The sequence below is a fragment of the Carassius gibelio genome, chromosome A5 (assembly GCF_023724105.1).
Source record: "Carassius gibelio isolate Cgi1373 ecotype wild population from Czech Republic chromosome A5, carGib1.2-hapl.c, whole genome shotgun sequence".
In the NCBI taxonomy this organism is placed as follows: Eukaryota; Metazoa; Chordata; class Actinopteri; order Cypriniformes; family Cyprinidae; genus Carassius; species Carassius gibelio.
The window spans coordinates 32,486,001-32,774,358 of NC_068375.1; the positions used below are offsets into that span (position 1 = coordinate 32,486,001).

The 288,358-nt window shown below is 37.7% G+C and overlaps 1 protein-coding gene and 1 long non-coding RNA gene across 2 annotated transcripts; one reads left to right on the top strand and one right to left on the bottom strand.

The window, feature by feature from the left end:
- Nucleotides 1–14,185: 14,185 nt before the first annotated feature.
- Nucleotides 14,186–217,543, top strand: si:dkey-215k6.1 (transmembrane protein 132C). The gene is made up of 9 exons (XM_052596263.1): nucleotides 14,186–14,826; nucleotides 73,193–74,078; nucleotides 115,503–115,637; nucleotides 160,194–160,377; nucleotides 192,276–192,419; nucleotides 208,136–208,341; nucleotides 209,798–210,071; nucleotides 211,098–211,289; nucleotides 213,476–217,543. The coding sequence occupies exons 1-9, from the start codon at nucleotides 14,727–14,729 to the stop codon at nucleotides 214,670–214,672; spliced, it is 3,318 nt and encodes a 1,105-aa protein (XP_052452223.1). The 5' UTR covers nucleotides 14,186–14,726; the 3' UTR covers nucleotides 214,673–217,543.
- Nucleotides 43,126–46,536, bottom strand: LOC128013348 (uncharacterized). The gene is made up of 3 exons (XR_008183298.1): nucleotides 46,126–46,536; nucleotides 43,851–43,929; nucleotides 43,126–43,562 (listed from the first exon to the last, which is right to left on the bottom strand). It is a non-coding gene; the product is annotated as an uncharacterized LOC128013348 (long non-coding RNA).
- Nucleotides 217,544–288,358: the final 70,815 nt, after the last annotated feature.

Here is a 288,358-nt window from a genome sequence, read left to right on the forward strand (position 1 = left end):
ACACAATGTACACTAACAACGTAAATATATGAATGTAGGCTAATACTATACATTATGTGCAACTATGTAGATGTTAATTGTGTATTGTAAAAACAACTGATTCGCTTGTGGGTGATACTTCGTACTCTCTGAGCTTCTGTTTAAATTTTAAGTTTGATTTTACTTTTGTTGGGTTTTCATTTACAAATAATTGGTAATTCTCAGAGAAAGTTTCTCTACAACTGGAGAAAGTAATATTATGGATCAAGGATTAATGTTTTAGCTAGTTTATGGTTTAAAGTTTAAAATGTCGATTTGCTGTTTGGACTCCATTCACTGCAGGATCCACTGGTGAGCAAGAGATTTAATGCTAAATTTCTCCAAACCTGCTGATGAAGAAATAAATCTTGGATGGCCTGAGTGTGAGTAAATTCTTTTTTATTTTTATTTTTTTACTCTGGTTAACTATTCCTTTAAAAAGAGAGGAAACTACTTCAGTCTGTTTTTCTCCCCATTTTAAATTGCTTTCAGTTTAAATGGGAACCATGGAAATAGTTTATTTTTAATATTATTCATTTTAATGGTAATATATACAGTAAGTTACACTCAAAAAAAAAAAAAAAATTGTTGAACGAACATAATTAAATTAAGGAAAGGTTTTCCATGAAATTGAATTACATTGTTCCAACAAGATCTAATTTGTTTGATAGGATTTGTTGTAATCTTGTTGTATGAACTTGAATTCATTTAGTAAAGATTTCTAAAAAAAAATATGTTTTAATCCTACTAGATAAAGTTTTGCCATCCCTAATAGAGAAAATCTTTTCAGGTTAACTATTGTAGGTCTAATTTTGCCATGCCAACTCTAAAAAATAATGCCCTGTTAACTACATTTATTTGTGTCATGTCTAATATATCTAACAAAGCCATGTCAACAATATAAATTTTTGTCCTCCCTACTAGATAAAATTGCCAACATTAATGAAAAAGTGAAAGTGAGAAAGTGACATGACATTCAGCCAAGTATGGTGACCCATACTCAGAATTTGCGCTCTGCATTTAATCCATCCGAAGTGCACACACACAGCAGTGAACACACACACACCCGGAGCAGTGGGCAGCCATTTATGCTGCGGCGCCTGGGGAGCAGTTGGGGGTTCGATGCCTTGCTCAAGGGCACCTCAGTCATGGTATTGAAGGTGGAGAGAGAACTGTACATGCACTCCCCCCACCCACAATTCCTGCCGGCCCGAGACTCGAACTCACAACTTTTCGATTGCCAGTCCGACTCTCTAACTATTGGGCCACAACTTCCCTATTTTTATAATTTTAGCTAACTTGGCAGGTCCTCAACCCAACCACAAGCTCCACACTTCACCAAAATGGTAACTCGCACAAAATACACCAATATAAATTCTTTTAAAATGCCCACATAAAAGAGCATTAGACATGAAAAAGTCTCCTTATTATCACATTTTACTAAAAACTGCATAAAATAACACTTTATTTCAACATTTTCTCTCCCCATATCCAGTCCTATGCTAAGCATGATGGGAAGTGTAAAACTTATTTTGAGGTACTTGATTGAAACGTTCTTTCAAAATGAAAACTTTATGTTAAACCAACGAGTGACACTTTTAAGTCAGTTTAACATGACACAATCATGTTGAACTGAAAAATCGCCAAAATGGAATTAATTCAACATGAATTTTTCAGGTAAAGTGAACAAAACTGAAAAATATTTTTTTTTGAGTGTAGAGGAACATACTAGTTTAGAGCTGATGATAGAGTAGTTGAAACTTACTGATGAGCCCTACAGTGGGGAAAATATTTATTTGATCCATTGTTGATTTTGTAAGATTGCCCACTTTCAAAAAAATTAAGGGTCAAATGCTCTACCTCCTTTAGTAGACTTTGCTATTCTAAGAACTACCAAAAGTCGAGCGTTTTGTGACCTTAGGGAGCGTAATGGATTTTAGTGTGTTAGAAGGCTAGTAAGGTACGCAGGAGCTAAACCATTTAGGGTCTTATAATTTATTACTGATACAGAACTTAATAGGTAGCCAGTGCAGAGACTGAAAATTGGGGTAATATGATCATATTTTCTTGACCTGGTAAGGACTTTAGCTGCTGTGTTGTGCTTTGGATGCTGGTGTGCTGGCATTCCTAACAGAATTCAGCCTGGCAACCAATTTCACCAAATGCATGATCAACCAACTTCAACAACAGCATGCCAGTCCATGTCCAATAGACAAAAAACAGCACCAAACCAGTACAAAACAATATAAACCAGTCTGGATCAGCATTTTAATTTCTGATCCTGGTCTTTCAATAGGGAAGTTTGGGTTTGTGAAGGTTTCATCAGGATGGGGTTCATAATTGTGAACTGCTACATCATTTTGAGTCACTTTGACCCAAAAACACACGTTGGGTTCTATGCACCAGTAAAGAGGAACATTTCAACTTTTTAATGCTATTATTATGTTTCTACTCCAAACTACTTCTGACATCATTTAAATGTTGGCCAAGATGTAATTTTTAATTGTAATACATATAATTCTAAATGTATTTAGTTCAAAGTGACTGAAAAAGATGGAGGATGTCACACACACGCTCACAAATTTCATTAAAAAAAAAAAACTATGTTTTGACACATGATAACAATGTCAATGAATTATCACATTATTGAACTGTAATACTATTTCTGAGGTTGCAGTTTTACAATTTACTGTTACTGTGGCATTACTCTTGTAGTATATTATATAAAATCCTCTCTATGCGATGTCCCTGCTCAGTAGTCTGTGGGGAAACCAGGTACTGTCAGAATTAATGAATATGCCTGGTGTCTTCACCCAGTGCTTCCAACTATAACAAACCCACCTGAACCAATGTCAGTATTTCAGAACTAGAAAACATCTACACCTATTTCTATTTACAACCTTATTTCTCTAATAACCACTTCATCTCTGCATGGATCTTCTTTGAAGTGTCTATCACTGCCCTTCAGGTGCATTACTGTGAGAAAAGTTTTAATTGATTTGGTGTGTGTGTGTGTGTGTGTGTGTGTGTGTGTGTGTGTATGTGTGTATGTGTGTGTGTGTGTGTGTGTGTGTGTTGTTGTTGTCTCTGTGTACTGGAAGCTTCTGTCACTAACACAAGTAAATTATTTGTATGCGCAAGCATACTTGGCAACAAAGCTCTTTCTGATAGATAGATAGATAGATAGATAGATAGATAGATAGATAGATAGATAGATAGATAGATAGATAGATAGATAGATAGATAGATAGATAGATAGATAGATAGATAGATAGAAAGAAAGTGTAACATGGGAGGCATGACAGCGGGCAGCGGGCCAAATGCAGGCTTTATTGCAAGAGTGGTCAAAACAGGCAGGGTCAAACAGCAGTAAATGGGTATAATCCAGGGCAGACAAAAGAGTAATCCAAGAAATGAGCAATGGTCAGGGCAGGCAGCAAACGATCACAAAACCAGATAACAGTCCAGGGTCAAAAAACAAGTAAAGGCTAGGAACTAGGAACTAGGGATGACTGACACGAAACTGATGTTTCGCTTTTAAAGGTACGCTTTTAAAATATTTTAAAGGGCCTACAATGACTTAATATGTATAATTTTAGGGGGCCTTTGACTGTTGTGTTGCACTGGTATAGGCCTCTGTATTCAAAAAGTTAAGCATTTTGGAATTTAGAATATATTATATATATATGTGTGTGTGTGTGTGTGTGTGTGTGTGTGTGTATTGCAGCTTAGTTTGAGGTAAATGCAGAGTATCTTTAGCAGAGTATGTGTTCTAAAGTTCTGTGTTTTCATAGTACAATTCATAGTACTTTTTTATTTAAAAAGATCAAGCAAATTGTATTCCCCATGACCTAGTTAATATGGAAAAAGGCTTTTGTACAATGTAATGAAAGTTATGAAAGTTCAAATGTTTTTGTGCTGCTAAAATTCACCAGTTAAAAACTTGTTTTATAGCTAAAGCTTATTATGCCCTGTGGGCTGCTTAATCTTATTTAAACTACACATAAAAGCCTATCTTGAGTTATTTGACAGCCATTGCTCTGGAGAATGGCTTTGGCAGTCTGATTTGTATAAGATTGTTTACAACAGCATTTCATTTGGTTTGAACCAATCAGATGTCTTACAAATATGCAAGGAGGATTTTTATGCCTAGTGTAAACAGGAATAGTCTATCTTCCAAAAAGGCCACCTGTATGGACCCTTCAGATGATCCTCATTATCCCATTAGAAATCCACATCATATTCAGTCTTGTTCTCATAGACATGCAGGAAACACTGTATACTGAATATTCATGACAACCTGCCACTTTTCCCCAGTTTCCCCAGCCTGGGAGGACTGAGGTTTGTCTGGTGGGTTCAGTTATTCCTCTGGGTGTTGTTGAATCCAAAAATGTCTCTGGCACATTTGGCTTGTGGAGTGAAGTTTATTTGTGTTCAGACAAGGCAGCTTAATGGCTATTACCTGGATTAGACGGCAATCTGTGATGGGAGAGTTTTATGGTTGGGGGACACTTTAGCAAACACAATCCTTTTTTTTTTTTTTGGAGAAGTTCAAAAATTAATGGAGCATCTGAGAACTCACATTCATGAGCTCAGTGAAGAGAAAATATGATCTAAACACACTATAAAGCTCAATCTCGCCATAAATATTCAACAGATTACTGTGTCTTGATTGTGTTTATTTGCAATGAGAATCTTTTTAATCTTGATCTAACTGTCCCGTGTGTGTGTGTGTGTGTGTGTGTGTGTTGGGGTGAAGTACACTATTTTTTGTTTGTTTGTTTTTGTTTTAGAAAAATATGCTCACCATGAAACAGTATAATTATTTTTATTAAGCATTCTAATATGCTTATTTGGTGCTCAGTTATTATCAATTACTATTGATCAATTACTAATAACGGCCCTTATTAATATCAGTGTTGAAAACTGTTTTATTTTATTTTATTTTTTGCTTGATATTTATTTGATACTTTTTTCCAGGATATATATATATATATATATATATATATATATATATATATATATATATATATATTTTTTTTTTTTATAGAAAATAAAAAGTTGAAAATAACAGAATGAATTAGAAATATAATACCTTTCTAACATTATAAATGACTTTACTGTCAACATTTAACACACCCTTGAATAAAAGTATTACTTATATTCCTTTATGGGTTTTTTTTACCCAAAACTTTAAAATGGTGGTGTACCATAGTTTCCACAAAAAGCAGCAAAAACCGTTTCCAACATTGATAATAAGAAGTGTTTCTTGAGCACCAAATCGGCAAATTAGAATGCTTCCTTTAGGATCACGTGACACTGAAGACTGGAGTAATGACTGCTGAAAATTCAGCTTTTTATCACAGGAATAAATAGCAATTTAAAACATGTTAAATTAAATAGGCCTTACAATTCTTTTAAATTGTCATACTGTTTCACAATATTACTATTTTACTGTATTTCACATCTAATAAATCCAGCCTTGGTAAGCAAAAGAGAATTTTTTTCAGAAATAATAAAAAAAAAATCGTACATTGCCAGGCAGGGTTTTGCAGACCGTACTCGTCTGCCATATGCACATGCTGATGGTGTAATAATGAACAGTAAAACGGGTACCATCTGCCTCCGGGCGCATGGCACCCAGGCCATTACACCAGATGGCATCAACTGCGCCAGCTGATGTGGTAGTGTTAATAAACTAAAGTTTATTAACAGTCCTCTTCTTCTCTCAGTCGCTCTCCTCTCTTCTCTTTGTTGTTCTTGCCACCTTCTCACACAATGTCATCCATTGTCCACCCTCTGCTAACTTATGCTCTTTCTTTCTCTGTTTTTCTCTCTCTTTTACTGTTTCCACCCTTCTTCCTCTATGATGAGCAAGCATCTGGGAGTTGACACCTTGTTAGCTCTCCTCTCCAGTTCGTTGGGACTCCAGTAAACGATTCAGTGACAGAAACGTGTGGCTTGTTGAGTGTAAACACCTCATCAGCTTGAATTAAAGAGCTTAGGATTCTGCTCCTCAGACACAGGTAGATGGCGAAAATAGATCTTTAAATAAATAATTGATTGATTTATCTGACTCGTCGACTTGTTCAAAATACTGATTTTTTTTTCAGGAATTGAGTTCATTTGTTGAATTCGAAACCACGTACTAGCCTAATACTCTTCCTATTTCTGTCATAGAAAAATATGCTAAAATTAGTAAGAGTAGCAACTATTATGCTGTTCTGAAATTAGCAATTGTGAGTCACTTGATCATCCCAACATCCGATTCGTTCAGAAACTAAACACTGTGGTGTTTAACTGGGCAATATGTAATTTTCTATTTAAATAATCCAAAAAAGAAAATGATTAAAGAACCCTGATAAATATATTTTAAATTGATCATTTTATTAGTTAGTTATTATTTGCAAAGCAGGACATTGTACACTAACATTGTGTCAGCAAGATTTATTTATTTGAAATAAATTAATAGCCTACTTTTGTTCAGCAAGGACGCATTAAACTGACCAGAAGTGACAGTAAATGCATTTTTTTATGTTACAAATGATTCGATTTCATATAAATGCTGTTCTTTTGATCTTTCTAGCAGTCAAAGAATCCTGAAAATAATTATTGTTTTCATTATCAATAATAATAAGAAACGTTTTTTAAACAACAAATCAGCATATTAAAATGATTTCTGTAGGATCCTGTGTAATGGCATGATGTCTGCCAATAATTCCATTTTCTATCACAGAAATACTTTTTTTTATTTATTTATTTATTTTTTACAATTTTTGGCAGTATGAGTATTTTACTTTTTTTTTTTTTTTTACTGTATATTTGATCAAACAAATGTTGACTTTGTGAGCATAAGAGACTTCTTTAAAAAACTTGCCTGTAACCTGTTAGTATAGCACTGGCTGGCAAAAAGATGAACCCACCAGCATTTGTCACCCACCAGCCATGCTCTGCATGCAATAGATTTAGCTATGTAACATCCCATCAAATATTATTCTGCATACACTAGAGGCAGTTAAACATGATTTCTTTTTGACTTCATGCATCGGTCAAAAATGGACCACTGTGCCTCTGAGCTGCATAATACATATATTACACAGTACCTGCCTGACTCTGGAGCACTGTTTCACATTAATCCATATTCAAAAAGCTTCCATGCATGCTGAACAGACTGATACCCCATATCTCAGATGTTTTAAAGTATTTTATTACAGTTTCAGTGACGTTTGCTTATCTCTGATGATAGTTGGGTGTTTTTTTTTGCATGCAAATGCTCAAGTTGCCACATAAATGAGCTGTAGCTTTTGCATCCTGAGACCTATTTTGAGTATGACTACGTGTGTGTCTGCTTATATACAATTATCTGTATGTAAATTCTGACTGAACGTGTTCAGATACAGCGATTTTTTTTTTTTTTTTTTTTTTTTTTTTTTAAGCTTTCCTGAACACACAGAGTCAGTCCCTCATTCTCTAATAGCAGCTCGTCGTAGCCATCTGCCACACTCTCGTCTGCGTCTCATCCCTCCTTTCTGTTCATTAGCACAGTTATTCTCCCTCCGTTTGTGAGCACAACTCCTTCTGGTCATCCAACAGTCATATAACATTCCTGGCACCCACTAATGGATCTTTGTGTGCTGCGAATAAATGTGTGAATGTTGTTTCTGGATTAGGCCTCAATGTGCTTTGTTCTTTACTCTTGAGTTTCATTATTACTGAGGGTTAAATTCGGCTCATTAGCTAAACAGCTCTGTTGGCCAAAGTCCTCGTCGATAAGGTGTTTTCATGGGATTTGGTTGGCAGAAGCATTTTTGAGACATTTTGCAAACCGAGCATCACTGATTTAACTGTGTGTGTGTGTGTTGTTCAAAATTCTCTGTTCTTCTCTCTGAATGCATGAATGCACCATGTGCCACTGAGGAATAGTTCTGTGCACTTTGTGCAGGCATGTAAAACCACTTGAGGAAAGTAAATGTTTATATTCCGAAGTAAATTAACAAACAGATATAGATCTGCATGATTCTCCTGAATTGATTTACAAATTCACATAAACAAGCTGGCGGGTGAATAAGAGGCATGTAAATAACTAAAACAGAGAACTGCAGGCTTGATTGCAAGATTGCCCAGTCAGATTGGATGCATTATAAATCACTGTATTTACATAATTCAGTCTCACTTTCCAGAGCTCTGCTAATCAGCATGTGTCATGCTGGAACTGCCACAGGACAGAAGGTGAATGGGCCGGTCTTCATTGAAATTCATCTGTGTGTACTGAGCATGCTCTGTCAGACTCCTCCTGCACGTCTCATCACACTGCAAGGTTTTAGCCAGACTGATGAGCGACGTTCCTCACCACAACGACCAAAACAGCATCTCGCTCTGTGAGTCATGCCTTGCGGGCCATCCCACGGGACGCAATTATATGCAAATGAGGGAAATTAAGTCCTTGCACACCATGAGACGAGATCAAAATTAATATTTACACTCTTCCTAATAAATCTGTCTATCTTCCTCTCTCTCTCTCTCTCTCTCTCTCTCTCTATCTATCTGCAGGTGGGATGCTTTCTCTAGGGTAATCTACTGGCAAGTGAGATGTTTGCTTGAATCACGCTTCACTGACAATCCCCACTTAACGCAGATTCATGGGAAGTGTGCCATTATTGTTATTAATTTGTGTTTATTATTCACATTATCATTATTTTAGTGATTGGCATTCAGCTCAGGGGTCTTGTTTGTTGATCGGCTTACTCTTTGCCAGAGTTAGACCTAAAAGCAGAATGATTTATGTCGGATAAACTGACACAGAGGGGAAACTGTGACTCGGAACTGGACGGGTTAGTGTTTGCAGGCTCAGATAAAACTATGATAAAAGTGTATAATAATTATTATTAAAAATAGATTGGTGGCAGGGGTTTACACGTTGATAAGGAAGGAATATTTTTGCATTAACCAGCCATGGCTGCAATGACCTACAGGACGTTTGTTAGTTGCCTGTTTTTTTTTGTTTTTTTTTGGCTAGGCCCTCCCACCATGAAATCTTATTGGTTTAATGATAAGTTTTTGTACGTTCAGTCCATTTTATTCTGACCTTTTTGCTCTAATGAAATATAATGAAGGGTGAAAGATGCACATTAGATGCTTTGGTGAATGAGTGACGTGTAGCCAAGTATGGTGTCTCATTCTCAAATTATTATCTAATATAATAGATGCTTTATCTGTGTCTTTTATCATTCTGCCCAAGAGCAGAGGTTCCCAAACCTATTTAGGGGGTACTTCAAGTAAATATTTCAATCATTTATCAACAGATATGTATTTTAACTTTTAAAGTGGATTCAAAGCTCTTTTTAGTCGTGATACTGTGTCAGTCCACATTACATTCATATTTGGGTTTTTAGGAACCCAACCAAATATAATAGTGATTATAATAATAATAATAGTTTTACTCTAATTTTAAAAATGACAGATATTAATATATATTTGTATATATTAAAGTAAATTGCAATTGTAGAGTAATATATATATATATATATATATATATATATATATATATATATATATATATATATATATATATATATATATATATATATATATATATATATATATATATTATCAAATAATGCAATACTTTATACTTCAAGATATAATACTAATATTTATGCCTTAAATTCTTGACTCTCAAATGTTCAAACCTTCAAGCATTTTTTTCAGATGTTTAAATAAATTTCAGAGATGGAGATGCACTCTGAGACATGAGTGGTTTGCATTGCAACACAGTTCAAGATCCTTTGTTTGGGAATCTCAGCTCCATAGAGTTTGTGGAAATGTACAATAGCTAATCTGTAACTTACATGAGTTAATCTGTCTCAAACAAGCTAAATCAATAGTTTAGTCTGCAAGCTTAATCACTATTCTTCATCAACAGAACAGAAAATGCCTAAATTGTAAAGATTCACAATTACAACAATGATCAATAACAATTTGTTCTTTTAACTGACATGGCCCCAACACATTACATCAGAAAAGAAAGTATGTTTCTCTCTGGGAATTACGACTTTAAATTAGCATTCTCATTCGCTCAACTCTTAAATATTATCATTATTTACTATGTTAAAGATGCATTATTTTGTATGTGTCATGATGTTCTGTATAGGTCATGCATTTTTTCCCTTTGTTTTCAGTGGTCTCTCTGGCGGCTAGAAAAAATGGTAAACTGCCAGACTAGGTGTTCTCATTTAGTCTCCCATAAATAGCTCACGTTACAGCATGATGGCACCAGCTTCCATTCTTAGAGGCAATACTTCTTCACTGTACATTTCCCATTGTTGTGACCTCCTCTCAATTGTATTTTCTTCACTTTAACCTTTGATCTTTTACCTCTGCACTCTACATTAATCCTCTAGCCTGCGATTTATCTGTCATATTAGATGCAGTGCAACAAGCCCAGACAAGGACTCTTAAAATTTCTGAATGCTTATAAAAGACTGCTCCAAATTCCACTAAGTTTGAAAAATCCTCTCTTTGAATTACGGATAATACACAGATCCCAGTTTAATAGTCATGTCCTGTTTATCATATCCACTCTCTTTTTTATCATTATGGATCTCAGAGGAGCCAGAAACAGATTGGTGCTGAATATGGGAAAGGATTTGGCTTCATTTTCTAGATTCTTTTAGATGAGTTTTTCCCTTGTGAGACAGTAGAGTACTCAACATTTCCCTGAATACAAGATACGGTTCAAAGAAGCGTTCACACCTCCAGTCGTGTGCAGATTGATGACTCATGACACCCTTATTTCATCCAAAAAGGCTAGTAAACAAACCATTCCAGTCAGGCGCAATATGGAAATGTGTTATCGATGTCTAAGAGACCAGGAAGTTATGACTGCACACGCTTTGTGGCTCCGTTCCGGGTAATATACTCCCAGCACATTCAGTCATTATAAACGGACCATGGTCAGGGCCAAATTGACATTAAATGAGGGCTTTGAATTAGCCCTTCTCGTCAGCATTGATTTATGCTCAGTGGTAAATTGCATCTCCTGAGGAGACGGGCATTTAAACAACAGCTTTTCAAGAGCGTAATTGATCTGGTTGTAAGAGATCCTGAAAGGGTTGGAGGCCCTCAGTCAGGAAAACATTCATTTCTGTGCAGAGAAAGAAGAGCATTCGTTTCAAAGGCTGATGCATTTTGTCTATTTCAAAGGCCGAGATAACATGTTTTAACAGTCATTACTTACTTAATGAACCACAGCTAATTTACATATCACAATCTTATGAGTGTATTTTGTAATATTCATTTTGATTCCTTCGTTATGTGACACAGGAGAGGCAAAAATGCTGCACGCTGCACTGCAAACCCAATTGGTTTGATGGCCTACATGATGGCGTACATTTGCATCAGTTAATTATTTAATTGTGTGTGGCTTCCTTTCTTAATTGGAATATAGGCTTTGTAATTGGGATGCTAGTGTCGTTTGAGTTTACGAGGGCTTGTTTCATTAACTAATGAACAGTATTTCATGAGAGCCTTGTGGTGTGTAACACAGTGTTGCTGGTCTGTCCGCCCCAGTGATGTGCCTGCTAGCATGCCCTCTGAGCCCTGCAATTCACCCACTGTAAATGAGATTCTAATACATGCAGTATGGTTCAGCAAGCATGGAGCTGCCTTTCTGCACTGGGGCTCATGTTCGGTGTACCTGTGACAATAGTGTTTTTTGTGTGTGTTCTAATAAGGATCATTGCAGTGTCTGCTGATTGCTGTCCTCTCTAAGGCTAGATGAAGTTCCTCTAGAGACAGCCACAATGTGCCTTCATTATTTTAGGGAAGCGTTGTAGTCATCACAAACAGCTCTTAATTAAAGTTTTTTTGTTAACTTAGTCATTACTGTATGTAGTCTCCTAAGTTGATAAACGGTGTTCCAAGAGTGATTTAAAGATTACTTTGTGGTGTGGAAGAAATTGTGATTTTAGGTATCGCTAACACGCAAACCCCCTCTAATTTGTATATGTTCTCTTGAACTCTGACACTAGGAAAAATGAGCATGCTGCAGCTTACTAGGGATGGGGAAAAAGCTAAAAGAAAAACAATTGAGACTATTACATAAAAATAAACTCAGTATTACAAAGCAGAATTTTACAGTTGCACAAAAGGCTGCAAATGCACAAGCAAACTGTGTTAGCCATGAACTTTTAGCTTTGTTGTGGATGCACTCTTCCTGTACATGCTAAAACACAGGTGCATATAGATTCCACAACATTATTTTACAGCAATGTTCTCATCATAATTTATATATCTTATATGACAAATGTGCCCTGCTCATGTTGCACTAGAATGTATTGGCCTTTTTTGAAGTGATTCCAATTATATTTCAAGCAATTCAAAACCAACATGGAAAGTGAAAGTGAAGTGACATTCAGCCAAGTATGGTGACCCATACTCAGAATTTGTGCTCTGCATTTAGCCCATCCAAAACGCACACACACAGAGCAGTGAACACACACCCGCAGCAGTGGGCAGCCATTTATGCTGCGGCGCCCGGGGAGCAGTTGGGGGTTCGATGCCTTGCTCAAGGGCACCTAAGTAATGGTATTGAAGGTGGAGAGAGAACTGTACATGCACTCCCCCCACCCACAATTCCTTCCGGCCCGAGACTAGAACTCACAACCTTTCGATTGGGAGTCCGACTCTCTAACCATTAGGCCACGACTTCCCCCTAAAATTATTTCATATTACAGTATTGTTGAATGCTGAACTGTTGTAAATTTAAAATGTTTACTTTATCAAAAGATTAACTGTGAAATTTCGCAACCCTAAATGCTCAGCTTTGCACATTTGCAATGTTTCTTCAAATATACCTAATGCAAATTTTGCCTAAATGAATGTTTTTTTTTTTTTTTATAACTAATGGTTTCCTGAAGACAATTAAGTGTGGATAATTTTTTTTTTTTTAAATGAATAATATTAGTACTTGGCTCTCTGAGGGTTACGGATGTTTGTGTGCTAGTGTATATGCATATAATAGAGGAATAGAGGGTAAGAAAGCAAGAAAGGGAGACAGAGAAACAAGACAGCAAGTGGCAGTTGTTTGTTCTTAATGCACAGTGCAGCCCATTCTGAAATCTGGGCCAAAAAACATCGATCCCAAAAGCTGGGCCTGGCGATTAGATTCGGAAAGAAACAGAATGCTTTGGATTTACTTGCTGCATTCATCATTCATGCACTCAATAGCTGGAAATATTTTGCCTGCCAAAGAAATAGAAAATAAATCATGGTAAAAAAAAAATTATAAATAAAGTCCTGTAATCATCAGAAAGGTAGATAAGGAGTTAACAGGCCTCATTTTAAGCGAATTAGTTTTGCATTTAACCTAAAAGAGGGAAAAAAGACTGTACATTGCTTGTGCCACTTAGGCCACACACAGAGACAAGTTATTCATTTAGTTCTCACTAGGGGTCCCTATTGCTCCTCTATTTGATCAGAGACTCACACTTACTAATGCTGAGGTTCCCACTAAATAGGCCTTTTCTTATACTTAAAATATACCTGAAGTACTTCATTTTTACGTACCAAGGTCATAGGTTTGATTCCCAGGGTATGCATATACTGAGAAAATGCATAGTGTAGAATAAGAAAACAGCTCAAACGGACCTAAGTAGGTTTTCTGGTCTTTATTCTGGGTTGTTGCCTAGTTTTGAGGGCTTTTGAGAATTTAAGCTGGTTAGGCGAACCAAAACCAGCTAAGGCCAGCAATCCAGTTTTGGTTGCTTTTATGTTTTTTGTTTCAATAGATAAAATATACATTTATTTAAGCCTGTTAGCATGTGAATATGAACCAAAGTCATATTTGAACAGCCATAAATAATCAACTTTAACATCTAAATTACAAACTGTCCGGTCTTGGAAGGCTTATGTTGTGCATAAAAGCTTATATATTTATTACCCTTCCTTTAATAAACATTAGAACACAGTGCGTAAAAACCGCATTTTGTAAAATGAAAATGTTATTGTAAATCTATCTGCCACCTCGGTTGCAGTGATGAGAGGTTATTCTTGCTTGTGATTGGCTGTCTTTTTAGTGCACCTGTTCCGTCGGAAAAACCCATTGGCTGGCTAAGATGTCATTCATTTTCGCCTCTTCTTCACGCGCTTCCCGCTCTTAGCGCTGGAGTGCCCGCTTGACTGTTGGCTTTTCTGTCTCAGGAGAACTACGCGAAGAAGTTCATTTAGGGAAAGCGAAGAGAAAAATCAGGCATGTTAACGCAAAAGATGCGTCTCAGAAGCGATGGGAACATTTCAGAGAGCTTCAGCGGCGACCGCTGGTGGGTTTGCGCTCCCGTGCGCCAAGAGACGGATTCATAGGACGCGCGTCTACCCTCGAGCTCACGCGGAGAACATCACCAACTTCTGCTGCGCGTGACTTCATTACGCCACCGGTCCGGACCTCTATACTTGTGTTTTAAACTTTATGTATTGAAGGAATAAGAACACCAGAAGAACAATGACAGTGACTTTCCCTCGCGCATAATAGCACTACTACTTTAGTGAATGGTTTGATTCTCGTTTCCAACGGAATTTTGCTGATAGTTGAAGGACACGGATTTTTGGGGACGCAACAACGCTAATCTGCAGTCGAACCAGTAACAATATCACATGACTTTCCACAGGATTATGTTATTTATTCAACAACTTCTCACACTAGACTATTCGTAATGGCGTTTTTAAATATTATACTACTACCCAGAAAGCCAAAGATGATCGCAGTACGGATGGCGTTACTGCACGCGCTCCTCGTCGCGTCTCTCCACGGAGGTAAAGAAACATTTACGCACATCCAAAACTTGTTGTAAGATGCAAATCGTGAAGACTAAATATAACCAGCATGATGAAAATTACAAGCATTCTTCATGTATTTAAACAACTGTTTGTCATTAAACCCAGTGACAGTGCGCCATTCACGTCTGTAGAGAGAATACAAAAAAGTTGGTGCAGACTGCTCCCTAATCATCTTGACACATTTTAACATCTTAATTTACACAAAATATTTATATATGAATACACACTTATGTGGTAAGTTATTCGTGCGTTTGGTCGTTGCATGAGACTGTGGCGCGCAGCGACAGCAGCGGTGTGGTTTTGTTGTGCCAATTGTATAAATAATAGAGATGTTTGTTTCTCACCTTGTTGTTTTGCAGTCTTATCATACTAAGCATTATACATGCACTTAGTTAGCTGGTAAGACAAAGATGTAGAAATAGGATGATTGACGCGTCTTAAACGAAATATTGCGCGGAAATAACAGTTTTATGACAGTGACACGAGCACATTTTTTTTTTCCCCATTTAGAAAGGGTGCGTAATGTGCAATGTTTTAGCTGTTTGTTTTTACTTTAGAGTATTTTGCGCAAATTCAAAAACATACATCTTACTTTGTAAATGAAAATAAGCTTAATTTCTTCTCACAGTAGTATTTTCTGTTTATGTCATTAATTAATAAAAGCTTGTTAGATTAACTGATGATGAAAGTAACACAGATGCATTTCATTTTTCAGCCTGTTTTTGGAGACAGTACTGTTATATTTGAGTGAGTATTGTAAACATACAAATATATTTGCTTTGCTAAAGGTGAGCAACCCTATTTTCACTGTCCACAGAAGCAAGAGACAGTGATGAAATGAGCAGGCTTGTGTCCCAGCAGCGTGCTTTTTTTATTCATCCTCTCCAGCTGAGGACCCACAGTGGCCTTCACATCTATTTTTACTTGTACTATCCCAGCAAGACTGAAACTGGACATGTCATACAAACAATTAGGCTGTGGGAGTGAACAGGCAGAAAGTGTGGGGGATTGCAAAATTAGAAAGTATGTGTTGAAGATCTTCCAACATGAGGGATTTCAAGTTTGTCCAAGTGTGTGAGGGCTTGGGTAGTATCAGAGATGTTTACTCTGGAGACAGCACTTGCTGATCAAGCACTGAAGCTGTCATCAGTATCATTACAATCCCCCGACCCCACTGCCTCCTTCCCAGCAAATGTGGCCTCATACTGCTGTGTGTAATGGACTGCATGGAAAAAGTACATCACTTTTATGTTCAGACAGCATGTGGTTTGAATGCATGGAATTGTGTCCGGTGAACTTTGCAATATCCACAGGAATATTTGCAGATTTGTGTTTGCAGAGCAGCTGTGCAGTGCTTGCAGGTTAGTGTCTATCAGTATGATTGCGAAAGTGCCAGTAGTTTGATAATTTTTTTTCCTTTTAAACTACAGAATTGCTGACATATAGTAGGATGGACTGATCAAATTGCACAGCATATGAGGAATGAAAGCAAGAAGCAGAAACAGCTTATAATGTGCATGTGTCTGGGTGATGTGCCAGTGTTTAATGACTGAGGAGACAGATCTGTGAGTGAGTTACACCAAATTTGCAATTTGTCTACAATTGAAGGCCTGATAACACACCTGTTCTCAGTGACGCCATCGATAAATCTATGGGATGAAAGGTTTTTGTTGCTTCGGGGAGTTTTACGAGTTTAATTGACAAAAGCAGATGGATGTTTACAGAAGGACCATCTTCCAAGTAGGGCTTAGAGCTAATTTTCCTAGCTTTGTGAAAACTGACTGTGAAACATCTCTCGTCTTCAGCTTCCCCACCCTTCTGTGTCTGAGGGCAGATAGCTGTGTGTTTTTCAGGGCTCAGAAGCAGGTCTGAACAGTTGTAACAAAACCAGAGGTGTTATTAAAGCTGTCAGACTATTAGGCTGTCAAACACAGTTGCCCTGACACACACACACACACACTTTGTACATGCGCAGACACACACTGGCCGTGTGCGAGCCAGGCTGAGCAAGGAGCCCATATGTTTGAAGGTTGGCTGACACCAGGGAGATGATTTGCTCTAGGGAGATGGGAAGCCCAAATCTCTTTCGCTAGCTCTCTCTCTCTCTCTCTCTCTCTACTCGTTCATACAAACACATACAACAATGCAGGCACTCGAGCATACTTATGCGCACAGACACACACCCCCTTGGTGGGTTTTCTTGCTGACAAACTGTCTAGCAAAGCAAGAAACAGTGAATTTTTTGCTTTGTTTCTTAAATTCATCAGATTAAATCCAAGTATCACCGCTAGAACTGTGAGTGTGTGCTTTTAATAATCCATAGCCAAAGAGGGGTAATCAAGAAGATATTTCCCCACAGATTGGCACCCAGAGAGACGGAAGGGATAAGTGGACGGGAGGGGGGTCAGATGAGTGAAAGTAATGACTGTGATCATTATCTCCTATGTTTTTAATTGAGATAATGACCCAGAGGAAGACAATAAAACTCCCAAAGGAAAGGTTTCTTTCTCTCTTTCTCTCCCCTTCTTTTTTTATTCCCCCCTCTGTTTTTTCCATTCAATTTCCTAGAAGTGACTGCATGAAATTTCATCATTTTGATAGCCCCACTTCCAAGATGGCTCTATAACCCCTAACAAAGAAGCGTTGCTATTTGGGAGTCTAAAGGTAAATGTTTTCTGAGAAATCCTCTGTTGTGTTCTTATACGAAATACTTAAATGAGATTATGTCAATTCTAAACCTCAGAGGTGGAGAGAAAGAAGTTTGCTAAGACCGAATTTATTTTCCATTACAACTGCCAAAAGACCAGTTAGCGAGTTCCCATTTTGCAAACGTAATAAAATTGAAAACTTTCATCTCAGCAAATTGATTTCAGTTGGATTCAGAAATGAAGAATGAAGAGGAGGGGAAAAATCATTAGATCATTGGAGCATGACTGTACCGTGGGACTTTTAGAATTTGCGTATAGCGGTGAGAACACACACAGGCTTCCGCTTTACTTATTAATTAATTCACCCATTCTGTGACTTTGAGAAGGAGATTTTTGCATTAGGGAAGGGCATGTGGGTAAATATAAAGCCAGACTGAAGAAAAAAAAGCAGACTGTGATACAAATTGGCAGCAAAAGCAAGACTTGATGTATTGGTAAAAAAAGGAATGAATAAATAGATTTATGACTCAAGAATATATGTGTATCTCTATTTTATTCAGTGGTTTTCCTGAGAAGTTGTTTCTTCGCCTCCATTTAGCTGTGTGTTTGCAGGCTGCTGGAAGGTATTTCTCTGTCATTAACGACTCTCGGCCAGCAGTTCATTTAGCACATACATGCTCTCAGAACACTTGAGAAATAACTGGCATTATTATCAGCTAGACTACATATATTCTCACGCTCTCTTTTGGATGTATTGTAGCCATATGGTATTGGCTCAGGAAATTAGAGTTGCACTTTTGTGTTACTAGTTGGCTATCATTCTCCTTTTCTTTCTCACTACGGCAATTTTCTGTATCGATTAGGCTTGGTACTTTCTCCTGTGATGATGTGAGAAAGAGAGAGTGAAGGTGGAGAAAAAGAGGATACTGTAAGTGTTAGAGGTGGCTCTTGTTTGTGTAGATGTAATAATTAATGATCATTAAGAGGATGATGAGAGGCTTAGGGGTGATGCTACTTGTTAGGATAATTAGAGTCAAATAGGCCTCATTATGCAAATTGATAGGAAGTGTGATTCTGTCAGTGTTTACCTGAACTCCGTCATACTGATGATCTCAGATAGAGATGAAGAAAAGATCGGGGGGTGGGGTGGGGTGGAGGAAATAGAAACAAAATAAGCAATGATTTATTTAAGAAATGTGAAAGAGAAAAACGAGTAATGAGATGACAGAAACGAGGGAGGATGGATGAAATCTGTAATCTGTAATCAAATAGAAAGTCGGAGGGCAATAAAGAAAATGCTCCATTTTCAGGGAAATTAAATGTTTCTCAAATTATTTTACCGTAGAGAAACTGGTGGATATCCCTCTTGATTAATTCTGAGAGCTCTCTGACCCTCCATAGACAGCACTGTAATTACCACAATCAAGGTCCTGAAACGTAGCAAGGAGATTCATAAAATAATCCATGTGACATCAGGGCTTTAACTGTAATATTAAGAAGCTACGAAAATACTTTTAGAAAAAATAATGACTTTATTAAACAATTAGTCTCCCCCACGTCACCCTATTGCAATTTTAGAAAGTATCCACTCAAACAGTATATACTATTCTGTGCAGGCCCCATACAGATATGTTGTTTTCTGGGTGTTGCAGCTGACAAAGAATAGCATATGCTGTTTGCCTTCACTGGATACTCTACAAAATGACTCTAGGGTGAGGAGACGAGTTGTTGAATAAAGTTTTCTTTGCATACAAAAAGTAATCATCGTAAAGCTTTGTAAAATTACGATTGAACCGCTGATGATTGAACCATGGATTATTTTACCGATCTCCTTGCTATGTTTCTGGACCTTTAATATGATAATTACATTGCTGGTCAGAGAAGAATTAATAAAAACAAATCTTAATTTGTGTTTCAAAAAATGAGTCACAACTAACGCTTTAAGACCTAAATGACTTTGCTCAGAGTTGGGTGGAGCGCACACAGTGCTGTGTGTGTATGCGTACAGCTCATCTTGGCACTAGATCACTCCATCACTTTGCCTGGCATAAGTTCTGTCAGATGGTCTGTCTGCTTGGTGTGACCTTACTGCTCTCTGTACGCCTGCGATGCAATAAAAGATAAATAATGCTTCTATTCACAACATAAAGTTTCCATGGTGAACAAATTGAAGTAGAAAGAAACAAATTAACCTTCCGCATGGTGCAAGAGTATGTTTTGAATGTTTTACGCCATCTCATTGGCATTTTCCGTTTCTCTCTGTTGTTGGTCAGATGAACAACCAGGTCTATGTTTTGTTTTAATAAATAGTTTTGATTTTAAAAATTATAATTAAAAAATACACACTATATAGAATATAATTCCCAGTAGTTCATATTTTGTTTCCCAATCAAAAATGTTCAGGTCTTCCATTAAGGAATATTAACAAATTATTTTTTTTAAACACACACACAAACTCGCACGCACACACACACACACACACACACACACACACACACACACACACACACACACACACACATTTACTTAGCTATCTATATGGGGACATTTGCATAGACTTATATTGTTTTTATATGCAGATAGTTATATATTTTTTAACCTAAACCTAAACGTACCCCTAACCTTACCCCTCAAAGAAAATGTTCTGCATTTTTACACTTTCAAAAAAACTTTGTTTATTTTTTTATACCAGTTTTACAAAAGAGGATGTTCCCAAATGGAGGTTTTTGGTGATTGTCAGGGTTAGCTTATTTTGGATACAAATTTTCCCCAAAACATAGTTAAGTAGGCACACACACAAGTTTCAGCGGCGCCAAAGGATGTTTTCTTTCAAAATCAAAGCATAAATTCACATAGAAACAGCACACCCTCTTGCTCCACCCATGCATGATAACTTGTATCGTCGATCTCACGGGCTGACGATATGACGATTTGAAAAATGACCATATCACCCAACACTACCATCCCTGGAAATTTCTGATAAACTGATGGCATTTCTACTAACTGTACTGGTCCCTGAGACAGTCACAACCTTTTGTGTGTTTGTGTGTGTGTAGAATAATGAAACACACACACATACACACACATACAGACACACACACACACACACACACACACACATGCTCACAATGATATTGATGCTCATCTGACATTTTGAGGCTCCATGCGTCTTGAGAGGTGGGGTTGGGGGTGTGAGGAGGGACCGGTGACATTTCATGCAGCCATAATGTTATTTATGATGGCAAAGGGGCACTGGAGAGGGTACAGCGGGCGCTGCCTGTGTGTGCCACAACCCATCTGTCTCTTTGCCCCCCTCTTTTCCTTTCTCACTCCCTCTCTCTCACACTTTCTGTGGGTGAAATGGCAGCAGCATTTTCTCTTCACCTCGAGGCCTCAGAGATATTCCCGCCTGCTTTCCCCTGATAAGACATACCTACAGCACTCAACTTTCCCTCTCTCCTCTGCTCTCTCTTCTCCAGCCTCTGCTTTAGGAGGCAGAAAGGGGTGTAATCTTTAGGGAACTTTATGTAAGTGCAGTAGAAGAGACCTGTGATATTTGCTTTCACTCAGAATTCTGTTGCTGGTACCTCTTTATAGTACCAGCGCTTTGAGTGGGTCTACTAACATGTTAGGAGTGATGGTATGAAGCCAGTTTTTGTTACGTAGCCAGGTAAACTGCAATTGTTTAAAAGTACAAAGTAGCACTTAATACACACCTTGTGAAATGACTAATGGTTGTTTCATTGTTGTTGTATAATTTCATAATTTTTTTGAGTTTTGTTTTGCTTGGTGTGAACCAGTTGCATCGGTTAGAGGAATGAACGAATCCTCAAGCGGTAATTCTGCTATGCCCACCTCTCTTCACTATCAAATGCTGCACCATCATCACAATGACCTACGACACTTGGGAAAGAGTCAACTTTATAACAATCTACGCTAACCCTATACGTAGAACACCACAACTGGGAACCCATCGTAAACTTAAGCATTTTGCACCACCTCCCATCTGAACTAATAACAAGATATCTGCTTCAAGCCTGTGACTTGTTACAGTCACTATACAAACACACAAAGTCACCAGGGCAAATATCAAGGCTAGGTGCACCCGACTCAGTGGAGCTTTAGCTTTAACACTGTGAATGTGGTTAGCCAGGCGTTGTGCATGCACCAGTAACTGTTCGAGAGAGAACTGCTCACGCTGCAACAGCATCTCCCAGGTTGACATGCCACATGACTGAATACGGCTATTTAACCAAGCAACAGCTAAAGACAATAGCAAGGGGGTGACGATCCCATAGTGTGGTTCTAGTCGCAAAATCTTGCCCTGTATCTCCTGGATGGCCTTTCCAGCCACCGTATTTTTGTTGGTATTTTTTGCATCGCCAACCTTAATAGCCACCCTGTATTGAGGAAGCACTGTGTCTTTGGCCAGTGCTAAAAAGCCTAGTGCTGGGTCAGTTCTAACTAAAGCAAAAGGGCCATAGAGGGGACGAAGGACAATACACAAGCGTACAAAATCATCCTGAAACATTTCCTTCCACTCATCATCAATTAACAACGTTTAAGTACATCAGCTGCAAAGGTAGACCCAACGATCTAAGGTGGATCACAGCTGGACTGCTCCACTGCGAACACGGGACTTCGCCACTGAGGCACATTGGTGACATCCCTTACTGGTAACCTGGATGGCCAAATCCATGTCCAGCACATTGAAGTTCTGGCTAACAACAAGACTAAACTGGTGAGCCGAGGGGTGATCTAACCTAATGTACGATGGCATAAGCAAGCCTTGCAGTACTGACCTTGGAACAACAATGCATTCAGTAATGTTTGACAGTGGTGTGTCAAGCTGCACAAAGAACAGCCCATCACCTGATAAGGTAACTGTATTTAAATACAGTTTCACATCTTTGACATTGTTAACTCTCTTGGAAGGGCATGTACCCTGCCGAAGATATACATGTACCCTACGGAGGTCTGGACACTCAGCCTCAATAGATACCCACATGGCTCTTTTAGCAAATGACACACTATGTTTTTTTATTTTTATTATTATAATTATTTTTTTTATTATGTATATTTTTTATTAATCTTCTACACCCATGCACCACTTTTATTATTATTTATGTCTTCATCTTTAATATATGGTTTTATTTAAAAAAGGAGCTTTACACACAACCTTATCATAGCTAATGATAATGACCTGTAATGTTATAAATTTATGTAGTCTTGATTTGGGTGTGTACAGTGGTTTTACATTTAAAAGGGTTGTAAATCTCGTTCAAGTAAATTTTAGCACACCATAGTCAACTTTTATCAGGTAATTTCACAGCAACAAAAATGTGGCTAGTAAAAATGCTGTGTGGCTAGTAACTTTGGAAAACCACTAGCCACACTGGTTAGTGAGCAAAAAAGTTAATGTCAAGCCCTGTATATATATATATATATATATATATATATATATATATATGTGTGTGTGTGTGTGTGTGTGTGTGTGTACATACATATTATATATATATATATATATATATATATATATATATATATATATATATATATATATATATATATATATATATATATATATATATATATATATATATATAAGGACTTATATAAGACATATAAATATCACCCCGGCTAATTAATCGCTGTTTTGTATGATTATATAATAACATTTTATTATTTTAGCAATTTTTGTGTCATATTTTGTTTTAATAAATTGCCTTTATTACAGTAATTGCGTTATGTTATTTATATCAACATTTTCATCCATCTGCCATCCTTCTCGTTCTAGCTATATAAACAAGGGCTTTGACAATTGGCCCCTATTAAAAGTGAGCTATTATTGTTGTGCTGATGTTTTGTTTTTGTCCATTTGCATCTCTGTAATGTCACCATACGCTGACGGACTCCTCTCCTCAGTCCACGCGCCGTTAAACTGCTCAAAGTTATTTCTGCTCTCTGTATCTCTCTTTATTTCTCCCAGCTGGCTGTTTAAATGCTGTTTACTTGTTTGCCATTCCTGAGAGAGTTAATTAAGGATAGCACAAAGAGAGAAATATTGTGAAAGCTGGGAAGGAGAGTTGGTTTTATTACCACTGAGTTCCAATTGCAGTCAAATGCTCTGTCTCTCCTCTTCTGCCTACTTTCTCTTTTTCCACCTGCCCTCCTTTGTCATCCCTCCTTTTACCTCACTACCTGTCTTTTTGCTGTCATACAGCTCTTCCGCATGCACTCTCTCTAAATTTTGCTCACTGTCTTCTCTGTGTCTCTGATCTTTCCCTGTCTGTTAAACCTGTTCTCTCTTGTTAAGGCAGAAAGTATGTCCAGAACTGTGCGGTAGAGTGAAGTTTAGCCCAGGGCTTAACCTGTAAGTATCCCTACAAGCAGACGGCAAGATTGAAGATCAGTCTGTATGGGTCTCTCTCAAGAGGGAGTGAAAGAGAATGAGGGAAATTGAGAAAGAGAGAAAATCATTGTTCGGGACTCGTTCATGTCTCTATAGATCAGAGACAAAATCTTTTAGTTTTGAGCTGCCGCTCTCCTCTCTGAAGCCTGTACATGATGAGGAGAATCATCCTATCTGGTTTGAAAAGGGTTGTATGAAAGGGAGGTTTTGTGTTTGTGTTTACTGAAGGATACAGAGAGCGCTTGTACTACTTTCAACATTCAGTGTGTAATTGTCTAAAATAGCCTTTGCATCCCCAAACTCCTAACAATATAATCATAGCAGAACAATGCACTGAACATTAAGAGAGTGAGAGAGGTAACTTAAGACAAATCAGAGGACTTTCATCACTATTGATCCATCCAGTATCCAGTGTAGATTCCCTTTGTATCTGACTCCTGAAACCTGCTGAAGAGTGTGTTTGTGAGTAATTTGCCTTCATGCTAATCTGAAACTGGAGAGAGTGCTAATGTGCTCTGGCAGACTTCTCTGATTACAGAATTAAAGAGAAAGAATCAAAGGATGGAAGGCATCAATTTCTTCCTCAGCCTCTTCACCTTTTTTTCAACCCAAACCTCATTCAATTGAATTATTCATTGTCTTTTTATCTGTTGAGGTAATTAAAAAATTGGAGCTGTGGTGCTCATGTGAGTGACACAAGTCCAACTTTTGTGATTTATACATTTACTGCGCTGTTGCTTGTCATCTCTCTCAGCGACAAAGGCCTAAAACAGAACTCACAGTTTTTTTTTGTTTTTTTTACAGAATTCTAGTGTTGTCTTCCAGTTCTGAAATTGGCGGCATGATGCTAGGGTGTTCTGGGTGTTTGGCAGAGCATTGCTGTACAGTTGCTAGGTGGTTGCTTACTGGCACAAGTCAAAAGAGCCCCCTTTCAAGTCTCTGATATTCTGGTCCCTAGATATAGCTTGGGTCCCTCCTTCAATGCTAGTCAAAAATATATATATATTTCTATGGGGTTTTAATCCTCTTCCAGGTGGAAATCATAGGTCTGATTCCTTAGAATAACACACTTCTCAGTGAGCTGCGCTATTTTCAAGGTTTCATTCATATCCACAGCACAAACAGTGCTGTTTATTACTTAGTATAAGGGGTTTTGAGTAACAGTGTTTCCTGCCTTAACAGACACCCTTAATAAACACATGCCTCATGTTTTTGCATTGTTTGCAAGTTTTGAGAGTTTCCTTCTTCATTGAGCCAAACCCAGTTGCTTAAATTGCTAAATATGTAATGTATTCTGGTTCTCTTACCAAAAACAGCATTGTCTCGAACCCGGCAGGACTCAGGGACTTGAGTTTTTCTTATTTTTCTATCATCTGCCTACACACATATCTCACATTGCAGAACTAATACACTGTGAGGGCACAGACTCTCAAAGCACACTGCAAAGGTTTTGTCTTCAGACATTTGAAGTAAATTTAGAGTAAAGATTTATGATACAAGCATACATTATAAATCCAGTATATTTGTGTGTCAATTATTTGATGTAATTTATTTATTTATATTATTATTTTTTTTTTTTTTTTTAAAAACACATATTGTTTTGCCATTAGTGCTGATTAGTCTCAGTGCTAGTAAAGGCCATGGGGTTCTTTGTGTGTGCGCTCATACACGTTGAAGAGACATACATCAACCAAGCATGTGTGTTTGTATGGGTATAACTGGGCCAGACTGGCTAAGTGCTTTCTGTGTGTGTGTATGTGTGAGAGAGAGAATATACCATGAGTCAGAGAGAGAATCAGTCAGGTAAGATTATGTGTCAGTAGTACTCTTTAAAGTTTAGTTTTTATTAAAACGTTCAACAAGCAGACAAAAGCACTTAATTTTTATGAAGACCAACATGGTTCCTCTGAGAGCTCTTACCAGGCAGGGGAATAAATAGCACAAATATCAGCATAATGGCTTTGTAGGTGACAGAGAGAGAGAGCCGAATGCTTCTCCGGAAAAAGAAAACAGTCAATCCCAAATTCAATCTCTCCTGCTCTCCCAAAGCTAGACGTGCTGTGATGAGGAAAGCATAGAGCTAATGTGCCTGTCTGCCTGTCTATAGAATTCTTTTCATGTTCTTGCCTCTTTTATATTTTTATTCTTGTGTAATGTGGTGCCTCAGATGTTTGGAGCAGCAGTCAAATTAAAAACACATCAGAGAATTGTGGGAAGTGCAGTTTAGACTGGGTGAATAAGCACATTTTGTTTGGAGCTTAACTTGGGAGGGCCCTGATGACTGCTTATATCTTTTTGCATTTTAATATTCACATTCATATTCATTTTGTGCCTCTTTTTATGCGTATACTGTACTACCACAGGAAACAGTACAGAGAAACTATTCTTAATGGAATATTTGATCTGTAAATGAAAATTCTGTCGTAATTTACTTTAAACCCATGCGACTTCCTTGAAACACAAAAGGAGAAGTTTAGCATAATGTCTTGGGTAATTTAGATAAGTGTGGATTTTTTTTAATTATTATTTTCACAAATGTAACTATAATTGTTAAAGTTTAAATTAGATTTGTTTGTCAAAGTTTTGTGGTGTGTAGAATTCGTTTTTATTTTAAATGTATTATTTTAGGGCTGCCAAAGTTAACTACTAGCTAGTATAATTTGACAGGTTTGAAGAGTTCACCCAAAAATACTAATTTTGTTATCATTTCACCCTCATGTTGTTCAAAACCTGTAGGAATTTTGAAAAATGTTTGTAGTGAAACCATTCAGCATTGAAATCCATTAAATGAAAGAAAACAAAAAGTAAAAAACAAAATATTTTATAATGTCAGTAAGTTTGTAACGACATAATGGAGAGCTAATGATGACAGAATTGAGATCATAGAACATGTCAAGTGTTATTTTAAACTAGTGGCATTATTTATTTGTGTTGCAGATGGGTTGTATATTATTTCTAAAATGTGTAGGAGAGCATTTCTAACTTTTGTATGAATCCAAAGGCCTTTTCATTTATAAGATTCTACTAAATTAAAAAACTTACTGATTCTATTCAGCTAAAACATACATTTTCTTCTTCAGAAGAAAGTAAGTCATAAGTGTTTGGAGGGATGTGAAGGTGATGACAGATTTGTCATTTTTAAGTAAATTTTTCCTTCACAGCTTAAATCGGGCGATGCTTTACTCAGTGGTTTGCTCAGATCAAGATTTGTTGCTATCACCTTGTTCATAAAAGCAGAACAATGTCTGAAAGCAGTCATTTGATGTAAAGTATTTGCTTGGATCTGTGTGGCATTGAAGACTGCAGTCTCTTTGATACAGGAACAATAGTGAAGACAGTCCTCATTTGACATCTGTTTCCAAGTTCAGATCCAGCAAAGCATTTTGTACCACAGTGGACCTTATCAGACCTCAAACCCACAGTGTTCAGTGATCCATCCAAATATCTGCTACTTGGATACACTATATTTTTATCCATCTTCAGGGAGATCAAAGTCTGTCGGCTTATGTATTCTTGTACCTTTTGACCTTTTTCTGTCTGTAGAAACCATCACAGCTGAGAGGCCACAACATTACTCTATCAAGTCTTGTGTGGTTGTATCCTGAACGTCCCTTGTGACAACTCACCGCCTGAGGTATTTTTGTGTATCAGGGGTTAAAAGCATTCTCGCAAAAAGTCTGAAGTATCTTTTGCTGTGAAAATCTGCTCAGTCTGTGGAACCCACTTTGGTCTGTTAAACACAGACGCAAATTCTGTGTGCTTTAAATCCCTATTTCCGAGTCCTGATGTATTCTCTCTCATCCCAGGTGAGAGACGCTGTCCTCATTTGAGTCTTGGCTTTTCTGAGAGGAGATCCAAGAGTCCAAGAGTTGAATGCAGACGAACGTTAACCTTGATTGAATTTGACTCTGTAAAAATCCCAGCAGAGACACAGAGAAGGACAGAAAGCAGAGAAAGAGAGTTTAATAGGAGGGGACACCCACACACATGAGAATGACAGGAAGAGAAAGACAAACAGAAAGGGATGGGTAGTCTGTGAACCATGTTCATTTTAATTAATCTCTTCTGTTAATCAGAGCTGTTTTTAGTAGTATAGTGAGTGAACTACATCTGGTCTCTGGGCCCCAAGGGGAAGCAGGCCAGTCTATGTACTTAGCGTATGTGTTTGTGTGTGATAACGTTCTGTTAATATGGTATGCTTGTGTATATGAGTCTGTTTGTTTAATTTATACTGTTTTGTAGTATTTTATCCACCTCCCCCAAATAAAGAAATGACCAAAAACTATTTTTTTTTACATTGCAAATTTGCCTCTCTAACAATTAAAATGATTTTTTTTAACTACTGTACATGTAAAACATTTATATGATGATAGTGGTGCTGTAGATTTTGTAAAAATTCAGGATTGTGTTTTCTAATGTTTTTCCAATGAAAATAGTGCTGTGCAGTTAAAAAAAATATATGCTGGTATATGTATTGCATCTAGGTATAAATCCAGTTGTGAAGATCCAGATTCATAACACACTATATAACCAGCAGCCAATGTCTGGAAAAGTTCCAGTGTGATAGATTCATGATGGCTTGTTGATTCCTTGAAAGCTTTATTACTTAGCAAGGGTTTTTTGCTTGAAATGAATACGGAACAAGTCTATCGTGGTGCGGGGGTGTTAATAAGTGGAGAGAAGCTCTATTGCTGCACTCCTTGGCAGAAATTATCCTGATCGGTTTATCCTATGCAAAAGTCTGACCCAACGTACATTTAAATTGCTCCATAAGCACTGTTCACAGAGAGATTTCCTTCAGCAGGCAATTGTTGTATCATGCCCTGTGAGTAACGCTCTCTTTCTCTTGCCATCTCTCTCATGTTGTGCAGAATGTTGTGCAGAATGGACCGTTTGGCAGGCGTACGCGTTTGGCTGGGCCAGAGTAGCTCTCAGATGGTGTTTTTTGGACAAGTCCCTCAATAGCAAAAGGGAGGACGCAAAAAATGGCCATTGTCCATTGGTGTTTTGGACCCACGAGCCCCTCCTGGGTCTCAGTCAGCCTGTGCAATAACTTGCTGCCCGCTTCATGCCACTTGAAGTGCTGGCCAATGAGACATCTTATGAGGTTTGAGTTGGACCCTTTTGCTCTTGCGCTCAGGCTGACACCTACTGAGTCAACATACAGATAATGTTAAAATAGTTGTTGGAAGCCAGATTAGACATGTTCTCTTCCTTATCTTTAGCCTCATTTCATGCTCATCCATTTCATATTTTTTCACTTGTTTTCTCTATTTGGTTCCTTTACCCATTGTTCCTTCTCCAGCAAATTTGTCTTTTTTCTTCACCTAAGTTGCCCATATTCTTCATTTTTTTTTGTTCTTGCCTTATTTCCCCTTCTGCCGTTCGCCTCTTTGCATGTGTGGGTGTATTCTCAACGCAGCCTACCGAGTGTGTGAGTGCGCTACAAATCTCTCTTCTTGCTGTTCCATCCAGCACAGAATAAAAGAGTCTTTTCATTTTTCAAAAATAAACTCCTTTGGACTGGAGAGGGACGTACACCAAACAGGCTTTTAGTTTGATCTGTCACCCCAGGGATGCTTTGATTTGGGAGGCTTAATCAATGCGTTTGTAAATGTATACATCACAAACATTGACTTTTGCAAAGTTGCACATTGTACGGAACTTGGAACATACATAAATATGCGCTTGTGACTGGTGGTCTCTTGATCTTGTGTATCTGTCAGTTAAACAAAGCTAACAGTGCTAAGGATTGCTGAGACACTGTCTTGTGTTTTGGTCATGAAAAATAGATTTGAAAATAATGCAGGCAAAGGCAATGGAGAATTTACTGTCCTCCTGATTCCATAACTTAGGGAAGTTGTTAAATGAAAAGGTGAAACTTGTTACACTAATGTAATGTCTGTTGAACCCAATGAATAGGCAGGGAAATTTAGCCAGCGTTTGTACTGTGTAATGTAAATGTTGCACTAGGAATACTGTAAATATGATTTGTAAGACTTGGTCCAGGATCAGCATCTTTTATTGGTCTAGAACCAACTTTCTTGTCAAAGAAACATAGGCCACATTCACAAAGCAGCAGATTGTTAGTCCTGTATTTGAGTGCTTAGTACAGTTACATTCACACAAGGTTTGATGTTTTTTATGGGTGTGACAACCACATCCTGTAACCGGATTCACACCAGTGAATCTTCAGGACTCACAACCACATTCTTGAAAAACATGTGCTGTGTGAATTGAACAGGACTGGTCAACTAGTTGTCTGTCACGTCATACAGTGTGACAGAGAGCCACTCTGCTGCACAAATGCCTGTCTACTGTGTGTTGCGTGTTTTTCATGTGTTGTTTCAGTAATTTATTGTGATGGAGAAATGAGCTGTTTGCCATCTAAAATATTCCCACACAGTGACTTCCCGTTACTTTTGTGTTCTGCGCGCAACTCAAATGCTTCGCTCTCCACCCAAACCCAAAAGCTGCGTTTGGTTAATGAATGTTTGACCTTGCGGCTCAATTGGATTCTTGTCGTTACAGAAAGTGATAAGCCTTTCATTTTTATGGACATCACCATCTTTGATATTAGTTTGTTCACTATTGCTATGGTAGGTGAAAAGGAATACAGGCTTGGCTCCCATTGCACGTTCATACAGACAGTATTCGAGACACTACTCTTTGTTGTTGTGTGAACGGCACTCTCACCTGTAAGTAAATGCGGTTGTCAATACCTAAAACATGACAGTGTGAATGTAGCCATACTTTTAACTGTAATGTATTCCTAATGTCAATCCTTTAAAGGTGCATTCAGTAGTTCTTTAGCTTATATTAGCATTGCTGTTCTTTGTGGACTTCAGAGGCAAAAACAATAGATTGATGCTGTTGAATCAAGTCCTAAACCAAAATGATTTAATTTGCCTAAAAAAAAAGAAAAGAAAAAGAAAACCTCCTTGGTTCATATAAATCTTGTACCAGGATAACACAACACGGATTCTGGATCAGTATTTATGTCCTTCACAAACATAGCATTTTTTGTACCTAAAATATTTTCTGTTTGCAATTGCGCTTTGACTTGTGTAGTTTTTTAGAGCAGTCACTAATATGTTAACGAGTTGTTTTACCATATTGACCTGAATATAAGATGACCCCTCTTTCCAGATGTACCTTTTGGAAAAAAAGCCTTTTTGAAAACCAATTCTTGTTTTTTTGTGCATGACAGCTGAGCATCTGCACATTATTGTGTACTGCTCATCAGTACAATCGTCTGGATTTATAGAGTAGTAACAGTTTGTTAATAACTAGAAAATATGACGATAATGGAATAGTGCAAAGGTATTAATGGTTTTATTTTATTAAAGATACAAAACCTAAAATAAACATTAATTTTAGATGTGCTTATTACTCACAATGCATCCTGTTAAAATTCTTCCATTTTGTGTGGTGTAAGGAAGCATGTGTGACACAAATGCTGAGCTCAGCGAGTCTGTATTTGAAAAGAGAGAGTTCTCTGTAAGAGGATGGGGGACAGGGAGGGTGAAAGAGAGTGGGGGGCAGGAGTGTGAATAAAACAGTCAGCAAGGACAAGACGATGTGTGAAAATATTAGCACAGGGACGTAAGAGAGACAAAAATTGGACAACTAGTTTTTTCTTCCTTGTGCCAGTGCTGTAATTTAATGTAAAAAAACAAACATATTTTTGTGAATTGCAAAAAAGTTAAATAGCTTCATACATTTAAAAATGTGTCTTAAGACACATTCTAGTGCACTCTGTCCAATGTGTCTGGTTTTCAGTTTTCTGGTTCACCTCAGCTGCACTATTTCAGGAAAATTTCGGGGGCAGATCTAACACAAGTAGATATCATAGTAAGGGTAAGTCAGCATGCGTCGAGAGCTGAAATGGGCACTTACATGTACACTACTTTAACATGCCAGTGATCAAATTCAGTCAGTGAGGGAGATTTATGAGTGCAATCCTCTCTACTTATAGACTCCAGATCTTATGCATTAGTGCATGAATCTGATGATTAGTGAGTTAGTTCCCTAAGTTGATCCATCTAATGAAACAGTCATTCAGTCTTAATGGCAGATCACTGTCCAAAGAGACTGCTCTATTTCCTCAATGGGCCCTATTTTTAGCATGACTGCCCTTTTATGCCAGTACAAACTGCTAATGGAACCTCACCTCCATTTAGCCTTAGAAAACCCTTTGGTTGTTCGCTGTGACCTTCTACTGTTGCCCTTTCAACTTTTTTGGTGCGCCTTTAAGAGCTTTTTCACAGCTCTTACAAAGGTGGTGTGAAATATATAAAGGCGGTCAATGAGGAATATAGCTAACTGTGTGCAAAGTACAGTACAAGTTAGTCTCTCAGGAACTAGTGATCATTCTGAGACAAGTTAGTCCCTCAGGAACTAGTGATCATTCTGACACTGTAAAGGTATTTTCCCTAACCAATCACTTTAAATCTATACATGCAACTTTCTGCGGCAAATTCTCTCCAAAGGTAGGTTCTATTAGAGAAGTTAATACATTTTCTTGTGCAGTGTGAACGTCTCGGTTACGTACGTAACCCTCGTTCCCTGATGGAGGGAACGGAGACGTTATGTCGACCGACAAATGGGGTCTCACTTGGGAGGCCAATCATCTCTGATTTTAAGAGAAAACGCCAATGAAATTGGCAAGTGGATTAACACACCTGAGCCACTCCCCGTGCCAGCGGGTATAAATAGGGCGACAGGTGCATCCACTCATTAGGTTTTACGCTGAGGAGCCGAGAACGTGTCCCGGCAACAGCGAATGGTTCAAGGTTGTGGCATGGGGACATAACGTCTCCGTTCCCTCCATCAGGGAACGAGGGTTACGTACGTAACCGAGACGTTCCCTATCTGTCGGTCACTACGAGTTATGTCGACCGACAAATGGGGTCCTATGGAAAACGCCATAACCTGAACCTTGTCACAACCCTGAGGCGCTGCAATTGTTGACAAGCCTTGGCGTGCCACAAAAGCTACGCTTAAGGTCGTAACCTTCCCAAAGCCCCAGCGCAAATTCACTGACCTTGGTACCGAAGGGGCCAAAGGGTGAGTACATCGCTGCTGGAGAAGGCCATGCTGCTGTTCCGCCCACATAAAGTAAATGGAAGGGATTTCAACCTTCAGTGAAAGATTGCTTCAAATCTTCCCTATTTGTTCTTTCAGCTGGCAAGACAATGGGGAAGCGAGCCTTTAGGAAGGGTCGCTACGGAGACCACATCCTACCCGTAGGGAGGTGACATGTGGATATACTGATATGGACTGACCCAGGGGGCAGTACTACATATGGAAGGGGTCTCTGAGGCAGGTCCTACCTTGGAGTAGGGATGGGACGGCTGCCAGAAGAGACCGACAGAGCGATCTGTCAAGGGAAGACACGGGTTTGCCAAGAGGGAAACCTTACCGTGGAAGAATACACATATGGGATTACCCGCAGGGAACCCAGCCATATGGACACCTAGCCCAGTACGGGGGCTGACCGGCTCCGGGCATGCTAACGCCAGTACTGGGCCTGGCGACAGACTGCTCCGCCAAGTCTGACGCCGAGGGTGCTGGAGGATGCTCGACCAGGGTACGCCAACCGGGGAACTCTACTGGGAGAAGAAGGCGCTCACATCCCCGTGTTAGGGGGAATGGCGCAGCAAGCGAGACACCCAGCCAGCCCTTCCCGCCAATTACCTGTTACCCAACACACGGGAGGAAACTGGCTCTACACGGAGGTTGTAAAACCTCGCAAAGGTGTTAGGTGTCGCCCAGCCCGCAGCTCGACAAACGTCTGCCAGAGAGGCGCCGTGCGCCAACGCATAGGAGGAGGCCACACTCCGTGTGGAGTGGGCCCTCACCCCCAGGGGGCACGGCTCGCCTTGGGAATGGTAAGCCAAGGCGATGGCGTCCACTATCCAGTGGGCCAACCTCTGCTTAGAGACAGCCTTCCCCTTCTGCTGACCTCCAAAGCAGACCAGGAGCTGCTCAGAGCTTCTGAAGCTCTGGGTGCGGTCCACGTATATGCGGAGCGCTCTTACGGGACACAGCAACGACAAGGCTGGATCTGCCTCCTCCAGGGGCAGCGCTTGCAGGTTCACCACCTGGTCTCGGAAGGGAGTGGTGGGAACCTTGGGCACGTATCCAGGCCGGGGTCTCAGGACAACGTGAGAGTAGGCCGGCCCGAACACAAGGCACTCTTCACTTACCGAAAATGCTTGGAGGTCCCCGACCCTCTTGATGGAAGTGAGCGCGATCAGGAGCGCTGTCTTGAGAGACAGGAACTTCAGCTCAACCGAATCCAGCGGCTCAAAGGGACCCCTCTGAAGTCCCGCCAGGACAATAGAGAGGTCCCAGGAGGGAATCAGGGGTGTCCTAGGAGGATGTAACCTTCTGGCACCCCTCAGGAACCTAACGATCAGGTCATGCCTCCCCAGGGACCGGCCGTCCACTGCATCGTGATGTGCTGCAATGGCAGCCACATACACCTTCAGGGTGGAGGGTGACAGCCCACGCTCCAGCCTACCTTGCAGGAAAGAAAGCACGACTCTGACCGGGCATCTCCGGGGGTCTTCTCGGTGAGAAGAACACCAATTCGTGAACAGACTCCACTTCAGAGCATAGGCCTGCCTCGTAGAAGGGGCTCTAGCCTGAGTGATAGTGTCTACCACTGCTGGGGGCAGATCACTTAGGTCTGCCGCGTCCCGTCTAGAAGCCACACGTGGAGGTTCCAGAGATCTGGACGCGGGTGCCAAATGGTGCCAAGCCCCTGAGAGAGAAGGTCTCTCCTCAGGGGGATGCGCCAGGGAGGGGCTGTCACGAGGAGCATGAGTTCCGAAAACCAGGTCCGGGTGGGCCAGTAAGGCGCAACCAACAGGACCTGTTCCTCGTCCTCCCTGACCTTGCACAGTGTCTGTGCGAGCAGGCTCACTGGGGGAAACGCATACTTGCGTAAAGCCCGAGGCCAGCTGTGTGCCAGTGCATCTGTGCCCAGGGGGGCCTGGGACAGGGAATAGTACAGCTGGCAGTGGGAGGACTCGTGGGAAGCAAACAGGTCTACCTGGGCTTCCCCGAATCGACTCCAAATCAGCTGGACCGTCTGGGGATGGAGTCGCCATTCCCCGGGGAAAGTGAGCTGTCGTGAGAGCGCGTCGGCTGCACGATTGAGCTCCCCCGGGATGTGGACAGCGCGCAGCGACTTGAGCCACGTCTGACTCCAGAGGAGGAGATGACGGGCGAGTTGAGACATGCGGCGTGATCGTAACCCGCCTTGTCGGTTGATGTACGAAACAGCCGCAGTGTTGTCCGTGCGGACCAACACGTGCTTGTCCAGCACTAGCGGACGAAACCGTCGCAAAGCTAGATGCACTGCCAGCAACTCCAGGCAGTTGATGTGCCAAAGCAGTCGAGGTCCTGTCCAGGACCCTGAGGCTGCCTGCCCGTTGCATGTCGCGCCCCAGCCCGAGTTGGAGGCATCTGTTGTGACAACAACGTGCCGGGACACTTGTTCCAAGGGCACACCGGCCCGTAGAAAGGCAAGGTCCGACCAAGGACTGAATAGGCGGCGACACATCAGTGTGATGGTGACACGATGTGTACCGCGGCGCCATGCCCATCTCGGGACTCGGGAGTGTAACCAGTGCTGAAGTGGTCTCATATGAAGCAATCCGAGCGGCGTGACTGCGGCTGCGGATGCCATATGCCCCAGGAGCCTCTGAAAGTGTTTCAGTGGTACCACTGTCCTGCCTCTGAAGGAACTCAGGCAGTTCAGCACTGAGTGGGCACGTTCGCTGGTGAGACGTGCCGTCATACTCACCGAGTCTAACTCCATACCGAGATAAGAGATTCTCTGCACAGGGGAGAGCTTGCTCTTCTCTCGGTTGACCTGAAGCCCCAACTGACTGAGGTGCCGAAGCACGAAGTCCCTGTGATCGCACAACTCTTCTCGGGACCGGGCCATAATGAGCCAGTCGTCGAGATAGTTGAGGATCCTGATGCCCACTTCCCAAAGTGGGGCAAGGGCGCCCTCCGCGACCTTCGTGAAGACACGGGGGGACAGGGAGAGCCCGAAGGGGAGGACCTTGTACTGCCATGCCTGACCCTCGAAAGCAAAGCGCAGGAACGGTCTGTGACGAGGGAGGATAGAGACATGAAAGTACGCGTCTTTCAGGTCGATCGCTGCAAACCAGTCCTGGGGCTGGACGCATTTGATAATGCGTTTCTGCGTCAACATCCTGAACGGGAGCTTGTGTAGGGCCCGATTCAAGACTCGCAGATCCAGGATAGGTCGAAGGCCACCGCTCTTCTTGGGCACGATGAAGTAAGGGCTGTAAAACCCCGTCCTCATCTCGGCTGGAGGGACCGGCTCGATTGCATCCTTCGCCAGGAGGACAGCAATCTCCTCGCGCAAGACAGGGGCGTCCTGGACTGCCACCGAAGTCTCGAGCACGCCATTGAACTTGGGGGGTCGCCGGGCGAATTGAATCGCATAGCCGAGTCGAACCGTCCGGATGAGCCAGCGTGACGGGTTGGGCAGCGCAAGCCACGCTCCAAGATACCGTACAAGTGGCACCAAAGGGACAGTCGACATACCCGCAGTGGTGCAGCGATGGGGAGTCGTGCCGCAAGGCCCAGAAGGCACAGCGTCCTGGGTCATCGCAACCACACTCCTCGTGTTCCCGGAGGAACTGGCCAGAGACGCGTGGAGAGGCGTTGCGTCTCCGAACCGCGACCTCTTGGCCGCTGGCGAAAGGGGGCGTCGTGGGTGAGAGTGAGGAAGCTGTGCGTCGCTCATTGTCAAGCCACGAGCCTTGCAACTCGGAGGAAGGAGAATTTGCTCTTTTATTGAAAATGTGGGTACCACTGGCCGTCCGGCCAGTGGCGGAACAGAACAAAACAGAAACTGAAGATTCTCCGCCCGGCCCTCCTCCGGGGGAAGGAGTGGCGCTGTCTTCGCCATCTCCTGAAGAGCAGTTCTCCGCATCTCCGAGTTGCCCGTGTCAGGGCCGCTTGGTCGACTTCCTGGAGGACTTCGCAGCCGGGAGTGACACGGGGGGCGCCGCTCTCCTGCGCGGGGCTCGACGCGCCGGCCTCGAAGAACTCTCAGCACGGGGCGGAGCTGGCGTAGAGGACGCAGGGGGGCGCCCACGGCGACGAGCAGGCTGAGGCGCTACCCGCGACGGAACGGTGGCAGCCGGAGAGACACGTCGGGGCAGGATGTGCTGGATGGCCTCAGTCTGCTTCTGTACCGCCGAGAACTGCTGGGCAAAGTCCTCGACAGTGTCGCCGAACAGGCCTGCCTGGGAGATGGGGGCGTCGAGAAAGCGCGCTTTGTCCATGTCCCTCATCTCAGCCAGGTTCAGCCAGAGATGCCGCTCCTGGACCACCAGCGTGGACATCGCCTTCCCGAGGGACCGCGCCGTGACCTTCGTTGCCCGTAAGGCGAAGTCGGTCGCCGTGCGCAGCTCCTGCATCAACCCCGGGTCGGTACCACCCTCGTGCATGGTTTTGAGTGCCTTGGCTTGGTGTACCTGCAGGATAGCCATGGCATGCAGGGCAGAGGCAGCTTGGCCCGCAGCACTGTAAGCCTTGGCAGCGAGTGCGGCCGTCAGCTTACAGGCCTTGGACGGGAGGCGCGGACGATTCCTCCAAGTGGCGGCGTTTTGTGGGCACAAGTGCACCGCAACCGCCCTCTCCACCTGGGGAACCTCTACGTACCCCCTGGCTGCCCCGCCATCGAGGGTGGTGAGGATGGAAGAGGGAGAAGAGCGGCTTCTGGCCGTGAAAGGGGCCGTCCACGACTTCGTCACCTCTTCATGCACCTCCGGGAAGAAAGGCACCGGAGCAGAACGAGGTTGTGAGCCGCGTCCCGCGCCGAGAAACCAATCATCCAGCCGTGAGGGCTCGGGACTGGGCGGTGTAGTCACCTCCAGTCCGATACTCACGGCTGCCCGGGCAAGCATGGCCGACAACTCCAAGTCCGATTCGGCAGTAGCGACAACACCCGAGGGGGGCAGCCCCGCCGAACCTTCATCCTCAGAGGTCGATAACCCATCCCCCGATGCAGCAATCGACATCTGGTCCTCGGGCGGCGCACCGAAAGACACGCTGGGACCGCTGTGAGACGGCCCAGCAGAATCAATCGGCAGCTGCACGGGACAGTCGCTGCGTGAGGAGTGAGAGGTCCGTGGGGCGTGGCCCGGCGGAGAAGCTCTCACTGTGATCCTCAGATCTCCCAGAGCGCCAGCCGGCGGCCCTCTGCTCGAGCCAGAGAGACCGGGACGGGTGGCGACAGAGGGGTCTGCTGCACTCCCCTTGAGGAGTGAGAGACGCGATCGCAGCGCTGCCATGTTCATACGCCCACAGTAGACGCATGAATCATCCACGAGCGCAGCCTCAGCGTGTTGGACGCCCAGACACTGCAGACAACGCTCGTGACCGTCAACCGAAGACAGGAAACGACCGCATCCAGAAGGACACGGACGAAACGGCATCTTGAAAAAGACGCGAATCGTCCGTGATTTGCTCTTTTAGAGAACTGTCTCTTTTAGCCGAAGCGCCCAGGGGAATCGCCGCTCGCAGGGACACCACTGTAACGCGCCGTCACACCGACCAGGAACAGCTCTACCAAAAACAAAGATGAATGGCTTTGTAGTGATCTTCTTCATCGACTACTCGGCTCCGAAGCAAAAATCTAATGAGTGGATGCACCTGTCGCCCTATTTATACCCGCTGGCACGGGGAGTGGCTCAGGTGTGTTAATCCACTTGCCAATTTCATTGGCGTTTTCTCTTAAAATCAGAGATGATTGGCCTCCCAAGTGAGACCCCATTTGTCGGTCGACATAACTCGTAGTGACCGACAGATAGGGAACTTATGAATAACACATGCAGATCTCATTCTGATTTATTGGCTTCTGAGGTTGAAAAGAAAAAAAAAGAAGTGTACAAGAGCAGATTACATATATTTTGGTGGTCATAAATTATGTTAGATTTACATCTCTGTGAAACGTCAGTAGCTTTTTATTTTGTAAAATTTCTGCTTTGAGATGTTAAGATGCCCAAACTGTGCAGAGTGTCATCAATCAAAACTTCATCAGTCATAAGGAATATATTGGACAGTGCTACAGGAAATTCTGCTGTCTTGAATTAATATATATATATATTTTATTTTTTTTTGCATATCAAGAGTTCTTACTACCAAAAATGAACAGCATGCTTTTTTTCTTTCTTTTTTTTTTAAATGCTTCGCATTTATGACCAATTGGAAGAGACAGAATTCAATGTCCTATTTAATTCTGCCTGGAAGAGCTGAACAGTTCTCCCAACCCTTTATTCTGGGTTAGTTAGTGGTGCAGTAATGGGGTGACAGGAAACCAGCCTGTATGTAATCAGAATTTTTGACTGGCAGGGATTTCAAACCCATTGTGTACATCGTGGTGCATGAAAGCTGAGCATCTGCGCATTATTGTGTACTGCTCATCAGTACAATCGTCTGGATTTATAGAGTAGTAACAGTTTGTTAGTGAGTCACATGCATGCTGCGTGTCTAGGATCTGTTTTTACATAACCACAAGTGTACCTGTTTTTCTTCTTTTTGTGTTAATTATTGGTTTTGAGAAAAGATGACGATAATGGAATAGTGCAAAGGTATTAATAGTTTTATTTTATTAAAGATACAAAACCTAAAATAAAATTTAGTAAACTGGTCATAAATTATGTTCGATTTACATCTCTGTGGAATGAACAGCATGCTTCTTAACGATGAGTCAGACAAGCAAATGAATGGTCCAATGGAGTACAGGCAGAAAGTTCTTGGTAGTGAGTGACATACACATTGGAGGAAGTACTTGGATGAGAATATATAATCTCAGAAGGTATAATCAAAACATAAAAAAGATAGTAGGGGTTGGCGATATACCGCTAGACTTGAAAAAACTGATTGTTGCATGTTTTTAAGCATTGCAGTTTAAAAACAAGTGCTTTTATGCGGATGAAGCAGAAAGTTAATGTCATCTTGTCTTTCAGCAAGGTATCTGTGGCTAAAACTGTTAACGTTAAAGTTAATGAGTCCATACAGACCTAAATAGCAGACTGTTCTCGCGTCTTGAAAGTTACAGTGTAGGGCTAAAAGCCATAAATGAAGGTCTACATTTCAGTGCCTCTCCATATTAAACTAGTTAAATGTACATACATGTAATCATACTCTGCGGTACATGAACAGTGTTGATCCGGGATGTTGTCATCCGCGATCATGACGAACATAACACGAGACATCTCCCGCTTGCATTGTTATACGTAAACCCGTAAACTCGCTTCCAAATGTATATCCAAAATATTTATTTTTTCTTTTATATATAGTTCCATGGCATATTTAAGTTCCACTTGAATGGTGGTTCTTCTTTCCAAAATGTATCAAAAAGATTTAGGGGCAAGGATTTCACACTGATAGCTGTCATTGTAAGACAGTTAGCAGCTCTGTTTGCTTGTCCGAGTTTGCAACAGTAACTAAGGGGGGCAGAGCTTACCGGTAGGTCAACTGTGCTTATGCTGTTTAAGGTAAAAAAAACAAAACACATTATTTTCCACATACTGTACATCATTGTTGCTCTTCTAAGACCTGCCTTTCTGAAATGCAGCAATTTTTACAAAGCCAATTGTTATTAAAAGTTAGATATAAGATGATTTGCAGCTATACAGTTCCTTGTGATTAGCTGAATACCTCAATCGTGTGAAGGAAATGTTAGCCCCTTACCATACTGTGATGCTGTGTCCAGGCGGGATGAGACAAAACCCGTAAAACCCATTACAAACTAGGCATTTGTTGCATCCAGTGGGGACATAATTACTTATTATCATGATTTATACTATCTTTTTATGCGTTGCATTGCATATCATAGGGCTGTGCAATTAATTAAAAAACGGTTTGATTTTGATTTTTGTGCCCCATTCCACCACCTTTTTGCAGTGCTGCGCTTTCGTTCCTCTATAAAAGCCTGACATTTGACATTTGCGTAATGGGACATGCTTTATTTATAAAAGTATATTTATTCATATTTTTAAAAGCGTGAAAGAGAAGTTTCACTTCTCCTCTGGAAAAGATATGCTATAGATATGATATAAAAATCTACTTTGAAGATACAATGATCTGCAGCATGATTTGCTAAAGCAGCATACTCTGGGGGGAACCATATGCACGCTGCTTTTGTGGATTCAGTCAGTTTTGAGTGCAAAAGATGAGGTAATTTGATGTAATTTGACCATTTGCAGCACTCCCATTTTCTTGTTTTTATACTAGGAGCATTTTTCTTGTCAAAATTATATGTTCGGTTTTAATATTACTTTAAGTTGGCGTAGAATTAAATGAATGCCAAAACTCAGCATTTTGTTCGCCCCCTCCGTCACCTCACATACCCCATGGGGGTGTGCGTACCCCAGTTTGAGAAACACTGGTCTATGGTAACATATTAAACCATAAAATTATATCACATCCTTTGGATAATTTTTAAGAAAATGTTTGCGTGAAATTTTATAAGTTATTATATTAATTTAAAGCATACATATACATCTTACTGTCGTAATTGTTTAGACTTTTAAAAGGCACATTAAATTCTTTTACATTTACAACTGCATGTTTGATGCGTATAAACATGGGTCGATATTTGCATTGATCTGAACATATACAGCGAAAGCCTTGCTGAAAATGCAAATGAATTCTCTGCCATTAGGTGGGGCTTTGAAATGGCAGAAATATAGCATTTCAATAGCTGTATACAAAGCTTCGCTGTGGTCATAAACTTTATAAGGCATTACAGGCAAGATGAAATGAAAATGCCCTCAAAACTTTGCCCCGACAAAGACAGTCAGTTCCCTTCAGAGATAATACATATAAACCCTGTATTTAAGAAAACTTTAAAGAAAGCTATGAGTAGTACCGTGGGAGCACATGCACAAAGGAATTTGCTCAGAGAACCGATAGACCGCTTCCCATCAGATTAGGCAGAGATTAGCATCATAGTGCGATTGGATTTGCAGATTAGCGACATGGTAATGACAGATTCTGTTTTAATCTGGGCAGAATAGTCTGATAACATTAATACCCTGTTGGAAAGCAGCTTAGGTTGTAATAGCTGATATAAACATTACATTTCATTGGCTTGATCCATTAACAAAAGCTCAGTGTCACTGATGTTATTCTGACTAGAATGCAGAGAAAAGAACATTACAGATTTTTCCTCCGTTGTTTTTTTATTGCTAGTGTAATGCATATCACCCCTTGGGCAAAACTAAAGTAAATCAATTTGTCTGTCTGTTGATCTATCAATGATATACTTGCTCCTTTGGGGGTTTTAATCATTGTTTTAATTTGTTGGCACATTTTATTTAGTCTAGACATCTGCTATCGGATTGTCTGATTACCTCCTATGTAGAGTTGCTGCAGAGCCAGACTTATGCACTATATTCCAAGTCTTCTGAATCCACAAAAAGCACAAATTTCAGTTGTTTTTCACAAGAAATTTTAATTTTCCCTTTTTTTATGAGGGAGTTATGAGGGAAGTAGCAACATACACTTTGTGAATAATTTTCAAAGAATTGATTTTTTCAGAACCAGTTTGAATGATTCATTCATGAATTAGATAGGTCTGGTGTTTTTGTTCAACTCACTGAAGCTGTGAACTGGTCACAGAGGTTCACTGAAACAACTGACTGAAAAGGGAAAGATTCTAAGTGGATTACACACTGAAAAAATAAAAACCTTGTATCAACTTAAAAAAATTGAAGTAATCAATCACACGAAACATTTGACATTGACTCAATGTAAATAATTTAACTTAGTTTAACTTGAAAATTTTAAATCCATGCAAACCACTTTTTAAAGGTTGATCAATCTAATTATTTTAGGTTGGAACAAACTAATTTTTTTAAATTAGAACAAACCAACTAAACTAATATGTATATGTTAAATTAAATTAATTATTTTAGTTTGGTACAAACTAATTTTTATAGGTCTGATTAAATTAATTATTTTATTTAATTAATGATTTCAATAAATTTTAATCAATGACTACTCAGAACACTTTTCCTTTAGAACACATTTATTGTTCAATAAACTCACAACATTGAACATTTGCTTCAAATGTATGAAGATTGACAGCAGAAATACTTGAAACAGTGCAATCAGTCTCTTCAGTTGTTCATAAGATTTGGGCTTATTCAACCTTTGTACCTGGTAGCCATCGAACTTGGGCAGCCACATTTGTAAATGCTGCAGTGAAAATGCAGCCTTGTTAGTACAACCTTTTTATTAAAAGGATCTAAAGTCTTGGCTGTAAAAACACAATAAAATGTAACAATAATGCAATTATACAATTAATCCCTGTACAGCTGGGTGGTCAGTCTAGTGACTTTTGGTGTCATCTTTATTCCATCAAGCTCCATCAGGACATTTTGCACAAATTCAAAGGTGAACTGTAGCCTTTTTGGATATTTTAGGTTTAGTGTATATATGAGCCCAGCAACCGATGGCAACTCGTTCAGGACCTCTTTTCCTTCGACAACAATTTTAATGTCTTTAGGTGGATGGAGAGGATCCTCTTTCCCAGTGATAAAGATCGCCATGGTTGTCCGCTCCAGTTCTTCAACCTCATTATCCTGCACAAAAAAAGAAAGAAAATATGTTATAATTTCAGAAAATCTCCCGATTTCATGTTAGATCATAATGTGCCAAGCTCTTATACAATCTAAACTTTCAAAACAAAACATTTGATTAGCAAATCAAAATAATCAAATGTTCATTACAAGGGATGTGACTAAATTAAAAGTGATGATCTAGTTTTTCTAAGTAGATCTGGTAGACAACTTCCCAGATGAGAGAAAATTTTACACTTTAGGATGCCTAATTATCACAAACGTCCTCATGACATTGGAAATAGAACTTACCACAAGCAATGATCACTGGCAGGAGATTCCAAATAATTTGCACATCAGGAACAACTGATTGGTGGCTGCTTCCCTGAAGCTGAAAGAGAAAACATGATTTAAGTTTCAGCCATTAAAATGTGTTAACTACTAACATCATACACAAATTAATAGATATATACTTAATTTTATGATTTTAGAAAAGCTGGCTAACATTTTGGTAAATTTCTACCACATGTAAATGCTGTTAATAGTGTAGCAAACTAACATTACCAGATACAAATAGCTGCGCCTTGTAATATTATGGCTGATAAATACTGAACACAAGATAATTAGGAGTGTAAATAAAAGATCACATAGGACCTTTAGCTATTGATAGCATAAGTAACCATTACCATTAGTCAAGTTTCAGAGTTTCAGGGATGCAAACACATGTAAAATGTAGTCAAAAAGTATTTTGGGCAGTTCGATTCAATAAACCGGTTGAAAAAAAAAACAGCATAGGTCTCTGCAGGAATGGGAGTTACCAAATCAGGGTGTTTTTACACCATGATACCTGATTGGCTAATGTCATAGTGATGTTAGGTTTAGGGCTGGGGTTGGGTAAGGGTGATCATTTTAATTGCATGATTTAGAAACACCCAGCAGTTTGAAAACACTCACAAGGTGATAAACGCCCACTTTTGCTCTGCAGAGACCCAAGTCAAAAAAAAAAAAAAAAAAAAAATCTGTTCTTTTATGCTCAACGTTTTGACGTCATTAGAGAAGTCTATCAAATATAAAGTCCTTAATCATAACTTTAGTCAGTTAAAAACCTCATAATCATGGAAAGTTTACAATTAAGTTTTGCAACAACACACGGAATAAAGTAACAGCAATAATGTGCATGAGGATTTAAGTCTTGAAGATATAAAGTAAATAAATTAGATGTCGTAAGGGCAGAAATCGTAATCCACTTACTATACATAATTTATTGCAATGTATTTGTTATGAAATAAACTTACGTTTCGCCAGGTCAGAATCAATAACAAAAGAACCAGTTCGGTTCAGACGCTCTGTGTGTCAGTCTGCTTCACGCTGAATCGCGCATGCGCAGTATCATCAGCTCATCGGTTATCAAATCGGACGTGTCCGACAGAAACGATTCTCGGTTCAGTGTACGTACTGCTGATCGAAAACTGCTGCAACTGGTTCTTGACTCGAGAAAGAGAACCGCTCCAGCAGTGGGCGTGTTTGTTTGTAATCTGGCTCTGCTCAGTGTTCATCTTCAGTTCTCTCTTCACAGCAGTTCAGTCAGTGTACTGTTTGAGTAAATGAATTACTCCGGGATATTGGTTTGTTTGAACTCAGAGGGAGTGTCAGCCACATTAAAAAAGTTAACATCTTAAGTCATTTGTGGATTAATGCTTATTGGAGACGTGAATCGTTTCAAACGATTCAGTTCGATTTGGTGAACTAGTTCAAACGGTTCACTAAGAAGAACCGGTTAAATCGAATGATTCGTTCACGGCACAAAGCTAAGAAATGTCGAGGGCACAAATCCTCGTGCATATCTGTCCAACAGTTTATCGATCATTTGTTTCTTCACGGTTTTAAATTCCATTTATTGTTGGTTTGATGCCAATTCATAGTTCTTGTAATGTGTGATCTAACAGACACACCGTGGCGAGTCGTTTAAAAACAGCAAAAAACTCCAACAAAATAATCATTTTATGCAAATCCACAGCCCTTTATCTACAGATCAAGCATCATAATGTGAATATATCATATTGGAGAGAGTTTTACCGTGTATCCTGCTCGATCCTGCTGTAACGGACGAGGCGCGCGGTTTGAATATAAAATGGAGAATGATTTCAGCCGCAGGGAGAGGGAAGACGAGTTTCCGTAAACTGTAATTTAATGATCTAAATATAATTCTGTCCCTCAGATTAAGCTATGGAATGACTTCAGATGACTTTGTGAAATTATAATCAGAACCTCTCAGAACTGCACGATTCACACAAGTCATGCAGACTGACGCGAAAAAAGCGGGAGGTGTCGAAAAGCGCGCTGTTTGCATCCATGAAGTTTGAAGCTTGAACCTGGGGATTTACTACTGCATTTCAAGTGTCAGAAATTGAGCGGAAAAAAATGTCTAGCATAATTATGCATTTAGAAATAATAGTGATATCCTAGTGATAGTTACATACTATCGAGCGTGAATGCTGAAATTACGAGTCAAGGCCAGTAAGGTAAAACGTTAATTGAAAAAAATAAAATAATAAACATTAAGGGTATACAAAGTTGATTATTTTACCTTCTTCAGAGTTCCTCGTAGTTCTTCTGTGTCTCTCAGCCAGCCTGGAGGGGTCTGTTGAAGTGTAAGTTACTGCGGCCGCCGCTTAACACACAGTTCAACTGTAACGGACGTTTTTTTTTTTTTATTCTTTAAATAAACAGGTCAGGTGGTCAGAGAGCGGCACTCCAACTCAGCAATGCGCATGTGCAAACCATGCTTAATTTAATAAAATTGCTTTGATCAAATGAATAAATTCAGTTTAATGTCCCGCTGCAAATCATATTGTATCCATGTAAAAAAAATGGATTCAACCATAAATATAAACTAAAACGTTTAGTTTAAATGAAAAAAACAATAATTTTAAGCTATTTCAACGACAAAATACACATTAAACGAATAACAGCAATGTTAGACTTTTTTCAGTGCATCTTACATTTTCTTCTGCTCCTCACACAGCTCTCTACAGTTGAATTGCTTATTGCTGAATTGAACTTGTTTCATAATTGATGGACTTTATATTTATTGAACTGAACTGAATTAACACTGAAGGGACTGGAGCTTAATGATGACACTGTTGTCTTTTTAGAGCTGCTTTAAGGTAAAATTTGGATTTGCCTCGTATTTTCTGTAGTTGCAATTGCGGATTCTGTTACTTAACCGTTTAATATTGTGAAGCTGCTTTGAAGCGATCTATATTGTATAATGTGCTAAATAAATACAGGTAACTTTACTTTCACTTGATAAGTAAACTGTAAACAGAAAACTGTCTTTATTCAGTGTAATTCTACTAAAAGTTTTCCCCTTTTGTATGCATAGAAGAAAAATTCTATTTTAATGTGCATTTTGCATGTTACAGATTTAATGTGCAACAGAAAACATTGTTGGTTTACTTTTCGCATTGACAATAACTTTATATTTTATCTTTGTATAATCATTTTCCTTGCAAAAAAATTGTTGCAATAAGAACTAATTGGCAGACCAGTAGAGATGCTCCAATCAGGAATTTTGCAGCGGATACCGAGTACCGATTTCTTGTCATGGTGATTGTCTGATACCAATGCCAATTCTGATGCTTCAAGCCAGAGATGGGCACTTGAGTTAGTGACTCGGACTCAAGACACATTTATATAGACTTCAGACTTGACTCAAACTCTACCTGAAATGGTTCCAGACTTGACTCAACGCAAAGAAAAATAGTCATGGTAATTTTAAAAGCAACTCAAGTTTTTTATCCTTAAAAACTTATATGACTGATATTCAAAAGGCGGACCGCATCCACACCCTGGCATCCATCTGGACCGCGAGCCATGACACAGCACCATTTTAAGTGAGCATGGCTTCAAAACAGCAGATCGGATCACATAATAAGCGCTTAGGGTCGTTAATGGTAAATATCTTTGAGCGCTATATATTCTAATATTTTTATTCAAGTCCTTTCTAGCTCAGTGTGCTCTCTCTCTCTCTCGCTCCGGACACTCCGACGCCAAGCAAATGAATGTTATTTTAACAACTACAGAAACAATAAAGTAAATTGAACTGAATTGAATTTCATTTAATTGAATTGAACAACTAAACACAGCAGAAAACAACAATGCTGCAAATAAAGTTATACTGTGGGGGACAAAATAAACATTTAATAAAAAAAAAAAAAAAAAAGTAGTTTGATGCAACTCATTAGGTTTAATTTAACATTGTCCAAGGACAAAATAAAAATAAACATTTAAACTCCAACATGGAGAAGTCTGATGTATTGTAACACATATATAATATAAGATTGAAGAGTAAAGAAGAAAAAGAATGGAAACATTCTGCTAAAAGAACAAAACAGTTCGGTCACTGTTATATCCATGTGTGCTGCAGATAATTCACGGGTCGGGTAATAAAAATAAATGTATTCAGATTTTTTGGGGGTGGGTAGGGTATGGATAAAATAAATGAATAATTATGCAAATTAACTATATATATATATATATATATATATATATATATATATATATATATATATATATATATATATATATATATATATATATATATATAATATATAATATATATAGAGGTCGGCTAAGTGTAGTGAGTACCGATCGAGTCATAAAATGTGATCATCTGCTGATACTGATCTCCGGCTGTTCCGATCGGAGCTTCCCTACAGACCAGCTGTTGAAGACTCCAAGTCCTTAAGGATACGGTTGTTTCAACCTCACTGTCTTTAACCAAATGATCACACCTTTGAGTGCAACACTTTGAAAAACTGTCTTTAATTACGTAATACTGAGAATGAACTTCAGTCCTTTTATGCCACATCAGTGATTAAGTTAACCTGCACTTGTATGACATATGGTTTTGACTGTTCATGTATAAGATCTGTGTGTTTGCATGAGTGAAGAGGAAGAGATGAGAGAGGAGCTCAAGAGCCCTAACCTCCTGCAGTCTGCCTCAGGGAACATCAGTCTGTTTCAGCGTATAACAGAGGCAACAGTTTTAAGTGTTTGATTGAGTATGCTTGTGTTTTTTTCCTATATAACTCAGGAGCTTTTTTAGAAAAGCTTTGTTATAAGTGGAAAACAGATTAGCTAAAAATCTTCAGTTGGCTAACCACTATGATATGTGTCTCAGAGGCCACATCAAAACAAGCCAACACATAGAGTACACAAAACCACTACTGTCTACAAGCACATCTCCTTCCCCACACACAAACTAACCACTTCCATTTGTTTTTACAAATTGTCACACATTGTAATGAAACACAACAAGATGATTCTGTAATTTGAGGAAGCTATTTTTTCAGCCTTGTGGTTTCAAAATCTTTTGAATCTGTTGTCAAAATTGGTCGACAGCTGATGCTGATACAGATATATTTCCTTTTGATTGGAAATAACCCCCAAGTCTCTCCTGTGCAGCAATTATAAACAAAGAATTTTTAATTTGGGTTTGTTTTTTAACAAATACTTACTTGTGAGAATAAAAAATTAATTACTTCTTAAATATGAGCAGGGTTTGAGTGTTTTTAATATAAGAAGTTCTATTTATAGCAAATTTAAAAGCTCTTTCAGACCAAAAAGTGTAATGAAAAAAAACTCAGGCTGAAGGAAAAGTAAATTCAGGCTGTTCAGTAGAACACAGGATAAGAAGGTTCAACACTCTTCAGCAATAAAAAAACAATGAAGCACAATTGTAAATTGATCTTAAGTCATTTTTGCTTATTAGTATTGTTGAACTGGATCAAAAAAAGGTCAGCAGCAAAGACATGGTTAATAAAATTGTATTAGATAAATTATTGCAATTATTGCAAGTTTGCGTCATGTTCTGAGTTTGCATTTCACGGTTTTAATTTATTTTGATGAATACTAAATCAGTTTTTTGTGAGAGGGGTGAATTAATGCACATTCACATTTAGTCTACTCTAGTTACTTTACTAGTTACTTGAAACATGTAACCTGATTACGTAACTCGCGTTACTTGTAATGCATGACACCCAGCACAGTTTGTTTTATCAGCAAGGCATATCAGCAAAATCTTTCTCATCGGACCGATGCTGATGTTTGCATTTTAAGCCATTGTTGGCCAACTCCGATAACATTCCGATAATATCATGCATCGCTAGAAAAGACTTTGTAAAAGATGCTTCATAAAATGCCTGGGGTTTTTAACTTTCTATAGAGTCCTGAAATAAAATGCCTCACAGCTTTCACAAAAATACTTAGCAAACAATCGTTCTAACATGGATTGTAAGAAATATGTCTTGACCACCAATTCAGTTTTTTAAAAATCATATATAAATCTGTACTTTAAAAGCGGTGGATACTCTGCAGTGAATGGGTGCAGTCAGAATGAGCATCTAAACAGCTGATAAAAACATCACAATAATACACAAGTAATTCACACGACTCCAGTTTATCACTTAACTTACTGTGAAGTGAAAGTTGCATGTTTGTAAGAAACAAATCCATCACTAAGGCATTTTAACTTTAAACAATCACTTTTGGCCAAAACACGGTTCCGTAATAAAGCAAATATTTGTTTAGAAATCATTTAGACTGTTTTTTTTCTTGTAAATGTTGTTTGATCTGTGCATTTTTCTCTCCTGATTCAGAAGTGAAGATGTTTTCACTGGAGAAAGCAGTATTATTTATAGCAGACTCGTATTTTAGCCAAAAGCAGCAGTTTTAAGTTAAAAAGTGTCTTTATGGAATGATGGATTTTTCAAAATTATGAACACACAACCTTTCGCTTTTATCAGCTGTTTGAACTCTCATTTTAACGGCACCCATTCACTGCAGACGTACCACTGGTGAGCTAATTTCTCCAAATCTGTTTGGATAAAGAGACAAGCTCATTTACATCTTGGGTGACCCTGAGGCTGAGTAAATTTTTTGATTTTTTTTCTTGGTGATTTATTCCTTTAGCATGCACAGAATGGCATTTTTACTTCTGACTACCAGGGTGTCACTTTCTTTTTGAAAGTATGACTAGGTGATTGAAAGATATCCAGGAATACCCAGATGTGCTACAGCCAGCTAGATGTCAGAGGACAGTCAAACAGAGGTATTGTTGAAATTCAGATAAAGGCATGACATCATGATTGAGTGAGTCTTCTTCGGCCCATTTATGTGATGATCCAGTAAGTACAGGACCTAAGGTCATGTTATGTATAGGCTATAAAAGCAACATTTAGGAATAGTATTAATGAACCGCAGGTTATCTTTGTCCTCATTCCATGTATTAAGTGCTTTATATGTCAGATGAAATAAGGCAGCAGACTGCGTATGGTGACTGACATGAGCATCCTAATTTGTTGGCACATAGTTTTGGAGTGAGAGAGGACAGTCTAAAGGCTTTAAAGGAAATGCCATCCACCCAGTAACACTGAAACATAGGTGCTTTTTATTGCAGTCTATATTTTGCTTGAGTATGGCCACATTATTTTTTAATGGTGAGACAGAATGGGATGGCGATACAGAATTCAAGCCTGATTTGAACCAATCTCTCCCATGTGAGAACCATAGCATGTCTTATGTGTCTACTGCTAAGCCTAAGACTCCATCAGGGTCACTTTTATCATCAACAACCTCTTCTTATGGCCATTTAGACAGATGTATCCCAGCTGAAATGTGCACCTGGCCTTTATAGGTCTCTGTGGATGCACAATGGAACGATTATGTAGAAAATGGAGAGCATGTTCATCTTTTATCAGCCGTCAAATTACCCAAGGTTCAGTAACACAGTAGGTCAAGGACAGGCATGTGTGTAAGAAGATAAAATAGCAAAGCTGTTCAATAATGTTGCTCGGTAAGTAGTCGGGGGTCAGGTAATGTTGATCCACAACCACTTTCTCTTGATTGAGATTAGTTGCCTACCGAACACACATAAGTTCTTGTGTTCTATCTATCTATCTATCTATCTATCTATCTATCTATCTATCTATCTATCTATCTATCTATCTATCTATCTATCTGTCTGTCTGTCTGTCTGTCTGTCTGTCTGTCTGTCTGTCTGTCTGTCTGTCTGTCTGTCTGTCTGTCTGTCTGTCTATCGTTTTATCTATATATCAGTCATTCTGTCAAATGTTTTATCTGTCTGTTGTTCTTTCTGTCATTTTGTCTTTCGTTCGGTCTGTCTCTTCAGGGATTTTTTTCTAAACTTTTTTCCATACATTCTAACAAGGTTTTGTAAAAAAAATAAAAAAATAAAAAAATAACACATTCAGAGTTTTCCCTGACAAACTTTTCTAGTAAAAATAAAAGTTTTTAAATGTATTTAAGTGTTAGTTCATTTTAATTGTAAATTTTTTTTGCATTTGATTCAGTTAAATTACAATTCTGCATCCTTTTTGCTACCTCAATTTAGTTCACCTTTTGTAGATTTTGTTTTTTTATGATAATACAATTTACAAGGCATTCTCAATTCACATTTTTGGTAGTGGCTTTTACTTCTTCCCTTTATGACATTGATTCTCCTTGAAGTTAGACTTCAGTAAACAGCAAGAACGTCAGTCTTGGCTTCAGTGTCAGTCAGGAATCTCTTTCCCGCTCTGTCATTCCATTTGCCATGCTGTGGACCTTTGATGTCGAGTATGACCTCCAGTATGCCGCACCCCAGCATGTGCGAAGTGCCACTGTTTGATTTGGCATTGATTTGGCAGTAGCCTAGTGAAGGGCCTCCATGGTGCGTTTCAGAATCCAAATGCATCCACATACACACACATAATGTGGCCATGGTGGTCTGAGGCATTCAGTCCTGCTGTTTGGATTAGCGTAGAGGACGGCCAAGAGGAAAACTGAGAGTAGGGGCAGGGGCAGGGGGTGAGCATCACTGTATGTGCGTGTATGTGAGGATTCATTAATACTTATGGACAAGGTCTTGGCTTGGCTGTGGCCGGATGTAGCTCTCATTCTGTTCATTGTGTTAGTGTGCTCATAGACTGTGATGTCTTAAGTGGCCTGGGGTGTTCCTTTGTCTTTCTTGTTTTCTTTTCATTGACTTCCTTGTAACTTTGGGTCCGTCTCGCCACTGCAGCAAGGATTCTGGAACCCATACAGAGATGGCGGGATTCTTTCACCATGGAAACCCAGCCAAGCAGTTTTTGTGATGCCTGGATATGGTCCTAGTAGCTCTTTCTCACTCTCTTTCTGTCTCGCACATGCTTTCTTATTCATTTTTGTGTGTGTGTGTGTTAATTAAAGCAGAAATGCTCTTGCGTTTGGATTGTGCTTCGGTAGTTTAGGAGGAGATGTGCTAGAAAAGTCTGGCGCTGGCCCAGCACACATCCATGTCCTACCACCACTTTACTGCTCCCCTTTTACCCCTCACAATCACTCTACTGTGTGTGAGGGGCCGCAGAGGGGGTGGGGTGGGGTGGAGGAAATGAAAGGAGTACGGGTGAGACAAGCAGGGATGGAGAGTGTCTGACACAGAGGAGACAGGGCCAGGATTTTTCATGTTGTTTTTATAAAGTGGTCCTTAGTGGAGTCTCTTTCTCTCTCTGGTCTCATTCATGATGATGATGAAAAAAAAAAAAAACGAACACAGCAACATCTTCCTGTTTTCTGTAACTTATTTGAAGTAATAGTTATATTTCCAAAAATTATTTTTAAGTTTTGTGAATAGAATGGCGTTAGTTGAAAATGGTGCTGGGTTTTGCTATTTACACTATCGTTAAAAAGTTTGGAGTTGGGAGTTTTTAGTTTTCATGTACTTTTTTGTACTTATTTATTGAAGTACAACATTTCTTTCGTGTTCGAATAAGCAATTATTATGGTGCTCACAAAGCAATGGAATTTTAAATGAACAGAAGTGAAATCATTCCATCTGATTGGATCATCAGTAATGCTTATTATTGCAAAAATAATGATTTCACTTCTGTTCATTTACAATTCCATTGCTTTGGGAGCAGTCATAAATATTGTTTGTAATGTCATATCATATATGTAACCATGGATCACAAAACCAGTCTTATATGTACATTTAAGCTTTCCAATGATGTGTGGTTAATTAGGATCAGACAATATGGAAGAGATACAACTATTTGAAAATCTGGAATCTGAGAGTGCAAAAAAATCAATATATTGTGAAATCACCGTCGAAGTTGTCCAGATGAATTCTTAGCAATGCATTTTACTAATCAAAAATTAAGTTTTGATTTACGGTAGGAAATTTACAAGATATCTTCATAGAACATGATCTTTACTTAATATCCTAATGATTTTTTGGCATAAAAGAAAAATCTATAATTTTGACCCATACAATGTTTTTTTGGCTATTGCTAAAGATATAACCCAGCGACTGAGGATTGGTTTTGTGTAACAGGGTCAGATATAACAATTAATCTGTAATAAATGCTGTTTGTTCTACAAAAGATTCATGAATGATAGTTGGAAATCATGTGTTGTGTACTTCTCCCCAGGCCAGCAGTTCAGGTTTACAGATGCAAATAATAAACATTTGGAGCGGCCCTATTTATGAATGAGGAACTGTTTTAGAATACTTTGGCTGCAAAAAAATGTAGGGTTTTCTTTTATAATCAGAAAACCGGTATTGGAAAATCTCTCTTGGACTGGATAAGTGGGTGTTTTTAATTTCCCAAAGGCCAAAGCACAGCTGACAACGGAGATCAATGTGGGTGAATGCATTTTCATGGTATTATTGTGGTGTAAATGTAAATACTGGTTCTAAATCATTGTGAGGTTAATGCCACTCAGGCCTCAGGGAGGGAGCACAAGTGTCTGATGCATGAAAATGTATGGTTTGGAATTAGGATGTGAAAGGGGGTGGACCAAAGTATGCAAATTTTGCCATGCTTTGATGTATGGTATTTCTTTCTCTCTAATTTAACTTTCTGTGCTCTTACACTGCCTGAAGCACTCTGGGATGTGTGTGTAGGTACATGGAGTGCAAGCCCTATTCTTGTTCTGATGAAGATTCCTACCTGTGAAGATAAACCAGCTAGATTAGCAAAAGTAGATGAGATAAGCTCCAATTTTCTAGCCAACAAAGATAAGATGCACTCTGTCTGAACTGAATTTGCACGTCTCACCATGACCTGATCTGGCTTGCTGTGCTTAGCTGCAGCTTTGGCATAAATCCTTCCTGTCCTCTTCTGTTTCTGTCCTTTCTTTTGTGGAGCCTGTCACTTTTGAAAAGCCATTCAGCATTGGCTGCAGTTATCATAGTCTTGAAATCTACACATGATCCCAGAGTCTGTGTGATTCACTGCATTTAAACTGCTGTGAATCCTGTCTGATGAAACAGTAGCTGGTCACCGACGGTGTTAATTAACCAGCCAAGAGTTGGTAGATAGCTGGAGCTGAGCGGCTGATTGGATGGTGTTATATGTCTATGGAATCAAAAAAAAAAAAAAAACCCCAGTGAACTTAATTAAACTGTGGAAAACTTTAAAATTAAATGAACTCTTTTCATCTAGAATAATTTGTTGTGGTTTGAATTAAGTTAATTTTGCCAGTTAATTTTAGTTTCTAGATCCAGAGAAAATAAGGACTGAGTGCACTGCTTGTGCTTTAATTCACAGTTTTAAAATTAGTAAATATATACTATAATAGTATTAAATAAATTTTTGCTATTCAGTAGTTTGCTTTTTGTCATACAGAAATATATTAAGATTACATTTTTATCTTTTAATTTAAAATTTACACAACCTCTTCAGCTTTTTTGAAGATTTTAGGATTTTTTTAAGCTTTATTTTGTATTTCCATGCATAACTAGATAAATGCATTCAGTATTCAGAGAAGTGCATATCCTTGTTTTTGAACATTTCAGGTAGGTGACATTAGAAAATCTTCAGAAATGTCTGTGTATGTGAAGTGTCAAATATTTTATTTTTTTCGTATTTATTATTAATTGCCTTTCTAACTGATATAATTGACAGTGTTCATAGTCTTTTCAAGTGTCCATTTCTGTCAGAAAAACTGTGAGATTCGCTAGCTCTCACTTGCTCCCACGTTCTCACTTTTCTTCTTCATCTGCTTTGCTCTCATACTCTCTGGGTTATATTTAACACTCATTAGAGAGCATATCAGTGGTCTGAAGAGTCTGAGGATCCAGCCAGTCCCCTTAAAAGGGTCAGTGACTGTAAAACTCTGAGGAATTTCATCATGGAAGTTTGGCCTGTGAAAGAATGGAAATTCACATTCAGAAAAGGCCCATTAAAAGATTCATTAATCATACACATACCTACAATGTGAAAATCAATGTAGGCTGCTTTATTAAATGAGTTTTTAGGGAATTTAAAGTTGCCATTCTATTTTAAGCCTTATACAAATGTGATGTAAAATATCTCCATCAAACAATTTTTGTGCTCTCACATTTATCAAAATGATGGAAAAACGGAATCTAAGCCAAACAAAACGTGTAAGTGTCAATATTATTTTGCTTTTTACCTTTTATTAGATAAGATGGTAAAGGGAGTTGAACCTGCATCTTTCAGAGGTCACTACAACTCAAGAGCATGTGAATTGATGCTGCACCATAATTTATGTCAACAGTCTCCAGTGCACTGGACTCTGGGGAGTGATGTCATGCTATAGTGTTACAACCAGTACTGCACACAGGTTAAGTGTTGCATTGTGACACTTAAGTTCAGATAATGTCAACTCTGACCCCGTTTTCCATTGACATTTTGAGGCACATACAATTATTATGGGAGAACTTATCATTACGTGGGCGAGGCTTTTCTATATGTAAGCTTGAACACTTAACAATGTATGATTTCGTTTTACCACTGCTGCGACACTGTGAGGTGGATTTAGTAATAGTTGTGTGACTTACTTACTTATTCTCTAACCACCCACAATCCAGTAAATTATTCTCGATTGTGCTTGTTTACAAAACTCTGTTTACCATGTACATTTAATGTTGTGCTGTGTCCAAAGAAAGCAGGTGGTAGACAGAGTGTTATTGACAAGAGATGCTTGTGTACATTTTCAAGTGGTCATAACAGCAGTAATTTATTAAAGGACTCGTTCTCCCAAAAATGTAATTTACTGACAATTTATTAATCCTAAAGCCATCGAAGATGTAGATTAGTTTGCTTCTTCACTGGAATAGATTTGGAAAGATTTTGAATCCTCTGCAGTAAAAATATCCGAAAAATCTACAAGTAACCCACACGATTCCCGTTTATCAATTAACATCTTGCTTAACAAGTTGTGTGTATGTATAAAAAAACAAAAAACAATGGATTTATTTATTACAGAAATCCAGATTTTTGCTCTAGTTCATGAACTGGAGTCGTGTGGATTGTGCGGACTTTTCTGATATTTTTAATAAGCTGTTTGAACTCTCATTCTGATGGCACCGATTCATTCTCCAACGTCTTCAACGTTTTTTACACCACGGACCAATTATTGTAATTTTGTATTGGTTATAAATAACCAATTAGAATAATTAAAAAAATATTATCATGGACTGGCTGGAGGGGAGTGGGGGGTTATATAGATATTAGTAATTCAGCGGAACACATTGTAGTTTTTGATCAGAACTGTGACTCCCCATGCAGCACTCAGAACTGACCTACAAGATGGCGAAATACACATAGATAGCATTCGCCTTGAGAGAGAGAGAGACTGAGAAACAAAGTGGTTGTGGATGTTTTCGACAGACAAGTACCTGTGATTTGTATATTTCTAGAGTTAAATGACAGATGGAAGAGAAAGAGGCAGAATGTGTGTTCAGTTTTCATATTTCACAGTGTTGAAGAATGGACATTAATCGCATCCAATGTCTTCTATCAGAGAGAGCGAGACAGACATTAAATCAATACACACTCTCTAACTCGCACACATGCCAGATGTCTGTCAGATGGTGCTAGGGCACAGATGCTGAACTGAGCTAGAGTTGTGTCATTTATTCCCCAGTTGCATCTCTTCTTCTCTTCATTTCTGGTCTCCTCCCATCTGTAGCTGAGCCCAGAGACAAGCTTACATGAAGAGACGAGTGACCTTAAAATACCCTCCAGCCGCTCAACAAACAGATCCAAAGAAACTCCATGCATATTAAATAGTGGTAGACCAATATATTTGGCATTTTAAAATGATCGGCCGGTAACCATGTCCTAATGGTTTTTCATCTTAGTCAAAATTTTGTCAATGGATATATAAGCTTTTTTTTGTTGTAATTTTTTTTGTGAAGTTTGAGTATATATGTGGTATAAAAATACAGTATAATTTTCCATTCCTCTCTCTCATTTTTTTTGTTTACTTTTTGTAGTGCAAAACATGAAAAAAACATTCACAATAAATACCAACAAATTGTCCACAATTTCCCCTCAAAATAAATAACCACTTAAATATAAAATAAATAAACAAATAAAATTAAAATATTTGGAAAAGTGCTTTACCCTTTTTATGTATATATCGGCTTTAAATTGGCTACAAATCTCAAATCGGCCAGACACTAATTTTAAATATAGTTATGTTAAATATGCATTTATTATGCATATATTTAATGTAAATGTATATTATTTTTAAGAAATAAATATTTTTGTAATATATTTAATATTAAATGTATAATATTAATAAATATATTAATAATATATGGATAATGTTAATTTAACAACAGAATCTGCACTTTTTCTGAGGTGATTGTGAGGAAACATCTACGGATTTATGTTGTAGTGTGATTTGTTAAACTGCACAGTTTAACTGGTAGCTGAAAGTGTTATCAACTAGCTAACATGATAAACAAATGTGCAAAAAGTCAGAGAATATGTAAAACATTGTGAATGATGGATGTTTGGATTGAATTCTTCAGAAAGCTCTAATTATATGCCTGTAGATTCCAAGCGTATACCCAAAACCATATAAAACATGCTGTTTATGTGAGTATGTCTGGTTAAACCTCATCAATGGGCATCACTTCAGTTTCTGTCGGTGGAAGATTAAGTCTGTCTCCCAAAGTTGCAAGGAGTATGTGTTTGTGTGTTTCTCTCAGGGCTGTCCCAAACAGACAAACTGGAAGTGACAGCATGGGCCACAGCAGGTGACAACACCAGCAAGGTGACAGGAGTCAGGAGTGATTCAGTGACTCTATGAGTTTATGTGTGTGTCTATGCTTATTTGTGGCAGAAATGGAGAGAATAAGAGGTACAGAAACAAGCTGAGTGAGTTCTGGTTGGTTGTGCTTGCCCATGATAACAAATTGGAGTAATGGTGCTTAATTATGTCTTATGATTAGCTCCGCCCTGTAATATCAAGCACTCAGATACGCTGTTCTTGCGTTCTGAACTATACCATTTCATTTTTTTTAAAAAGGCAATATATCCTATCATTACCTCAAATGATATTCTGAAAATGCACATTTTAACCATCCTTTTTGGTTTGCGTTTGACATAAATTTGTCAAAATTATATAGTTGATTAAATTTACCATCAGGACGCATCTGAAACAGGACACACGTATTTAAACATAATGTGTTTTTCATTACGGGACTTGGCTTCTGTCATTTTAGTTTATGTACATTTTATTTTATTTTATTATCTGGTTAGACTGGGGGACCAGCTAGCCATCCAGCTAAAACAGCTAATCACTAGCTTTGCCAGCCTGGGAGACCAGGTAGAGCAGGTGAACAAGAAGTTGACCAGGCTGAGAGACCAGTTTAAACCGGGTAAAACCAGAAAACCTACTTTTGTTTTAATTGTTTTCCATTTGTGTAAACCACTGCTGGAGTACAACCTGAACCTCAGGCTACCTTGAATGTATTTTTACAAAATTCTACATTTACAGAAAAAAAAAAAAATAATAATTATGTCATCATGTATGACTCAGTTTGTTCTATGCAACACAAAAGGAAATATTTTGAAGAATGTTGGGAACCAAAGATTTTTGTTTACTACTGACTTCCATTGTACAATACAGATTTGTATTCCATGTGGGAGAGTACATTTTCATTTTTGGGTGAACTGCACTGAATTGGACCATTTATCATCACCTGATCATGCCTTGGTTGTGTGATTCAATCTAGATACAGACATTTGTGAATTTATGCCATTCTGTCAGACAAAGAGCGAGCAACTAGTTAAAATTCTTTAAAGTATTTTTAATTATCATCGAACATAGTACCTTTATTGACAGCTTATTGTTCTGTCTGTGTAATTTGCAGTATAGCTGATCAGTTAAAGATGGTTTTGTATGTAAATATACAGGCTAGATGCATAGGCAGTGGTAGTGGTTGTACAGGGTTAATGATCATGACAGAATAACTCTCTCATTACTAATGAGGCAGGAAGTGTTCTCCTCCTCATTTCCTGTCTTGTTTATTAATAAGATATTTAGCTGAGATTTAGTGAGAGGTAAACCTGTAAATATTAAAGAATTAAAAACAAAAAAAATATTATTTCAAGATTTTCAAGTCATTAAAATTAATAAAATATAAGCCACAGTAAACAGAACAAATTTGTTTATAGTTTAAAAACGTAAAAAAATAAATAAATAAATAAACAAGATTTTGTTAGATTATCAGTTGCAATAATTACATTTTTTTTTTTTTTTTTTTACCTATTTGAGACATAATTATTTTTGTACTCTGAAAATATTAAATGTAAATGTAATACTTCTAAGGATTGGTATCAGACAAATCAATGGAAAAATGAAACAATCACTAAAATGTATAATTGTCTAGTAATAACTAGAAAAGTGCTCTGAAATTCATTGTTCAAATTCATTGGACAATTCGTTGGTTATTGGTTATTCTAACTAAAGTCTGTGGTGATGGATAATGTCTGCTGTCCTCCTTATAAGAGGAAAACCAAATAAGCGAGTTGCTAGACAGCTCTCACAACAGTTAAACAGCTGGCAACTTTTCTCTTTCTGTCTCTCACCATGATATACTGTATGTGCACAAACACACACATCCAGCACTTGTCTGTGGCATGACAGCCTCATTGGTGTGACAGTAGACAGAAAGGCCAAAAAGAGTGACTGTTTCAGCTCTGGTTCTGCTCGGAAGGTCCTCCCTCATGAATTACAGCTCTTCTAAGATTTTTATTACAGGATTCTCAACTGTCTTTGAATTTTACAATCTGTCTGATGCTTGGTGAATTCTGGATCCTTTTTTTGTTTACTTTAAGTATTCACAGTAAAGTTCCTATGAATAAAAGATAAAACTGCAATACTAATTCCCTATTGCATACCTTACTATATGTTATTTTTCAAATTTTTGCGATCGTATTAGCTCTGTTCCAAATCTCTTTGCTGATTCACTGAAGGACAAAGAAAGCCCAAAGCTGCTTGATTTAGATGACTGTTATGAACACTTACGAATCAACTGCCTCTTGCACTCTGACTGGGACAACAGCTACTACGCTGACACTTCTGCAAACTGACACTGATCACTTTATAAAATTTAAATAATTTGTCACTTTTGGTTTATGTGTAACTTTAGAGAGGCAAAGCAGTCATTGTACATTATTGTAGTCTGTTCACAGACTGCAGGGGGAAAAAATATGAAATGCAATTAGAAAATGAAATTAACTATGCATTATCTGTATTTGTTTTAAATGAAATTAATACTACTTTTTGTGAAGTATGCATTCAATTGATCAAAGTGACAGTAAAGATAAAAAACCAAACAAACTGAGAAATAATATTTTCCACAAAAATATTTTTTTACAACATTGATAACAATAAAAAATGTTTCAAAGCTATTAAAAAAATATTTTACATTGCAATATTTCAAAATTTTGATGTATTTTTGATCGAAAACTCAAAACTCAACTTTGATCAAAACTAACACCTACATTTTTTTGCATGTAACTTAACAGATGGGGTAAGATTGTTTAAGTAACTGTCCATACAGTTTTTGGTTTTGGAGGGACCAAAGATGATCACATCAGTTTTCTCATTGTCATTTCTCACAAAATTATTTGACATCCAGCATTTAATATCCTCAATACAAGTCCATGAGAGGCTGTATAGAATGTCTAGAATTTAATGGAATGTACAGCTGAGAATTATTAGTAAAGAAAAGGCACTCAGATCCAGTAATATCAAAACTGCATTCACAACAGAATTAGCCGCAAGAAACAAATCATTCATCACTTTTAACAAAGCCGTTTCAGTGATTTTTAGCTGCTTTCTGAAATTTCACCAGGCAGTTTCTAAAGATTTCAAATGAAACAGTAAGATGATCTTTTTTCCATCTCCTCTGCTTTCCGACAAATCTGTCTAAGCGAATGAATAGAATCATCCAACCATAGCTGGGATTTGTATTTAAGAGGTGCTATAGAGTCCAAAATATTAAAACAAGAAGAATTAAAGAGATTAAAAAAATAATTCTGGGCTTGAACAATGCTCAGCCTCCCCTAAAATTGTGGTTGAAACATTATTTCTTTGACACATGTCAGAGAACTGATTTGCAGTGAGAGAACTGATACAATGAAAATAAAAATCTGTAGTTTCAGCAGTATACATAGGACTAGATAGTATGACATTGATTGCAATGGTCTTGTGATCTAAAAAATATGCATCTTCAATGTTTATACAGTATATTATCAATGGAAACCCTTATGTAGGCCTGTCGCGATAGTCGTTAAATCAATTAATCGCACGAAAAAAAAAAGCTCCATAATTTTTTCGGCCGCGATAATTTCTTATTTACATTTTTATTTAAGAAATGTAACATGTCACGATGTGTGGTTAGTCTGGAGCGCAGCCTATGGACAGCCCATGGTAGAAAACACCCTCTGCAATGGCACATGTCCTCAACCTCGAAAACAAACCTAATAGAAATATTATTTATACTTAAATCTTTTGATATTAATGATAATGATTTTTTATTTTAAATACATTTTTGCGTATGTTTGGTTTTCTGTTTACTTTTTCACCACATACAATACTGATAATTATCCGATGTAAAATCTGGTGAAACAAAGCAATTATCAAAGGGATACAGATGCTTAATGTGATAGAGGAAGCAATTGTATGTGTTTGAGAGAAGTTCAGGAAAGGTTTTTCATATGTTAATGTAATGTTCTGTAGAAATAGGGAATTTCATTGGCACATGAGACAGCGGGTGGTGTAACGCTCAGTGCTGTCTGGTATATTTCACTCGTCTGCACAACCCCCGGCTGTGTGTTTTGGTTAAGTGCTACCCTGGTGTTACTGTCCCATATCAGTAGGCAGTGGCCATTTTAATCTGCTTTTTCACACCTTTGGTGGGAATGGGGTTTCAGACTTACATGTGCATAGTCTGACAGACCCAAGAGAAAACAGTGTTATACATCCTCAAGCAAATTGTTCACACTTTTTCATACACTTTCTCTCTCTTTTACTGTATGACACCTTTTCAATTCCTGAGAGCTAGGAAAGTTAGATGAGATTTTCAACTGCTAGCCTTAGAATGTAAATTTATATGAAACAATATAAAATATATTGGTTCTAAAATGGGTAATTATTTTATAACCAACATTTACTGTTATTATTACAATTATTATTATTATTATCATCATTTGTAAACACAATTATCCCAAATCATCAAAAAAAAAAAAAGACTGCATTAGAGACTGATTTTAGCAGTCTCTCTTTTCTGAAATATCAAAATTTATAGTCAACAATTATATATTACTTTTTGGATTAGTGGAGATACGCACATGTACATTTTGAGTTTAGGGGCCAAAAGGTAGTCATTTTAAATATCACATAGTAAAACTGTTACATATTATGTCCATAGAAGACATGGCTTTTCATAAAAGCTAACAGAAGTACATATTTTAATATCAGTTTGCTAATTTTGGAAAGAGTGGGTGAAAAGTGAGGCTGTCCAGTTCCGGCACTGTTGCATGATGGATGAGGCCTACATAAATTTATTCAAAGTCGTGGCCTAATGGTTAGAGGGTTGGACTCCCAATCAAAGGGTTGTGGGTTCTAGTCTCGGGCCGGACGGAATTGTGGGTGGGGGGAGTGCATGTACAGTTCTCTCTCCACCTTCAATACCACGACTTAGGTGCCCTTGAGCAAGGCATCGAACCCCCAACTGCTCCCCGGGCGCCGCAGCATAAATGGCTGCCCACTGCTCCGGGTGTGTGCTCACAGTGTGTGTGTGTGTGTTCACTGCTCTGTGTGTGTGCATTTCGGATGGGTTAAATGCAGAGCACAAATTCTGAGTATGGGTCACCATACTTGGCTGAATGTCACTTCACTTCACTCACTTTCTTCATCAGGTTGTTTTATTTATGATACTGAGTCAAATTTGCTCACTCTCTCTTTCTCTAAAAGCCCTAACAATACAAATGGCAGCAGCGTGCCAGTGTTGGCTCTAGCTCCAGTCACTGAGTGTAAATTTCAGCTTGAGCCAGCTCAGAATCTGATGGATCTCTCTAAGTGTGTTTGCACAGCACATTTTAATCGATTCTTAAAATGTTCAATTAGGGCCAAATCAATTTGCGCAAGGTGGTGACGATCAAAGTCAGCATACACTTCACACATACCTCTGCCTCTCAGTTCTATAATTATATTTTTTCTCCTTTTTGTTTCCTGACTTTTCCCCCACTCTTTTCATTAATATGATCTGCGTTCTTTGTTCTCATTGGTATCCTTTACATGTGGTCGGTTTGGACACTAGAAGGGAGTGTGGCAGTTTGGCTTTGTCATGTCTGATTATACTGTTCAAATTCCCAGGTTTCTCATTTTGTTGCCATGGCACTCATGCCACACTGACCAGTCAGTACTACAGTACTGTGCAAAGTTTTAGGCACTTGTGTAAAAATGCTGTAAAGAGAGGTTGCCATCAAAGCAATGCCATAAATACAACTATATTAATGAACTATTAACTATATTAAATAAAAGGTATGAAAAGTCGTAGTAAGTATACCCCATCTCCATATCACGGTGTTGTGTGTGCTCTTCTGTGTCATCTGCGCCACAAGGATGCATTGTTTCTACGTGTATTTACCTTGTGGCACAGATGATACAGCAGAGCACATGCAGCACGGTGATATGGAGTGACACAGAGGAGACTGTTGACAAAGAATTATTTTTGTTTTCTTCGCTTACAAAAAGTGTTCCCGTCACTTCATATAACCCAGATTGCACATCTGATGGCAGGTGGAGTATTCTGACAATGGCTTTTCATACCTTTTATGGACCTTGACACTGTTATTTACTTGGCATTTTATGGGACAGTTTCAAGCCTCAAGGTTTTCATCCAAAATATTGTGACGAGTCAGCTGCCTCCTCCCTGATTGTCACCGGCACCCCGTCCTAAATCGCCGCCCTTCACCAGGCTCCCGACTGAAGTGGGTGTGTGAGAGAAGGGGCGCTGGACGAGTCAGGACTGGCGGCGTGTGATGGGGCACACCTGATGTGAATGGAGCCTCATCCCCGCCGCTGTTTAAAAGCCCAACGCGCCTCTCCTCGGGAGACCGGTCTCTTCCCCGTGCATGCACACTGGTGTCCTCGTGGGTCCAGGAATGGTGCGTTGAGGGACTCCGGCGCCACCAAGACGTGAGCTGCCGGACCCGCGATCCGGATGGGAACCGCACCCGTATACACGGCCGACGGGCCAGGATGCCGGGCCGTCCATCCCCTACAAGCGCCGCGGCCAACGAGAGAGACGCGGCCGCTAGGAGAAGCCGCCGCCCCTCGCGCCCCGGACCAAGGAGGGGAGCGCGTGCGGCCGCCGGACTCCGCCCCTTGCCTGGACCCTTCCTCGATGAACACTGCCCGACCTACACAAACCCCGTAGCACGACGAGGACACCAGATTCCCTGTTATTTTGGACACTTTCCCCCTTTGGCCACTTTTATTCCCTGTTATTTTATGATTTCTGTTAATAAAAGCCTCTCCGAGGCCTGACGCCACGCCCACTGTGTCTGTCTTGTGCTCCTCCCGTGACAATATATTAAATTGTGTTCTGAAGACGAACTGAGCTTTGACGGGTTTGGAATGACATGGGAGTACGTGATTAATGACAAAATTTTTCATTTTGGGGTGGAGTAACCCTTTAACCTGAAGAGCTTTCAGCAGGGTTGTGCATTTTAGTGTGTGTGTATTTGAAGGAGTGTAGTCCAAATGATGTCTTGAAGAGCGCTATAAATCATTAATTTTTTTTTTTTTTGCTCTCCTGAGTTACTCTGTGATGTCAGAGTGAATGTGGGTGTGACTGAGTTTGATACAGAGTGAGAGTGACTTGGAGTGTGTTTGTGTGTGAGTGAGATAGCAAGGGTCAGAAAGTTTGAGAGTGTTTGTGAGTGTGCACTTGCTACAAGTTCACGGTTTTTGGAAGCAGAACGAAACAGCTGCTCTTACCATGAGGGTCCAGAGGACAAATGCCAGAGGAGAATTCTTTTATCCAAGCGTAAAATACCATATGATCTGTCAATTCCATTATGGCCCGAATAATAACAGCACACACGTACTTGAGTTATTCAGCCTCTTCATTTAGATGCCCTGAGGTTCCTGAGTACAGCTTACTGATGTTTATGTGCTATCTCTGGTCTCATCCAGGGTCTTCGGAATGGTGTTTAGTTTTTAGGAGTCATTTGCTACACCCTACAGCATATAAATAATAAGAGGACCAATGAAGGGGCTAGGAGTATTCAAAAGTAGACAGGATAGAGCCTTGCAAATGTCATCTCTCACAGGCTTTGTTTATAGCTTGCAAATTCTGGAAAAAGGCTATGACTGATAGAGCTGCATGATCCCGGTATAAATTGAGAATCACAATTTACCTCGATTCTCCCAAGATTTTGAATTAAACTAAATAATGTGTGACAAAATATTAATTCTGCAGTCTATTTAAAAGTGTTTAATTAATTTGAATGAATTATTTTAAAAAATCGGTCCAAAAAATTTTGAACAGCAAGATTTTTTTTTTTTTAACCATGCATAGTTATTTGATCTAAAATACTAGATAATAATAATAGATCATATTGACTGTAAGACAGAAATAATACTATGTAGTTGAAAAGACAGTTTGTGAAGATGCTTCTTCTGCTTCTCTGGCTCAATGGTAGAGCATTGCATTAGCAGCATAAAAGGTTGTGGGTACAATTCCCAGGGAAAACACATACTGGTAAAAATTGAAGATCCTGAATGCACCGCAAGTCGCTTTGGATAAAAGCGTCTGCTAAATGCATAAATGTAACTGTTTCTTAACCAAACATGGTAACTGCTTTCTCTGTGTCAGCGGCAGTGCGAACACCGATTTGAAAGATCCAGTAAGACTTTGTCAAAGGTTTTAATGGTAGAGGTGTAATGATTCACTTGTTTTCTCAATGCATCGATTACAAACCCTGATGATACAATGCATCGATCAACATGGATATTGAATCGTGAATCTCTGATTTCGGACAGTAATAGATTTATACGCTAAGAATCTAATGAATTGTGATTCCTATAGCGATTCAATGCTTTCAATATATACACATTAAATTACTATGAGCAGGAATTAAAGCTGCAGTAGGGAACTTTTGACGCTCTAGTGGTTAATAAACAGAACTGCTTGCGTCTTGCGGAGTTACTTCTCTCTGTTTATGTCTATGAAGAATCACAAAGGTACTGGGTTACTCCGCTGCGGTCTCCCCGAAGCAATCTAAAATAGTACGAATATAAACACTTATTATAGGTGCACCCTAGTGATTCAGGACAAGCTAAAAACACGGTTTGGAAAATGGATTCATGGTGTACTCGCTTATTATATACATTTTTCTACATTTTGAACACAAACAAAGTTACGGACCACAGCTCTGATTGGTTGTTTTTTACTGGGAGCGCATGACTTTCTGCAAATGGCAATAGGACCACTGGGAGGAGCCAGAGGAGCTTGATTTTTTTCACAGATTATCTGTCTCATATTCTACTGTCAGGACATAATGACAGGTTTAATAAATATGTACAAAATATTTTTGACAAAAGTTCCCTACAGCACCTTTAATGGAGACTGTGAACACTGTTCGTGCCACACATCTCTCTTTCATGCACTCCAGTATTTACCGCCGGTGACTGTCACAGGATTGCGCTCGCGCTCTGTTCGTCTCTGACCCAGCTGATGTGTGATCTCTCCTTAGGACTTGTGGCCAGTATGCTAAAGTGAAGTAGTTTTGCTTTTCTGTAGTTTTTCAGTGGCTCTTGGTCATGCTGATGACATTACCTGAGCAGTTGAAGGCTGCGTATTTATTGCATGGACGGAGCAAAAATGTAAGTGTATAGGAATACACACAGTTCCATTGAATGATAAAAGTGTTCTAACAATTAACAACATTAACAATAACCTTAAAATAGGAGCGTGAGGTTTATCTGATTATCAGATGCACGAAAGCAGTGGAGAGGAAAAGGTAGAAACTTCTTACATTTTATTTTATGAAAATGAGATACAGAAATTTTTGCACTGAAAGAGAAGTGATCTTGTGCTCAAAAAAGACAGGTTACATCTACAGCTAATCTGAATAAAAGGCAGAATGAGAACAGAATAAAGTCAAAAAGTTCATGAAGCAGAATGAACTGAAACGTTAAGACAAATAAACACAATAAATAAATACGATATATGAATGATGCAGTGCTAATTGACAGATTTATTACAGTACAGAAACTATAAAGTATATTTCTACCTTATTCTGTGCAGAAATGTGCCATTGACCTATGTGACAAGCTGCTGTCTGAAATAGAGTGTTTGCACAGTGCCATTTTGTGTACAGGGGTAACCATGGTAACAGCTGTAAGTTAATGTACAGTAACTTTAAAAATTTAAAAAAATCTTGGAAAAATCTGAACAATTCAGATAACAAGTTAAAAATTACTATGTCTTATGACAGTTTAATGCAACCTTGTTGAATAAAGTAATTTCTTTCAAATAAAAATACAATCTTGACCCCAAACTTTTAAATAAATATACATAGCACACACAATGTAAGTTTGTTTATCGATACATTTCATGAAATATATTTCTTTTATGGTGATATTATTCTGGTATGGTCTAGTTCAGCTGAACCCACTCCTAAACGACACGTAAAACAAACACGTGTTTGGTTCTCTTCCTGTCTAACTAGTTATTCTTGGCCAGAACAAACAGCAGTGTGAATCACACCATGCTAGACGAGAATAAGCGATGTCAAGTACAGTATGTCACTTGCCATGGTTAGTGATGATTGGGTTAAAAACTCTGATGATCTCGCTTTATCTGGATTTAATGAAATTAATGGGAAGTTAAATTGGTGGGACTAAATGGACAGAAATACAATACTAAGAAACCAGGGGAAAGATTTTGAAGTCTCCACGCTGTATAGTTGAAGTTTTGGGTGATGCAGTCTGAGCTACCGCAATGAAATCCTCAGCTTTGTGAGAAATGTTTGACATTTGAAAAGTGGCCTGAGAAATAGGGAGTGAAAGTGAAAGGTTAGAAATGTGTGGGGTGTCGTCAGCCTTGGGACCAGTGGCTAAAACAAATCAGAGCAGAGGTGTTTGGGCTCAGAATTATGGTCCTCTTTGTAGCCCTGAGAGCACCATAAAGAACGGACTTGTGACACAGCGAGATGCTGTTTTCAGTACGATGCTGCCTCCATCTGCCGAAGCTATGTGCTTTATAGCGTGCAACCTCCGTATCGCAGCTCCCCAGGGCCGCCACAAAACATTGCACTTTTTTTTCAGTCCTCTGAGGCGTTCAATTACGTCATGACTGCTTGCTGGTGGTGAGGTGGAAGCAACAGAATGGACTTTATTCATCTATAATTTCCTGATAAGAGGATCTAAATACAGTTTATCACAGCATTACAGGAATAGTTAGGTTTTAATACAATTTAAGCTTTATTTGTGACATAATGTTGATAACCACAGAAAATAGCTTTGACTTGTTGATCAGCTTCTTCTAAAAAGCTGAAGTAATGATTAAAGGGATGGATGACTGAATCTGCCAATGTGAATTTTGCATAGAAATCTATAAATAACATAAGAATAAATTAATTTTCCAATGAAGGATTTACTATTGTACAAACTTGTGTGATTTAGAATTACATTTTTCTGCATTATTTTATTATTTTATTTGAACACATATTCATTTTATTCAACTTTCATTCTAAATTTCCTTGTTTGTAAAGTTATTATCCTCATTTTTCTATTTTAATTATTTTTTTCTATATTCATTAATTTAATTGTTTTAAGTTATTATTTATTTATTTATTTATTTATACATACATGGATTTATTCATTCAATTCTAAATTACACTGAAAAAAAAAAAATCAGGTTTTGAAATATATAATGATTCCTGTCTGGCTCTCAATATTGCAAGTACCTTTCTGTGCCTGCAAGTAGTTTTATTATTTTAGTTAAATTATTTTGTTTATTAGATTTTGATACCAGATTAATTTCTTTGCTCATTCATTCTCTATCTCGACACCGGCCTCTCTTCTTCCTCAAGACACTGAGTCCACAAGGCCTCACTTATGTTTTGTCTCAGTGTTGATTTGAAATGAATCACTGAAGGTATTATTATGTGTTTAAACTCTTGGTGTGAGACGCAGCGCCATACCAATTCTTCATTATATTTTCACACCTTTACTATGACTCCGCTACCTGAGGAGAGAGAGAGATCGAGAGAGACAAAGTAACACAATAAACCTCTGGTTCTATTCCAGGCAGCTGCTTGAGTTTCTGTTGTTCTCCATTCTGTAACTGTTTCAAAACATGCAAATGAGACTCTCTGAATCAGCACGAAATCTGTTGTTTCACTGTAAAAAAAAGAAAAGAGAAAACAAACAAGAAATACAAAAATACAAAAGATTGAAAAACTAAGATTGTGTATTGCATCACCTTATATTGTAATATAATGAGCTGAGGTCGAAACTCTTTCTGTGTAAAATGTGTGTGATATTTTTTTAGTTATTCTAGCTGTTCTATGATCTATTAAGTTTTTTTTAACTTAAATGAAGCCAAAGAAACAAATGTGGGATAAATTTAGCCATAACCTAGCACTGTATTGAAATTTTCTACATTTTCTTCATTTTCTCCACAATTGTCTGTGATTATTTCGGTTCAGATCACTTAGAATACAGGGCTATTTTTTGTTTTTGGTTCAGATTGTAAGAATGTTTCAACTGTCATGGATGTCATTGTAGTATTTGCATTGCAATTGGTCTTATTTTTTGCTCGTTAAATTGTGCTTTCTCTTGCATTTACTTATTCATCAGCTACCTTTATGTTGCAAATGCGGCACATGGCATGTGTGCACTTGTCTTAGAGCATCATTTTGCCTCATACTGGCTCTATCAGTACATATCTAAAATTATAACAGGAAAGAACTATACAGTCAATTTAGGGTATGATTCATTGAAGCATTTGGCAGACTGTCTTACATTTGATTGGCAGAGAGACCTGATAAGCTCCCTCACAGCTTTAAAGGAAAATGCAAACATGTGCTGAGGGATTTTACAATGACAGAGATATCCTTAGAGAAAGATGAAGGATTGACTTTATGGTTCAATTAACCATGAGTGAGTACAGATGCAATAGATCTACCAAATGTAGCATAAATACCTTTTCTTAAAAAAAAAAAAGAAGTATTTTGCTCCAATCAGACTGCATGGTTGCAGAGCAACTTCTGGGAGTTATGGCACACAAGTTTCAGTTAGCAACAAAATCGTGTTTGAAAGATTGATATTGTAAGAGCAATATAGTGCTATCATACCACTTTTTTGTGTTTGAGTATTGAGATACTAAGAAATTGTGTACTAGAGTAGTACAAACTTTCTGACCTTTCAGACTTTATGATGGAGCTCAAAAGCTTGGCTATTATCACTGCAGCTCCTTGGTCAAGAATGCTAGCATAGCATAGAGGTAATGGAGTAAAGATGTGGTCTTGTTTGGATGTTCAATCCTACGGTTGTTCTGGAATGGGAGTTCAGAGTCTCGCTGTAGTGCCATTCTGCCCTTGAGCAAGGCATTTATCCCTGAATTGCTCCTGTGGGAACTTTTTTTGTTGGATAAAAATGTCTGCTAAATGACAGATTTAAATTTAGTGATGACTTGTTGACTTTTTGGGTCATGTTTTGAGAGGAGTTCAAATAAGTTGTTCCTGAGCACAGAAAGAGGAAAGAGGCCTTTGCACCATCGTTACACCCTGACACTCACAAAGAGAAACATAGTCACAAAGCCACTGCAGTGTCATATCCTGTCCAGTGGAGGTGGAAACAGTTGTGTGAATGTGAGCCAGAGGGCAACAAATGATTCATGTTGCTTAACTGGTAGAGAATGTTGCTAACAATGCCGAGGCCACAGGTTCGACATAAGTCACTTTGGATAAAAGTAGTGTTGTTATAATACACTCATACACGATATAGATATATCACAATTATTTTCACCACAATATTATATTCATACTTGGGTTCCTTTACTTTAAAGTATGTTTGTAGGACTTTTTATGTATTCATGTGCACATTTACACCAATGCAGGTTAATTAATGAAAAAGCAGGTTGTAAAAAAAAAAAAGCACAAATTGTCAATTCTAAATTAAGGAAGTACACAACCTGCTTGGAATATACTATTATTATTTAATTTTGTAGATTTTTAAATTTTTTATTTATTTATTATTATTTCTTTTTTGCATTTGTTAAAACAATGTCTAATGTGTTTTTCAAATAATCTATTTATCAAAGAATACTGAAAAAATCATCAGTATCACAGTTTCCACAAAAATATTAGGAAACACCCCCATTTTTATCAACATATTAAGCAACACCAAATCTATTATGAAGAATTTCTATAAATAAGTTCTGAAGCATCATGTGACATTGAAGACCGGTGTAATGGCTGTTGAAAATTCAGTTTGGCCATTAGTAATAGATTACATTTTAAAAATATATTAAATTGGAAAACAGTTATTTAAATTCCATGAAAAAATACTATAGTAATTTATGTTAATACTATATTGTTTTTGTACCAAACTATAGTAAAGTGTAATATACAGTATATATTATAGTATTTACAACACTTTGTTAATGAAGGCTACAACATACTCTAGTATTAACTATAGTGAACTGATAAACTGTAATAAATACTGTAATATACTTTAGTTTTTACAACAGTAAACTGTAGTGTGTATTTTAGTATATTATACCCTATAGTTGTAGAAAATTTTGCACAGTATTGGGTAAAGTAATTTTTTTTTATGTTAGTAAAGTTATATTACCACAGCAACTATAGAATTACCACAACAAATTAATTAAAACATTTATTAAACGTAAACTTATTACTTTACTATAGTACAGTTAAAAAACACTAGTATTTACTATAAATTACCATAGTATTTTTTTATGTGGGATAATACACCAAATTTTTGAATGACAATATACATATAATAACATTTTCTCTTTTAATCTTTGTTTTTATTCTTGCTGGAATCTTTTTACTATTCACTCAGAACATTAACTTGCTCTCTACACACACTTACACAATTATCTTTCCAAAGACCCTTGGCCTTAATTTCATTTGTTTCTCTGTAAATAAATGCTCTTGTTAAATGAGATGAAACAAAAACCAGGGGACACTTTAAATTATAACTGAAAGCAATTTTCCTTGTAATAACATCTGTAGTGTCTCTGAAATTAAATAAACATACAGTTAAATCTCTTTCTCTTTGTCTCTCCGCAGTGTGTGAGAGCAGGGGCGGAGGTAGCGATCTCGTGCCCAGGTTCTCCTCATCCTTGCCCACGTACCTCCCTGTGTCCTGCCAACTGCAGGGTGCAGAGTCATCCTTCTTTCTCCGGGAGGCCACACAGGATGTGATGCGTAACGGGAGCTTGCAGACACGCAGTGAGCCTCTCTTTCTACACCTGCCCGATGCTGGCCCTGCTCCCCTCTTGTCCGTCAACTGTAGCTATGGGAACCTCACTGCAGAGGCGCCAGTACCGCCAGAACTCCTCCAGGGGGCGCTGGCACGTTCCTTCCAGACCTCTACACACCTCACACTGGGCTGGAAGGTGAGAGCGCACCTGGTAAGCAGGAGGATAGGAGTGGATCGACCTCAAATCCAGGTGTTGTTTTATCTGGCGGGCCGTAGGTGGGAGGATGGGGATCCTCCCGCAGAACTACTTCCGTGTATCCGTGTTGTTGGGTTCCGTGATCCAGGGGAAGGCTCTGTATCAACTGCCTGCCGACTGGAGGGAAACCTGGGGATCTGTGTAGCACAGCTTGGCATTCCAACGACCTGGTTCAATGTTCCTTCACCACGTAGACGCACACAGGAGCCCGTTCCTGTCACGGTGGAGTTGCACTACTCTATCCTTCCTCCAGAGGCCCTGGGGAAAAAGTGTGTAGCAGGTAGGGTGCAAGGAAAGGCTGTAGGGCAGGAAGGGGATATGCAAAGGATTGGGACGGTGATTCTCACCACTGGGGACAACAAAGTGCCCAGAAACCGACTTAGACTGGATGGAGATGTCGAGATTCTGGCACCCATCAACCCGGTTAAACAAGGACAGACAGTGGGATTTCAAGTACTAATGAATTCTGCTGCTGCTACTGAGCAGTTCACATTGAGGTAAGACAAAGTACATGCACACACCTGCATAGAGGTTGAACGTCTTGAGCTCATTAATGCATTACTGCATCAATCAGACAATAATTAGTTCTTAATTTCAGTACAATCAACCAAATTTACTATGGTGGTAGGGCTTGTATGACAACTCATTTTTACTTGCCTTGTACTTGTCTTCCAGAAAAGTAGCCAACCTTATGTAAGTGAATCAAAATATGTAAAGATGCACCTGATATGAACATTTTGGACAATATTTTAATTGTCATTTTTATTATGAAGTAATTATAGGGGTGCACTATTTGACCAAAATCTTATTTCACTATGCAAGTAATTTTATTTCACAATAATGGTATATGTTACAATATAAAACAATATAAAACTTAGAACAAAGATGCACATAACAAGTAATAGGACACATTCAATAAAAGACTAGTTCAACAAGTCTATAGCACTGTGTTGATGAAGAGTGTCAGTGGAGGGTACAGTATGTCTGTGCATCTGTGATGGTGTAGCTAAAAAAAAATAAAAGTGTGCATGACTCCATTACAGATTCATGTTGATCGCATTGTCATAAATGGTTTCTGTTAGTGGCTGGAATTGTTTCAAGGTGGTTTGTAAGAATAGTGGCTATGTCAACGCTTTAAATCAGGGTTGTCCAATCCTGCTCCCGGAGGACCAGCTTCCTGCAGAGTAGATCTCCAACACACCTGCCTGGTTTCTAGTAACTCTGAAGATTCTGATTAGCTGGTGGTTCAGGTGTTTAATTAGAACTGGAGCTGAACTCTGCAGGATGGTAAGCCTTCAGGAGCAGAATTGGGCACCTTTGCTACAAATGAACTCTGGCCATCTTAGCTTGCTTACAGCGTGTTTATGAACATAAAAGCTGTGTCTGAAATCTCAGGCAGCAGACTTGTAGCCACGCTGCCCTATCAGTATGTTTATTTATCGGTATTATTTAGTCATATTCATTTATTTTAGTTTAAAAGTTTAATTTAATCAAATTTAAAGTATAATTAAAAAAGTTTGTTAATTTAACAAATTAATAAATATCACTATAATATTATATACTATAAGTATTTTATAATAAGAATAAAAATGTATATAAAAATAATAATAATAATAATTATTATTATAATTTTGTTATTATTATTATTATTATTTTATCTAATGGTTAAAATAAAATAATATATTTTTTTTTATTTTATTTTTTTGCTTACAACATTTTATTTTGCCGGAGAAAACGCAGGGAAACTTAAAATGCTTTAAAATGCTTCTATTTTGTTGACAACAGATTCTCATTACAACTCATTACAAGTTTGGAAAGATGATTTAGGCAAGTGTTATTTTCAAATGCATGGTATATGCGACTCAATCTCACAGGACTTGATGAGATGGAGTTCATGCAGGGCAGCATTTACTGCAAACTGAATAGAGACACTGAAAACTCTGTTTTATGAGCTGCTCACATAAGAGAACATCAGATTACATATTTATAAATGTCAATGCCATCTTTGAGATTTGATCATTGTTCTTATAAACCGTTTTGCATACTTTGGCATTGTTAGAATTAATACAAGAATTATCAGCCAACTGATGAGTAACACTGTTTCATATACTTTCCAACTCCAGTTTTTTTCCCCTTACTTGCATTTGGTGCTTGGCAAGTGTAAATTTTAGGCCCTGTTTACACCGATGGAGCTCCCATTATTCAGTGCTAACAATACACACGCATAGAGTTTGGTGATCCTTATAGTGACAGTTCACACATGAACACACTGCTGCTCGCTTACTCGCTGGCAGCTTTTCATTCTGGAGGCCTTGGGGCTTTCCCAGACATATGATAGATTAGGCTTATTCATCAGTGTGCACATAAAGCAGACTACCGCTGTACACGTCCCACAGCTCCGCTCCTCTCTGTCACATTCACTGCTGTTGAGTTTTATTATGGCCAATAATTAGTCTCTGCCATCAGCACGTAAGGATCATTAAAATGGATGAAGGAGCACTACTTTGAGGTTGTTTCAGGGGGTATAAAAGCTGAGTCTCTCATATAGTGACTGACAAGATTTTAGGTGGATATTTACATCCATACACAGTCGTTATTACTAATTGTTTATGGTTTAAGATAAGAGACTTTGTTGTGATGGCATCTAAGTGTATTTATGTGTGAGATTGTGATTATCTGCAGGAGAGTCACTATGGAATGTGTCTCTCCTATCTCAATTAACTTCAGTCAGCAGAGAGACAGATGCATGCTGGCAGAGGAAGATGCTATTGTTTCTGCTTGTTGAACGATGCTGCAACATCAAAACCACTCCTGCTGGTGTCGTTTAGGTCTATAAAAGATGTGTGATGTCTTTCATTTCGCCACCTGCTATCTGTTTAGATGGAACAAATCAAAATGTTTTCCTCCTACCGATGATGGAAAAAGTCTCCCAGCCGTTGTTTGTCTGTTTGTCTAGAAATTCTCAAATTTCTGCCCTCATTGTTGCCGTGGAGGAGATTGAAACAGCTAAAAATAGCTTCATTTGTTCCCTCTACAGTCAAAGCAGAGTTAGTGTAGTTGGTATTTTTCCTTGTTTGTGTATCATACACATGGAAAGACTCAGGTCTTTGAAAGCACACGAATTTTGAATCGACCTTACAAAGCCAAAACATTTAGAAATGTCTTCTGTCACAGTCTAGACATAGTTTAAAGATTCTAGATCAGTGGTTTTTCTAGATCAAGTTCTTACTTGTGTATATACCTGTACCTTAACTGGAAAAAAAATATCCCACTAGTTAACATAAAAACTTGTTAAATGTTAATTATCATTTTGCATTAAATTGGATTTCTATAAATTTTGAAAAAAATAATTATGATTTATTATTTTATTTTATTTTATTTGTTAAATACTTCTACTTCAAAGAAGTTTAGACCAACTTTCTTGGTCCACAATCCATTTTCTAAAGGGTTGTAACTACAAAATATTTAAAATTAGCGACTCATTTTCTTAAGAATAACTTTATATATATATATATATATATATATATATATATATATATATATATATATATATATATATATATATATATATATATATATATATATATATATATATATATCAGGCACGTGCAGAGGGGGGGGCGTTGGGTGCTTGGTGCCCAAAGTGCCCTTTTGTCAAAGCAAAATTTCCTCTAATTTTTTTTTTTGTCATAACGTTTCCTTTTGTGATTACCTGCTCATGCCCAATCTAAATATTAGTAAAATTTTGAAATAAATAATTTAGCCGTCAATAAGATGACCAACATGACCTTTGACCTGACGACGACGACCTCCTCATATGACCGGGACGATTCGTCACGCCGCACGCGCATTTTTTAATTGTCAGAGGATATTTTCAACACCGCGGAAGCTGGTAAGTGGTGTTTCATTCTCAGCGAAGTGATTTTGATATTTATTTACTTATTATTATTTTACAAGAACGACGTAATGTGAGAACATGCAGATATGTTGTTCATATCGCGGTGGGTAGCCTGTAGTGTAGAGTAAAGTTAGCATGCTGTTTGAGGGAGAAACGTTTCACAGGAATCGAGTGGCAGAGGCGTCATGCCCATTCAAAGATTTCTGAGCCAAGTTGATTTTAAATGCAGCTTCCAAACGAAAAAAAAAAAAAAAAACGCAGAATAATATTTTTTATATATTTGATATAATCACACTGTTGTGATTAGATCGTTCAGTGCACAGCATCAGCTGCTAAATTCAAATCTGTGTTCGCTGGCTGGCGCTGAGCCAGAGACGTTCGTACAACACTTCATGATAACCAATCAACGGTTCTGTTGCATATTTAAGGTGGACTTATTGATTAGGTGCAAGAATAGTAGTGATGGTTAAAATAATAGACTGATAATGAAATAGTAGATAGTGCCTTGTTCCTAGATGGACAGAGACCGGAAAGTTATAGATAAGATGAGGAGATGGAGATAGAAGAAGAAAAAGAGGTAAATGTAGACGCACAAGTGACAGAAAGATCAGGTAAGCAAGCCAGGAGACAGAGGCTGGTGAGAAAGAGGAAAATGTAGAGTCACAAGCGTTTTCTATAGTTTTTACTATAACCGCTGTCCTTAATTATTCTGTAGAACAGAGAAGAAAAAGCCATCAGGTTGGGACAATTTAAGACATTTCAGTTTCTAATCCCAGAGTTATTATTAGGTGGAATTTGTTTTTTCTTTTTTTACTTTTAAAGTTAAAATTGTCTCTTCTAATCTTTTTCTTTTTCAAAACTGCATCACAGCATTTGCTGCCGTATCTATACATAATCATCCATATCGATACGCAAATCGGCAAGGAATGCATCACAATATATTGTTGTATTGCTATTTTGAACCACGCTATTTAAACCTTGTTCCATGTGCCCCTTTTATACTTTGAGCACCTGCCCCTCCAAATGTCTCTGCACGGCCCTGATATATATATATATATATATATATATATATATATATATATATATAATGGCCGGGACTCGATTAAAAAAAATAATCTAATTAATTAGAGGCTTTGTAATTAATTAATTGAAATTAATCGCATTTTAATCGCATATAAATATTTGACCTGAGCACAGAGAAGTATTTTTTTTTTCACATGGATTTATAGTATACCATTGAATAATGACTGAATACATAAGCTTAAGCAACAAAATATTGTTTATTTTTGTTCAACCAAGTCTAGCAGACCAGTGCCATGAAGTGTAGCAATAGCATATTTAGAAACAATTTAGAAATAGTATATTTCAGAAATTCAGGAAGCTTATAGGTGCTGGAACCTTCTGTAAAGTGTTTTTAAGTAAAACACAATACTGTCAAGTACATTCAGAACATTGGAAACCCTGACTATTAGAAAACATCTCTCTGTTGCTTCGGAGGCCATAACATACTAAGTCCAACTCTCAGTAACCTTGGCCAAAACAATAAAGAGTTTAACATAAACTGCCAGTTGCACCAACGAAATAATACATATTTCAACATAAAGTGAGGTTCGATCATGTGCTGCGGTGATATGCGAACGCTAGTTGGTGCTCCAGTATAATCGGTCCGCTGAAACTCATCCAGTGAGAAACGTTCCTTGGTGCAAAAATAAGTTATTAAAAATGCGGAAATTTTTTTCTGTAATTAATTAATCTTAATTAACGCGTTATTTTTTGTGTAATTAATTAATCTCAATTAACGCGTTAAAGTCCCGGCCCTAATATATATATATATATATATATATATATATATATATATATATATATATATATATATATATATATAAATCGTTTCTACTAAATCTTTACTACTTTTAAGATGTTTTTCTTACCTTTCTGGACATGGACAGTATACCATTCACACAGCTTCAATGGAGGGACTGAGAGCTCTTGGACTGAATCTAAAATATCTTAATCTGTGTTACAAAGATGAACGGAGGTCTCACTTGTTTGGAACGACATGAGGGTGACTCATTAGATTTTTGGGTGAACTAACCCTTTAATTCTTCTTGTTTACGGCGAGTAATTACTCCTTATATTACAGTATATCTTATATTGCAACCAACTCTTAGACTAACTGCGTCTAGGAGTAAATTATGAGTTTAAATAAATTAGAAAATCTCATTTGATCACAATTTTGGAAATAATTCTTCTGTTTGCCCTGTTCTTTCAAGTGTGCCAGTGTTTCAAGAGGAAACATTCACACTTCACATTGTGATGCTTGGTGAACAAAGCACTGGATTTCTCAATTGATTTGCCGCATTTTTCCAGTTTTAGTACTTGTTCTCAAATCAGCAAGCACAATTGTCTACAGCTTTGCATATCTTACTATTTAACAAATCTGTACTGTTTTCACCTAATTTGCAAGGCCAGGTTCATTTATTATAAGATCTTCAGCTTAAGAGAAGAAAGAAAGACAGAAAGAAACCAAAAAATACATGGTAATACTTTACAATAAGGTTCATTAGTTTAGTTGACTAATTTAGTTAAAATGAAATAAGAATAAACAATACTTCTACATCATTTATTTATCTTAGTTGATGTTAATTTCAACATTTACTAATGCATTATTAAATAAAACAAAAGTTGTGCTTTTTAATATTAGTTAATGCACTGTAAGTTAACGAACTAACAATGAACATCTGCATTTTCATTAACTAACATTAACAAAGATTAATAAATATCTTAATAAATGTGTTGTTCATTGTTTGTTCATGTTAGTTAATACATTAACTAACATTAACTTATGGAACCGTATTGTACAGTAGTACTGTATTATTTACTGTATTTTTGATCAGATAAATGCAGAATAGTATATTGGTAACACTTACTGTATACTGTACAATATACTGTAGTTTCATTTGTTTATATTAGTTAATGCATTAGCTTACATGAACTAACAATGGTCAATTCATTCTTATAAGGTTTGGCAAAGTTAGTTCATGGTGCTTTACCTAATGTTACCAGAAGCAATATTGATTCTAGAAATGTTTTAGAAAATGTTAAAATTAATATTTACTGATATTAATGAATGCTGTAGAAGTATTGTTATAAATGCTGTAAAAGTATTTTTGTTCTTGTTAACTTTTAGTTAACAAATCATTCAAATTATTAATTATAGTAAGCCAGTATATTAAATATAGCTGAATGCCGTATTACATTAAGCACATGTCTGTATTCCTCCGTCACAATTTTATTTGCTGTTCTTTAACTAGTCCTTCTACCTACTGTTTTCTTTCTTCTTCCTCGTCTTAAAAACCAATCTGTATTTTGATTCTTCCAGACTGCATAACGCAATCAAAGGACTGGATTTCATCTGCTTATACACTTTGTCCATGGTTAATAATAATAATAATAATAATAATAATAATTTGTTGCATTTATATAGCACTTTTTCCAGAACACCCACCACACACCAGCTTATTGGTGGAGAGGAGAGATAGTGATGAAGCCATTCAGCAAATATGGGGATGATTAGGAGGCCGTGATGGTCAGAGGCCAATGGGTGAAATTGGCCAGGATGCACAGTTTACACCCCTACTCTTTTTCAAAGGACATTCTGGGATTTTTAATGACCACAGAGAGTCAGGACCTCAGTTTAACATCTTATCTGAAGGACGGTGGTTATTGACAGTACAGTATCCCCATCACTATACTGGGGAGTAAGGACCCACATAGACCACAGGGTGAGTACTCCCTGTTGGCCTCACTTACACCTCTTCCAGCAGCAACCTAGTTTTCCCAGAAGGTCTCCCATTCAGGTACTGACCAGGGATCTCATTTATAAAACTCTCTGTAGATTTCATCCTAAATTTTTACGTAGGCACAAAAGCTAGATTTTGCATATGCACAAAAGTTTTCAGATTTATAAAACCATGCGTATACCAGAACCTGTGCAAAAATCTCTTAAAAAAATTCCAGTCAGGGGAAGATTGTGCGTACGTGCCTCTCCACTTCGACTCCTCTCCAAAATTACCATATATGGAGCATACAACGCCTAGTTTTACCATGCATAACCTCATCTGCATATAATTTCCATGCAAACTCCCATGCACGTGACACCATGTTTTACGTGGAGACATTAAGAAAATATAAGATTTCAGCATTTCATTGCTTTTTTCCCAGGAGATTGTTGTGAAGTAAAATTTACATCACATTGTTTTTGTAAAGATCTGTGCAGTCAGTGTCACTATCTGATGTGCACGATGTGCAAAGTTTGAAAAGTGTGTCAGTAGTTAAAGGGATAGTTCACCCCAAAAATATATATTTCGTAATCATTTACTGACTCTGTCTTTCCAAACTACTGTATACAGTATGATTTTCTTCCTCAGTGGAACACAAAATAAGATATTTTGAAAGTCATTAGGTCTTCTTTTGTATTACAAATAATAGTCACCTTTTTGTATCCTGATCTCTACTGGGATTCTGTAGGTCAGTACATTATTAATGCAAGTTTCAATGAGAGAGGCTGATCAGTGACATACTTTTCATGAGTTTTTGGTACCAGAGATATTTTTGTGCTAGTATTGCAAAGCAAAATTCCACAAATCTTCAAATTATGTGCATCCTCACAGAGCTGTGCTTTAGCTAAAACAAAAGCCATTATCGCACACACACACACACACAGAAGCTATGCTAATGAGGACTAAGATAATGATGAACCTCACACAAGCCAGATAACACTAATAACATAAAAAAAAAAAAATTGTATTGTAGGTGTTAAGACAGGTGTTAAGACTGGGTCTGCACCAAGCCATTGTGTTAACGCCTGTCATCCAGTCCAAAGTGGACTTTATTATGAAAAATATTTATTATAAGTATTGAGCAACAGAGCAACAATAAAAGGTCACTCTAAAATGTGCAGTTTTATCACACAGCACAATGCCACCGATGTCACAAGTTTTGAGGGAGCGTGCACGTGCAGGAATGTCCACCAGAGCTGTTGCCCTTGAATTGAATGTTAATTTCTCTACCATAAGCCATCTCCAAAGTCATTTAAGAGAAATTTCTGTGGCCTCACAAACGCAGCCCACGTGTAACCACAGCATCTTGATATGCCACACCTGTGAGGTGGATGGATTATCTCGGCAAAGGAGAAGTGCTCACTAACACAGATTTAGACAGATTTGTGAACAATATTTGTTAGAAATAGGCCTTTTGTGTACATAGAAAAGTATTTGAGTTCAGCTCATGAAAAATGGGGCAAAAACAAAAGTGTTAAGTTTATAATTTTGTTCAGTGTAATTTTTTTTATAAATTCCTTTTCATTATTTTTACAGTTTCATTTACATTCATTTACACCACTAAAAATAAATATATTTTAAAGTTGTTAAAGTAATGTGCATTTTCAATAATCCTGTTTTCAATTTTTGTTCAGACCAATGCAAAACAACATAAAAGAAAGCCATTATAATATGTACATGAAAAATGTAGAAGCATTGGACACAACTATGGGGCACCATTGTGCAGCAGCAAACATCACAACAAAAAAGGAAACTCAATGTTAATGTACTGTAGGTAAATGTGTGCAATTTTATAGGGCTCCATTCCTATATTTTCCCTGGGGCCCACAATTCACTAAATACGCCCATGCTTCTGGTGTCACACAGTGCATCAGTGCTGTGGCTGCCTACTATTGTGGCCAAATGTTCAAGCGCCCACCACTTTACATCCATAAATCGCTTTCTCTCTCGCTCTTTTCCTCTCCAATAGTGCTCCTTCTCTCACATCCTCATTAGCCAACTCTAAAATATTCATTTGAACAGACACTGAGCATCATTAGTCCCTGTTAGATGACATGATGTATAAGAAAAGGAAAAAGACTCAGTCCTACAGGATCTCTAGGGAATTGGTCTTAATGAAAATGAAGTCTTACTCAAGATTTTTTTTGTTCTTTTATTCTGCTTAGCCATACACAGACAATTTTGTTGATGACTTATGTGTGTGTGTGTGTGTGTGGTTGGGATGACCTGCTCATCCATTTAGAACTACAGAAAGCACTTGACTCCCTCTCTGTCTCTGTAAATGTGCATGACTGTGTAGTTAAGCTGGCCCATAGACGTGATAAGTACAAGACTTCTGGGTAATTACGTTCAACAAGAGAGGTGATAGAAAGCTAAACGTGTGTGTATGTGCATGATTACATTAAACTGTGAAGTAGATTGAGGGTCATGAGCACTTGTGGCTTCCCACCTGTGCTGGAGCTTGTCTTATTACCAGTCTGGTCTCATTTCATATCGTTCTAATCTCAAAAGCACTTAGCGTGGTGCTTTTGAACACAGGGGGCAAGGCCTGTAGATCGAGAGAATGTCTGAAACAATCTCTCTTGCAACTCTGTCCCCCCTACCCCCCACCTGTCTCTAACAAGCACAAACATACACATATCGAACTCCCAGGAGAGGCTCAGAGCTTATTTCTTGATCTAGCTGACGTCTGAGAGCAGCATTGAGTGGGTTCATTATAAACATATGGAAAGGTAAGTGGTCCCTGGGGGCTCTTGTATTGTTCATCCAGAGGTAAAACCTCTTTATCTCGTTTTCTGAAGACCTACAGTATCTAAATTTTGTGTGCACAGGAAGGGGTCACGATTATGTGAATGGTTTTTCCAAAAGCTCTGTTAACTGCAATTTACTTCTGATGGCCGTAATGTAAAAATGTGTTCACTCAAAAGGACTTTTCACACTTGAAATATTTAACCCTTGGCCATTTTAAAGCCTGGGTAAAAAGAATCCTGGGTAATCTTAATTCACATATTACTCTGCTTATTCTTTACCAAGGATTAACAATTAATCCCGGGTATTCATGAGCTGCCATTTCACACATACATTCCTAGACACCGGGTCAATGTTCTCTTTTGCATATTTGCAATGCCATTGTAATATATATTTTTATTACTTATTGTCAAAATGTTAACATTGTCAAAAATGCTAAAATGAACAGTTTAAAAGAGTGTTCGGCAGGCATGATTATTGAAAGAAATTTGTATTTTTATAAATCAAGGTTGCATAAAATTGATCAAAAGTGACAGTAAAAAAATCTATTTAAAAATGCTGTTATTTTGAACACATCACTTTAGTAAATTTGCATTTGATTAGTCATTGACAGATTCTTTAAATATGAGAAGTACTTACAGGCTGTAAATCAGAAGCACCAGACTGTCCTTGCAAAGTTGGAACCGCCCCACTTTATAGAAACAGGCTTTGTGTGTAGATGCCATTGTAGGCTAATTGTCACGGTTCATGGGATCATGATCTCATCTGTGCTTTGTTTTCAGTGAGTATGTGTGTGTTAGCGTGGCGAGTGGGTGTTGCCAATTGTTCATTATGAGCGACTCATTTGCCATGCTATATAATGTGCGTTGCCCTGTCTTGTGTTGTCAGATCCTTGATGTTTGTCCTCTCGCTCTCGGTCCTCCATTCCTTCGGTGTTGGATCTTCGGGTCTTCCTCTCTCCATGAGGATTCGTAATGTTGGCTGCCCATTTCATCCCTGTGCTACCGAGACTTTCGAGTCCTCAACAAGCCCTGTATTGTAACTTTCAGTCATTTTTTGGCTTTGTCCGATAAAAGGTTTGTTTTGCATCTGATCTTGAAACCTGTCTAATTTCTTGTGACACTAATTTCCCAGGTTCAGGAAACAGTTCTGGAACAGTGAAGTAAATATAATTTAACCGCTGATTTCTAGTTGTGTCCTCTTTTGGAAGAACAAACAAAGTAGTTTCACTTTCACACAGCAGCAACAATCCTACAGTGAGAATCAAAGCTATGCCTTCTTCCTTTGCATGAACGTGAAATCTTCCCACACAGTGACATCGACTTGGGGTCGTGATTAAATGAGGTGTTTTAAGAAGGCTTGGTCGAGTCTTAACTTTTATAAAGAATATCTCTTTGGAATGGAGACTTTAGTCTTTGCAACTTTAGGGATCTTATCTGTGCATTACAGCTTGAAACACTCCAAAGAGAAAGGAAAACTTGAAATTGCATCATATTGATCCCTTTAATTAGGGATGCACAGAATGTTCGGCAACCAAAATTAATGTAGCAAAAAGCTCTTTCGTGTTCTGCAGAATAAGCAAAAAGACAGAATACGTTGTACCAAGAATGACATGTCACGATCAAATAGCAACCAGCATAGAGGCGCGCACTCTTCACAATGCAACAAACATGTCTGCAGTGTGGAAGCATTAAAAACTCTCAGAGACATATGCAAAAATCATTACAAGCACTGACAGCGAGAGACCGTTTAGTGCTGGATCACATGTTTTCGATGAGAAGAGGTAGGGGTGATTGTTGCTGGTTACTAACTATATGATGATTGAAATCGCGAAATGGCCTTAAACAATTAGTAAATAAACTGCTGGACCTTATGTTTTCTAATACACACACAAATTGAATGCATTCTGACAGTGCTGCACAAACTAGCGTGTATCTGCTTGTTAACCAGGGTTCAAAATCCAAAGTGCAAGGAAAATCTGCATTGAAACAGTTACTCATCAGTTGCTCAGTCACATTAGAAATAAGAAATGTTTTTTCAGTACCAAATCAGTATATGTATTTGTTGAAGGATCTGGAGTAATAGCTGCTGAAGATTCAACTTTGTCATCACATTATATAACATTTTAGATGGACAGGGGAAAAATGCATCTAGGGTAGCTGTGCAGAGTGACAAAAATAAAATGTCTTCATGAGCAGAATGTGTGCCAGATTGTGCATTTCCAGTAGAGATTATGATGGAAACAATCTAATTTTGTGCCTTCTAGCCAGACTGACTTATTGATGTTGAAAACTTCATGGTGAGGACACTGGACACTGACTTTGATAATGTCTGGTTTAATGGGCTGGTTAACTTTTTGAGTTTTGGGATTTTGCATCAGCTCCCTTTGGGTCGGAACAAGACTAATGTGTACAGATTGTGCAGATTGAAAACCTTCTCTCCACTTAAAAACAAAGTTAAATACAAGAAAGGTCTTTATTTTTGTTGCATTTGTTTTGAGCAAACATAAGACAATTTGCAGTGAGTATCTTCTGCTCAAATTGATTGAGCTTGTGAGAGGAAAAGCATACATCAAATCAATATAAACCTGAACAACACATGAATTAGTGAGACATTTCTTTTCCACACTGTTGAAATCAGATTGACTGCATGAGACTTCCGAAAATCCAAAGTACTATTAGAATAAAAACTAATAAAAAGAAAACTACAAAAAGTGACATTTTGGGACAAAAAACTAAGTCCAAACTATGTAAACAAAATGTAAAACAAAAATACTAATTAAGAAAATTATTCTCTGTTGTGCAAAGGTGTCAAACTCATTTTAAATTAAATTGACTTAGTGCTGCTTAAAGGGGGGGGGTGGTTGGGGGGTGAAATGCTATTTCATGCATACTGAGTTTTTTACACTGTTAAAGAGTTGGATTCCCATGCTAAACATGGAAAAAGTTTCAAAAATTAAGTTGTACGTTTGAAGGAGTATTTTTGTTCCCAAAATACTCCTTCCGGTTTGTCACAAGTTTCGGAAAGTTTTTTTCAAGTATGGCTCTGTGTGACGTTAGATGGAGCGGAATTTCCTTATATGGGTCCTAAGTGCACGTCTGCCGGAAGAGCACGTCTGCCGTATCATTTATTTCTTAAGGATGATGCAATCACAATGAAAAAGGGTCACGATCGTGTGTTGGAACCGCAGGCGGTGAGTAAAACTGCTTAAAATATCTCTGCCTCCTTGTTAGTGCGTCCGCCTCCCATGCCGGAGACCCGTTTTCAAGCCCCGCTTGGAGCGAGTCGTTGGTGCTGCTGCTCTCGTTCAGTTTCAGCCTCGGGATCTGGTTCTGGATCATAAATATCCTGCTGAATCTGACTGTTAGCCATGGTTTGTTTTGGATGATGTTTTTTTCCTCACGGTAATGTCATAACTTCCAAACGCTCTCAACGCAAAAGCCTACTGGTGCTCGTGATTCTTTAGCTCCGCCCACACGTCACGCCTCCAGCCGGTCGTGTTTTCCGGGAAAAATCGGTACAGACTATCTTTCTCTTATGAATATAATAAAACTAAAGACTTTTTGGAGTTATGAAGGATGCAGTACTACTCTATAGGTACTCAAGATTAACAGGATATTGAGTGAAAACGAGCATTTCACCCCCCCTTTAAAAAAAGAAAAAATCTTGTGATATGTAATAAACCACATGAAACCAAAAATGAACAAAGTTAGGATTAAAAAAGACAACATGCATCTAATTTCAATTAAAGGCCTGCTTCTCAGTCTACTAAACCGAATCTGTCTGCTTTAATTTCTGTCTATCAGTCTGCCTGTTTTGCATGTCATACTGGTTATCAGATTTGAATCTATGAATTGCACATGGCAGGACAATTCATTGAGAGAGAGACAGCCATCACATCCATCAGTGTGACGGTCAGAGCCTGGAAGAGTAGTCGTTGGTCTATACAAGCTCCTGACAGTCCCCTTGTTTATCCGACAGTGTGATGACAGCAGAGATTCTGTGGTCTGACTAATCCTCTACCTGACAAGAGATCCTTGCCTAGTCGTGTAACAGAAACTCCAGTAGAAGGCTGCCAGTACTTTCCTGCTATTGATTTTCTTCAGGACAATGTGGGACAGCTTCAATTCGGCTCCGTTTTAACCTCAGGTTTGCTTTAACTTTAGCTTAGGTCAAGATGGGTTTTAACCTTAAGTGTAATTAAAAAAAAAAAACCCTAGCTAACTGTTCTTCCTGCTCTAACCCCTTTGACAGTTTGAACCAGGGCTTTGTAACCACCTCAGTGCACACCTGTTAGCTCCTAGCTTTATGAAGGTGTGTGTGTGGAAAGTGAATGAATCCATGAATCCGGTCGTCCCTTTCTTTTCCAGCTACACTCCGTTACACTGGACAATGAAATGTCACCCCTATTTTAAGTTTGAGAGCCAAGTTCTAAGATTTGGCCTAGAGTGAGGAGTCATTTTTGTATTTCTGAGCATCTGTGTTTTTTTCTCTCCGTCCAACATAACTCTGATAATGCTCTATCACTACCGTAAGACATGTGAATACAGGGACTTTCAAATTGAGGTAACCCATGGGCTGCAATGTGTTTATAGAGGTAATATTAATTGTGAAAAAGTAATATGGTTTGTATTTTCAATATATATGCATTTATGTATGTATGAACGTGTGTGTGTGTGTGTGTGCATAGAGAGAGAGAGAGAGAGAGAGAGAGAGAGAGAGAGAGAGATAGATAGATAGATAGATAGATAGATGAACATATATGAAACAAGTTCTTTTTAATTTTTTTCAAGCTGTATAAGTCTGTTGGCAATTATGAATGCTATTACTCTTTGTAACCACACTGTGAATGGCAAGGTTTCTGTCTGACGAATTGCTGGTGACATCCAGCTCTAAGGATAGTCATCAAACCTGCTCTGCCCTTGAGAGAAGTGTAGCAGCTGAAACTGAGGATTTGATAGAGTTGGAGTGTGATACATTTTTTTTTTCTCTGAAGTCTACATTTGCATTTGTTTTGACAGGGGACAATGTGAGAGGAAGAGGGGGTGATATTTAAATAGTGCTGTTTTGCTGTCAGAGTCAAGGTAAATCTTCCGGCACAAGATCTCAAATTATCTTCCCCTCAGGTGGATGGAGACAGCAGTGAGAATGAACTTGTTATTTTTGTAGATAACACACAGCCGCACATTTAAAGAGTTGAATAGATTTATAAATGGCAACATGTCGGTACTTATTGTGCAATTTAATATGCAATTTTATTGCATATTAACAGCAGAAATTTAGAAAAGCCAAAAAATAGAACATTGATTAGATATCATGCAGAGATAAAAAAAGAAAGAAATAAAATAGTTAAACTGTGCTTTGATTAATTAAGGGTGCTATATCGGAAAAGGAAAGCAATAGAAGGATTTTGAGGGGAATTCAGCACTGCGTCTTTGACTAGAACACTTAACCCCAGTTTGCTCCAGCAGAACTGTCCGTGTAGTTTTTGTCCGTGCTTTAAGTTGCTTTAGATAAATCATCTCTGCTAAATAAGATGTAGCCACAGGTGACGTCCAATAAAAACCCATATTGATGTAGGAGGCTTCAAAAAAAGACAGAGAGAGTTGCTAGGGGAGTTTTTTTGGCAGTTATGAAAGAATTAGATCACAATAAAAACTTCTAGAGGGAAACTTTAATAAGGAGAAACAAACCAAATCAAAGTGCCTGTGTAATTACAGTCAGGAAAGCCAGAGAGATTTTAGAAGATCCCTGAACATCAATATACACGTCAATTTATATCACTGGATCATGCAATATTACAGACAGAAAGATTATGTTCTGCTTTTATGCACTGTTTTTACTGCTTAATACCACAATTCACACAACACCTGATGTCTTTTCCTACTGGTGTGTGTTTGTGCATGTACAGGAGGTCAGGTTTTGCATATATTGTAGGATGAAATGTTCCTATAGTGATGCTAAACCTCTGCTACAATTGCCCCCATTAGGCCTAATTTAAAAATTATACAAATACAGTTTTAGTAAAAAATGTTAATTGCTGAAAGATATTGTGTTAGTTTGGAGGTAGGTTAAAGGATATAAAATATAATTTAAGGAATAGTTGAAAAATGAAAATTTGTTGAATATTTACTCACCCTCAGGCCATCCAAGATGTACATTAGTTTTATCTGCACTGGAACAGATTACCTCACTTGTTTACCAATAGACCATCTGCAGTGAATGGGTGCCATCAGAATGAGCGTCCAAACAGCTGATAAAAAACATCACAATAATCCACGTCCATCAATTAACATCTTGTGAAGTGAAAAAAGTGAGTTTAATGAAATCCTTTCCTTTTTCTTTCTTGAGCAATGAATCTCAATGATAATATTTTCAAGCACTTGTCATTCTAAATGATTTCTCTTGGCTGTTATTAGTCAGCCATGTGTGACTGTACTGCTCTAGACTTACTGTACATGAGTGTTTTGCATACATCCTTTTCCAAAACTGTGATTGTCTTTGAGAATGACTACTCTAATCAAACTGTAATGCTGATGGTGGCCTTATGGTTGTATGTATGATTGAACAGCTGTATTGTATAGATTTTATTGAAAACTAAAGGCAGTGGATTTTCGTGGTCAGTGTGATTTTGCCAAGTAAAATATGTTCCTGGATCAACATCTCTTGATGATCCTGGATCAACATTTATCGTAATCCTACCCATAATTTTTTCCTAAAGTTAATGGGAAATTATATCTGATTAACAAGGCTGTAGTAGAATTCCCTTGACTCCTCTGCAATGCAAAACAAGGTTGCTTAATAATCTTTCCCCCCAGTAACTGCATTTAAACATCCATAAAACCAACGTGATCTCATGAGAATTTGCATGCATTTTATGTAAAATGTGGTTCTACAAGGGGTACAGTACATTTGCTTAGGATTGCACAGACACTGAAACACACAAGACTTAGACTTACGAATGAACCCTTAATGAATATTGCAATGGTGGTATTACATTTTTTTATATATTGTATTCAGTTGTCATATTAATTGCATTTTGTTTTCAATTGGATTTATTAAATGGAGTTTACTCATTTACTTAATATGACAGGATAACATTTCATTATGTTCTGTGTGATTTTCTGCTGCCAACTCATTTTGAAAAATGCATAATGTTAAACAAGACTAAACTTTAAACCCTTGTAATATTTACTTTGTTTGCCATGGGACGCAAACAGTGTTTTCTGTGACATCCAATGACTGACAATAGAACCACAAAATACACCAAAATGGAACAAAATGTACAATAGGAATCAATTTTATTAGTGTTCTGTAATCCAAATCTTCAGAATCCATACACCTGTGAGGAGCAGTCCCAGACTCAAGGTTTTATTTAGCGATCTTCATCTTCATTCTGAGCAGCAACCATAATCATCAAAACCCACGCTGATACACTCATTACAAATTTCAAAATTTCTGCTTCAAGAAGCTTTAAGACAGGGTTTACATGTATATATTCAAATTAATGTAGAAACAACATAAAAACTGTATTTGTTTACATACTTTTTACAGTATACATTTCTTTAATGGCATCCACCAATACACCAACACTACTGATGTCTCTATGAAATCGTTTTTTTCGTGAGACATGTGGATCCATGTGCAAAGCTTTATTCTTAAACATGGTCAAAACAGGCAAGGGTCAGACAATGGCACCCAGGTATATCGAGGGCAAGACATAGAGTATAACTAGGGCAAGCGTAGGTCAATGATCAGCAAACATTATCCAGAAGGCATGACAAGACGAGTAATCCGTAAACATAAGCATAAATCCAGGTCGAGGAGCAAACACAGTCCGAAACAGCAAGCAAAGGGTTAATTCAAGATACGTGGCAAGAATCTGGAACCGGGAAAACAGGCAAGACTAAGACTAGATTATCAAAACTAGGGCAGGTGCCGTACAGTAGCTATCACAGTGATACATGCTAAACAATACTCGACCCTGAATGGTGGTGTGAGACTGATTATATACTGTGTACTGTGTGTTATTGGTACCAGCTGTGTGAGATGGGTTCCAGGTAAACTTGTTATAAGTGCAATGGAACATGGGAAATGTAGTACAGGGTGATGTGTAACAGTCTGAAGTTCATGGACAGGCTTTGAAGGACTGTAGTTGTTGTTGTGTGCTAGACTGGTCATGCTCATCTCTTAAAGTTTGGATGACCTTTTGTTCACTGTAAGGAGTGGAAATACAGTTCCGCAGGGGATTTGAGTCTAATACTCTTACAGTCTTTATTTAGATAAGTGCCAAAGATCTTAACATCCACTGTAGTAATTCTGGCATTTGCTGTTCTTAGTTTGAATGCTGTGAGTGCGTGTGCCATTAAAACACATTTACTAGTTTTTCTAGGACGATTGAATGAGTGTCATCCAGGCCTGTCTCTCTTTCTCTCTGTCTTTTGCTTTGACAGTTCCTTCTGTTCTCTAGTTTTCTTTTTTCCTTTGTCCAGCATCCCAGTATGCCTCTCTGTGCTCATGAATATGCATGTAAAGCATTATTTGCATTATTTGCAACCGGAAAGGAATAGTAAACAAAAGGAAAAGACAGCAGCATGAGTGTGTGTGCATGAGTGTGTGGAGTCTTGTAGAATCTTACTTGCCATATTCTGTAGCTCTAGGGCTCTGGATGATACAGCATGTATTTTATAATATTATATAATATTATATATTTTATAATTAGCTTTATTTAAATGTATTTATATTTATTATTATTATGTTGAAACTAGTAGTTATAATTAGCTAGTAGTTTACAACTGAAAATGGGGACACTGGTGTGTTATGGAATGAGTGTATGCTGAAAACAGGATATTCATGTGCGGAATTATTGGCTGCAGAAAGCATGAAACTATAGAAATCTGTCAAGCTTTTCAGTAATGTTAATAAAATACCATTAATAATAAAGGTTTATTTATTTATAGATCTCAGATTAACATATAGCAAATGTTCTAAACATTATTACTGGAAGAGACAAAGAGAGGAATGAATATCTGTTTGTCTGTTCTGCCAGTAGAGAGATGTTTTGTAAATCATTTTGTGAGATTTCTGCTGCTATTCTATTTAAAGAAAAAAGAAGGTTCAAGAACTTTATGTTTGTGTGAAAGACTGAAGAGAGAAGAGTGTGTTCCCCACAGACAGAAGATTTAACTGTTTTATTTTTTTGTTTACTAAATGCTAAATGCTGCCATCACTCAAACAGTCAACAATTAAGATGTGCAAAAATTGTATGTGCGTTGGTGAATTGGTTTTATTGCAGTGCATAAAATTCTTTATTTTGTTGAGCTCCTGTCATTAACTCAGGAATGCATAACACACCGAGTGAAAAGAACGATTAGTGTTGTTGCAAGTTAACTGATTACGTCAACTCATTCTCACGTTATATGTCTCCCACACACATGACAGTGTGCTTTTACATCAAACTGATGGTATAGCCTGTGTGGGTGGGTGGATGTTCAGTTTGTGTTGTTGAGAATGGACAGCTGTCAAGTAGTACTTAAATTAAACTTGACTCTTTGCCTGACAGCATCGTAGTTCTAAATTTTAATTTGTTCTCTTGTCAAGACAGAGATAGATCGAGAGATCAGGCAACTAAGATTGTTAGATAAAACATTACTTTTCGAACAATTTAAATAAATATATGTTATCAGGTATGATTTTTATATAGTTAATATATGTATACTGTATATATTCAACAATCAAAGTTAATTTCTCATGATATGACACCTTAAAGTGATATTGTACTGTGTGTGTTTCTTACATAGTACCTGTATCATCTTTGTCCCGGTTGAATTACTGAGGTTAAATCACTACACATGGATATATCTGCCTCTTTGTCTTTCTGTCAAAAGCAAGATTCTGTTTCAAACCAGGTTTAAAAAGCAGCACCACACGTATACTAAAAATCTGTTTTCATCTCCATCTTTTAAAAGAGGTCCAAGCTCCCTGGCAGGATGTAAGACTTATCTTTTATGTTCTTTCCCTCGTTTCCCCCCTTTTTTCCCATCACACTCTACCTCCCTTCATGCCTCTCTCTTCATGTTCTTACCTGCACGTCATGATGTGCCAGCTTTGTTTTAAACACAAAAAGAAAATAAGACTTGAAAAGGTTCACACAGGAAGATAAAATTGCCTCCAAAAAGAAAAAAAATAAAGAGAGGTATGTGTCACGTTTCCCAATAAAGGCTGTCAGCCAGACAGCTATCAAACTCTTTTCAGACAGACAACAAAGACGAGGGTTTGAGAGATTACAATGGAAGGTTAACCTGAAACACACACAAACACACACACACACACCTACACGCAACACGTGACATGCTGCAGTGCAACAGGAAAATAATAGGAAAAGGCAAATGGAGGAATGACAAGATCGGTGACCCAGAACAACTTCCTGAATCACTTTAGTAGTACGTTCAGCCAGCAGGAGAGCTTAGCCAAGGTATTATGCAGAGGACACTATAAATTAATCAGAGGTTCAATTAAGTTGATGTGAACTAAAAGGCCAACATCTTAAAAGCCAACTGGTATCTCTTTCACTCCCGCAAAGTCTAGTTTTAGTGTCTAGATAGAGCGCCCTTCTTTTTGGCCTACGGTTTTTGCAATCTTGAGGCCCAATTACTTAAATACGGTTCTGGTGACCTGAAATTCAAAGAATCTCTTGTAGACCTGCAATCCCATATGGTGAGATCCGTTTCCCGGAGTGTGCCTGTGGTTGGTGGTGTCGGCACTTATCCGTTTTGGATGTGTCAGCAGGAGTGGACGCAGTAGGATCCTGTTGCTTAGGAATTAATTGTCTTTGATACTTCAGCAGTATCACTGTCATTAATACAGGGGACGCTCTGGTATTGTTGAAAACATTGTTGCAAGGTGTAAACAGACAAAGTTGAAGTAAGCAGTCATTTGGCTAACTCCTTTATCTTAAGTAAGTGTCTTGCTCAAGGACAAAATGGTAATAGTTCATCTTATGTCCTCTTTGGTAGATGATAACAGTATTTTTACGCTATTGTTTTTAAGTAAATTTTTTAGAATTTATTAGAAAACTTTTATTTCTACATTTCAATGAATTGTATAGTTTACTTTGGACACTTAATACTGTACATCGTAACAACAATGAGTTTTACATAGTAATTACCTCAAATGATATATAGGGAATTTGAGTAAATCAGGAATATGATTAATATATATCTCAGATGACAGTTACATTAAATTTTATTGATTATGAAAAATAGCTCAATTGTCTATACCAATAACTAATTACAGGGCACTGTAACTTACTCATTAATATGTCAATATTCCATTCTTCATATCAATTATTGTGATATCTCGTAAATTACTGCAAATCAAACAGTGGTTTGTCCAGCAAACCAGATTGACCTATCAATTTTCAATAAAGTTATCACTCCTTATATTTCAAGGAAGAATATTCTCTGGCCATGATAACATTATCCTATCCTTATGATAAATTTAGTTTCTAAATTTAAAGCTTGTAGCTTAAGATCAGACCTTTCAGTGACTCGTAATGTGAGTGGGGTGGAGTCCAAGCCAATCATGAATATAGGGTTTTTAATAATTCAACTAGTGATACATCGAAACTACAAATCACACAGAGTAAATATGCGTACGACAATACAGACAGTAACCTTTATACAAGACATAACGGAATCCAAATAAAAGAGAGAGAGAGAGAGAGAAAGAGAGAGAGCGAGAGAGAGAGAGAGAGAGAGAGAGAATGGAGAAAGCGAGAGAGATCACAAAATGAGCTCAGGTATGAAAATCACAGTCAGTAAACCTTAGCAGCCAACACAACTCAAATCATAGCAACACTTTAAAGCAGCATTTAAATCTCCATAGAAAAGTGATACTTGCATGGCCCATCGTGCGTGAGCGTGGTCTTTTTGTGACGCTTTGTGCGCTGGTCCTTTTGAAAACAGCGTGCGTGTGCCGCGCGTGCAAGCTGCGCTGGATCTTGGCGTGAGCGTGGAGCAGCGGGAGCGGGCCTTTGTTCTGTCTTCGCGCGGTATTTGAAAGGTTCAACAAACAATGTTCCAGAATTCGTCTTCCTTGTGTGGAGAGGCGAATAGTTGAATAAACTTAGTAAAGAAAAGAAAAGAAACAACAAAACGAAAGCTTCCAAAGGAGCCATGAAAATGGCTCTCCTTTCCTCAGTCCCTGTGCTGAGGGGGACGGCGGGAGCGACGTTGGTCGCAGCGTGTGAGCAGTGTGTCCGAGAACGAAGAACGAGAAGAAGAGAAGGCAGAGCGGATCTTGTTCGGTCGGTTCTTATGGCTTGGGATGGTTCACGCCTCTTTTCGCGTGAACAGCCAATGAACGTCCGCTATCTGAAGCGGAGGGTTAAGTTCCTTTGTCTCTGTGGAGACAACCCCCTGATGATTTAGTACTTGTCCGATTTCATCACGGATATTCTAGCAAGTTCGTAATTCCAGATTAAATACATTTTTCATTACTTTGCTCTAGATAAATGGGTCTGTCAAAGCATGACGATTACACAGATACCAAAAATAATATATATAAATGATCAAAACATGAAGTTACATTCAAATGCAGAATTACACACATTTAAAGATTTGATTAACACATGATAACACTGCAGATAGTCCCAATTTATATGGGAAACCTCTAATGTACCAAAACAAAATACGTAATACATTTAGAAAACATAAAAACAAAAAGGTAATGGTTTAGAATGCATTGGGAAAAGAAACCAGTGATTTGGCTTCTCTCCTGTCCTGTTGCCCTGTGTGGTCGTAAAATTTTACGAGCTGCAGGAGTGTGGGGGTTGCAGAAACATGGCTCTCTTTGAGAAAGTTAAAGTGAGGAGAGACATTTCCTAAAGTTTAAGCTAGCAACTTATACTCTTCACATAACAAGGATTAAGCATTTTATGCAATCCATAAACATATTTAAAATACATATTATTAATAAAATGATGAAAGTAAGGAACTTCTAAGAAAGGTTTCTTTTTGTGTTCAGGAATTTGGTTGGGGGTTTTCATTTCTCCTTTGAGGCTCGCACGGGTATCGTAAATAATTTAAGTCCAGCCAGGCTGGCGCCAGGCCAGGCATTTAGTGCAAAACGGGTTTCATTTTTTATGCCTGAATTTAACCCATGAATCGATGATCTGCATATCCGTTACAACATTTAAGAACAAAAACATTTTTTTGTTATTTCAAAGTGAAGAAATCAGATTTGCTCTGAGAAGTGATGGTATTTGCAACCGGAAAGGAAGAGCACACAAAAGGAAAAGACCGCAGCATGATGGTAGAAGTCCAATTTATGATGAATCATTCTATTGAGTTGATTCAGTGAACTCACTGAACTGATTCACAGATGATTCAAAGAATTAATGTGATTCATAAATTCATAAATTGGACTGCCAGATATCTAATTTCTTAAGTTCACATTTCACTTTAACATCTTATGTGCTATGTGCACACATACACACACACACACACACACACACACACACAAATAGCCGTTAATATATGTTTCTGTTGATGGATGCGCAACTTGGGAGAAGTGAATGGCTTTGGCTTGAGCGATACCAGAACATTCTCTGACGTTATGCCAGTACATGCCAGATACACGCAGATGAATATGGAAACGGCAATAATGATCCTTACAAATATAATCTGACTTCATGTTTTTATTGATATCATATACAGATTGTGTAGGTAACTAAAGTTTACTCTGCCCTTCTCCGAGTTTACCGGAGACCTACTTCAACGTGTTTCGGGAGGAGAGGATGCATGTGCTTGTTGTAAATCCCACAGCTCGGATTCAGCGCAAACCAACATGGCGGCGCCCATCACCCGGTATAGATCAACTAACACGGTCGATATAAAAGTGTTTAAACTACCAAATATATTTACTTGCACATTTTTCAGAGTCAGATATTTCTTAATATAGTGAGTATGTTTGCAAATGTTTTGAATAAAACAGGAAAAACTAAATAAAAGCGATCCATGTGTCATACAGATCTATTTCGGCTGTGTTGTGTCACATGACAAGTACAATGCGTCGCCATGTGCAGAAATGGTGGCTTTAGAAATCATTTCAAATCAGAACATCACAGAAGTGCTGTGTTCGATTGGACACAGCACAAATTAGTCATTGAAATGTGTAAAACGTGATGCGTTTTGTCCTTTATGCACAGTATAAATAAATGAAAAAAAGAAATTAATAACTTTACTGGCTCATATTTTTTTATTAGTGTTTGAAAAAAAGAATGACTGCCGAAATGTATTTTTTCCATACTGAATAAATTATTTTGTGTGCTTGAATGTACCCTGTACTTGGCCCCTGAATGTAACATGTGGCCCCTTATTGGCCCCTGTTACAGAAAAATCCTAGAATCACCACTGCTCTTGATCAATGTGAATGAATATGTGCAGTCATTTATTCTGTCATCATCCGGGTGCTGAAAGCGCGTGCACACGGTTAGATGTTCACTAACTAGTATTTGCCATCATATTATTTTCATTAATTATCATAATCATAAATACATGGATAGTTTTTCTAATTATTGGACTTTGTGCTTTGTTATACTTCTAGTTATTAACCTATAGCATCAGAATCTGAAATCTTGCACATTTAAAGAAAATAGCTTACTTTCACATTAAAAAAGTCTGTTGGCCAAACACGTCACATACTTAGTGATTAGTTTTGAACAATTTTTTTTTCTGTAGAACACCAAATATATATATATATATATATATATATATATATATATATATATATATATATATATATAAAAACACACACACACACACACACACACACACATATATAACACTTGCCCCCTGGTCTAGCTGCTCCTCGGTCCTGGCCTGCCACCACTCCAGAGTCCATGCCATGATCCAGGACCTTTTCCCCTTCACCAACCTGGCTTTGCATTTCAGCCCCTGTTCTGCCTCTGCTCAACCACCCTCCTGGACTTCTTGATTTTTATTTGGGTTGGGGTGGATGTTATGCTAGGGCATCTGGAGCCCCCTTAGAGAAGGCGATATGAAAAGTTGGTTTTTGGGTTTAGGCTACTTCACACTGCTTCTAGTCGAACACAGCTAATTGGTTGTTTTGGTCATGTATCAGATGGTATGTGACCCATCTTGTTTGATACAGTGGGGAAAATTTGTCAGCCACCAATTGCGCAAGTTCTCCCATTTAAAAAGATGAGAGAGGCGTGTAATTTTCATCATAGGTACACTTCAACTATGAGAGACAAAATGTAAAAAAATGTATCCAGAAAATCACATTGTAGGATTTTTTATGAATTTATTTGCAAATTATGGTGGAAAATAAGTATTTGCTCACCTACAAACAAACAACATTTCTGGCTCTCACAGACCTGTAACAAGTTCTTTAAGAGGCTCCTCTGTCCTCCAGTTGTTATCAGTATAAAAGACACCAGTCCACAACCTCAAACAGTCACACTCCAAACTCCACTATGGCCGAGACCAAAGAGCTGTCAAAGGACACCAGAAACAAAATTGTAGACCTGCACCAGGCTGGGAAGACTGAATCTGCAATAGGTAAGCAGTTTGGTGTGAAGAAATCAACTGTGGGAGCAATTATTAGGAAATGGAAGACATACAAGACCAATGATAATCTCCCTCGATCTCAGGATCCACACAAGATCTCACCCCGTGGGGTCAAAATGACCACAAGAACAGTGAGCAATAATATCAGAACCACACAGGGGGACCTAGTGAATGACTCGCAGAGAGCTGGGACCAAAGTGACAAAGGCTACCATCAGTAACACACTACGCCGCCAGGGACTCAAATCCTGCAGTGCCAGACGTCTCCCCCTGCTTAAGCCAGTACATGTCTGAAGTTTGCTAGAGAGCATTTGGATGATCCAGAAGAGGATTGGACAATGTCATATGGTCAGATGAAACCAAAATATAACTTTTTGGTAAAAACTCAACTTGTCGTGTTTGGAGGAGAAAGAATGCTTAGTTGCATCCAAAGAACAACATACCTACTGTGAAGCATGAGGGTGGAAACATCATGCTTTGGGGCTGTTTTTCTGCAAAGGGACCTGGACGACTGCTCTGATTAAAGGAAAGAATGAATGGGGCCATGTATCGTGAGATTTTGAGTGGAAACCTCCTTCCATCAGCAAGGGCCATGAAGATGAAACATGGCTGGGTCTTTTAGCATGACAATGATCCCAAACACACTGCCTGGGTAATGAAGAAGTGGCTTCTTAAGAAGCATTTCAAGGTCCTGGAGTGGCCTAACTAGTCTCCAGATCTCAACCCCATAGAAAATCTTTGGAGGGAGTTGAAAGTCTGTGTTGCCCAAAAACATCACTGCTCTAGAGGAGATCTGCATGGAGGAATGGGCCAAAATACCAGCAACAGTGTGTGAAAACCTTGTGAAGACTTACAGAAAATGTTTGACCTTTTCATCGCCAACAAAGGGTATATATCAAAGTATTGAGATAAACTTTCGTTATTGACCAAATACTTATTTTCCACCTTAATTTGCAAATAAATTCATAAAAAAATTCTACAATGTGATTTTCTGGATTTTTTTTTTTTACATTTTGTCTCTAATTACAGGCCTCTCTCATCTTTTTAAATGGGAGAAGTTGCACAATTGGTGGCTGACTAAATACTTATTTTCCCCACTGTATATATATAGCCCTCATGTTGCCACTGTCACTGGCTTTGATGCCTGTTACTGCTGTTGACGAGTTATGTCCAGGTCTATGTTTTTATTTTTCCTAGTCAAGCCCAGACTAGCCAATGTCTGTGTATATTGTTTATTAGCTCACTTTTGTGTTATAATGAAACTGCACTTGGGTTCTTACAATGCTCACCTTCAATGGACTCTCATTACACATATCTATCTGTCTGTCTGTCTATCTATCTATCTATCTATCTATCTATCTATCTATCTATCTATCTATCTATCTATCTATCTATCTATCTGTCTATCTGTCTGTCTGTCTGTCTGTCTGTCTGTCTGTCTGTCTGTCTGTCTGTCTGTATAATATATGTCATTGGATTCTAAAGTTGAAAGTTGTTTTTGACCCCAATGAAGTTCATTATATGGATAAAAACATGTTTCAGTTTTTTTTTTCTTTTTTCAAAAGAAAACTAAATCTTACAGGTTTAAATTGAAATGAGGATGAATAAATAATGATATACCGTAAGTTTAGTATTTTATCAAATAATTAAATTATCAGAATTGGACAGGAATAGCATTTGGCCTTTCCGTAAGCTAAATTTGTTCTTTAACCAGTGTGTATTTAGGATGCGGCATGGCCCATATTCTGTTCAGAGGGGACAGGTAAAAGTACAGCAAAAAGATAGTAAATACTACAGCTTCCTAGGGGATGCAAACACTTAACAGTTTCTCCAGAAGCTGACAATAGGCTCATGAGGCCTGGCACTGTAAATTCTGCCAAAGCCAGAAAAATACAGGTATAAGTTTGTAGGGGGGAAAGTCTTGTTGAAAAAGATTCTGTAAACTCCAAACTCCCAAGCATGGGGGTTGAATGAGAGAGTGAGTGTGTTTCAAAACTCAACAAGATCCAGCTCAGATCCAGCAGGGCTGTTGAAGTACATGAACACACACGTACACACTCAAAAGGACACACATATAGGCTCGACTAGCATCGTCACTCACGTTGCTTGGCAGGGGGTGTGTCCTGGAGGGTGTGTGGGCGGGAGCACATCTGTGGCTGGCATTTGATGGACATTTGTGGTGTGTGTGCATGTCAGTGCTATGGATTGATGGTACATCGATGCCAGGACGCGGACAGCGAGAGAGGAATTAGCACAAAGAGGAGATGGGATCCCGCTGTCACCCTCTCGTCAAACACATGCTGGGCATTGCTGCTAACTCAGAGTGAGAGAGACATGTTTTATGGAAGGATGTTTTATGTTTAGGATGTTTTTGGGAAAACCACAGTATCCATTTTCTCATACAGTCTCATACTACAAATTTGACTCGTTTTTTCTCTATTTATCAGTTTCATTTTGAGAGTAAATCCTTGTTAAGGCTGAAAAATTATAATTTGTGAGTTAGATGACAACAATTGCAGATTTAAATTTGATCACAAAACATTAACTTTTTTCTGACTTTTTTAAATTAATTAATTAATTTTATTTATTTTTAATACTAATAGCTGCTAATTTCTATTTCTTTGGATAGGTTGTAATTTGCATGCTGCTGTATATTAAAATAATGTACTTCCTTCAGTATGACAGAGACCGCAAGGAGGTGTTAGGGAGTCTTTAAAAATGTTTAAAGTCAGATAATAGAATTTTTACAAAGAACATTCCATGCATTCTATGCATCTAAATCCATATTTTAATGAAGTTCTCTTTTTATTGCCGTGGTGTTTACTGAGAATCAGATACATTGCAAGGCTAACCTTTTTGTTTTGCGTTAACTGTTTCCCTGCAAACATATATATGTTCTTTCATATTTTACATCTTCATTTTATTAATATTCTAAAAGTATATTTTAAGGCTTAAATTATTTTTTTTTTAACCCTGTGCTTTTTTCTTGTTCTGTGGAAATATATATATTTTTATTACACAGATAAATTTTTTTCAGCCTAAAATGTTTAAAAACAACCTCCCTATTTTATTTATTCTTGTGACAAAGTTTATGTTTAAAAACAACCTCCCTATTTTATTTTTTCTTGTGACAAAGTCTAATTTTCAGCAACCACTTGCTTAATATTTTTGTGGAAGCTGATACAATTTTTTCAGATTCTTTGATGTATAGAAAGTCTTTAAAAACAGAATTAAAAATTTAAATGCTTTGTTACTCTTTATTGTGCTTATCGAATGCATGTATTAATTTGAAATTTAAAAAATCTTACTGACCTAGGGCTGTCAAGGTGAAGAACTCATTCAGTCTAGTTACATTGTTATGGTAGGAGGTGGTAGCTAAGGGAGTGACTCAGCTAATACATTTAAAAATGCTGATTCATTCAAAATTGAGACAAGCTGTTGAAATTAAATTAATTTACAAGGCTCATTTGACAATCAATACATTTCCTGGGTAATGCTTAATCTGATATTTCACTACATGGACAACAATGCTATTGATTAAATGCATTGAACAACGCTGACGTCAGTCTGAGAAATCCCTGTAAACGCTGAAAGGATGCTATGACAAAGATATTGCTTTCATCTTTCATCTGATTTTTTTTTCATGAATATATTACTTGACCTGAAGAAGGACAGATGCTGGTAATTTTGCATACTCAATCAATCAAGCTCTCTCTCTCTTTAGTACAAATCACAATGGCACAGAGTCGTAATGACTTAAAAAAGAGCCAGTTGGGTAAAAATATTACTTTCTTCACTCTTATTATGGTTATTAACTTACTAAGCATTCAGTACACGCAAATTAAATGTAAAACAATAAGGGCATAGCTTCATGAAAAAAGGGAACATAACGGTTGTGGTATTCACTTGTTATATTCTGTTGGCTTGTCAGTATCGCGATATTACAATATTGAAGTTATTACAACACCCCTGTACTGACCCCAAACTGTATCTGTGGCCAGATTAATTTCCTAAAAGGCAGTATCTTTAGTACTTCTGCGATGACATTACTGTTATAGTTACTTGTAAACATGAGCCCTGAAGAGGTATTGTGACAGAGGAGGTGAACGTGCTGTTATCTGTCATAGATTAAGCATACTGTATTGGACAGATGTGTTTTGTCTGTGTGTGTGTCAGAGTGAGCAAACCACCAGACTTCTTATAAAGCCCTGCGTTACAGCTGAGAGAAACCCTCCTCCACTCTCATGCAAATTCTCATGAGTTAATTTGTTTGTGTGTTATGATATTCCAAAAGGTCATAGCCTTGGATGGCATCCATTCTCTCCCTGCGTGTGGCCATATACCTTCACTTCAGCCCTCCTCCTGTCTGTTTTTTTTGCTCTTGTCTTTCTGACGTGTTAAAAAAGAGGAAACGTGAGATTAGATACTATATGAATCACATTTTTTTCTTAGATGACAGTCTAACAGTGACATCAGCACATAATGTTCCCTTGGGCTAATTCCCACACCTCATTTGCAGTTCTCCTTGACTGCAGGACTGTGTGTTTGGTGCAGTTCTGGACTCTCCACTAACTTTCTCCTCCTGTAGTTTAATCCATCCTTCCTCTGATTATTTCTTCTTCACTTTGCACTCCAGTTTTCCTTAGATGGGAGTCATCCACTCAGCAACAATGATTCCCTAATTGGTGTTAAAGTCCCTTGTAACTACTTTTTTTCACAATAGAATGCATAATTATGCCTGTGCACTTCCTGTGAGGGCTAATCGTCCAGTTCTGAGCAGAGCTCTCCTAGTTAGTGCCATCATTAACACTGCTCTCTCTAAAATGTGGTTGTGTTTTCTCATTGACTAATCCTTGTCAAAAAAGTTACAGAACAAACAATTTGTGGCAATTAGAAGGATGATGTTCAGCCATTTAGCAGATTAGTAAATTTTTTTTTAAATGAGGACATTTATGATTATGGGTTAAGCTAAAGGTTCAGTTCGTCAGTATTAGTAATGGAATATGAACTAATGTAGTATAAGTCATGTGTGTGTAACGTTTAAATGCAACATGTGGACTAACAGAATAATTGTTTATACATTATACACACACACACACACACTATCTGCAGTTTTAATTAGCCTGTTTAATCATTGTTAACAGCCTTAAGATTATAAGGTTATGTTTGAGGAACCTTTCTCTGAACATAAAAAAAGGGTTTTCAGTTGTTGAGCTGCCATTAGTTAGGACTCAAAAATAGTTTAAAGGTCCCGTTTTACGCGCTTTTTTGAAGCTTTGATTGTGTTTAAAATGAGCAATATAACATGTGTTCATGTTTCGCGTGTAAAAAAACACATTATTTTCCACACAATTCACCTCTACTGCTGTTTTCACTGTCACAAAAATGGGCTGATGTCTTCCTTGTTCTACGTAACGGGTTCTGATTGGGCCAGCGGTTCCTGTGCTGTGATTCGACAGCAGCTGAGAGCAGGCTGCCCTCCTGGTAACACGATTGGACTAGAACGCACGTGCTGGAGATGTATTTATAGTCACAGGAGGAGCGTTTTTACTGACGAGATGCGCATGAAAACCGCATTCGTTTTTTTGCACAGCCCTAACATCTAGTTAACAAAGCTAAACGGCGTTTCCCTTTGTGTAATAAGTTACAGAAACTGTTAAACGCACCAACTTAAATAATAAAATACACTTACCGGTTGTGGTCCATAAACAACGCCTTCTCCAGACAAAGAGGGAACTGCTCCATCTTTCAAGAATAATCTTTGTGCAAATCCAGCATTAAACTGATTGAGATTGAGAAAGTTGTCCTCAGCAAGCTGTCCTCAGCAAAATGAGTTGCACATAGTTTTACATATGCATTATAATTTTCGGGAACCGAGTTAAACATAAATTGTAACCATTAAGTGAAGTGACATTCAGCCAAGTATGGTGACCCATACTCAGAATTTGTGCTCTGCATTTAACCCATCCGAAATGCACACACAGAGCAGTGAACACACACACACACACTGTGAGCACACACCCGGAGCAGTGGGCAGCCATTTATGCTGCGGCGCCCGGGGAGCAGTTGGGGGTTCCTAGGCCACGACTTCCCCCTGATCTCAAATCTCAAAGTACAGCGTTCCTGGGAAGCCCAAACAAAGATGATTGGACTCAGAGATGAAAAAAACAGCGTTTCAACAACATGGCGACAAACACAAACAGCTCTTTCTTCTTCTCCGTCGGAGCGCAACAAGGCCACGCCCCCCTGTTTGTGAATTCATGTGGGTGGTGGTTAGTCAAAAAAACTGTTTTAGTGACGTTATTACTGCAGGAACTAGAGGGATGTAGTCCAAACGGGTCGTTTTTTGTAGGCGAATTCTGTTAAATCAAATATCTCGCTTGGCATTGAACTTTGAGCTTTAGAATTTTACAGATATTATTTATACTCTAACAACAACATTACACACTAACTAAAGTTTAAAACATGGAATCACGAAGAAGGGGACCTTTAAGATCATCCACAGCATGGAGTTTGTACCATGCCTGAAATTAAAGATTTATATATATACCCACAATTAAGCTGGCATATTGTAATATTACTTCTAATGGGAGTTCCCTACAGAGAGCTTTGATTGGGACAGATGCACACACACACACACACACACACACACACACACACGCACACATGGTTTCATATGCACAATTAAAAAGTAGAAGAATCACATGCACAGCAAAACACACAGTGAAAGGGCCTCTGGGTCTATCTGAATAGCGTTCACCTGGTGGTTTTGAGATGAGAAATGGGAGTGTGGGTGTGAAGTTAATTTGATGGAAATTTATTTTCATTTACTGGAGGAAAATTTACTGGTTTTATGTGCACTTTCCCTATTTCATGCCCACAGAATTTAATACTTTTTTTTTTCACATGATTGGCAAAAAGGTTAATATGGTTCATTTTACTTTTTCAGCAAACATTAATTTAGCATTCGCGTTAGTTCGTAAATGAATAGACGTACAAGAAAAATACACTGTTGGGGGGAAACATTAGATTTCTGAAGCAGAATTAAAAGCAAGCCTCAGTCTATGGGTGTCTGTCTACGGGTAGCTGACTCTGATTCTCACTGCGGATTAATTTTCACAGTATTTTCACTAAAATATAAAAGTTTTGGGATCTGTAAGTTTTTCTTCAAGAAATTAATACTTTTTTCTCTTAGAAAGGATGCATTACTTTTACCAAAAAAGTGACTAAAGACTTCTGTAGAAAATTTTATTTCTAATAAAAGCTATTTAAATTATTAATTTTTTTTTATTAATCATACCATATCAACATAATAATCCTGAAAAAGTGTAGCAATATCACAACTCCCACAAAAATATTAAGCCGCACAACTGCTTTCAACATTGATAATAAAAAATCTTTCTTGAGCACCAATTTATCCCATTAGAATTCTAACATGTGTATAACATATATATATATATATATATATATATATATATATATATATATATATATATATATATATACATATACACACAAGCCCGATTCCAAAAAAGTTGGGACACTTTACGAATTGTGAGTAATATTTTTTATATATTTTTTATATCTATATTCACAATAGAATATAGATAACACATCAAATGTCAAATGTTGAAAATGAGACATTTTGAAATGTCATGCCAAATATTGTCTCATTTTGGATTTCATGAGAGCTACACGTTCCAAAAAAGTTGGGTCAGCAATAAGAGGCCGGAAAAGTTAAATGTACATATAAAGAACATAAAGACCAATTTGCAACTTGTTAGGTCAATTGGCAACATGATTGGGTATAAAAAGAGCTTCTCAGAGTGGCAGTGTCTCTCAGAAGTTAAGATGGGCAGTGGATCAACAATTCCCCCAATGCTGTGGCGAAAAATAGTGGAGGAATATCAGAAAGGAGTTTCTCAGAGAAAATTGCAAAAAGTTTGAAGTTATCATCATCTCCAGTGCATAATATCATTCAAAGATTCAGAGAATCTGGAACAATCTCTGTGCATAACTGTCATTGTCCGGAAAACCATAATGGATGCCCATGATCTTTGGGCCCTTAGACGGCACTGTATCACATACAGGAATGCTACTGTAATGGAAATCACAACATGGGCTCAGGAATACTTCCAGAAAACATTGTCAGTGAACACAATCCACCGTGCCATTCTCCATTGCCGGCTAAAACTCTTTAGGTCAAAAACGAAGCCATATGTAAACATGATCTGGAAGATTATACATTTTCTCAGTTTAAACATTTGATATGTCATCTATGTTGTGTTCTGAATAAAATATTGAAATTGGAAACTTCCACATAATTGCATTTTGTTTTTATTCACAATTGAACAATGTCCCAACTTTTTTGGAATCAGGTTTGTATATATAGCCTCTAGTTTGTTGTTTCATTTCAGTTTCAGTTGAAAAATAACACTAATTACTGAGTTAAATGCAAACTGTTGTATTAAGTTGCATTAACAACATTATTACATTAAAAACTGTTGTATTAAGTTGCATTAACACCATTATTATGTTAATACACTTCTCTTATAAATTACTTTAACAGTTGGAGCAGTTGCTTTGGAGGCTTTAAGCTTTGGAGCTCATGTGAGGTTTGAATGGTTGCATCCCATTCCATATCTCTCCAATAATTTCTGGTCTCTACTTAGTCTTTTAATAAAATGCTGTCTGTCTTTATGAAGACATTTTATTTGGATAGCTTGTAACCGCTCTCTCTAGGGCAACATCACTGTAATGGGCAATAGGTCTATGTGAGACACGTCTTTTTTTTTGGAAGCTTGGCTTTGATTGGTTGGATTAGCCTCTTTTCAGGAGAGAGTTGTGAATAAGTGTGACAGTGTGAGTTTTTCAGAGCACAGAAGATGGCCATGCATCATTTAGTAATGTAATGAATTCAGGATTTCTGTGTGTGCTTGCGTCAGCATGATAATGCTCTTAAGACAATGTAGATATCTCTAAATACTCTGTCTTGCCCATTGAGAGTGACAGTGATGGGCCAGCGACGAAAGTTTCTGTGTGTAAAATAGAGACTGTCATCGCTGGTTCGGTTTGTATCAGGGTTTAAGAGTCACAGTTTTCGGAACAGTTCAGTATGTACTATGTTTATGGAATAACTACACTTTCTAATAAAAAGAAGAAGTCTAATATTTTATTCAACTACAAGCAACAGCATAAAAATAAAGACAATAGAATAAAGATACAAACAATAAACTGATTTTCACTAGGTACAGAAATGTTATAAAGTAATCACATGTAAAACAGCATCACATATTGGACTGTATAATTTAAAGATTATTCTTTATTAAAGTTATAAAAGCTTTTTAATCAAGAACAGTGAGTGATTTCTTTGTTGTTGCTGTTCGATTAATATAAAGACTGTCACTTTAAGACAATGCACTGATACAGTAGGCCTGCCTTCAGCCGGCTATGTCTACTGTAGGATACTTATCAAAACGGACATTTTGACATAATTTTTGTGTGAATTTGTCCATTTAAACACAATACTTTAGAGAGATCTTATATTTGCCTGCGTTCTGAGGCGTGGGTTTGCGTGCTTCGGGTGAGCGCATGCACAATTCTTCTCACTGGCTCTTAAATGTGACAAAGCTTAAATGAGTTTAGTTTAAATACATATTAACGTGTGCTGTTCAGGTCTCATCTGTGCTCGCGGATGATGGTCACCTGGATGATGACGGAATAAATGACCGCTCATAATCATAAGGCATTCACAATTATCAAGAGTGAATGGTTTGTCCAGGGTTTCATTTTTATTTTATTTTTTCTCATCGCTATTGTTGTAATGTTTGGGAATCCAGAATGCGCGTCCATCAACAGAAACCTATATTAGGTTCGGGTTTTTTTCAGTGAACCGTGCCACCCCATATATATATATGTATATATATATATATATATATATATATATATATATATATATATATATATATATATATATATATATATATATATATATATATATATATATATATATATTCTCTCTCTTTCTCTCTCTCTATATATATCTTTGACATCCTCTTTCTCTCACTCCCTGAAGTATGAGTGATATGGACCTGGCATCTCAGACTGGCCCCAGTGGCATTTGGAACTGTCACAGCCAGCCAATAAGAATCCTTCAGAGTAGGAGGTTACCACGGGGACCATGAGGGTTGCCAAGGCACCTCTCAGTGCTTCTGTCACTCAAACAGTGGTCCAGACAGGGGTTTTAGTCTAGGGGACACTTTTACGCTGGGCTTCTCCTGTCATGCTCTTTCTGAGCTCGCCCCCGTGTTGGCTCTGGGCAGCAGATGGCCCCAGATATGGAGCTCTGTGCTTTAAATCCATTTGTATCAGAGTAAGAGTACTGATTGCCAATCTCAGATCAACACAATAGCTCTGTGCCAAAACCTAGTGACCAACTAGCTGCCTACTTCCTAAATTGCAGCCCTAACCATAAAGTGTCTGATTTGGTGTGCTCTGTAATAGAGCTACCTGTAGTTATCAATGAAGATTCAAGTTGATTCACAGTCTTTTAATTTGATTCTGAATCATTTGGATTTATTTATTTTAAAATACCATTTTGATTAAATATAAAATAAATTCTCTCTCTGCCACTGTTTTAAATAATACAATGTAGACTATTATTCAAACTGTTAACCCATCTTATTAAACTGTTCTTTGAAAGAACCAGCTCATATGTATAATTTGTTTAAGGAATTATGTCTTTCTTTGAATCACTAAAAAGAACTGACTCATAAGAGTCATTATATATATATATATATATATATATATATATATATATATATATATATAAAGTGCGATGCATCATTCACAAATCTGCAACGCATATATCTATTTAATTAAATCAGTCTTTGTGTTTTGATAATCGTACTAAGCCATGATACTGATTTTATTTTGATGCATTGTGCAGCACTTCTTTACTCAGTAAAGCACACAAACAGCACTCCACATGCTCTTTTAAGCATCAGAATACATAGCACATATATACTGTGTAAAATTATACATTTTAAATTGCACTGAACTTTTTATTACATTTTTTTAAATCAACACCTTTCAGAGTTGAATGAAATGAAATGCTTTGGAATAGATTTATTCACCAAGCTTATTGTAATGCATTATGGGATTAACTGCCTTTTCTTTTAAGTATACAATGCTCTATTTGAATTTTGTCTCAGAAGGCATCATAATAAGTAGGCTGCCCTTATTTGAAACATTAAGGCATATTCTTGTGATACCTAGAAATGCCACCTCTCAAGCTAGCCGACTAGGTTTTTTAACAGAGAAAATATAGGTTCAAATGTGGCCATGTCACCTGCTAGATGCTAAGCTTATTAACACCAACAGATGTTATGCAGAAAAAAAGTCTTGCTTAGAATGGGTGACATTCGTTTGTGTCTCACTCTTTGTACAGTCCTTCCTCAGTCTAAATGCAAAATGACACCAAGCTGAAACTCACTGTTCTCTATCACATCACACGCATACATTAACATGGCTGTTTGTTTTTTTTATGCAAAGGTTGCGTCGCCCTTTACACCACAATCTGCAAACTGATCTCCAACCGACATGTTACCAGAGAAACCCTGCTAATCCACCTGTGTAATCCACCATGTGTGTTTGTTCATGTGTGAGCGTTTAGTCTCGGGATCAGGGATTGATTTAGAAGGGTAAACTCCCTGATCTGAGTCCCCAGTTAATTAAATGCCAATTGGATTGGCCTGCAGACCTGAATGCTTCCTGTGCAGTGTCCACTCTTACACACATAAATACATGACCTTTCTCGTTGTTATGCTCGTCACCACCAAAGTGCTTTTCCACTGTGGCCTTGAGAACTAAAATATAAATTGGCAGCACCGCCATATTTATGTGCATGTTTGTTTTCTGGTAAATTATGCAGTTATGGTCAATTTTTGTTATTTAAGAATGAAGCTTTACTATGAAAGAACATTCCATGTGACTTCTGTATTAGAAACCATGTGATCACTGGCCTGAGATATATTACATTAACATATATTTATTTGCCAGACACCCCCTGGAGCATCTTGGTGTCTTGTTCAAGGACACAATCGTGGATGATTTAACAGTTTCTGGAGTTTGAACCTACAACCTTTTAGTTCATTTAGAATTACATAACTGTATACATATGCTAATGCTTTTTCAAACATGCTCAAAAACATAAAAAATATTTTTTAGTTGTTACACAATAGCTGAGTAGTTACGTAACAGTTGAGCAGCAGCTGTGTTTTGACTCTATGGAAGCAGGCTATTTTACCCAGATGTTCCTGTTCTCAAAAACAGGTTTAAAAGCAGAAAAATATGCTTCTTTTGAGTAGAGTTGTTTGTTTATGAAATGTTTGGAAATTACTCTGATTACAAGTTCTCAGAATTTAAAGAGATGATTCCAAATAAATCAAGTCTTGATTCTTAACAAAAATAGGAGGCAATTTAAGATGTTATTTTAAATGAAATTGCTTTATTTACTCACCCTAAGGCCATCCAAGATGTAGATAAGTCTGGTTCTTTGTCAGAACAGATTTAGCATTGCATCACATTTACCAATGGAACCTCTGCAGTGAATGGGTGCCATCAGAAATAAAGAGTTGATAAAAACATCACAATATTCCACAAGTAATCTACATGAATCCAGTACATCGATTAACAACTTGTGAAGCGAAAAGCAGCATATTTGTAAGAAACACATTTATCATTAAGACATTTTTTACGTCAAACTGTTGCTAAAATAAGAGTCCTCTTTCCATTGTATTGCTCTTCTTCATTACTTTCTTCATCTTGCCTGAATCTGGATAGAAAAATGTACAGATCAAGCACTGTTTACAAACTAAAACAATCCAAAACAGTTCTGAACAATTAAGTCGTTGGATTTTGATGTGAGAAGACAACAGGTGTGGACATTGTTTTCTGTTTTTATGGATTATGTACAATGGTATTTTTTTTCCAGAAGTGATGATTTAACGTAAAATGCCTTAATGATAGATTTGTTTCTTCCAAATGTCACTTCACAAGACATTAATTGATGGACTGGAGTTATGTGGATTACTTTTGGATTGTGATGCTTTTATAAGCTGTTTGGAGTCTCATTCTGATGGCACCTATTCACGGCAGGGAATCCATTGGTGAGCAAGTGATGAAATGCAACATTTCTTCAAATCTGTTCTGATGCAAAAACAAACTAATCTACATTTTGGCTGGCCTGAGGGTGAGTAAATATTTGGTATGTCTTCTTTTATGGTGAACACCATTTTTTCTATATTTATCCACACTGACTTTTGAAAACCTCAATGCGAACATACTTGCCCAAAAAAGTGCGGGGGACGAATTTCCTGCGTCATCTACACCCCCGTAATGAGATGATTTATGCTGAACACAATGCCTGAAAAAAAAAAAAACCTCCGGTGATTTGAGCGGTGAGTGTATGTTAACTTAAATACCTCTGATTTTTGAAGAAATCAGCAGATAGCCTATGTCTGTGGTTGGCTAAATTGCTCAATGCTGCAAAAACATGTTAAAGAAGAAATAAGAAATTAAAGCACAAACCATAACGCACCTGATCATTTGCCATATCTGCAATATAATGCCATTGATACAGCTTTAACTGAGGGTGCTTTTGATTGAGGGTGCTTAGCACTCTCTAGCACTAGTTGTGCGCCTTCACAGTTCACACTAGAGTTTACGGTATGTCAAATACAGGTGCTTTGCACATCCATTCAGATGAACTGAAAAACAGCACAGATTGCTTGACGGAGAGTGAAATTCTGAAGCGCTCAGTCCGAGTGTTCGGTGAGTGAAAATATATATGTGCTTAACTTATACTTACCCTCCAACTCACACACTGGCCAGTAAAATTTTAGAATTTATTAGCCATTGGCTAATATTAGACACAATTTAGTCGCACAGAGTGAAGATTTAGTCACATGTGCGAGTGATTTACTCGCAATGTAGAGGACTGCTGGAATAAATCAAAATACTCACATCTAGCTAATTAGTCTCTTCTGGGATGTATGGTAATTAGTTATCAAGATAAGCTCTTAGTCATTTCACACCGGACATTTGAAGTTGACTTTCGATCCCCAGTGTCTCGGGAAGCATAGAATAAATTCTTTGTTGGAGCAAAGAACTCATACACTGCAATGACTAATCCACATATGTTGTAATGAATAAGTAGTTGCTTTTATATATTTACTTCACAATAAGGGTAATTCACAATAATAATATGACATTGAACCATTATAAGTTTGTAACTGACATACAACTTTTTCCCACTCACATTTTAAAAGAAAATTGCAGTTTTTTGGATGTTTCTGAATGTACTACTTAGAAATATTTCTACATTTTTGTATGTGGTAATGTATTTAGATTTTGTATTGTGGGTTAGCCAGTTAAAGTGATGGACAATTCACTGTCTGCTGAAGTATGTCAGAGGAATAAAAACAGCAGTAGCACTACTGTGCAGCCTCTTTTAGTTAGTTGTGTACATGTGCCATTAAATTATTTTCCTTTCATAATGGTGTTTTTTAATGTTTGGAAGAAAGACACTTTATTGTTCTGTTCCTCTTTTAAGTCGTGGATACAGAGGTGTAATTAATTATGTGGAGAACAGAACACAGTGATATTTTTACTTCTAATGAATCTCTGTCTCTGGGCAGTAAAGGTCATGTTCTTTTACCACAGTAACCAATTTTCATCACCTGCTTTCTGTTCACAAATATGAGGTGGCTAGCTAGGCAACATGAATCTGATTCAGGAACTGAGGATGTCTGTGTGAGAAAAAGACGGATATGCTTGGTAATGTTCTTTGTTGTTCAGGTATAATATCAAGCAGCTTGTTCAGTTGTTTTGGTTACTTTTGCCCCTCTAATGGCAAAAGTACTAAAGTAAGTATTAATACCACACCATGTTTCCATTTTTAAGCTGTACATTTATTTGCAACTCTCTGTAGGTTGTTTCAGTACAGCTTATAAACTAAAGTCTGAGGAGAACAAACTCAGAAAAAAAGAGGACTGATCTTTTTAACAGTAATCATACAGAAATCATGAATCAAGTTTTTTTTTCTCTCTTGTTTGCATTTTGATTGGAAAATCCTCACAGTGCTCTGCAAAACCACTGACATCAGACTGAATAAATAGTGATGCCAGACCATGAGAATAGAGTGAGAGGGCCACCGAGGAAAGCTGGCAGTGTTGTTTAAGTTAGGAAATCTCACCTCTGATGTTTCCAAGGCCATTGAAAGGCAGATAGAGTGACTTGTGTGTGTGTGTTAATAAAGTCTGCAGTGTCTTGCCAAGGTGATGTCTAGATGAGTCAGCAGACAAGTTCAGAGGACAGAGATTTATCAATAAAAAAATGCACATATCCTTGTCCACATATTACTATATAATTGTATACGGTATACTTTATAAAGTACATAAATGTATAGCAGAACAGCAGTTTAATATGCATTAGCTAACTCATTTATTAGCCATTTTATTGCAGAGAGCTGTACTAACACTGTAAAACTCTTGAAAAAGGGTGATATACACCCCCATGTGGTTGCTTTTTTCAAATTGGATGTAGAATTAATCCTAAATATTAATGTGAGTCATCTGCTAGGGATTTTATACCTTGTAGTAGATGATTATTTATTAAACAGGTAATAAGAAAGCAATATGTTGTTATTAAGGGGCTGCATTTTCTAAATTAAAAACAAAAATATGTGTTTGAGCATGATTTGTATAAGGTTATGTTAAGTAAATAAGTTTATGGGTGTGTTGTTTAAAGTGTTCAAATCCTGTGTTCTTGATTTCCTTAGAGTCCAGCATGGGGAAGGCATTAATTTCATGGTGGTGAAGCCCAGTAATCTGGCAGCGTGGGAAATCAAGCAAGAAGTAGGCTCCTCCTCCCTGTCCATGTTCTGCCAGAGGAAGGCCAGCACCACCAATGAGAAGTAAGTAACATTATGATGTCAGTCACTGCTTAATCTAAAACGGGTCTCCAAACTCGGTTCTGGAGGGCTGTGTCCTGCAACGTTTAGCTTCAACCCCAATTAAACACACCTGAACCAGCTAATGAAGGAAACTTGCTTAATTGACCATATGCATGGAGCATTCTTTAGAACTTTTAGGCATAAAGATAAGCCAGCTCTTAAACTTCCGATGAAGCTCAGTTGTGATATAAAGGTAGAGACTCTTGAGACCCTCACAGAAACCTCTCCTGCCTCGTGTTTGTCAGAAACTGAGAAACACCGTAAATAATGATAGTGGGATTAACATATAGTTTAATGTTATTTACCATATAATTTTATTTGCCAAGCCTGGTAATCGCAGGAGAGCACCTAGACACGTAATTTACATTTAAATGCTGTTGACTAAACAACTCTTTAGGCTAAGGTTAGTTAAACGTTGGTTAAATCTCATAAATGTAAATAACCATCATAATATTATTATTTTATTATGTCCTCTTGAGGTTCATTTATAATGTTAATGTGATTTTATATTAAAAAACATCATCATTTAGAAGTAATAGACAATTTTATATCCTGTTTTTGAGCCTCTCGGCAGAATGGTCTGTTTTTTCTGGGCGGGGCGCATTCAAGACTCTCAAGAAACGCCCACTGCTGTGATTGGCTAACAGTATCACTTATTAAAATAACAGATAGATGCTGCTGTGATGTACTCAGAAAACAACATGGGTCATTTGAGTAAAAAAATTGTAAATACTATATATCAAATGGTCTGGAACAAATAATGCAATAGTGGTAAAAGCATGTTTACCCTCACTTCTGTGTTGTGACATTATGGTTGGATCTACTCTAGTCAGACTCAGTGCTGCATAATCGTTTACTTACTGTCTCTTTGAAAAGCCTGCATCATACTGTCTAGTTTAAAAATGAGTCCATAGCAAAGTAAAGCAAACAAACAAACAGCGTTTCATTGTCACGATCTGGAGCTATTTGCTAACTTCACCCTGTGTTTACACTGGACGCGAGCGGTGTAATGCGACTATAGGCAACAGAATTATTCAGCGATATCAGCGATTCTGTCTACACTGGATGTGGTGCAGTGTGACACAACAAATCCCTGACACTAAACTGATGTCCCGCTCTATTTCTGACATACAAAAGTGTATCAGTGGCGGTGCTAAAGAGCCAGTGATGTAGAAGCAGGTGTTGATCTCCTGCGGAGGCAGTGCTTTGTCACACTATTACGTCATGGCAAGTGGCACATTAAAAAACAAGTCATTTTCTGAGCTTGGTTTCGACTTGGTTTGCAACTTACAGAATGTCTTTCTAGTACATTGACCTGTTATATGTCAAAAGATCAAGAGGAATTTGAATTCTCAGTCCACGACCCCTTTAAAGATTCACATTTCATTCATAAAGATTACATGAAAAAAATTACCAAAAATGTCTCCTGGCGGAAAAACAAAGACTTTTAGGATGAAATTGACATTAAATTAATATTATAATCAGTAGATTGCAGCAGAGGGTTATTTATTTACAGTTGCCATTTCAACTCCCTAGTTTTTTTTTTTCATGTCTTGCTTTTGGATTTATTGTGAAATTACTATTATAACACATTTTAGTACTTTTATTTTACTGAAGTATAACGTGTGTAAGTATAACAAGTCACAAAATCTCTTATCTTTAAAAAAATAAACAAAGTAGTAGAAGAACTTTAGCCCAAATTAGCCCAGACACCAACAGCTTAGAAGGGTTAATTATAAAAGAATACTTAACAAGCTATCTAAAAATAAATGAGTTCTTTATTAATCTTTAAAAATTTAATAATACATTAAATATTTTGAAACAGAGAAATGTGACCTGGACATACTTGAGACTCACTTTTTTTATGCTCAGCCACAGAATATAATGTGCATCACTATGACACTATTGAGAGGTCTCTTTTTTTTTTTTTGGTTACTTTTTTTGGGTTTGTACAGTGTAGTTGGAGTGTTGAAGAGCATTGTAGGAGAATGATTAGCTCCAAGACTTCTCAAGCTGGGCTCCTATTTCAGTTTCTGCCACTCACTGGCTCTTTTTCTTCCTTTAAGGAGAGAAAGCTCTTCAGTGTAACAAATTCCACCTGAGTGCATTTTAATCACCGCACACACTCTTTGATTGATTAGGCTGAGCGAGTCCTCCTACGTGGATTTCCAGCACATTCGCTGTGTCTCCGACATCTCTCCTTTCTCAGCCATTCAGCGAATCCTCTGCATAACATCGACAGCCTCCTCAGCCCCGCTGTTCTCCTTCTGTGAAAATTAGCTCCTCGCAGTCCCTCTCGTCTTCCCACTTCTCGCCGTTAGCACCGCTCTAGGTTAGCTCCCCAGGCAGTGTGAGGAGATGGGTTAGGAGAGAGGAACGCTGGAATGGGAATTCTAATAGACGTTTCTGCGATTTATGGGAGTCTGTCCTGATATCCAAAGCGTGTAGAAATCTCCCAATGGCATGCGGAGTGAGAAATTTACAACCCGAGTGTCACCCTAAAGCTGTCATCGTCGCCAGTAATTGCTCAGCTCTTGTACTCATGTGGTTTTTATACGGTGGGGAAAATTGGTTCTTGCACTTAAATGCTTCTCTGATTCAGTTGTTGCGGTGAGTCACACGCTGACAGGAGAGATGGAGGTAGAGAAGAGGAATAATAAGAAAAAAAAAAGTAATTGTTTATTAGTTTATTCTTATCACAGGTTCGGCTGTTGCACAAACACCTAGTGAGAAGCAAAGAGTAAATATGTGTTTTTGCCATTGAGTAAACAGAGGGGCAAAACTCCTTCCCTTCAGTTCCACTGTTCATAGGCACATTCCATAAATACAGTACAGTACAGCGATTTTCTTTTAAAGCATAAAAAAGTGGAAAGTGACATGACACACAGCCAGGTATGGTGACCCATAATCAGAATTCATGCTCTGCATTTTAAACCAACCAAAGTGCACACACAGCAGTGGGCAGCCTTTTATGATGCAGTTCCCGGGGAGCAGTTGGGGGTTCAGTGCCTTGCTCAAGGGCACCTCAGTCATGGTATTGAAGGCCGAGAAAGCACTGTACATTCACTCCCCCCACCTACAATTCCTACTGGCCAGAGACTCGATCTCACAACCTTTGGATAACAAGTCCGAATCTCTAACCATTAGGCCACAATTGTTCAAATTAATGCTATGACCGAGTTCAAATCGTGACCGCTAAAGGGGCATTAATTATAATGGCAACATAAATTGTTCCCATCTTCAGATTCATTAAAGGTGCAGAGAGAATAATAATGATAAAATACAATTGTGCTTATTTGTCTTTATGGGTGTTTGTGTGGTTTGTAAAAATATACAGTAAGTTAACTCCTAGACAAACATAACTAAAGCCTAGTATCCATAGCTCACAGGGTTTACACTAGCAAAGCAAGATGAAGCTCTGAACCTAGTATAGCATGCCAGGCTATCTTATCATAGCTGCTTGAGTACTTGTAGTTTTTACATGAGCATGCCTCTCTATGAAATGCAGGTGTTGTAAATGAGGAAGAAGGTGATTATGTGCTTGCACATAATATGCATGTATATGTATATTATTGGTTGTTTTTGGCTCATTTTAATGTACCTTTTTGTGCTCTTGATACTTTGCTCTTAAATATTTGGAATTTTAAACAAAAATGGTGGTTTTTATGTTATTTTTGGAGCCCAAAGTCAAAAGTCTAATGCTAAACCTAGATTTAATCTTTTTGTTCATAGTTATTCTGGAACTATCTTCTCTTTCTTTCTTTCTTTCTTTCTTTCTTTCTTTCTTTCTTTCTTTCTTTCTTTCTTTCTTTCTGTATGATTCAATTTCATCAATACCTCAAACCTCACCAACAACAAACATATAATTATAGTAACTACAATGAAATAGATGGATAGATAAATACAGAGTTTTCTTTCTTTCCTTTTTATTTATTTCTCTTTCTTGCTTGCAAGTGCTTAAGCAACTGTGGTAAACTATAGGGCAGTGAGCTGGCCAGCCTAGGCCAGATACCACAAGACTAATGCATCACATTTATAAAAACTCAATGTATACGCTGAAGGCTACAGTTCGAAGGGGAGCGCGAGAGAGAGAGGAACGAGGTTAATAGGACAGGGGCAACAGGACAGGCGATTGGTTAGTGATTCCCGACTCCATCTGTGTGTGAGTATCTGAGAGAAGTAATGGCTTGTATAACAGAGTACTCCACTGAAGCGTAATGTTGTGGAATGGCTAACCCATGACCCCCCAGAAGTTTACAGCTACATTTCAATGAACACTAACCAAATGCTTTTAGACACAAGTCTAAAGCCACTCGAATAGCAAGGGGACTTAGTTACACTCTTTTGAAGTTTCTTGGTTTGAACGTTTTTGTCATTTCTGCAGAAAAGAGAAAAACTTCACTTTCAGCTTTTCAGTCTTGTCACATGTATAAATAGGGCTTGGGAATATATAATAATAATTATTTTTATTATATATTTACATATATATATATTAGGTTTGTCAATTAAAGGGGTCATATGATTTAGATTTTTCCTTTCTCCATGTCTACCGTCCACCGGCTCCACTCACTCTAGGCTGCCGTCCGTTCCTTTTTTTTTTTTTTTTTTTTTTTTCACACTATCATGTCTAAAATATAACATAATAATAATATTATTATATTTATATTATATTTACGCTTTTTTCATAATTAATGAATTATATTATCACATTAAATCAACATCCCTAACACACACACACACACTTTTTTGTGAAAAGTGGGGACATCCCATAGGCGTAATGGGTTTTATTCTGTACAAACTGTATATTCTATGGCCCTACACCAACCCTACGCCTAACCCTAACCCTCACAGGACACTTTGTGCATTTTTACTTTCTCAAAAAAACTCATTCTGTATGATTTATAAGCATTTTGAAAAATGGGGACATGGGTTACGTCCAGGGTTCTAAATTAACTTTTTTGATCACCAGCCAATGTGGCTGGTAACTTTCTAAAGTTACCAGCCAATCAGAATTTCCACTAGCCATTTTTTTTCCGGTAAAAATAACAAATTAAGAGTGCCACTGAATGCATTTGATCATTTTATTAACATTGTTGAAATGAAAAACACATATAAAGTACAATGCTGATGGACCACAACCACGTGAACGCTGGTATCCGTTAACACGGGTGCGTAAAAAAATATGAAATGCATACACACTGCAGACGGATTATGTGTGAAACAGGCTTCCTTTTGCTTTAATTAGAGCCTCAAATTGGCATTTTTTCTCTTGACAATACCCCATAGATTCTCTATTGGCTTCAGGTCTGATGTGTCTGCTGGCCAGTCAAGCACACCAGCACCATGGTCATTTAACCAACTTTTGGTGCTTATGGCAGTGTGGGGAGGTGTCAAATCCTGCTGGAAAATGAAATATGCATCTTCAAAAAGTTGATCAGCAGAGGGAAGCATAAAGTGCTCCAAGATTTCTTGACAAAAGGGTGCAGTGACTTTGGTTATCAAAAAACATAATGGACTAACACCAGCAGATGACATTGCACCCCAAATCACACAGACTGTGGAAACTTAACACTGGACTTCAAGCAACTTGGGCTATGAGCTTCTCCAACCTTCCGCCAGACTCTAGGACCTTGGTTTCCACATGAAATACAAAACTTGCTCTCATCTGAAAAAAGGACTTTGGACCAATGGCAACAGTCCAGTTCTTCTTTGGCCAAGGTAAGATGGCTCTGACATTGTCTGTGGTACAGGAGTGGCTTACCAAGAGGAATACGACAACTGTAGCCAAATTCCTTGACACGTCTGTGTGTGGTGGCTCTTGATGCCTTGACCCCAGCCTCAGTCCATTCCTTCTGAAGTTCACTAACATTTTTAAATCCAGTTTGCTTGACAATCCTCATAAGGCTGCAGTTCTCTCGGTTGGTTGTGCATCTTTTTCTTCCACACTTTTTCGTTCCACTCAACTTTCTGTTAACATGCTTGTATACAGTACTCTGTGAACAGCCAGCTTATTGGCAATTCATTTTTGTGACTTACACTCCTTGTGAATGGTGTCAGTGACTGTCAAAGACCATTTTTGAAGGCTCAGGAAACCTTTGCAGGTTTTTTTGAGTTGATTAGCTGATTGGCATGTCATCATATTCTAATTTGTTGGGATAGTGAATTGGTGGGTTTTTGTTAAATGTGAGTAAAAATCATCACAATTAAAAGAACCAAAGACTAAGACTACTTCAGTCTGTGTGCATTTAATTTATTTAATACACCAGTTTCACAATTTGAGTTGAATTACTGAAATAAAATCAGTTTTTTTGAGAAGCACCTGTGAATAAATTATGACATGTGACAAATTTAAAATTGGTAAAAAGTCTGTAACAGTATCTGGAACCTCACTTTAGAATAATGTATGAAAATTATTCCTTGATGTAGTAAACAAAAATTCTAATCAAATGTTTATGTTTTTCCTTTATATAATTTGATTATTCTTGCTCATCTGCCATAGTCCGAGTGATTTTGAGTCAAGAGCAACTCTGCTGTGGGTTTATAAAGTCCATTCATAGAGTTACTCTGGTCATAAATTGAAACATTTTACAACTCTCCCGGGGTAAATAACCAATTGCCCTCATAGATTTGTGTTTGTGAACGTGAATAGAAGAGAGATGAAACATCAGGAAAGGCCCTGGGAGAACTAACACTGACTTAACAGCTTACACTAGTGGTCTATCTGTGTGTGTGTTTATGAGCTGTGTACCGTTTAATATTTTACTACGAAATAGCTCCACAGAGAACAGTGAACAGTGCGGCTCCCAGCACAAAGAAAGAATAAATAGTCTTACACACAGTAGTAGTGTATGTATTCAGAGGCCCAGAGCTCATTCAGACACACACATACTATATAATAGTGTGCTTAAAGAACGAGGCTGCATCCCAGCTTTCAAACCTGTTTAATTTAATAAACAGGTATGAAAGTACTATAAAGTATGCAAAATTTGGATTAGTGTGCTCCATTATCTCAGTCCACTGAAAATAGTAGGTTATCAAAGGCAACCACAAGGACGACTCTTGTACATTCATATTTATCTCATTAACAGTTGCTTGGCTTATGCAGGAAAATCATTACTGTTCAAAAGATGGCATCAGTATGATAAGAAAACTATACTTTTATTGAACCAAGACTTATTACATTGATCAAAAGTTACAGTTTATCAAATAATCTTGAAAATGTATCAGTTTTTACTAAAATATTAAGCTGCAGAACAGTTTTCAACATTGAAACAAGAGGGCAACATCAACATTGAAACAACAATCTCAAGAGGGCAGATTCAGTGCAATGTGCAGATTTAAAGCCAGACTGAAAAATTTCATAAATACCGTTGCAACTGAGAAAAAAGACTGGAGTTAATCAAACACAATTTTTTCCAATACCTTAAAGATAAATAGTAAAACAGAGATAGGGCGAACGTTATTCAGAACAGAAGAATCCAGTGAAGACTTCTTGATATTAACAATGCTATCTTTGAGTAGTTGCAGAGAAATAGGTTTAAAAACATCCCAGGAAGCAAAGTGCATAGACCTGAGGTGTAAATTACTTTACTTTTTAAACCTATAAAGAATTTACAGATCAAAGGTTAAATTTGCTAGAAAAGTATGTAATTTCCCGCAATCAGAGACGGAAAGTGCATAGTATACATATGCAGCCTATTTTATTGTTAATTCTGATTTATACTTCTGCGTCGGACCTATGCCGTAGCCTACGCACAGTTGCACATCCTAAACCGTAGCCTACGCCTTAGCCTGAAGCGCACTTCTCCAAAAATCTAACAGCGCGTCAATTCTACATGGACTGCAAGCCCTTTGATTGGTCTGCTAGAACCCCTCCCTCCATATATATATTAGTTTTGTGTGTTTATGTGCACTTAATATATTGTGTTTTCCTTTATTATACTACATTGCATTACACATTAGTAGTTGTCCAAACAATCAATGTTGATCTGTCGTGATACAAGTCCTTGTGGAGACTAAAAGAATGCATCTTCTTCTGTTCCATTGCTGTCTCCTTTTTGTAGTTTTAAATTATCCAACTCCAACGAGCCGCTTCTTCTTCGAATTTTGTCGTGGTCTGCGGGATACACTAGCAACATGCCCATGGACACTGCAGACTAGCGATTTGTATGTGTACTGCACGGCGACGCAGACAACGATACAGAAATATAAATGAAAACTGACTGTTCATGTTGCTTTATTTCTTAGGCCATAGATGTGCAGGAATGTGAAAATCCCTGCAGGAGTGTGGCCACAGATGTGTCTTCAGAATTGAAGCTGCTGAGGGGCCTCTTTGTTTTATTTGTGTATATCTGTATGCTTGCTAAGGGGCTACATGTGAGCGCAGGTGTGCTTTTTTTTAATCCAACTCTTTATTAAGGACATAGAAAGAAATACCTCTGGGCCTCCCTCCAGCACTCACTTCCTAACAGCTCACAGACACATATACGCAGAACACTTGAGCTGCAAACTTCTGAAACGCATCGCTTCACTCCGCTAATTTCCTCCTAAAGTGCCTTTTCTTGGATGAACGCGAGTAAACAGCGGCTAATTTCTTTGCTGCCCCTGAGACTTTGATTTCATACGTGGCTGATTTCAGATGTGAACACCCTGAGGAAAACATTTAATAGATTACACAAACAAAACTGCCCCAGATCCTTTAGCCTCACACTTGGTTTGGCCGAAATATGGATGGTAGAAAGATGAACTGATTGAGCTTCTAAAAAGTTTTAGAGAACATTTAATGATCTTAAAACATCTTAACTAAAAATTCAGTACCACAAAAGTAGTCTCATGTGCATTAAGTCTTCTGAAGCCAAATGAAAGCAGTGTTAACAGCATCAAGCCAGATGAATTATTAATATTCGATACTGCGTTTCAATATACCAAAATTCTAATGTCATTTTTAGAGCTGAATAATGATTTTTATGTTTTTATATTTGTATTTTAAATGTACACATGACATTTGACATATGACATCTGTGTATGTATGTGTGTGTGTGTGTTTGTGTGTAATAAATTGTGAAAAATGTATTCATTTCAAGTATAAACGTTTACAGTATGGCTAGCTGTGGGAAAAAAATCAATAAGTTAAAATATACAGTGGGGAAAATAAGTATTTAGTCAGCCACCAATTGTGCAACTTCTCCCATTTAAAAATATGAGAGAGGCCTGTGAGAGACAAAATGTAAAAAAAATAAAAATAAAAAAAAGGATTTTTTATTAATTTATTAGTAAATTAAGGTGGAAAATAAGTATTTGGTCAAAAACGAAAGTTTATCTCAATACTTTGATATATACCATTTGTTGGCGATAAAAAGGTCAAACATTTTCTGTAAGTCTTCACAAGGTTTTATACCAGCAACACACACTGTTGCTGGTATTTTGGCCCATTTCTCCATGCAGATCTCCTCTAGATGTTTTTGGGCAACACAGACTTTCAACTCCCTCCAAAGATTATCTATGGGGTTGAGATCTGGAGAATAGCTAGGCCACTCCAGGACCTTGAAATGCTTCTTACGAAGCCACTACTTCATTACCCAGGTGGTGTGTTTGGGATCATTGTCATGCTAAAAGACCCAGCCATGTTTAATCTTCATGGCCCTTGCTGATGGAAGGAGGTTTCCACTCAAAATCTCACGATACATGGCCCCATTCATTCTTTCCTTTAATCAGAGCAGTCGTCCAGGTCCCTTTGCAGAAAAACAGCCCCAAAGCATGATGTTTCCACCCTCATGCTTCACAGTAGGTATGTTGTTCTTTGGATGCAACTCAGCATTCTTTCTCCTCCAAACACGACAAGTTGAGTTTTACCAAAAAGGTATATTTTGGTTTCATCTGACCATATGACTTTGTCCCAATCCTCTTCTGGATCATCCAAATGCTCTCTAGCAAACTTCAGACATGTACTGGCTTAAGCAGGGGGAGACGTCTGGCACTGCAGGATTTGAGTCCCTGGCGGCGTAGTGTGTTACTGAAGGTAGCCTTTGTCACTTTGGTCCCAGCTCTCTGCGGGTCATTCACTAGGTCCCCCTGTGTGGTTCTGATATTTTTGCTCACCGTTCTTGTGGTAATTTTGACCCCATGGGGTGAGATCTTGTGTGGAGCCCCAGATCGAGGGAGATTATCATTGGTCTTGTATTTCTTCCATTTCTTAATAATTGCTCCCACAGTTGATTTCTTCACACCAAACTGCTTACCTATTGCACTTTTTTTTTTTTACATTTTGTCTCTCATAGTTGAAGTGTACCTATGATGAAAATTACAGGCCTCTCTCATATTTTTAAATGGGAGAACTTGCGCAATTGGTGGCTGACTAAATACTTATTTTCCCCACTGTAACTAATATATGTGACTGAAACAAATTGGATTGATTGGTGCTAAACCTGATTTGTTGTTAGCACTATTACAGAAATGTATGTGTGACTGACAAATATGCATCACATGAAGTTTATTGCTTTGTTAAAACTATGTAATGAATAGGACTTTTATTTGTAATTCAAATGCATAAATATTCAATTTAGGTTTGAATATACATTCACGGAAGAAATGAAATATTGCTAAGTAGAATTGGATGAAGGTAAGTAAATTATGAATTAAATTTTTTTTATTTAATTATATTTTTATTGTATTCATATCTCACAAACAAGAGCACATATTGTATGTATTTCCAAATGAGAAAGTTAAGTTCATTTTGTTCTATTTGTGTGCAGAAGGGCTTGAACAGGTCTGTGAGTGAGACCCTTTCAGCTTAAAAGAGGATAAGCAGGATACATATGTAATACGGAAAAAGTAATTTTAAGAATTATGCTAGAGAGTTTGTTCATGACTCAGGCTTGGGTACACATTTTCAAGCTCTCCAGTAGATTTGTCTCAGGCTTTAGAGCTGGCAAAACTGAGCAGGATTTTTTTAAAAACTGGAACTGTGGACATGCTGCTTTCAGAAGCTGCCCACTGGTCAAATAATACATATATTACAGGGGGATTAAACCACCACTCCAGTGGAGACAGATTTGTACAGCAAGTGTTTTTATCCTTAAATCTACTAGTCTAGTCTGCCTGAATCCCTAAATTACACTCCATTTGTATGGTTTTCTATTTTATACTCACGTTTGTAATAGAATATGTAAAGTTTTATGTGAACTTATTTAAAATACTATGTTCAGAAGTTTATTATGATTCACATAAGTTTGTTCTTGTTGTTCTGCTTTTTTTTTTTTTCTTATGATTTTTAGAATTCGTTTGAAATCAAAATCTTTTGGAGTGTGCATGTTTGTGTAACTTACCTAGGTGATAATTACAAACAGGCCTGCTTATTCATACTTTACATCAGTTAAAAAAAAAAAAAAAAAAATCTTTAATGCATGCCGATCAGACTTCTATTTTTATCTCCCAAATGTACACCACCCAGGTGTTCCAGTGCCATCCAATAGTGTTAAACACAGGATGCACAGTAAATGGGCTTTGGTGCATCTTAGAATCATATTATGATCCCATCACAGTCAGTGACACACATGACACACTGTTTTTCTGATGCAACCAGGACAACACCTGTGTATCAGGAAATCAGAAACCCATCCCGTAATGAAATCCAATCACAAGTAGTCATTGGAGACTGCACTTTGAGATCAGGAGTAAACAGTAATTTGTCTCAGCTGACCACTTGTGATCGGATCAGTGGTGACAGATGTTGACACAAGAAAAAAGCTGTTTGATAAGGTGTGTGAGTGTGTTTGTTTGTGTGTTTAAATATGGCCATCCTTTTCTGTTTTGTATTGAGTTCAGTGTTGTTGAATAAGTTTAATAGGGAACTAAGAGCAGGTAAAGAATATTACTCCTGTATTCATAATATTAGAACCAATTAGTGTTACAAAAGCCTCTTTTAGTCTTAAAGGGGAAAAAAGAACAGCTAGTCTCTGTATGCTTGTGAGTATTTTCTCTTTTTGTTAGATAAGGTTTTGCAGATACTGCATGATTTCAGATGAGTGTTGTTTTTCTAAACCTGGAGGAAAATCACTCTCTTTCCCCTTCTCTCTCTCTCTCTCAGTGTGTGTGTCATTAAGTTACTGTTCTCATTCTACAGTATGTTTCTGAATTTAAGAATTTGCTATTTCAGTTGACAAGTTGGAAATTAAATTGAATTAGCCTTGCATCACAGGAAGCTGAATAATAATTGTAGCATGAATGACACTGAATTGCAGTTCAAAGAAATTCAACACAGTCCAAAAATGATTCATTTTATTAGTCAACACAGGAACAAAAAGGACAAAGATGAACAACATATCATGTTGACTTTCTACTGTATATATACTGTATGTTTGTGTGGGTGTTTCATAAAATATATATGCATATACTGTAGTATATTCAGCAGCCATTATACCAGACTTCAGTGTAATATGACATTTCTTATTTTTCTCATTTTCAATTTTCAAATATTTTCCAATTCATGCTAATTGGGAATGGAGTACTTGTCTTTGAGATTTGTAGTGGTCAGATAAAAATACCGCTTTCTGACTAATCATATAAATCAACCTGTTTGCCCCTTTATGTGTTAATCCACATGTCTGAAAGTTGCAGGACTTTTAATTAGTGTCTTTTTGAAGCCTCATTGTCGTAGCAGTCCTTTTGTGCTCTTCTGAAAGAAATGTGAAGGAGAATCAGACTGACTGAACAGGTGCGCTCTCATTTCCATTGCTCGGTTTCTTCCAAATTATTGTTTTGGACATTTAATGCCTAATATTCACTGTCTCATTAATTAAACAGCTGCTAGCATTGCATTCTCATTAACAATGCTAGCACATACAGTATAACAGTAGGATGGTCTTTGCTCAATAGCTTAATCTGGGTGTTACAAACAAATCGTACACTTGAATTTGGGGGACAAACAACAAGCAAATTCCAATGTTAATGTAGTTTATATTGAACACATGAAATTTGGAAGTAAGTGATTTGCGGCTCCAGGCCTTCCATAACAATCCAGTGCTCTTCTCAAACCATTAAACTCTTTCTGAGACACCTACCTTTGGGTTTAATGATTCAGAGTTCTCAGCCTTTCTTTTTTTCTGCCCTCCTTCTGTCCATCAGCACCAGTCCTTTGCCTGCTTGTATGATTCACTAGCCTGATTAGTTGAGATTGTGTCCTGTTATTGCTTACATGCAGAGGCCAATTTCTTCATGTTTATCTCTCGATCACACTGTTACACAGGGACTCAGGCACCCAGCATCTGCTCACCAAGCTACTTATTCACTTTACATCATGCATACACTGTTATTCACTCTCAGGATTAATTATCAGTTTGGACTACTGATGATATTTACTTGGGCAGGAAAGGCATTAACATGCAGAAAAGTCTTATTTGAATATATAAAGTGATGTAGAGCAATACAGACAATAGACAGGAGAGAAAAGACTATTATTTATCGTTTGTGTTTATTATTATTTTTTTGTGTTAAAACCAGTTTCTGGAGTATTCTTAACATCTGGTCTGATGTTTTGTTCTCAAGTGCAGATGCTTTTAGTGTAAATACTATTAAAAAAAAAAAACTTGGTTTGTGTGCGTGTGTACTGAAGCTAAAAAATGGTAATTTTGAACTGTCATTTAATGGAAAACAGCTGTAGGAAGATCCTTTTGCATTACGCATACAAATTAGAAATGTTGAGGTATGAAACAACATCAGGATAAATAATGATAGAATTCTCTTTTGAACTGCTTTCATGTTTCATGTAAATTGCTTATTACAGATTATGTCATCAGTAAAGCTGTTGGGTCTGTTAAGCCTCTCATCAAACATCTGCATCTCATTCAGAAAGACAATTCCATTTAACTATTTGGCTCAGAGATCTTTTCTTAAAGGCACCATTAGGCTGCAAATGTTGTTGACTTATAACTGAGACACAAAAGGGTCTTCCTCAAAAGGGCGTTTATGGGCTCAGAAAGACAAATCCTCCTTTACGCATTTTGCGTAAAATTAAAAATGTACTTCTCAATATCGACCAGACACAAAAAAAATGTTTGTGGAAACTAAATTTTTTGTAAAAACTGTGTTTATCGCATCCAAAATCCATTTTTAATTTTACGCAAAATGCAATATTCACAGAGTTATTAGGTCATGTTTTCTCTCTTTTTTCCAAACCGCGACAAACACCAGTCTCCCTTTTTGCCCTTATGCGATATATCCACTCAACCAATCACCAGCTCACCATTCCACGCATTCTAGACAGTAATGGCGGCACCTTGAATACACGCATCCTAGTTTTCCTCATCTACTTTGAACTTTGTGATCAACAAAAAAGGGCTGCACGATACATCGCATGTGATTGTGATGAGCATCTAATAAGTAAAGCTGGTTCTGTGATTAATAGTAGCAGTAAATCTCCATCACATGTTTTCAGATGGATATTATTTAGATGCATTTAATACACAGTGATCACTGACAAGCTACGCTATATCACGTTCATTAGAAAAATCACATTCGATTATGAACATGATATTGCATAGCTTGTCAGTGTTTTTGTTAGAGATGTTCCGATACCTTTATTGTCTTCCTGATACTGATTCCGATACCTGGGCTCAGGGTATCGGCCGATACCGAGTACTGATCCGATACCTGGGTGTGTATCTGTAAATACAGCTGTATATACTACTAGCCCTGTGTAAATTGCTAGAATTGCTTTTCTGAAATTTTCTGGAATTCTGCTTGTACAGCCTCTGCAAAAAAAAAAAAAAAAAAACATCCTTTAGGATAATACTTTAAGTGTATAGATACATATTGTGGGCTTGGCTTATACTGCTTCCTTCCTGTCTTGCACAAAAACAAAAAAAACAACAACAAAAAAACACCTAGCTTAGAATCACACAGTCATGAAAATATAGTCAAGATTGTTGTCTAACGTGCATGCAAACTCACAAACATACTTTCTTGTTCAGCCCATGCCTCATGATTTTGATGGTTTCGTTGGTTAAAATGTAGCAGAATAACTTTGGATGATGGCAGAAATCAAGCAGTTTTGGGCTGTAATTAGCATCAGTGTGCCAGTAGAGCGGATGAGATGCGGATGGGTCTTCATGCATGAAATTAGCCAGTGTTAGCAGCCCCTGTCATCAGTAGGCATTAAACATTAGCCTCAGTGGTGGCAGCACTCCTCATCAGGAAACATAAGACATTAGCCTTCCCGCTAACTGCCAAACTCATTAGAAAATATGAGATGAGTAGCCACTGCCGTAGCAGCTCATGGTTAAACAATAGTCCCTGGTGTCCCTTGTCACAGCTATTTTTAAGTTCACTGTCTCTACTGATAAGTATAAAACATATTTTAGTACCAGAGGGGCTGGCTATTCCATTCCATTCCAGACAAATGAAAAAAAAAATAATAATAATAAAAATTTTCTTAAAGCACTTTTGATAACACACACACACACACACACGCACACACACACACACACACACACACACACACAAACACCCCACTGTTAATTTAGTTATACATTAAAATGTTATATTTAAAAAATATATATTATATTATATTATATTTATATACAGTATGTACTCATGTAGTCTCATATGATGACCAAGGGTGCATTTACACAGTAAAACTAATATTATGAAATATTATTCGATTTTATTGCAAATTAAAACTATTGCAAAACTTTATTATTTAAAAAAAAAGTTATTTTTTTTTTATTCCTGTGATGACTACTCTGATTTTTTTTGTGTGCCAATTTTCCACTTTTCAGTGTCACATCATCCTTCAAAAATCATTCTACTTTGATGATTTGGTGCGTAAGAAATATTTTTCATTATAAATGATGAAATCAATTTAGCTGTTTAATATTTTTGTGGGTTAATTGTTAAATGTCCCTTTTGATCAATTTAATGCATCCTTGCTGAATAAATATGTTTTTAAATCTTATTAATATTGCAAAATATATACACTTTTACCCACTAAAATATGCACTGCAGAAAATTGGACCTCAGTCTAGAGAGATGATATAGTTCATTTTATGCAAATGGTAATGAGGCTTGAGGGTCAGGGTTTTTACTTTTTACCTTAATATCAGCTAGTAAAACATTGTTTTCATATATATATATATATATATATATATATATATATATATATATATATATATATATATATATATATATATATATAAAATGTTGTCTGCACTGACTGAAGTTTAACCATTTAACAGGCTGAAATTGTTAAAACCTTTCAGGATACCTCAAAAAACAGGTAGATGTTTGGTAACTGTTTGGCAATCTCTCTGCACCCTGCTGTTTTTACTGGTAAATGCAAATAGCATTAGACCCATTTAACTGCATGGGCCTAGGGGCTGTTTGCTAATCACTAATGACAAAATGCAGATCATCATGCCAGTAAGCATCATTTAATGCACAAGGAAACCAATGGCTACACAGTCAAAACCGCACTATTGATTATTGATTAGGCTGTGCACGTCCTCCACCACTCACACATTAGTACTGCAGCTGGCACACATTAGCTATGGCCTAAATTTATTCATCTCAGGGTCAGTACGTTTTTGTCTGTAATGGTTTGGAAGCAGCAGGTGGAAGCGGCACTGGACATGGAGAGTACTGATAGCTACAGAGTTGTGCTGGAAAGAACACTAATGTTGTTTTAGGCAGCTAACAAGGTCAATTGACCCATTCGGTAGTGAGTCTAAGCCATAGACCCAGTGACACAAGTCACATGAGGAGAGATAAGCTGACAATTTGCGTAAGAATGGACAAATCCAGGCCAATGCGGAGAGTGAGGTGAAGTGGATGCACATCCTCAAAATCCATTCAGCATTACATTTAAAAGAGCTGTAAATGTCTACATTTTGGGGTAAACATCCTATTGTACCTAATTTGTTTCAGTTCATGTTAATTATGTGGTCTTATCTGAGCAGCATTTTTCACACTGACCTCGGGTTTGGCATTTATGTGTCCATCAGATGTATAATGCTGAATTCTGTGAAACAACTGTGTTGTGCAATAATTCTTTTTAAAATGCTTTTGTTTTTTGCATCCGGCCATGGACTTGTGTAAACACAAGGTTATTCACCCACTCATACATGCATGGATGGATGCAACTCCTCCTGTCATAGTATGTAGTGCTCTCACATCTAATACTGCGGCACTTCATTGATGTGTGTGTGTGTTTGGGGGTAGTTAATGGATTATTTGCGGTTTGAAAATAGTACAGACAAGACTAATTAGTATTTAGTGTGAAGTCATAGCATAAACTTTAAAAAATGACATACTGTATTTGGATCAGCTGTCGACGTTGGTCTGTTTCTGTCAGTGCATTTATTTGGCCTTTATACTGTATATACAGTGGATAAATGTAATAGATAGTATTGTACATAGTTGAATTTAAATGAATTATAATATTAAAATATGTTATTTGAAGCATAAACAAATTATTTAGGTAAGTTTAGTATCTATAGGTAATCTCAAAGAAAAACTGACCGTGAGACATTTACAAAAATGAGCTTGTGTAGTGTTAAACAGCATTCACAAATTTGTTTCTTGTAGCTGTAGCTACAAGAAGTGGTGGCCTAATGGTTAGAGAGTCGGACTCCCAATCGAAGGGTTGTGAGTTTGAGTCTCGGGCCGGCAGGAATTGTGGGTGGGGGGAGTGCATGAACAGCTCTCTCTCCACCTTCAATACCATTACTTTGGTGCCCTTGAGCAAGGCATCGAAGCCTGAACTGCTCCCCGGGCGCCGCAGCATAAATGGCTGCCCACTGCTCCGGGTGTGTGTTCACAGTGTGTGTGTGGGTTCACTGCTCTGTGTGTGCACTTCGGATGGGTTAAATGCAGAGCACGAATGGGAGTATGGGTCACCATACTTGGCTGAATGTCACTTTCACTTTTTTTTTTATTTTTATAGCATCTTGGTAGGTCTGTAGGGCCCTATGAAATCTGTAAACATTTTTCCTTCATTTTCAACTTCATTCTAATAGTTAAATAAGTTTAATTGATTAAAAAGCAAGTCTAATTAATTAAAACCATGATCATATTACAATCACATCAATTTAATAGAATTTTAACAAAAATTGCATGTTTGGGAAGCTATGGATTTTTTATTTTTATTTTATATTTTTATGTTTCTGGTTATCAAATCAAGGCATGACATTATTTATTTTATTTTTTTATTACTAAAAATTAAGCAAACTTTTTACCATTTCTACCATTTTAGTATTAGTAGTAGGCTATGTACATTGCAAACCGGACTTTTATTTTGACAGGTTGCTTTGAATACCTTTACAGTTCTGTGTATGTTATATGATGCTAGTTTTACTCAAATCAAATGGTCAGATGCTCATGAAGTCTCTCTCAGAGCAGTTCTCGGAATGAGACAGCAGATGCCTCCACATCTCTATGTCACTATGTGGAAAGAGTTGCATAACGGTTACCAGATGTTCACGCAAAAAAAGAAGACGTACCTTTTATTCTTGTTGTAATATTGTTGTTGCCACTGCTGCCATGTCGTATAGACGCTATGTATTTCATAGTGAAAGCGAAACTAATTTGTTTGGCCTTCCAAAAGAGGATGATATCTGCTACGTCATGCCTGGAGCTGATCTGTGTTGGTCGCTGAGGAAATACATCAACTTTGCATTGTGGATTGCCGGATCGGCTTTCACCATGGGAAGTGAGTCGTCACGTGGTTGCTGTAAGACCAACAGACACTCCTTTATAGAATCCGCTGGCTGCGCCGTTCTCGAACCCACCCACCCACCAGTGCTCACTCAAGCTGGCCTCCGCTCACTCTAGGCCACGGTGTGTGATGCTGTTTCATTGAGAAAGCGAAACTACTCTGTTTACGAAACTACCTGATGTTTATTTCATGTTTATAATGGGTTTTATGTTTATGTCTCATCGCTTTGGCTGGACAGGGCATCACAATATGTCAAGGGACATAACATTTCCGTCACAGGCTTGAGGTATTCGGCCAATCACAATGAACTTTATAGCTGGCCAATCAGAGCACACCTCACTTTTCAGACCGATGAGGCTTGTAAAAATCAACGTGTTTCAGAAGGCGGGGCATAGAGGAGAAACAATAATGTACGGTTGTACATTAACTGTATGTACAGTTTTTTTTTTTTTTTCTTAAGCTGCATAAACACATTTCATTACAGCAAATACACCTAATGTTCTTTTTAGCTGCATCATATGACCCCTTTAATAGTTACAGATACTAGTCCATATCGGAATTTGATTTAAGTACAATTCATTCAAAATTTGACACATTTTGACAAAATTCCCTAACATTCCACGTTAAACTGTGAATTTATGACTGGATTCCGCAATTCCGTCCGCATTTTCCGCATCACATAAATCATAGGGCCCTAGGTCTGTCTTGAAAAGATTATACATTATCGCTGAAACTGTTTTATCCCTGAACACTTTAGGGTCCTTTGTGCTACAAGCTCTATAACACTGGCTCTATGAATAGCAAACCACCACAAACTAAACATGGGAACATGTAAATGGTGTAACATACATGTGCAGAAGCAGAGTGGTGAGGATGGCTGCTGCCACTGCAGGTGTTCTGATGGACTATGTTGAAATATCTCTTCACGTTGATCTGCGGCTTGATGAAATGTAATTTGTTTGGCCTCAGGGGTGAGTGTACAGCTACAGCCTGATGTATTTGTGTAGTTAAAAATGCCTCAGCTGTGGTAGAAGATGCTGCATATCTAATGTGATTGAATCTGATACCTTCCTCTCTCTCCTTTCCTTCTAAAAATTTTCTCCTTTCCTTCAGTTTTTTTTTAATTGTACACATTATCATTAAGTGTCTATCTATAATTTTCTATATATCCATTATTGTTTACCACATGGAGTTCAGTTGCTTTGAAATGCATATGTTTAAACATGGTTAGTCAAACAATAATGACCGGCTGTTTGTACATGCAATGCGCATACTTTATAGATAATTTAGAAAGACATTTCCTGTTCAGTGTGCTTGTAACATCTGTTACATGCGCTTGTGGGCATGTTGCCTAATTTTCAAATAACGTATTACTTTTCCTTTATCTTTATAAGGTTGCTCTAAACTAGGTTGTTTCTAATTGAATTTCCTTGTGTAACCCAGCTCACAATATGTTTAGCTTTGTAAAATGTGCAGATAAGTATAGCACAATTGTTATTGATGCAAAACACTCAATTGTAGTGAATTAATTCATCTAAAAAACCAAACTGTTCAGCAAATTGTTATTAGTGCTGTGTGGTCTGTTTGGAAGCAGATGAACAGTGTTGTGGTTTGGAGTAATGTTCTCACTGTGTTTGCGGTTTGGCTTGTGCTACCGATGACAGGCCAGGGATCAAGATAATTTTTTCCTCCTTTCTTTTTTCATTAAAAGTGCTGGCCTCATAGTAACTCCATTTAATCAATACCCATTTACCCACTGTGAGGGCTTTGTGTTCTCAGAGAGGAATATGGGCAAAAGTTGTCCCTTTAGGGGCATTATGGCAAAATTAACATTCTGTTACATTCTCCATATACATCAGTGTAAATCAACCCGCAAAAAACACTTATCCAATCACACACACACACACACACACACACACACACACACACACACACACACACACACACACACACACACACACACACACACATCTGTATGGTAAGATACACTACATAATGCACAATTGCACAAGCCTCTCCTTTGCTCTTTTGAAGTCAGCATGGTTAATTAAACACATTCAAACCCATTTGATTTATGCAAACTTTGGTGGGTTTTCTACAAAGTAGTAAAATATAAATTTAAAATAACAGGCAATGCAGAGATAATTAAAATAAAATGAATTAAAATAATTACTTATTTTGGTAACTTTTCCTTAAACGATCAGCATACTTAACAAAAAGAGATAAACTGAAAATAATTGAAAAATAAGACCTTTATTACAAAAGTCCTTAACATTGCAGTTAAATTACTTTTATATTTCAGAATTAAATGGGATCATTTATTATTGTAATTGTATTGCTACAATACAATTGTTATTGTATTGTTAAATTTAAGTTAAATTAACCTTCGTATGGCCAAAATTATTTGTATTACCTTTTAAAACATTAATTTTCTTCATAATGGGTTCTTCTTCCTAAAAACTTTTAGTGACTGATTGGTTGTCATACTTCAAATGTATTTTTCAACCCCTTTTTTCTGATGTCATTTTCCCTATACATGTAAACATCCATTCCCATAATCCTATACCCCTTTCACACACACACACACACACACACACACACGCACACACACACACACACACGCACACACACACACACACACACACACACACACACACACACACTTTTAGTGACTGATTGGTCCATTCCCATAATCCCACACACAAACACAACCACACCAATAGCATCAAACCTTGAGCATCCAGTCCCCGAACACTTAAATGATCAGACACTCCATTGATTCCCAGAAGCATCTTTGGGAATGTGTGCTTTTAACCTATGCCAAACTTTTCCATCCTCACTGACCCTAATTTAAGTACATCCCAGTTTGTGCTTAAACGAGTAGATTCATCTGATTTTAAGAGCCAGATCGGAGATGTACATCTGTCAGCCTCCCTCAACCTCATTCCGTCTGGCTATTCTCTTTTCTGGACTTTTGGGTGTGGTTTGTGTACAGGTGAATTCATTAAATGGCTTCTATGTGGCTGGATAAGAATTTTAAATCCTCATAAGAGATTAAAAATGGGTTTTTATTTGCTACATGTCCGCCCAAACACAGCACTTACACTAAAAGCAACTAATCCAATTCTGCTGTACCGCATGTCCTCAAACAGACCAGGGTAAGGTGCTCTCACACTTCTTTGGGACTGCCAGTTTTTGTTTTCTTGTTGTCTATATATCTGTCTCTCTTTTTTTTCATTTTCCTTCTGTCCCTCACACACAGACACTGAACCCAGTGCTGGCCAGAGACACAGACTAAAATATGTGAATTATCCGATTTGGCAGGTGTGTGTGCTGTGGGTAAAGAGTGGTCAAGAAGTCTGTGTGTTATGGAGCAGGACAGGAATGAGATGGGCAGTCATTAGGGGGTTGTTGAGTGTGCATATCCGGTGGGGGTGTGTATGGGTAGTCCAGTGACAGGCGACCAGATACCTGGCCTAATTCAGTCACTTTGATCGGAGCACTCGCATGCATTACTCCCTAAATATCCAGCCTGATTTTCCAGAGCTGCATCCTTTCTGACCCTGCGCTCGACTTATTTTCAACCCCTACTGGGGCTCTGCTGGGAAGATCAACTGTCTGAACCCCTGTGGCCCTCTGGGCCTCGAAAAGATACTATGATGTTTAAAAGTAATTCAATGTAATAATGCACTCAGATTCATTCACAGTGCCACAAAAACTCCACAGGGGGTCCTTATAATGGAACTATTTTATTTAGGATTTGTGAAGATTATCTTGAGGAACAAAATGAGTTAGAATCATAACATTTTGTTTTGATCACAGAGCTTATTTTCTGCAGTGGAAAGGAAATATGTTATTTGTTTTATATCGGAACAACCAGGGTGATGCTACTTTCTAGGCTGGCCTAAAATAATATCTCTGTAACACTCCATAAAGGTTGATTGTATCATGTTGCTAAGCTAGTGACTTAATACTCGCATAAGCATAAAATATGCACAGCAAGTACTCTTTTGGGTGAAATAGTATGTTTTTAATTATAATTCATAATTTTACTGTTACTTCATGCTATTGAATGAAGCATATTTATAATTTTTTGGTATTAAATTATGAACATTTCTTGGATGGGAAAATTATGCACATTTTCACCATCTTGGATGAATTTTGTCACTGAACCCATTGAAGTGCATTTTGGGATTGCCATTTCTGCATGCTTTAGGATACTTTAGAATGTATTTTAGGAACAGCATGTTTCTGGATTCCATTTTGGAATCACCTCTGTGTCTTGAAGTGCTGAGTTATTGTCTTTGTGCAGGTGCAAGTTTACGTATATGTGTATATTAGTGTTCATTTTGTCAGCTTTTTTAAATTTAGTTTTAGTCTTAGTCCTGTGTTTAATGTAACTTTTAGTTTTTAGCAAATTTAACCAACTTGTCCTGTTTTAGTTTTAGTCAAGTTTTAGTCGACTAAATGTCTGAGCATTTTAGTCTAGATTTCATCAGTGGAAACCTACACATTTTCGACATATTTTCATCTTACGGTATAATGGTATTATTTTTTTTTTTTTTACAATTTTAATTACAATGATTGTTATCATTTGTGAAATATTTTTTTTTTACATTTCATCAGAAGTTGCTCTTTCACCAATCAAAAAACTATAGAATATCGACTTGTATACATGGTTTATTTAATCTAATCTAGTGTACAGATTTATAACATGATATCAATTAGAGGCTAAATAAATACCAAAAAAACAAAAACCTTCTCTCAAATATTATAACAGAGAAATTCCTAATAGTAATTCCAATAATTATAAATTGCATTAATGTTTCTCTTTTAAAACAACGGCAAAAAAGTGTTGAATATTTGTGCTACCCGCTCAGAATGTGCAACCTCCCATTAAAAAGATAGGTAGCACAAATCGATAGTGAAAATTGCAACCTATCGTATTGTGCTACCAGCATCTTATTTATGTGTCCATACCTACCCTTACCCTACACTTACCTTTAAAACAGTGAAACAATATTTTTTTGTAGCACAATCTGATAAGTAGCATGTTTCATCAGTACACCGGCAGAGTACTGTACATATCTGTTTAACAGTAAAGCTCTGATTGGGGGATTTGAGCAACCACAAACATTCGCATAATTGAGTCTTGTAGAGCAGTATGAAATGTTTTGGCTCCACTTTTTTCAACAGAAATAAAAATGTTTTAGTAAAGTTTTTGTTCTTTTAAGTACATTTTAGTCTCAGCTTTTTTAATTTAATGATACTGCATGTTCATTTAGTCTCAGTTTAATTACATTATTATCATCTCATCATCTTCTCATTTTTGTCAGGGGGAAAAATTTGTTGAAAAACACTTTTCATCATAGATTTTGTTAATTAAATTAACACTAGTGTTTATAAATATTCAAAATGTAATTCATAATTAATAGCAGTCAAACACTGAAAGAAAAAAACAAACGGATTAAGCGATTTCTCTAAATAAAATAATTATGTACAGTAATTGCTTCAGGATCCCATTCCTTAATGTAGTCAGTTTGCTTTGTATTAATCGTTTAATATCTTTCTATCTCTGTATTCTACCAATAATCATATTGGAATCCTAATGTTTTATATTTTATTAAGTCAGATGGTGTTTACATCCAAACAGCTGAATGCAGTCATAGCTTAATATTCTCTACATGGGAGGGAAAATCCCTCTTATACTGTAAGGAATTCCTGCATTTGTGTTTTTTTCTTATTCTTATTCTTATTATCTTTACATATAATCAAATTAAATCTATTTTAAATCTAATTGCTAAAAATCCCATTGAATAATAGTATTTTATCAGTTTCTTCAATAAATTGATGGTTAATGAGATTATTTGCATGTTGTATAGCGAGAGTCAAAGATAGCTGGTATTTTTACCATCCACACAGTGGAAAACAGATTGAAGTCCCAGTGGGCCTGGAAGGTCCAAATCAGGTTTGGACTGGCTTTCTGTCTCTCATAGCAACCCATGACATCCTTTTTGACACAAGCCTCCGACATCTGTGAGGAGAAGGGAGATAATCATATAAATGCTTTTCAATTGCAGGCCTCAGAATATTCCAAACAGGATGAACCTTTATGGAACCCTCTGATGATGTTCAATAAAAAACAAATTATTCCTTATTTAAAGGGGGGGGGGGGGGGGGGTGAAATGCTATTTCATGCATACTGAGTTTTTTACACTGTTAAAGAGTTGGATTCCCATGCTAAACATGGACAAAGTTTCAAAAATTAAGTTGTACGTTTGAAGGAGTATTTCTGTTCCAAAAATACTCCTTCCGGTTTGTCACAAGTTTCGGAAAGTTTTTTTCGAGTATGGCTCTGTGTGACGTTAGATGGAGCAGAATTTCCTTATATGGGTCCTAAGCGCACGTCTGCCGGAAGAGCGCGCGCTCCCGTATAGCAGAGCACTGAGTGAGAGCACAACAGACTTCACTGATCAGAGCGAGAGCGTCGCGAAAAGTCACAAAAGAAGTGTGTTTTTGGTTGCCAGAGCAAGACAACCCTGCACAGATTACCAAAAGAGAAACAGCATTAAGGGACCAGTGGATGGAGTTTATTTTTACAGAGCATCAACGGAGTTGTGCAAGTGTTTGTGTTTGTTCCCCTGCATTTCGAAGATGCTTGTTTTACAAACAAGGCCCAGTTTGACGACGGATTTGCACATCGTTTATTTCTTAAGGATAATGCAGTCCCAACGAAAAAGGGTCACGATCGTGTGTTGGAACCGCAGTCGGTGAGTAAAACTGCTTCAAATATCTCTGTGTTGTTAACTTAGCTATCGGCATGTAAGCACATCAAGTAAACAACATGCGATGTTGTCATCAAACTGCACGAGTAAAACTGCTTCAAATATCTCTGTGTTGTTAACTTAGCTATCGGCGCGTAAGCACATCAAGTAAACAACATGCGATGTTGTCATCAAACTGCACTTTCCACATGTACAGCTTAAAAAAAAAGAAAAAAAAAAAGAAAAAAAAGACGAAGCTTGGAAGCTTGTCCTCAACGCTATCAAAGCAAAAGCCTACTGGCACTCGTGATTCTTTAGCTCCGCCCACACGTCACGCCTACAGACGCTCGTGTTTTTCCGGGAAAAGACTATCTTTCTCTTATGAATATAATAAAACTAAAGACTTTTTGGAGTTATGAAGGATGCAGTACTACTCTATAGGTACTCAAGATTAACAGGATATTGAGTGAAAACGAGCATTTCACCCCCCCTTTAAGAATTTTCCAGTATTTGTTTTGTTTCTTTCTTTCTATTAGCTACAGTTATGTGCGTTCTTGTGTGTTAGAAGATGTCTATTTTGTGAGTTGTTGTGTGTTTCTACTTGTATAAGGTGTGTGAGATTTTAAATGCAGCTGGATTTATGCAGTGTGTGTGTGTGTGTGTGTGAGTTTGATATAAATAAGGAGCATTTTAGGACAGAAAGTTACGAAACACTCCTTAAATGATGTTTTATTAACAAGAATCGGGAGGAGTGCGTCAGATACTTAGCCTAATGAACACAGGTGGACCATAATCAAGTAATCAATCCCACAGTATAAATATTGCTGACTTACCTCTATCCATTGACGGTTTATCAGCATCCCTCCTCCACCCCATCTCCTCACTTTGAGTTCACTTTATAAATAGACAGGGAAGGGGGGGTACTCTAGGTTCGGGCCATTCCCGAGCTCGGAGCCCTTCCCCAGACAACCCGCCAAATATACCTCAGCTAATTATTTGTAAGCGTGAACTCGTGAAACAGTACTGTTGTGGAGTTACCATGGTACTGTAATGATGACAGATGATAGTGCCATTGTACTTAACTCATTTAGACTACCATTCAAAAGATTGAGCTTGGTAAGATTTAAGAAAGTCTCCTATGCTCCCCATAGCTTCATTTATAAATAAAAAAAAAAAAAAAAAAAAACATTTTGATATAGTATTACAATTAACATAACTGTTTTCCTTTTTAGTATATTTTAAAATGTAATTTACTCCTATTATGGCAAAACTGTATTTATAGTAGCCACAACTCCAGATTTTATTCTGTATGTCATTCTTATAAGCTTTTGTGCTCAATCTTTTATTATAATTATTATTTAAAATAATTGTGCTGCTCAATATATTGTGGAAACCATAATATATTTTATTCAGGATTCTTCTACTATAATTTTCAAAAGAACTTCTATTCAGATATATGTTTTTTTTTTTTGTAACATTATAAATGTTACAACATCATTTATTGATGTACCATGATACTCCAACAGTATGTTTTTGAACAGGTGTGTTCACACTGAAAATACCAGGAAATACCATGGTACACAGGAGAAAAAGTAATCATACCATGATAAATTATCGCTCTAGCACAGTCCTGGGGTAGTAATTTTTTTAAAATAAGTGTTTAATGTGAAGACTGCCAATTCTGTTCACATGGACACAGACACATTAACATCAGCATGTCATTAGTTATCAGCACGGAGTAGCTAATTAGATAGATAAATCAATTCTTTGTGTTGATAATATCACAGAACTCTATGTGCCCCAGTTGTAGTCAATGTACATAAGGAAATTTCTAAAAGAAACACAATGAAATATTCAGTAAACTTCCTCTCATGGCTAGTCAAGTTCACCTTGTACCAAGAGTCATTCTTCTGTAACTGCTCTCATAAAGCACGTGAAGTGGGGGTTATAGCTCCACCTCCCAAAAAAATCAATATATTATTATTAAAAAAAGATAGAAAGAGGGAGAGCGAGTGTGTAGGCCAAAGATGTATTTTCTGGTGTTCTGTTAAAGCGAGGGCCACTGAGGTGTGGAGAGGATTACAGATTGGACAGTGCATTTACACAGGAGATGAGTTTGCCATTCCTCTTTTATGTCTGCCTTCACAACTCACAGCTTGACTCTGTCTTATGCCAAAAAGGCATTATCTTTTCTGCTGAAAGCCTATATCTATTATCTTTCTTTCAACAGAAATATGATTTAGTGAGGGTTAGCAGAGGACATCAACTAAAATATCACACTTGCAGCCCATTAACCGATCATTTGCAGTTTGCATGTTTTAAACTAAAAGCCTAGGCAAAATATAAAATGTTTCACTGAATCTGGGCTTCTCTGACAAGCCACAGGTGACTTTGTGTTATATTAGTTCCCTTTCAGTCGGTCACTCTCGACGCCACGTCGGATGACCGACGAATATGGGATATCGCTTCGATAGACCAATCTACTTCGAGTGTAAACTAAACGAGCCAATGCACATTGGCATGCAATTATTGCATCCAGCTGCCGCTGATCACTGCGTGAGTATAAGAGGGCAGCAGGTGCAATGCATACCAGCTTTTCGCTTCGGAGCCGAGCGTTAGTATCGCTCTGCTCAACTGTGTCTGCTGTGAACTACGGGTTCAGCACGCTCTCGGAAGCTTCGTGTGTTGGCGAGACGGCGCTTCAGCGGCGGTCGTTCCTGTGTCGAGTGGATTGCACACTTCAGGTTGCACTACCCCTGTCGTGTTGCAAGCGGCCAATTCCCCTGTGCGCCTCAGCACTAAAAGAGCATTTCCTAAAAGAGCAAATTTCTCTAAAAGAGCTTCACGGGTGCGTCTTTATAAAGACGACGGATCGTCCTTATAAGGATGCCGTTTCACCCGTGCGTTTCTGGGTGCGGTCGTTACCTGGCACCGGGTGATGGTCACGATCGCTGCCTCACGTGTCTGGGCGTCGAGCACGCTGAGGTGGCTTTCGTGGATGAGTCATGTTCTCACTGCGGGAATATGACCATCTCGGAGCTGCAAACCAGGCTCCGCTACCTTCAGGGGGGCGGAGTCCCGTTGCCGCGGACGCGATCTGGGGCTCGTTCTGGCGGCCGACAGACGAGAACCACTTCCGGCAGTAGCGCGAGTGGTTTGAGGATCACAGTGGTGGCAAACCCCGCAGGGAACCAACCCTCTGGGGACCATCACTCCTCTAGCACCTCCGATCCAGTGGAGCAACCCACGGAACGCGCTGGGCCCTCTTCAAGGAGCGTACCAGCGGTATCCAGTGGGACTCCCCCCGACCAGATGTCGATCTCAGCATCGGAGGGAGAGCTGTCGGATCACGGTTCGGTTGCGCTACCGTCCTCTGGGATGGTGACAAAGCCTGATTCGGATCCCGAAGTGGCAGCTATGCTTTCCCGGGCCGCCAAGAGGGTAGGGCTCGAGTGGAATCCCCCACCGCGTCCCGAGCCCTCACGGCTGGATGATTGGTTTCTCGGGGTGGTGCGCGCTGGTTCTCAGCGCCCCACCCCAGTGCCTTTCTTTCCGGAAGTGCATGACGAGCTCACCAAGTCGTGGATGGCACCTTTTACTGCCAGAAACCAGCCGGTGGGCTCCTCCTCCCTCACCACCCTCGAGGGCGGTGCAGCGAAGGGGTATTCAGGAATCCCGTCGGTGGAGCGGGCGGTAGCGATGCAATTGTGTCCTAAGTCCGCCGCCTCCTGGCGTGGAGACCCGGTGCTCCCTTCCCGGGCCTGTAGGCACTCGTCTGGTCTGACCGGCAGTGCCTATGTGGCTTGCGGGGAAGCTGCTTCCGCCTTACACGCTATGGCGTTACTGCAGGTGCACAAGGCTAAGGCACTGAAAGACCTGCACGAGGGTGGTCACGATCCAGCGCTTCTGGAAGAGCTCCGAACCGCCACTGACCTTGCGCTTCGAGCGACGAAGGTCACCGCGAGTTCGCTGGGTCGTGCGATGTCCACATTAGTGGTCCAGGAGCGCCATCTGTGGCTGGGTCTGGCAGACATGAGGGACACCGACAAGGTCTGGTTTCTCAATGCCCCTGTGTCCCAGACCGGCCTCTTTGGCGACGCAGTCGAGATTTTGGCCCAGCAATTCTCGGCTGCCCAGAAGCAGACTGAGGCGATCCGACACATCCTGCCCCGGCGGGCAGCTGCTGCTATCTCCACCCACCCGCCGGCTGCAGTGCCCCAGCCTGCTCGTCGCCGAGGGCAGCCCCCTGCATCCGCCCCTCTCACGCGTCGCATCTGCAGCAGCCTCCAAGTGGTGCCGTTGAGCTGGGCACAGGCAGGCTGCCCCTCCCGTCCTGGCCCCCGTCAAAACTGACGGTAAGCAGAAGAGCAAGAGGCCCTGGGACGGGTGACCCAGAGAGAGGTAGCTGCTTTCTGGGGGATGGTGTAAGCACCTCTCCCTCCCCTGGAGGAGGGCCAGGCGGAGAAATTGGAAATCTCGACAGGAGAGTAGTTTCCTCCCTCTCTGGGTCCCAGGAGGGCACGGAGAGTTGCGGACGGCCAAGCACCGGACCTCACTCATCCTCCTCCTTCGCCAGATGGCAGCTGCGGGCGGTTCGAGAGCGTCAACAAAGGCCCTACTCACGCACCCTCTGCCAACCCGTGGAACCAGGTGAGCCCTCCACCCCACACTCGCACCACACTCCGGCCTGCTCACAAGCCGCCCGAGTTGGGCCCCTGTGTTCCACCTCGCTGCCCCACTGCGGGTACGGCTGTGGTTCTGCTGGTCCCGCTTGTACGGTTCTTAGGCGCCTGGTCAGCGCTACCCAGCCCGTCTCGCTGGCTTCTGCGAACCATCAGCCTCGGCTATGCGATTCAGATCGCCCGGCTTCCCCCCAAGCTTTGCGGTGTCCGCTTCACTACAGTGGAAGCGTCCGATGCCCCTGTCTTGCGGAAAGAGATCGCAGTCCTACTGGCGAAGGCCGCGATAGAGCCGGTCCCTCCAGCCGATATGAGGAAGGGGCTTTACAGCCCGTACCTCATTGTACCCAAGAAAAGCGGTGGGTTACGACCGGTCTTGGTTCTGCGAGTTTTGAATCGGGCCCTCTATCGGCTACAGTTCAAAATGTTGACACAGAAACGCATTTTCAGGTGCGTCCGTCCCCAAGATTGGTTTGCAGCGATCGACCTGAAGGACGTGTACTTTCATGTGTCCATATTTCGGCGCCACAGACCTTTTCTGCGGCTTGCGTTCGAAGGACTAGCATATCAGTACAAGGTCCTGCCCTTCCGGCTGTCCCAGTCTCCCTGTGTCTTCACGGAAGTCACGGAGGCAGCTCTCGTTCCTCTCAGAGAGCAGAGTGTTCGCATTCTCAATTGGCTGATACTAGCGCAGTCTCGAGATCAGTTGTGCGAGCACAGGGATGTGGTGCTCCGGCACCTGAGCCTGTTGGGCCTTCAGGTCAGCTGGGAAAAGAGCAAACTCTCACCATTGCAGAGGATCTCTTTTCTCGGTATGGAGTAGGATTCGGTCGAACAGACAGCACGCCTCACAGAGGAACGTGCGCGGTCGGTGCTAGCCTGCTTGAATACGTCCAAGAGCAGGACGGCGGTCCCACTGAAACTCTTTCAGAGGCTCCTGGGGCATATGGTGGCCACAGCGGCACTTACACCGCTCGGCCTATCACATATGAGACCGCTCCGGCACTGGCTTTATGGCCGAGTCCCGAGGTGGGCGTGGAAGCGCGGCACTCACCGGGTCCAAGTTACACCGGCCTGTCGCCAAACCCTCACTCCGTGGTCAGATCTGGCATTCCTCTGGGCAGGGGTGCCCCTAGAGCAGATCTCCAGGCATGCTGTGGTTTACACGCATGCCTCCACCACCGCCGGGGGGGCCACGTACAACGGGCATGCAGTCTCAGGGGTTTGGACGGGCCCGCAGCTGCAGTGGCACATCAATTGCCTAGAGTTGTTAGCAACGCACCTTGCCTTGAACCGTCTCAAAGGTCTCTTACGAGGCAAGCCTGTGCTGGTCCGATTGGACAACACTGCGACTGTTGCGTACATCAACCACCAAGGTGGTCTGCGCTCTCGTCGCATCTTGCAACTCGCCCGCCACCTCCTCCTTTGGAGTCAGAAGGTTCTGAGGTCACTTCGTGCTGTTCACATTCCAGGCCTGCTCAGTCGTACAGCCGACGAGCTGTCTTGAGCAATGCTCCCGGGAGAATGGCGACTCCATCCCCTGATGGTCCAGCTGATTTGGAGGCGGTTCAGAGCCGCTCAGGTAGACCTGTTTGCTGCTCCAGAGACCTCTCACTGCCAGGCTTTCTACTCCCTGACCGAGGGAACTCTCGGCACGGACGCACTGGCACACAGCTGGCCGCGGGACCTACGCAAGTATGCGTTTCCCCCAGTGAGCCTTCTCGCACAGACGTTGTGCAAAGTCCAGGAGGACGAGGAGCAAGTCTTACTAGTAGCGCCATATGGGCCTACTCGGACCTGGTTCCCCGAACTAGTGCTCCTCTCGACAGCCCCTCCTTGGCTGGTTCCTCTGAGGAGGGATTTACTGACTCAGAGACGGGGCACCATTTGGCACCCGCGTCCAGACCTTTGGAAACTCCATGTTTGGTCCCTGGACGGGACGCGGAGGTTCTAGGTGACCTACCCCAAGAGGTAGTTAACACCATCACTTCGGCAAGAGCACCGTCTACGAGACACTCCTATGCCTTGAAGTGGAACCTGTTCGTTGAGTGGTGTTCTTCTCGCCGAGAAGACCCCCGAAGATGCCCGATTGCGGCCGTGCTATCCTTTTTGCAGCAAGGGTTGGAGCGAAGGCTGTCTCCCTCCACCCTCAAAGTCCAGGTTGCCGCTATTGCTGCGTACCATGACCCTGTGAATGGGAAGTCTTTGGGTAAGCATGACCTCATCATCAGGTTCCTTAGAGGGGCCAGGAGGTTAAATCCATCCCGGCCCCCCTGTATACCCTCTTGGGACCTGTCTCTAGTGCTTAAATCACTACAGCAGGGCCCATTCGAGCCTTTGCATTCAGTTGAGCTAAAGTTTCTTTCATTGAAAACTGTGCTCCTGCTTGCACTGGCCTCCATCAAGAGGGTAGGGGACCTGCATGCATTTTCGGTCAACGATTCGTGCCTAGAGTTCGGGCCGGCTGACTCCCAGGTAATCCTGAGGCCCCGGCCTGGCTACGTGCCCAAGGTTCCCACTACACCCTTCAAAGACCAAGTGGTGAACCTGCAAGCGCTGCCCCTGGAGGAGGCAGACCCAGCCCTGGCTTTGCTTTGTCCTGTTCGAGCATTAAGGTGCTACGTGGACCGGACGCAAAGCTTCAGGACCTCAGACCAGCTCTTTGTCTGTTACGGAGGCCGGCAGAAGGGGAACGCCGTCTCTAAGCAGAGGATGGCCCACTGGATTGTGGATGCCATAACCCTGGCTTATCAGGCTCAGGATGTGCCCTGCCCGTTCAGGCTTCGAGCTCACTCAACTAGAAGTGTTGCATCCTCCTGGGCGCTGGCTCGTGGCGCCTCGCTGACAGATATTTGTAGAGCTGCGGGCTGGGCGACCCCTAACACGTTCGCTAGGTTCTATAGCCTTCGTGTAGAGCCGGTATCCTCCTGTGTTCTCACCTCAAACGGGTAGTGGCACTGAGAGGCCCCGGTTAGTGTCGGCTTGCTAAAACTGCTCCAGAGTGTCCGAACTGTAGACCCTGTTGAGTTCCTCCATCACCCTAGGCAGCTGGACGCGGCGGAACGTCCGGCGCCAGGCCTTCATGATGAATCCGTGAGAACCATGGAAGGCTGGGCTCCATATTGAGACCTAAGCGGTACTCGTATGTGTATAGTCCACGGTATAGCCTTAGAGCCCGTGTTTCCCCGGCAGACTTCTGCCTTCCCAAGAGGGCTTTAATCACCTCAAATTTCTCCGTATACTCCTAAACGGATGCTATATGTGTATTTGCCTCCGAGACCTCCTTCGGGAAGGATGGGGCTTCCGCAGCGTCCCGGCTCCAAGCGGACCGGGTACGTTTTCCCAGTGTTATCCAATCTCACCCAGTGAGGTAGTGCTTTGACAATGGTGAGTGGAGCTACTTGTTCTGAGCCCCGGCCTACACCTAATAGGGGCGCAGGCGGCTCGCACAGGGCACTGGAAGGGGCAGCACCCATGGCGCTTTGATAGGGATCCCATATTCGTCGGTCATCCGACGTGGCGTCGAGAGTGACCGACTGAAAGGGAACGTCTCGGTTACGTATGGTAACCCTCGTTCCCTGAAGGAGGGAACGGAGACGCCACGTCCCGTCGCCATGGTTGCTGTACCGCCGCTGAGCTGCCGGGTTCCCGGCTCGGCTCCTCAGCGAAAAACTGGTATGCATTGCACCTGCTGCCCTCTTATACTCACGCAGTGATCAGCGGCAGCTGGATGCAATAATTGCATGCCAATGTGCATTGGCTCGTTTAGTTTACACTCGAAGTAGATTGGTCTATCGAAGCGATATCCCATATTCGTCGGTCATCCGACGTGGCGTCTCCGTTCCCTCCTTCAGGGAACGAGGGTTACCATACGTAACCGAGACGTTACAGATGATAAGAGAAAATTAAAATGAATAAGTAATATTTGGTCATTTAGCTGTTTTTGTACAGGAGAGAGTAGTTTCAGTAGGTAAATTATATTTTATTACGTTTGTTTTACAGGTTTAAAATGTCTTCTGTTATCAATTTGCAGCTTTAATAAATTACAAGCTGCAAAGTGCAGAAGAAGACAAAACTAACAAGGATATCATTTTTTAAATTAAATTGTCAACTTGTTTTACTTTGTTTTGTCAAATCAGAAATTATATAAACAGAAATAGTGCAAACATAGTAATCTTTTTTATATTTTTTTATAGTCTGTTTTTAAAAAAAAATCAGGGCTGAACACAAGGGTGCTTGATTGATCTTGTTATTTATTAGCCTTTTAGCTGCTAGGCATTTATCCATCCCATAATACAGATTTGTTTATGGAAAGTTTAATAAGTTTTCTTATATTCAAAAATATAAGAAAAAAATATTCACACCTTCTTTGTCACTTGGATGTTTGGTGCAAAGTTCATGCTACTCTTTTTCATACAATGAATTTTGGCAGTAACCAGCATGACAAAACAAAAACAAAAATACTGTACCATGAGGGAGACTAACTGGTGACAGAATTTCCAACTGTGCCTTTAAATTACTGCCTCAAAATACAGAGAACGTTTTTGACAGATGGTGAGTGAGGTTTGATGGCTGTTGACCCTGCCTGTGTCTTTTGGTTTTGCTTTTTTGATCCTCGTATGTGTTCATGTGGGAGTGTCTATTTTTTTGGCTTTGTTTTGATCCTCTTGTTATATGCGGTGGCGGGTGCCACTTGAGATCACAGAATGACAGAGGACATACATTACTCATACATTACATTATTGTGCGTGTGTGATGAGATATGGGTGTGTTTCTTGGACAGGAAGTCCTCTTCTCTCTAAAGGTCAGCAGTCACCCATCAGAGCCCAATAAAGAATGCAGATGAGGAGAGGGTGATGAAAAGAGAGGAGGAAAAACACTCGTCTAGCCAAAAACACTGAAAATAAGTGCCAGTGCCGGAGGCCACAGCGGTCAAGAGCAGCACAGAGGGTACAGAGCTGCTCCCACTGCGCAGAAGTGCATTAAATAAACCAGAATACACACAGAAACAAACAAACCTGCTGGCGCCCTGATTTATTTCTCTTTTCCTTCTGAAAACCTTTGCATTGTATCTATGCTAGTTTCCATTCCGCTCACAGAACAATGGTTCGGAGTATTTACAGTTATTCATTTAGCAGACGTTTTTGTCCAAAATTGCTTACAAATGAGGAATATCACAAGCTATTTGTCATGAGAAAATATAGATCCATTTAGTTAATGCATTTTGTAGTTACATGCTGTAAATTACATATAAACAGGTCTAGTTGTACGGTATATGTTTTGCTCATATTATACACTACCGTTCAAAAGTTTGAGGTCGGTAAGATAATTGAATGTTTTGTAAAGAAATCTTCAATGCTTGCTACGGTTTGATCAAAAATACAGTAAAACAGTAATATTGTGAATTGTTACTACAATTTTGTTATTTTATATATATATATATATATATATATATATATATATATATAATGAATTTGTTTTTTTTTAGTGAATGAGTATTTGGGTTTAAGTGCCCAAATACTGACTTGTGTCTCAAATGTTTAAAAGAACAAAGTTCATGCTTATAGTTAAAAAGCAACTCTGAAACACCCTAATTTGTAGTGTGAAAGGTCATTTTGTAATCTCTCTGAAGGTGACTGCTCTGGTTTGACTGTGGTTTCCCGCAGCGCTAGACTGGACAGAACAGAGCTGTTGATCAGTTAGTCACACTCCCTGATTAGAGGCGACATGGACTACCTGGTTTCCAAGGTGATGATTTACAGGTCATATTGAAGGCAAGCGGGAAGGTATTATGGAGTGAGGAGGAGGATGGGGTGCATCACGGGAAGTTTAGCTGACAAGGCAAGTCAGCAAGTCAAGATATTTCATATTTGCATCATGGTGACAGGCTGATAGCTTTTTATTGTTTTTACAGAACATTTCATAATCAATCAATCAATCACCTTTATTTATATAGTGCTTTATACAAAATACATTGCGTCAAAGCACTGAACAACATTCATTTGGAAAACAGTGTGTCAATAATGCAAAATGATAGTTAAAGGCAGTTCATCATTGAATTCAGTGATGTCATCTCTGTTCAGTTAAATAGTGTCTGTGCATTTATTTGTAATCAAGTCAATGATATCGCTGTAGATGAAGTGACCACAACTAAGCAAGCCAGAGGCGACAGCGGCAAGGAACCGAAACTCCATGGGTGACAGAATGGAGAAAAAAACCTTGGGAGAAACCAGGCTCAGTTGAGGGGCCAGTTCTCCTCTGACCAGACGAAACCAGTAGTTCAATTCCAGGCTGCAGCAAAGTCAGATTGTGCAGAAGAATCATCTGTTTCCTGTGGTCCTGTGGTCTTGTCCTGGTGGTCCTCTGAGACAAGGCTCTAATAATAAAAACAAGTTAATAACTGTCCACTGGTGTTATACATGTACCTTCAGCCATTTTTAATTTGAATTACCTTGACTTTTGAGATTAAAGCATTTATTTGTATTTTTTCTAAACATATAATATGAATAGGAAAGGTTTGTACAAGATGTAATTGATATTTAACAATTTATTTGTTTAAAATGTACACCATGTTACTTCAAGTGTGGTGCACTTGGAATATAAATGTTTTTAACCAGAGGGTTAATAAAGAAAAAGTTACTTGAATCATGTTGAAGTTACATTTTTAAGTTGACGTTAAAAATTGAGAATTGGTTAAACATTCTGAAAAAATTTATCTATATATCCATCCATCCATCCATCCATTAGGGGTGTGCATTTATCCTCTACAATATCGTAATTGTTGTTTTACATATAAATAGTTCCAAACAAAGTTGTTGCAGAACATTTGTGCGTCTCTGAGAAACACTGCAGTGGTTTTTGATCAAATCATTAGAATGAATTATTCAGTGAATCACTTAATATAACACATAGGTCTATAGATCTGTCTGTCCGTCTGTCTATATCATCTGTCTATCATCTATCTATCTATCTATCTATCTATCTATCTATCTATCTATCTATCTATCTATCTATCTATCTATCTATCTATCTATCTATCTATCTGTCTGTCTGTTTTTTTTTTTTTTTTGGCTGTCTTTCTGTCTGTTTTTCACTTAAACTATACATTATCTGCATGCCAAAGACTGTCTGTCTGTCTTTCTTAACCTGTCCATTCACTGCCTGTCTATCTATTTATATTTCTGTGGTAAGAGAGTGGTATTTGAGGTTGACAATTTTTTTTAGATTAAACTAGATTTTAGATTTATTTGACTATTTGTTTGATCTCATAGTCATACATTCTCACCTGCTTTGTGTGTACTCAAGCATATACTTTGTTGCCCGTATATATGTGTCCAAATTTGTGTTTATGTGCGTGATTTAATGAAAGACCTGGACAAAACCTTGGCTGCATTTCAATGCCATTAGAAGTGAGTGGGCGTTACAAAGGGAGGGAGAGGACATGTGATTTAGGGCTATTCAAGCTGTCACACACAGAGACACTCTTATAGTAGATCTGTCATTTTGATACAGAAAAGAGCTCACTGCTGACTTACTGGCCTTGGTGAGTTTCCAATCTCTTGACCACTGAGGGCGTAATAAAACATCTTCAGCCGATGGTGCTGGACTCCAGCTCACTGTAGCTCTCAAAACTATTTCAGGGAGATTAGTGCTTCTCTTATATGAAACACTAATGCTGTTCAAGCTTTCCTCATGTATATGTTGGAGCCATAGCGTAGTGTTTAGTGCGGGTGCTGCTTACAGTATATGGTGAGCTACTGTGAATGCCATTTTGTTAACTTATTTGTAATGTTTGAGTATTGTAACCGATCACATTCTTGTAAATGAAGTGATGAATCAAAGGCATTTAAATGAGTCTATTGGTGTATTGTGGTGACACACAAAGTGCTTGTTTGCTTAAGAAACATCATATCTTGATGTAACTGGCATAATTTGTAATTACTTTGAATTTGGTTGATGTTGCACTGCTCGCTCACAATACAGACCATGTGAGACCCAGCAAACACTGGAAACAAGACACAACAAAAAAAAAAAGAACACTCTCATTAAAATCAACAAAGCGTAGACACAGTGTAAATAAGAGATTTATTGTGCCGTGTAGACAGCGTTTGTTATAATGGGAGCATTTGCAAGAGTCTGTTTGGGGACAGTCAGTGAGCTTGCCCTGAACTTACAGTCGTGTGAAACAGCGTAAACATGCAGTGACAGCTTTAGCGATTATAATGGGATGGGAGCATTCTAGTACTGTCATATTGCTCGCTTTCTCTGTATAATTTATTCAAAATCAGCTTCTTATGAGTGTCTAGCATACATAAAGAATATGGCATGCAGTTGCCTCACACAATAAGTAGTGTATAAGTTAAGTGCAGCCAGTGGTCACAATTGACCCCAGATTCTTTTATAAGTGACAAGGTCTCACTCTTTATCATCTTTATCACTAACACTTTGAATAAGCTCTACAAACATCTGCGCTGTTCAGCAAATACCTGAATTTGCTGGAGTTTGTCAGAATTTGTCAGAAATCATGTAACTTATTGATTTAAAATGAGTGTTTGACTTGTTCGGTGGCCTTTCCCATCTGTCTGCTAGGATGGAGTACAACGCAAACAAACAGCAGAGAGCTGATAGAGACAGTGTTTGAATGTGTGCCAGTGACACAATTTGAAATAAAGGAATGAGTGATATTTAGCATTCAAATTGCCTACTGAGCACCATACAGTAACTTTCACTGCATTAAATAATTTCCTTATTATTCTTTTGTTCATTCATTTACATGTTGCCAGTACAATATCCCAACGTCTTTAAAACAAGATACATTTACTAAAGAAGCAAAACTGCATACATTGTTTTGTTTTCATATAAAACATATTCATGCTAATCGTTTTATTTATTTTACCTCACTGGCATTTTATTCTTGTTTTAAGCATAAATCTAATGACATTTAGTTAGGTTCATGCTTAAAACAGGAAAAAAATTAAATATTTAAATCTAACATTATTTGACATCCATTCAATTAACTTGTAATTTAATGAAACTTCTTTTTTTATCCAGTCCAGATTGAGCCCTGTATATGAACCCTCTTGAGCATTCAGGGGGCTTTTTGTGGAGTGAATATGCTTTGCAAAACTGCATTCAAATTCACTATGACCTAAATACTGCAGTGGATCTCTATAAGGAAATGACAGTGTCGAAAGAGGCATCGTGTTCTAGACAGAGCAGAGAGGTGGACAGAGGGAGAATGAAGGTGAGAGAGGAAAAAGAAAGATCGCTAGCATGACATTTCTGTCTCTTTATAGCGTGTGAAGACTCTCTTGACCCTGTTGGTTAGGCCATACGCTCACACACACTTGTATGCTATTGTGTGGTGTGTATGATAAGGCATTGTAGCCGAGTGGACCTCTGCGTGGTTTAGGATCAGACCGCTGTGCTCCACCCGTCTGTCACCGCGGTTACCGTCTGCTACCTACTGGAACGCCAAGGCAACCGTGAATCTCCTGACAGATTCCGCTGCCTCCCTCTCTTTCTCTCTCTCTTTCATGCACACTGTTTTCTTTACCCTCTCATTCTTTGTCCCATGACAGCTTTAGTTCTGGATGGTAGCCAGCGGTCAGTAACGAGGATATGACATTGTTCTTCTTCCAGTCTCTGTCACACACACCCACACACATTCTCTCTTTTTGAATGCTGACTCTCTAACCTGCCTTGCTTGTGCATGGTAAAATAGCAATTAGGTCAGTGTCTGGCACTATATTTAGCTCACCAAACTTCCATGAAGTGATTGTTCCTCAGTGCTGGGCTGAACTTGAGCCTGAGCCAAGACAAAGACGGGTCTGAACGATCTGTCTCACTACTGCATGGCATCAAGGCTACATACTGTTGGTGCACATTCAGACGCTTGTATATTAAAAGGCTATTGTAAATGCTTCTATTTTACATTTTTATTTTTTTCTTATTTACTGCAAATATTTTCATTTTGAATATTTTAATAACACATTATTATATGCACATGAAATGTTGAATATGAAGATGAACTCAAAAATGAATATAACCAAGGGTTTCTATAGGTCAGGTAAAAAAAAAAAAAAAAAAAAATTAAATCAGTGATGAAATGAATAAATACATGTCATTAAATAAAGCATGAACTTCAAAAAAATAAATAAATTCCAATACAATATATGAAGAACAAACATCTATCAATGGGGAATGAAAACTTATTTTTACTTAGAATTAAATGAACCTTTTTATTTTTTATTTTTTATTTAATGATTAAAAAACATTATGGTTGTATAGTTGTATTTTCAAACTTTGGAGCATTGGTAATAAAGCACACAAACACACACACACACACACACACACACACACACACACATACACACACACACACACACACACACACACACACACATATATATTAATGTATTATGTTCCGTTCAGTTTATTCCTTATTTATTCCTATAAAGTTTTTTTATTTACTTGGCCTTAAAAAAATGTACATTTACATTAATAAAACCTGCAGAAACCCTTCTATCGCTGTGTGTGAATATGCCTACTCTTACTCTATACAATAAGTTGCATGACAGTGACAAAATGGCAGCTGTATTACTTTGAAATTTTATCTATACGTCTTATAATCATTGTTTTTAACGGCTGCAAAGTTTCAAACCAAATGTAGTAACTACTAGACAGTATGTGATTTCAGATGCAACTTATGTGTATAGGATAACAAGCAATTGTAGTTAGAAAAGTATTTATTTTTTATTTTTTTAAAGAAAATGTCAGATCGTTTTGCTAGAAAAGACCCTTATTCCTCGGCTGGGATTGTGTAAAGCCCTATGGGGCTTCATTGAAACTGCAATATGGACCTTCATTCTGTTGGCCACCTTTGAAGTTTACTATGGAGAAAAATCCTGGAATGTTTTAATCAAAATCCTTAATTTCTTTGCGACATGAACGTCTTGATAACATGGGGGTGAATAAGCTATCAGGATTTTTTTATACTTGAAGTGAATGAATCCTTTAAAGCCTGTCCCCTTTTATGTTATGTATTTAAGTTTTTTTTTTTTTTTTTTTTTTTTTTTTTTTTTTACAATCGACTGCAGGCTCACATTTATATCGGCCTCCATCCTATTCAACAACCTATGGATAGAACCAAGTCCAAGTCATTTCGATATTATGTTTCTCAGTATGTTTCTATGGAAAAAAAGATCTGTCACTGCTTCGGTTACAACTTTAATCTCTTCAAGAAGAATGTCATGTAAATCTGTACCCTGTTTTACAATTGTGTCCTAACTCCATAAAATACTTAAATCCAGTGACAGATTAATTAGAGGCGATGTGACACCTGAAAGCCCTTGGCTTGCTCTTCCCAGACACCTGCAGAGTAACTCTCTCAAGCGATGTTCTGAGGTACACGCTTACCTGAGTGAACCCATCACGGGTGACAAATGGCTCTTTAAGTCTGGCTGACAGAACTTCTCCGTTCCCTCTGCTTCTGTCCAGCACTCTTAAAAACACGACTTTTTCAACAAAGGTTAAACAACAGGCGAGTGATGTATGGGTTTTGAGTCTGCCTCTCAGTTGCTCTTGGTTTCTGACCTATGATAAGATAAACACTCCTGCCTTTTCAGCATGTGTGGTGGCCACAAACCCTGAACCGATCGATGAGGGCTAATTAATACAGCTTGGGACAATAAGACTCCTCTTTTCTCTCTTCTTGCCTCTGCTTAAATTAATTATGGCTGAAAGAGAGACTGAAATATCCTGACTAAAGGTTTTGACTCCAATGCCCTGGTGCCTGTGCTTTCTCCCCGTATGCCTCCAAAGTTACTTTAATTAAAGATTATTGCTCAATTGCATTAGGGTTTCTGGGGGGTGAGAATATACATGTGATCATAAGTGCCTAAAAACTCAAATATGCATTGCTAATTACATTTACAAGGGTTATGTTACAGGTCACTGGTTTGGGAAGAGCTGTTTTCACTTTTTGCTCTTTGAGCAGTTGTTTGTAGTAATACATTTCACTATACTCTACTCTTAAAGGAAAATTTTATCTAAAATTAAAGTTCTGTCACCATTTACATCATTACCATCTTGTCAATGTGTGTTTTTTGTCTTTCTACTCCAAAATCTCATATTTATTAATTGCTAATTACTATTTATTTGCAAATAACTGTGGAATTTACTAGCAATTTGGAATAGGAATTATTTTGTTGTTTATGTATTTTATATTAATTGTTTTAATAATTGTACATATATTTATATTTATTTTATAGTTTTTAGTTACATTTTTAGTTATTTTTGGACATCAAGTTAAACTAAATGAAAAAAAGAAATGTTGATACCTGCATGTCTTTTAGCTGATTATTACTTTTGGTTATAATATGAAGAAACACAAATGAGATTTGAGAGCTACGAAACATTCAATATATCTCCTCCTTTAGTGTTTTCGTGTTTCATGGACAACAAAAAGTTCATACAGGTTCAAGTATGAGGTTGAGTCAGATTTTTCTTTTCTTGAGAGAACTATGCCTATTAAAGAAATTCTGAATTCCCATGAAACTTGGCTCCTTTGCCATATGCTTTTTTTGCCCTGCTTATTATCCATCCATTTATAATGCTTAACAACTTTCCTTAAATGCAGAATAACTTTGCTGTCCTCTCTACTTCTCATCTGCTTCTACATAACTAATCCTCTTAACGGCTCTGAAAGTCCTGTTCAGTGCATTTGTGTTTGCGTATAATTGTGCGAGGTCTCGTGTGCATGCCGTTTGCTTGTCTGTGACTCAATGTTGGGCGAAGTTTTTAGGCAAGATCCCTGTCTGACTCTGACTCTGAGTGAATAATGACAAAATGCTTGTGCTATTCAGAGAAATGACATTGTGCTTCCAGAAGAGACAGAGAGGGACTGTGACTGATTCTTTTTTCCTTGCTCTCATTCTCTATAACATTATATATCTCTCGTTTTCTGACTGGCTGCCCCCTCCCTCTCTCACCGCTTCTCATAGACGTATGCCATCACTGCAATAAAGTATTGTCTGTTGGTTTATTGATTCATTTACTGCTTCTAGAACATTCTTTTTGAAGGAGGAAGGGGTCAGACAGCAGCACATCCATCAAGTGGCCGATTGGGCGAGTGTAATTGAACTCATTTCTGGGGTGTCATAACAAGGATGGAGGGGGAAGGCGGTTATTTGGCCCCTGTTGATCTGAGGGCAAAGGTCAACTTGGAGCATTTAGAGAGGTTAGGATCTAACTGTGCACATTCAGAAGAAGATAGAGATGAGGAAGGAATCAGGGAGGGTTTCCTGTCATTCAGGGAAATGGACTTTGCTATTTCATAAAAGTCCTGAAAGTTGAAGCTCAGTGAATGTGTTCGTATGTGTGAACCACAGAGCAAGACTTTTCACTTGTGGCATTAAGTTTGCTTGTGTATTCAGCTAAAGACCTGACCACTTAGATGGGAAGAGACTTATCATCATGAAACATAACTTTGTTTTATGAGTTGTTCAGGGAAGTGTTGTCTTTAATTCGATGTAATAAATACAGATTTTTCAACAGGCATAAAATAAAGCCATGATCTTGTTTACGTGCCATAAATAAAACTTGTGAATATCTTGGATCAATATCTTGTAAACATGACTTTGTTTCCTGGTATTCTGGTCAAAACCTGTGCATGCTGACCCGTAGAATGACAGTCTAATGAGAGCTGGCTAAAATCAACAGTTCCATGTGTTATGGATCTCAGGTTTTGTGAATACATGCCTGTAACAGGTTGTGCTTGCCATTTGAGACAGAAACTGCTTAGTTACATGATTCTACAGTACTTTAGTGCTTTTAATCCATTGTTCTGCATTTCTGAAACTCGTACTAATGCACAGACCCCAAGTTGTTCATTTATTGTTACACACACACACACACACACACACACACACACACACACACACACACTTAAAATGTTAACATTTTTATATTTTTAAATGTTATTTTCTTTTATATATTATGTTTTACTTATTATATATTTTTTATTATATATTATTTATATATTTATTATTTTCTATCATTACCACTCACCTGTGGGGAAAAAAATATATATCTTGAAAGACTTCTTTCTTCTTTTTTGTTTTAAGTGCTTTTTAAATTATCACATGATCACTGATTTTTTTTAAATATTAACTTATGTGTTCTTGACTTTTGAGGAGGCCAAAGGCAATACTTCCCCCTGCTGTCCTGGAGGATGTGAATAGACATCAAAACACAGTATAAAGTCTGGCTCTCGGCAGCAGTTGCACTAAAGCCCTTGATCTTCCTTGATCTAGGAGTGTCTCTCTCTCCCCTCAGCCGACATCTGTCTTTCTCTTTTACTCAACAGACTTGATGGTTCCTTCTATGAGATCATGTGGGTGGACTTTGAGATTGACAATTTCATCAACCTGCAGTCATCGCAGACCGTCCGCTGGCAGATAGAGTATCCCTCCACTGAAGTGTCTGCTGAAGTCATCTCCACCATCTATATCAGCCAGAGAGACCTGCAGGGAATCGTACCCATCGCTGAGGTGACGCACCATTCATTCAGCCTCAACCTCAATGTTTTTTAGCGTTATTCTTGATATATAAAAATATATAATTATAATATATATATATATATATATATATATATATATATATATATATATATATATATATATATATATATATATATATTCTTTTTTTTTTTCAGCAATATACACTGAAGGAAAAATATATTCAGATTTCATTTCTTAAGTGTAGTCCCCTTTAAAGTGGGATAGTGGAAAGTGTTTTAATATTAAAACAAATACACACATCAACTTTAATCTACAAATACTTAAACAGGTCTGTGGAAATCGTGACAGAAGTCACGCTGTCTTAAAATGTTTAGTTCATTGGAGAACAATGCCTTTTTCTCTTGATTTCCAGTTTTGAATAACATAATCCTATATCAGAGACAATTTATAAGAGACATGCCTCTTCCTTAATCCTCAATACAACTATATACGGAAAACCCATAACGGCAAAAATGGTGGTTGTATGCACATGTCCCGAACCCTCCCGCTGGAAAGCCAATCATCTGCTTTTAACAGTCAAGCAGGGAAACATTTAAGCCTATAGTCTGGTTCCACTGATGCATGCGCACAATTGAGGTTTTGCGAAAGTGGAAACGATTTGGTGACAGCGAGTTGGGGTGTGTGCAACATCAGATGGAATCCACATAGAAGAGGGTGATAACAACGCAAAGGCACCGGACTAACCAGTTAAAGCATTTTATATCGACCACAAATATGTTACCTTACATTCTAAGTAAAAGACAATGGCATTCTGGATAGAGATGTAAATTAAGTGTCGTGAACCCTTGCGCATGCATAGTAAAAGTATAACCTTTTCCTTTAGCCAGAGTTTCCATTTGATGAAACTGCAAATTTTTGCAGTATTTCATTATTAATTTATAATGTATAATTTTCGACTATTAGTCAAAATAATGACTAATTTTATTTTTTAAATTGTAAAACGTATTTTTAAAGGGATAGTTCACCCAACAATTTACATTTGATGTTTATCTGCTTACCCCCAGGGCATCCAAGTTCTCATTTTATGAATCTGAGGCACATGTTAGACTTTTTACTTTGAGCTTACAGTTCAAACCACTTTTGGACAAGAAATACACACCAATACTGGTCCTTTCTGACTGACATGTAAAGCAACCGACTACAGTATGTTATGGTTTTATAATCCATTTAGGGGTGGGCAGGTCTGCATTTAATGAAATTGTATGATCATCTACCTGACCTGTGTCTTACGCAGGAATTGATTAAACTCTGTATGGTTCTAACTCTTTAAATCTTTCAGTCTTCTTGACAAGCAGCCCCCAGTGGTTCCATGTGATATGAACAACAATACTTTGTCATGTCAGAACCATTAGACACAAAGAATGCTTATAGCAAATAGACAACAGCAGCTATCTCTGTGCTTTCTAAAACACAGCATGAGCAGTCAGTAGTAAAGATGAAAGAGCAAGACAGATATGTGATACAAAGTTGAGGAATTTTATAATATAATGCAATGCTGTTTTTTTTTAATCTTCCAAAATGTATCCTCATCTGTTTATTTCCCTCTGGAGTCTAAGGGTATTTTTGGGGCCTGGAGAAGTTTTGTCATGCCCTGACATTTGTGCTTTTTTCAGTTTTTATACACATCTAAATGGCTAAAGTCTAATCTCACTGTAATCAGCACAAACTGGGCTATAATAATATGTGAAATGCATGCTTGTACATGATTGTGTTTTTGAGAAGAAAAAAAAATGTTATGGGTGGTTAGTGAAAAACTAAAAATGTTAAATCACTTGAATAAGGCCATAAAACACATACATATTATTGTGATTTACACCAGAGAAGACAAAGGCCTGCATAGTGAGCTGCATAATGAGCCTTTCAGTCAGGTGTATGGCTGAAAAACGGACATTGTGTTGTTTTCATATGGATTACTTTATCACAGAATATTTGTTTTCGGCAGCACTTGTTTAGTTTAAAAGTAGACATGTCAAGCTTTCTATAGATATCTCTCAATATTCACTGAGTTTCAGTTCATTTTAATGACGTGTTTGTAAATGAAGATCAGTGCAGACAGCACACCTTGTTTGTTATCTTTATTTTATAAGTGCACAAAGTTTTGTTGTTCTTATATCTGTATACAAAAAAGTAGACCCTTTACAGATTTGATTGATGTATTGCTCTTATCTGTACGTTTAAAACTGAAAGTGTAATTTAAGTTCTTTTCGGGGTTATCAGGAGAAAATGCCTCGACTTTAGAGGGTTAAGTTTTTTATATTTTGGTACTTTTTTACTGATTAGATATTATTTGTGATATACTGAAATGTGAGCAATAGAGAATCCGGACATGATGTGGGTCTCCCGCATCAACACTTACTAACCACTAGGCAACAAAACGGACACCTTTGGGTTTTATTTATTTATTTAAAAATCACCCTCATATTTTGACCATCTGATAGGTCAGGTCATGTGTTCCTCACCCGCTGTTTGCAGCTCCTTGAGATATGTGAGAAACAGTGGGAGAGGTGACTCTCGTTACCCCTATCCAAGCTTTCCTGCTGGGGTACATGATTCCAGCACACTTCCATCAGGTCAAACTCTTGCCATGTAGCCTCTCACAGTGTTGAATGTCTGTTTCCACTGTGGTGGGAAAGTCATAGAGACTGAAGCGGGAGAATAGAGCATATCTACATACTTTCTTTACACTCACTATGTTTGGAAAAAAAATAATACCTTTATTCAACAAGCATGCATTAAATAGATAAAAATCAGTTTTTGATGGAATAGCATAAGAGCATGAAAGGCTTGATTCAGAAACATTTCTTTTTTTACCTGCATATAATATAAGAGAGAAAAGATATATACATTTACAGAAAATTACACATACACACAAACGTGTATCTACAGTAAAAATAGACATTTATATATAAAGGCTCTATAATACACCCGCCGCAATGTGATGCAAGGCGCAGCGCAATTGTGTTTGCTAGTTTCAGTCTGGCGCCATTCGCATTTTCCCGTCCAGCACTACGTCATTTAATTAGCAAATACATTTGCACCTATTTGGTCTAAAAAAGAGATGTGTTCAGGCGCAATGCTGGCGCAATGTTATTTTGAGCAGCTGAAAATAGACTGCGCCATAGACCAACTCAAACCTGGTCTAAAGTCTGGCGCAATGTTTTTTCTTTGATATTTAAAGAGCCTGTTAGTATAGACGGGTTCGCAACGCACGCACACGCTGCTTATTAAACACAGGGATGTACAGCAGCACATAAACATGCCATATATATATATATATATATATATATATATATATATATATGAATGCCTACATGTCATAATGGATTGTCATTGCATGTATCAGAATTAGACTATTTGCTTGCACACAAGCATCTCCGTTTCATCTCGGAGACGCGTTCTGTCTTTGTGCTAGCCAAATTCCGGAGTGTAAATAGAAAATACATCATGGCACGAGCGCAACTGGAAGGGAATGGAAGATGAGATTCTGATTGGTTTATTGCACATTATGCCCAAAAAACACCCATTACACATTAAGATAATAGGGACAACCCATTTAGACCATGCAACCGGGCACGCCAACCGTTTTTCCATCGTAAAAATAACAAAAGTGGATTTGGACACGCCCTGAGTGCACCTGTGCCGTGCGCTTTACACTTTGCGTTTAGATTGTTAATATAGGGCACTTAGTGTTATTGTTTTATATAATCATTCTTTCCTTCTCTTCATCTTTCACTCTCTGCTACACAGTGACATCCAGTCCAAACCTTTTAAAGTTAGACCTTGTTAGAGCCCCTGAATAGCTGTCAGTAAAGAAAGACAGAGACACCAGACATCAGAAAAGGTCAGAAGATGAAAGATGGCCCATACTGGAGTCCTGGACTTCCTGTGGAAGTGGCCCAGCACTGTCATTAACGAAACATGAACACACACACACATACACTAAAGGGTGAAAAACGAGAAATAAAAAAAAGGAGAAAAGATGAGGTACATAGTGCGATAAAGATTAGAAATGTTTTTGTAGAAGATTAGTTTATACATCAGTGGCGATAAGTAAATCAACTGTACCACAAATTTTATTTAATTTCTACATCCAAAACTCACTTTCAAACCCCTGTGTGTATTTACCCTATAAATAAACTCTTAACAGGACATATTTGTGCTCAGAGTAGCTTTTGGTACTCAGCAAGTTCCAGTAGAGATACGACCTATTAGCAGTAATTTGCCTTGCTCTGTAGACACTATTTTACCCACAATGAGTATGTACTGAAAGAGGCTATTTCGCCCCTCTTCTCTCTTTGGTGTTGAAAGCCAGTTATAAATTGCCTCTTTACTTACATCTGAGGTACTGTGTAATTCTGCGTTGGGCTTGTTAGAGTGTTTTAAGCCCAGATGGTGATACCTCCAGCCATTTTCTTGACTTTTTTCCATCTCTCTCTCTCTCTCGCTCTCTCTCTCTCACTCACTCACTCACTCACTTGTACCCTCTGCCTTCATACTCACATTTTCTTCTATATGTGTTCTGTATGTGAGCCCTCTATCTTATCTTTCTTGCTATGTATATGTGTGTGTGTTTTTCCTCTCTGTTTTGAGTTGTTCTCAGCGGAGTGAGCAGAAGCAGTTGAGTGTCTGAGCAGTAATTAATTCTTAATTGGAACACTTGTTCATCTTTGTTGTTTGAAGATTCCACTGAGTTGCTGAAATACCCAGTGGGCCGTGTAGCTATGAGAGGGGCGGGGCTTTCAGCTGAGTGGTTTAATACCAGTTTGTGGTATGTTAACATTAGGGAAAGATAGAAAGAGCGGGCGAGTCAGCAAGAGAGAGGAAGTGCGATTCTTAATAGTGGCCGCATTTTAAATTAAATGGCAAAAATGTACACTGTGATGAGCCGTTGTTATGAAGAGATGGGCAAAGTGGAGACTTTAAATGAATTACTTATGCAGTATTATTGTTTATTTTGATTACTGTTTCATGTTCAGGTTCAAATGATTAATGAGTTATAGCACTGGAAATGTATGGAAAGGTATGGTGGGTGTGTTTCATGAGGAATTAGGACAGTAGAGGAGACTTTAGAAATGTGGAGGCAACATCTTGTCTCTGTGTTTGGGCTTTTCAGAATGTAAATTTGGTGTGTTTTTTTCTTTTGATATCTATACAATTTCCATTTGGCACATGGGACAACATTTTACCCTTAAAAAAAAAAAAAAAACACGTACTATATTACAAAATGTATATCCCAGCAGAATTGCAACATATTTTACATTAATGTTGTTTTAAAGCCTTATGATTTTTGATTTTTTAAACATTTCTACACATTTTCTTCTACAATAATAAATCACTCTGATGTGTTTACACATTTTTTGTTTTAAAATTTTAGTTCATATGGGAGTTCTAAGTGTATTTATAAATCAGATATTTATAGAAATAATGCTTAAGAAAAACAGCTTTCAGACCATTTTCTATGATGTAGTTGTCATATTCTCTGTATTATTGTTATTGTTTTTACAAATATTTGTATTTAATTATTATTTTATCATTTCTATTTCTAACATTTATTTTGATTTTAAAATTTTTATTACAAAAAATTATACTGTTAGAACTGGAATTATATTCCAGTATACAGTATATATATATATATTTTTTTTTATATATATTGCAAAATAACTACAGTAATACAGAAGTATGCATGTTTAATGTATCCGTTATATTTTACTACTAATTTAGCTATTCATTGTAATATTTTATTATTATTTTTTTTTTATTAATGAAAAAAACCTTGTTAAACTCTGCTGGTGTGATAAAGTTTGAAAAAACTGAAGAGCATCTTAAAGGGGTCATGAACTGCATTTTTTTTATTACTTTATAATGTCCTCTGAGGTTCACTGATAATATTAGTGTGTGATTTAAAAAAAAAAATCATAATTTAGAAGTAATAGACTATTTTCTATCCTGTTTCTGAGCCTCTCTGCAGAACGGTCTGTTTTCATAGTTGGGGCACATTGAAGACTTGCAAGAAACGCCCACTGCTGTGATTGGCTAACAGTTTCGCTGATTAAAATAACAGATGGACGTTACTGTGACGTACTCTGAAAACAACATGGGTCATTCGGATAAAAAATTTGTAAATACTCATTGTATGTCAAACAGTCCGGAACAGACAATGCAATAGTGGTAAAAGCATGTTTATCTACACTTCTGTGTTGCGACATTACGGTTGGATCAACTCTAGTCATACTCAGCATTGCATAATTGCTTACTTTCAGTTTCTCAAAAAATGCCTGCATCATACTGTCCAGTTTAAAAATGAATCCCTAGCAAAGTAAAGCAAACAAACAAACAGTGTTTGACTGATGTGATCTGCAGCTCTTTGTTAATTTTACCCCATGTTTACACTGGACGTGAGCGGAACAGCGTGACTATAGACAACAGAATTATTATAATCGATGATTCTGAATGGATGCGGCACAAATTGACACAACAAATCTCCAACAGTAAACTGATGTCCCACTCTATTTCTGACATAGGCCTACTCCAAGCTTTTGTGCCACTTCTGACCTTAAAGAAAAAAATTGATTTGCGACTCAACATCACTCGTGTAGATATGTTAGGATCACAAGTGTCTTGTAATCTTGTAATTTCATCTGTATGGTTCTGTCGATGGATTAACCAGTGTTTGAATCTCTCTAGTATTTCCTCTCCTACTACTACAAACTTGTATCAGTGGGCAGAGCTAAAGAAGCAGTGACGTAGAAGCAGGCGTTGATATTCTCCTGCGGAGGCGGTGTTTAGTCACACTATTACATCATAAAGTGGCACATTCCAAAAAAGGTCGTTTTCTGAGCTTGAAAAAAACTGTTTTTGAACTAAAGAGAAAGTTTTGAGTTTGGAATCTTACAAAAGGTTTTTATAGTATATTGACCTGTTATATTGATTATATGTCAAAAGATCAAAGGAAATTAGATTTCTCAGTCCATGACCCCTTTAAATTATAACGAGAGTTGACACCTAAATGGACTCGCTCACAGATCATTTCAAGTTCAGTTCGATTGGAATAAATGGTGAGTTGTTTACCTGGTACTTAGTCTGTCTACTTCCATCAGTTGAACCTGTTCAGGCAGATTTGCAGAAAGGTTGCAAACTTGATATGAGGACCATTATCTCACTGACAAGGTAACCAGGGAATCTCAAGTGAAATGTAGGCATCCTCTCACATATTTCGCCATTACCCCAGTGACATTCAGGTCACACTTGAATGTTTCAGCCTCTCAGGCTCTCTCTTAAAAAAAACAAAAAAAGGTTTAAACACTACTGAATGTTTTTTGTGTTGATTATTTTCTCTTTCCACTGCTTTACTTTCTTCCTTGGATGAAACATTTCTGATATAAAGGGGCCTGAAGCAACTTCTGTACCTACTAGGATTGGTGTTTTTAATGTAGTTAAAGAAAGGAAATTTAAACATTGTCCTGCCTGAAGCAGTTCATTTGGGCCATTACCTTTCATTCCTAAACTGTATCTTCATATAGCACCTTCTTGAAGTTTTTTCACACACACCATATTTGTGTCTCTATCTCTGTTCGTCTTTCTCATTAGCTTACTTTCAGCAAGGAGAGGAAGGTTGAGGAGAGAGAAAGTAAAAAGAGATATGAGTGAGAGAGAGAGAGCAGTCTTGTCTATATTTATCACAGGCGGTACATTGAGCTGCCATGCCTAGTTTTAATAATATGGTATGATGAATGGATGTTTCCCACAGGTCAAAGAAAGAGTGGAAGGAACAGTGGCATTGGAAAAAGAAATTCCTGAAACGAGAGCCTAAATGGTGATGTTTTGCATTTTTTTCCAGAGTGTTTAATAGTCCAATTCTTCTTTTGTGTTTCTGAATAAGACAGAGCATTGTATTCCAAGGGCTAGGAAGATGGCGACTCCAGGGACCGGAGCTCCTTAACAGGCCTAACGGAGGCACACAGTCCACTGAGGGCTTTGATCACTGTTCTATTCATTGTTGCCTTGTCAACTTAGATTTATCACTCCTTCTTAAGGACTGTTTTATGCTGTAAATACAATCAGCAACATAAAAACAAAATAAAGTATAGCCCATCAGGAATTAAATGCAATCGATAGCTAAATTACGAGCAAAACAAAGTAATCAAATTAAGAAATAGGTAGTGTTTTCTTTCTGGAAGAGAAAGGTTATTCAGCATTTCACAAAATACTGCATTCTGTTTGAATGGCATTTCAGAAAATGTTCAGACCTGTAGTTGCTTTGTTCTGAAACAGTTTCTTTGCGTCAGTTTGTTAACACAGGGAAACATTTCAAAGTGGATTTAAAATGTGTTTATGCCAGTCACATGTGCGTAAAAATGGCCTCTCATTGGTGAGATTGGTTATTCCCATTCTAAATGATACATTTTATATACATTGAACCAGTTATATTGTTGTGGATCCAAATCCGATTTGCGTGTTCATATATAAATGAAACACACCAAGGAAGAAAATGTGTAAGGGAGGAAGGAATGTGTTAAAATGTCATTAAACAAACAAACCAAAAAAGTCAAATAATTATTCCTTTTCAGAAAGTATCAGTGAAATGATGCCTGACATTTCAAAATGTTGATCCACCTCATTTATATATTGAATGAATGAATCGTTTGGGAGTCATTGAACAAGTAAGGTAAAAATAAGTGAATATTATAAGACAATGAACACGTTTTTTGACCTTGCATGCATGTCAACCTGTTGTTGGGGACTATCAAAACCTAAATGTGAACCTTTCATTACCCATAATTTTACTTTAACACTTATTATTATTGTGTCTCCAAAGAACATGGCTTGTGTGCCTTCATTGAATTTTGGGATAATGCACAACATTTTTCAGAACATACTCTTTAAGATAAGATGTTTATTTATTTACTAAGGACTCATCTGAAGGTTCAGCGAGCATGTCAGGATAAGATAAATACATGTAGGGGACAGATACGCATATATTCGCAAATTTCTATAAGCTTTTAGAGGCTAATTCTTCAAAAGGCAAAGAAATGGAGCCAATTTACATTGTACAGAAAAGAGCAAAGGCTTATACTGTGTGTAAGAGAAAGGAGTTGTGGTGGAACTCCTAACACACACACAACCTGGCGTACAGACTTACCTGGATATCACAGCATGGTTAGTGGAAACATTATACACCAGAGGGCCATAAGGCTCTCTCACACACACACACACACACACACACACACACACACACACACACACACACACACACACACACACACACACACTCACACACACACACACACACACACATACACACACACACACACAATGGATGGCACAAAAAATGGTTTGGAGAAAGGTTTCTTGTGTTTCAGGCCCTATTAAAGGGTCTGTAATTCAGAGTGTCGTGAAGCTAATTGTCAATTACATCTGATCTATCAGTCTCAGTGCCAGAGCTGCCAAGACCTGCCAAGATGCTCTTGTCGTATCGGGTCCTACTTCTACTTCTCTTCCATTATCCTTTTCCTTTCCTCTCCCACCTCTGAGCTCTTTACCTCTAGAGCTTTCTAAGCGCTCTCCTTCAAAGCAGGGCCATTGCACAGCAATTTGGCTCGGTGAAATGGAATTGTGTGCGTGTCCATGAGAGAAAAACTCAGACAGAGAGAATGATTTGCTAGAGACTCTGCCTGTTCATATTTGTATTCTGCACCTAAATCCAAAAAGCGAGGGGAGAGTTTAGGAATGTTTTGCTTGATAAGCCTCGTCGGGAGAACAAAAGTAGGTTGTATTAGCAATTCATCTGAAAAAAACAAAACAAAATAACACTTGACTATTGCTTCGCATCCTGCTAATGTGTGTATGTGTACACTCTGTTTTTGTATCCTGTTTACCTCACTTCTTTATGTCTGACTTTCTTAGGCCTGTTGGAATGAACAAGAGGTACATTAAAGCAAGTTAATTTGTGTAAGGCATTGTGCTAAGTGGGAACCCGAGCGTCCACTCTCTCTTCATCTGTATAATGGGTTTGCATTAAACCACCACTAAGTGCCTCCACCAATTTACCTCTCACAGTTTATCAGTGGGAAACTAGAAAGAGAAGCAAATAACAGAAATAAGCACAGAGAATGTCTTTTAGATAGGTCTTAAAGTTAATTATATTTCAAATGTCTGTATGTACATATTTCAATTTGATCAGCTATAATATGCATTTAGAAGGAGAGTGAGATGGTCTTTTCTCAGAAATGTCTTTTGATTGCAGTGTTTGTGTGTGTGTTTGTGAGTTAAGAGGAACAGGTAATGAGTGGCATATAAAATAACAAGGACTGAGTTGTATTACATTTATTAAATGAATTAATGTAATGAAGCTGTCTCCAGGGGTTCTGCCTGATGTGGATGGTGAAATATTACTTTATTTATAAAAATATATAGTTATTGTATGCAAACAAAGTTGGAGAGACAAACACCAACCGTTGATGTAAGACTACCGTTCAAAAAAAAGAGGAGAAAGCCTCAGGCAGCAAAACAGTTGCGCAGAACTCGAATTTCTTCCCATATTCTATTTAGGTAACTTTTTTTATGTAACCGTAGCAAACGTTTGCCCAACACTGATTAGCGCATACAGGAAATCAACTGAACTGCAGAAATGTGGGACATGGGAAATGGCGGCTTCATGTATCAACAATAAGCCTTTAAAATTGTGACACAGGAATGCGTCGCATACAATGGTTATAAAAGACATCTAATTGGAAGCTGACATGCTCAAGTGAGCTGTGTGATACAGGAGGAGAAATGTAATGAATCTGCTAATTAGAGGTTAACTTGAAATGGGCATACAGATGTCAGAAAAGTGTTTAGTTTAATGCTGATGACTACATGCAGCTCCTCCCATTTGTTTATCCAGCCATTATGCGTCATTTTTCATGTTTATTGTTAGTTTTGCTTGATGCCTCCTGCCAAAGCATTGATGGCCGACCATATTAGCCTGATTTTTGGCACAAGTTCTGCTTATTTGCTAGTGTGTTGTTGTATATTTTCTTTAAGGTTGAGGAGAGTATGGGAGTTAATTGTTTTCTGCTGTGACCTGCACATTTCACCAACACAATCGCTTTTACAAGCTCATATTTCAAAGCTTAATTACGGTCAGTTACAAGCTGCCATCGAGGTTTTGGAAGTGAACTGTGCGGCTAGATGTTTGTTACCTCCCTGATTTTATGGCTGTTTAGCTTTGTATTAAATACAAGATGAAAGCCGTTGCATTTATAGCAGGTGTACAGTGCTGATAATGACAGCCAACGATGATGTACTTAGACACAGTGCATTGTGGGGGATCAGGTGACACTTGCTGCCTCCCCTTGGGAGTCTGTTTATTTACATCTGAATTTCAGCTTTCAATTTGAAGTTACAAATAATAAGTTTCTCTTACAAAGCAACAAAATTACCTGTCATTGTAATTACACTGACATTTACTGTGGCCTCTTTCTGTACCAACCTGCCTTACATGAGTGGCATTCACTCTCTCCTGTTCCAGTTTTCTGAAGGTCAATAACCCCCCAAATCCAAATTGCACTGGATCGAATTGTCTGGCATGGGAATCATCCGGACATGACGCCATCAAATAATTAGAGGCATGTATTGATAGTTCCTAAAGTGGTAATGTTCCTTAATTGAGTTCTATTTTTAGTACACACTCATCCACTGTTTAAAGGAGAGTTGAGCACTTTATGCAGTTTCCTGTTAAATCCATATTGACAGGGCCAAATGTAGACCTATCCTCAGATCTTTAATTAGTTCTAAGCATCACCATTTTCCAAAACCTGTGGTATTAAACTACATGTGCTTTGGGCATAAATGATATCTAAATTACTGATACTAGATTATGCAGCTTTTTCTATTTAAGCAATGATGCTTAAAATCGCATACAGTTTGAATAAGGATCAGATGTACAGACCAGTATATCATTGTGAGTGGGATCTTTTGACTTGGGCCAGACAGTAACCATATACTGTAGCATCCTGCTGACAACCACTAAGAATGGTTTAGCATCTGAAACACCCTATATCATTTATAAACAGCAAAATCTTACGTGTGGAAATCCTAGTGTTGGGTACTTTTAGAGTAAAGTGTTAAAGTTGTGACATTTCCTTTCACACGCGATGTGGAACAGACGAGTACGTCAAGAATTTTCTATACTTTAAGGGGATTCTGAAAGTAAGTTAAGTGTTTGTATCTCATTTAAAATGTGTTTAATAACATTATATTGATTTATAGCGATATTTATGTTCTGTTCCCTTTCAGTCGGTCACTCTCGACGCCACGTCGGTGACCGACGAATATGGGATATCGCTTCGATAGACCAATCTACTTCGAGTGTAAACTAAACGAACCAATGCACATTGGCATGCAATTATTGCATCTAGCTGCCGCTGATCACTGCGTGAGTATAAGAGGGCAGCAGGTGCAATGCATACCAGCTTTTCGCTTCGGAGCCGAGCGTTAGTATCGCTCTGCTCAACTGTGTCTGCTGTGAACTACGAGTTCAGTATGCTCTCGGAAGCTTCGTGTGTTGGCGAGACGGCGCTTCAGCGGCGGTCGTTCCTGTGTCGAGTGGATTGCACACTTCAGGTTGCACTACCCCTGTCGTGTTGCAAGCGGCCAATTCCCCTGTGCGCCTCAGCACTAAAAGAGCATTTCCTAAAGAGCAAATTTCTCTAAAAGAGCTTCACTGGGCGTGCGTTTCTGGGTGCGGTCGTTACCTGGCAACGGGTGATGGTCACGATCGCTGCCTCATGTGTCTGGGCGTCGAGCACGCTGAGGTGGCTTTCGTGGATGAGTCATGTTCTCACTGCGGGAATATGACCATCTCTGAGCTGCAAACCAGGAAGAGTGTTCGCATTCTCAACTACGATTGGGTGATACTAGCACAGTCTCGAGATCAGTTGTGTGAGCACAGGGATGTGGTGCTCCGGCACCTGAGCCTGTTGGGCCTTCAGGTCAGCTGGGAAAAGAGCAAACTCTCGCCGTTGCAGAGGATCTCTTTTCTCATTATGGAGTTGGATTCGGTCGAACAGACAGCACGCCTCACAGAGGAACGTGCGCGGTCGGTGCTAGCCTGCTTGAATACGTTCAAGAGCAGGACAGCGGTCCCACTGAAAGTCTTTCAGAGGCTCCTGGGGCATATGGTGGCCACAGCGGCACTTACACCACTTGGCGTATTACATATGAGACCGCTCCAGCACTGGCTTTATGGCCGAGTCCCGAGGTGGGCGTGGAAGCGCGGCACTCACCGGGTCCAAGTTACACCAGCCTGTCGCCAAACCCTCACTCCGTGGTCAGATCTTGCATTCCTCTGGGCAGGGGTGCCCCTAAAGCAGATCTCCAGGCATGCTATAGTTTACACGGATGCCTCCACCACCGCCTGGGGGGCCACGTACAATGAGCATGCAGTCTCAGGGGTTTGGACGGGCCCGCAGCTGCAGTGGCACATCAATTGCCTAGAGTTGTTAGCAATGCACCTTGCCTTGAACCGTCTCAAAGGTTTCTTACGAGGCAAGCCTGTGCTGGTCCGATTGGACAACACTGCGACTGTTGCGTACATCAACAGCCAAGGTGGTCTGCGCTCTCGTCGCATCTCGCAACTCGCCCGCCACCTCCTCCTTTGGAGTCAGAAGGTTCTGAGGTCACTTCGTGCCGTTCACATTCCAGGCCTGCTCAGTCGTGCAGCCGACGATGCTCCCGGGAGAATGGTGACTCCATCCCCTGATGGTCCAGCTGATTTGGAGGCGGTTCAGAGCCGCTCAGGTAGACCTGCTTGCTGCTCCAGAGACCTCTCACTGCCAGGTTTTCTACTCCCTGACCGAGGGAACTCTCGGCACGGACGCACTGGTACACAGCTGGCCGCGGGACCTACGCAAGTATGCGTTTCCCCCAGTGAGCCTTCTCGCACAGACATTGTGCAAAGTCCGGGAGGACAAGGAGCAAGTCTTGCTAGTAGCGCCATATTGGCCTACTCGGACCTGGTTCCTCGAACTAGTGCTCCTCTCGACAGCCCCTCCTTGGCCGGTTCCTCTGAGGAGGGATTTACTGACTCAGAGACTGGGCACCATTTGGCACCCGCATCCAGACCTTTGGAAACTCCATGTTTGGTCCCTGGACGGGACGCAGAGGTTCTAGGTGACCTACCCCAAGAGGTAGTGAACACCATCACTTCGGCAAGAGCACCGTCTACGAGACACGCCTATGCCTTGAAGTGGAACCTGTTCGTTGAGTGGTGTTCTTCTCGCCGAGAAGACCCCCGAAGATGCCCGATTGCGGTCATGCTATCCTTTCTGCAGCAAGGGTTGGAGCGAAGGCTGTCCCCTCTACCCTCAAAGTCCAGGTTGCCGCTATTGCTGTGTACCATGACCCCGTGAATGGGAAGTCTTTGGGTAAGCATGGCCTCATCATCAGGTTCCCCTGTATACCCTCTTGGGACCTGTGTCTAGTGCTTAAATCACAACAGCAGGGCCCATTCGAGCCTTTGCATTCAGTTGAGCTAAAGTTTATTTCATTGAAAACTCTGCTCCTGCTTGCACTGGCCTCCATCAAGAGGGTAGGGGACCTGCATGCATTTTCGGTCGACGATTCGTGCCTAGAGTTCGGGCCGGCTGACTCCCAGGTAATCCTGAGGCCCCGGCCTGGGTACGTGCCCAAGGTTCCCACTACACCCTTCAAAGACCAAGTGGTGAACCTGCAAGCGCTGCCCCTGGAGGAGGCAGACCCAGCCCTGGCTTTGCTTTGTCCCGTCCGAGCATTAAGGTGCAACGTGGACCGGACGCAAAGCTTCAGGACCTCAGACCAGCTCTTTGTCTGTTACGGAGGCCGGCAGAAGGGGAATGCCGTCTCTAAGCAGAGGATGGCCCACTGGATTGTGGATGCCATAACCCTGGCTTATCAGGCTCAGGATGTGCCCTGCCCGTTCAGGTTGTGAGCTCACTCAACTAGAAGTGTTGCATCCTCCTGGGCGCCGGCTCGTGGCGCCTTGCTGACAGATATTTGTAGAGCTGAGGGCTGGGTGACCCCTAACACGTTTGCTAGGTTCTATAGCCTTCGTGTAGAGCCGGTATCCTCCTGTGTTCTCACCTCAAACGGGTAGTGGCACTGAGAAGCCCAGGTTAGTGTCGGCTTGCTAAAACTGCTCCAGAGTGTCCGTACTGTAGACCCTGTTGAGATCCTCCATCATGGAAGGCTGGGTTACATATTGAGACCTAAGCTGTACTCGTATGTTAATAGTCCACGGTATAGCCTTAGAGCCCGTGTTTCCAGGGCAGACTTCTGCCTTCCCAAGAGGGTTTTAATCGCCTGAAATTTCTCCGTATACTACTAAATAGATGCTATATGTGTATTTGCCTCCGAGACCTCCTTCGGGAAGGATGGGGCTTCCGCTGCGTCCCGGCTCCAAGCGGACCTAAACAAGCCTGTATCAATAGTAGAGTGTAACATTTGTCTTGAATTGAGTTAATTATACACTGGCTTTTTTGCTGTGCAGGAGAGTTTTTGTAATGCTAACTCAATACACTGGAGTTAAAATATCAAGAGTTAAAATATATCTTAAAGGTGTTAAATTGTATGTCTTTACACTGGTGTTAAGGAAAAATCAACACTCTGTGGTTTGGACCAGAGTTGTTTTTTTTAACTCTATATACCGTGTACATATAACTCATTCATAGTGTTAAACATGTAACTCTTTGAAGAGTGTTAATGTAACTCTGAAAAGATTGGGACAATATGCACACTTTTTTCAGAGTTGATTTTAACTCTGCTAGAGTTGAATTAACACAAGTTTCTTGTGACTAAAGTAATGGCTACTAAAAATTCAGCTTTGCATCACAGGAATTAATTACATTTTACAATAGAAACTGTTATTTAAAAAAATAATGAGAAGTAGTGTAAAAATTAATTTTATATCATTTTACACAAGGATTACAATGGTGCAAATTCTGAGTTCGGTCAGAGCTTGATAGAGCTCTTGTTTATTTCTGCTTTCATGTTCTGTGCTGCCTTGTGCTACTTGTTCTGTCTACAGATACAGCTCGCTGGTGGGGAATCTACTTGGATTAGTTGGATGATGCAGGCTTATGGTCCTTCTAATGCTTTATTGATTCAGCTTTGGTCAGTCTCTAGAGAAGGCTGCACTCTGGACTGCAGTGGCGCATCCTGTTGTTTGAGGGTTTCGGTTCAGTGTGTCCTAAACCGCAGTCTGTGTGGTGAGGTCATTTGTGGTTAGAGTAATTGGGCAGAGCACAGAGGTTTGAAGACACATCGCATCCGCAATCAAATCTGCTGGATCATTTTCACAATGACATTTTTAATCTTGCATTTTTATATGCCTCTTCTTGGCAATTAATTTAGCAAATTTGGCCCGAAAATCATTCAAATTTCACAGATAATAAAACACAGATCACAATCCATTCGATCACTGTAACCAATTATAACAAAATTCACTATTCCCTGTCCAATATCGCATGTCTCCATGCTAAAGGCATCTGATTGTTTACTGTGGAGAAACTTCATCCTCTGTAAACAGACATTCTCAGTTTTATAGCTTTCGCGTTCGTTGCCCATTGCCCTTCTGATCCAATCCTCTATCCAGCCTCTATTTAGGGGAGGAAACACAACCCATAAATCACCACTGTGCCCGCGGACACCTCTCTTCTCTTAACACTTTATATATCGTTTTGATATATATCGTTATGGCAGGAGGGGCACACTGAAAATTGGATATTATGGCGGAAAACAGGAAATGGGCTTAAGGATCACAATGTGATTGGACCTGGGGGCAAGAGAGCCACAATTAGCATAAGACACACAGTAGGATACTGAGATTGGCCCAGAATGTGACAGCTGCATGGTAATTATTGCCCTTACTCTTTTCTCATAAATTCACAAAGGCTTGAACACTGGCTCTTTTAATGGCACAATTCCCACAGCAATCCGGGAGGTGGAAGACTAGATGCTAAAACGCATGAAGTTCAGCTTTGCATATATTTTTTTCTGCATTGTTGATGGAGCATGTAATGAAACTTGAAATGTCCATTTATTTTTCTAATTAAATATATTGGTATATAGTAGACCTAGATTGAAGTCCTTGTTGTATCTTTATCTCATGTCATCTCTTTGTCTTTAGGTGAGGATTCCATTAATAAACAACATGAAAATCTAAAGCAATTCCTCCTTTGTAAGTTAGCGATGATATACAGGAGTGCAGCCAAACATTTGTCATTCTTTCAAGAGCTTTTTGTGAGAAACAAAACCAAATTTTAAGTCAATAAATGTATCTGCTAGTTTAACCAGGAAAGTTGAATGAGTTCTATGAAAGTTTGAAATGACAGATGCCTCCAAGCTTAATAAATCCTGAATTTAATCAGATATTTGTTTAAAGGGGGGGTGAAATGCTCGTTTTCACTCAATATCCTGTTAATCTTGAGTACCTATAGAGTAGTACTGCATCCTCATAACTCCAAAAAGTCTTTAGTTTTATTATATTCATAAGAGAAAGATAGTCTGTACCGATTTTTCCCGGAAAAACACCAGTGGCTGGAGGCGTGACGTGTGGGCGGAGCTAAAGAATCACGAGCGCCAGTAGGCTTTTGTGTTGAGCGCGTCTGGAAGCTGTGACACCGTGAGGACAAAACCAACCAAAACAAACCATGGCTAACAGTCAGATTCAGCGTATATTTATGATCCAGAATCATATCCAGAGGCTGAAATTGAACAAGAGCAGCATCAGCAACGACGTCTCTATGTGGTATGTAACGTACTGAAACTGTATATATTTGCTTAGCGGTTTTGGAAAATGACTAAGTTCCACTTTGTCATCTTTTTTTTTTTTTAAGCTGTACATGTGGAAAGTGCAGTTTGATGACAACATCGCATGTTGTTTACTTGATGTGCTTACGTGCCGATAGCTAAGTTAACAACACAGAGATATTTGAAGCAGTTTTACTCGTGCAGTTTGATGACAACATCGCATGTTGTTTACTTGATGTGCTTACATGCCGATAGCTAAGTTAATAACACAGAGATATTTGAAGCAGTTTTACTCACCGCATGCGGTTCCAACACACGATCGTGATCCTTTTTCGTTGGGACTGCATTATCCTTAAGAAATAAACGATGTGCAAATCCGACATCAAACTGGACCTTGTTTGTAAAACAAGCATCTTCGAAATGCAGGGGAACAAACAAAAACACTTGCACAACTCCGTTGATGCTCTGTAAAAATAAACTCCATCCACTGGTCCCTTAATGCTGTTTCTCTTTTGGTAATCTGTGCAGGGTTGTCTTGCCCTGGCAACCAAAAACACACTCCTTTTGTGATATTTTGCGACGCTCTCGCTCTGATCAGTGAAGTCTGTTGTGCTCTCAGTGCTGTGCTATACGGGAGCGCGCGCTCTTCAGGCAGACGTGCCCTCAGGACCCATATAAGGAAATTCTGCAACATCTAACGTCACACAGAGCCATACTCGAAAAAAACTTTCCGAAACTTGTGACAAACCGGAAGTAGTATTTTTGGAACAGAAACTTTGCCCATGTTTAGCATGGGAATCCAACTCTTTAACAGTGTAAAAAACTCAGTATGCATGAAATAGCATTTCACCCCCCCTTTAAGATTATCACCTAGAAATAATAGAACATATTTATTTATATATATATATATATATATATATATATATATATATATATATATATATATATATATATATATATATATATATTAGTGCTGTCAAAATTAGCGCGTTAACGCATTCGATTAATTTGAAATATTTAACGCGTTAAAAAAAAATAACGCAATTAACGCGGTTGCAGTTTTTTTTATTTCCAGTTGTGGCCTATGTGTGTTCAACGTGCAAAGAAATATGGATAAGACCAAGGAAGGACTTTTAGACGGAAAGTTTCAGTATAAAACTCTGCCGGATTACTCTTCAGTCTGCCACAAGAAACATTACTCTTCATTCAGTCTGCCACAAGAAACAGCAACATTAAAATCATGAACTCAAATGTCATTGTTTAAAAAAAAAAAACAATGACTGTAACAGTGCGTAAATCAGACCTTTCTGTAACGCTAACGTTAATAAGCTTAAACGAAAATAAAGAAATAATTGTGTAGCGGAGTATTTTTTGTACACAGTGCCGCGAACTGTCAATCACTCCTGTACGCGTGCATCACTGTCCTCCTCAGCTGCAGCAACTTGCGCTCTCTCTCTTCATCAAGCTTTAAAACAAAAAGGGGACAAAAAGATCATATTGTCTTTGTGCATAGGCTATAGATTAATTAGATAAATGAATATCTAAATTTGTGCCTTGCCGTCAACAGTATTTTTTTAGAACTTAGAAAAAAGATGCTGCAGCCAATGAACAGCCAGCGGGGGCTGCAGGACGACTCAACCTCCACAGACAGTTTTTAATGTTTATCAGACAATAAATACTCAAGATTTTGCTTTAGTATAACTCACAACGAGTTTCACACACCTTCTCCGGCCACGTTGAGTTGTTGACACTTAACAGTGGGAAAAGCGACACATGCGCTATTCACTTGTATAACTTAAGGGTGAATGGGTAATGTAGTTTCTGCTCTGGGTGGGATGAATTAGGAAGCTTGCATTGTGAAGGGCGCTCTGAAAATCGGCAAAAAGATTAAAACCTCTATTAAAAAAGATGTCCAAATGAGCGTACCGGTACGCTACAAGCACGTTCTGGGCGCACGGAGAGGTGGCGGTACGCTCAAGAGCTATATTTGGAAGTGGCGGTGCATACTGGCCCACTTAAAGCACTGGCAATGACTATACTTTGGAATTTTTTTGCAGTCCACTTAGAATTCAACATGGAAATCATTTTAGTTTTTTATTGGCATTGATTGTTTTGAAATTCAAATGGTATTTACATGCCTGTGTTTTTATTTCTGTAATAAATATGGCTTTCAAGCCAACAGTTAATTTGGAGGATATTGATGGTTTATTGCAGGTATGTTGTTTACATGAGAAAATCTGTGTTACAAGTTAAACAAAAATTCCAATAAACAATCATATTTTGAATTTAAATAGTTTCTTTGTCTTGAGTTTACATTAATTATTTACATTTTACATTTACATATCCAAAAAGTTTCAGTCTTTTAATTGCGATTAATCGCGATTAATCGCGATTAATTTTAAAAAATTGTGCGATTAATTAGTTAATTTTTTTTAATCGATTGACAGCACTAATATATATATATATACATATACATATATATGTATATATATATATATATATATATATATATATATATAAAATACATTTGGCTGTAAAAAAAAAGATAATTAAAACCATTACTGTATTAAATAAGAAAAACATCAAATAGACATTACAAAAGTCACTTTAAAAAAATAAATATTATATTTGATTCAACATAAAAAGTAATTACACAAAAGTTTAGGCTACAATGGCCTAACATAAATTAAAGAACATTAAATAAGATAATTTGAGAAACATATCAGTATTTTTGGTTCATATAAAGTCACTGGTAACTAAAAGAAAATGCCTTCAAAATACCTTATTTTATATTCCACAAAACGACCAGGGTGAGTAAATGACAGAACTTTCAATTTTAGGTGAACTATCCCTTTAATATTTTTTTTATTTTTTATGTTTTATGTTTTTTTAATTAATAATATGGATATATGATTTTTTTTTAAATATATATTTTTAAATAAAACTACACTATAAATAATATTCTAAAATAAATAGCTGTAAATTATAAGTAAATTAATCTAAATAGCTGTAAATTATAAGTAAGGCTTTGAGTCATTCATTCTTTGAATTCATTCAAATGGCTGATTCATTTAGGAATGAAGTAAATAGCTTTTTTTACTGAATGGGCCATTGAATCATTGGTCCACCTGATTCATACAGTCAACTTTATGAAATGTTAAATTAGGTGTTATTTTCACATAACTAATTAATTAAATTAATGCATTAAATAGACAGCACTAATTATTATTTTAAATATATATTTATTTTTATTCTGTAGAGTCTAATCAAAAGTAGACTTATTTTCCTGTGTCAAAATGTGTTCCTGTAGCTCAGCTGATAGAGCATGACCAAAATCTTGGATTGATATTCCAGGGAAAACTGTCTTGTATGCGCTGTAAGTAGCATTGGATATAAGTCTCTGCAAGGATCATACATATAAAATGCTGATTTACAGTTACATTATCATCTTGGCAAGAAAAATATGAAATTATTTACCCAATGAGTGTACTGTATCTTCTCATAGATAAAAAATAAATAAATAAAAGGAAAAGTAAGTAATGTTTCAGTTTGCAGCTCGATTCTTTTTTTTTTATGTCTATGTTAATTATTTTTAGAACATTCTGCCAAATTACTAGAGGAATCTGCAAAATGAGTTTATATTAATTACATTTTTTCTCTGTGCCAGCTTTGGTCTGTCTTATTTTGAAGTATGCTACAGCCAGTTATGACTTCTTTGCTTCTTGCATCAAGTTCATATGGAGTTAGAAAATTGGTAAATTGTTGATAAATTGTCAAAACCGAGGTGTAAACACAGTGCTGAATATGTCTCAGTTATTTCACTAAAATAATAATAATAAAAAGAAGAGCTTCAGCTTCAAATCTGGAAATAAAATCCCCCAGTTTCAGTTGCCAGAGCCCCTCTGTTACAACCCACTCAGACACACAACAAGCCAACCTGATAAAAGTAGTATCACCACATATGCCTTATGCAATAGAGACAGAAAAATACATGCTCTCACGATGTCTGCGCTGTTAGACATTATCCAGCATTATTGCTGGCTTGCATTTATTCAAATGTATTTTTTATTCTAAAGACAGTTTTTAGATGTATTGATATTTGAGGATTTGTAATGCTGACCAACAGGGGCGCCTTGAGATATCCAGAGGCCCTTAGGGGCTACAGCATTATGGCAGGCCCCCTTTCTAGATTTTTTATTTATAATTTTTTTTTTTTTGCTTAGGAGCCTGTCTCCCTGATACCCCATCGGTGTGTAACAACAGAGGACCGCAAGAGCTTAGAGAGCAGATGACTCCTTGTGCTTTTGAATCGCTCTCGTGGTACTTTGATGTCATACGATCGGTCTATGCAGTGCCACTTCAAAGCCAAACGCGACTATGGCCAATGGTTCAATATGCCAAATGGTTCACCAAATTCGTTCAAAACGTGGATTAAGAAATGAAATGCAGCTGTGGGTTGCTCGGAGATGAACAGTTCTGCTTTTGATCTTCTGGTTGCCAAAATTGAGCAAAACAGACAACATTATGTCTAAAATAACACAATATTAACTTCTTAATGAACTGTTAAGATGGGTATCAAATTTGCAGTAGTGTGATATTGCACTTAGCCCACTTATCTCAATCTCAAATGGCTTTTTTGCTACATATCTTGAATTTTAGGGAAATTTTCTAGGCTACATCATGCAGAAAGTTGTATATATATATATATATATATATATATTAGGGGTGTAACGATACGCGTATTCGTATTGAACCGTTCGGTACGACGCTTTCGGTTCGGTACGCGGTACGCATTATGCATACCGAACGGTTCGTTGGACTAATTAATTATATTTGAAAAAAAAAAAAGAGAAATATAATGATATGCGTTCAACAAGGTAGCCCAATAACCCAAACGACGTAACAGGCAACGCCCCTGACACTCCCGAAGAAGAAAAAAACACCAACTTATGTTTATGTTATGTTATGACTCAGTCAGGCGCTCGCTCACTCAGTACGCGCTGAAGGCTCGTTGCAAAATGGCCAATGCGTTTAACAGACTAGAAAAAGAAGATGACTCTCAAACATATTGTTTGAGATGCATGATTCCATCTATGAGCTGCTCGATCAGAGTGACATGAGAGCCCCTCCTTAGAACATTATTTGTAAATCCATGTTATGGTAAGTGTGCACGTGAAGTCTTTGCACACTTTCTGAAATCCACACTGTGGTAAGTTTGCACACTACACTAGTGCTCTGCATTCTTTCTAAAATCCTATATAGTGAGGGCTTCGCGCGGTTGCTTCATTGCTTTAAAAAAAAAAAACACCAGCGTGAATACTTGAAACATGTCAACTCATTTACGCCGACATCACCTTATTGTGTCAGTATCTGGGAAAAGACGAAAAAAAGGAGAAACATGCACGCAACAAACTATGCCTGCAGCATTTAGACACCAGTATTATAGCTTACAGGGAATCCAAAGTGCACCCAAACACCAGACCTGTTGGTTATTTTAGGATCTTATATTTCTGGTCTGTTAAATGCATTAGACATTTTGCAATGAGCCTTCAGCGCGTGCTGAGTGAGCGAGCGCCTTAGGGTCCGTTCACATATCGCTCCTAAAAACGCGTGGAAAACGCTAAGCGCGTCTTTCTCCTCCTTTCCAAAGCGCTCGGGCAGAAGCGCTCATGAGGCGTCTGTCTTTGCTAAGCAACAATGACGTGCTCTCTCCATGAGACGCGGAAATTTCAGCGAAGGATAAATGGATTTGCAGCTCTAAAAATCGCTTGCAGTAGCTCTGCTACTAAATTTATTTCAAAATTGCAATCCATATACAACTATGATCAGCTGTTCCTTCATCTTGGCTGAGTTTTCAACGTTGTTACGGGAAAGGATGAAGCTGTTTGTTTGTTTCTTGTCACATGACCCGCGGTGCGCTTGCGGCATTCTGAAAAGTTGAGATGTTTTTGCATTTTGCTGTATCTAAAACGTACCGAACCGAACCGAACCGTGACATCAGTGTATCGTATCGAACCGAACCGTGAATTTTGTGAACCGTTACACCCCTAATATATATATATATATATATATATATATATATATATCTGTGTGTTTGTGTGTGTGCGTGTGTGTGTGTGTGTGTGTATAAGCTTTCAACTGCTACTTAATGAAATAAATCAAAACAAAAACTCTTTTATTATAATCATAATCCATAAAGGTCATTTGAGGAGATGGCGAGTCAGGATCGGCAACTTCATCCTTGCACACCGACTCAGAAAACGTACTCGGTTACTAACGTAACCTCAGTTCCCTGAGATATACAGGAACGAATACTGCTCAATGAGTGTCTGCTTAACATACTCATGGGGAAAAAACTCCTTATTCTCTAAATACTGAAGCCTGTCATTCAAGCAGTGTAACTCCATGGCCATTGGTTCGTGCTTTGTATTAAAAACAAACCAATGGTTCGACAGCAGAGCAAAGCCCGCACAAAGCCTTCCCAGTTTGGTCGGGGCATTTGGCTATACAAGCGTGCATTCATACAGTCAACTTTATGAAATGTTAAATTAGGTGTTATTTTCACATAACTAATTAATTAAATTAATGCATTAAATAGACAGCACTAATTATTATTTTAAATATATATTTATTTTTATTCTGTAGAGTCAAATCAAAAGTAGTGCATTCGGCCATAGGATCCTCAGGTTACTTCGACTGAAGCAACGACTCGAGTTGAAGACTCAACAACAACGAGCGAATGACAAGTCGTGCAGCTACATAGCATGGCCAGCAATTTAATTGCATTAAAATAGAGAAACATACAACTTTTGATGTACAGATATGTACATATATAAACTACATTTTTGGAGAGCATAGGAAAATACAATTCACATTATCATTCATTAAGCACCCCTACATGGGAATAGGATGAGGCATTCAAAGGTAGGAAGGCATGCTTATCCTACCTATATCAAAATGCTTTTGATATCCTACAATCTGTCCGAAATCCATTTTATGAGGTGCCTTCATGCAAAAACGCTGCCTGCAAAGTCATTGCTTCATAGGGCAGCGAGGCAGTAAGTCAGCTGCATAAGTTTTTGGATGCAGGCGCTGTTATTGTCTGATTGGTGCAGATTGATGCAGAATCATGGGTAATGTAGTTTTTTTTTCTTTTTACAAGGTTATCTTCTGTTGAACATATTTATTTAAAAATAAGTTGAAATAATATGTAATGACAGCTTCAACAAAGGTGTATGCTATTGATTAACAGACTAGTCTCTTTAAAATGAATAAATGTTTGTTCAAAATCAATGCCCCTATGAAGAATATTAATGGAATGTTTACTTCTGATATACACACACACACACATACATATATATATATATATATATATATATATATTAGGGGTGTAACGGTACGCAGAAATCACGGTTCGGTACGTACCTCGGTTTTAAAGTCACGGTTCGGTTCATTTTCGGTACAGGAAGGGAAAGAAATGCAAACATTAAACTGCAGGTTGTTTATTACTGCTCATATTTAAAATATATATATTTTCCAAAGTGTAAAGTGCAACATCAACAGTTTCAGTTTTTAGACCTGCTCAGATTTCGTTATTGCGTTGGCCCGATCGGAATTAAGAGCAAAGGTCTGTTTAAATGCCAACGGGAGCTGTGTTTGAATTACAATCGTTTTTTTCCTAGTTGTAGTGATGTTCATACTCGCGTGATGCCTTTTGAAAACCTTAGGCCGGTGACACACTGGCATATTGCACCTGTCAAACATAGTCTATTTTGTCAATACTGTTGACGGTGTCCTTTATTAGAAAGCTTTATATTTATGTTCAACATGAAGTATAGATATTGTTGTCGTGAAGACAAGATCCTGGTCTGTCGGCGCCTTGGAGGCCTCCCTCTATGTGACCTACAGTAGCAGCAGCGCGCCAGCGCCGCGTCAGGCATGATTCTGGTGTGTAAAGACACAGAAAACGCAAAGCAGCCATCAAGCAACTAACATGCAGCTGAAATGCCACGCCACGCAGCCAGTGTGTCACCGGCATTAGAATCAGCTGCAGGGCAGGATTTGCGCTGAACGCAGAGACTTCCGCCACTTAATATGTTCGTTTGGAAACACGATTCAATATTAGATTGGATTAGATTAGATTAGATTAGATTCAACTTTATTGTCACTACACATGTAAGATACAAGGCAACGAAATGCAGTTAGCATCTAACCAGATGTGCAATAAGCAGTAAGTACAGAATATACAAGGTTTACAATATGTATAATAACTATACAGATAAGTATTATGGACATAATTTACAGATTTTAAATACTTTCAGCATGATATACAGATATGTGTACTATGAACATACTATACAGATGGATTATATAAAAATGTATGTACACTATAGGCAGAAACTATGAACATATTAACATCATTTACACTATTGCAATGGACAGTAAAGTTCATAGAAAATATTCCAGTGTTCAAGTGGATTACTTAGTGTTCCTGGATGAACAGACAGTAGTGCAATTAACAACAAGTTTACTGTTTTTTGCTTGTTGTAAAGAGGGGGAGGAGTCTGTGTGTGTGGTGTGTGTGTGTGGGGGGGGGGGGGGGGCTGAGCGGTGTCAGAGGGCAGAGTTCAGTAAGGAGACAGCTGTAGGGAAAAAGCTGTTCCTGAATCTGCTGGTCCTTGTCCGGAGGCTCCTGAAGCGCCTCCCGGGGGGCAGGGGGTTAAACAGTCTGTGGTCAGGGTGAGAGTAGTCCTTAAGAATGCTGCAAACTCATACATAGCGTTTCCTCTTGATGTCCTCAATAGCAGAAAGTTGTGTCCCTGTGATGCGTTGGGCAGTTTTCACCACCCTCTGCAGTGTCTTGCGGTCAGCCACTGAGCAGTTCTCATACCAGACCGTGATGCAACAGGATGCTCTCAATCACACACCGCTAGAAGTTCACCAGGATGGCCGAAGACAGCTGGTTCTTCTTCAGTGTCCTGAGGAAGAAGAGGCACTGGTGAGCCTTCCTCACCAGGCTGGAGGTGTGTGTAGTCCAGGACAGGTCCTCCAAGATGGTGGTTCCCAGGAATTCGAAGCTAGAGACACGTTCAACAACCATCCCGTTAATGTGGATGGGGTCATGCGTGCTTCCTTTCTTCTTCCTGAAGTCCACAATGAGCTCCTTTGTCTTACTGGTGTTAAGGAGCAGGTTATTGTCAGAGCACCACGTGGCCAGGTGCTGTACCTCTTCCCTGTAGGAATTTCATCATTGTCACTGATGAGGCCAATCACCATGGTGTTGTCTGCAAACTTAATAATGGAGTTAGATCCATGCACAGGCTTGCAGTCCTGGGTGTAAAGGTAGTAAAGGAATGGGCTCAGCGCACAGCCCTGTGGTATGCCGGTGTTAAGTGTGATGGTGGTTAAATGGGTGTGTCCTTACGTAACATGCTGAGATCTGTAGGTCAGAAAGTCCATAATCCAGTTGCAGAGGGAGGTGTTAATTTCCAGGTCTCCATGGTTTGTGGTCAGCTTGGAGGGAATGATGGTGTTAAATTCTGAATTGAAGTCATACAACATCCCACCTATTGTCCAGTTGTGTGAGTGCAGAGTGCAGCACTGTGCATATTGCATCCTCTGTGATCCTATTTCTATGGTAGGCAAATTGGTGTGGGTTCAGTGTGGGTTGGAGACAGTCCTTGAGGTGTGCTAGGACCAGTCGCTCAAAGCACTTCATGATGATGGGTGTGAGTGCTACGGGGTGATAATCATTCAGGCACATTGGAGAGGAATGTTTCGCCACTGGCACAATGAATGTTGACTTAAAACATGTTGACACAGTTGCTTGGGTGAGGGACAGGTTGAAAATGTCTGTGAAGACCCCTGCACACTGCTCTGCACATGCCCTAAGCACACATCCAGGAATGCCGTCCAGGCCAGCAGCCTTGCGTGCGTTGATCCGGCTCAATGCAGTGTGGAAATCTGTGGAGGTGAGTTTGAGGGGTTGGTGGTCTGCTGAGGGTGTGATTTTGGTGGCTATCTCCTTGCTGTCGCTGTTAAAGCGAGCAGAAAAGTCATTTAGCTTGTTAAGGAAGGAGACGTCCTTGACCGTTGGAGTTATATTATACAATATCTTAAACTGTATAAGTCGTACCCCAAAATTCCCCGACATTACTCTAGAATTTCTGCATTTTTTGGTCCAGTCCTCATCACTATAGTTGAGATATTCAAATCCTTCCTCCCGACTCTTTTAGTAGCAGAATGGAAACTATATCCTACTTTCTCCATTATCAATCTATAATAAACTGATGCCTCATGTCCTCTACCCCATGCTTCTAGAATTAAATATTAAATATTATCTTCTGGTGGACCTTGACTACTAGAACCAAAAGTCCCACATAACAAATGTCTCAGCTGTAGGTATCTCCAAAACTGTGTTTTATTAAGTCCAAATAATTTTGTTAATTGGTTTAACGATTAAAAAACATTATTCATCCACATACTTGAAGCTGTATTCAAAAGGGGATTAAATAAAAAAAAAAATTCGCTATTTTCTTCCACACTCTCCGGAGATGTGATATCATGGGATGAGACTCTACTGTATGAGGTACACTCATGCATAAACAACCAGAGACTCGACTGCATCACACTGTGTATCCTGTCATGAGGTAATGTATAATAGTCAGTGCTTGCATACTGTGAATTCAGTACAGTGACACCCACCCCCTTAAAACCACAAAAAATACAGTGTATCTGCATTCATTCAGTTGATTTGTTTGTGAGGTCTTTGTGCTTATTGATAGGATATCTCTTTATCGCAATTTGTTTATGCACTAATCTTATGTCATTCCTCTATGAGAGGGATTCTTGTGCTAATCTTGTGATCCAATCAGTCATCCCTGTCTCTGGCATGTATAAAATGCATTTGTCTCAGACAGGTGACCAGTCAAAGAACGTTATCCATTCATACGTCTGTCCCAGCTCGCATGTCACTGCCGCGTTTCCCATTTGACAGAGACGATTTATAATGTCACATCGACACCCGTGAAGTACGAGCCACCTCACACTGTAACGACATCATTCTGTTTTCCTCCACTTGAGGAGTGTGAAATTCATTAGCTGAATGGTTATAAAGAGATTAGGAATGTGACGTAATGGATATCAATTATCATTTATTCTTTCTGGTTGCTTGAGAAAGCTGCAGCTGGATCTCTTGAATATGAAGAGGCGTGTAAGAGTGTGTTTGTATGCAGTGTTTGTATTTGTGTGTCTTTTTATGTAGAGGCAGTTCATTCATGCCAAGACTCTCAGAGAGCAGCGCTGCTTCCTGTCTTTTAGTGGCTTATTACTGATGTCATACAAAATTGGTTTAATATTTCACTAGACAAGTGTGGTTGTGTGGTTGTCTGATAGGTCTGCAAATGTATTTTTTGCTGGTGTGTCATAGCAGATATTTTTAGCTGTATTTTTTGGCTTACTTGCAGAGCCAGTAAATGTGCTCTTACATATTGCACATTTGTTAAGTGTTGTATATGAGAAACTTAAAACATATGCTGTTTTGTGTTAAACACCATAATTTGAAAAAACAGTATATGAAACAACTATAAACAGAACTATCACTCATAGTAATTACTATCGAATATTCTTTATAGACTTTAAAAGCACTTTATTATAAACTAGTTCTAATATAAAATATATCTGTATATCTCTGTCTATCTATCTATCTATCTATCTATCTATCTATCTATCTATCTATCGATCTATCTATCTATCTATCAAATAATTTATGCAAAATTTTTTTTCACAAGATGAGTCTTTTTTTTTTGTGGAGATGTGTAGTTTTTATACACTTTTTTGTCATAGCACATATTTCTATTTTTTGGCTTGTAGCTAATTGGAATAAATTTGCCATGAACCTACAGCTCTCATTCATTCATCATGTTTATCTGTCAGATGAAAAACTGCTCATGTTGCAGCCAGGTAGAGTTTTCCTCCTCTATTGTATTGCCTCTCCTCCTTTATTTGTCTCTGATTCCCAAATGCACACATACACACTCACACTCCTGTTTTCTTATTCTCTCATTCTGTAGGTTGCTACTTGTGATAGACTCCTGTTTGTGTTTGTTAGAGAACTGTGAGGTTTCGGATTTTCTGTCCAGTTTTAAGTCCAGTTTTAATGTGCATTTAATGCCTGAGCCATTTACGGCTCAACATCTGACAGTTTCCTAAAATCACAAGTAGTATTCTGTATTCTTACAAGAGTCAGTGGAGCGAATGCACTAAGCAGTTGTGATATTCATAAGTGCTATTTCCATGCAAAAGCCTGTTTCTTTTCCACTAACCACCTGCAGTCCAGTGTAACCAGGCATTAAGATAATGGTGTGGGTATTTCAATTAAATCATTGTTCTTTTCAGCATGAACATTAAACATGCCAAATTCTATGCAAATTAAGCTTATTTGCACTGTATTCACAGAGGTAAGCAATGTTTACTTGCTGCATTTAACGTCTACAATTGTTTTAAAGAGATGTTTATATCCAATCAAGTTCTTTCAACTCAAGCTAAATGTGTATGCTACAAATGAGTTAACTCCAGCCAGGTTTTTCATATTTAACATTTCACAAAGCCTTGTATTTATACACTGCTGTTCAAAATTTTAGGTCGGTAAGATTTTATTTGTTTTTCAAAGTGTCTTATAGTCACCAATGCTGCATTTATTTCAAAAATACAGTGAAACAGTTCTAAAATGTAAAATAAAATAAATAATAATGTATTTTTATATATATATTTTAAAATTTAATTAATTTCTGTGATTGCAAAGCTTTTATTTTCATCATCATAATTCCAGTCTTCAGTGTCACTTGATCTTTCAGAAATCATTCCAATATGCTGATTTAAAGAAACATTTCTAAATATTATTAATGGTGAAAATTATTCAGGTTCAGGATTCTTTGAATAGAAAGAATTCAAAAGAACAGCATTTATTTTAAATCTATCCTGGTCTCTCTCTCTCTCTGTGTCTGATAGTCTCGATTGTCTTTCTCTGAATGGCGTTGTAATGACTCTTCATTGCTATGGATACTGCGATAACTGACCTCTCTTCTCGTCATAATTACCAGCCTTTACATAAAGCTTAAATGTCAATTATGGCCACAACCAAGCCTCCTCCATGCCCTCACTCTCATTTTCTGTCTCTCATGCTGTCTTTTCTTTCCAATAAAGGAGCGTTTCCTCCCAAGAGGAATGTGTTCTTGTGCTAAATATTTATGTGGTAAATACTTGAGGAGATAAATTTTGAGAGACCCAAACCCACGTTAAGACCCATTAACCCTCTCTGAATGTGATGAAATGATTGCATAATTTAAAATATGATAATTAATCAAAGCAGAGCAGTCATGAGATATGAAACATCACAGTGCCAGCCGGCATCAGCTTTACATTAGAAAGGCTTGCCTTCCCTGCACCTCAATTTATTGCAGATAGTTATTATCAAATCAATTTGTCTGTGTTTTGCTGGATTTAAGCTGTTGAATATTTCATCCAACATTTTAATAATATGAATGAACAGGGGTGAAAAGTTTCCCAAAACTGCTTTGGGAAAGTTCCAGATATAGTAATTGCACATCAATACATTTAGATGAGAAAAAAAGGAACATACATTACAAAAGTAGCTTTAGAAAAAATATTTTGATTCAGCATTGCATAAATAAAAATAATAAATAATGAAACCAAACAAAATCCACCAACAGGTGGAAGCATGACACTGTCTTAAAGAATGAGTCATTCAGTCATTCATTTAGCAAGTTTGATCAAATGACTAATGATTCATTCAGAAAAGAAGCAAGCGACTGCCTTTATGAATGAATCACCTTTTTGCATAATTCGTTTTCAACTGTAGATTCATTCATTAACAAAAAACTGTTTTAATTAGTTATTTTTGCACCAAATTAACACATTAAATTGACAGCACTAATATAAATATATTATAATATTTAAATGAATATAACTAGAACATTATGATGTATTTTTATGATAACTGAATGTATTGTAAGGTTGAAAATGATTAAAGACTTCTGATTTTCTGTTAAAATTAAATCGCAAAATTCTCTCTCACATAGGACACAGAGATCCTGAACACAGCGATTCTGACTGGACGGCGCGTTGCCATCCCAGTCAAGGTTGTTACCGTGGAACAGGATGGAACGGTGAGAGAGGTTGATGACCCCGTGACCTGCATCTCCACAGATGAGGACGTTCTCAAGGTGAGAGCTCACCTGCTTTATCTCATGGTACCTTCTCCATCCTCTGCCCCCGATCTCCATCAGAAGTATAGACAGGTGTGGGGCCTTGCATTGATAGATTTCAGCAAAAAGTAGAAGGAACAGGTTACAGGGTGACTCAGGGAAGCCAAGAGTGGAGTCAGATGAGCAGACATTAAAAACAGCAGGTGCCTGTGAAAGCCGTTTTATTCCCCCGCAAAGCAATTCTTTTTAGTGGGTTTGAGTTGCAAAGACGTTTGGAAGCATTCATGCTCAGAAATGCACACATACACACACAAAAAGACATTTCTAGACTGAATAATGGTCTGGAAGACAAACTCGAGATGTGTCACATGAAATGACTGAGCTGATGCAAATTAAGACATGAAAGGTAGCAGAACCGAAGAAAGAATAATGGAACTATAAAAATGAGAAAATTCTGATGTAACAGGAAGAAACATCTTCAAATATAAACAAACCAACCACATCAAACCTGCCTGATTATTTATTCCACTATTGTTCGACTTGTGCAGTATTTATGCACAAATATGTTTACATGCACACTGGTCATTGTACTTGATTTGTGATGTATTCGATCTTCCTGCTTTTGTGTTCACCTTGTGTTCTAAGGTGACATTTGCATAAGAATAAGCATACATACTAAATGGAGTGGGATTTTGTTTCTTTTTTTAAAAGAAAATATTGCTTCTCTGGGAGAAGTTTTTTGTTGTTCACTGTCTGACAGCTGAAACTAATTACTAAACTGATTACTAAATGAATGATGCATGTACTGTATATATATATATATATATATATATATATATATATATATATGTGTGTGTGTGTGTGTGTGTGTGTGTGTGTGCAACTTTAGGTTTTATATGATTTTTTTATACATCAAGGGTCCATTAATGAAACAAAAGTGTTACATAATGTGTTGTTACATAACAGTTTATTTATAATGTTAAAAAATATGTATATTTCAAACATGCTGTTCTTTTAAACTGTTTTTATCCATCAGAAAGGTGGATAAAATAATACTTTGTACTGTAATTTTAAAATGTTAAAGTATCAGATAATATATCAAATAATTACAGCTTTGATGAACTTCTTAAAAAAAAAAAACAAAAAAAAAAAAACAACAACTTGCCAACCCCAAACTTTTGAATATTTATTTTTTGCAGTTACTTTAATGAGCAGGCTAACATGGTGCTTTAGCTGTTAGAATGAAAGGAAGTAGTGACATTTCTTACCATGTCACTTTTGTAAAAGATAAAAATTAACAAAAAATTTGGGACCAATGGTCAATTTTACCCTCAGGGGTTTTGTGAAAGTAACATCAGAGTCTACGTTGTCATGCTCTCCTGAGCTCTGAGCTAATAACTGAACTTTCCCCGATGCTGAGGCAATTTCCATTTACAAGCAGCAACATGTAGTTTAAATACAATCAATACCCGGCAACAATGAAAAACTCATTCCAGAACTTTAATGCAAAGTTGAACAAGACTGCGTTATTAAGGGAATTACAGGACGCTCATTTTCTGTTGGTGTAGTGATGAGGAAAAAAGAGCATCAGGATAGAAGTGAATCTGCTCCATGACAGAAACATGTGGTGGGGAAATTGCGGCAGGTGTACCTGTCTACTTGCAGGTGTCATAAAGATGTGTGTTTGACCTCCGGCTGACATGTGTGACAGGTGTAAACAGGAAACATGACAACGTTGCAACTGAAGATGAGATTCGGAAGTGCACCGTCAGGATAAACTCGGTTACGGGAAATCTCCCAGCTTTATTTATACCAGGGGTTCTCAAACATTTTGGGGCCAGGGACCCCTTAAAGGGGTGAAGATTAAATTTTTAATTTTAAGTTTTAATTTAAATTTTTTATTGGTTAAATAAAATTTTTGTAATCAAAAAGTATGTCCAATTAATTGAAATCAAACAACTTATGCAGTATACATTAACATCAATTTATTAGAAGTTTAACAAGAAATGCATTGTTAGATCCATATGAATTCCACTTGTTTTTTATTTGTTTTTTTGTTTTTTATTATTGTTCCCAAATTCAGTATTTTGCATTTAATTGTTCTGGATAACATTTCACTGCTTTAATTCACTTTTAATAAATAGATTTTAAATAGTTCTTCTTTATAATGGTACTCAAATGAAGGCGTGAACTATGATCATTTACTATGATCTTGTAAATCAATGTACTGTATTCATATCAAAAGTTAACAATCCCTTTTATTTTTGGCAAAAGTTGCTGCACAACAGAGGTTTACTGTTCGAATAAGAACACTGAAAAAATTTTGATTATTCCTTTAAAAAATATTTTTTTTAAAGAGCCACACAGATGGGAAATCAAAAATAACCTGTATTACAGTGTATGATGTAGCTTTCCATCAGTGTAAACAATGTGCAAATAATTAAACCAAAAAGTACACGATTTATAAAGTTATTGGCTTCTAAAGTAAGGAGTCGACTCTGAATCGCTGAAACGAGTCGTTATAGATTTCAAATCTTTTGCCCATCTCTTTGTACGTAACGAGAACACTTTGAATAATAATCTCCGCCTACCTTCTTGGGAGAAACAAAAAGGTGGGCATTCTGCGACAGTTCCCACACGTGCACCTTAATAAGTAAATAAGTAAATCATCTTAAACGAGTGCAAGAAAGCAACATTGCTTTATCACGTAATTTACCACATACCACATACAAAGTTTAAACTTACCACTGAGAAACGTCCTGGTCAATTTATTGATTTAATTGTGTGGCCAGTTGAACGACTTTGTCTGTTTCCTCTTCAGATTCAGGCGTTTCGTTTTACAACACGTACATGCGGAACAACAAATCAAAACTGACTATGTTAGTTGACCAATCAGAACACAGTATGCTACCGAAAGGTGGGCTTTAAGGAAACTGAATCTTTTGAACAGCTTCGCGCGAACCGTTTGGGGATCTCTGAGAATTGAGGTAATTTTAAAATGATATTTTGACAAAATGACAATGTTTTTTAACCTTGCACGGATTTAAACCTGTTGTACAGGACTTATAAACATTGATAGGAAGCTTAGAATTTTAATCTTACTTGCTCTTTAAATGATTTTATTAGCATTATTTTCATTAGTATTACTACTACTACTACTACTGCTGTGAGAAGTACATTCTCCTGTACAATAATAAAATATAGTGTCACAATTTCTTCCAAGTCAGTTTTTGAGCTTTTATATTCACAAACTCTAAACCATATTGAAATTTGATCAAGTGCACAGTACTACTTTTTAATTATTCATCCAAGATTTTTGTGACACTCATATTTTCTGTGGAAATCATAGGACCCTAAAAGTATTTTGTGGACCCCCTGGCTATGAGTTGTGAAACTTCCCTTTGAGAAATATACAATATAAAAGTAGAAATAAATGAAGAAAAGTGGATTATGCCAGAAAATACAAAACTCAATGCTTACAAACATTATTAATTCAGGTTTGAACTAAAGGATAATAACACCCTATTGTAAAAGATGTCACCTTGTCACATCACCACCCTGCAGATGCAGGTGTGAATGTGATCTTATCTTTATCACTGCACACTGTGGTTAATCAGTTCCGCATTTGTGTGGGTCGAAGGGCTCTTGTAATGATGGGTGATCAAATAAATAAAGGAGTCAGCTAAAGAGATCCCATAGGCTTTAGCGCTCAAACCCCAGTATTTAACCAGTGTCTGTGAGAGCTAGGCCATGGCCTTAATTGGTTCCTGTGAAGACTCCCTCAGTAAAGTCTGATGTAATTGAATTTGACAAAAAACAAGAAGGACTGAGGCATTGAGGAAGGGTTGAGAGAGAGTGTGTGCATATATATATATATATATATATATACACACACACACACACACACACAAAACAGAGAGGATTATAAATCAATCTTTCACATCCTCAGCCTTTTTTTTCCTCCGCCCTTCATGTTTATTTTTCTTCTCTCTGTTGTAATGTGTTTATATATTGTGGAAAATGACTGGATTTTGACCAGACATTGTGGAGACATTGCAGGTGTCCTCTGAGTAAGAAGGTGTGGTGTGGAGAGGTGTACGGTGCTAATCCGTTTAATAACTCATTCACTTTACAGTGACAGGCGAGCAGATATCCGGCGAGTCCATAATTGTGTAAAAATCTGATCAGGTTAGGAGCATCAGGCCGCTCCTGTTCTCAAGTTCAGCTGAGCTGGACAGAAACAAAATATGTTTATCAAGAGAGAAGGAAACAGGGTTGCAGTGTGTGTGTGTGTGTGTGTTCATTGTTTATTATTTCTCATTAGAAATCATTACTTAGCTGTACCAGATTTGTATTACTGGAAACCCTCCAGATCTTAATATGAGGAATCTTTATGAGCGCTAAATTAATCTTTTTTTCTTAATTTATAAATATTTTTATATTTCATTATACTTTATTTATAATATTTTTTGACAAAAGAAAAATCCTTATTTAATTTTATTTTTTGCAGTTTTGAGCAAAGAAACAATAAAACAGCTCTTTCTTACCTACATTTCCACAATTTTTTCCAAGATAAAGTACTGTATACAGTGTGTTAAACAGTTACTGACCTAAATAGGGAAAGTGAAGTGCCACTAAACAGCCTTTTATCAACCTTATTTTTCAAAACAAAAGTACGCTATTTCCTGTGAATGTGCGAGGACTTCTGATTCATTAGCCACCGTAGGTAAATAACTAGATGTATAACCAAGTAATTCTTAATAATTATTTAAAAAAAATTATGAATTAAAATAATAATACAGTTTGCTTTTGAACAGCTTTTGGAAGTGACTGACACTTGAAGCCTAAAGTTAAATATTAGAGTTGTGACGTTCGCGAACGAACCGATTCTTTTGAACGGCTCATAAACATGAACGATGGGAGCCGAGTCGCGACTGGAGAGGAGCCATTCTTTCTATCGTTCTTTTTTCCTATGCGTGTTCATACAAATGAGCTCCGCCAGGAGACAGAACAGTTATAGGGGGAGGGGCGCACCCAGCGCAGGCCAACCCTTTATAGCGTGATGATATTAGTTATTAGTTGTGCATGCATTTACATTGCATTTTGTGTTCATTTAAAACTTATTTTAAAATCATTAAAAATGTTCTTTTGTGATACTGTACTTGTATAGAAATGTTTCACTAAAAGCTGTTTTCCACAGACATTCATTGCAGCCCACTTTGTTATTGTTCATTGACTTGAAGGGGCTGATGTCCTATTTGCAAAGTTTACAGTAGTAATAGTATGTAGTATGTAGACATTTCCATTTTATTTATTCTAATTTTATCTACTTAAAAAAAAAAATAGTTTTCTATCAAAATGTTCTTGTGTGATAACAATATTCTTGTGTGGAAGTGTTTGTAGTAAAAGCTGTTTTGCACAGAAATTCATTGCAGCCGGCTTTGTTTTTTATGTTTATTTGTGAGTAGGTATTGTATGAATAACATAAGTCAACGTAGTTTTACACACACACACACACACACACACACGCGCACACACACACACACACACACTTTGTACTAAAGGTAAATCAAAATAATGATGTCACTGTCTAAGCAGAGGGATTTGTGCAACCCTATGGAATATAGTCGACACATGAGAAATGAGGTAATAATCAATATTTCAGAATAATTCAAACTCAGATATTGGTGTGTGATATCTGAGCTTTAATTATTTGACTACAAATCTCACCTCATAATACCTCCCAGTGATTATTTCCAGGATAAACTGAGATGCTCCCAAGCTGGCTTCTTAAAACTGACTAAATATTTAAAAAGAGCCAAAAGAGCCATTCTTTTGAACGGCTCTTTGAAAGGAACGGATCGCGAAGATCCGGATCCCCTCAAAGAGCCATAAATCCCATCACTATTAAATATGGCCACATTTGTTCCAATGTCTTTTTATTATCCCTGAGGCACTATTATAGTTTTGTTGTTGTTGTTTTTAGTTGTTGTTTTTTTTAAATACTATTTTACGTTAGTTTTTTATTTATTGCTTCAATTTTATGTAAAGGTTTAATTTTGTTCTTGTGTTTTTATTTTATTAAGTGTTTGGTTATGTTTTTTGTCTTAGTTTTAGTTTTTGTTAACTATAATAACTTTTATCTTCTTTTACAGATCAGCAGATAGTTTTATTTCATTTTTTTTTTAAATAGAAAATCATTATTATTATTATTATTATTAATTTCTATAAATTTGTACACATTTTGCACTCACACAATTACCCTCATCTCCTGTATATGGTAACTGTTCTGTTTTGATAGTCCTTCTTTTCTCTCTCAAATTTAAGTATCTAATTTGTTATTGGTGTTAAATACTAAGCATGAGTGATTTTTACATGGTTAGAAATGAATAGGATGTTATAGTGCATAATCAGAAAAATGTCAATATAATGTGGACATCAACTGCTTATGACCCCCATAAACATCACAGCCACTAATCAATCACTGTGATGCCCTTTTAAAACTACATAGACATCGCTTCTTTCTGAGCTCAGGATGTACAGTAGATATGGCCAAGCTCCCATAATACTGCCATCTCTGCCCAGTGGACACGTAACTCACAGCTAATGGACCCTGTGAGACCCTCCCATGGGCTTTTTTCAGCTCTGGTAATAGCCTTTGACCTAACCTTCCTCCTTCTGTGAGCCCATGTGAGAGGGTAGGGAGGAAGTGGTTAACCTTCCTCTCCGAACCCTCATCTTTCCAATGGGAGCTATTAAAAACCTTTTTTTAAAGCATTATCTGGGTTCACGTGATGGCCAATGGAATTTTAACATATGACAGTCTATCAGTTGAGCACTTTGCCCCACAATCCGCGATAAAACAGCTAAGCATGAATACATGCCACTAGAATTATTTTGTATTTATTTTATAATATCTCCCAAGCAGAATGCTGGCAGATACTGTGAGTTATCTGACATGCAGCAGTCTGACAGACATATGGAAACTTTATGTTAAAAGGTCTTTTTTTTTCTGAATTATTCAACAATATGCTGTTTTTTCCCCACCATGAACACCTTAGAACAAAGCTTCCATCTGTGTGTAAGTGCGCGTGTGTGCGTGTGTGTGTGTGTGTGTGTGTTTACGCATGGATAAACTACTGAAACAGACTCCGTGGAAAATGAGACTGACATTGCTGTTGCGATGCAGTGATGGCAGTATTTTCTAATCAGATATGTTTCAAGAGATTCACTTCACATAATATGATACACATACTGTCTGTGTAAGTAACCAAATACACACACTCACACAGATGGAAGCAGCGCTTTAAGGTGTTTATGGAAAACAGTGGCAGATTGGAGCTGAGAGATGCTGGGATATCATAGAAGACAAGTCCAGAAGTTGACGTTCAGGGTTTACTGATGAATATTGTTATTATTATTATTTTTTTGTTCATCTTTTTTTTTCTTCATGATTGTAGCGAACCTGTCTGAGCTGGTTTTGAGGTATTTTTAGCTTCATCGTTACTGCTTAACTGGTCTATTTTCTAAGGACATATGTGTATCTTTTGACTTGTCTCAATGAAAAGCTTTGTTTTTAGTTAATCTCCCATAGAGGATATGTTGATGAAGGTTTATACTTCTAATAATAATATCAGACGTATTGAGGACACCCATGACTTATATACCTATGCAAATATTATGTAAAAATGCCTCATATCAATTTCAAAAGTTTGAAAAAGGCCTGGCTTCCCATTCTGGGACATCCTGTCTGCCACAAGTATTGCAGAGGGTCACAGAGAACATTTTGTCATTTTTTACACACCCTAGTGTTGTACATTTATGTTTTTTTCGATGCATATTCAGGTGGCAAGGTCGAATGTTGAGAACTATATGGCTATATGAAAATTGAGAGCTATATGGTGGAGAGGAAGATTTTTTTAGCATAATAACTTAATGTTCATTTTTTTTATATATATATATATATTTTTTTTTATTTTATTAAATTTTTTAACAAATCTGCCTTTCTTTGGTGCAGTTGAGCTTTTTGCAAAAACTTTCTTTGAGAAACAGATGCTTACTAAGCAACCAAATATGGGAGACTGGGGCTAGCTGTCACACTATTTTAATTCAGTAAATATTGTTACGTTTAGAGACACAGTCTTTATTGTTATGATTATTTGAAAAGCTGTATTTTCTCCTCAATTGCACCTGCTTACCAGTTAAGAGTGAGCCAGCATAAAAGCAGACCAGCAACTACCAAAGTTTGAGAAAACATCCCCCAAAGAGTGCTGTCTTTGTCCTGCCCAGCCTGTTGCTGCAGTTTACTAACTTGTTATTGAACATAACAGCTCAATATTTTACGCTGGTATTGTTTTATTTTGATTTGTTTGTGTTGAGTGTCTTTAACATTTAGTTTTGTAGTTTAAGTGGGGAGCTTCATATTACCCCTCTCCTTTATCAGTTTGGCTTGTTGTTGCTCTGCTTTTATGCCGGCTCACTCTTGGTGAGAAGGTGCAGCTGGGGGCGGCCGTCTACCTGCCAGACAGATTGAGTAGGAGGAGCCAAAGGGCAAACAAAGAAACACAGAGAAAAGCACAAAAACACATGAAAGAAAACACAACTTTTCTGATAAATCATAATAATAAAGACTGCGTCTCAAAACGTAACACCCCCTCTCGTAGCTACAAACTATAAACTTGCAAAAAATTGTAGTTTATAAAAAAAAAAAAAAACTACCACACCTTACATGAGCAGGTTAGTCATCAATATGAGCTCTTAACAAAGCATCTGCTACTACATTGTGAGCTGGATGTAGTAATAATAACAACAACAATAATAATAATTATATATATAATATAATATTGTATATTTTCTCTATAAACACATACCTTAAAAAAAAAAAAACGTTGACGCATATGGGGTTGTCACAATGGAATCTGCCATATAGCCGCCTATTGAGCTTTTCAAATACATTTAAATAGCAAAATAATTATGAAACAAGATCAATTTATGAAACAGCAAGAAATATAAATATGAGGTTGTGTGGATAAATATTGATATTGATTGTAATTTGCGATCACTTGATTGTAATTTGCGATCACTGTGTTAGAATGCAATTTGTTTTATACTTTTTGGATGCATAAAGATAAAATAGAAAAACAATTAATGTAAAAGATAACATTATTATGATTTTATATTTTATAGAAGTATTGTAATACATTTGCTCACAGAGTTTTTTCATGTGATTTCAGAATATTATATAATATTCAGTTGCCTGGAAACATGTTATTTTGAGTTCAACAGAATTAAATAAAACATGCAGGTTTGAAGTGAAGGTGAGTAAATAACATTTAAAAAAATCTGTCTTGAGTGAAGTATTTCTTTTAATCATCCGAGTCAGTAAAAAAATGAGTGCAGATTTGTTGACCCCATGAACTGAAGATTGACTCTGTGATGATTGGTGATTGCATGCTCTGGTAAAAACAGTTTTCATGGTAAATAAGCATTTGAGAGTTTTTGGACTAAGCTGAAACCACATCAACTAGAATCTTGCACGCAAATGGAAATCTCTGATTGATTAAAGATGTAAGTGTGTTAGCATCACTTTTGAACTCCGCTTCGCCACTCATTCACTCTACTTATTAATATTTCTTCGTCTCTGTGTTCCTCTGCGATGCTCTGATCATTTGCAGAGCTTTTAAGTCCCACGTCATGAATGCAAGGCGACAGGCAATGACTAGCACTATGATCAATCACAAAAAAAATCTAATTATGCTATGCTAAGTACTTTGAGAGTCAACATGAGGAGAGAGAGAGGTATATTTTATATGGGTCTAATATCAGAAATCTTACTTTGTAGTTGTGCATTTTGAGAAATCACCTAAAGGGAAAGACTGACAGATTAAGTTTTGAACTCACAATGTACGTTTAACAGTGCCAAATCCCCACACAAGGCCCTATGGGAGTCTCTAACCACAGGCAGTGTCACATTTAGCACCTGGAATCTGAATTTATCGCCCTCTGCAGTGGAAATGCTCTAAATTCAAATTCAATTACAGTTTAAACTCTTTGGAAGAAAGGCAAGCTTGGATGAGTGGGTAACTGTAACTTCATATCAGTGTTTGTGTGAGTATAAATTACAAACTAGCTCAGAGACCAAGCGGTTCTCAGCATTAGTCTATTTCATGGCTGTGGGTTTGGTTTATTGGTAAGGACATTTTAAAATTAGTCAAACTATACCGCATGTATTTGTATATAATATAAATCTTTTGTAACATTGTCTTTACTGTCACTTTCGATTAATTGAATGCATCCTTGCTGAATAAAGCAATAATAAATAAATAAAAAAATTGAACTTTTGAACAGTAGTTATGTAGTATTTACACTATATTAGGCTATTTGTTATATGATAAAATTATTTTATCATTATACTTTGTTCCCAACCCACCTCAATGCTCATGATGTAGTACCAAGTTTATCAGAGCTGAGTTTAGATGCATGCATACAGCATCATGCCCTGTGCGGGATCATCTATCCGTTTTAAAAACCTCTCTTTGTACCTGACCATTCCTCTGCAAGCAGTGAACCAGAGCGGCTCTTGCCTGTCCAGGAAATTGATTTAATCTCTTCCAGCTGATGCCAACCATCTTTGTCTTCCTCTTTCGTTCTGTTCTTTCTTCTTCTTCTTCTTTCTCTTTCTTTTCGATCTCCGTTTATTGCCTGCTCTTTGCCCCCTACCAATCTCAGTCTCTCTCTTTTCCTCCTCAGCATGGCAGAGAGGCAAGTGCCAATTCTTCCGAGTAATTTGTGAGCTGGGCGGATGATGGGATTGGTGGATGGCAGCACCTGGCACTGTTTTGCATTGTCAGACAAATAATCTATGATTTATCACTCCAGAGATGAGCAGAGAGTGGAGGAAGACAAAGAACAGAAAGAGTGGTATGAATTAAAGTGGAGAAATGAACAAAAACCTGACAGTAATAGCAACATTCTGCTGGTAGAGAAGTAAAATTCTGTGTGTGTGTTTATAATATGCATATAAAGGATGATTTTTATTATAATGTTTTTGGGTGTAGGAGTTCTTTTGGTGCTAGAAGTTGTCCATGTGTATGTTATCCTAATTTAAAGAGGTTTCTCTCTAAATTCTCTCCAAGTGTCAGGACCTAAAGGTCAAAATGGGGCCAGACACAATTTTTTTTTTAATAGAGGTATTAGAAAAACCTCCAATTGTTTTTGGGTTGTTCGCCCTTTCTTGTTGAGATATAATTTTCTCTACAGTGCTCCTCTCCGCAAAGAAACACTGGCCTTCATCTCTCTCTCTCATTGCCCAGTCTCCTCTCACCCTCTCTTTAAAATAGAGACAGAGATTAAATCGATTTTTCAGTGTCATCAAATCCATGGCTCAGCTCTTTGGCTTTGACGAAGGGAAGTGTTTATACAAGTCCGTTCTGAAGTCATGAAATAATACGGCATCAGCTGCAGGACGGGAGGAAAACTGAGAAAACAAGTGAAGAATGAACATAAGAGCAGTGTCTAGGAATACCCGTGTCATATTAATAATATATATTTACTTAAATTACTTGTACATATAAAATTAAAGTTTAAAGTCTGAAAATATCCTATTGAGTTAGTGTTAAAATATTGAGCATACAAAATCTAACCACCAATGCTAAATCCACTGCAATAATTGAATCAGCTATAGTTTGCCTTTTACTGTAATGATGGTGTCACAATATATAGTTCTGATTCAACCTGACAGAAAACAAGATTTATTTAGTGTTATAATGGTAACTGGGACATTCACCACTATTATTTTTCTGCCTCATGAGTACTGTTTTCAGTGCATTTCTGTGTTTTTTCAATACAATGCAAATTTAGTTGAATGTGCTGCTTATTTGGATAACCTGTGATGGTTTACACAATAATCAACCTCAGAGGAGAAGTGTGATGCTGTGTGTCAGCTTCCAGAATATTTTTATCATGTCATGTTTTTGATGTTCTGATATAGCCACATGCCACTTTAGCTGCCATTTTCCTGTGCCATTAGCCTTGCGGTCCTCAGACCTGACGGTCATTTCTGCTGCAGAGAATGACGGGGTGGTGGCTCTTAGAACAACACTGGAGAACATCAGAAAGATGGGTGGATTTAAAAAGGTGCGAATTGTAAGAACAGAGATGGAAGCAAAGATAGAGAAATTGAGCATAGTGTCTTTGCACAGAATTCTGGGTAATTGCTCTTTCAAGAGTGACACACACACAAAAACTTCAGCGCTTCTGGAGGATGACTTTATCGACTATCATTGTGTAGCGATCTGTTATACATCCTCTCAGGGCTTGTGTGTGTGTAAGAGAGAGTGCATTTACTTTGATGGAATGACATTTTATCTCATATTTTACTCTAATTGCGTGTTGAATGAATCAGGGTTCATTTTAGTTGGACTTGCTTTTAAAAGATTCTTTGTTTAACTGTCTGTTTATAATGGCAATTCAATCCATCTTTTTTCCTTCTCTCTTGCTCTCCACCTCCCAGATCAAGTATTCACAGACCTCTTGACATTTTTCCCCCCAAAATAATTTGCCTCCGTTCATTTGGTTTAGTGTAAAAGTGTACATTGAATTACCACAATATTGTGTAGAATTAGGATTAGGAATATATTTTTTACATTTAGTCATTTGCAGATGCTTTTTATGCTAAGTTTTCTAGTTGATAGCAATACCAATTCAATTTCACAATTCTCAGTACAAGTACCACTGAAACGAATATTCTATAGAGCACAACATTAAATTCTTTTTTCATAGAAAATTTATTTTTTACATGAAAACTTTTCAAAACAGATTTACAATATGTTAAATGGCTTTATTTGACACATTTTTACATAATCTTGTGTAAATGTCAATTTGTAATAGTTGATTACGTCATGCACGATGATTCATGGAACAAGTGGTTCATTCCTTTATAAAATAAAGTACAAACTCTTGCATCCTTGACTTGATATCAGATTTTCACGTACACTGGGGCTGTCATGATATTAGATTTTTCATATCACTGTTATTTTGGCCATATGAATTCACAATATCAATATACTGTGATATCTATAGAAACTTTGGGGGTAAAGATATCAGTCAAATAATTTTTTACTTTGAGTTTTTCTTTTTCACCCAACTAACATAAGGATACTGATAAATCCAGGGCACAAGACTCTGGCTTTTTCCATCTTCTTTGCAGCTCCTATGAAATAACGAGAGAAAATACTGTCAAGTTCAACAGCATGATGAATAAGTATTAATGGTAACACTTTACAATAAGATGTCATTTGCTAACATTAATGTATTAGCTAACATGAATGAACAATGAATGATACATTTATTACACAATTTATTAATCTTTGTTAATGTTGATAAAAATCAAGTCATTCATTGTTCATGTTAGTTCACAGTGCGTTAATGTTTACAAACACTTTTAATTTTAATAATGCATAAGTATATGTTGACATTAACATAAACTAAGATTAAGTATTGCTGCAGAAATAATGTTCATTATTGTTATTGTTATAAGTTATCTAATGTAATTAACTTATGTTAACCTTAATGAACCTTAATGAAGAATGACCACAGATGAAGCATTAAGTGCATGGCACTGCGACCAATTTGACATTTTGCAAGGTTAATGTAGCAACGTGGTCACTCACTTTTTCAAGATCAGTTTTAATCGTTTAACTGTTAACAGATTATATATATATATATATATATATATATATATATATATATATATATATATATATATATATATATATATATATATAAAGTGTTACTATGCACAGGCCGTATTGATTGCAAATACAAAAACAAGACGAGTAAAGAATATACAGTACTTATTAAAATAATCACCCTTTACTTAAATATATGAACACAGAAATCCACTGTAAACAGGTTAATATAATGTCTCCCATTCTATGATTAATAAAATAATGGCAACTTACTCTGATGAACACGGCTCTCCTCTAAATAGCCCATAGACAGTAAAAGAAATGGACACAGCAACCCCATTGGAACTCAATTGAGACAAGTGAAGCACATTTTTAGCGTTTTTTAGCACTTCCGTTTCTGACGCGCAGACTCAAACGAAGCTTGACGACGTCAGCAACCTGTCTGACAGATGTAAATCTTCTAAGTGGCTGTGCGTGCAAACTGCCATCGTTAATCTTGCAGAGACGGCGAGCTTGAGCGGGGAGTTCTTTGTCGTGAGTGAGCAGGAGTAAGTATTCTGATTAATTATTTTGTATAGTATTTTAAAATGTAACGCCAGTACGCCATATTAAGTTAATTGCCTGCGAGCTTCTCCACCTGTCTGTACGGTAATGCGACAGAGAGCCGAGTGGTTATGACGCAATCGTTAGCCTATTTTTTACAAAAACTGTTTATACGGGGCCATAATGTAACATAGAAGGTAATGGAGCCCTTTATACATTGTCGTGTAACTTTAGAAATAAATAATGGACAAACAGATTCTTTAAACGCCTCAGATGTAAAGTTATTCGCTGTCAAAGTGACGCCAAAATGAATGGGAGTCAATGGGAATGCTAACGCAAGTGAAGTTCTGCTAAAAGATGGCAGCCCCCACCCGACTTCAACTTCCGGTCGAGTTCCTTGCCCCCTGGAATAGCCGCAAGCGCTGTGTCTTCTTCTTGTGTGATAGGTGTCAGAGTTAAGGCACAATACTGCCACCTGGGAGCTCAACTAGGTACTGGTGCCAGAGTATTTACATGTGGTGTTATCATGAGAAAACTGTTCATTTTAAATATTGCGGTTATCGTTAATACCGACTGGTATATTGTCACACACTAAATTAACATGATACCGATAATTGTTGCTTTGAATATCATGGTTATCATCCGGTATATCGCGACACCCCAATGTACACATGGAATTCTTACATGAAACTAAAAAAGACTGATATTCTTACATCTTTTTTTCCCTTCTGTATCTTAAAAGTGGTTCTATATTGTACTTGGAACTGGTATTGTTATATTTCTGGTCTGCTCTGAAGATATTTCTTTTCTGCTCTTATTTTTTTCTCCAGCTCTCTTACTCTCTTGCTTTCATTGTTAGGTGATGAATATTACCATGAAGTACACAACTGAACATGTTTATCAAATAAAAGCACCAGACAAACCACAAAAGCTTGAGCAGTTTGAGCCCTGCATGATCTGTGGACACACATACACATTAACTTCAAATTCAGTCTGCCCCCACCGTGACCCTGAGCTGTAATAGTGAGATGTGACTACTTAATGCTGCTTGAGCTCTTGTGTGTGCATGTGTGTGTGTGTGTGTGTGTGTGTGTGTGTGTGTGTTTGTGTGTGCGATGGTACTCTTTTCACCATGACAACATTACACAGACACAGCTCATAAAAGTGTCAGAAGCGTCCAGCAGATGCAGAAAACCATTAATCACAACAGAGAGTAGAGAGGGCAAAATATAGAGAAAGGATGGTGGAAGAATGAAGTCCAGATTATTAAAAAAAAGAAGAAGAAGAGGAAAAAGATAGGGAGACTAACAAGAGAGACTCACTTCTTTGTTTTCCCGTTTTCACATAATTATGTGAAATAAGTGCTCTCTCTTCAGATAAGTGTAATTGTGGCTAGAGCAGGGGAAGAATCATAGCAAATGCCACAGCCATTACAAAACCTACAAAAACAATCACAATTGTTCACTGCACCTCTACTTCAGCTTTCTGTTTCTCACACTGCAGGTGTCTCTTGGTTGTGATGAGGTGTTGGTGAATGGGAAAGAGAAGAATGGGCATATCTCTATTCAAGTGAACTTTACCTACCTCTATTTGACCAGCCAATTAGAGCTCACCGTCTGGGTGCCACGGTTACCGCTACAGATTGACGTCTCTGATGCCGAACTCAGCCAAGTTAAAGGATGGAGGGTCCCCATCATCACCAACAAGAGGTGTGTGTCTTAGACAGAGATAAGTGTGTGTGCGTGTGTGTGAGAGAGAGAGAGAGAGCTGACATGAGGAGAAGTACGCACTTTTTTTTTCAGCCTCAGAGATCTAGAACCATCCCTCTCATTTTCCTGTTGTACATTGTGTATGGCTGTTTTTCTTTCACAGCACAATCCTGCTCGTTGGCCTTCAGTCTGTTTGCTGGGCCCATTTTTCAATTTGGCCAATTTCTGTCTCTGCCTGTAACAACAAATCCACTGTTACCACCAGGAACCACACACGCACACTCACTCACACACACACACACACACAACACACACACACACACACACACACACATTCTCCCTCACTTACACCCCACGCAATGCTTACCCCTAGATGAACAGGAAATTTGAAGTAATCACAGTTTCAGAGAGAGAAATAAAATGTTGAAATAAATACAAACCAAACAGAAAAAAGCTGACTTTTTTATAATAATAAAAGGCAAGGGAAAAACATCAAAAAGAAGAAAAGAACAGAAAAGAAAAGAAAGGATAAGAAAATTGGATAATTGCTGGAGATCAGACTCTTTTCCTCGCTCTAATCAGTCAGATGTCCAGCTTTAATGAAATATACAAGATTGGTTTACCATAAATGTTTATAATCTCTTTCATCTTGGCCCTCAGTATAACATTTGAAGAAATAAGCTAAAATATGCTTTCTATCATTTGCCCCACTTTCATTCTGTTCCAAACCTGAATGACTTTCTCCTCTGTAGATGTTTACAGTGCTCTTTTCCACACAGTGAAAGAATGCTCCAAAGAAGAATTAACAAACAAACAAAAAAAATACAAAAAAAATAGAATGTTTATTATGCAAGACTGAAAATGAGATATGAGAACAACAACAGATTTTCAATAAATAATTATTTAAATTCCCTCACACAAAGCTGGCATATAGCGTACAGGCCATTTGGACTACTATTCTGGTACTTTTATGTTGTTTTTCCTCCACGTTTTTGGAGCTTGACAACCCCTGTCCCAGTTCACTTTTATGGAAAAGCCCATGTTAGAATTAGTTTCATGTTAGAAAGCAGGCCATACAGGTTTGAAACAACATTAGTAAATGATGACATAATTATTATATTTGATTGAACAATCCTTTTAAAGCACAAAATGGTATTATTATTTTTACTTTGTATTTCATTATTCTTACAATCATTATTATCATGCATGTCTTTATTCTTAGAATTTCATTAATAGTTTCTCATTATTTCAACTTAGAAAACAACCCCAGATCAACCCATTTGTGTTGTATTATTAAATATTATGATTATGCATAATGGCATTTCAGTAGCTTTTTATAGTCTTTCTGTCCTTGCACTTCAGGGTCTTATTACATAATAAGACAAAATAATGTCACCACTTTATCATCATACAACAGCTACTAAACATTTTCTTATCTGTGTTCTGTGTTGCCCAGGCCGACACGGGACAGTGAGGATGATGAAGAGGATGAGAGGAAGGGCAGAGGCTGTGCCCTGCAGTATCAGCACGCTCTGGTGCGTGTTCTCACACACTTTGTAGCCGAGCCAGCTGGCCCTGGTGGGGAGCTTGTGCACATGCTAGGTTCTGATTGGTCAGCCGACATCACAGATATGGTCCTGGACTTCCTGAAAGTGGAAGATACAAGCTTTGCACGACTAATTGATGGAAGGGTGCTGGTGGGAAGAGACCCAGGCATCACCAATATACAGGTAAATATCTATCTAAAGATCATCTGTATCTGCTTTTATACATTTTGAAGATACATTTTGTTTCTAAAGGTTCTTAAATTGCTTTCAAGATGTACATTTTATCAGTGCAGTATTTGCATTCCCTGGGATGTGATCAAGTCCATTCCTAATTTATTCAAAGCCAAGTTTCTTTGACTGCATCTGTTTGGTGAGCAGCTCGGTTTTAAATGAAGTCACTGGAAATATTCGCCCTTCATTGCGAAGATGTTATTGTATCTGAGTGATAGCAAGATTGTTTGTCTACAGGTGTTAAAATCTCAGCTGTGTTAAATGCTCATCCCAAAGTCAAATGTTCTGTTGGGAACCCATTGACTAGAGGCCCCTGTGTGTTTGTTCATTTCCTCTGCATGTGTGTTTTCATGTCTGTCTGTCTCCATTTACACTTCATCATGTTTCACGTGTTGGTCCAACTTTGTTGTGGTTATATACGAGTTTGCATGTGGCTTTGAGTTTGTTTTTATTTTGTGTGGAATTCTCTCCAGTCCTTTTTTCATGATGTTTCTCTCCCTGTCATTTAGACTTCTGCCACCCCTTTTGATTTCCTGCCATTTAAGTTTTTTTTTTTTCATCTTTTCCTCCCCTCAGCTTGGGAATCCTCATAGTGTCACTCAATAGTTTGTGTCCACGGGTAACAGAATATGGTACTCTACAATGACACGTTGATTCTGGGAGCTCTTTGTACACCTGTCATACTGCCTGTCTGTCATAGTATAGCAATTGCTAAGTGTCAGTTTTTATCTCCTTGCCTTTTATAAGGATGAGAGATATTATATAATGGAAAAATGATCAGGAAAAGATTTTCAAATATTTACAGTATATAAATTATTTAAAATGCCTTCAGTGAATTTCATGCAAAGACAGATAGACAGATAGACAGATAGATAGATAGATAGATAGATAGATAGATAGATAGATAGATAGATAGATAGATAGGATGACATATGCATTTATCTGAACGATGTGAAAATTGGCTTTTGTATTTCCCAGGTGATATCCCCTCTTTCTGACTCCATTCTGGCTGAGAAGGCCATCACAGTGGTTGATGATAAAGTGACCATCACTGATCTTGGAGTTCAGTTGGTGGGCTCTTTGAGTCTCTCACTGCAGCCCAGTTCCACCAACAACAGAGCCTTCTACATCACAACCACTGCTCAGGACCTGCTGCACACACCAAAACAGGTGAGAGAGATGAGAAATGACCAACAAAATACTTCATTTGTTACCATAGACCACTATGTATTATGTAAAAAAATGTAATCTAGGTTACATAACATTCTAAAACTAGAAGTTGAGGCTACTGTAGACATTAAGGCTACTGTAAATTGGCTCCAACTGTTCTGGAACTAGAGATTTAGGCCATAGTGAATTGGCTTGAACATTTCCGAAATAAAAGCTGACATTGCTGTAGGGTTGCATGATTAAGCAAAATTAAACTGTAAAGAAGATAAATCGCGATTAGGCAGAAACTGCGAGATTGAGAGATATTAGAGGCAAAGTAGAAACTAAAATATATTAAAAAGTCAGGTAAAGGAACAATCTTCATGTACTAACCTGACTATGCAACATTTTAAACCTGGCTTTGCCATGTACATCTATCAACCGTCCACAGTCTGCCCTTTCAACAGTACAGAGACTATTGTGGAAATAATCCAGTATGCTAACACATTCTGCAAAATGTTCTGGCCTCTGTTTGCTCTATTAACCCATAGCCCCTCACTTGTGGCACCTGTGTTCATTTTGGCAGGCGTTATTGTAACCAAGAAGTGAATAGCTCTAATATCCTACTTTCCCATACAGTGCAGTTTGGAATCATCTGATTAAAGTATCTAAAATAGCGGCTTTCCCTGGCTTCTATCTGAGTTTTCCCACGCACAGGGGCCAAGGTTAACTATGAGTGAATGAGAGTAGGTGGGAAAACACTGCAAGAGTCTCATTTGGAGTTGGAAGTTACGGATATTAAGAAAAAAAATGTTTTGTCTCATTTGTAGAAGCTGCCAAATCAAGGTGGCCACATATCTGGAAGCTGTTCTTGTTCACTGTTTAAGCACTAGCATAGTTTGCCGTTTGCGTTTTCACTCTCTTGAGCATTTGTGATTATATAATCCTATATAATTATAATCCATATCCTATAATTACCTTTCTCTTTCCAATCATATTATTTAGTATTTCTTAAATTACACATGACTACATGTTTAGATAAGCTCAAATTAATGTGCTAATTTTTCTAGTCCTGGTAGATATTTTTGTGTGCTTCTTGAAAATTTGACAAGAAGGTTTTTTTTTTTTTTTTTGTACTTGTCGTGTGTACAGGAAATCAGCAGTCTAATAAAGAGGTTGATTGGCAAAAAGTATTTTATATACTTTTAAACTACAAAAATACTAAGATTAAATTTATTTAAATACAAAATAGTATTTTGTATTTCAAATACATGTATTTGAAATACTGCCCATCTCTTCTTGTAGTGCTTTTACATTTATCATGGGAAATTTTGAATTTATTAAGAGAAATAACCTTGACAGCCTTGCCATTAGACATCACTGCAGTTCCAGTCGCAGGCAGTTTGTGCTTTGATTCACATGTTCAGGGACTTAAAATGTTTGCAGAGCAGAAACTCTCATTCTTACAAAGTCACACAATGCAGTGCTGTGTACTATAAAAGCCTTCGCTCTCCAAGGACAATGATGCAGTAGCTATATAAATGAGAATGTTTCAAACTAATGAAACTACCAAAAATGTAAATTTACTCAACCTTTTCTCATTCAACCCATAACACAAAAGGAGAAATATTTTTCAGAATTGTACTAGCCAATCTTTGTCCAATTTTTTTTTTTTTTTTTTGTAAAATAATTTTTTGAAGTCATATCTATTAAATGCTTTGGTTTCAGTTCTAAAAACAGGTTTTCAGTTTTTTTTTTTTTTTTTGCAAATTAGACTTAGTAAATTTGGTTCTCAAATTTAGCTCACTGACTGACTGTGCAGAGGTTAAAAGGAGGGAACTCACGCTTTTCTATGTTATTACACTAAATGAATACTGAGGCTTAGAAAAGGATGCACAACTCATCATAAAAGCAGTTCATATGACTCATCCACTACATTCATTTGCTGAAGTCACTGATTATCTTCTCCTCTCCTCCTGTAATCCTGTGACTAAATCGTTCATTCAAAGTGGTTTTGTAGAATGGATCAAACGAATCAGTGAAAACGCGATTCAAAAGAATGATTCATTCAATAGAGAGCGAGCAGTACAATTCTCCATCAGTTTCTAAGTCATATGAGTTTAAAACAACATGAAAGTGAGGAAACAATGACTTCTCACTACGGGTGAACTTGTCCTTTAAATAATGCTTCTGTTCTTACATTACAGGAAGCCATTATCAGTGCATGGATTCAGTACAGCGATGGCTCTGTGACCCCTCTTGATATCTATGACCCCAAAGATTTTACTTTAACCATCACCTCACTGGATGAGAACGTGGTCTCCACCTATCAAGAACATTCCCAATGCTGGCCCATTATAGTGGCGGAAGGCGAGGGCCAGGGAGCACTACTGCGTGTGGAGATGATGATCTCAGAAACCTGCCAGAAATCCAAGAGGAAGAGCATTTTGGCAATGGGGATAGGAAATGTACAAGTGAAGTTTGGACAGAACGACCTGGAGCAGAGGAGCGGAACTCATAATGAGAACAGTCTGGACAACAGCACAAATGAACAGAGACATAAGGTTCTAGAGCCGGATAAAACAAGTGGAGGAGACAGCTGGAAATACACAAACACCGCAGTAGAACGGGAAGAGTCAGTCCTAAAGAAAGTCAGCACAACCTCAAAGACTCCGCTAACTAGTCGTTCCGGGGGAAACAAACAGAGTGGGGGACAAAACAACAACCCTGTGGACTATACCAGTTTCCCAGCACTGGTGGATCTACCTGGTGGAGCAGAGAGCGACTTGACTCAGGCTCCAAGAGGTCTGTCCGACCTGGAAATTGGCATGTATGCCCTGCTTGGAGTCTTTTGCCTTGCTATCCTCGTCTTCCTCATCAACTGTGTCAGTTTTGCCTTCCGCTTCCGCCACAAACAGCTCCCTGTTCTGGAGCAGGGCAACATGAACCATGCCCACGACTGGGTGTGGCTCGGTAATGAAGCGGACCTGATGGATCATCACGGCAACCACGGGCCACTGGCACACAACGATGAGTGCACGACTGCGATAGATCGCAACGAGGGGTGCGAGGAGAGCAAGTTTCTCCTCAACGGGAGCAGTGTTCAGAAAAGCGGGTCAGCACACGGACATGTCATCCCCCACGTTCACTCCGATCCTCGGTCCTGTTTGGGAAACGACCCCAGTGGAAAAATTGAACCCCCTAACAACTCTCCCAGTGCTGCCAAGCGCAAAAGGGTCAAGTTTACTTCCTTCGCCACTGTACTACCGGACGAAGGTGGGCCGTACACCAACTCCATCCTTATTGGTAATGAAGATAACATCAAGTGGGTCTGTCAAGACATGGACCTGGGACAGTCGGCTGAGCTCAGAAGTTACATGGAGAGACTGCAAGACAATCTGTAGGAGCTGGGAAGAAAACAAAAGAAAGGGGAAGTGAGAGGGCGGACACACAAAAACTCACCAGAAATGCCTTTGCACTGTTGGAGGATTGCAGGGAGAGAAGGAGGGAGGAATTGTTAAAGAATCGAAAGTAGATGCAAGTAGGGATTAGAGAGGAATACAATCTTTTGGGAGTTTTGAGTTAAGTGGGAAATTCACGAAAAGGGGAAATGGGTTAAGAGAGACTGGCACGTTCGTACTGGCTCCGCCGAGCGGTCCAGGTGGCGCAAAGTGAGCAGCTGCCAATTGGCTAGCACAGGGACAGAATGCCAGTTACCAACACCCAGAATAAACAAGCCCAAACAAGACCAGTGAGAAAAAAAAAAAAACCTTGACAGCTGTACAGAAAATCACAGTCCATGGAAGTCAATAAACAGGAGTTGTTATCGCTAGTGTATCTGAGTGTTTTGTTTTATTTCGATTCAAATCAAACAAGTCAGAATTATGGACTGATACAACAGATTTTATTTTTTGAGATAATCCCAGGCTTTTTCCAGATTAGTATGTAACTAGACCAGACCCTGCCCCAGATCCAGGTGTTATTTCTAACCATTCATTTTGTACTCTGTCTCTCCTGTGTGAATACCAAGAGAGCTTGGGTGCAAGAACTTGTGGGATTCCCCCTGGCTGGAATCTGTACCAGCTGTATCTGCACACACACTGTTCAAGGAGTCAAAAAAACACCAAAACACAACGGTCCTCCCTCTCCATCTCTCCTCTTGGAGAAAAACAGAAGACATCAATGATGAAAAGCAACAAGAGAATAAAAAGACTCCTCATGCAGTGTTCAGTTGATCAAGTGAATGTGAAAAAAAGGCAGTTTGTTCATTTGCACAATAAGAATAATACAGAAAGTGCTTAGAGTGGCACCTCAGCTGATCTGAGACCGGCCATCTTGACTGTCCATACAGCAACTGATCCAGGCATACAGCCTGAAAGTTTGAAGATGCGATGATAAACACATGACAGACCGTGTAGAAATACAAGCCCACAAGAATGAGCTGTGTCTGTTATAAAACCATATGATTGCTGTGATAGAAAAATATTCAAGAGTAGATATGGTCTGTTACTCTCCAGTATGGTAAATGTATGAAAGTTTCTCTTTTTATTGAGGCAAAATGTACATCGTTTTCCCCCTTTTTACATGGCTGGAGCACCTGCCCATGGTTTTAACATGTCCTATAGGTTTTAAAGCAACTTTATATTTCTGCCTCACTAACCCCAACGTTTACCCGGTTCCTTGAATCCTTGTTGTTTATATTACTGAAGAGTTGTAGGGAAGGACAGATGTGGACACCTTCTCTTTGAAAGCTCAGGTGAAAATATGCTCACAGATGAACAGTGGTAGAATTGAAATGTAGATTGTAAGAATGCAATATTTATTTGTAAGTGTAAAATGAGATAGGATGTAAATAAAATGATTAAAAATTTCTTGTGGACACTGCAAGAAGGCTGTTGCCTACATTTTCACAATCAACACAAGAGTCTTGAGGCCATTATGATTGTTTCCTATTTTATGTGCAAGTCTGATTTCCTTCTGGAGGAATAAAAATAATAGGCTTTAATATGTTAAGACATGTCATGGGTTCTGTCTTTTACATCAGATTCCAAATTTAGACAGAGGTCAGTCCTTTCCTTTGATATTTTATTTCTGTTGGTTTCAAATGTGTTTGATTTATTTAAAGCTACATTAGAAGTAGTGGAGAGCAGATTTAATTGTAATTGGAAAGTATTTATATACATGCAAAAGTGAAAATTTCTTTTTTTACCCATTTTCCAATTACATTTTTGCCTTTATAAAAGATATGTATTTTAAAGTACAAATATTCCATGTAGTATCTTAGTTAATTTGAGGTTATTTTTTTGTTTTTATTTTTTGTTTTATAATAAATATGTATAATAAATATTAAATTTCTTTACAAAAACTATTAATTTTTCTATTTAATTTTTTATGGATGTTAATACATTTTGTAAGCTATTTCGTCATCCGTTATATGAAATGCGAGAACAGACTTTTAACTGTAATATTTTACCTTTTAACTTGTATGTGTCTATTAATAAAACTATCCATTATTATTTTTATTATTATTATTATTATTATGGTGAATTTATTGTTCCATTTAAACCTGCTCTCCCCTAATAAAATTGCTGTTTTGTCTTAAGCGATGTTAGAATCCATTAATTTGACTGAAATGCTTAAAGATACGCTGGAACTGAAATGGTTATAGATTTTGACAGTCATTGGGACAACAGCAGTTTGCGACAAAAACACAATTTCATATAGTAGAGTACGAGAGTGAGCTGTTGAGCTCATGTGTTTGCCAAGGCCATTGCTGACACCTCTTCAACCAGGAGAATATACTGGATTGTAACAATAACACTCTTCATTCACCATCCACACGAGGCCTTAGATGCAGTGTCACAATGTCTGATGACTCAAGATGGAGAATATGAACTCATCTTTATTCCATAGTCATTTGCTTAGTGATATTCTGATGATCTATTCCTAAATGCCCATTCTCTGCATTTTCTCATAAACCATGTCGTATCCTGCTATATGACTCCATGTTTTCATATAAACATACTTGTCTGATAAACAGCTTCATGTCCATGTTTACAAATCTATATTTTCATATAAATAAGTTTTAACACCTGAAGACGTCATGATTTTGTACAAATATACAGATCTAAAAGCAGAAAGAATAACTTAACACACCTGCAACGTTCTTATTTTACAGAAGTACCGACATCCGTTAATGTCCCTTTGCTGGTATTTGTTCAGTATTACCCTCACTGTGTATATGCTTTTTTTTCATTAAAGTTCTTGCCTATTGACATGGATTTTTTGTTTCTTTTGTTTCCCTTTAGTTTCGGTGTATCTCCAGATACCCATTAACACACCAATGAGTAAAATTTGGATGTGGCACACCAGACATAACATTAGCCCCGGTAATAACATCAGCACAAGGTACAAAATGGTAAAGTTTGTGTGCAACAAATTTTGATGAGATGTACACCACTGTACACATTTTTTGGACTATTTCAACAAAAAATGGCCCAAAAATAATCTATAATGAACCCCACTAGCTTCCACTTGGACTTCAAAGTAATTTTTTGAAATATGGACCCATTTTTCCCCACTCAGAAAAGATGGAACTGTCATTATATTGCTGTTCCTGAAGCACAGAGAAAAGCTAAGGGGCTGTATTATCTTTGTTTTACCACATAGATGTCATTCATTTAGTCAAGGGGGCTTTCACAGAATATTACATTATTTTAAGTACAAAAAAATTTTAGTTCACTGACATTCCCAAGTATAGAACGTACATAAAATATAATGCAAATTAAAATTTATATAAATAAAATGTGAAAATGAAAAATGATTACATGAATTAAATTATAACAACATATTAATAATATTTTAATAACTGAGAGGCTTTTAGAAATACTACTAAAATTAGTTAAAAATGAGTTGTAAAGATACATTTGTTAAAATTGGGTTAAATACTTTGGATATATAGAGTGTTGGGAAAGTTACTTTGGAAATGTAATAGGTTACAAATTAATATATAAAAAAATGCCCTATTAAAAATATAATACGTAGTGTAACTATTTCAATTATTTTATTAAAGTAATATCACGGATTACAGTACATTTGATTACTTTCCCACGGTTAAATCATTTTCAAACATTTCAACTGGGCAGGGTTAACCTTATAGTACTGTAGTACTCAACACTAATTATTGTCAGACTTTCAAAATCCTTCATCATCTGAATTAAGATAATAATTTAATTTTAAAGCATAGTCACCACAAAATCAGACTGTAACACCTCTTTTTACATTAAGATTTATTTTGAGATCTGCTCAGACAGTTTGTGTGCTAAAACTTTCAGCAGCAATGTGGATTGAGTAATTGACAGACATGGTTCGCTGCAAAGAGAACAAATCAAAAGCAGCAGAATAGCATCGCTTTACTAAAATATCCGGTAACACTTAAGAATAGGTAACAACTAGTTGCTTATTACCATGCATATTACTAGATTACTAGCCATATATTAGTGCTAATTAAGAACATATTTATGCCTTATTCTACTTGACCTACATCCCTAATCCTACCCAATAACTAAACTTAACAACTACCTTACTTATTAACAAGCAGCAAATTAAGAATTTATTGAGAGAAATGTCATAGTTAATAGTTAACAAGTATTACTTATTCTAAAGTGCTACAAATTATTCATACCTGTATGTAACCCCCTTTTTTTAACCATTAACATTTTCTGTAATTACACTTGTTTTCCCCAATAACTGTAACCGACTACAGTTACATTTATTTTGTAATTAAATTATGTAATGAGTTTACTCAACAGTGTGTATTTTTTATATTTTGTTAAATATATATATTGGTTGAATGAGAGTCAGGCTTGGAATGACTGGCTAAGTAAAGAGTGAACATTTTGGCTTGGACCATACTGTTCTTTTAAAGAGATTTTTAAGTGATTCAAAATGGAAAATTAGCTTCCCCTCACACATCTTTATTTATTTATTTATTTTATCATCTCATTTTCCAGTGACATAAAACATATGGCTTAGTTTTTCTCGCACTCTGAGCCACTTTATTTTTTTATTTTTTTATTTTTCGCTCCCTAAACAAATTCTATTCCAATTTAGTGGCTTCATTTAACATGTGTTTCTGCACTGGGCATTGATTTACTGTGGGTATCATATACATTGCAAACTAAGTGAGACATGCAACCTTTCATTTTCACGCCATTGCATTACAAATTCGACATGCTACATTAACAAGAAAAATAACTGTGTTTGGCAAAGCCAATGGGAAGTGGCCTGTGTCTTAAGATGACATTTCATTTTCATTTTCGCATTCATTACTGTGTGCTGTCACTGCCGTGCTTTAAGTTGTAAGAGTGGGAGTGTTTTGCTTTATCTCTGCAAGTCATCACATATGTGTGTGAGTGTGTGTGTTGGTCAGAAATGCATAACAATTATTTTAAGTATTTTAATGCAAAAAAAAAAAAAAGTTTGTTATCCAAACTATTCATGATTATATGCTTAAATTTTAATATTAACATTTTGCATAGTTTTTCCCTGCTATATGTGACCCTGATAGAACAGACCCATGACCCATTTTTAGGTTGCAACTTCAGCAGTTAAGAACAACTCATTTACAGGATGTATTTGTGTGTGCATGCACTTTGAACAGTATTGTTTCTCAAAACATCAGCTTGATCATTTGCAGTTCTTCAATTTTAAGCACCCTTGATATTCCAATGTAAAAAAAATGATTGAGTATAATATTTTTACTGCTTCCTCAAGAATTGTTTATTGAAACATAAAATGTGTTTTGAAGAAAATGGAACTTTTTTTCAAATTTATGAATTTTGTCCATGAACAGGATCACCAGTAGCAGGTGGTTTCATGTATGTGCTGGATACTTTCAGGTGGTGCAAACATTTCTGACCACATTGAACCATTAGATGGTTAGAGAGTCGGACTTGTAACCCAAAGGTTGTGGGTTCATGTCTCAGGTCCGGCAGGAATTGTCGGTGTCGGGGTGAATATATATATATCACCAACAAAAAGTGGTTTTAAGGCATGGGGTGAAGATGTATGAATTTTAGAGTTATGTATTCTGCCCTGCCCAATGACCCTGTCCAAATCCTTATCTCATCTGAAGCATGGGTCATATTGTGAGCATGATGTTTAACCGAATGAAGAGTGTATTATAAAAACTGAGATTCCAGTCCATGTAATCTCCTAGCAGAGAGCCGTTAGCAGACATAAAGCGCAGTGTTTCATGCTCTCTCATTCTCTCTGTCCCCTGTATCTCATGCTCCATTACCTCCCCTGTGAGCTGGATATGCAGAGCGCCGCTTATTCACTCTCTAATGTAGACACTGGCTAGTGTTGAGATGTAATGTGACATTAAATGGAGAGCAACTTTGCTAATTCAATCCTACAATTGAGAGAGGCCTGAGAGAATTTGCCTCTTATGGTGTTTTAAGGCTCACAATGGCTCAGGAAAGTGCTCTATTAAAATCTCATTTGGTTCTTTACAAGGAGCAGAACTAACTGAGACCTTGTGTCTTACCAATCCTAGGAAGGAAATTACCTTTGCTTATTTAACAAAATAAAAGGAGATTTTATTTCTACTTAGATATTTGGAAAGTTAATATCTGCGATGCTTGCCTGGGCAAAACTCGCCTCCAATTGTACTGGGCTTTGCTATGCAGTTACTAAGGTGAGCATGGAGTTCTGTAACACTGAGAAGTTACATCATTTGAATTAGTCATCTTTGACGTCATGAGAACATGTGCATCCTCAAACCCTTCACTAGCAATTATGTTGATGTTAAAGTTAGCAGATGTAAAAATATAAGCCCATTTCACACTGTTAAGAGCCCTTGGGCACTAGTAAAACATTTCATATAGTATAATGAAATATGTACATGTTTTTACATTAAATATTTATATGCTGCTTGTTGAAAAAAAAGATTAATTAGACCACAGCAAAGTTTAAATTGCTATCAGTAGAGAAAGATGCTTTTCACTCTAGCTGTTGCATCCATCAGCAATGAGGCTAACAGGGCCAAACCAGCCAAATCTTGACCCAACACTTGGTTCTGATTATATTTACCACTTTATTCAGTTTCCAGGTTAATCCATGGTGGTTGTTTACTAGACCAAGTCAAAAGAGCCTATAAATACTCTTAACAAATTTTTTCTTTCTAAATGTGATATGAATATAATTAGATTGTTTGTATATTTGGTTTCAATGCTATTAGTAATGTTCACTTAGTTTAAGTTTTACACAAAAATAAATGCATCATTACTGTATTGAAATTTGAGATTTGGGATATGTCTATGTCTGTTTATTTCGCTGTCTCACTTCTACAGTGACAGTCAGAGCTGAACCTCCCTATACGTTAAGTACGTAAGCTGCGTAGGGCCCCCGAAAGGCCATGGGCCCCCCCTTGCTCTCAAAGATGATTTAATTTTAGTTTTGTTTTTGAATTTGGCCAGTGGTTATGGAAACTGCTTATGTCATTTCTTTTAATGCCGTGCGCTGTTGCCCTTTCTATGCATAAATATGTCAAATCATGTAACTTACATGTCATACAGTGTCTTACTCAAGAAAAAAAAAAATTTAGTTGAAAGAGTACCCAGCCATGGGAGAGAAACTGTTTCTTAAGCGCTTTCCTTGAGCGCAATTCAAGATGGAGTGAACACGGACAAAGGAGTTTCATTCATAACTCGTCCTTAATCTTCACCATTTTCTTCTGGTCTTCATACTGGTTTGGTAAAAAAAAAAAAAAACACAAATGTTTGGTCCATTTCATTTGTTAACACTTCTTAATCTTGTATTGCTACTCTCTCCTTCTGCTAATGAACACTGTGTATTTATAGAAACACAGTTTGGGAAGCAGGAAACTCAGCTTTAAGAGAGATGAGTGAAAGATTGAGTTACAGTATTTGTGATTTTCTGAGATATGTAACAATTGGCTCTCTGTGAATTTCACAGGTCCAGTTATAGACTTCCACTCTCTTCCCTCTCGGCTTCTTTTCAGAAGAGAGTGTGATTGAGCCATTAGCGTGCTAATGCGTTCACACATATCTTGATTAGTGTGCCAGTAATGCAGCTCTGATATAGTTTTTATCTGTTGCTGCTCTTGATAGAAAGACAGGCTTGTCACACTGTAGTCTGGGGCTTCTTAATATGTGCATTAATAGAAACCAGTGGAAATTGCTTGAAAATATAACAGTTGTTTCTTGGCATGGTAGACTGTATCTATACTACGGTTCAAAAGTGTTGGGGCAGTAGGACAATTACTCTTATTCTGCAAGAATGCATTTAAAATGATCAAAAGGTTAACATTTATATTTCAAACATTTTTAAAATATTCTATTAAAAAGAATCTTGAAAAAAAGTTTTCACAAATATATGAAGCTGCATAACTATTAACAACATGGACAATGCGAAAAAAAGCTTTCTGAAGGATTAAAACTGTAGAAAATTCTGCTGAACAATCAGCTTTGTCGTCACAAAATATATTCAAATAATTTGTTATGGCAATATTTTAAGATATTACTTTTTTCAGTGATGTACTGTAAATGCAGCCTTGGTGAGCATGATACTTTTTTCAAAACATAAATGTTAAAGACCTCTGACTTTTGAACAATAGTGTATATTTACATTTACATTTATTCATTTAGCTGACGCTTTTATCCAAAGCGACTTACAATTGCTATATATTTCAGAGGTCGCACACCTCTGGAGCAACTAGGGGTTAAGCATCTTGCTCAGGGACACATTGGTGCCTCACAGTGGATTCGAACCCGGGTCTCCCACACCACAGACGTGTGTCTTATCCACTGCGCTAACCCCACCCCATATTATATGAACTGTAATATATGCACTTAAATTTTCAATATTTTCAAAATATATATTGCATTAGATATCTAACATAAGCACTTGCCAAATCTTGAAAAGAAAAGCTTTCTTATCCTGCTGATTGAAACAGGAAGACTATGTTATCTTGAATATCTGCTAAAGTTGTACTTTCTACTGTCCTAATTTATGTTTCACTAAACTAGATGATCTTTCCTTAGTTCCTAAACATCTCTTACACGTTCTTCATATTCAGGAGAGCTTTAGAGCCATTTAAATTCGAGCACTCCAGTGACATTTCAGCATTTGTAATACAGGAAGTGTTGCCAGTGCCACACATACAGTATAAGGCATTTGAAATGCTGGAAACTGAATTCCGTCTACAAGTTCAGTCAATAAAATCATTAGTGAACTTCGTTTCACTGCATACAGTTTATTTAAAAATCGGTCACCACTACATTCTCTACAGCAACGTTTGTTTAGGACACAGAATGTCACATTGCCGTGATTAATCGCACAAATATTGTAATCACACATATGTGGAGATACGGAGCAGCTGAGCTGGGAGCTTTGTGCAAAGATAGATGGCGTCCTACACTGGGGGCAGGACACCACATAACCACCCACACGCTTCCCCCTCATTATAACAGGCCAATAAAATAAGACAAATGATGTCTTAATAAGCACAGGACTTTATTTTTTTCAGGCCTGGGTAGTTCGTTCGACAGAAATAGAGCAAAAACTTTGGTTTCCCATGGCAAAGAGATGAGAGGAAGCTAACGGTTGGTTCTGCTCACCGTTTGTGCCACAGATTTCTCTCTCTCTCTCCTCTCCCCTGCTTTCCCATCTGTGTGATGTATAGCTTGTTTCAAATGTGGATTACTCAGATGTAGTGTTTTCCCTCGCTCGCTCCTGCTCTCTAAGATGCGGTTCTGTAAAGGATCTGAAACAGATTAACAGGCCCGATCCTCCCCGGCTGCGCAGCCAGTGTGGAAATGACTTTTCCATGGCTTGCTGAATGCTCATGCAAGTGAGGCATTTTTATATTTTTGTTTCTGAGTGTTTGGGAAACAGCCACACTATTAGATGATTTCTAATGCAAAACCACACAACAGGTCAGATCCACTTGATCCATGCTACACTGGTCTTCACAGATATAATGATTTTAATGTCTGAGGTTGAATGGTTGTCACATCCTGAAGGACAAATGAACATTTAGTAACTCTGAACCCATTTTGAAGAAGCTAAGATGAATGAAGTGAATGAACAGCTCACCTCAGCAGAAACCTTTTGTCAGACTCGTACGCTCTCTTCCCTATTGTTTCACATTTCTGCTTTTCTTTTCCCCTTCAATGGGGAAATCTAAACGTTTCTTATTGATAAACTCATAAATTGCTTCTTTATTGCTCCATAATAGCTTGCAACAGAAAGCTTTTTTTTTTTTCTTTTTTTTTACTTTAATTAAGGCAGGATAGATAAAGCCATATAAAAGTGAGGAATAAAACCTGTGTGGTGAGTTTTATCCCAGTGAAAGCTCTCTGCGAAAACATAGAGATTCAATTAAAAAATACGACGGTGCCTGTAAATGTAGCCATGTGCTCTTGGCACACTATAGAGATAAGATGAAATAGAATGAGGGACACGGCTGAGTCCTTCGTGAAAGTAGGGCTTGTTTTTGTCATTCTGCCTCATTAGAGTTTTCATGTGGGTGTTTGTGGAACCGAAAGTTTCCTTTTTCCAATTCCTGTGCATTAAAGTTTCAAACTATCGGCCCGCAACATTGTTTTACATGGCCCTCCTAGTGCTAATAGTCAAATTTTGTCTGTTAATCAATTTTCACTGTTTGCAATTATTTATTTTTTGTCTTTAATATTTTTGACATTTAGTTATGTTCATAGGTTTGATTAACATTTGAAAAAAAAAAAATATTTACAGTATATATATATATATATATATATATATATATATATATATATATATATATATATATATATATATATATATATATAAAAGTTATATATATATAAACTTTTAAACTGTATTCAATCAAAAATTCAGTAAAAAAAATAGTATTGTGAAATATATCAATTTAAAATAACTTCTATTGTTATTAACTTTCTTTCTTGTAAATTAACAATGTATTTTTTTTTTATATTACAGAGTTAATACAGTTTTAAAATAACAAATAAATATACAGTTAATATAGTATGCAACACAACAAAGAGAGAAAAAAATGCACTGGAAACACTTGTTTTTATGTGCCCTCAGTTTATGGAAGTAAAATATTTAATTTACAAATACCATATAATTGATTTATGTATTTTATTCCTTATATATTTAGATAACTGTTCCAAATCCATCTTAATATTTCTCTTCTCTCTGCCCGATCTTGCAAGAAAAAAATGGAGTCAATGAATACAGTCTCAGGTCTTATTTATACCAACAGTATGCTAGATATGAAGGACAAATGAGTCAGTTGGAATTTCAGTCCATGAATCAATAACTGCATAGCTCCAAATTTATGGCTGTTAAGCCACTTGTATTTGTTGTTACAGTGTAATCATGTGGCCAGTGATTTTTAGTTTAAGATCCTTGCATTAAGGCATAACTTTAGGGTTAGATTGTTCAGCCATGCATTCATTTTCTCCATTAGTTTCACGCTGTGAGGGATCTAAAGTCAATTTTATGGAGACCAAATTCACCTTATATTGTTTTGTTACTATTTTTTTGAGCTTGAAAGTTTTGGTGTAAGCTGGTGCTACATTCAAAAACATCAATGATAAAATGCTTTTTCAGCATATTCTTTTCTGCACCAATATATCTTTCACACAAAATTGACCATTGCAAATATTGTTAGTCTAGAATAAGCCCACATGTTGGTTTCACTACAGCAGTAAAATTTGGTTCACTACTAAAACTTTTCATCCATCAAAGTAAACATAGTTTCCCCTTATTTCTCTCTGTCAATGTACCTACTGTATCTATCCATCCATCCATCCATCTTCCTTTTTTTGTCAGCTGTGAGAATGTGTTATTGTGACCTTTGTGGATTTATTTTCTGCTACGCCACTAAAGTAAGTACAAGGCCTGAACAATGGCATAAAATAAAAGTATTATTAGGCTTCAGATCTTTCTCTTAGTCCCCTGTGTGTTTTCTTTCAGATTTTACCACCCTGAATACTAAATAGAAAAGTGGAAGAGAGAGTATGCATATGACAGTGCGTAGTGAGTGATATAGTAGGAAAATGTGAATAATGAGTCCAAAACTTTACACCTTAATCAATGTTTGATAAATATTAAGCAATTTTCCTGCAGCAAGAAGGCCATTCTAATGGAATTTCTGCTGTTTCCTCCTTTGCTGCTTGAGCCCCAGGCTGGACAAATTACATGACTGTGCATGACACCTGGAAGACAGGCAGTGCACCCTGATATCCTACCAACCTGGTCTGGAATAGAACTAAATACTTCATGAATAAACACCCACAATACCACCTTGTACAATCCGTCCCTAAAGTGTGCCCCTTCATTAAAGCTCATTAGAACTAATTCGGCTCACTCTACACCCACTTTCACCCAGAACAAACCCTGCTGACAGGTCGGTCCACGTTTAAAAGCATGGGAGGTACTTTCACAGAAGATTAATTTGCTCAGAAGTTTCTTTTTATAGCTCAAGAGACCTAATGGAGTTCTCCATTAGTGTTTTATTTGAGTATCTCACACACACAACACACACACACGCGCGCACACACACACACACACACACACACACACACACACACACACACACACACACTAATAAATACATACACACATATATATATATATATATATATATATATATATGTGTGTGTGTGTGTGTGTGTGTGTGTGTGTGTGTTTTTGTCATTATAGACAAGTATCAAATTGGAAATGTTTCCTTGTAAACTCTTACTAATATTTATATTCTGTATTTATTATATATATTATATATTATATATTATATATTTAATAGGCTACTTTCACTTGTGCTTTAAAAATTATTTCTCTACACCGTAGGAACATTTGAAATTAACCAGTGAGGGGGAAAAAGGTGACTAAAAATTACTTGCTTTCCTATTTACATTAAAATAATCTTGTTGATGATATACATTTAAAATATATAAAAATTAAAAAAGTCATTAAAAATAATAATAAAAAACTATTGTAGTATCTCAATGATAATAAAATAAGCCCATAAAAGCTGCATGCATAAATATGAAATAATTAGGTTAAAAGATTACAAAATAATATACTATATACAGTATATTGTCTATAATGACAAAAGCTCTCATTTTCATTTCATTTTTTTTTCAACTTTCCAAAGGATTCTTTGAGTCTCCTCTGTTAATTCAAGGTTGAAGAAAGGCTGCCTGAAAATCTTGATTAAAGCTTAACACTAAACATTATGCTTGTGTGTGTGTGTGTTTGGGAGAAGTTTCATGTTCTTCCCACACTCTCTCGCATGATTTCTCCACTCAGTCTGTTCATTAATAAACTGACCTTGGAGAGTCAGTGTTAAACAGGCTGCTGGAGGATTTAAAGATTAGCCTGCCTTTCACTTCGGTCCATCTTTTGTGCTCCACCTTTATGGAAGTATGATATGTTTATTGGCCTGCCAGACACACAAGAGAGTCAAAACCCCTACCGCAGCCTTCGCCTCCCTCTACAGCCCTTATTTTTTTTGTACGATATTTCATTCATTATCTACTTCATCTCTTCAAACCCTTCATGCACTCTCTTTTATCCTGTGTCTTTCCCTTATGAATTCTCTCTGGCCTGTGTTTTTCTTTCTTTTCACTCTTAAATGAACTGGAGATTTACAGCTGATAATCAGAATCACCATCTTGCCTGTTTATCTCTATTTCTTCATCTATTTCTGTCTCACTTTCTCTGTCTGTAATGCACATGCACAGACATCTTATGTTAAAAACTAGATATAACCAAAAACAATACACAAAATACACTAAGTCCATAATCGTTTAAAAGTCTACACATATAGGGAATAGGTGATCTCCTGAGTTCTTCTGTTAAACATCTGGAGATTGTGAGTTTATCGGAGTTCCTCATCTGGCGTCCAGTCAACTGTTCTCACTGTGTTGGTTGCCAGCCTCTAAAGCTAGACTTGTATAGATTTGTGGCAAAATCAAGACAGAGTTGCACTCATCTCTCTGCTAGTGTGCACAATCCAAGAAGGGAGAAGAATATTCTGATACGTTTGTACACTTGTACACTTTGCACTGGTATCTGTTTCATGCATATAACATGCAAGACCTTCCTTTTTTTTTAGTCGAGTTTAATTTTATGTTCTTTTACTCAGATGTCAAGATCATTAAACGTCTGCTGGAGAGTACAGGGCTGATGAGAAGTCCACCTCGGCACTATAAATGGTTTGGATCCATATTAAATTCCCAAAATAGAGTGGAGCAACGAGGACGACTTGCTGCCGCACTTTTGCATTACAGATATCTTCGGTTACCTTGTTTGTTTTTTGTGAGCGCCTACACTTCAGACACTACACTTCAGAAGCTACAAGTCATTGGAGTCTCATGTGCAGTTCACAAATGGATAGGTTCAGGAGTTGTAGATCATAAAGTCGGCAAACAGTGGGAATACAGTAATCCAGACAAAGGTAAGCTGCGCTCCACCTAGCTGCTAGTTTAGTAACCGTTAGTGCTAACAACCATTCACATGTACTTTTAACTATGTATTTCAAAAGTATAATTAGTAGCTGTCAACCCTCCCGGTTTTTTTTCCCCTCTGGGTTCTTACGTATTTGAGCTCTTTTCCTGCTGTCTTCTTGTTGTAGTATTTTCCTGTAAAAAATCCCATTAGCCCTTCTATCGGACCTGTCAATCTCTGTACTGTTGTCCTATTGATACTCCCTTGCACTTTCAGCAAAACGGATGTTTTCAAAGCATCGTTTTGCTTATTTGCTTACTTGGGCTTTTTAAGATAGCGTGGTTGTTGTGAGAGCACGATTTCACGCCAATCTGTAAGCAAAGTCACATTAGACCACTTAATCTTAAAAGGCCTTTAGGTGAAAGAGAGCCAAGCCAATGGTTTGTGAGAAATCTGAATTAGAAGTACACGGGATAGATGTGAAGACAGACTTACTAAGACAATTATATCAACATAACTATATTGAATGATGTCATAAAATGGACATCAATTATCTGTAGAGGTTGACAGGCTAAAAGTTGGCACAGGTAACGGCATCAGGAGGATTTTGTGTGAGGGGGGTTGGGAGAAAAGAGGGAGACAAACAGTGAAAAAAGCCAAAAGGTGAGAACAGCTCCTCTAATTCGTTAAGACATTCATTATCACCTGTGGCTATGCTGAAAGTGCCTGCTTTGATATCTGAGTCTCTCTCTTGCCATCACATACACTTCTCTAAAAATAGATGTAGTGACAAACTGAAAGGAACACCTAATTAAAACAGATGTGGTTGTGGTTGAAGGAAAACTGACCAAAGCAGCATATTTGGAACCACACACAGACTGTGTCTGAAAATCAAAGGCAGTTTGCTTTTCTGACATGCTGGCCAGAGGGGGACTTGCCCATTATGCAAAGGTAGGTAACAACTTTGGGCCCCCAAAAGCCAAGGGCCACAAAATGCTTTTTGTATATGCAAGGGTGTCACTGGTTTCTGGGCCTCCTGAACAGCATATTTACTCAGGCCCCCTCCGCGATCGTGTTCAGGGCCCCCTCTCCTATTCGTGCCCTTGGAATCGTCCTAACCTTCCCCCATTATGGCGGCCCTGCGTATAGGAGATGCACATTAAGCACAGACGTGCGAGCATTTACAGTATTTATTACCACGACAACCATCTGTGTGTCCGAGTTGAACGTGATTCTTGTGTATTTGAAGCTGTAATTAAATATTTAGCTACAGTACATGTTATAGCTATGTTTATCGTTTTGTATGTTGTGTACTCATTCCACAATAGAGGACACTTTCACAGTAATTTTTTTTGGTTTATATCATCCTTAGGTGTGTGTATATATATACATTTCATTTTCATTATTTTGTATAAGTTTCAGAATTTTTTTTTCTTAACATAAAATATATGTATTTTAAAGTTTAGAATTGGAGTGTACGTTAAGCAGTTAGGTTGAGCCCAGGTTTACTCTAGTAACGTTCCTCTTCTTCAATTTACACTTTACACAAAAGTTTTTAATATGAATTAATCTCTGAAAGAAACTTTATATTTTTTTGATCTTTAAAAAAGTTTCAATGGCATTTTCATTTTATCTGACAAAGTAGCGTTTATGAGGTGAGTAGATGTTTAATGGAATGCAGCCCTCCATTCATTTGCAATTTCTTCCATTGATGCTGCTCAGTAACTAAGACTAGAGATCAGAGGGATATCATCTGTATGGAAGCAAAATTGTAAGTAAATACATAAACATAAAAACTACTTTAATGTTTTATTGGTTTGACTGATAATAATTTCAATAACAAATTCCCTCACAGACCATCTCTGTGCCTAAGGTAGTGTTAGAGAACGTCTGGTGATATGATGTTCATGTGGTTTTATCGACGTCATCTGCAGTTAGAAACATTGATGAAACGATTACATTGAGTATAACTATAAGTATTATCGCATAAAACTTTATTAAGTTTATCTGAAACACATTTTTGATTCAGATTTATAATTTATGGCAATAAAGTGATCACACTGTAGTGTTTGACATTAAATTATAACAGAAAATGATTTGATATTGCTAGACACTGATATAGACACTGATTTCCATTTACACTGACGCACATCAGCTGCACTGTGCTCCATCCAGACATGACTATCATTTGCATGGATGTGTGATTAGTTACCTTGATCTCTTCCACGTGAGTGCCCCCTTTTAAAAGGTTTGCATGCTCTGCTGTTTACAGCAGTTCTTTAAGTATGCCTCATGGAGCCATTAGAAGAATCTGCAAGCTGAGCATAATGAGAGACTTTGTGGCATTTCTTATTATTATTTTATGATAGTTAATCTCTGTGAATCTTTGTTACTCTGCAGCAGGCGTCTGTAATGCCCTCTCTTAGGGCTGAGGTATTTCTGCTGGGCTGGTAGTAAATAATCTCCCTGTGATTGTACTGCATGTTTATGGGCTATCAGGGACAGCTGGGCCAACTAAACTTAATCAGTTTATTAGTAGAGTGCTGAGGAAATGTGAGCTACGATGTCTAGGGTAATCAGAAGTCATCATGCTTCACTGCCCGACCTCAAAATTCATAACAGTGTCAATTATTCCTCGGTTATTAATTATAAAACATATTTTCATTTCTGTCACCCATCTTGTAGATTTTAGTCTGAGAGAATGTGTATGGAAACAAAGCCAGTTGCCAGTACCTGTGGTAGTACATAAGAAGAGATAATAAGCTTCCCCCATCCTAAAAAAGGGTTGTATGTGGACACAGATATTTCTTAAGATGAGGGGGGAAAAAAGATTGGATAGGGAAAGCTATGGCTTTGTGTGAATGTAGCCATAGAGTTGCACACACTCAGGCAGCAAGACAATGTTTTATACACCCTTCCTAATGAAAAACTTTTTTAGAAGTTCAAAGAGGATTTTCCTCTGGCAACCCCAAATTCTGAAAAACCCTTGCTGTTTTTGATCGTGGGCCACAAACGCATGTCAGATCAGCCAAGAATTTGCAGCAAGTCACTCAGAATGAAAACATGATCAAAAGGAAAATGGACTCAAGGACATATAATCAAACTCACTCACATCTAATCATAAATCAAAAATATGCATGGTGAAAAGCTATTATGACACATCGGAAATGATGACATCATGCTAGGATGTGACAAAATAGTATAAACATTTCCCTTTTACTCAAATTGGTATAATTTGAAACAAATCCAAGATTCTTACATTTAAAATCCAAGTTTCCAAAGTTCGCTCAAAGCACCTCCACAGAGATACACTAAAAACGGAGAAGGAGACTTGGACTGTGCACATAAATCTTGTGTGCGGTATACAACCAACCATGGAACAATACGTTTATTTAATCTGTGTTAATGTTAGTTGATAAAAAGACAATCATTTTTGTTCATGTTTTGGTTGCTGTTGAGTGTTGTAGAGGTGTCTGACTAGAGGCGAGACATTGCTTCATGGACTTGCAACTCAAAGGTTGCTGGTTCGAGTCTCAGTACCGGCAGGGATTGTAGATGGGGGGAGTGAATGTACAGAGCTCTCTTCCACTTACAATACCATGACTGAAGTGAGACCCACCGAACTTCCAACTGCTGCCTGGGTGCCGCAGCAAAAAATGTCTGCCCACCGCTCCAGGTGTGTGTTCATGATGTGTGTGTAATTTTTATGTAGCAAGCCATAAAAAGTCATTAGGACCTCTGGATGAGGCAGCAGTGAGAATATAAAAGAGTATTCAAATATGTATTCAAAACCTTAAAACTGATGCGAGCTACAACACACCCATCTTATACTTATTCAGAAAAATAAGACTTCTCATTGATGGCTTTGTGTAGTGCAAAATCTTACACAAGCTCAGCTGTTAAAGGAAAATAATGATAGTTCAATCTTTTTGCATCATGATTGCACTTAATGAGTTCGTAATATTGCCAAAGGTTTCCTGGTTGTGGTTTGGTAAGTGAATAGTGCATCGGTAAAAGGTTACTGACACTTTTCTAAATCCGTGATTGGACTATGCAAAGAATTTCCACAGAAGGAAAGAAGGGTGGGCCATGTCCCCTGCTCTGATGGAAACAGCCAATCACAGCACGGAAATGGAGAAGCGCCAAATCTCCTCCTCGTCGAAAAGGGATAAAGGTACCCTTCCATTAGATACACTGAGTCTCAGTCATGTGAAACACCAGAGGGCCCCCTTGCTTTCAACAATTATTTAATTGTAGTTTCGTTTTTGATTTTGGACACCGTTTATGAAAACATTAATTTTCCTTTCTTTAATGCAGTGTGCTGTCACACCTTTCTATGTAACATCCAAATCAGTCAAATCATGTAACATGACTGTCATATACAGTCCCCTGCGGTTCTTGTTCGATACAAAAAAAAAAAAAACGAGTTAAGATTGCAGAGCTGTGGAAGAGACACTGTTCCCCAAGTGCTTTCTGTGTGTGCAATTTGAAACACTGACACATAAAGGCTACTTTCCGCTTTGTATATGTAAAAATTTTCACTAAAGTAAAACCCCAGAAGTCTAGGGTCGGCCCTGGGTAGGAGATAGAAACAGATCAACAAAGTTCTGAGTCTCCAACCTGCAAGTGTGAGACAACAGCAGATACACATGTTCTGAGTCTCCATCCTGTTCACAGCACACCCTTGTTGGCCCCGACCCCTGGTTTAGGAACATTGCTCTAAATGATAGCTTTTAGTTAAATCTTTCTGTGGATTAGATGCTAGCTTGCTAAATGTTTAAGTGGCTTTCCAAGCACTCGTTAATTCATCCTAGTTATCAGTTTGTCTAAGTATCTTATCTGAATATAACGAGTTGCAAAGGAGGGGTACAGGACCTAATTTAAAGTCGAGGGGTCTTGTATCATCCAAAAGGTTTTATTTAATTATGACCATCTGATCTGACTGTGTATTATCCTGCTTATTAATTAATCTATAATGTGAAAAAAGAGAGACTGTGGTGCACTTAATCTCCACAGAGTCTGCTGTGTTTATTCTGCTGTATTGATTGTGGCTTCTTATTAAATATATGGATGTATATTTGAGATTTGAGTTGATATTATTTTCTTAGCCTACTTATATCGTCTGTGGAGAGACAGAACATGAGCATAGCTATACAGGAAACAGGTTTTCCAACTGAAAGGTCAGCCTTGGACAACCATCATTATTCTGAAAGATTTTACTGAATGCCACAATTGACTAATCAGAATCAAGTATTTTGTATAATGAAACTATTTGACTTTGTCTTTTTTTTTCTGTAAATTCATCAGTGTTGAATTATCATCTCTGGTTTGAGTGTGTTGAGAATAGTATTGTGTGGCTTTGAAACACAGAGCCATATTAGGTGTGTTTTAACCATGTACTGTAGGCCCAAGGTTCATTAGAGGCTGTGTGTGTTTCTGCGCTCTGACAGTGTGTCAGCTGAGATGACAGCAGCTGGTGCACAACATCACCTGTGATGATATGCCTCTAATCAAAGGCTTCCTCTTTGGAGGTGAGCCGTCTTAGATCTCACACCCCTAAAATAAGGACAGAGATCTTTATGAATATATAGCAGAGGCGCTCTTGCAAACAAAAACGCTGAAATTATGCTTAAAGATATTGTGCCCATGCAAAACCTGTGTTATTCTCCATCCTTTCTGTAAATTCCAGTTTAATCTCCATTGTGGTTTTTAGGGTAGTTTAAGCTGGTTTGTCTCATTTAATTATTTTAAAATATAATTATTTAATTCTGTATCTGTATCTTTCTCTTCTGACAGAGAGTTTGGACCAATAGTGTTAAGGGCCATTCACACCAGCCATATCGTTTCTCTTTTCCTTTATCATTATAGCTGTGGTGGAGACACTGCTATTCTTTAATATTGAGAACGATTTTTAGAACTGTGTTTATCGTTATCTGTATAGTTATTATCCTAACAGGCCTTTACTTGGGTACATAAGTGAACAGCTGTAGTGTCAATTTGACTAACATGCTCTCACTGTCTCTTTCTCTTTCCTTCTGTTTTACAGTGATACTTATAGCAGTTCACCTTTTCCGCTGAGTGACACACACCTGAGACTTAAGGTGTGAATGTGTGAACGTTGTTACCGATAGACTATCCAGATGTCAAAATTCTGATGGCAGTGGCTGAAGTTTGTTCATGTGGGCTTGTTGTGACTTTTGCTAGAGGTTTGAATCTCATTAAACGGTGTGCATGTGCACTCACACACATTGGGCTCTAAGGGGTTGTCACCTGAGGTGTAGCCAATTAAACTTAAAAATATACTCTATTAAAATATCCTTAGCCACTACCAGACAAGCTTTACACAACTGTTTTAGCAATTTCATTAGATGATCTTGAATTTCACATACATGATTGTTGAAAGTTATGATGATAAAGAAGACGATTACAGTGGGAGATCTTCTAAAAATCCTACAAAGTCTCAGTTTTCCTGGAAAAAGTAAAATTTTAATAAATGGCTTATTATAGTCTTATTTAAATATGCTTAACTTTGCTGGTTATAAAATGATTTAAATAAATCCCAAAACAACATTGCTGTTTGCCATTTTCCAAACCGTAAAAAAATTATACATTTAAGTCATTATTTCACATATATTTAAAATTGTAATTTGCACACCATTTATAGATTTCTCAAATCAGTCTGAGAAAACTATCATAAATTATATATATATATATATATATATATATATATATATATATATATATATATATATATATTATATATATATATATAATTATATATAATCATATATATATGATGGGTTGTTAACGTAACTGATGATATTCAGAGAGTTAAACGACTTGGCACAAGTTGATTGGTTCATGCTGCAAATTCAGCCAATAAGCTGACTGCCTTGCATTTATATGGCTGGCCAGCACTGACTAGAGATTCCTGCAGCACGCTTTTTACAGTTTCTCTAAAACACTACTTTCCCCGGCTCCACCTGCACAGTTCTGCTACAGGTTATTTTATATGCTATTTGTGCAGCACCAGTATGTCTTAAATACTCAGTGCACTGTATTGCCATATGCATTGGCAGTAACAATTTCCTGTACTTGCTTGCAGCAGCAGCATTAATTTACAACTACAACAATAACCCAGCAGCAGCAGCATAGCAGAAGACCAAATACTTTAACATTGTCAATCCACCATCATGCTAAAATCTTCAGAGAGTTGTCATGATTAAAATATATACTGTATATAGTCATTTGCAAGGGGGTTCTGATTAAATCTGTAGCACTATTTAAACAGTGGAACTTTAAACATTTTGTTGTTGTTGTTGTTGTTGTTGTTTTACAACTTTGTGGTAGTAAGTTTGGAGTGTGACTTTTTGTTTCTCAATGAAATACAGGTTAGTTTTCTGAACAACTTTTTTTGAAAGTCATTACTACTGCAATTTTGTTTAGTGACACTATAGTGGCACATAAATTACTTACTGGGGATATTAATGGCTGGTTCAAGAGGTGTTAATATAATAGCTGAAAAAGAATTTTGAGTATGGTACTTGATATTGTGTTTCTCATAATAACCTCACATGGACATGCAACACTGTTCTTATACTATAATAATGCATCTCTCAAATCTCTGCTCTATATCAGATACAGATTTAACCATATCCTCCTCAGAACATTTGCAAAAGGACTTTGGATGTCATATCTGAGAAAATTGACATTAAAGACCATGGACCACAACATTTCCTGCATCCAACAGAAATAGCAAACATCTTACAAAAGAGCTTTATGGAGGTGAGATTTTGAAAAATGTGTTGATTGCTTGATCTGTTGTCTGATTTTGGCTCAGCACTTATATTGGCTCATGACTGTTGCTTGAGATTTGCTCTCAGTGTAAATATTTGCAGAAACAAGTGCACTCAACAGTCTGTCTCTTGCTCACACACACACATTTTGAGCTGGGAAACTGTGAGCGATAAGGTCAGAATGACACACGCAAATGACAACACTCCAACATCAATCAAACAAAAAGATAAAAACACATGGAAAACATTATAAGTAAAAATGGCATAATATATGACAAGAAAATGTCAGATCATTGCATATCTCATTTGGTGTGGTTGAAGCCACTGTGATAACTGTATAATTTTATCATGTAATGCTGAATTAGCACTATAACAAGTTCTATTCTTATATATGGTGTATTACATAATATATTCCAGCAGCCCATGCTAATATTTATATTTGATGACAGTAGGCATCCATATAGCTTTTACAGTACAGTAAAGGCCTGTCAACATGACATATGCTGCAATACGTCCACTCTGTACAGCAAGACACATCTTAAAATGGATGGACGTGTGTTTAAATCCAGTTTTCAGCATTTGACTGTGCATGAATATATTGATGGAGCATTAGGCTAAGGTGGCCTGCAGTTTTTCATGAAAATAAATGAGGCATGAGGAGGTATGCTAAGGATTACTAGGGTGTATGATCATGCAAGGCCCATCAGTGAGTCAGATTCAAGTATTCTCCAAAGCTAGTTATTATTCTTGATAATTCACCGGCCACATATATAAACACAGACCCTTAATCTACCCTCTTAAAGTAAATGAAACAGTGCTGTGACCAACTGAGCTGCTCTTTAACAGGCAGAAAATGGGACTCCCACTTTGGCCCCCACCCCAGCTCTTTTGGCTATTGTGCAGTTGTCAGTGCTATGCTCCGCTGCCAAGGAAGACACGCCATCGTAACGGCACACAGCCACACAAGTACTTCTGTGGCTAACCCTACAAAAATAGAGAATGAAAGAAGAAGCCAAAGGGGAGATGGGAAGGCTCGTGCATGCAGTAGTGTGTGTGTGTGTGTGTGTGTGTGTGTGTGTGTGTGTGTGTGTGTTGACAGAAATCTAAAGCCGGAGAAAGAGAAGGAGCACTGTCCAAAAAAACTACTTAGCTACAGACTACTAACGAAAGGTAGTTCAGTACTTTAATTTAATCATCTTTTGTTTGTTTGTTTTTTAAAAAGTCTAAAGGGAATCTAATTAGGGAATCAAATCTTGAATCATTTCATTTTCCAAGTACCAATGATTGGTAATCATTATTTGTAAATGCTGATTCTAGCCCTCAAACATTTTATATGTTTATTTAGAAACATGTATTTACACAATGACACCAACTAAAATTTATTAATTATTTCTTAATTTATAATAAAGCTTATTAAATTTTAGACACATACAAATGTTTGAGTTCTCAAGGATAACACATATTTACATTTACATTTATTCATTTAGCAGACGCTTTTATCCGAAGCGACTTAAAAATTATAATATATAATTTGTAAGTCGCTTTGGATTATATATATATGTGTGTGTGTGTGTGTGTGTGTGTGTGTGTGAACATAAGAGACTTTAAAAATGGTTAAAAGCTTTTTTGGTTACATACTATAAAATGATTCATAAGTACTAGTCTACTTACAGTTTTTATATGCCTTTACAAATGTTAGTACATCCATATTGTACGTTTCTGCGTATATTCAAACAAATAAAAATTTTACTTAATGTACACGTTTTTGTACTGTATGTATATCTTTGAATGTTGTAAGATCAGGGTTAATTATTATTTTTTATCTAAACAAAGAGATTCACAAGAATAAATTAGGTGTTCCCAAACTGCATATGAAGAGTGTGTTTGATTATTCTCCCAGTTCACTTAGATTGCTGTGGCATAAAAAAAAATTAAAACAAAATTTCAATGTAAAGTTTGGTCACACAACACTGCAACTCCTGAAAAACCATCAGTATTTGAAAGACATTTGCGCTTCTGTCACGCTTACTGACAAATGTGTTTAACTCAAGTTAGTAGCGTCACTACTTTACGTTAGTCACTAGCACTGTGTGTGCTAGTTAATCTATTAAGTTAAGTTTGTTAATATTGCCATTTGAAACTCACAAACAAAATGGCAAAATTCACAAACCCACTGAAAATCCACAAATGAAAGGAGATTATGAGTGAGTCTCTTTTATTTCCACATCAGCACAGAATATCTTCATTTTTGGTCTTTATAGTGAAAAACTATCTACAAAAAGGCAGGGTTTTCCTAAATTGGCACATTTGTTATAAATGCTTAGACAAAGATATAAATCCTATATGTTTTTCCTTCAAGTCACCTTCAGTATTCTTAATTATAATGTGCTTGCTGCTGTCCCCGTGGGTGATCTTCGCTGTGGGAAAGCTCGAAGTTAGCAGTAACATTCATCATTTTGCTTTTCATGCCATTAGAACGGTTGACTAAGCTAAAACATATATTTGGCTTCCTCTCTCATGCTCGTATACTCAGGCCTCCAGTGCTGCTTTGCACTGCTTCTGTGTGTCAGTCTCTCTTGGTTTGTCTACCTCACAGGATCGTCTTCATTACCGAAGCTAGAAATTCTTCATTGCAGAATCCAGTATTTTCTGACATGGGACAAGATGTGCTCTAGACTATGCCCACAGCACGTCGACACGATCATTTTCTAAAATAAAAACTAGACTTGATGTGCACTGAGGTAGGCCTGGTATTTATTTTTATGTCTGACAAAAAATGCAGTTCTTCAAAGCTCATAAAAGATTCAATGTGTGTTTCTGTTTTTTCATCTTAATTGAGTTCAACATAGAGGTATTTAGATTTATTTCACACTGTATTTGTTCATAAACATCAAGCTTGAGTAGAAATAACAAGCTTTTGAGCGACAGGTAAATATTTGCAATCAAAATGTGTCAGGTATTGCCGTTGATTGTGTGTTAACTCCTCCCCCTTTGACCCACTTCCCTTTCTGAGGTGTTTCCCATCCGAGTGACCCCACTGGAGTTCCATGTGCTGCAGCTCTTTGTGTTGTTCCCTGTAGAACAGTGGAGAAGAAGTTTATCACTTGAAATTCTGCTAGCAAAAGTCTTTGTTTGGAAATGGCTTTGATTATTCATTTTGCTCTCTGAATAAAAGCTCTAACAAACAAAAATTACTTGAGGAAAAAACTTTGGGCTGGCACTTTGATTTTGTCTAGAAAGCGAATGTTCTGAATGTCTTTAGAAAGTGTGAAAGGTTTGTATAGGTCACCAGATTACAAATTATGAATTTTCTTGACATCTCCCTGTTTGCTTTTGAGACTGTTACAGAGAAAACTGAAATGATGTCAGTCACATGTGGTGGATGTTTCCACAGTTTTCTGGGTTATCTAGTTCTGAAGATATTGTGAAATGTGTCAATGAAATTCGCTCATGTCATTTATTTTAATGCATTGTGCTGTTGCACTTTCTACATAAAAATCAGTTAAATCATGTAACGTTAATGTCATACAAAAAAACAAAAAACAAAAAAAAAAGCAAGTTGAAATCGTACCGAGCCGTGGAAGAGACACCGTTTCTCAAATTATTTTTGTGACTTCGATTTGTGATAGAGTGAACACGGACAAACGCGTTTTATTCATTCATAACTAAATGAGTAATGTACAGTACATGTATTCATGTATTATTATTTTTCATGATTGTCCTCTTGCATTGTGGCAGTGGAGAGAGCCAGATGCATGTTGGGAAGAAGAATCAATCATTTGGAGATGTCAAGCTTGGCTTCCTGCATGGAGGCTTTTTCTTTGCCAGACTGAAGAATGAAATCTTTGATCACTGTGTTGGGCAATGCTTTAGTGCCTCCCTCGGCCAATTAACCATGCCAGTCAACTCTGCCAGTTTAGAGTGATACTTCTCAGTGTGCCTCCACCCAGGTCAGAGAGGGCACAGGGATGTCATAGATTGTGGTTCTATTAAAAAAAAACGTCTCCTGCCTAAACTCAGAGAGGCGTGTCTTTTTGTTCTCTTTTCTTTGATTTGCTTTTCCTCTGTCTGTTCTTTTTTAGGGTCTGTCTCAGCACTTTTGTCTCATTCAGGGCCCAGTTGGATAAACATAGCCACTAGATTGTAGGTGATCACTCTTACTTTTCACATTCAATTTAGACCCCTCTACATTTGTATGTGCACTATACCATTCAAAAGTGGAGTAATTAAGTTTTTTTAAATGAAGCTTTTGAAAGAAGTATGTTATGTTCAGCAAGGATGCATTTATATGATGAAAAATACAGTAAAAACAATAATATTGTGAAATATTATTAAATGATTGTTTCCAATTTGAATATATTTTAAAATGTTGTTTATGATAGCAAAGTTGAATACTGAAGACTGGAATGATGCTGAAAATTCGGCTTTGCCATGATGAATTTCATTGAATAAATTACATTTTAAAAGTACTGTATATTCAAATAGAAAACCTTCACAGATTAATGAGAAAACAGATTCACTTCTGATTGCAATTTAAGATTGTAATAATATTTTACAATGTTACTGTATTTACTGTATTTGTAATGCAATAAATGCATCCTTAGTGACTTCTTTCAATAACAATTTAAAAAATCTATCTTTCTTTTTTTAATTAGGGTAGAGTAACTTACTATTTGTTTGTTATGACCAGTCTTAATGAAAACAATAAGATGACTTACTTTTAAGACTAGTCTATGCAGGTTATGCAACTGACAACAGCCTTTGCTGAATTTGAACAAGGCCATGTGGTCCAGCGCTGGAAACATTAAGGTCTAGGGAAGTTGTGCATCCCTTTTGCGATAGATGCTTCCGCTGCCTATTATGTTTCAGTGAGGCATGTTGACATTTCTGGAGCATTTTAGAGATGTTATGTGTAAATGTTACCCATGGGTGCATTCCTGGTAAGAGAGAGGCATTAGGAACAGTTTGGGAATGTAAATCTGTCATAATAACTTGGCATGCATATTTAAAAGCCTGTTGTGTTTTGAGGGGTATAAAACAGCTGTGGAGAGACACTCTGTACGTGTTTGCACTGGCAGATTCTCAGGCTTTTATACAGAAAAAAAAATGGTGGCTTGTCACTGGGAATGATAGATTTAAGCACTGATGGAAACCGACAAATATGTGTATGTGAACACACACACACACACACTTATATTTAGAAGGAGTTAAACAAAACCTCAATCTGTTTTCTATGGCTCAACCTAAACATCAGTCATTTAAAAACATCTCTTAGGCAAATGTTAAGATTGTTTAGGGGGACATTTCATTTAGTCAGAATATCAGAATCCCATTTGAGACTATAAAAATAATGTCACCAAACTCTTAGTGATTCAAAACGGTGATTCACAGTTGGCAGTTACTTACCTAACATCCCCCTTACCTTCCTTCCTTAATTTTCTACAGTATATGGTACACAGTTTATGTCAGTTGCACATGACAAATGTAAATAAAGATGACTAATTCTGTCACAGGACTGATTGTGATGCAGCAAGTTTGCACTGGTATCTCCTAGCCTTCTTTTGTGTCTTAGAATAAGTATGCTTTTATGCACAACAGCGCAAGATCTGTGTAGTGCAATGTGACAAATTGTGAGTGACAGCTGTGTCACAAGACCAGGAGTGATTGCAGACGCACAGAGAATGTATGAGAGATACCAAAGAGAGGAAGAATTATGGTGTATAATGACTTAAGTTATACTGTCCATCACACTCTCATCACAACTTTATTATATAGCTTCAGAATAATATTATGTCATAGATTACTTTTATTACTTAAATATTTTGAGGTTCCCGTTCCATACAGTACATCAAAGAATCCTGGGGAAAAAAAGTATCAATTTTTTCACAAAAAAAGAAAAAAGAAAAGAAAAGCTGTACAACCACAACATTGCAAATATAAAAAATGTGTCCTGAGTGCCAAATAAATATATTAGAATGATTTCTGAATGATCATTTGTCACTGAAGACTGAAATAATGGCTGCTGATTAAAAAAATCAGATTTTCCTTACAGTTACATGAAACCATTAAAATAGAAACTACTAAATAAAAAACCTCTAATGATCATGGAAGAAAGTGGGGTGGACAACATGAGGGTGACAGAATGATGACAGAATTTTCATTTTTTTGTGAAGTATCAGTTTAAGATTTAATTTCCATGGTCCTTCCACTTGATCTTTACTCTATGGTTTGTGTCCCGTCTGACTCTCTGCATGCTTTCATTTCATCCTTCTGTCAGCATAGGTGTTTCCCAGCCCCTCTATCTCACTGAAATTTATAGAAAGCAAATGGGAAAACCTCTAAGTGAGTTTGCAACTACCATAAACAAGCTTGTCTCAGTCCTAATAAAAATAAAAGCTTTGTCCATTCTGTTTTTAAACTGTTCTGACAGGAACATAGCGTGCAGTAAATAGTTAGTTAGATATTTCGATCTTTTTCTGTGACAAGTTGCTGCTCCGTTGCGTTTGTCAATATCGCTCCTTTCATCATGTCATCAAAATTCTCTCTTTTCTCACTGCAAAAACAAGTTATTTTATGTAAATGATCTAACTACTGGGTATATTGATCAAAACCACTTCGATGCTTTTAAATCTGTGATTAGGCTTGTCAGAAAGTTCTCTGCAATATTAATTTACCACAGTAGACTTGAATTGTTTCCTCTAAATTGTTGTTTTCTCAATCAAATACTCTTCTAACCACAGAGTCCAGTGGAGAAACAAATAGGATCAAACAGTCAAAAACTCAAACATGCTGCAGAGACTATTAATGATTACTTTACTATAGATGAAACCATGTACCAGAAGCTGGAAAAAATATTACAATTTATATATTGAATACTTCCCCGATATATTGCAAACCTATATTCTCTCTCTCTCTCTCTCTCTCTCTCTCTCTCTTTTAAAGAGTCAGTATTAATAAATGTTAATATTGACATATGTTGAAAGTAAACACACACACACACATATATGTTTTTGGTAAGACCCAACATGTACATTTTGAAATGGTTTCACCAACTTGTAATAACATGATATATAAAGTATCATGGCATTGTAATCTAATACCACCACTAAACCTCTTCAAAACTTTTTCAAAACTCATATAGACATACACATTACAAGTTGATTATGTAGGTGATAAAAAAAAAAGAAAAGAAAGAAATTAAAAGTTTTTACTCGTATAATATTTTTACTCAGCAATTAAATTTTTCAAATGTGACAGTAATTGTAATATTTATAATGTTACAATGGATTTGTCTTTTAAACTTTGTATTTATTAGGAGCCCTAAAAAAATACAAATGTTTTGCGATATCCACAAATATATATATATATATAAATTCAGGGTGAGTAAATGATTACTGAATTTTAATTTTGAGGTAAACTAAGCGTTTTTCCTGATTGTGTAAAGCTTTTTACTCACAACTCATGTGAAAGCATGTGAAATGGCACTCGCAGCACCTAATCTCTTTAACTGAATGTGTTTGCTGTTACTTTGTAATTTGCTCACATTTTTCCTTATCATCCAGCATCTAAAATGCCCTCATATTCCCACAAACATATACAGACACATCGTGGTCTGTTTTGGAGAATGGCCCGAGGGTGGCAGCATCTTTAATTTGAGCTGTGGAGGCAGGTGTTATGGTCATGATCTGTTTTGGTTTAGTTTTCTGTGATTCCCTTTCTCCTGCCTTGTTTGTTTCTATGTTTTATTTTTTATTTGTTTGCTCATTAGTCATTATTAGTTAACTCCCTCCACCTGTTTTCCCCTCATCAGCTGCCTTATTTAAAGTCTTCTTCCTGTTTGGTGTTTTAGTCCATTAACTTTGATGTTTATTTGATGCTTTCATGTGGATTTATTGACCTGTCTCCAAGGTATTCTAATTAAAATACATTTTTTTGTTGATCGTCTTCATCCTCGTGCGTTTGTACCTCACCAGCCTGTAACAGTAGGTGGAAATAATGTCTGTGGGAGGAGAGAAATTCCAGCCACTGTTTCTTCAAATAGCTGCCAGCGGGAGGAATGGATTTTTGACGTAATGGATAAACTAACCAACCTGCCAGAGGACACTGTGTTATATCCTCATAAAGACTGGGTTATTCACATCTCTGTGCTAGTTACTGATTAGCACTGATGCTACATGCCACTTAACATTAATTGTAGCATTTCTCTTCTGGTGAGGGGAAAACCCAGGCAGGAGAAAAAAATATTGTGTTGTAGCACAAAGTACATTGTACATGTTACAATAAGCACTACTGTATCTAACGATGGTAACTGTCACATTCTTTGTGTTATAAAAGAAGGTTTCCAAGGTCAACATAATACTTGAAGAAAGCTAGTAATTTGTTTCTGCTTTTAATAGCCCCCCGAAACATAAAACATCTACTGTCCTAGAATGAGTTTTACTTCTAGAATAAATAATATATTATAATATATAAAGAAAATTGAACATATAATGTTTCAAAAAAGGGATGCTCCAATCAGGATATTTGTCGCCGAAACAGAGTAACAATTTCTCATCATGGTGATTGCCCGATACTGATCCTGATTCAGATGCTTAAGGGCTTTATATAACTTATATGTAAGCTCTCTGATCACCGTTTTTTTTTTTACTACAATTATCCCACCTAAATGTTTCGTCACCTATTGTTTTTGTGTTTTAATATTTAAAATGTTGTTGATTCATTGTGAAGAAGATACTTAAAAAGTACTTTGATTAATAAATCTGAATTGAATATATTTTAACTCAAAAAGACAAGCCGACACTAACAGGGGCCTCTCATTGCCTCTACCCATTTAAGGTTAGAACACAGGAGGAAACACAAAGACTATTGAATCTAGCAAACGTGTTGGGGGTCGCCCAGTCCACAGGCCTACAAATATCTTTCAGCGAGGCACCACGAGCCAGTGCCCAGGAGGATGCAACACTTTTAGTTGAGTGAGCTCGCAACCTGAAGCAGGCAGGGCACACCCTGTGCCTGACAAGCCAGGGTTATGCCAGTGTTCGCAATGTTTATTATAAATTGACTGTTTACGTGAATACTTATTAAGATGTATTTTTATATGTATGTATTTGCACGTTTATAAGACACAACACTACTTCATTCTGTAGTCGTGTGCTGTCAGATGCAGCTCTGTGTGTGCATGCTTTGAGTGTGAGTTCACAAAAAGGGGTCTCACCGAGAGTGCGCAACTACTGACTTGAGCACTTGAATTTTAAAATAGTAACACTCAAAACCATGAGAAAATTATACATTCCGTCATCTGTCCTGAGCGTCTTTCACACGGAAATATTTGTGGGAATTTCCTGCCTTACAAATGTGGGAATCAGTAGAATCCCGTGCTGAAATTCAAGCCCTGATTCCACACCGGTAATGACAAGTCTGCGGTGGCAAATCTTTTACATCCCCATACATCACGTACATCCTTACGTGTTGACATCATCACATTGTGATTGGTTTGTGAGATTGGCCAAGTTTAGTTAGAGCAGATCAAGTCAAAAAATATGATTATCTGCCAATACCGAACTCCCGCTGATCAATCAGGATTAAAGGGGGCCATATGATGATGCTAAAAAGAACATTATTTTTTGTATTCATTTTGTGTAGTTGTTCATTCCAGGATAAGTGACAGGGAACTAATTACCTTTTAGTGATTGGAGAGTCAGACTCGTAGGTCATAGGTTTGAGTTTTGGTACCTGCAGGGATTGTAGGCGAGGGGAGTGAATGTACAGCGCTCACTTCCACCTTCAGTTCTACGACAGAGGTGAGACCCTTGAGCAAAGCACCGAACCTCCAACTGCTCCCTGGGTGCCACAGCAAAAATTGCTGCCCACTGCTCCAGGTGTGTGTTCACTAGTCACTTCTGTGTCTGCACATCCTTCCCTTCCCACCTAACCCCACCCATAGCTTTTGTTTGAGAGTAGCCAAACATGTTCTTTAAGAAATGGAGAATAAAACATAGCTTTAACCTTGAAGAACTTACATGTATTACTTTTCATTATACAAAAAGGTGGTCATTTTGTATTTGATGGTATCCTTTTTTCTTTTTTTAAAAATACATGTATATAAGTAGTTTATTCATGAATATCTTTCTTTTGACTTATGTCTGCAGTTTTATAAACAATAAAATCTGCTTATTATTTTATCCACCACAGGAGTCATTTGAATAGATTTCCAAAATCAATTTGAGAAGCTTAAGTCTATGTTTAAAATCAAGTTCAAAATGGCTTCATGCTGATCTGCATCTCTACTTCTGATTAATATAAATAACCTGTTTCTTTCTTTCTTTGTGCGCAGTTAAGTCCACTTGTCATTAAGTTTCTTTCAACTAATTGTGTGCTCACTTCCCAAATAACAGCTGAGCTTTTAAAAGGTGTAAAAGTAGGAGTGCTAAAGTATATTAGAGATCTCAAACAGATCCTCATTATCTTGTTTAATTATACACCTGTGAATGTAATAGAAACACATGCAAATGGCATTTTTTACGTCATAAAGCTTTTTTTTTTTTTTTACAGTGGACTTACATATATTTTAAATTATTAAACTATAGGAACTTGGGATACATATCTTAGCTCGTGTGAGGCAGTAGAAGACAGGGTGGTGTAGTAAAAAAGTCTCAGCTTTGTGCAGGAAAGATGACTTGCCAATACCTCTGTGTTGTTTCTGAACTACCTAGACCTGAGGCAACATCTAAAAAAGGCACTGTAATCCAATATAGCGTGTGAAGAAAAAGATTCTGCTTTATGAAACTGGTCCACTCAGTGATATGAGACGGAGGGAATACTCATAGTGGCACAACACAATAAAAGATTTGTGCATGTATGAGATTCAAGTGGTAATTTAAGAAACAATGTTTAATATGAATATCAAATATTGTTATAAATATTGAGTATATCAGTACCACACTGTGTGTGTGTATTTATATATATATATATATATATATATATATATATATAAATATATAAATATATATATATATATATATATATATATATATATATATATATATATATATATATATATATATATATATATATATATATATATATATATATTAGTATTTCATTTTTAAACTTGTTAGGACTTTTGTCTTTTAAAGCATGTCTTTTAATAAGGTAACAAGTCTCTAATGAGTCTCTTTGCAGAAATGTGTGAATTGTACATTTTCAGCATGTCTGATACAGGATTCCTAATGATTCAGTGGTTCTAGAGCAGCTGGGTTCATACAAGGTTCAGAACGGGAGCTTGACTCAGAAATAAGTAAAGTTGTTTTTATTAACTCCGTTAACATGTAGAAATTGTTTCCAGGTGTCTTGTGTTATATAATTATCCCTGTGTTCTCGTCAGTTTTTGAAAGGGATGGTAATAGTTCACCCAAAAATGAAAATTTGTTGAAAATGTACTCACCCTCAGACCGTCCAAGATGTAGATGAGGTTTTTCTTCATCTGAACAGGCAGGAGAAATTGAGCACTACATCCCTTGCTCACAAATGGATCTTCTGCTGTGAATGGGTGCCATCGTGAAAGTTCAGACAGCTGATAAAACTTCATAATAATTCACAACTAAACCACATGACTCCAGCCCATCAATTAACCTCTTGTGAAGAGAAAAGCTGCGTGTTTGTAAGAAACAAATAGAAATGTTTCCACTAGTAAGTGGTGCTTAATCATTGCATATTTCTCTCCTGATTCATACCAAAATTTTATTTCACTGGAGAAAGCAATATTATGGATAGAGGACTGGTGTTTTAGCCAGAAGTAAAGTGACATACAGCCAAGCATGGTGACCCATACTCAGAATTTGTGCTCTGCATTTAACTCATCCAAAGTTCACACACACCCAAAGCAGTGGGCAGCCATTTATGCTGCAGTGCCTGGGGAGCAGTTGGGGGTCCGGTGCCATGCTCAAGAGCACCTAAGTCATGGTATTGCTGGCCCAAGACTCGAACCCACAACATAAGGGCTAGGAGTCATACTCTCTAACCACTAGGCCACAACTTCCCCACAGCGTTTGGCTTTACAAGACATTAATTGGTGAATTGGAGTCATGTGGATTACTTGTGGATTATTGTGATGTTTATATCAGTTATTTGGACTCTCATTCAGATGGCACCCATGCACTTCAGAGTATCCATTAGTGAGCAAGAGGTTCAATGCTAAATTTCTCTTTTCCTATGAAAAACCAAATATTACATTCCTTGAATTATCATTTCTTTATTATTATATATGTGTATATATGTATTTTTTTTCTTCAAACTTTGGGTAGTAGTTGACCATAAGTTTAGAGATCCCTGTCTGATGAACAAGTTAAGTACTGTACTAGTAAACCAAGTGACTTTGAAAGCTACCAAGGAAACCATTTCCATTCCGTTTCTACTGCCTCATCGTCCACACTTTCTCTTTTAGTTGTATCTGATCATAGAGTGAAATCATAAATTGATTTAATGACTGGACCCTTGGCACTGCTGTAAGTGCTGTTCAACAAGAGGCAAATGTTTTCTGTCCGGTTTGTGCTTCTGCGCTCCGAGGCCGATGTATCTCTGGGTTTGTTCATGCGGTGCATGTTCAACCGCCGTGCTGCAGTACACTCCCATAATAGCCTGGAACAAATAGATACACATTGTTTGTGTTTGTTTTTCCGGAGTCAGGGAAGCGCTTTGTCATAAACCCCCATCTACCGACATCATTAGAATAACACAAAGTGACAAACTGAATACTTCCTTTCTGTTCTTGTTCATTTCTCTCTCAGGCCACCTCACTTTCTATAGCAGGTCTCTCACATTTAAATCCCTTGTTTTCCAAACTGCTGTGTTATTGCTTATCCCCAACTTGTTTTCACTGATTGCTCTCAAGATTCACAAAAAATCAATTTAAGGCTTGTCTTTACCCGTGCTCCCAGTTTCCCTGTTGTGAGACTCAAGACAGTGGCGTCACTGCTGTAATTAAACGCTGAATCGCTGATCCGTTGATGTTAGCATGAGACAGCGGGTAAAGTGGTCGCTTCAGTAATGGCCCCATTAGAATTTCAGAAATCCCCTTATCGCCACTGAGATGTCAGGAGCTCTGTCTCTTTCCCTCTGCTGCTACGCTCCAGCTGTAAGCATTTTAACAGCACATTCGTCAAGAACCGTAATGAATTCTCGTAGTTAAGCGCACTGTCAGAGGAATCAGTGGAGCTGAAAAGGGGGAAAAGTGTGTTTCTGTGTGTGTGAGAGTATTCAAGATAGATGCCAGCAGTGCATATATTTTGACATTAGATAGACCAGAAAATGTTACACAGTCTTTACAAACCAGAAAAAGCATAACAGGTTGCCTTGGTGACAATATAGGTTAGAAAATAATGTTATAAAATCAATATAAAACTATTTTTTGTTACTTGTCCAGTTTACTGAAAATTAGGTAAAGCATCACAGTTTTTTTTTTTTTTTACTTTTTGTATGTCATGGTATAATTACGCTCACTTAAATTTGTACAATGAAAGTTTACTTAAATATAGACCCAAAACAAAAGCATTATGACAACTGGAGCTGTTGAGATGAACTGGATCAGCTAGAGCTAATTAATTTCAGGTGAATTTCCGTCAAATGAAGTCGGCTGTGATCTCAGTGAATTACGATGAGTTTTTAGTCAGGTGCATAAGTTTTTAATGGAATATATAATAAAGTCAGGGAAGCAAGAAGGATTATGAATAAATACAAATGCTAAAAACAGCTTTTTTCTCGACTACCATTTTTTTATTCATGTCCATTATCATATGGATATTTTGTTTTGTTTATGTCTCCAGTGAACTAACATTTTGTCCTCACAATAAATATTGTGGATTAGTGTCACCTAATAATTTGTAGTTAGATATTATGTATTAGGAGAGTTATACAGAATGTTAGACTTTTATCCTCATTGAAACAATCAGTGAATTCTTATTTCAAATCAGTACAGACTGGCACCTGGGGACATCTGTAATGTATTGATTTGAAATCGTGTTGGTTGTTTAAAATTGCAGTTAAATTCATGCAGTATTTTAGGATTAATGTGATTTACTCAAGTAAGTTATAGGTTTATTGTGAGATTGTGATGGAAATATTACTGTCAAAAATAATGCATTGTGTTAAATCAGTGCAGTAAACTCTGCTGTTTTCCTCATACTTGTGTTGTTATTCACTGAAATGCAGGAATCATACTCTACTGAGTAAAAGAGCATATTGAGAGTCTTTATTTAAAAAGAAAGTCAGTGTCCTGCTGAGTCTAATTACGACTGTAATGAAAATCAAATTTGAGAGAAAAAAAAATGGAGAGACAATAAGAGAACAGCTGCTTCTCCCAGGCTAATTACTTCAGCAGAACATGTTGATGTGGAATTTAAGCTTAAATAAAAGACAGACATTTGATTACATTAAGTTTGTTACATATCTGAGATTTGAAAACATTTTGAGAGAGGGACATAGCTGAATAACATTGTGCCTTGAGACCAGTTAAATTGGACAGTGAACTCTACAGTTAGTGGCCGAGCAATATATACATCACCAAGGCCAATATATCAGCCGATATTTAGTATTTTTTAAAATATCATCATTGGCGATAAGTTTTAAGGCAAACATTATACTTTCTCATTTACATCCAGTTTTCAGCAAATACGCATTAATATAATTTAAACAAATATTTTAATGTCTAATAAACATTTCATTTCACAAACATTGCATACTTGTTGAACTTGTTGACTTGTTGCAGACACAGTTGAATCCAGCTGTGAAGTGTACATTTGTATCCTGTATGATCGCATATATTCTGCGTGTTGGTCAGTCGGACAGGAGGAGAGTTCAGCTTCAGTGAAGATATGTGATTAACAGACTTTAAACTCCTGATTTCAGACTCTGCTGTGCATGTGTTGTTATATGCACGTGTTGTGAGGATTTGCAGCGCGTTTCTTAATTTGCATGTGTTGTGAAGGATTTGCAGCGCATTTCGTTATATGCATGTGCTGTGAAGGATTTGCAGTGCGTTTTGTTATATGCCTGTGTTGTGATGATTTGCAAGACTTGTGTTGTCAAACTGATGAAGATGTTTTCTACATTTGCTGGTGTTTTTTCAATTTACATGTGTTTTTCCTAAGTTGCAACGTGTTGAGCTCTCTCGGCCACTGTAATACAGTATCTCTCTTAGTTCTGATAATTTATTCTACACCTATTCAACACGTTTTCCCCCTCCAATTAAAAAAAGAAAGAAAATAGAAAGAAAGTCTACTAGGCATTTAGCATGTCAGTCAGAACTGAGACAAAAGGAAAGAAGACTGAACCAAGAATAGATGCTGTGTTAATAATAATTGTTATTTCAAATTTGAAGGTATCTGATATTAGAATAAGTATCTTTATGAGAAGTAGAATTATAGGGGAAAATAGCGCTTGGTAATATGGTAGTTTGCTTTAATCAATGGAAGCAAATTTGCTTCAGCACAAATTTGGTTGAATTTATAAATGGAGCAGTTAAGAATGAATAGCACTGTGAGAGATACTATTGGAGTTGCTGAAATTGCAATCAATAGCTGATTTTAGAAGTTTTTATGTCTGGTAATGCAGAAAATAAAATACGTTTTGGTTCAAGTGATCTTGCAATGAGCTTGATAAGCTTGCAGTTTATATCTCATCTTTAGCTGAAATACTAAACAAAAAGCTGGGCAGATCTTACATAATAAAACAAAGGATTGATATTAACATAAAAATAATCACATTCTTCACAATTCAGGTGAAGTTCAAGTTTTCATTTTATTGCAATGACATAATAGAACACCCAGAGCTTCAGTAGTATATCAGCCACTTGAAACCCTGTGGAACCCAATGGGATGCAGCTTTTGGCTGATAATATAGCTGCCACAGCTGTAACAGGCTAATTATCTGTTAGTGGCAGCTGTTACCTCTCCAGTCCAGCCTTTCAAAGGTCAATGTCCCTCTCTCATGAGCGGAAGAACAATGGCACTGGGCAACCAATAATCCACAAGACCCATTCACAGACTAACTTGTCTATATCAACCTACTGTTTTTAGACACTAGAATCTATACAATCTATATACTATAGGAGAAACATTAAATACAATATATCTCTCCAATTTATTAGGCAAACTGATAGGCAAAAACTTTATTAATATTTCTATCTTTTGTCTATCAGTTTGCTGTCTCTAATTATTTTATTTTTTATTTTAGGTTGATTGATTATAAGTTTTTTTTTTTTTTTTGTATATCAGTTTTGTATATAAGTTTCTTTTCAAACCAAAACAAACACCTTGTAAACAGCTGGTTTATGTAAGGGATAATACATAGCTAGCTGTGCATTAAGTAATGGATAATGCATATCCAGACGGTTGTTATCGCAGAATAACCCCCTACAGGGTGCAGAGGGTCTTGTATCACCCTGAAGGGAGTAATTTGCCTCATAAGTAAATAATTAGACACAAATTATTGATTTGAGTTGAAATATTTGAAAGCAAAGCTTCTGTGAACACAGCAGTTGTGAGAAAGCGGCAAGTTCATACTAGACGGACATTTAAGGTATATAATGCAGTCAAACCACTTATTGCTCAACATTTCACCACATAAATAATTATGGTGATAAAATATAAAGACAACATTTTTTTTTAAATCTTACCAATTTGTTAGTTATCTTATAATACATTAGTGTACAAAACAGTCATCGCAAAATGGCAGCAGCAGCATTTGAAATAAGAGAGCGAGTCCACAATACCAGGATGACATAATCAAACAGAGCCGTGTAATAAACGGTTTTAATGCATACCTGCCAGCCAACCAGAATCGCGTATTCAGACAGACCATGGTGTAACTGACTGTAAGGATGTGTCTAATATGGATCTTAAGTCTTTCATTTACCTGCTACACTACATACATCATATATAGATCGCTGTGGTCCTAATAACGTTTGGGTTGGACCACACAATCATCCTTAAAGTGCAATGGCTTTTGAAAGCTAAATCTTTTTCTGTTCAAAAGCACCGCCCCCGCATCTCCCTTTCCTCTCTTCACATTTCCTTTCCTCTGGTTTCTTCCTTTCATCATAGTCATACTGATCTGACTTTGTGGATGGCTCTTGCTCACCCTACATAATCATGAAAGTTGAATAAAAAGTAAATATGTTTAAGGTAAACACCACTGTACAACACTGTATATACATAGTTGGGGGATGCAAAATATAATTTAAACCTTGAAATAATTAAACTTTTAAGATGCTGCAAAATCAAAAGCAAGAAATTGGTAACAATGTTTCTAGGTCACTAAGTAAGGGATAATGCACGGCTAGCTGTGCATTAAATTACTTTAATGGGTGACTTAGAGGCAGATAGCTATGCATTATCCTGTTTATACCGTGGTCATTTGCTAACATTGACAAGTTAAAGCTGTTAATCTCGTTTGCAATGCAATATTTTGCTGGAAGTGTAAAAATGATGGTAATTTTCGTCAGTTACAGCTTGTTAGCTCTTGCATTCTGCCCGCTTCAAATCAGACACACAGATGAAATAGTGTGGTAAGATAACATTTATGAATGAAGGAATCATAACATGTATGGAAATTACATTTGCTTCAATAAAAATGAACGAAATTTTGTAAAACTGAATGTAACTTTTTCATAAACTATCAAAAATATGCCATTACAAAAGAAAAAAAACACAATGAAAATGAAAAAAAAAAATAACACAGTTGCACAAATGTAACAGGCTCTTCAAATATGTTTCATTTTTGTTAATTTTTTCAAAGATTCGTTTTCACTGATCATGGATTCTGAATGCATTGCCACAGATTTCACTTTTGCTTCGCTTTTGCTTCACAGTTTTTCGTTTGGAGTTTTGACAACAAACTTCTCTTGGGGGCGGGGTTAACAGTGATCTACTATGATTGGCTTTTGATAGACAGGTGCTCTCTGACCGGGAAGTAATTTTTCAATGACTAATTTAGGCATTCATTCAACCATCTCATTCAAACACCTGATTAATTCAGAAACAAAGCAAGTGACTATTTGAATGAATGGGTCCAGATTTATTGACTCGATTCATTCAAAAATGAGGATTCATTCAGTAACAAAACATTGCTGTGCTGCTCGGAGACACACAACAGTTATGAATGCAATACGATCACAATCATTGTAGTGCGAAAATTTTTGGTGGCCAAGTTTCAGTGCTTCCCTAGTTATTTTGTTATAGATGTTTTAATCAGGCTTCTTCTCTGGTAGGGTAAGTAAAATTCCCTCTCACTTGCCCCTTTAAAATCTACTTGTCCCAGACAAATGTTAATTGATCCCCGTGGTTCCTGCTCGGTTTATTTTGGCAAATTGCAAATTGCAAACTTTTTGTTGAGTTTCTTGGACCACATGGTGCTGGTTCGGTCAGCTTCCTGACTGAGTTGTATATCTAAAGTGCAGCGTCTATCTTGGTTGGGATGCACCTATCGAGCAGGAGGTCAGGCCAGAACACCTGCACAACTTCAATACAATCACAGCACATGAATCCAAACACTCTTCATTCCCCACGTTGAACGGAGGCTGGGCAGACTGTAGAAATTAAGTGAGGGCATGCATCTGAATCCCTCTCGTCATCTTTATACACAAGTCTCTCACTCTTTTTTATGGATTCAGCAAGTTGTTCAGGGAAAGAAACAGTTTATTGATTTTAGATTTGGTAGAAGGGAAGGGGAGGTGGAGGGAGCTCAGCCTTGACTTTCCTCCCTGTTTCCTGCTGTCTGAAAAGGGATTTTAGTCTGATTTGGCAGCTGGGAAGGTGGACGGAGGTGGTGAGGTTGCTAATCGAAACAACTATGTTTTAGCATAGACTAGCAGGACAAGATAGGCCTCCTGCCAGCGAAAGAGAGAGAGTAAGTGATGTAATATGTATTAGGCTCACTGTGCATTAATTTGGATCCATTTACAGTACAGAAAGGCTAACAGTATTGGCGACTAAACCGATGTCTTTGGCAATGACCTGACCTTTTTTCATCCTTCCTGATGCCCTCTTAAGACACAGCAATTAACATGAAGAAAATCTTTGCAAAATATTGATTATGTATAAGATGAAAATTTCTTAAAGTGTGGAGGGCATGCGTTTTTTTTCTATTTGCATTTTTTACTGGATTCAAATGGGACATTTCACATTATACTTTAGTTTTAATTTTGTATTAATATTAGATTAATATGTCATTTAGTTAATCATTTTTATTTTATTTATTTATTTATTATTTATTTTTTATTCCAAGTAACTCTTTTTGGTTCTAGTTTTGAGCGTGAAAAAAATACAAGATTTTTAATTGTAATTTATCCTTTCATTTTGCTCCTGTGAAGCATTAACCTTTTTTTATTTAATATGGAATATTGCTGTTTTTATAATTAAGATGCCTTTTTTTCTTATTCATCTGAAAATATAATTATTTTTTTTCATAAATGTTTTTCAATAAAATAATTGAAACACAACTAATATATTATGTCAGCTAAATTATTATAATTATTATTATTATTTTGTAATTTAACATTTTTAGCAAAGTTATTGCCGGGTGGGTGCATAGATTTTTCTATTTTCAAAGGGAAAAATCACAAAAACAAACAAACAAACAAAAAAAAAAAACATTGAGAACCACTGGCCAAAGATTTGTTGCAATAAATTGAGCAGCACATTTACACATGTATAGGTGTGTATAATGGTGCAGCAAAGATTGGGTGATGGAAAGGATAACCTGTGTTTGCAGGGCAATGAATGATAGTTCATTGTTCATGAAAATGTCCATTTATATTACATATATTTTAAACATAAACACAATGGCAGTCTTTTGTGTATGAAAAGGTCATTTGTATAATAAAGCTTTCGAGCCAGAAACTCCTGGTTTTATAGAAATGCATTTTCTTGGGTGACTTCCTATCTACAGTACTAGGGTACATATATTTTTGCTCATACGATTAAGCACAGGAGCAGAAATTCAGCATTTTCCCATAAAAGATCTATTGGACCTGAAGTGCAAGTAGATGGAACTTCCTGGATTTGCTTGCTGTCCCACTGATAGCTTGTGTGTTTTGCTCAGTTGTGGTACTTTGTGACTTTTTACTGAGTGTGTGGACATTCTTTACCCAGTGTAAACCTCAACTTATACAGAAAGTGTGAATGGGGCTTGCGCATAGAGTTTGTTTAGAGAATGTCTCCCCACACTGATTTGAATTTAGTATTTTTGTCTAGATAGTAGAAATGAGTTGTCCTTAAATGTGTAAATGAGAGACCTTTCATGTAAACCAGCCATTTTAATCAAACTTCACGCTTAATCAACACTAGTTGAACTAATGTCATATCTACATGGTGGAGGTCTCCCACGCTAAACTAATGTAACCTAAAGTAATTCAACTAATTCAGTGACATATAATAGTTTATTTGAGGTCTAATTTTTTTGTAGATCACACGAAGTGGGTATTGTTGCTCAACAATTTTTCAGTGTGTCTTACAGCTGTTTTAGCATATTAAATTTGGGATATAAATAGAGATTTTAAAAAGTGAAGTGTGTCATTTTTACACACTGTAAGTGAGTAGGTGTGTCACTTAAATGACAGACCAGGATTTTATTAGAAGAAGGAAAGAAAATAGCTTCAGATGTGAAGCAGAAGCACTGACATATCCTGAAGTCTTTCTTTTGAGTTTAAGAACATTTTCTTTGCCTTCTCAAGTTCCTAAAATTTGGTTTGTTCTGCACATTGTACGTTGACACCATATCTTTGAAATTGGCTTGTTCTTGACAAGACAGACTTTGCTAAACAAAGAATATCAAGCATGTCAATAAAAGCCAGAGCTCTATGGATCTCAGCCCAGAATATTAAATATAGTTAATTCCAGCTGTCTGCATGAAGCCCAACTGTTTCATATCTGAATTCTCAGTTTTTACATATAATTAGTCGTGCTTTTGGATGGAGATTATTAAGGATTGCTGATATGTGTTCAACCCCAGGTCATAAATCTGTGTCAAACGTTTGGCTGCGGGTGATGTTGGCAGACCAGAGGGTATTGGTTTATAAAGGCATGGGATAATCTAAGTGTGATCAATAAGGTTAAATGAATTTGACCTCATCAAATGTTTAATCCAGATGCCAGATGTTATAATGACTTTAAAACAGATTGTCATTACCCAGATGATGACAGATGTGTTGTGTGCATAAACATATGCATATGATTCTAGCATTTGAATGGGTGTGTGCTTATTATCACCTCCAAAGAATGTTGTGTGTGCAGTGAAACTCATTAATGATTCTGCTAATTAACACAATTACATTAATTGTGTGAAATATGTTATTGCACCCATACAGTGTGTATTTTAGGAATCTCTCACTTCACCCATCACATACTCAATAAACATTCAACTCATTTGAACAAACTGCAACTTTCTCTTTTTGAGTCGAGTGAGAACGCAGCAGGAAAGATCCTTCTGGAATGCTATTATGATGATTTCAGCATTTACATTTAGATGGAAGAAGTTTTTGAAAGAGAAGAAATTTTCCTCTTCTGAGAATTCTCAGAAAATAGTTTGTCAGTTGAACACTTTCTCAGGTCTGTGCTAACCAAAAGGAAAGCTTAAAAAAAAAATGATTCAAGCTCGGAGCCATTGTATGAGGTCCAGAACTATTTTATGTCTGACACTGAATTTCGGCAGCAGAACAAGGTCTGTGAAATAGTGGTTGGTCAATCTGGATTCCAATGACAAGCAGAATTAACAGTAATTAAAGCAGGTAGAAATGTATGCTGACATAATATATAAATAGGAGTAAAATATATAAAATTGTATTTCCTTTTTTTGAATGACTTAAATTTATGTACACACTTTTTACTAATTTAAGTATAAAACATTATCATGTTTTAGTTGTATTATAAAATTACACTGAACAAAATTATCAACGCAACCCTTTTGTTTTTGCCCCAATTTTCATGAGCTGAACTCAAAGATCTAAGAGTTTTTCTATGTACACAAAAGGCCTATTTCTCTTAAATATAGCTCACAAATCTGTCTAAATCTGTGTGTTGTGAGCACTTGTCCTTTGCCGATATAATCAATCCACCTCACAGGTGTGGCTTATCAAGATACTGATTAGACAGCAGGATCATTGCATAGGTTTGCATTATGCTGGCCACAATAAAAGGCCACTCTAAAATGTGCAGTTTTACTGTATTGGGGGGGGGGGGGGGGTCCAAAATCCAGTCAGTATCTGGTGTGACCACCATTTGCTCAGGTTGTTCAACACATCTTCTTCACACAGAGTTTATAAGGTTGTTGATTGTGGCCTGTGGAATGTTGGTTCACTCCTCTTCAATGGCTGTGTGAAATTGCTGGATATTGGCAGGAACTGGAACACACTGTCGTTATACACTGATCCAGAGCATCCCAAACATGCTCAAGGGTTGCATGTCCGGTGAGTATGGTGGCCATGCAAGAACTGGGATATTTTCAGCTTCCGGGAATTGTGTGCAGATCCTTGCAACATGGGGCCGTGCATTATCATGCTGCAACATGAGATGATGGTCCTGGATGAATGGCACAACAATGGGCCTCAGGATCTCGTCACGGTATCTCTGTGCATCCAAAATGCCATCAATAAAATGCACCTGTGTTCTTTGTCCATAAAATACACCTGCCCATGCCATAACCCCACCGCCACCATGGGCCAATCGATCCATAATGTTGACATCAGCAAACCGCTCACCCACACAACACCATGCACGCTGTCCGCCATCTGCCCTGTACAGTGAAAACTGGGACTCATCTATGAAGAGAACACCTCTCCAAAGTGCCAGATACCATCGAATGTGAGCATTTGCCCACTCAAGTCGGTTGCGATGATGAACTGCAATCAGGTCAAGACCCCAGTGAGGATGATGAGTATGAAGATGAGCTTTCCTGAGACAGTTCCTGACAGTTTGTGCAGAAGTTCTTTGGTTATGAAAACCGATTGTTGCAGCAGCTGTCTTGGAGGTGAAGATGCTGGATGTGAAGGTCCTGGGCTGGTGTGGTTATACGTGGTCTGCGGTTGTGAGGCCGGTTGGATGTACTGCCAAATTCTCTGAAACGCCTTTGGAGATGGCTTATGGTAGAGAAATTAACATTCAATTCATGAGCAACAGCTCTGGTGGACATTGCAGTAATCATGCCAATTGCACGCTCCCTCAAAACTTCTGAAATCTGTGGCATGTTGCTGTGTGATAAAAATGCATATTTTAGAGTGGCCTTTTATTGTGGCCAGCCTAAGGCACACCTGTGCAATAATCCTGCTGTCTAATCAGGATCTTAATATGCCACACCTGTGAGGTGGATGGATTATCTTGGCAAAGGAGAAGTGCTCACTAAAAGATTTAGACAGATTTGTGAACAATATTTGAGATGAATAGGCCTTTTGTGTACATAGAAAAAGTCTTATTTCTTTGAATTCGGCTCATGAAAAATGGGGGCAAAAACAAAAGTGCTGTGTTTATGATTTTGTCCAATATATATCTAAAAATAATATTTATGTATTATGTAAACAGTTTTTATATTCTTTCTCTCTTGCTCTTTCATTTATTCTCACTCATGCACTCTTAAGATTAAGGATACCAAGAATCATTGTAGGTATGATAAACAAGAGTATACATTGCCAAAACATTAATAAACATTACACATATACCCACACACATATGTGCACATAATAGAGGCATCTGTTTTCTGTTGTTTAAAATGTAATGCTTGTTCAGTGAATATCAATTTCTTATAAAATCAGATCCTGAAAATTAATACTAAGACTTAACTATTCTATTCTATTCTATTCTATTCTATTCTATTCTATTCTATTCTATTCTATTTTTATGTTATTATTATTATTCATTTAAAAATACATAACTTGTATACTGTTGCTCTCTTGTTGGTCTGATTGCTTCTCCTCATTTCGTAAGTCACTTTGGATAAAAGCGTCTGCTAAATGATTACATATAAATGTAAATGTTATATGTATTTTATTTATATGCAAAGTGAACATACCACTTTTATGGCAAGATTTTAAGATTTTACTTCAGCTATTGGAGTTTTTTACATTGTGCTTGATTACAGTTGAAAATCTTTGTGGTGGTGGTTTAAAAAACAACAATGTAAAATGCTGATAATTTGCATGTAATTTTTAAATGACCATGAGTTCAAGAAGCAAAATGTCATGTTATAGTTTTTTTTATAATGCATTTTGTATTTACTTTTCCAACAGGTTCCAACATTTCACTCTGTGGATACTGAAGTTGCCCATTTGTACATTTATAGCAACCTTTATAGTTCTTGTCCACATAGCAGTATTTGACCCCGTATAGGTTGTTCTTTTGAAACTATTGTTCATATAGTCTTATAGAGCACTTTTCTTAGAATAGGATGGAAAGCATTGCAATGACATGCTGTAATCACTGTCCAATGTCTTAAATGTTGGTCTTTTTAGTTTTTAATAATTTGATTTAGTGTAACTGAGTTTTCATTCTGGGACTACTCCTAAAATGTTTTGCTGAATTAATGAATTCCCCCTCCCCACTTATTCTCTCTCTCTCTCTCTCTCTCTCTCTCTCACACACACACACACACACACACACACACACACACACACACACATACACACACACACACACACACACACACACACTAAATTAATGTTAAAGTCAACATGAATTGCTGTTTGCAACCAATGTTGCTTCTGTAATATGACATTTCTCTTTGAAACAGGTTATTTAAAAAGAAAAACAAAACTGTAGGGCAGTGCTTCATTTTAACCACTGGTAATTATTTGTATGCTGAAAAGTGGATGTTAAATACCAGAATGGAGCCTGAGTAGCTATTGGCTCAGGATTAGTGAGCATACATTTTTATTTAAAGATTACAAAAGCAAAATGTTATTTTTATTATTATTATTTTAAACATGCACTGATGAATATTTCACAATAAGTGCTTTAAGAATATAAATTAGATTTTTAATAAAGTCAATGTTGGGGGTCATTTCAAAAGGTTTGAGAATTTTTCCATTATTGTTGCATTGACTCTATAATTTCTTTTTACACAGCACTTCATTGCTCTGAATGGTTCCTCTCGGATGAAAAAAGCCATTATCTTATCGCACAGAGAAGAAGATTTAGGAAAGCAATTTGTGAATAATTTCATCAGTTCTGAAACAGCAGTTATTAATAATGTATCAGTATGAATTCCTTATAAACCTGACTGATAGAGTGCTGATTTTCACACGCGTTTCTTTGTTTCACATGCAGGCACAGAGATTTATACATCAAGTGATAATAATCTTGCTCTAAAAGGCTTCCTCTATTCATCCAAATCACCTGAGGTAAGGTACAGCGGGTACATCCACGAGAATACTGATGACTCCATCATATTTCTGTATCTAATACACACACATGATTCCATCATGTTCCCACTTTATCAGATTTTCCGTCAAGAGCTGAGCTGTTTGTGTGTGTGTGTGTGTGTGTTCCCGTGTGGTGGTAGATGTAGGCAGCCATTATTCTGTTCTTCGAAAGCACCTGTCTCCATGACGATAACAACCCTGCCCTCCTTTGTCTACATTAAGGTGAGAGCTGCATCCTCAGAAGCACCTGAGCGGAGGACAGGAAAAAAAAGATAAGACTGTTTTTCTCTTTATGCCCCCGCTCCTTGTTCCCATGTGCTTTTTCTGCCCCATTGTGTCTTTTTCACACTTTTTATCAGCTGCAGAAGAAAAATGTGGCCGTGTCAAGTCAGAATTAAGTTTTACAGCACTTGTACCTGTGTCTTTTATGGAGGGAGCAGAACGTACATGTACAGTAAGGTACAAATTAGGGCATTTATCTTTAAGGAGAGAGAAGAGGAGTGTAGAGAGGAGGGGAAGTTAGAATAAGATACTTTGTAAAAGTTGCCTCGATGAATTCGACTTCTCTCGCTGATAGATGAGTCTTCTTCACCTCTATTGAAATGCAGTGTGATGAATGGGCAGGTCATTGATTCTGGCATCAGAAACACATCCTCCACCCGTATGCATATTCTCCATAGGATACAGCAGATCACACAGGACAGCACACCCATCACTCCATTAGTGATTACTGTCAAAATCTCAGTAACTCATACATTAATATGACTGACAGAAAGAGAGTTGGGTGCTGGGTTAGACCGGATTCTGTTTTAGTTTTTCATGTTTTGGTTGTTAGCAGGGCTGTGCGATATCTGTGCAGGCAGCTTTACATAGTGTTTCAAGTTAGATATGTGTGAGTTCGTTTTTTTTACTTAATTTGATTGATGCTTTCTGCTTTCTGAATGTAGAGAATATCATTAAAAACTTGAAAAAAATATTTCCCCTGAAAATCTAAAAGAAGAAAAAACCTATGCGTCACAAAATGAAAAATCTGAATATTATTAAGGACACATACGATTTTTTTAAGGTGATTTTCATTAAAACAATGTATTAGATTTTTTTGCTATTGTAATATTGTCAAATTTTATGAAGTACAAATATTTTATTGGAATCTAAAGCACAGAACCATATGATGATAATGTTAAAATGTAAGTCTAGTCAAGTCATTTATTTCAATTTATGTCCAGACATGTTTAGATTCACCTTTGTACACATTTGATACTTTTCTCACACAATCAACCCAGCAGTGTTGGGTATAGTTACTTTGGAAAGTAATTAGTTAGGTTACAACGTTACCATCAATTAAAAGTAATCAGTTATGATACAGCGTTACCTATTCATAAAAGTAACGCCTTAGAGTACTCATGCGTTACCAAAAATTAAAAGCCGTTTGCAGCGGCTCACACATGACAGACACAGCCCCCGGCCCCTTTAAATGCACCTAGAAGTCGTGACTCCCGACAATGAATAACGTCAGTCATCCGACTAAATTAACACTGCAGGATAACAATAACAGGAAAGACAGTCAGCAATAGGCTATTCCACATGGCGTTTTATTTATTTATTATCACAGAACATATTATTAATCAAAATTCGCACCTACCCAGCCCGGGTAGCCTAGGCTACTGTATATTATGAGCACCACAAGATAACTCCTGATTTTTCTTTAACTTTAAATAATGCAGTTATCAAAGTACAAGTATGCTTACTTGTAAACACAACCTTAAACAGGCTTGCAGATTTAAATCCATTTAGAAATGATGAACAACCAGCCAGCCAACGATCTAACAGAAATTAACAGCTGCCTGTCAAACAAAAATGATAACAAACCGAATTAAAACCTTCACTGCCACACAGGCAAATGACAAATCGCTTAATAGCCGAACTAATTATTATTAAAGTGTCACTCACAGAGTGTGCATTTTACCGTTATGTTCTTTTCTTTTTCGTTGACAAATTGAAAATAATGTGCGTACTTCCATAAACCAAACGCTGTCCTCTCTGCCATCTTGACGGGAGTTTGGAAAAAAAAAAACCCACACACACACACAGGGTCAGGCGCAGGGCACAGACGCATCACAGCCATTGACTTTACGATCACAGAGCTTCGGCTCCGCTGATACATCCGCAGGTGGCACAGTAGACCTAGGACTACTGTCTGACAAAAAGCAGGCTGCAGTCGGGATTTTCCTTTCCTTAAAATAACGGATTACTTTTTAAAAAAAATAACGAAGTTACTGATTACTTACGCACGAAACTAACGCGTTAAGTTACAATTTCAGGAAAAAAGTAATTAGAGTACTCTAACGCGTTACTTTGTAACGCGTTACCCACAACACTGCAACCCAGTGTGTTGTAGCAGATGTGGATGTGTATATACATGGTAGGCACTGATCAAATAGGTGGGTACATAGCGGCATATACACCTCTGTTAGTGTCTGTTTGCTTTGTGTGTGTGTGTGTGTGTGTGTGTGTGTGTGTGCGTGTGTGTGTGTGTGTGTGTGTGTGTGTGTGTTTGCACTTCTTGTATCTGTGATAAGGTGACAGCATCTAATGTTAATTGGACCGTCTTCCTGTTTCTATCTTTCTAACAGCTTGTCTTCCTCCTTTTGCCCCCTCTATCTTCTCTTCCTTTGTAAAAAGAAAAGCATATATTTTTCAAAATCCATCCCACTTCTTTCTTTGATCAAAATAACACATACATACTAACTAAACAATGATCTGTTAATTTTCTTCTCATAGTCTAGGGAAAGAAGGAATTGGAACTACAGTAAATGGAAATAAATAAAAACACTGTATGATATTATTATGAATGAAACTATTTATATTTTAATACAAAATGAAATATACATGTACATAATATTATTCCATATATATTAAATATAAAACATTGTTGTTAATTTTTAATGTATCTATTTAGATAATATTTATGTTTACATAATTTATCATTTAGGGCACATTTACATGAATTCAAATATGTATGTATGCATATATGTATGAACGTCTGTTTGTGTGTCTGTGTATTTATGACATTGTTAACCTTGATAACAAATGGCTGTTTTTCATTTCCAGAGTACAATCGATGTGACTATGTAAAGATATGACGATTAAAAAGCTTTATGAGGATTTATTTTGAATAGTCTTTTATGTACAGTAACTTTTATTAATTTTATTTTTTTGATCATTTCATTATAGTTCTGCTCCAAGCCAACACAAAAAGCTACTTTTCTGAAAACCAAGAAGCGTGGCTGCTTGTTGCATGTTATCACAGTGATTTCATCACTCTCCTTGTGTCTCTCAGTATGTTGTTTGTCAGTCCATAAGCTTCCTTAACACTGCTCCTCTCTCATCTTCCCCAGGTTTATGCACCTAAGCGGGCAGGGTCATCATCTTCCCAATCTCTCTCTCTCTCTCTCTCTCTCTCTCTCTCTCTCTCTCTACCCTCTACTAATATTAATCAAGACTCGAGACAGTTCCACAGGCTCCAATTCCACTTCAAAGCCAAACCATTTCCTGCAGTCTGAAAGGCCTGTCATCACCGTGTACGAGAGAGAGAGAGAGAGAGAGAGAGAGGAAAGAGATGTGAGTGGGAGGAAGGCATGCAAACGTATAAAGCACATCCTAGAGATGCATGCGCAGAAGGTGTGCACCACTCGGGAAGCCAAAGTACATCGGGATATGTGTCTGATTCAGATGTTGGACGGAAAAAACTAAATTCATTCAATTGCTCCCTTCTTTTTCCCCTCACTCTCTTTGAATTCCTCAGAAGTGTAAGTGGTGGTATCCTCATGTTCGCTGGCTCTGCATGAATTACATTGCATCCTGTGTGCCATTGTTGTGATAATGGGTAAAGTTATCTTCAAAGTGGAATGGGAAGCGCTGCAGGGTCGGAGAGAGGCAGCCTTCATGACGCGCCTAATCCGTGAAATTATACCTGCCACCCGCCTCCACGTTAGCCACATTCCTAAAACTATTAAAATTAACAAAAGTTTCAGATAGAGACTTAATTAACATCCTGGCCTCTCTAAAAGCACCTTGCAAACTCAGGTACTCTTTCATGTTTGCAAGAGAAAGAGAAGAAAGAAAAAAAACCTGCACTGAATTAGATTTGGTGGAGAAATTGCAGAGTGCTTGAGGGTTTGTGCGCACCTGCTTGACGCTTCGAGGAGATGAAACGAAACGGACGTCTTTTTGAACATGTTCCCTCTTTTACGTCATTAATGCTGCTTCTGTGAGTGCCATTCTCAAATCGTAAATGTAATAACTTTATTGTGTTAAGTGTTATTAATTTTTCTAGATTTCAAACTAGCTGACAAGTCGCTATAATAATTCATCAGACTACCCTAACAACGCCTGCTTTGCAACTATTGAATTTAACAGTAGTGTGTATATCCAGCGTAGATTTCAGCCCACTATATTATCTCTGTCGCTATGCTAACAGCATGCCCTAAAGCAGATTCCACTGTCAGGCTGATGGTGTTCACACTCTATGAAGCAAGTGAATATTACTGATGGACCTGTCACAGCTAATTAATCAAAAACTGATATATTGAGATTGATAAAATGATCATTCATTTTACTGTGTGTGGCAATAGACGTGTGGAATATGGCCAATACACTTTCACAGCACATTAAGAAGCTACATTTAAAACACCATCACAAGGGTTGCCTTGTCACTCAATAGATAAATAAGTGAGAGTGGTTTATGTGTCATTTGAAGGTGTGTGTAATTAATAAGTCAATGGGTGTAACACCACTGATACCCCTAAGGTATATCGTTCTAAACTATGTTTTTATGTGTGTGTTTTGTGTGTTTGGTCAGTCAGGCTCTTCTTGCCCATATTTGTAAACCATCATCCAAATGAGAGATCATTTTTTGGATTGCACTGCCTAACATTACTGCACATCCCACGTCCCTTGTGTTAATTTTCTTAGACATTTTGGCTAAATTCACTATACTTTCAGTTACCACTGAGAGTGAAACATTTACCATGTTTAAATCCATCCAAACAATATACAGAATTTCCTTCCAAATCAACACTGAAAGAAGAAATTACTCTGCAGTTCCAACCCGGATCTGGCTATGGCTCATTGTGGATGAACACCCTGATGGACTTTGCAGTGCTCTTGTGTTTCTGTATTATAGCTCTTACATGGATAGTAATAAATAAATAAATAATGCTCACATTTTAAACTATAATTACAGGCCTCCTCAAAGGGATAGTTTACCCACCAAAATATTTTGTAATTATATACACACCCTCATTTTGTTACAAACATTTTTATTTTTTTTCTGCAGAATACAAAGGAAGATATTATGAAGAATGTTATAATAACTAAATTGTTTTGGTTCCCATTGACATGCATTGTATGCTTGTCCATATTCGATGTCAATGAAAATGAAACTGGTTAAAAAAAAAAAATCTAAGTGTCTTTTATATTCCACTGAAATTAGTCGTACAGGTTTGGAAACAAAGTGGGGGTGAGTAAATGATGACAGAATTTAAATTTGGGTGGATTATCCTTTTAAAATCGCAAAGAAATGTAAGGAGTGACCTATTTTTATACAGTATATGGGAGCGACAGATATTCGCCTTCATATTGTGATGATTGGAGTATGTGAAACTGTTTATTGAAAATAAAATAAATGTAGAGCTGGGACATTATTAATATTTATTTTATATATACATATACAAATTAATATTTAAATATTATTAAGCATTTAGATCAAAGTATTACAAGGCCGAAACAATAATAAAAAAATAATAATTAAACATGCAAGGATAAACCATTTTACAATCATTTAGAATAGGCTATTAAAAAAAAAAAAAAAAAAAAAAAAGGTTATTAGAGGATAGAAAATACTGTTTTAATTTTTCTATTTCGAAATGTAATGTTACTTGACATTTTTGGTGAAATTTCATATGTATATTAATATTAAACAGTATTAAATATAATATTGTTATTTATTCATCCTTGGTCATTTAAAGTTTTAGACCCCATTGACTTTTAATATGGACAAAAACAACTGAAACATTCTTAAAAGAAAACCTTCTTTTGTGTTTCATAGAAGAAAAAAATCCATACGTTTTTGGCTATGAGAGGATTTTCAGTTTTAAAAGAACCATCCCTTTAATGCTAAAGTCCTAAAGTCAAGTCTTTGCATGCTGAAATTTATCAAAAGATTGCCTCGTTAAGAATTAAAACGACATCGTTTGCTGTTCCCTCCTTTGAACATGGCGTTCTAGGCCACTGTGCTCCACAGGCAAATCCTAACAAATTACTACTCTGCTTTGGTACTCTCTTTAAAGCCCCGCACTTTTTGGAAACAACCTGTTGCCAATGTGTTCCTGCATTGGAGCAGCAGGTGGTCAAGCTAACGATGCTATCACACTTGCACTGACGGCACTAGGCTGACAGCTCAGTGTCTGGGCTCTCACTGCACTCTCCTGCTGCCAGATCCAAGACTGACCTTGATAATGTCCTCATTAATCAGTAAGAGCTTGAAAAATCCAAATAATATCAGCATGAGCTGGAAGCTAAGAGGCTGCATTGCATTACTTTACTACTAACCTCTTGATCTAGCAATTTGGATGTATTTGAAGGCTATAAGTGTTTAAAGAGTCTATGTGGGATTGTGTGTGAGCTAATATTAAAGTAGAAGGACAGTTATCCAGTGCTATTTTAGATGTGAGATGTGATGGGTCCAGATGTGAGATTGTATGTTTTGACTTAAAGGTTTGGACATAGAGCAGTGGTTTCCAAACCTGCCTTGGTGGCACCCCTGCCCTGCACATTTTGCATGTTTCCCTCATCAAACCCACCTGTATGGAGTTAGAAATGTGTCTTTATTACATGCGAGAAAATAAAAGATCTGAGAGAAAAAAAAAAGTTTGAGAGAAAAAGTTATCACACTGATAGCAAAAAAACATTTCATGAGAGAAAAAAGAATATTTGAGAGAAAAAGTTTTCATGCCAATAGCAAAAAATAATAATATTTGAGACTAAAAAAAGTTTTGAGAGAAAGTATTTTCTCATAGAACATAAAAAATATACATTTGAAATTTTAAAAATTATTTCTGAGAAAAAAAATCTCTCTCAAAATACTTTGAAAAAAACTCTCAAATATATATTTTTTGCTATCAGTTTGAAAATATTTTCTCAAAAAAAAAAAGTGTTTCTCTCGAAACGCTTTTCTTTGCTCTTGATGCAATTTCTTGCTCTCGTGTCAGGATTTTGCTTTCACTGTGAGAATTGTGTCATGGGCGGGGCCACGTTCCTATTGGCCAGCCGGGTGAGCATCGTCTTGTCTTGGGAGTCGAACTGATTCATAACACCATTGTTCGGTTCACCTGCATAGAGGCCGTCTCTGCCTTATGGCTAGTTAAGTTGAGCACGGACATATGACACTCCAATGTTTGGGTAAGATGATGACACACAGCTGGCTGAGCAAGTTCAGTATCACTGAAGATTAAACATTAAAAAATAGCACTAATTTTCATGAATGAATGTGTATTATATTATGTGCTTGCTAATTGCTAGTAAAGCTAACCAGCCATCATGCTAGGTAAACTTGCAAACTCACCTGGTTTATACTATGTTTAAATCAAATGCCAAATTAATGTTTTGATTTAGATAGTTTCACGCCTTATTTAGTGAGTAGTGAGCAGTGATTGATATACCGTTTGAAAGTGTCCCACCTAGTTTTGTTTAAAATAGTCTTTGTATGGTTGTTGCACATGTTTAGCTACACTGCATGTATAGCTCACAAACTCAGCTACACGGGGCTTATTCTAAATATTTTTTACCATCTAGCTGAGGTCTAGAGCTGACAAGGTAAATTGCAGGTCTAGGACTAACTCTTAAATTAGCAACCCACAAATATGTTTGTGCCTGTACTGTCATGGTAATTATTTTTTCTTTTAAATCTTTCAAACGGTATGTCAATCACTGTCTAACGTTAGCTAGTTGTAGGGTTGCCACCTTCCATGCATACTAACGTTAGTTGAAAGTTGTGCGGGAGGTTGTAAGAACAAGCAGTTACTCTTCAGGTGCTTTGAGGCTAGCAAGTGCAAAGGTAGAAACTAGCTCACTACTCACTAAATAAGGCGTGAAACTATCTAAATCAAAACATTAATTTGGCAATTGATTTAAACATAGTATAAACCAGGTGAGTTTGCAAGTTTACCTAGCATGATGGCTGGTTAGCTTTACTAGCGATTAGCAAGCAAATAATATAATACACGTTCATTCATGAATATGAGTGCTATTTTTTAATGTTTAATCTTCAGTGATACTGAACTTGCTCAGCCAGCTGTGTGTCATCATCTTACCCAAACATTGGAGTGTCATATGTCCGTGCTCAACTTAACTAGCCATAAGGCAGAGGCGGCATCTATGCAGGTGAACCGAACAGTGGTGTAATGATTCAGTTCGACTCCCAAGACAAGACGATGCTCACCCGGCTGGCCAATAGGAACGTGGCCCCGCCCATGACACAATTCTCACAGTGAAAGCAAAATCCTGACACGAGAGCAAGAAATTGCATCAAGAGCAAAGAAAAGCGTTTCGAGAGAAACACTTTTTTTTTTTAGAGAAAATATTTTCACACTGATAGCAAAACATATATATTTGAGAGTTTTTTTCAAAGTATTTTGAGAGAGATTTTTTTTCTCAGAAATAATTTTAAAAATTTCAAATGTATATTTTTTTATGTTCTATGAGAAAATACTTTCTCTCAAAACTTTTTTTAGTCTCAAATATTATTATTTTTTGCTATTGGCATGAAAACTTTTTCTCTCAAATATTCTTTTTTCTCTCATGAAATGTTTTTTTGCTATCAGTGTGATAACTTTTTCTCTCAAACTTTTTTTTTTCTCTCAGATCTTTTATTTTCTCGCATGTAATAAAGAACCAAAACTCACTCCATACACCTGTTTCAAATCATCAGCTCATTAGTAGAGACTGCAAGACCTGATTTGGGTGTGTCTAATAGGAGACATACAAAATGTGCAGGGCAGGGGTGCCTCCAGGACAGGTTTGAAAACCAATGACCTTGTGGATCAACTTTTTATCAATTATGAATCTCAGCTTGAGCTCAGAGCAATAAATAATTAGAGCCATCTGCTGGGAGTTAGTGTCATTCTGCAGCGGTAAATGCTGATCGCTGGATCCAGATGCCTTTGAAAGTGCATTTCCTTTCAACTGGCACAGCGCACGGCTCAAAGGGGATCCGATGCCAGCGGTACAAATTCAAAGTGTGGGTTGGATTCATCAGGTAAATACAACATGAATGTATTAATGAATACTCTTTGGCTCGGTTTTACATGTCAGAGCGAGTCAGCGAGTTACAAAACAGGAAATAGCAGGTCAGTTGGCAGTACAGAGTGTAACACATCGTCATCATCACAATGTTAAGTTTTAAATTGAGAATCTGTATTGTAGTCTTACAATATAGTGTGTCATCTTTAAGTAAAATACTGTATGTGAAATTATTTGTAAGTTATTTTTTTATATTTATTATATATGTTTTTGTGTGTATAATATATCTCTCCAAGTAATTCATGACTCACTGTGAATATGATGGATGGACTGGTTATGACCTTTTTTTCATAGCTGTTTCTTTGGAAATAGATTGTTTTATGGCTGTACCACACTGGCTTTACTGGACCATGTTGAAGGATGAAACCTCCCTCTTAACAGTTTTGTACACACAGTTAATTGGTATTTACAGCTTGAGTACACAGTAAAATTATATCATAGGATGTATAATATGGATAAATATATCGCAAAGGCTTTGTATTGCTCTTTTTAAAGTACGTAAAGTAACTGGATATTTTAAGTTTGTGTTGGAATTCTATTAACTCAAATTTTACAAATGATTTTAAGCACCAGTCACATTCGGTTTGTGTTATTGTAACATTTACAGTAAATGCAAAATGAGTGGCCTGTAACAAACCACTCAACACAGGCTAGGCATGCAGTATGTAGCCAGGCTAAAGTGGAGAGAATTCTTTCATAATTGGGAGAAATACTATTACACAGACCAGTATGAACACCAACTACCATGGGAGTCTTACTGCTAAAAATGAATATCACATTGGTGTGCACAAAAATAATGCAGAGGCCAAATCTGTTAAAAACTAACATTATTGCTGAGGAAGTTTATTGGAGAAGTTTTTCCCTTCAAGGCAAGTTTTATGGTGCACAACTTTTGAGCAGAATTTCACTATATTTTATCAATAATACACATTTCAGTGAACGCATAAGTAATGTCTTTAAGTGTGCACTTTAAACACATAATACTCATGAACTGAATTTAGGTCAGTAGAAGCTCTGTTTAAGCTCTGTGAATCACTTGTTTTGTCTAGCTTTTTCAGTTATGCTAACAAATACTGGGTGTTAAGGTGTGATTTGCATTGCTTTGATCTGCAAATGCATGTAAAGTAGCACCTATATAGTAGCCATTTTGTGATGGATTGTAAAGTGATGCATTATTGGAAGGAAATAGCCCTGTGTATAGTTTTGTTTTTATGTAAGCACAATTCATTGATCTCTTCCATGGGCCATGTAAAGATTTGTTTACTTTCTTTGATATTATTTGCATCGCCTGATAATAGAAGCATTGGAAGAGTTTGCTAGTGAATCTGAAGCCAAATACACCCTGTCTGCTCGTTCGTTTAATGACACGCTTTATTACTTATTGAAACTTTACCAAATAGAATTACACAGTGGAATCACATTTTAACATTGTTGTCTTAATGTCAATATGTTCAAACCCACACAAGGATGCAGAGAGATATAATATTTCCGACAATGTTGTTTTGTATCTGTATATTGTTATATTGATGACAGACAAGCCATCAAATGTAATTACATACTGCATTATGCTTCCCATTTATATGTCATACAGCCCATAAAATGTAAATATCATAATTATTTATCCTTCCCTGTAGTGCATAACTCACTCACTCATGGGTTGACTCTGATTACTGCAGTTAAGAGATTATTTTTAAATATATTGTCTATACAATTCCCATAATAAATGCACAAGTCCTAATTTCTATTGAATCTTAAACTGGTTCATTAAGTTCATGATTTATGTAACTTTTTTTTTTTTTTAATCCCTTTCCCCAAATCTCCTAATTTATTAGAAAATGTATGAGACCATTATTTCTGGCCACAGTGTTATAACAACATCATTAATAAACATGACTTCTCCCACAGCAATTTGTTAAACTGCATAGCTTTTGTTTTAATAAACAAAAATAAGCATTTGAATTAATATGGGGAAAAAAAATCACAAAAATAATAAATATATACATTTTCCGTTCTCCCCTCATTTCCTTATAATTAAATATTTCGGTTGTTATTAGAATTAAGCTATTTTAGTATAATTATCATGCTTGTTGTTTTGAATGATCTGACCAACAGCAAAACTGCAAGTGTGATGTTACTTTTATACAACAGTTTTATAAACAAACCTTTTAATATTAACCGTAATACCAGTTTCTTTGTCTAATTTTGCTTTGTCAACAGAAAAAGGTCCAGACAATGCTACATTCACACAGAATGATTTTTTGCATGCAAAACATTATTTGGAAAAATCCCTGCATGGTCCAGAGATGTGGTTTTTTGTTTTTTTTTTCAAGCAGAACTTAAGTATCATATTTTAAGAATACTGTTTCATGCACAAGATGCTGCAGAAGACGCTAACGCAATGGTCAAACATGCATATCCAGCATATAATCACACAGAAAAACCGTAGTGAAGCAGTGCAATGGAATGCAAAAACATTTTCTGTGTTAACGGCTACTTAGTAGTGGTTTTGCGTTTCTAATGAACCACCTTTCGAAAGAATCATTGTTTGTCATTAAATGAATCATTGACTCACTATAAAGTGGCTGCATCCAAAATTGCACACTTTCACTACATGGTGTAAAAAGAGTATGTAGTGCAGTATATATGAATTCAGTGTTCATAAAACAGTAGGCTACAACTACCCAGGTGACCTGCTGCTTCTGTGGAGATTCTGATATGTGCATCTGAGGGACACTTTACTAACCCAGGAGGCCATGGGAGAGGATTTGTGAAGTCCAGTGGAGCGACATAACAAAAGACTGTAAAAAAGATGGACGATGTGTCTTCACTTCCTTCCATTGTAGAAAAGTGAAGATAAAACGTCTCAATATGGCCGTTGTCATCTTGCGAAAATGAAGCCATTTAGAGCCAGAGTTTACACAGTAGTGATTCGTTAAAAGCAAACAACAACACTTGAACACACATTAGCGTGATGAGAGGGTGGGGTTTATGACCTATGCTGCAGCCAGCCACCAGATGGCGACTTAAATTTTTTGGCTCCACTTCCCAGGTCATGTATGGCACACAACTGATGCTGGTAGGTCACATGACTATGGAAACATGACGAATATACAGATTTACTCAACATGAATAAATGTTCTGCCACCAAGGGCAATGCTGCCCCTTCTGTCACTGAAAAATCTCCACCACTAATGCACAGACAAACCTGTCCTGAACTTGCAAACAGAGAAGTGGAGTGATGCAAACTAAACATATTCAAAGAGTGACACCAACTGTTGAATAATTAGCATTTATATGTGACATATTATTAAAGGCTAATAGATACCTGCCACACCAAAGGGCCCGATGGTGTTAGGATAAATTCCATTCTGGAAATAAGCCATAACCTGTACCTGGAACAGAAAAATTAGATTGCATTACATTAAATGTCTTTTTCATGCATTAGAAAGACACCCCCGTTTCATCTGACCCAGTGACTTACTGTGATCATTTAAACTGATTTGACTGTCTGTTGGCAGGAAAGAAAGAAAGAGAGAGAGTGATAAAGAGAGCTTCAGAGCTCAGAGTGGATATGTCATCTCCCTCCTCTGTCTTTATTTTTCCAGAGAACGGCAAAGAGAGAGAAATAAAGGTTAAGTGACAGGGCCGGTCTGAATAGACATTGACTGAAAAAATAAAATCTGAGAAAGAGATGGGTGGGGGAAAAAAACAGAAGTCATTTGGAATTCTTTGACCAGGACACAAGGCCGTAACGGCGCTGATACGTGTGTGTGTTGAGGCTGGATAAGCTTGAGATAGATGACATGGTGAAGTGTGTGTGACAGGTTGGGGGGGTGCATGTCTGTCCGTGCATTTGTGTGCAGGAGAGTGAGACTTTTGTTTGAGCGGGTGCCAGTCCCATCCATCTCACTTAGTGAGCATGCATCCACATGTCAGCGTCAGCGGCATGGCAGCCTGCCCCAGAGGCCTTTGTGAGAATCTGATAAACACATCCTGTAGGGACCCGTGCGCCCAAGTGCGTGCATCTGTCTGGCCTGCCAAAGTCATCAGGGCCACCAGGAAATGGCATTCAAATGGCATCAGATGAAACATCTGTTTGTGGGACTCCGGAATATTAATTTATTAGGGTTAAAATGATAATAAAAAAAAAAGCTTTGGCATGACCGCAATATCTGCACTCTGCCTCTCATGCAGAAATATGTGATCTTAAGATTTTAAATACACAGGTTTCACATTTGGCTTAGTAAAACGACATGATTTTTATTTTAGACAACAACTGAGAAGTATAGCTGCATAATTATTCGAAATAAAATCTAAAGTCAGCATCTCAAAGCAGCACGGTTTAGAGTAAATGCCTCTCCACACAAACTCCATCTTTGCATCTGAGTTTGGGTCGCTTTAAAATGCATTTAGGAATGTAAAATGCACCTACCAACTTCTATCAATAAAGAGAAGCTTTTTGCCGTCTAAATTAAAGTTTTCAGAAAAATAACAATTAAATTGTTCCTTTTTTCCCAAATCATGCAGCCTTTGCAGTATGGGTTTGCCTGCAACCTTGTGTGTTGGTGTCACTCTTTCCTAGTGGGCAGACTAGTGTGTAATTGCATGTCAAAAGCTAAACTGTGTTTTATAGAAAACTGAAGTACATACAGCATATACAAGCAATACGCTGCTACAGTATATTTACATCTTATGTAAATAAATCAATGGACCTTATACTAAATAAATCCCAGCAATCTATATGCATTTAGAGTTTGAGTAAAACTATTTTAATCCATTCAGTTAATGATATCATAGTAATAGACCTGTGCTTAGAATTATTGAAACAGACTGTATAGGCTTAGAATTTCATTCCATTCCAAAGTAAGAAATATTGTATAATGGATAGCGAATATATATGGTACAGGAATGTACAGTTGTGGTTGAGAATATTCTGTTTACTTGCTACCACTGTTTTTTGCCACAAACATCACATACTTCCAGCCAGACAATTAGAATAGAACTTGCTAGTTTGAAAAACACAATTTTAGTGGTGGATATGAATCAGACGGTCTGTAAACGAACTGTAGGCGGTCCATGATTGTGCTTTGGGAGACTTAGACCTACTCTGGTCTTCCAAAATGTGTCTAAAAGTGCAGAGGCTGTGGTCTGATTCTCATAATTTTGATATTCTGCCATATTTTTTTCTTCTAGTTTAGGTTTCAGCTTGAGTTCACTTTGTGTTTCCCTTATTTCAGTGGGAAATCTCTTTCTTTCTCCCCCGCTTTCTCTCTCTTTCTCTCTCTCTCTCAGCAGTGTGGGGGTTTGAGGAAGTTTTTACGGTCTCAGGCGGTCTAGAGGTGTTTCATTTTCTCTGGATAATGGTCCTGGAGCAGTATGGCTTCAGCTGTAATACATGTGTTACACGCACACACACATACACATGCTCAAATAAACGGGAAAACAATTTGTTTAAATGGAACCAGCATTTAAATTATGCAACAGTGTAACAAAGCTTCGAGAGGGAGGAAGCTGGTGAAATGTTTCCCTGTATTTTATCAAAAACATAGTGTTTACTGCAAACATACCCAGCACACAACACTACACATACAACATGTACTGCATCCCAATATGTTTTTATTTGACGTGTTGGTTTCAAATGCAATTCAGAACCAGCCATGAGCTGAAAAGTATATGAGGCATGTCTGAATTAATATGCCGTCTTAGAGGAAATAATCAAATTTGGTTGCATTGCTTGTATTTCTCAGATGTATTACAAATCATATAGCTTTTTACAGTGTCTGGAACAAACTCAGGGATGGATTTATTAAAGGGCTTTGTGTTCCAATCATTTCAACCTGAAGAGGATGTTCTTTTTTCCTAAAAATGCTAGTTAATGTTATCACATTGGACTAAAACTTACGGAGTTTGGTCAAACAGGGTATTTTATCTTTTTCTCCTGTTCAGCTAATACCTTTCTAAGACACTTTCTTTAATCTCACCATATTTATTTTTCTCTTGCCACAATGACTCCAGGTGTGCCAAATCTCCTCCACTGAATCACCATTAATTCCACTCCTTCCTCTGCTAATCAGAAGGAAAGAGTGTGTCATACCGAATCGACTTTAATTGGTCTGATGGTAAATTTCTGATCTACCATGCCCAATTATTCCTAATTAATTTCCATATCCAATGACTCTACGGTGCACAGCCCTCTCAGCAGCTGGTGTCAGAGTGAAATTGGACGGATTTAGAGATTTTCGGTCTTGTTATTCATCCCCTTATCAATATGTCATCTGATGATTGGACACATCAGAATGAGTTGAGGGGGAGAAATCATCTACTGCCATGTTTGCTACATATCAAACTGTGAGACTGCCATAAATAGAGGTCTGCACAGACAGTTCCGAGCACAAGGAGCCAATGTTGAGCTCTGCAGTGGTTTTAATGAAGACTAGTCCCTTTGTGATTATTTATGCCAGTGCAATTGAGGTCAGTACAAAGATTCTGATGTGATGGAAGATTAGCAATGATTGTTTTTAATTTTGTACATAATTGTGAACACTGAATGCATTTAGATGGAATTAGTTTTAATACCATACAGTAAAAAATCAGTAGCAGAAAAGTTGCTAAATGGGAAAATCATGAGCTTATGATTTTTGGCAAAATAAATAAAAGTGGAATATACAGATGTGCGCAAGAATATCTTGTTTAGTTGCTGTTAATTATCTTAAAAATCATAATTATCTTAATTATTAAAGCTCAAATGCCATGAACTTCAAGCTTTCCAAACTCCATTGAATAATTCATCTTAGAAAGTAGAGCTTGTTATCAATAGAATGTTTTTTTTTCTGATTCAGTTATAATTCACTTGCTCTCAGTTAGAATTTGTTTCAGTTTATTCCTATAAATTATAACTATAAGTGATTTTTTTTAATTAACAAATTTCAGGAGGAGCACAGGAAGATAATTAACATGGTCTATTCATCATCAGTAATCACATCCATCTATCCAATCTATCCAATCAGCGCAAGAGAGAACCCCTATAAATAATCAAAGCAGTCCTACCTTGATTATTTATAGTCTTTCAGCATTCAGTTCGCTCCATTTGCCATCTTATCACAGACCCAATTCCTATCCCGCCAGACGCCCGCCAGGCTTCCTCGTGCCCACTGCTCTTTTCGACCAGCCACATGCTGGGGCCTATAGACCAGGGATCCTCAAATCTGCACCCCAAGATCTACTTTCCAGCAGAGTTTAGCTTTAACCCTAATCAAACACACCTGAGAATCCTAATCAATGTCACAAAATCACAAGCAGGTGACTTTGATCAGGGTTGGGGATAAACTCTGCAGCGCATTGAACCTCCAGGGCGAGATTTGAGGAAGGGGACTATAGACCATGCAAAGTCCCAAGCTCGCCTCGCTCGACAGCACCACTGTCCCGCACTCTCCTCGAGTGCTAGGTCGCAGCAGCAACAGGCCTTCAACGAGCCTGGACCATGCCCCAGATCTCACTGCAGCAAAGACCTCACTCTGTTACCCCTTTTTTTACCTTTTCAGTGGCCTCCAGCTTCCGTAGCAGATGCTTGTGTGAGTATACCTCCGCTAGTGGTGCTGACCCATCCACACCCCTTTCTTACCAAGCCCCTCTCCTACCAATGGCCCGCAGCCCCACAGTCCAACCCTAGCGTGAGGCTGCCTCTACTAATGGTGCAGGGCCCCGATGCCCGCCATTCCCCCTATCTTCTCCCCTTTTATTTCCGGTCCCAGAAACGTCCCAAGCATGAGCAAGCCTCCGCCAATGGCGCAGGCCCCGACCCCCCCCCCCTTTTTCGCCAGTATTCCCTCACTGAGTAGTCCCAAGCGTGAGCATGTCCCTGTTAATGGCACATGCCCCGACGCCTGCCTTTCCCTTTCTTTCTTCCACTCCTGGAGCCGTCCCAAGCATGAGCACGTGTCTTTCTTCCTTCTCACATACTCACCCTTCCTTCTCCTTATCTTCCATCACACTCCAAACACTCTCACCTTGGAACAACCCCCTGTAGCCAGTAAAATCAGGACACAGATTTTGTCAGATGGCAGAGACCTTTAAGACCTATGTGAGGTCAGACTGATTCCATATCAAAGAAGCTCACCGGACCCTCATCAGCCAACCCCTTTAACGCCAGGCAATCCCTGTTCACTCGGACTCCAGACCCACCATAGCTAACCCCCTTTAAGATCCCCTAATCCATCTATAATGGCCCATCCCCACTCCAGCCATCCCAGCAGCATCCCACTCCCACAGGAGCCTTAGCTAATTCCCACACTGCTGCAGCAGTGCCCACTCCCGCAGAAGCTCTTCCATATCTCCCCACTGCCGCAGAACTGTCCGCTCCCGCAGAGCCTTTCCTGTATTTCTCCACTGCTGCAGCAGTGTCCACTCCCATAGGAGCCTTTTCTATCTTTCTCTATTGCCGCTATAGTAGTGTCTCCCACAGGAGCCTTTATCTATCTATTTCAGCAGTGAACGCTTCCACAGAAGGCAAATTCTCTTCCTAGATACCGCCACAATAAACATATACCAAAGGACATCCAGCACCCCTCTAACATTAAACCTTGCTTTTTAGGGGGTTGCAAATGTATGTATCTGGCTGCTGTCCTGTTATAATTGAATTTTTGTGGGAGCACTTGGGTCTAGGGTTGTAACGGTTAGAAATTTTCACGGTATGATCTCAGAAAATATCACAGTTTTACGGTTTCACGGTATTAAACAATTGAACATATGTTTGAACATTGGTTGAACATATGTTTGGAAGCATATGTTTATTCAAATTTCATGAATCAAAAACAAGAAAATGGTGTCACTGATTATTTATTTACAAGTTTAATAACTTATATTTATCATTAATTATTCATACAAATTCATAAATTCTGGTTTGACAAAATTTTCTGGATTCTGTACTTTTATGATTTAATACAAATATACTATTAAAAATGGTGGTAATGAAAATGCATACAAATTTAACATTTCATTTAATGTTTTAAAACCTTTATTTTTTTGTTTTCGCAAAGGGCTGCACAACAGAGATTTACTCAATTAAAATGAGGTAAAAAAATTATATTCCTTTATGCTTATTTAAATTATTATTATTATTATTATTTTAGAAGTAGGCTACATTATAGTAAAATTATAATTTCTGTCAATTTCTTCGAGCTAAAAAGTGGAGTTTTATTTTGACAGGTTGTAGTGAAGAGCTTTGAGTGTCAGAAGAATGTATTTGTTTTTGACATTGGTTTTCTCTAATAAAATTATGAAATGATTATTAATTGTTCAGTGAGGCTCTCTGTGTTTGTGTTCATGTCCTCAGATAGTGAGACAGCAGGCACTGTTAAACCAGGCACTATAAGCCACGCCAGCGCATACTTGAGTACACGACACAATGCCAAGAGACATGCAAAACAAACAGATTAGCCTATATATTTATATAGCAGTGCTTTGTCATTATTTTACAGCTTTGTTTTTGATTTATTTCTTCAATCTATCAAATCGCACATGTTATGTGACATCTGCATTGTAGCTAACTACTGTAAATTCTTTGTCATGACTGGATTCTGGGATTCTCTCCACACCACAGAAATCATAATGCATTAACCTTAATTTATAAATGGGACATAGCTGTATCTGCATGGAAGGATGATATTCTAAATAGGTAAACATGTTCGATGCGTTTGCTCATTTTGCAGCCGCTTTCCGACCACAGTTTTTGCAAACTGTCTACCTTCGAGGACAAATAAGCATTCGTCTTTTATAGAAAAAGTATTCCCATACTAGTGCCAATTTTAACTAATATTTTGACATGGGATAGAGATTAAAGATAACGGCCTCTGTATCTGATCTTGTCTCCGCTGTAGGTGTGGGTGGAGTAAGAGAACAGTTACTTACGTTTATATCATGGTATATCATCATACCTGTATATAGTTATAGTTACAACCCTACTTGGGTCTGGGCTAAATGCCGAGGTACATTAAAAAAAGTTTACAAATTAACAACAGGACCCATATGCAGTTAAAATGTTATTTATTTAAAAAATACTATAAAACTATTGTTTAAGTGAAACCTGTGTTATACAAATGTGTAAAATTCTAAATATATGTGATCACCTCTGTTATACTGAGTATACTGAGACATTTATCCAAGAAATACAATCTGTCTGGATGCATTGTATTTTTCAAACTTAAAACTAAGAAGAATCTGTTTATATTAGTCATTTTTTGTTCATAAATCTGACTATACTGGTTATGTTTTATGTTGTTGCATGCCGTTTGTAAGGACCACTCAAATGAAATGTCTTTTTCTGTCATTATTTCATGGTAAATGCTATTTTACCTTTTAATTTTACATAACATTCTGACTTTAATCATGATAAAATATTATTATTTTAATTTTATTTTAATTTTTTTTTTTTACCATAGCAAATCCGCCGAGACGCAGTGTAGGAAATGCTGTCATAGTAAAAGACTGATCTTGGTATTTTAAGAAGTGATATTGAGATTAAATAATGATAATCTTAATATCTACCCTAGTTGTGGCATTTCAGAAACCGTGTTAATTTCTGTCAGATTGGTAACAACCCTTGAACAATGACTCTCACGTCAACCAATCAAATTAAAGCTATCAGGTCTGGTATTGTAATTTTTATGCAATATCAGATGGTCAGTCAAAAATCTTTGGCTGGCCATGCATCTGAAACCCAGCGCTGAACCCAGTAATAAAAGCTTAAATGAATTAATAAAATATGTTAGTTCACACATAGTACATGAACTGCTGATTTGATACCACCTATTTGTAGCTTGTGCCTTGTCTCCACATTCCCAGATTCATAAGGTTGATGTACACATTGCGCAATATTCTTAATCACACTTGCCAACTGTAAGCAGGGGAGTCTGTGTTAACAGTCAGTACGTGTGTTAGCATGGCACAACTCATTAAAAGAGCATTAGCACTTGTATTTGTCCAGTGCTGTCATGTGAGTTCGGCAGGCGTGCATTCAGAGGAAGCAGATGGTAGGAGGGTTAGTGAGATCTGAACACTCCAAATCTCCTTTCATCCCTCTGCAGTTCACTCTTGTTAACACTCAACCAGAAGCTTCGGAAATGCCAGAGTGTATTAATATCAAATGTTAGACTGAGATTTGTGTCCGTTGGCAGGGGAGAGTGACACAGAAGAAAGCACAAGGCTACATCTGGTCATAATGTGCCAGGTTCCTATCCAGACCTGTGTTAATAAGCTTTGTTTATTATGCAGCTAAGTAATCATTACCTGTGTTTATGCAGGTTTACCTGTTTAAGATTACGTACTATACCATTAGCAGTTCTCATGGCAGATGTCAGAGTAGTTGTTTTCCTCTTGGAGGTGGTGTTGTTGAAACTGCTTGGGACATAAGGTTACTTTGGTATGATTTCCTTTCAGGGCCATCCCCCCAGTGGGAAATGAACAACACCTTGCTGGTAATGAGAGAGAAAGAACGATTGAGTGATTCCTGAGGTGTTTTCTGCTGTTGCTGCTTTGTTGTGACCCTATGTAACCCTGTGATGCATGAAATATTAAATCAGAAATATATATATATTTTCTTTTTTCTTTGAATAATTTCAGGATGATTCAGCGTTTCCCGTAAATTATGCCACAAACAAAATAACAGAAACGCCGCCCTGCCTCTTTAATTGCTGAGCTCATTAATTCCAATGACGCGCATACCACAGACGCGCTGCGACGCGTCGCGTCTTTAAAACTGTCGAACACATAATTTCCCTTGACTGTACGCGCACTCGCGCCTTTGATAACTGCACGTCGTTTTGTCTGACTGTACATGTATCAGCAGCGCGCAGCACCTGCCGCCACTAAATTACATTATATTTGTCCCATATTGTCATTAATATACATACTGACTTCTACTTGGGCCACTAAATAAATAGAATGCTATTGTTATGTAAGTATGAGGGTTAGATTATTTAGTGTACAGGGCATTTCAAGAGTGATAAACGAAGTGATAGAAAATATTTATTTTCATGCATTTTAAATATTTAAAAATGTGGAAACCACTCATTGCATCACACCATCTCCTGACTGCATTATTATTTGTAAAATAGCGGCTTTATGGTGTGTGTCTATACATGGTTATAAGTACAACAGTTTATATTTCATTAATTTATGGAAATGAACAAGTCTCACAAGTGCCCTCAACGGACTATTTGGCCAACCTATTCCTGTTGTTAAAATGTTATTGATAGTGTAAAAAACATCAACTCTGAAGCACATGCTAATTGATGGACTAGCATTACTCAACATTACTTACTACATACCTTCCAACACTATATTACAGTATGTGAAGGTAAAATAGTAAAAAAAAAAATAAATAATAATAATAGTTCATTTTACTGGAACCAGAACCGGAAACTGAAAATTTCTAACAACGGAGGGCTCACACTAATGTGTTTTTGTCATCATGCATAACCTTAACTTGTGTGATGATTGATGGGAACAGTCACATAAAAAAATAAAATAAAAAAACGCAGGGAAAGCTAATGTTACGGCAACTCAATTTCAGTTGTCAGTTGAACTTGATCGATGTTATGGCAAATATTACCTCAGCGCAGATGAAGTGACGTACTGTAAGTAAGCAGTGTAATGTAAGGGAGCAATGTAATATAATGTGATATAAGTGAGTAATGTGATATACACAAGCAATGTAATGCAAATTAGCTTTTTTGTAAATGAGAAAAGGTTTTATTCAGTGTGTTTATGGTAGAATTCCTCTCATAACTTTTGTACATCTGTTAGGACATCTAGTTAATGCTTTCACACTGATTCAGATTGCAGTCAATGACCTTATTTCAGTGCATAGAAAGATTATGACACTGGTGATGACACTGAACAAAAAGTTAATTTTATTTCCTAAGTTCAACTGGATGTTGTAAGTTTCTCCCTTGAGCTTTCTGCAGAGCTGTAGCTTCCAGGTTCTTTCTTCACTACAATGAAGAGAGTGTGAGTGTTTTTAATATTCTCAGGTCACTTTTGTAAAAGTAACGCTTATTGCTGCAATGTTGTTTCCTTTGGCCTGTGGATACATATAGTAGGTGTGACAGGCAGAGACATAAAAGGAAACAAAAAAATATCAAGAACAAGGAAGGTGATTCCTTTGATGTTCTTATATCACCAGCCCCCTGTAAGTCCCCACATTTTTTCATTCGTTTGTCCTTATCTAATTTCTTTTTAGTTTATACGCAGACAGAATGACAAACTTCTAGAACTACTTCCGGAAAAAAAAGTTTACTTGAACTTCTCCGACATACTTCCTCCTGCTCACCTCCACTAAGAGACTCATTTGATATAACTTCATTACTAAATTAAAGCATGCTTTGGAAAATCAGAAGATATGATGCAAACTGTCATGATCTCTAGCAGGAGTGCCCATGAGCTTCTCTAAAGGGGCACTCCATCCTATACCTTTGCCACTCACCCCATAATACATTTCCCATAATCACTTGCCTAGACTCATCAGCACTCATCATCAATTCACAGCTGTCTTTTATTAGAAAGACTATAAAAGTACTCACACACACACTTCACTGAGTATTGTTAGCTGTAATGATTTCCAGTTTCCTGTTCCTGCCCATATTTTATTTCCGCGTTTTCCTGTGCCTGTGTTTTTACTACTGTATTGCTGCCTGCCCCGACCTTAGCATTTTTTGTATTACTCTTTTACCTGTGTCTTGGATATCGTTGCTTGCTGTTGTTTGATCATGCCTGTCTGACTATGCTCTTTAATAAAGCCCTGCTTTTGGATCCTGTCACACTTATACAAACAATAGAAATAATTGCATCTAGGATTTCTTCTTTTACCATTTATTGGAAATGCTATTAATCTTTAAAATTAGCTTTGGCTTTGGATGCTCTGATATATAATATTCCAAAGGTTCTTGTTTGATTCAGGTCTAGGGAACTTGAGAGCCAGTTTATGGCATCAGTGCCTTCATAATCCAAAAACTGCCCAAACACTCTGGCCACATGAGCCCGGGCATTGTCATGCACCAGGAGGAACCCAGGTCCCAATGCACCAGCATAAGACTTGACAGTGACTCTGAGGATTTCATCCTGTTACCTAACAGGATTCAGGTTTCAGTTGGGGAGCACTTGGATGTCTGTTCCAGACCATTATTGACCCATGCTGGATGGTGTTGCGTGCAGCATAAGGTTCACCATGGCATCTCCAGACTCTTTCACGTCTGTTGCATTTGTTCAGTGTGGACCTACTTTCATCTGTGAAGAGAACCAATGGTGCCAATGGGGGATTCTAGTGTCCAAAATTCTAGTGTTCTCTGGCAAATGCCAGTCGAACTGCACAGTGTGGGGCTGTGACCACAGGTCTCACAACAAGACACTGGGCCCTCATGCCACACTCACTGAGTCTGTTTCTGACAGTTTGTTCAGAAACATGCATACCAGTAGCTTGTTGGAGGGCTATGGCAGTTACCCTCCTGATCCGCCTTACACAAAGGAACAGATACTGGTCCTGCTATGGCCTTGTCCAGCTCTCCTCGTGTGACCCTTGTGGATCTCCTGGTATCTCCTCCATGCTCTTGAGACTGTGTACGGAGACACAGCAAACCTCCTTACAACAGCATGTATGGAAGTCCCATCTTGGAGCAGCTGGAAAATCTGTGATTTGGTTTCCTCAGATAATGCCTCAATGTAACAATGTAATGCAAAGTAACACACACACACACTTGTTTCATCATCTTAATGAGGACATTGCATAGACTTTCATTTATTTTCTATCAGGTTAATGATATTTTCTATCAACTAACCCAAACCCTACTCCTAAACCTGCCCCTCACAGTACATTGTATTTACATAAAACATATTTTGGCTGATTACCTCAGGACCAGTAAGATTTCCTCACTTCTATAAGTCTATAGTGCAAATAAATCATTAAACACACGCACAAATATTCTTGTAACTGGACTTTTTGAGGACACTTTTGCTTTTGATTTGTTGCAGATGTGTTGAAACTGATCCATGCATCATCAAAAGCCAGTTCATCTATTTGGAAGTGAATGTTTTTGAAAATAACCAACCCCTTGACTCAGTTTTGATGTGTGATGCATCTTTTTCAGTGAGGATTCATCTAAATGTGTGAGTGTTAAAGGCCCATTGTTCTGTTGTGAATTGAACCCCTAAAGTGCTCCAGTTTTCATTTGTTTTGCTGTCAAATACTTTCCTCTCATGTTTAACAGTCATGCATGTGTGAACTCATATACTTTACATTCCCTCATGAAGGCAGCTCATTGTTTTGTAATCCCGACACTCCTTAACGGGACATTAAAAAACTGGGATTACACAGTGTCACGTTGTTCTGTTCTGTCTGTAGTAATTATGGCATTTTATGGTATTTTATGCACTTTTACAGAAGGATTAGCTTTCCTCTAGCGTCAGTTTTAAAGGGTTTTACAGAAAATGACAGCCTGCTTTACTTAGATGTAGGTCACCAGAGCATAAACGCATGACTCTGGGAAAGAGTGAATGGAAAACTAGGCGTTTGATAAAACATGTATAGGTTAATTCATCTGTGTTTATCAGTTGTAGGTTTTAGGTTGATTTTATTTGGCATCATTGCTCATTGACCTAAAAAATGTGAAATGTGAAAGAAATGCAAATGAACCAGCAATTCATAAAGATTGAAAGCTCTAAGTAGAGGGTCTTTTGATGCTTTGACAGCTTGCAGAATTTTTTTCTTTATTTCTTACACCTGTTAATAATTACTGCCTATCAACTGCAGCCTTGCACAGAAGCCTCCTGATAGTTGTAGCTGTGTCTAATGACATCTTGAGGGTCTCTGAAAACAGCTACTTTGAGAGGCATTTTGGAAACCCACCCCTCTCAACACTGATTATGAAAATCTTATGGGCAGGCATATGATAGACTAGTTGAAGTGTTTCCTTCATGAATATATCATTCAGCAGGTCAGGTTTGCTTTAGAAAGTTGTATGACAGCCATCTCCATTTTAGTCCAGAATAAATGATATTGTTCCTCATAAACTGTTACAGAATACAAAAATTACTTTATTCTTTCTGATAAATGTGCCCATAACTATTTATTTATATATAAATGTTTGCACATTTCTTTACTTTTTATTGTTTTAACAAGATCCACAGACACATCTCTAAAAATATTAGAATGTAATCTTGGCTGCCATTGCTGTACTTGTAAATACAATTTCACTTGCTCTGCAATCCAAGAGTAAGTCACCCCCACCACCTGCTCTCTGTTATAAACCAGGTTTTTAAACCTGCTTGTCTTTAAAACATTCTCAGGGGAGTAATTAAAATATTGTCTCATCCCGAGGAATGTTCTTAGAAGTTTCCATGGCTGACAGATGGTCCGTAGGTACCACAACAAGAGTTTCCTTTTGTCTTGGACGATTGAACATTTGAAACAAATGGCACAGAGCAACTGCCAAGAATTTACCAGTAATGAGATTGGGAGGGTAGGGTGTAGATTTCAGATCACCAGGAAGCCATTTTATTAAGGGTAGAGACTAGATAGTAATTAAAGAAGGATTTGCACGAAGAACCCTCTAAAACCAAAACCTTCAAAAGCATCAGCTGTAACTGGGACATAAACATGTTTAACAGATTTTCTAACTACACAACATGGGATCACATAAAAGTGTTCAACTAAGATGTCTGTGAGGTTCTACACATTGTATGCATATTTGCTTTGAGAACAGGTCCTGGTGCATTATATTGTAGCTATGTGTGCCATATATGTGTGTGTTTTGGTCTTCACCAGATAACCTTAAAATTGTTTATTTGGTAACATCTCATTTGGTTTCATTTAAGTCAACATGACAAATTAGGTTATGCCAACAAAACTACAGGTTAGATCAAGTTGAATGTAGGAGTTTTTTCCAGTGTGGCTATGATTTTGTCTCTTTGCACTGAAGAAGTGGAAGTGAAAAAGAAAGTGAAAGTGACGTGACATTCAGCCAAGTATGGTGACCCATACTCTGAATTCGTGCTCTGCATTT

What these genes read in the sequence shown, in the direction of transcription:
- si:dkey-215k6.1 (XM_052596263.1), top strand. Translation starts at nt 14,727, where the DNA reads ATGGCGTTTTTAAATATTATACTACTACCCAGAAAGCCAAAGATGATC. An exon ending in CAGATGAGGACGTTCTCAAG is followed by an intron (nt 192,420 to 208,135) that starts GTGAGAGCTCAC and finishes CTCACACTGCAG; the next exon opens with GTGTCTCTTGGTTGTGATGA. An exon ending in CCCATCATCACCAACAAGAG is followed by an intron (nt 208,342 to 209,797) that starts GTGTGTGTCTTA and finishes TGTGTTGCCCAG; the next exon opens with GCCGACACGGGACAGTGAGG.